At 44.2% G+C, this 237,320-nt stretch overlaps 2 protein-coding genes across 4 annotated transcripts; one reads left to right on the forward strand and one right to left on the reverse strand.

Annotated features, from left to right (window-relative positions):
* The first annotated feature begins 16,116 nt into the window (after nucleotides 1–16,116).
* Nucleotides 16,117–222,830, forward strand: TANC2 (tetratricopeptide repeat, ankyrin repeat and coiled-coil containing 2). Of its 3 annotated transcripts, XM_068418571.1 has the most exons (28): nucleotides 16,117–16,196; nucleotides 68,141–68,212; nucleotides 71,832–71,834; nucleotides 73,629–73,808; nucleotides 100,553–100,663; nucleotides 117,425–117,573; nucleotides 125,099–125,285; nucleotides 138,440–138,703; nucleotides 150,686–150,811; nucleotides 158,389–158,670; nucleotides 161,349–161,482; nucleotides 172,575–172,806; nucleotides 176,292–176,458; nucleotides 178,522–179,129; nucleotides 194,612–194,720; nucleotides 199,017–199,139; nucleotides 199,783–200,019; nucleotides 202,744–202,929; nucleotides 203,478–203,571; nucleotides 207,152–207,285; nucleotides 207,731–207,854; nucleotides 211,947–212,122; nucleotides 213,112–213,244; nucleotides 213,807–213,836; nucleotides 214,764–214,855; nucleotides 216,399–216,545; nucleotides 218,481–218,581; nucleotides 220,286–222,830. In XM_068418571.1, the coding sequence occupies exons 1-28, from the start codon at nucleotides 16,130–16,132 to the stop codon at nucleotides 222,234–222,236; spliced, it is 6,219 nt and encodes a 2,072-aa protein (XP_068274672.1). In that variant the 5' UTR covers nucleotides 16,117–16,129; the 3' UTR covers nucleotides 222,237–222,830. The 3 variants fall into 3 exon arrangements, with proteins under 3 accessions (XP_068274672.1, XP_068274674.1, XP_068274673.1); XM_068418573.1 differs by lacking the exon at nucleotides 100,553–100,663 and having other exon boundaries at nucleotides 73,629–73,697; XM_068418572.1 differs by lacking the exons at nucleotides 100,553–100,663; nucleotides 213,807–213,836 and having other exon boundaries at nucleotides 73,629–73,697.
* A 6,544-nt stretch (nucleotides 222,831–229,374) lies between these two features.
* On the reverse strand, nucleotides 229,375–231,107 carry CYB561 (cytochrome b561). Its single transcript, XM_068418878.1, has 5 exons — nucleotides 230,906–231,107; nucleotides 230,595–230,693; nucleotides 230,417–230,520; nucleotides 230,176–230,333; nucleotides 229,375–229,573 (listed from the first exon to the last, which is right to left on the reverse strand). Exons 1-5 carry the CDS (start codon nucleotides 231,105–231,107, stop codon nucleotides 229,375–229,377), a joined length of 762 nt encoding a protein of 253 aa, XP_068274979.1.
* Between the last annotated feature and the right edge of the window lie 6,213 nt (nucleotides 231,108–237,320).

Below are 237,320 nucleotides of genomic sequence, written 5' to 3' on the forward strand. Positions count from 1 at the left end.
AGTATGTTTTGAGTAATTGACTTTTTATAGGGACACATACTTTTCACTGAGAAAGCTGTCAGTAGGATGTTACTTTTGGTCCATTCAACTGTAGATAATTCTGTCCTCTGGCAATATAAACCCAAATGAATTCAAATGAAATGTTCAAGCTACTTACTTGTAATACTCTTGTTAAAAAAACAAGACCCAAAATGCCGCATTCGATGTTTTTATTGGTCTGATTCCCACCCCCAATTATCTGTGTTTTCTGGCTGTCATGTTTCATGTCACTTACAGCACGTGAGGTTACAGACATGTTGTTAGTGCAGTCCTGTACGTGCATTATGGTGAAAGCATCGTCATGTTCTTCTCTCAGTAGCTTTCTGTACTGAATTACAGAGCTCTAACGAGGTCAGCCAGTGCCGGTACCAACCGAGTGTGCGAGGTGTGATGCAGAAGTAGGTCTTAGTGTCGCATGAGGTCACTGGCACGTGCAAACGCACATTTGTGTAGTGACTTCCCTTTTATTTCTTGCAAGTTTGTTCCTAGATTCTCTTTCCAGAAACTTTTTTTAGTTGTCATTACTTGTATTTTTTGTCTTCTATCCTTCATTTTCACATTTACCACTTAACCTGTTTTTTTTTCAGTATTTCTTATATTCTGTGACACTTTTACCCTGTCTCTCTTTAGAAATTCTGTTCCCCTCCCCATTTCATTTTTCCAGTTTCTTCCCCCATCTGCAGTGCACTTGCTTCTCTTTCCTTCTTATAACTGTTTTCATCTTGACATTTTTTCACACCATTTCCACATGGCTGTATTTACAAAAGGGGAAACAGGCTGGGAAGAAGAGTTGTATGTTTCTGAGTACTTGAGTTCTGGTTGCGTGCTCCTGAAAGAGCAGAGAAAAGGTTTTGACTGACTTTCTTTGAAATTTGTTTGTTCTGTAAGAGCTGCTTAAGGAAGTTTGGAGTGGTTATTTTATACCCTCGATGTCCGTGAGTCTTCTGAGATAAAGCAGCACAGTAGCAGCTATTTAAGTGCCCTCTTAGGTTAGGAGCAACGGAAGAAGTTCCCCTGCTAGAGGAGGTCCTGGGCCAGTGTCCTTTTCACACTGCAGAGAAAAGTCAAACAAGACAAACTTGTGAAAATTGAGCACGATTCTACCAGGAATTAATAAACCAAAAGAGAGCAAGGGGAGGGGGGAATCTTTAGAAGTCCATTCTGGCAGCCATCTCCAAAGGCACTGCCTGATCCATGCCACTCCTCTTCCCAAGAGTGTCTCAAGCAGCATTAGCAATGATGGTGGTGTGTGGACGCAGGGATGTGAATGTGATCCTTGGGCTAAAGCTAAGCTCTAAATAACACTCTTGGCATTTTAGTCATTTGATCCTTGAATTTGTTAGGTTGCATACGTTTAAGCAGTGTTGTCAGAATCTTTGGTTTGGTTCTTACTGAAATCCTTGGCAAAACTTTGGTCAGCATTGGAAAGATTGGCATAGGCTTGGGGTGTTCAAAGTGACTGCTGTTAGATGTCTTTTCAGTGTCATGATAGCTGTGGGCCGTTAAGTTTCCTCTTCTAGTTGTTTGTAGACCATCTATTAAAACGTCAGATAATTACAATAAGTCTCCTAACCTTGAATTACTCTGGAAGGAAAATATTTTTCTTGGTGCATACTTAATATAACCCATCATTTTATGGTCACGTTGGCATGCATGTTACGAGTGCAGTACCCAAAACAGCTAGTTAATCAATAATGACCAATCTGTAGATAGAGCAGAGAGGGTGAACAAACAGGTTGTATTTAATGTTATTAAACATGTTATGGTAATTAGTGTCTGAAGGCATTAGAAAGGTGAGGCCTTTGTAACTCTGGACACTGTAACAACAAAACAATGACAGCTCCTGCCCTCAAAATCACTGTGCTAGTAGATAAGTTTGTAAATTTTGATAAACATTATTAAGATGCTGAAAAATGGGATACTCCATTAATAGCTTGGAACTATTTGCTTGTTAAGCAGGAAATAAAATGGAAGCTCGTTATAATTTTCATATAAAACCAGGAGTCTGAGTTGTTAAGATAGCAGAATGTAAATGTCATCTGTATTTAACACACAGAGTGGGGTGTTTGGTTTTTGGTTTTTGTTTGTTTGTTTTTAAGGCACATGGGGTGAGCAGAAAAATCTTAATTTAAAGCATGGACAATTTTAAAATTTTTTTTTTAATAATTCCATTGATGTCTGGATGCTTTCCCATAGTTATTTAGAGTGATGATCATGAAGAAACTGTTGCCAACTTAGAATATGTTGAAGTGGATGCTTGCTTAATACTGTTGAAAATCAGCCAAGATGTATCTAATTATGGACTGAAGTGTTATGTTGTATGGTTTTATTTGTGGAATTCTTGATTTATCAATGGTATACATTCCTGTGTAATGAACTCTGTAAGTACAGTAATTATGTAGGATAACATATGATTCAAATCTTATTTTTAATTAGAGAATAAGAAGTTGAGAAGACAAACTCTCTATCAAGATGGAAACATGAGACTTGTTTTCCAGATTAGTCCCTAATAAAGTTAGTTCAGCCTTATTCACATTACTGTAATTTAAAGAATATTGCCATTTTCCTGATCTTTGATTTGTTAGTTGACAGCCATCACTAAAACACACATTTTGCTTAAAAATAAATTTATGTGAGTTAGAACTGGAGTTGAGACTATTTTTTTGTCAGTATGTATTTTGTTTCCAACATGTATGTATGTGCAAAGAACTTAAACTGTGATTTTATTGGATTTTAGAATACCATCCAAGCTTACTGAGTTTATCAGATGAATACCAGCTGGTGCAACTGACAGCCAAAACTAGAAAAATAACCTCATTTAAAGATGGAAATCCCTATTCATGAGACCATTTCAGAGATTTTTCTTTCCAGCAGGACTGGTTGAGCAACATGTTCTGATCATTGGTGTAGTGTATGGTTTTCAAAGACAGATGGTCATTGTGTTTAATGTCTACGTATTAATGTTCTGTTGATAAAAGTATGAGTAAGTTGTTAATTTCTCTGGGAAAATATAATTAAACTGTTGAGATCAGGGTACATGTGGCCTATACCACGTTTGGTTTAGAGGCTTCAAATTCAATTAGCTTTGCAAAGTCGCTGTGAATTTTTACCTGCTCAAATGCAACGTCTGCGTGCTTAGACTATGGGGAAAAAAGATTATTTTGTTTGCTTGAGGATGAGTAGAAAACAAGTCTTGTATTTCATCCTGTTAATTAGAAGCTTGCTCAATACTGATGTTAAGTATTTTCAAATACAGAATGGGTGGTGTTCATCTCGAGATATCTCAGCAGACTTCTGAAACTTGTTCCTGTGAAATCAAACATCTCTAGTGTCATTTCATACTGTGCCTCTTTACAGCTGTAGGCATGTGGCTATGGAAGGCAGGCTTTCTGTTTGATTTCTTAAATCTTAAAGCTTTAAATCTGCTTTCTGTCATGGATTTTAGCTTGACAGGAAGATATTGTGGCTGGAATGTGTGTTGCTGTACCTGAAAGTTTTCGTTCCTTTTGTGGGTACTTGTCTTCTGGGTTAGAACAACAGGAGGGTGCTTGATTCTGTCACCTAAAAGTGTTGACAATATTGTGATTTTTTTCATAAACTCTTCTTCTTTCCTGTTTCAATAATTCCTACATTAACTGGGAGACCTTCTTTAGGGTAGTCAATTTAGCTGGCTTTTATTTTGTGCCTCTTTTTTTGGTGCTCTCATGCACTAGGGTGTATATCTTTAGAAACAGAGTTTAACTCGTGACTATATACTTATGTGTTTAACAGAAGATAAGAAAAGCTCTTTTTAAGAAGTCACTTGAAGCTAGATGTGAAGGATGTTAGACATATGGTGAATGTGCATCTTTTGCTGTTTCACACTTTGGTTGTTTTTTAAGGTGTTCTTCTGCAGAACTCAGTACAGTTACCACTTACGCAGGTATAACCAAGAAATTATTTGGGACTGCAGGTCTGCAGATTGACTGCTTTGTGTCTGAATAACTTAACTACCTCATCTACTGAGCGTGTTAAACCTTAATTCTTGTATTTCTTAACTTTCTGTTTACTTGGCTTTGTGTCATTATTACTAAGTTGTACCTTTTAATAGCATGCCTTTGTTGTCTTATGTTGGAAATTACATAACGTCCTTTCATTCACTGCTGTTGGAGCAGCTTTGTCAACGCTGTGTTCATTCAGAAATTCTCTGAATCAGTGAAAAGGTCCCAAATGCAGAGACTTCTCAACAGCTATTTAAAGGGGACTATTTCTGTTATACTGGGTGAAGTTGAATGAAGTGATGGATATACTGGAACAGTAAACATAGTATAGGAAATGTAGAGTTGAACTGATACTACTCTGAGCAAGAAGTCAACAGTTGGATGCAATGTCAGCAAGTGCAACTGGTGGGTGAAGTGTTTTTTCATGCTGCTTTGTATCACAGAACAGCCTTGTGAGATTCTCCGTGTTTCTTGGTTGTGTTGTTCCTGACATAAATTACCTAATTCTGTTGACAAAAAGCATGCCTTAGAATTTTTTTTTTTTTTTTTGGCATTGTGGAACTTAGGAATATTCCTATTCCTAGGTCATTCTTTAAATTTGCAAACTTGGATGGCAGTTGGAAGTCGTTAGCTGGCTATTCCTGGTTGGCTTTTGTGAGCAAAAATCCCACTTGACAGTAATTGGCTTCTTCATCAATGGCCAAAGGCAGAATGAGTACGAAGGCTGAACTGCTCTTTGCAGTTTGTAGGACAGAGCTGGACAGTTGTTCTATGACTGTTTGTGCCCATTTTACAGATACCTTGTGCTTGTGGGGAGCAAACAAATAGAGCAACCAATAGTCAAGTCTTTGTATTGGTTTTGGAGATGAATAAGAATTAAGAAGTAGGACTGTTACCTTCTCTCTGCCAAGTCCAGGAGAACTGACTTGGAAAAACTATACTGATATAATTTTTAAAAAAAAAATTATGACTTGCAGCCATACCACAGGACAGAGGTTTTAAAACCCCAAACTCTTAGAATATCTGGAGAAATCCTGACCAGATGTGGCTTCTGATTGAAACACACCATGGCTGTGATTTATGTGTTTCATCAAGAGGGAATAATTGTAAAATTGATTCGCCTCCCCCCTCAAACTGATTGTATGTTAGTCTCTAAATATATTTGTTATGATACAACATGTCAGAATTTATAACTTTCATACAGTTAAATAGCAGAATTTACAAATATAATTAGAGGGTTAAAGGCATTTAAAGAATAAAAGCACTTTAATGACATTCAGTTTTTATTGACAACCCACTAATATCTGCTGCATTCATATAAAGATTTCTGATGTAATAATACGAGCAGATGAAAGCTCTGCTGTATAAAAGCTCGGTGCAGAGCATATTCATCAACTATGCTCTCTGAATACAGATGGAAAGTTATTGAGCAAATTATGGGTAGTCAGCACTCATCTACAGCTCACACCGCGTAAGCCATATTCGACTCTTTGTTTTGGAGGGTATATCATATTAAGAGAGATATATTAGGGAGGTAAATGGCAGCAAACTGAAACATTTATAAGGAGTTATATTTAGTTATTCCAAAACTCCATGCATGTTTTCAGTTTTCCAAAAATTGTAGCATTGCTGCTTTTGAATGAAAAAAAAAATTCTCTTTACTTAGTCACCTACTGGTGGCATTTGCAAGTACCTAGTTTTTAACCAGTTAAAAGAATTGTGGAGAATGCCAAATAAATGTTTTAAGATCCTTTTTTCTTCTGTTTCTTTACAATCTAAGGAATATAGGGTTGTTTTTTTTTTTGTGAAAACCTCATAAAAATCTTCCTTGATCTGAACGTGTTTGGGTTTGGCCCCCATACGGACTCAGTTGAAAGAAGTTCTGTAACTGTGGTCTTTTATTATGTGTGGTGGGACACTCAGAAACTTTTAGCTGTGTCTTTCTAACAATCCAGTTTCTACGAAAGCGCAAATGCTCAGGCAGTTTGGGGGTTTAGAGGGCAAGCAGAAGTCTGCAGAACCCAGCAAGGGAGTTTGAAGAAGGGATGTCATCTTGCAGTGTGGTGTGAGGCAGCGCGTGGTGCAGGGTCCGAGTGAGGCGGCAGGGAGACATGGACTCAGCAGACCCTTCCTCCTTGCTATATCAAGAATCCCTTTTAGTGCTGTGGGATTAGAGCTGTATTTGCATGTTTTCCTTGCTTGACTGATGGGAACAGCCACAGTCCTGGTGAGTGTCGTATGCTGGTTGCTAGCTTTTGAGTTATTTTTTCACAGAAGTGAAAAATTGAAAGCAGGGAGGTAATTGGCAACCCTGAGAAATAAGATAGGATTGCTTCATGAATTTATGGAATGTCGTGCAGTTTTATATCCAAAATTATTCATATAAGACGATCTGAGAAGTTTCTGTTAAGGTTCTGGAGAGCAGTGTGAATTACAAGTTAAGCTGTCAAATACTTTTCAGTATCCTCTTGCTGTAGATTAAAAAAAACCCACTGAAGTGGTTGAATATTATTCTGCTTCGCTTTAAACTTGCAAATTTGAGGTGGTCTCAGTTTACTTTGATTTTTTTTGTTTGTTTGTTTGATGGCAAATGAGATGTGTCTGTATTTCCTTCTACTTGCTGTTTCTCAAATGAGATTTATAAAAGAACAGATTGGTAAAGCCTGTAACACAATATCGTCAGCACGAATAAACCCACGGTGGTACTAAAATAGGTGCTCTGGTCTTTTTCAATAAGTAGCAAGATATATTTCTTGGGGCTCTTTGTTGATGAACTTATTATAAGTACGTGATGACAGAGCAGAGGGCCAAGTACTGAACTCTTGATTTAGCGTTGAATCCCTTCATGGGAGTTGTATTTATGTAAGGATTGAGTTTAAAAAAAAAAACAGTAAGGGGAGGCTGCAGGATTTTAGCAAAGAGCTTGCTAGGTTGAAGGAGAATATTTGGGAGTAGCGTACTACTTTTTAAATAGTGTACTATATGGTGTGTATCAAAGGAAAGTGTTATCTGCTTTTCTTCTTCTCCCATTTGAAAAGTGGTGAGAGGGAAGAGTCAAGTGGCCAAAATTAGTATTGATTAACAGAGATTTAAAAGCATGAGTGTTAACTTTTTAATTGTGATGATAAAGAGGGGGGGCTGTCTCATAGCTTATCCAGTAATACTCCGGAGAAGTTGTGGGTTTGTTCCTGGGATGAGATTATTACAGTTCTGTGCACGCAGCTAGATAACATGGGGCACAGGAGTGTGTTGAGAAGATGCTACTAAAATCTGTTCGTTTCTTTTTTTATCTTTTTCAGGACTTTCAGTGAATGGAAGAAGACACTTTTTACTAGAGATTTACCTTGTCTAAAGATATCAAGGTAGGAGATTTTTTTTTTTCCATAGTCCCACATTTTCATTGCAGTAGTTATTTGTTTAAATAGAATTGAAGTTGTCCTCTGTTGTTTCTTTGTTAATCTGTGGTCACCTAGAATTGGAACACGGAGCATGAGCACTGTCTTTCTATATCAGTTTTACCAATTTTGAACCCGATTGTTTCCTGTATTTAGAGAAAAAGGTGTAATAGTTTTCACATATTAGTGTTGGATCATTCCCTGTCTTTTCCTACTGGAGGTGATCAACAGGAAAACTGGTGTAATAAAAATATTTCTTTATGTAGGGTTCTATGTTATTTATTGAGTTCGTTCTAACTCCTAATTAAAATATTTCTACTTTTTTTTAAACAAAATGTATAATAGGGACACAGCATTCTATATAAATATACTTTGGTGTTTTAATTTTTCAAGTTGTTTTTTGTAAAATCCAAAATCTTCTGTGTTCTGAGAAAATCTCTAGTGTTTGCCAATGGATTGAACTTCAGTTCTATATTGAAAGTTCTTGAGACTTGAGCAGGTTTGCAGAACAGGCTTGCAGCAGCTCCTTAATTAGGTCTGTATTTTAATATGTGTTTTTCGTCATTTAAAAATTAAGAAAATAATTCAAGTTTTCTTTAATCTCTCAAAATAGTCAAGTGCTGTAACACTTTTTCCTGCCACTTTGTACATTGCCTAGTTTTTTTGTTTTCATTTTCTGTCATACCACTGTATCTTCAAAATTAACTTGATTGATAGGAGCCTCAAATAGAACATGCAGTATGTAGCTGGTGTTTTTTTGAGTGATTGATTTTTGTCTGTTCCACGTCACAGCTTAGAGTTAAAATGCAAGGAGTTCCTGATGGAGAAACTTGCTGCGCTTCAATCTTCTGGTGGTTTGGGGCAGAATCAGGATTGTTGGTCCTGGCAGAATAAGGCTTTTTCATTCCAGCTGTAGAAAGTGCCCTAAAATTTCTTTCAAGGCAGACAGTTTAACTAGGCTCAACTTCTACAGTACGGTGCCACGTTTTATTTCAAGGTTAAATACATAGTTCAAATGGTTGTTGATGAAGGCAGCTACTAATAATATTTGCAACCAAAGCAGTAATTTTAGCTGTTATGGGCAACACAGAAGACACTTAAAAACACTGAAGGTGAGTTGATGAAAGTGAGGTGATCATATTCCAAACTTTTCCTCAGTTACAGTTTTTCTCAGAGGCAGTATAACTGACATTGTGTATGGAGAACGTAGGTGTCCCTTATGAATTCAGTCTGTATCATTAATCTAGAATTAGAAACCAGGTTATGCAAAATTATAAAGCCCTGTTCAAAATTAAATTTCCTTAATTTGAAGGTCACTACATTTTCATGTTCAAGAGGGAACTGGTTCTGACTTTAGACTTTCTTCTAGTCAGATTGCATTCTTTCAGTAGTGTTTCTGATCTTATTCTAAATAGGTATTTAGTTTTTCTGGTGTTAAATCCCAACACTTGAGTATTGTTGGAGAAATTTTTTTCCCAGAACAACAAAGTCAAACCTTGACTGGCGAGTTAAATTTGCAGAGTGCATTAGTTACTATTCTGTGATCAGCAAGCTTATCTTACCAGAATAATTGTTGTTTGAGATTGGTAAGGTTATCTAGATTGAGTCAATCATAAGCTGTCTATCAGTGGCATCTCTCTCTTGTATCAGTCATGCTTTAATATTCTTCATTCTTCTTACTAGAAGTATGGCTATGTTCTAGACAAAATGAAAAACAGATGTCTCCTGTTAAGGGAGGAGAGGGAACTCAAGCCTTCACAGAGTCCATCTGTGCTGAATGATGGAGAATTGCACCTTTCTGGTGGTGTCCTCCTGCTCCTGCCTTGCAGCTCCAGAAGCAAATAGCTGCTTCAGTCTGGCCCTGTTGCCAAGCTCATCAGCCCTCTGGAAGTGCTGTTTTCCAAGCACAGTACCAAAATGAACTGTTCCTCAGAGTAAGTTACACGGATTTTCATAATAATACAGTACTTGTCTTGTTCCTCTCAGGCTCTAACTGTATAAAAGTTACCTCTGAACATAAACACCACAGACTCATCAAGAAATATGTTTGGCCACATTCACCTTAGGGCTGTTGTTGGGAACTCCATGTACATGGAATGTTACTGTGTTATGTTCTCAGAATTACTTTTCAACTGTAGCATTAAAGGCTACTTTATTTGTGCTAAAATAAAAGCAGAGATTGAAGCTGACTTCCTGCTTCCTTGTGAAACATTGTCACGCTGACCTGCTGCACGCCTGTCCAGTGTGAATGCTGTTAGTTGTTTCTATGTATTTTTATGTATTTATTTTGATGTATCTCCTTTGAGGATAGCTGGAGAAGCACAAGACAGTAGGGGCATGTCTATCACGTCACAGGAGAAAAGGAGAGAGAACAAATTCAGGGGCTCTTGAGTTGTGGCAGTTGGTAGCAGGATCTGTAGGAAAGGTAGTCAAGAGATCTGCAAGGATTTTGAGGAGGAGGGGCCAGAGGGGATGGACAGGTAGACCTTCATGTCAGGCCCCTCTATCATAATGATTAGTGTTCAGGCTTTCATGAGGGAACATAAGACGATTAATTTTTGTTCATATTCAGTTGTTCTAAAGCCTACTATTTTAGAAAACTTTGTCTAATAAACTCTTAATTGCTTAAAAACCTGTAATTAGTAGGGTTTAGTCCTTTTAATTCCTTTTTTGTTTTCCTTTTTCCAAATAATCCTAGAAGCTTTTGGCATTTTTGCTACATTACAACAATGCTTTTTTTGTTCTTGAAGTTCCTGGAAATATTTAATCTCTAAATTCTGCTCCTGTGTTTTTACATGTGCCTGGGCCAAGATTATAAATATATGTTTCCTTTGACTTGAGTTATTATCATCAGTTATTCACACTCCTGTTGTATGTCAGAGCTGTTATGTGAGGCAGAGAGTTTAATGTATTTGATTGTTGGGAACTTTGTGGAGCTTCTGACACACACTGAAGCTCAGTTACAGCGTGTGGCAGTCTCGGCTTCTGTGAACGTCAGAGCGCTGCTTAAACAGGCTCTTCTGGGCTACTAGTCCTCGTCATCGGTTGTCTCTCAAAACATCCTCTTGAATTTCAGGGCAATTTAAACTAAGAGTGTAGGTTAGACTTTGAATAATTTATTTGAGGAGCATGGGAAGTTTCAGTCTAGCAGCTGTTACGAATGAATGTGGAACAGATTTCTGTGTACAATACACGTTATCCATGGAGTAAATGCTCGAAAGCCTGACTCGGTTTGTGTTGTGTTTCTTCCTTTCATTTTTCAATTTCTTTCATCTTATGATAATTAGCTTCAGAAATCTGTCACTTGTTTTAAAAAAGTCCTGGTTACCTGTTTCTTTCTTAAGTTTGAATGCTCTTTGAAAACAGTTCACTAATTTGTGAAGGTTAGATTTTTTTTGTTCACAAAATGTTAATTTCATCTTTACATGTTAAATCCTGAAAACTAATATTCAGAAAGGTACCTTTGTTTGGTGTCTTAATATACACTTGTTATTATACACACCTCTTAATTTCTAATGCAGTGAGTTCAGCTTCCCTCATGAAAAGAGATAATCTGGTGCTACCAGGAACTTCTAAAATAGAATATTATATAAGTAACAAGCTTTTCAGTTACTTTGCATAACTGAGCATATATTTGCTGTCAGAGGACTTCTTTTTCAGAAAAACACACAAGGAATTACCTTTTTAAAAACATCTTTCCGTCATTCCTATTGGGAATTAAGGGAAGATGTAGTAAAGAAATGTGATGCCTCAGGATCCTCTCTGAGATACAGAAGCAGATGAATAAAGGAGTAAGCAGCAAGATCTGGACTAACCATTTTCTTGCTTGTCAAGACAATGTTGTTATGGTATTTGTCAGCAGTAAAAGTACAGGAATTAAGGCTTATCTAATGAGTTTGTTTTTAAAACTTTATTTGTCGTGATCTTCTGTGTATCTTCCATTGACTTGGTGCTGCCGAGTCCTGATTCCAATTTACAAAGCTTTGTTTCATCTTTAATGGTGAACTCTGATAGAAATGAAGTAGGAATGCCTGCCTGCCCTCTGCACTGCACGAGCAGAAGGGGTTTGTCGCAGAGGACCTTCAACGTTCACATTTGGGTGGGACTCTACTGCTAAGCAATATTGTAATGCTCCTGTCTACGGCTTGGCAAAGCCTGGCGTGGGGGTAGGATGCCGTAAGGTTTGCGCTTTTTATGCTCTTCTGAATTTTGGACCAATTGACACTGATACATGTAGTGATTTCTCATTGAAAAATGTGTTTTGATAGAAGTTTGTAAATACTTCTTATTTATATCTATCTATAGATACAATGTTTTGAGAATTTTTGATTAGATAGTGTTTATAAACTTCTGCTCAATATTATGAAGGTTCTAGGAATAAATTCTGTCTTAATTTACTACAGTAGGAGCTGCTATCTGAACCGGACAACGAGCTAATGGGATCTCGTGGTCTGGCACAGAGGTGTTCTTGTTTACAGCCTTTTACTTCACTTACTTTTCAACCACAAATTAATATATGAAGAGGCAGCTGACAGAATTGTTGAACCACCTCCAATTTGGGCAAATTTTTTTCCCCCAAGTTGCCCTTTTCACACATTTGGTTAAAGCTCTGTAGCGGCTGTGTGCTGATTGTACTCTGAAATCTGTGAACATCACCGTAATGCACAGGCAGCCTAATTGGGCCTTCTCCTAACTGAGATTTCAAGGAGGAAAATTGTGAGCACCTATAAAGAAATCTGTTTCTTTTAAAATGTTTGGAAGACAAAAATGTTTACAGTTATTTTACTTTCTAGAACCAACTTTTGAAATGCTTGTCCTTTTGTGTAGGTATTTTCACTGTGGAGGCAAGGAAGGAACTGAGAACTTAAGGGGGAAATAAAATTCTTAAGAAATGTGCATTGCACATATGACTTGGATTACATTCCCTTAATACTTTTGTAGTTAGAAACTTTTCATTATTGGAAAAAACAGAGAGTTCTACTCTGAAAAGTATATATTTAATAACTTGTATTGCTGACTTGCACAAAACTTGACAGCAGTGGCCAAGCAATGTTTGTACGTCTCATTGGACATCAAACACTTTTTTTGAAAAAGAGCTTAGCTTAACTAATCAGCTTTATATAAAAAATAATTTTATTTTTAGTGAGGTGATTGTAGAAGAGGAAAATACTGGGATCTAGCTGTCTTAGTGGTGGTATATGGGGCAAAAATAATTTGCTTTGATTTTGAGATTCTGTGTCGACAGACAATATCTTTCCCTAGGAAATCTCTAAAAAGAAGAAAAAATGACTTCTGTGGAAGTGTAGCCACCCAAAACATGAAGTAGTTTTCGTAGCCTGTCTACAAACTCTGTCTTAAAATTAAGAAAACAAAGAAAGAGGCCTTAGTCATGCAGGAGGATTTAATGAGATATTGCAGACTTGTTCAAGCTTAGCATTTGGGGTAAAGTTGCAGCTTGCAGCGTTCAGTCTGTCTCTACTCCCTTGCCTTTGTGTTTTTTTTTTTTTTCCCCTCATTGTATTTGTACTACTGCTTTCTCATGCTCCAGAAACTGTTTTTGTTTGTGTATTTCATCGAAATCTAGCTTTGTTAGAAGATAAAACAACATGTGGCAGAGTCTGTACATAAAACAGAAGATAATAATAAAACAGAAGATTCATGAGCTGTTTTTAAAAACGGCTTTTTTTGTGAAGTGCCGTTGATGCTATAAAACAGAGTTCATAGAGACAGTACCTTTTTATTTACCTGCTGATACTGTTTGGAGACTTCTGCTCGCATAATATCTTCATTAGATTTGATAAAGTTACAAATGACAAGCTAAACGACAAAGTGTAGTAGCTCTTGGAAGTATCCCATGGCAGTGGGATCCCCATCAGCACACTGCGTCTGTAGCTGCTGCTGACACAGCTGCTTGCGAGCCTGGAGAAGAGAATTAACCTGGACTGTAAGATTCTTGAGGAGTTCGTTGGGGTATGAAAAAATGTCTGATCCAGCTCCTCCTAATACTGTAATACCATTTGCTATTTAATCCTGCTAATTCCATGAACTAATGTGACCAACAGAATTTTTTATTTCGAGTGCTTATTCTTATTTCTAGCTTAGTATTAGCTAAACAGAGGAAGAGCTGTAACCACGTTTGCTCAAAGCCACAAAATAACGTGGTTATGCATGCAAAAGGCAAACAGCAGTTGGTTTTGGTGTCCTGCTGATTCTGCTACTCTATATTGTGAAAACCCTAACTAATCAGGATTGTAAATTTAGTGAGTACTTACACTTAGAGTACTCCAGCATTGTAAGACACAGTGAGAAACCACATCATGAGCTGATGCTCAGCTAGGTCTGTTACTACAAGGCCTTTCTTTCCAGCTCCCACCTGCGCAGGTCACTAAAGGTCTGGCAGTGCTCTGAGGCTTCTGGGTGAGCTCTGAGAATATGGAATCAGTTCTGGAGACATCCCATGGCTGGTAACTCAGGGTCTTAATGCAAGACATCAATTCTTTCTCTACTCCATGGTTTGTTTTTTTTTGAGCAGATTCATGGAGCCCCCATATATGCCCTATACAGAGACTTAATTCAGTCCCAGTCGCAGCACAGCAGTTTCTGGCACAGTTTGCCACGTGAAGGCTAGAGGTAAACATGATTAGCAAAGTGCCGTCCTCACCTTTGGCACTGTTCAGGCTCAGTCCAGTTGGCTCCTTCAGCACAGTTAGGTTTAATCAGGTTATAGCTCCGCTCAGTTCTCTTCTCAGTGCAAGCTGACGTGGGGATAGTCCCTAAACCTCCTCCTTAATTTGTAGGAACTTTGAACTTTTGGGCTGTCCACTGCTACCGTGAGAGTTTGATTCTGAGGAGAATGCTGTTGTAAAGATTGATTGTCCTTCCAGACTTAGACGGGACTCAAAACCAATACCTGGAGGGCTGCTTTTTAAAAACAAACAAATAAACAAGAAAAGAAAAAGAAAATACCCTAGACTTTTCTTTAGTGGGATTTTAGCAGGATCTTTCTCCTCTCCCCTAATCTCACCAAATGCTGTAAGATTGTTGTTTATTTACTCTCTTTTTACCTTCATTTCAGTTGCCTCCTCTTTACATTTAATGTCTAGTTCATATTTTTTCCTTCTGATGTTGCGAAGGGTGTTGTATATGAAAGAGTTTATTAATAACACATTGTAAGAGAGGAAGGATATGTAAACCCAGAAGTTTTCTTTCTGTGAGCTGGAACATAACAACCATCTAAAGAAACTAAATAAACAGAAGTAAAATTTAAGACAATTGTGTCCGTGCCCAGATGGAAGTTTTTTTTTTGTGGTCATATAGCAGTAGGATGCTTCGAAGAGGGGCCTAAGCTTTGTTTAGGAGCCCTGGGAATGAGCCTAAATACTGGCTCGTTGTGCTTTGATGTCATTATGCCAGGCCTCAGAAAGATGCCAGATGATACTCAAGCGATTCATAGATGCAAAGGAAATACCGGTACTGTATTTTCTGTTTAATATTCATGCGTGCACACAAACCTACCCCAAAATCGGTCTGTGGAATCTCATAAGTGAATGGAATCTCCTGAAAGTCAGGAAAGGCTGAAGTTAAGTCATCCGTGCACGCTTGCTGGTGTTTGTAACGTGTGTGCTCGAAGTTGCTGCCTTGGAATGTAAAGATCTCTCAGTAAGTGAGTAAGCCGTATTAAAAGGACTTTCAGTGGCTTTAAATATACATATAAAACTCTTTGAACTGGATATTGTTGTATTAATATACTTGAAAACACTAGATAAAAGTGAAGAAGCTCAAGATCGCATTTATTGAGCATCCTCCAAGAAGAACCTAATATTGTTGCAGGAAAAAATTTCATTACGTATTTCTGTAAGATGAATGTGTTACCTTGTAACTCTGGAATAGTATGTGTACAATAGAAGGAAGGTTGTGGTTTATTATATGTCCTGATCAAAGACTCTTTACTGTTCTTTTGGTCTAGTTAGGAGCTGCTTTTGTTGTTGCTGTTTTGGTGGTTTACCCACTTTAATAAGAGGATGTTCCACCAGAACGAGCTGTCAGTGTGTCTGGTGAACCCAGAAGCTCATTCTTTTATCTTCAACAGCACAGAGACAACTTTTTTTTTTCCCTGAGACACGTAGAGCAAGGAAAATACATGGATAATGTTTCTGTTTGATTTTTTGCATCAGTTAACTTTGGGTTTGAGTGGCTTTCCTCCTCATGACAATTTATTCAACTCACAGAAGAATTTGACAGCCAACTAGCCCAGGAGCTAAAGACAACAACTTTTGTAGTCTGTGGGTTGTTGTCAGCAAGACTGACTTTTTCTGAGCAACATGAGGGATAGGAACTCCTGATAGATGTGGCTCTAATGGTAATGGGAAGTGGAGGCAGAGTTTGCTGTGTCTTTCCCAGTTCAGTGTAAAAATGATTTGGTCAAATCAAAATAGGTAGGTCAGGCCAGCAGTGCTGACGTTGTGGTAATAACTTGGATGAAGGAAAGCAAACAGAATGGTAGGCTTTGTATGGGCGTTGATTTCTATTGGTAGGAAGTGTATGGGCAAAATAGTTTTTCATCATTCTAAGTTTTTTATCTTGTTTTTAGCACTTTTGTACCACTTCTCTGTAATGTTTTCCTGTTGACCAAATCGGAGTGTTGATTTTTTTTTACAGCTGTTGTTCTTTTCCTTCTCACAGTTTTTGGGATACAGAAAGAGGAACAGGATCGCCATGTTTCGAAACAGTCTCAAGATGCTTCTTACAGGAGGGAAGGCAAACCGCAAAAACAGGTCCAGTGGTAAGTCAATGTCAGCTCCTCATGCATGTGCTTTATTTACAGTTTTTGAAAGTATTCCTTTTATGTGTGTTTTGGTCTTACTGGCTCTGTCTTCTTTTTAATGAATAGATGTACTCAGTTGATGATCTTGTAGACTCAAAACATCATCATAGGTCATTTTAATATTGTGCTGTGCTTTAATATTTAAAAATATATGTATATTTATTTAAAAATGCATGTAAACCATAACCTGTTTTTATTGGGGAGATAAGATGCAGGGAAAAACAAATAATAATTATACATAGTCCTGTAGTAAACTAACATCAAGGTTCATGTTTCAGTTATGGAAATGAAGAAGATAAGGGTTTTTTTTTTCCTCGAAAATGACTGTGATAACTTGTGGTAGTGAAATCTTCTTTGTTACAGACAACACTTGTGATAGCAGTAGCAATTTTATTTATTTATTTATCTATCTCTCTATTTATTTATTTATAAACAGGAGGGAGAGAGAGGAATGGGAAGAGATGGAATTAAGGAGAAATTGCCCAAATTTAGTCACATTTCTGTTAGTCTCCTTTTTCCACCAGGCCAGGAAAGGAGCTTATAGTTACAGATGGCTTGGCCTGTTTGATCCATGAGGGAGGTTAGGAAAGATTGTACTTGTGAAGCAAAACATTACAAAAATATTGATATACTTTAAAAACATTTTTATTTAACTTTCATATTTATTTCCAAAAATGGAGTGCTGGCAGTGTAAAAGCTTTTAATTAGATCTTTCATTTTTCTTTTTAAAGCCATCTGGCAGCACATTTTGAATATTTTGGGGCACAGTGTTTGTTTGTGCTTGTGCATCTGTGTAAATAGTGCGTATGTATATTCCTTGGGAAACCACAAGTGAAGATGCAGAGATACAAGGGTGATAAATGCAATGGAGAAAATAGGCTGTTTTCCCTTGGTTGAAACAAGTTAATGGGTATTTCTCACAGCTCCAGAATTTACACCACCCCCTTTAATATCTTACTACCCCAAGTTTTATTTGGGGAAGGGGAGTTGTGTTTGTCAGCAGTACGGCTTTGCTGTGTCCTGACGTTGCCTGGTAGCAGAGCTGACTTCGTTCTGATGCTGAGACGTCAGTAATCTGTTCGAGTCTGGGTTCTGGTGAGAGCCCCAGTTTGTGTTGGTTGATCCTGAAAATATTTGTCATGAAAAGTTTAAGCATCATGGTGTTGACTTCCTCGCACTGATTATTGTAATTAGTGCCTATCTCATATAGTGGGAAAAATGTCTGTTTTGCAAAGATGCCCTTAGTAATTCCAGCCTGAGGTCGTGGTTGTCATTCCCTGCTTCTGCGAAGGAGATTTTCTTTCCTTACGAACTCCTTAGTCTTTTGTTGCAGGAGTGGTTAATCTGAGGGAGGTACCTGCATAAAAAGACACGTAGGTTTTGGGAAGACACACGAGCAGATGGCTCTGTCCTCTTGTGATTTTATATCTCCGTGAAGTATCACATTTACAATTTAAAGCCCAGGAAAGTACAAGTCCTCTGATGGTACTTACAACCTCTGGAAAACTCTACACAGACAAATAATCTTAAATTGTGGTTCCTTTACGCGGCCATATCTTTGCCAGATGTTCTGTTACCGGTCCCTAATATTCCTTTTGGCTTATCTCCCAAAGCAATATTAAGGATCTTGTATATGCAGAGCTTTGCAAATGTGTGTTTCTTATTTTGTGAATGAAAAATGTCTCTTTGGAAATAACAGGATTTGTTATGGCTGTACTTCTGTCTTTGAGCAGAACAGAGAGAGAGGTGGGTCTTCTTGAAAAACAGTATGACAGTGTTCAATAGATGAGGTTTTCTCTAATGCCTAACGACTATATGTTTAATATAATTTATTGCAATTCTGCCTTTGAAATAAGTTGCTCTATTGAGAAGTTCTGTTTGGCACGCTTCAGGGAATAAAAAGAGGAGATGATAAGGTTTGTTACATTAACAGTGTCTAAATGGAAAACATCCCTCCACTGTAAAAGAATTTTTCAGATAAGTGTTAGTCTATCAAACTACAACATGACATTAGATGAATTCATTGCTGCCTAGATTTTTTTAATAAATATATTTAATTGTGTATTTCTTTGCAACACAGGAAAAAAAAAATCAATAAATCTTCCATGTACATTTCTGTGTGGCATGTAGTATTACAAGCCTGAAATTTGCTTTATTTACTTGCTTTGCACTTCTAGTGAAGTACAAATTTGATGCTTTAAAAATTGCTAAAAAAGGAGAGTACTTATGTAATAATATAGAAAAGGAATTTGTCACCCTGTCACTGGCAGGGATAGAGCAGTCCTTCTGCACTGGTCTGAACAACCTGACTTGATACTCACCATCTTACTCGTTTGCTTTGCTTACCCTAAACCTCCATGCTCCATTTCTCTCCATCCTCCCTTCCTTCCTAGTCTCTCAGTATGCGAAAGGAAGGATCTTGAGGAATCCTCCTACCCCCTTGAATAAATCTACCTGTATAACAACTAGGTCCAAGAGTTCATTCTCGAACGTTTTCTCATGGCGAGTGCATGCCTTCAAGTCACCTACATCACTGTTACAGAATCACAGAATCAACCAGGTTGGAAGAGCCCTCTGGGATCATCAAGTCCAACCATTGCCCTGACACCACCCTGTCAACTAGACCAGGGCACTAAGTGCCATGTCCAGTCTTTTCTTAAACCCCTCCAGAGATGGTGACTCCACCACCTCCCTGGGCAGCCCCTTCCAATGTCTGTTGCCCTCACCGTTAGGGTTTTGCACGGCCTGTTTTGGTGCAGCCATAGGTGGGACACTGGGGGGGTTCTGGATTTATTTTTTTCTTTTAGCTGAGTGCTTAAAAAAAGTTTAGGTATTTAATTTTTTAAATTGTATTTGTCATTAACATGATTATTTAAATTGTGAAAAAGGTGTTGGACATGAAGCTCCCCTGATGTTTTTGCTGCTCTGATTTGCCTCGTGGCCTCAGAAGCTGCATCGTCACGAGGCAGTGGGTTCTGGAGGGCAGAGCCAGGGGGAGGGAGCGTGAGCTGCCCTGACAGCAGAGGCAGATGTGTCCGGAACAACCTGTTTTCACAAGGAAACTCTTTCACACAGAGCTACACCCATCTCTGGGAATTGGGAACAAACTCAAAATCATAAGTTTTATGTTTTGAAAGGAATCTATTAGAGGCTTCAAGTCTGCTGTTGATTCACCTTCCAGGTAATGATTTTAAATGACGTAGGTAGGTGACAGCCCGCTCGGGGGTCTCTGGTGCTGTGGGTTTGGGTGAAATTGCACTGTGTGTATCTTAATTTCCTACCCTCCACTCATTTTGCATTCCAGTGCGGGAGTAAACCTTTGAAGCAGGGTTAAAGGTATTGTGGGTTTTTTTTCTTGGGGAATCTGAGTGAGCACACTGGCCTTTGAAATTACTGTTCTTTGCAGTTTCTTTCATTCACAGTAACATCGTTAGCAAACGGGGTCAGTGAAGTCAAGCTAACAATCTCTAGATGTTGTGATGTGGTTTCGATAATTCTTCATGATTAAAAGAACACTGGTAGTGGTAACAGTAAAATGCTTTCTTATTCCTCCTTCAGAAAGTGCTGAGCAACTTCTCTGAAGAACTGTGGTTAACATTTGTTTTGACTCAGCTGGGATGGTTTTTTTTCCTTTGGTACTTTTTATGGTGTTGTGGTTCAGGAACACACAAAATATTTATAAAAGAAGAATACCAATTACGTGCGTATGAATGTACAGTTACATGCAGTAATGCCAATTAAAATAAATGAATTTCTACTGCAGCATCAGGTTGTGTAATCTCCTGTGGTTAGTGTTGTGTGTGTGTACTTTCAAAGCCCTGCTGATAGGATTTCATAGCAGCATACTGTATGCAGCACAACTCTGTGCATGTGTATTTGTGCACATATTTAATCTCTTAACAAAAATTCTCTTGTGACTCAAGGGCACTCAAGATATTTTACAGTAATGCCTTGAGGACACATTACAACTGCAATAGTATTTTGATTAGGCTGTGTTTTCCTCCGTCATAAATGGATATTTCACAAAGCTGCCAGACAACAGTGTCTTTAAAGCTGAAATGTGATCTGAGTATAGTTAAATATTACCTTTATTTTTCTATTCTAAATTAATTTACAGAAGTATGCAGACACGTGAGTTTTCTGACTCATAAGTTTGTATCCAGGGCTAAATTTACCAAGAATATGTTTGTTTTAAAGCGTAAAAGAACTGTACATTGCTCCATCCTTTTAATCCTTCTGGCTGAAGATCCAGCATGGTGACAGTGGCCAGAAGCCCTGTGGCTAGGGCAAGCGGTTGCATTGAAAGCTGCAGGTCAGCACTCCTGTCTGCTGCTGCTTGTCAGAAATTTTTTTGAGGCGTTTTTCCCCCTATTCAGCCCTTCCAGGGCAATTCTGTCCTGTTCTCTGAATCCAGAGACTATAAGGTACTGTGTTGTTCTTACCTGTTTTATCAAGGACCTGTCTCCTATTTATCTGAAGTTTGCTTGCTCATACTAACCGTTGATCTTGTTATATACTTAATTAGTTTACATCAGATCAATCTGCTAATATATTCATTCCAATATTGTGTTAGTGAAATAAGCCCATGTAATGGATCCAATCTTTGTACCTGTTATAATTATCCATGTTTCTTTTCCAAGCAGGTGCACTATTTCCTTCTTACATTATCACATTAGTACTACTGTAGGAATTCAGATTCCCTTTGGAACCTAGTAAAATTCAGCTGCAAAACTGCACATTTTATTTGGTTTTATATTTCTCTTCACTTTGTGAGGTGTAAGTCCAGGAATTTGTCCCTTTTATTTCTGGCAGAGGCTGAGGTAGATTCTTAAAGTACTCGTCTTTTTTTTTGCATGTTAAATTTATCTGAAGCATGTAATCCTTTAAAAACTAGCCCAAAGGGTCTGCTTTTTTCTTCTGAATTAGTCAGGAATTGTATCTTACTTGGTCTTCACTTATATAATGCACACAATATTTGTCTTGAGCTTCCCAGCTAGGAGCCTGCCTGTCATTCATAATATTTTTGGTGTAGGGCTTTTAAAACCTGTTCTACTTTCCTAGTTCATGGGAGAGCCAATTACTTCTAACTTCCAATGTATTTATAGGGCCTTTTGGAACCTGCCACTTTATACCTTAATTCCCAGCCTAAAAGAGCCCCTGTCAAATGCTCCTCTCTTTTGATTCTTCCCTTTCTGACATGAAAGGCATTTCTGTGAAGGTCTCATCACTGCTTTGCCAGAGCTCCATGCAGTTTCTTATCTGTCTGATCTCTTTTGGAAGTCTAAGTCTAATTTTTATCCCAAAAGAGTTTTAGAGGGTCACAAGTGCTTTTGGGATTTCATGTCTGAAAGAAGTTGCTGAGTGATCAGACCCACCTGGTGGGTCCTGTAGGTGTTGGGATAACTTAATTTAAGAAGGTGTTAGAAGTGAGCTATTAAAAGACCTATCAGACTTACCGAATGTCTTGTGGTACTGAACACCGAATGTATCCACATGTTCAACGTATTCCATCCAAATAAGAATTCAGGCCATTTTCTTCCCAAAAGTTTGCTAGTTTTTCATAAATCCATTTTTAAACAAGTCTTTAGGATGTTGACAAATCCATAGCCCCTCTGCCCACAGTGAAGTCTTGTTCTTGAGTTTATTAAGAATGAAGAGACCCTTCCTGAATGTTTGATTTTCATGTATGTAATTTAATGTATTTCTTCTTAGGAAGGAAATATATTGGAAGATACGTATGTGTACATGCACACAATTTTCTTCTTAGTCAGACATATTTATTTGGTCAGAATATGTCTTGTTCATATACCAAGCTCTCTTCCCAGACAAATAAAAGATGTTTGGACAATAAACTTTCTGCTCCTCTCCTGTGCAGCTATCCTAGAGGGAATTTTAACAGCTAGTGGCCATATTATTCTGACATGTATTTCTTCACTTCTGATCCACAAATACCTTCTTTTTTTTTTTTTTTTAAACACCTCAGATGTGAACCTAACTTGCTTTATAGCTCAGAAATAATTCTTCTTTGACAGGTCTGTTCAGTCCTTTACTGTGTTTATTTTTTTTTTTATTAACTGACTCAACCATTCCACTGGAGTTTATCAACATGTATTGTTTTATGCTTCTGTGTGTGAGCGTGTGGGGGGAGCGAGGGGTAATCCAGCTCTGTCAGCCTAAGCCTTGCCAATATTTTCCCAAGTTTGAACATCACCAGCTGTAACAACAAGTGTGCTGACTGGGGCTGCCTCCGTCCTGCTCTGAGTAACAAGCAGTGCATGTCCTCACCCCACCTCTTGTGTTTCCAGAGCCCTAAAAGTGATTTTATTATCTGAAGCACCATTCAGTGAATTTTGTTTCCCCCTTCTACTTGTAGCTTTTTCCACGCTCTTGAGATTTAATTTATTGTTTTATTATTTATCTTTTTTTTTGCTTTCATCAAATACAGACATATGCTAATCTTTTTCTGGAGAGGAATTTTTAGTCCTTTCTCAGTGTTTGCTGGTTGTCATCTCGTGGTGCTATATGGCATTCTTAAATGATTTGCATATGCAAAGTTTTTCAGAGCCATATTTTAAGCCTTCCTCCTTGCCTCAACCCTCCCCTTCTAACTTCCCATATTGTGGTACACTTATAAAACTCATTTCTTCTTTGCCTCCGTTTTCAGACCTTACAAGATGCCTTTCCTCCATTTTTCTCAACATTTCAGGCTACCACATTACTGTATTTTACTGCATTAGTTCTGGGGTCTGGAATGGTTCAAAGTCTTACGCTTTGTTTGAGATAAATCTTCTTGAATAGTCATAATCTTGTAGTCCTCCTCACTACTAGCAATTTTTTTGCTTTATTTTTTTTTTTAGTGGGGGAATTGGAAGAATGTGGTGTTTCTTAATGTCTGATTTTTACGATAGAGCAGCATCTCCCTGTCTTTGAAATGCTGTATTTTGGGCTTTTTACTACGAGGCTTAAATTTTGGGGACTTATAAATCCCTTTTCCCCCTTACATTGTACTGTTTTCCTCAATATGTAGCGTTGTTTGAAAGGCAGGCCCTGTGTATCAGGTATATTTACTATTTGATACAGGTGCACTTTTTATTTAGTTCCTTTTCATTAAAGTAGCCTGTATCAGAGCTTGAAACCTTCTTTTTTTTCTCCTCCAAAACAAAATGAAGGCAGGAATCCTCAAACTCTGTCCCATTTGTTCAAAAAGGTTAAATTGTAAAATCAGGTACATGGGTTTGGGGAGGTGAGAGAAAAAGGCTTGATGTATTTGTTGTATGCTGATTGCTGTATTTCTTTCAAATAGCTAAAAAAGAGAGGAAGGCGTGCCCTGAGTATTTGACAGGGTTGTCTCCTTTCCAGCTGCTGGGAGCGAGTTCTTTTTCTTTTGCTGTTTCCCCATTTTTTATTTCTGTCAGTGCATCTACAAGCACTCCTTTTTCCTCAGCCATCCACATTCTGTTTTTCAGACTTATTCCTACTTGCTGGTTTTTATCCAAGATTTATCTCTAGGTCAGTGAGCCCATTCTCAAGTTCTATATCAGCTGTAATCCTTCTCAAACCTTTCCTGTCATTAGCGATTCCACAGATCTGATCGCTGAGATTAATTCACCGAAGTCCCTTCTAGTAGCGGGGGCTGATTTGTCTTTCTGCTCCGCTCTGAATGCCGCTTCCATTACGGCAGCCATCTCCCCTTCTGCTGTCCTCATGTGTTGTTCTGAGCTCTTTAACCTCCAGAGAGTTTCTTCTAGGGAAAAGAAAAAAAGCTTTTTAAACCGGTCCTTTATGTGGGCATCCATTCTGCAAACAAGGGAATCGATTTTTGAAATTAAAGGGGTCAGGAGCGGTGATGTTTGCAGGTTGTGGTGCTTCCCCTTCAGCACTCTGCCCTGAGGTGGTGGTCGGCTCCGCTGACTCTGCGCCATCGACCACCTCCAAACTTCTCTGGAAGCCTTCACTGTGCACACTTGGTTTGGAGCTGTCAGAAGTGACGGTAACAGTGATTTGCCTTTGTGGATTATATGTAATACTTTCCTTTGAGTGTTGTACTGGCGGAAAACAGTATTTGACTAGAGCTCATGGACTTCACTGGTCTGTATAAGCTTTGGTTTCATGCAGGAAGGAGCAAGGTGAGAAGGCAAGGGGTGCTGGTGGCGGCTGTCTGGGGCTGTGAGTGTAGCTGTGGAAGCTGCTCTGGTTTCTTAGTGGAGAAGGAAGGTAGGAGGCTTGGAAGAAAAGAGAGAAACATGTTGGGAGTATCTTCCTTCCTCATATTACGTGGTGTTTGGTTCTACTGCATTTACCAACAGTTTTAATGGACCTGCGTAGTGAATGTGTTGCTCAGTTGTGCAACCTAGCTGCTTTAGTCCCTGTTGGCTAACTGCTGAATGCTGCATAAAGAACACAACTGGCTTTTTACGGGACTGATAACTGCTAATAAACCTTTAAAGAGCTTTGAACAGCCTCGTCACGCAAAGAATATCAGTGTAGATAGCATAGTATGAAAGCTGGAATAAGGTTGTTATGAATTGGAGCTCCCCAGTCATTCTCCAGATGCTTTCCACCAGAGCTCGCTTCTGGCATCTCCGTATCTTCACAGGAGAATGTAAGAAGCTGGAAGGTACGTGCCAAGAAGCATGTGGAGGTCCCTGGGGACTGGGAAAAGGCAAGCGTTATACCCATCTAAGGGAAGTGAGGAGGTCTGGGGAAACACAGGCTTGACAGCCTCAGCTCAGTCACAGGAAAAATTATGAAGACTTCTTCAAAGCCATTTCCAGGCATGAAAGAGAAGGAGCTCGTTTGGAAAATCCAGCACAGATTTATCAAATACAAACTGTGCTTGAGCAGCCTGATTGCCTTCAGCGATGAAGCGACTGGCTCTGCAGATGGGGCTGGAGCGGTGCACGTAGCTGACCTTACCTTGAGCAAGGCTTTCAACACAGTGTAAGACCTTTATAGCCAACTGGAGGGGATGTGGGCTCGATGGGTGGACTGCAGCCTGAAAGGAAAACTGGCTGAACTTGTCAGGCTCAAAGGAGACTGATCAAAAGTTCAAAGGTGTTAACTGGTGGCCAGTTATGAGGAGCGTTCCTCAGGTGCTGGTACTGCTGTCAGCAGTATGTAGCATCTTTAACAACATCCTGGACAAGGGATGGAGAGCATCCTCGCCAAGTCTGTGCGTGACAGTGGTGTGGAGGCAGCAGCTGATGCGTTGGAGGGCAGGGACTGCCAGTCTGAAGGACCTCGGTGAGCTGGAGGAACCTTGTGGAGTTCAACAAGGACTAATGCGAGTTCATGCTCGTGGGACAGACCAACCCTGTGCGCAGGGGGTGGATAATGGATAGTGCCATGCTGTTTTGGCTGGGTGCTCACAGAGAAGTGTGGTATCAGGGTTCTGGTCCTTTTCTTGACAGGGATTCACTTGTTACCTGCACAGAAGTAGGAGCATATTGATGGGAGAGGACTGAAAGAAAGGAATCGCTGAATGTGCGAAGGAGCAAAGAATGGTCAGTGCTCCCAGATCCTGCCTTTATCATGACTGAAGTTGAGTGCCAGAAACTGGTAGAAACACTGTGTGGTCTGTGCGCCTTAGACTTATATTTGTGAGGTGGGGATAATACCTCATCCCTCACCCGTACGGATGAGCAGTCCATTTTTGTAAAACACTTGAATATTTTGATGACGAATACTGAAGATCCCACAGCAGTTTCTGATTCCATCAAAATCATCTCGCTGCGTACTGCATGAGTCCACACGTTGAGCTTTAAAATGCAACACTGCGTAGGTGCTAAGCAGATCAGAAGCATCAACTCTGTTATTAAATCTAGATTTTTTTTTTGGCTAAGGAGGGAAATATATCAGTATAGTGTTACAGTCAGATTGTAGCAACACAGGTGTGTAAGTGGGACAGGATAAAATATGTATATGCTAGTAATTTTGGATACATCTGGGATTTTGTGGTGTTATTCACGTGCACTGGTGGGTATGTAGTAGCCACCTATAGCTGCCTTACTCTTGCTGACCCAGTAGAGGGAGTAGAAGTTTTCTGACAAATCATATATCAAAAGCTGGGCTGAAATGCACCGTGCTGATATGCAGGGGAGACAGTGCTACGTTTTTCCAGGTCAAATGACCTTGTTTTCTCTTCTTCCTCAAAAAAAAGTATTCTCATACACAATTAAAAAAGAATATGTGCACTTGCCTCAAAAGAAAACATCATAATCAATTTTGGGCATTTGTTACACCGAACTGTAGGGAAAGTGGAATGTCTTTTCCAGGATGTGCGAGGAAATTGTACTAATTACTATATCTACACTAGTTTTAAAAATACAAACAAGTCAATTAAGAACAAAGGTTTAGATCTGTGAATTCAACTATTTCATCTGTAAAATCAGTAATGTCTAATGACTGATCTTTGGCTTTCTGTACTGGAACAAGCCTAGCCCTAGTTCTTAAGTAAGCAACAAACTTGGATTCCTTCACTGAAAGCACAGTTTAAATAAAATGAATAATCTAATCTGTAACAATGGATTTCTGTTTTTTATACAAGCAAACTAAAAGTAATGTTATTCACAATTCTGGAAGCTTAAGTATCGAATGTTTCTAAAGAAAAAATTGTTTTAGAAATACTCAACACTTACATGATGATTTTCGTCATTTTACCTTAGTGTGTTGAATATATAATGTCTGTTTTCTTGTAATTAGAACTGGATGTGGCACAAAAATAAGCAAATATCTTCATGTGCAGGAAAAATAATTAAAATGGAGAAAAGTTCAAGCTAAATATCAGGCTTTGTATTTTTGTTCTTTTTGAATGTTGAAACTGTAATTTGTTTGCAGTGAAATTCTGCCTGCAAGGATTTCAGATTAATCTATGTCAATCATGGAAAGCTGCAGGTAATTTCCTTTACTAATTATCTTGTGAATTTTGACATCACGTGGGTTGGCACAATTTCAGTAAGATTTTCCAAGCCATAGATAACACTGATTGATGAACTGGGCAGATCTCTGTCATCGTGTCACGTGCTGGTGTGCAGTACCACAGCAGGAGCCAGCGCTCTCGGGGCAGGTGGGTTGAATTCATCTCTGAGGAGTGAATTCAGCTCTTTCGAAAACGTTCTTTCAAGGTGGCTTTTCACAACTTCTAGTACTAAATTTAACTTTTTTGGAGTCTACGTTATCAGGAGATTTATGAAAGGCTTATACTTCAGTGTCTTTTCTCTGATTAACTTATGGAATAGGTTCAATGAGACCACAAGAGAATAATCTTTTAGCAACAATGTATAATTTTTAATGCAGTATAGGTAATACAAAGGATATAAAGTAGAAGCTTTGAGTGGCAGAGCATGTGGCACAGCTGCTACAATGCAAAAGTCGTGCTTTTTATATTTGGGGGGAGGGAAGGAAGGTTCTTCTCGGTATCCTTTGAATATTATAAAATAGTGCAGAGGAAGCAATATTAATTGCTTTGTGGGATAGAGGGAGTCTGTATTCCCAGTTCAGTTGTAAAATCTCAGAATGCAAAATAAACCTCTCGTCTCATAATTCCATTTTGTGTTTAAGCTTCTAAATGTGATCATAAAAGTCAAGATGAGACTGTAACTGGATGGCAGAAGGTATTATTAGGTTGTTACTTTATTAAATTTCGTTTTCAATATGTTTGATTTTTCAACTATCCATTTATAAAGTAAGCAGCAAAGAGTACAGCAGAAGATGGATGGCGTGTGATGACAGTCAGGAGAGTTGTAGCTGGTGCTCTGAAAGAAGCATGAGAGTTCCTCGGTATGTCAGAGCCAGCTTTGAGCAGAGAGATTAACGTGCTCTTTGGCTATAAGGCAAGCTGGAGTTGTGTCCCACGGTGGTTCTAGCTCGTAGGATCTGAAATGTTAACCTTGAAGAGCTGTTCACAGAATCACAGAATCAGCCAGGCTGGAAGAGCCCTCTGGGATCATAGAGTCCAACCGTTGCCCTGACACCACCCTGTCAACTAGACCATGGCACTAAGTGCCATGTCCAGTCTTTTCTTAAACCCCTCCAGAGATGGTGACTCCACCACCTCCCTGGGCAGCCCCTTCCAATGTCTAATGACCCTTGCTGAGAAGAAATGCTTCCTAATGTCCAACCTGAACCTCCCCTGGCCAAGCTTGAGGCCGTGTCCTCTTGTCCTATTGCTGGTTGCCTGAGAGAAGAGGCCGACTCCCACTTCACTACACCCTCCCTGCAGGTAGTTGTAGACTGCACTAAGGTCACCTCTGAGCCTCCTCTTCTCCAGGCTAAACACCCCCAGCTCCCTCAGCCGTTCCTCGTAGGACAGACCCTCCAGACCCTTCACCAGCTTGGTCGCCCTCCTCTGCACTCGCTCCAACACCTCAACATCTTTCTTGAAGTGCGGGGCCCAGAACTGGACACAGTTCTGTTGTTGCACCAGGAGTTGAAGCAGCTTTAGCAAAGGTGGAGCAGATGATCATGAGGAAGTTTCTAGGATTTCACAATACTGCTGTTTTTTTTAAATACACCTTTGGTATTTAATCACAGTTAAGAAACAATCTGCAGTTTCTTAACCTTTCACAAGAAGGAAGGAATCCCATGAAACACAATCAGAGACTGCACACCGATTCTGTGCTCCACCTGGAGAACATTTTTTTGGATATCAAACACTTCTGTACCGGCTGAAGTGTGCTTACGGCGTGGGAGGAGCATTCCCGAACAAAATGAAACAGTGCCTACTTCGTGAATTATTTTGTATTGCTTTGATAAATGACAGGTCATGTTGCTAGATGCCTTTGGTAAAATTTCCACCAAAGATGTGGGAATTTTCCATATCACGATATTTTCAGTGCCTAAAGATAAATATTATTTATATTCAGTGTGACTTATCCATGGGAAGTGTTGATACAGATTCTTGCATTTGTTTATTACATTGACAGATATTGAAACCATATCGCTCCATCCTGGAATTACATTCCAGGTATGATTCATATTTCTGTTTTTGAGGGATTTTTGTGCACTAAGTATTGGCCATCTTATATAAAACCTACTGATCTATACTGAATCATTCTGATATGTGATGTGGACAAATAGGATCAGACACAAATCACCTCCCTTCTCCTGCGTCTGCTTCCCAACCTCCAGTGTTTTTCGATGGCTTTGCAAGGGTGGCTTTTTTGATGTGGCTTTTGCAGCTCCCAGTTCAGCACTATGTATGTAAAATTCCTGGTTTTACGAAGACATATGTGCAGCTTCATTCATACAAGCATCTCTTTGATGCATGAAGTACCTGTACTAAGTGTTGACAAATCCATGTCTGTGATACCACGATTGCATTGTCTTTATTGGAGTTGCACTTGCTCTTCCTTTTTCCTTTTTTCCTTAAGGAAGAGTAAATGTCTGGTACTTACTAGTATTTTTAATGGAAAAAATATCTTTTCTTTATAAGAGAATTGATTTTTAAGCTGTGATCTCTTCCAGAGTTTCTCCTCTTCAGACTTTCTGTTTCATGCACCGAAACTTTTACTCTCAACATACATACGAGGACCTTTTTTTTTTAATATCGGATATATTTTTAGGTAACTCATGGATATTTTTGGCTAAAGCTTCCATTTTTAAATGACCTGTTTGAGGGAATTGTGGAAATTTTTGCTGCAAGACCTTTCTGAAATGGAAGTATTTATTTTTCCTTTTATATCATCGTTTTCTTTCTGAGGATGTGATTGGTATAGAAACCGCCCCATACCCTCTTTGCGTACAACCCCCCCAAAATCTAAGCAAGTTAGGGACAGGATTTTACAAGAAGCTTTGACAAGGTGTCTAGATCTGATGAACTGCACCTTTGGTCCACTCTCAGAGTAAGAAATTAAGATCACAGATTATCTCATGATTCCAATGTGCTGATTTAAAGAGAGGCATTTAATTTATATTTGAATTTGCTTTTGTTACAGTTTCAAGTGAAGTATTAATACATTAGTTTATTTTTATACTGAATACAAATTAGTCTGCTTTTAACTTAAGTTTAAATGCTTTCTTTCACTGATACCACAAGAATAGTGCATTTAAATGATTTATTCATCACGTTCTTGTCTGATTTAAATGACTGAGTCATCCCCTTACACTTTTTTTTTTAAAGTATTCCTTGAAGTTGTTCACAGTGAAGTCTCTCATTCTGATCACTGGGTTGCAACACTGTTTTATTAAAGGGAATAAAAAGCTGTGGAAAGCATTCTTGGTGGTGCTTCTGCGTTTTTTTTTTGTTTAGAAATTCAAGTTCAAAAATGCTGTATTTTTAATTAGTATGTTACTTGATCAAAACTTGTTTGAAAATTTACAACAATGCTGTGTTATTAAATACAGGCATCTAGAAAGACTTCAGTAGGTGAAAGTTCTAAAATATAAGAAAAAGAGGAATTTTAGGTATTTAAACATTACAGCTGCCTTTTAGTGCTGGCTGCTGATCCGAGTGGCTGATAAATGATCCTTAGCTGGGAAATGTGGCCCTGAAAGCTGACCTGCGAGATAAAGGCTCACTAACAGTTCAGAAGCTGAAGATCCAACTATTCTTTATCTTCTCTTTATTGACAATTAAACAAAGCAAGAACTTTTTGCTCACTGCATATGCCTGAGACCCATCCTTGCCGTTAAACGGAGACGTTTGTCTCTGCTGGTTGTTCTTTGTGTGACCGACAAAGCTTACCTCTTCTCTTGACACACGCCAGAGAGAAGATCATCACTTCAAAATAGATGTGAAGTCGTGAAAATGAAATTGCTCTGTTTATTTTCTGAAGCAGCTCAGAAGGGAGTGGATGGTTTGTTCTACCCCTTCGGCATCACGCTTGGGGAAGGCTGGGACAGGGTGACTGCAGGAGCCGCACCTGAAAGCACTGCCATAAAATTAGGGCACAGTGAGACAAAACCCACATGAAACAGAGGCAACTTTGTAAGTACATAATGAGAGTGAAGCAGGCCTCATCGTAACAATTTGCTCATTAATTCAAGTCAGTTTTCTTAATTTTCTTCCTGTTTTGCTAAGAGAAGCGTTTCCCACACTGCATGTCGTGGCACTTCTAGTGTTAGAGGTGTGGAGAAGCATCGTGTACTGACTTTGAGCTTTTTGATTCTATATTTTATAAACCCGTATTTAACAAAAAATGGGATGGCTGTTTTAGTCAATGTGACAAACTTAAACTGAAAGAGTAATTTTCATTTTACTTAACAAATTGATTCAGTTTTTAATTGGGATAAATAAATTCTTTGAACTTGGACCATTTAAAAAAAAAAGTATAACTTTTGTCAGATTTTCTAGGAGTTCTTAAATATCGAACGAGGAGGAGTAAGTAGGCTTCTTGGGCACTTCTGAAAACCCTGTGTGTGACTACCTGCATTTTTAAGTGACTGGATTAGATTAATTTGAAATCTGGTCTTCTACCTGGTTCCTTTTAAATTCAATAGGATAACAAAAATGAAAAGTGTATTCTGGAAAATGAAAGAAACATCTGTTTTTCTGATTTATGCAAATTTAATACATCTGTGTTGCAATACTTGTTATATGGTTGTTTCTTGGTTGTTTTGCCAGGGAGTGTTTTGCATACAGGTTCTCAGGTGTCGCGGTGCACAAGAGGTTAATGTCAACTTTGGGTTTTTTCTTTCTCTTCAAGACAGAAAGCCTGTTAGTATTTGTAACTGTACTTGGCGCCAGAAATGATTTATCACAGGGTGCTTTTCCCAAATGCGTCTCTTTAGGACACTGTGCATGAAAGCAAGCCAGGCGGCTGGCCTTCCTCCAGCTTCTCCAGCCGAGAGGGTGAATAACGGAGCAGCTCAGGGCCAGGGAGCTCCATTAATCTCCTGTGGAGGGAAGAGATCTTTCAGGCTTCGGAGGGGAGAAGCCAGGGAGAAAGGAGACTGGTCGAGTCGCCTTGGCTATGTGCAGGGTATCTGCCTGGCTTGTGCTGCTGCTGGCACCGGTGCCTTTGCCATGTGCTGTGGGTAAAACAGTGCTGACAGCGGAGAGGATGGCTTGGCCGTTAGTCTTGGGCAGGAGAGCAAGAAGAGAACATTGTGAAAGAGCTCCTGCCTTTTGCTTCCTTGATTGTAAAAGCCCCTTTCAGTGAGTATGGATGAGCTTCCTTGAGTAAATACTGAGAACTGTCAAAGACGTCCACAGATCTTGGCTGCGGATTTGATCAAGGATTAAAGAACTTCTTCACTGAGCACGGTTTCTTTGTGCTGATGCTTTACTTCCCCCGTATTTGGAGGTAAGTTGGGGAGTATCTTCTGAAGTCTGTTGGCTGAATCCTAGGGATGAGTGTCTTTATAGGAGGAGAGTGGCTCCCTCTTATTTCTGAACTGGAGGTATCTGAAGAAATTTGAATTTTTAACTTTACAGGCAGCTGCTTTGCCAGCAGTTCTGTAAGAATTGTAATTAAGATGACTGTAGACCTACATTAACTTGTTCTTCTATTGATGTGCACATGAATTTCTTGTTCTGTATGAACAAAAAAGTTCATAATTATCAAGCAACCAGGTATATCCTTGACATAAAAGTTCCTTTTTACCTTGCTGCCTTCTTTTCTTCTCCTTATGATCTAAGTAGTGTAGGATTCCTTGTTCATATAGTATTTAGCATATTTGTGAAGTTACAACCAACTTATAGTATTGCAGAGTTCTCCAAAGTCGTAACATTTTTAATGAATTTTAATGATTTATCAGTAGTCTTGAGTTGAAGTTAAAACTAATTTTAAATTTCCAATGCATTTTCCAGCATTAGAAGTCAGTAATATTTCTTTATGTTACACATTTGTTTGTGCTCATCATGTGTTCTGTTTGTAGTATAAATGCTCAGTCACGTGAGCAGTTTTCGGGCTGGAAGTGTTTTTCTAATCAGTGAGTGCTTTGTGCTGTGGTACTTGGCTTTGGTTGGGCACTGATGTAAAATAAGGGCAACAAAGAGGTAAACCCATAGAAACGATCCATTTTCATGCCACAGATGATATCAGTTCACCAAACATCCTCTCTGAAAATAAATTCAAAACCCCATCTCCTAATTTAACTTGTATATTCCAGAAAACGTTGTGATTTTTGGATACTGATGTGTGCTGTAAGACAGGAGTGAAGCCAAGAAACCTTTGCCAAGAGTGGTTTGATGCCAGCTTGGTCGTGCTCAGAGACCCCTTTTATTTCATGTCATGTAATACTGATATTAAAATTGCAGCAGTTGCTTATGTGCATCGGTGATACAGGGAATGTTCATGAAATGTGGAAGGTGACTTTTACAGTAATTTAATGGCGCATAACTAAAGTGCAGCCTAAGGTGACACTGCTGCTTTCTTCATACCTTATCCCAGACCTCTGCAACCACTGGGCAAATCTATAGCCTGTAGTCTGGGGAGTTCTGCTCAGCAGAACTGCTGGAAAGAGAAGGTAGATAACTACCATAAAAGTGAGATTTGAAAAAGTTCCTGAGCTGAAGTGCTTAGTGATTAAGTATCTGAGGAGCCAGACCACTGTGATTATTTTATAGGAGTAATTAAATCTGTGTAAATCTGCCTTACGTGTAAAAATCCTAACTCAGTTATCTAATTTCTTGTTTAATTTTGAAAATAAATGTTTCAAGTTAAAAAATTACTTATATTACAAACTTTTAAAGGGGAGGTTAATGTTAAGCTTGCTTTCTGGGTTGGATGTGTAGGCTTGAGCGATAGGCGTGGGTTTACGTGCTGCTGTGGTGGCAGTGCTGGCGTTTGCTGAGGTGGTCACCAAGAAGTCCCCGAGTGTCCTCCTAGCACAGCAAGCAGCGATCCGCAGCAGTCTTGCAGATGGGAGGAGGGGGAAAGGGCCTTTAAAACGTGCATTGAACTGGGTTTATAGGTGTGAAGTGGACGCACGAGAGGCCTGATGCTGTTTTAAATGCTGTATTGTCACCTTTCTGTTGTTTACAGTAAGCTGTAAAAGGGAAAAACGTGGATAATAAAAAGGTACTTGAGATTAGCCACTAAGAATTTGTTTAAAATGTTTTTCTGTGTAGAGAAACGTGCTCAGAAACTTTCAGTATTGTTGTTCTAGGCTTGGGGCAGTTTCAAACAGCAGTTACAGTGAAACCTGGTCATAAAATTTGTAGTATTGAGTGCTGGATGAGGTGTGTTGTGGGACAGCATAGTGAATAACCCACAAAGGAGATAATCAGGTTGAGTGATGATCAAAACTTAATTGTGTATTACTAAATTTCAGTATAATACCTAGATACAACTTGTTTTAAATGGGGGTAATTGCAATCAATAGGAAGGCTGATACCCACTTCAGTAAACAGCTCTGTAACAGCTTGGTGATAACTCGCTGGCAGTGTCTGCCCTCTTGTTAGCTCTTCCCTTGGACTAATTATTACATTGAATTGGTACAAAAGGTAACAGAACTCCACAAAGTATTTTTCCATCTGAAAAAGGTCAGCATAACTTTGTGTTTCATTCTCTTCAGTGCTATCTAGGACTTGCTTTTAGCTTGAAACCAAAGGGGTGACACATAATGAATGCAGAGCTAAAAGGAAATCAGAGCTTCAAAAAAGAAAGATCCTCTGTTGGGTGGTAATAAACGACTGGTGATAACCTGAGTGATGGCAGAGGAGACATCTAAGCCGACAAGGCAGTGTTGCTCTGAAGGAAGAAGAAAATCACTTTAATCTTTCATATGGAGACTCGTATGTAGTAGTGGACAAAGGATTTTACCAAATAGTGTTTGTATGAAGAACGTAGGTCAAGTACATGTTGATATAAGTGACTGTGCTTCTAATGAGCAAGAGCTGATTAGCAGATGGGCATCAAATGAATGCCCTGCACCATCTCACGCTCCCGTGGCAGGTCCATCAGTCATTGACTTCAACAGGAGGGCAGCTCCTAAATTCCAGCATCAGGTGATCGCTGGCTGATGTCCAAGCTGGCAGCTGTTGCCCAGGACCCTGCCCCTGAAAGCCTGGCGAGCTGGGGGCGAGGAGAGGCGAGAAGGCTCCGAGCACCGCAAGGGTCGCTTATGGCTGATGGAAACATCGCTTTGTGTTTCAGAAGCGTGGAGGCCAGAGATTTTTGTAACTTGGAAACATTTTTAGTAGGAAATTAGTACTGAAGGCTAAACTGTGCATTGTGTGTTAGGAATTCCTCAGCTGAGCAGAGCCGACAGATGTGCCCAGTGTGTAGCTTGGAGAGGATCTCTGAGCTGGAAGCACCCAGCGATGACGCTGGTGTCCCTGTCTGCAGAAACCTGTGAGCTTCTTGGTGGTGCTTATTTCTCCCTCATGCAACACGGGAAGCTCCTGTGTGCCTCAGTTTCTGCGTCCAGCTATATAATCGCTATCTATATTTTAACTACATAGGTACGTTGTTTTTAAAATTCATGAATAAAATATGCAGTATAATTTCCAAATATTATTAGCAACACAGTTTTTTACTCCAGGTATTCATCTTGTCGTGCAGTCATCTTCCCACGTTAAAAAAAAAAAAAGCAAAGGGTATAGTTTCTGATTAACATACACTTTACGCAGTAGATGTGTCTCTAGACAAAGTGATTTGTTATCAATAGAGAGAAATAAGGGTGCCACTTTTTCCACTTGAAATACAGGAGATGAATTGTATCCCAGATTAAATGTACCTGTTTCTTTCCAGTGACAATAAAAGGGTTGAGATGATGAAGGTACAAATCTGTGTCACTGATGCCTAAACTTATTTAGGATCCATTCTGCTCCAAAATAACCCAAATGTTGCTCTATGTGATTTCTTAAGAAATGTGCGTACCTGTACATGACAGGAAAAAAAAAAACACTTCTTGTGTCTAAAATTCATGGGAAGTAATGCTGACAGTGTATCTTGTAGGACTTAAGCTCATAAATTTTATTTTTCTTACTGTGTTTTTGTACAAGCTGCCAACACAGTAGGACCCTCATTTCAATTCAGCCTTCCAAGCACTGCAGTAATAAAAATAAACACAAACATACTTGCACAGAAATAAAAAGTTCTCTTTTAATTCTGCAGTTGCTCTATCATACACCCTTCCAGCAAGTGTTGGTTCTGTGGCCTTAAAGAGATGGAGTTATTGCTGTAAAAATGTAGCAGGAGGAGGAAAAAAAAAAACTAAAAAAAAGCCAACTTTGGGAATTTTAGCAGCGCAGGCGCTTGCTGGGTGATGCTTCGCTGGGTCCGTGTTGCAGCTCCCTCAATAAACAAAACAAATCCATAATTCATACTCTGCTCAAATGACCTTCCCTGATGAGAGAGAAACTTGTGTGATAAATGGATGGACTTTAGTATGTTTATGAATTGCCAAAGCCTCTTAAGCCAAATTGCTATTTTTACTTCATTAATTAGAATGTCTCCATATTGCAAACAGTGATGGTTTTACCCCAAAACAGATGGCTTGCTCCCTAGGAAATCTAACAACGGGAAAATACCAAATGCGCTATTCGCTGATTAAAGTTTTACTTACGTTTTTATATTGAATGAGTTTGCATCTTTTTCCCCATCATAAAATATGAAGAGTTACAGCTTACATTTTCAATAATTTAACGGCTAAGGCAAAGCACGGAAAGTGAAATATGTCATAATCTGCCTGAGAGGATTTTGTATGGCAAGGGTTAGTACTTTTAGTTTCAAAAAAACCCACAAAACCAAAGAAAAGTCATTTTCAGTGTTGTTAATTTAAGAAATTACAAGTTGCTGAGGAGGCAGGGATAGGAAAGTGGCACGTACAGCTTGGGCGAGCAGCTGCCTTGTGTTAGTGATGTGTTACGGGAGAGTGCGAGCAGCGCCCGGAGCGGGACCAGGAGGGAGCAGGAGGGAGCAGGTCCTGCCTGCGGCTGCAGGGCTGGCAGCACCCCCCGGGGCTGGCTGTGCTCGAGCTGCACCGGCATCTCCTGCTCTGCTGCCTGGGAAACCAGCGATAAATGATACAGGAGCTCTGGAGTTCAGAGAGGAATAACCTTCAGCGTAATTCAGAGGTGGGTTTGCAGCACTGAGGGAGGGAGGAAAGGGTGAGGAAAGCTGAAGAGGTTAAAATGGCTTTGGGGATCTTTTGTTTCTCTGTTTGCTTCAGGATGCGGGTATAGGTGTTAGAACACTGATGTTTAAAATGTTTTAAAAGCTGTGTGGCCTTTATCTGAGCTTAAAAGTGTATGAAAATGTGTGTGCGTCTTGTGTGTAATTGTTTACAAAATGTCCTGTGGAAATGTTGATTTGCATGTAGAAAAGAGTTCTCTTAAATTCTTAGTTATGGCAATTAAATATAAGATTTTTTTTTTTTCCTTTTTAAAATGGAACACGCCCTGTGTGCCTCTTCATCCTTTCTTCCTCCTCCTCTTCTCCACCTTTTTTGTTTGTTAATTTGTTTTTTTTTGTGTATAATAATGCCAGAGAGTATTAACAGGGGAGTCTCAGCTGAGTGTGGAAAATCATAGGAATGAACATTTCATATTTTATTGATAAGCATAATACACTGTTTAGTTTGCATTGTGAATAACAAGGCTTTAAATGATTACTGGCTTTCTTTTTCACATAAAATACTTAGAAAAACACGTCATTGTGCACTGAGGGAGGAAGTAGGGATTGGGATGGGGTCATGAGGATCCCAAGGACACAGAGATGTGAAGGCTGAGGTGAAGCTGACTTTTTACATTATGGTGTTCTTATGTACGTGTGTTATTTTTAACTTTGTATTATTTAGATCGTTAAGCAGTGGTAGTAATAATGCTGCTGTGAAACTTATTAACAACAAGTAAAAGTATAATTCTCTTTTACAGCCTGGGTAGGTCCGTTCTTGTATCATTACTAGTGAGAGCTGTTTATTCTATGAAGACAGATTTCAAAGAGGATTTGGTACGTGGGGTGCTTGGACTGATATAACGCTGATTCACAGGCTGCGGTCGTGGGGTGCCCTGAGCTGAGGGGGTGCGGAGAAGGCGCTGAATCCCCCAGTACAGCTGGGATTTCCTTCGCTGGCTGAAACGTGGCTCATGCAGTCAGAGCCTGCGTAGCTGTCGCTTTAACCTCTAGTGCACTGTCACTGGGGGAGAGAAGTTGTTGGGTTTGACTTGTAAACTTTTAGGTTTCTGATAAGATGTTTTATCTTAAAACGTATGGAAATGCAATATCCACATAGCCAAAGTGTAGGAGGAAATATGTGTTTATTGTGAAGGGGCTCTTCCATGTCGGGTGTTAAACCTTGACTCTGGAGAGGGAGGGGAAAGAGGGCTGAGGGATTAATGTCGTGAGGGTTTGTGTGTGTTCATGACCTTGAATAAATAAAATGGGGTTTTGTGATGAAAATAGTGACTTTTTAAGTCTGGCTAATACTTGGCCAGACAGTTTTAATATTATATTTCATAGACTCACAGAAAGGTTTGGGTTGGGAGGGGCCTTAAAGCCCATCTAGCTCCAACCCCCCTGCCCCGGGCAGGGACACCTTCCACCAGACCAGGTTGCTCCAAGCCCCATCCAGCCTGGCCTTGAACACTGCCAGGGAGGAAGGAGGAATTTAAGGAGTTTGTTTTAGTTATAAATGATGCTTACGTGTTTTAATATTTTTACTTGCATTATTGAAGTATAATAATCTATTTATTCATTTGATTTTGTTCTGTGTGGTTCATTTATTATGCATACCTCTTCCCCACCCCTTCTTTATTACGGTGCAAACTATAGTTCAATGAAGAAAGCCCCTTTCTGAATTTAATAATTCTCTGTAGTGCATATTTCTTGGTTCAATTAAATATTCTGAATAAAAAGGAAAACATCCCTGCTTCCTCTCTATGCCTAAATCATCATAGTTTTTCAGATGCCACTTACTAGTAACTGGCAGAAAATTACAATGATGCATCAGATCTATAGGTGCTAAAAATAGTTTACAGTAGCAGCAAGAGTACATCTGAAGGTATATGTACCTATTGTTAGAAATCTGCTTTCCCTTATTTTTAGCCATTTCATGTCTCTTGGTTGTTACACAACTGAGATTTGCAGGTGAAACAAAAGAAGGTGAATTATCCCCATTACAAAGTACAGCGGTAACGAGTTTATCTGTGTTCTTTCGCAGCACTGTGAAGGAATGGTAACAGCAAGGCTATGAACTGACTGGTTTTGTTTTATTTAAAAACCAAAATAAAGCTTATTAGTAATAATGGCTTCAGTTAGACATCTCCTTCAGACTGTGACACCTCCCAGTTTCTTCTTGTCTGAAAATATCCTGAAAATGTTCATCTTAGTCCCTAATGGTATCACTGCACAACCCAGCGTGCTCTGCGTGACCAGATTATCCCAGACATATTCTCTGGGTTTTATGGGCAAAGCAAAAATAAATGCCTTGAAATCTTCCAGAAAAAAAAAAAAAGAAGAAAGTTTCAAGTTAGTCTATTAAGTGTGAAACGATCACAACTCCTTGAGATTTTTTAAGTGTGGGCTGATGAAAAGCCTTGCAGCAAAGACAGAGGCTTCTGAAAACAGTTTTCACCATTAGTCTCAAAGTATTTACATTTGGCTTTAGAAATTTGTCATTTTGGACTCTGGTGCCACCTCCCACGAGAACCTTTGGTAATTGACATTCGGGCAGCAGGACGTCGCAGTGCAAACAGGTGAGGAATTGTTCTCTGTCTGCTCCCCGATGTGGACACCCTCGGAAAGGGGAGCCCAGCGCCCGTTAGCCTTTACATCTTTATTATTCGTGGTTAGATGGTCTGGAGAAATACAGCTGTGATGACCTGATCAAATGAGTGCTCTCTTCCCCTTAACTGAAAATAGAAAAAATGCAACGCAACTGCTTTATTCTGTTTGAAATCACAATATTTTAGCCCTCTTTTTAACAGTTAACTACTCAGGAAGCGTGAAAATAGCATAGGTACGTTGGTGATGGTAATAACAAAAGAGAAATCATCTTACTGAATCAAAGCCAGCAATAGAGATTCAGAAAAATCAGGTAACAGTCCTATCTGTGCAAGAGTATTTCCCATTATAAAAACCAGCCGTTACTGCTAAGTTCTGCTTCTGAGCTGATTTTTTTTTTTTAAATTATCTGATATGCTAATAGAGAAGTAGGCTGGAGACAGCTGTTTCTTGGTCTCCCATGCTGAAAACAAAATGGCTGGTGTATATTAGTGCTGCAGAATTGCAGATGAAGAGCTAGCTGCAATTAAGTTATTTCTATTGAATCGAAATTAAGCAAAATACAATGATTTTTGGTTGTTGGGCAGCTGTTATTGGGATGGAAGAAAAGGAGACAGACTTAAATTAAGTAAATTTGCAAACAAGTCTGAAGTTACTACTGAAAAATAAAAGTTTTTCTATTCAGAAGAAGATCCTGGTTGTGTTCTCAGCTATGCAATTATGGGATGTTAATTGTGTTCTTAAACTCATGTTGATGGAGGCTCAGAGCTGGGTGCTCTTGCAAAAAAGACGGTGAATACAGCAGGTATAAGAAATGCTTCAGTGTTTTTTTTTAAATGAATGCTCCTTCCACAATGCTTGTCTGCCCTTTTGAGAAGCCTCCACCTGGAGATTTACGTGGCTGCCTTCTGATTTTTCATCCATTGAAACAGATCATCATCACTGAGCTGCAATAGTGAGAGTTGGATGATTTGGGATTAATAACTTCACAGTACCTTTTATTTTAGGTTCTGGTCTGGGTCCATCTCAAGTGAGTTTGATTTAAAATAAGATAAAAAAATACCCTGTTTGCTAGCCATATACAGTCTACAACTACCTGAAGGGAGGTTGTAGTGAAGTGGGAGTCGGCCTCTTCTCCCAGCCAGCTAGCGATAGGACAAGAGGACACAACCTCAAGCTTTGCCAGGGGAGGGTCAGGTTGGACATTAGGAAGAATTTCTTTTCAGAAAGGGTTATTAGACATTGGAATGGGCTGCCCAGGGAGGTGGTGGAGTCACCATCTCTGGAGGGGTTTAAGAAAAGACTGGACATGGCACTTAGTGCCATGGTCTAGTTGCCATGGTGGTGTCAGGGCAATGGTTGGACTCGATGATTCCAGAGGGCTCTTCCAACCTGATTGATTCTGTGATTCTGTGATACTGAGTGCTGCAGCTGAAGTGGTCTTTTTTTGCAAATACTACATTTGTTGAGTATATAAATGCTTCGGTACTCGCATATACTTTTATCCACAACCTGGTGAACAATGTCTTTTCATCCTGGTCTAACAAAACATTTAGTTTCCTAGAGGAGAAATAGAAAAAGGTGAGAGAATCACAGGTATCGCCACTGTGAAGTACTGACAGGTGGATGCTGTAGCTTTAAGGCTGAAGTGTTTCAAAGTTTAAGTGTTTCAGAACAAATTGTGGTAAAATATTTTTCTTTTAAGTTTGTTTTGTTTAAAACTATGGGCAGAAAATTTATGGGACTGTGAAGTCAACAAGACTGATGGAGACTTTTGTAATAACATTTCCTATGATGGGCCCCGTAGTGTAAACTGTGGAGTTTCTCACGGTGCCCTTGATATTTATCCCTTTTGATCTAAAAAGTACAGGCTATATAAAGATTTTAAATTTTAAGTGGTTTAATATGGTATGTTCATGATAATGTAAGCTTTAATTTATTTCAAAATACTCTTGAGGGCTGTGCACTTTTACAGGAGAAGCAGAGCCTGTTAGTAATAGGGTGTGCTGTTATTTTAGGTGAAATGATTTCTTAGGTGTGATTCTCATTGAATTGTGAGAATTATGTGATATTTAGGGAAGTGAGGTACAGTTCCTACTACTTATCATGAAATATTTCTATACAGACTGTCAGAACAGGGATTATGTCTTTACCATCACTCTGAGGAGTTGATTTGCTGCTTTCTGCTGGTCCAATAATCACGTTTTATATGGGCAGTATTTTTTAATTGTAAGTAATAAAATAAAAACTAGAGATTTTTGAAGGACTTGTAACATGCAGTAAAAAATTCCAACAGCTAGACTGCTCAGGAGAACGTTGATACTTAATTTAAAAACACAATCTGTGTATGTATTGGTGTAATGCTAGGTAAATATCAAGATGTTAAATAATTTTTAAGGTCTAGTAATAAAAGCCATTATATAGGATTATTTTCTCTGGGAGATGCTGATTTAGTGGGATGTAAGACAAGAAACTCAACTTTTATGTTGTAATAGTGGCATTGTAAGGATAAATCAAGCATACGTCATTGAAAAATAGTTGCTGGATATACCCCAGTAAACATATTGTAAATATCAAGACACTGATGTTAGGTATTAGATGTTTTTCTTAAGTTAGATTCTGTCAGAATAATGTAGTATAGAGTCATTTAAAAAATTACTGTTTTCGAGGCTTTGGATTTACTTGAGAGAGAAAATTGTACATCTGCTTTCTCAGAAGTGCAAAGACTTTCATAGTGGAAAAACTTAAAAAAAAGTTCCGATATCTTGTCTGGAAGTTCTTTAACAGCTCTCCGGTCAGCAGTTTCTCTAATATTTATTATTTGATGTAAAATTGGCAACATGTGGAATTAGTCTCTGAAATGAAAAATGCAGCGCATAATGTCGCTGTAACCTGCCCAAATGTCACCCGGTAGCACACGTTCTGTGGGAGCAAGGCTTCAACAGCTTTTAAGTGCACAAGTTATGGATTAACCTTTAGATAATTATTTCTTCATAATGCACCCTTAGTACTTACAATGACCTCAGCTATTTCTCCTGTTTGGAGAAATTTCTCCATGTCTTGGCGGTGCCCACATAGCCCTGACCTTTGGTGTCTTCACCATGTGCTTCAGCTTCTGCTACGAGAATACTTGCTGCAAGGACAGCTCGCCCCACTGCTGCAGTGCAGATAGACAAGGGAGGAGCTGGACTGATCATGGAAATTTTCATTATTTTGAGTTTTTGTGATTATTATTAGTGAAACACTGCAACAGGTTGCCCAGAGAAGCTGTGGCTGCCCCCTCCCTGGCAGTGTTCAAGGCCAGGCTGGATGGGGCTTGGAGGAACCTGGTCTGGTGGAAGGTGTCCCTGCCCGTGGCAGGGGGGTTGGAACTGGATGGGCTTTAAAGGTCCCTTCCAACCCAAACCAGTCTGATATTCTGTGATTATGACTTTATGTAAATAGCATCTGTGTTCGTTAGGCTGGATGCTTCTTTCTTAGCAATTGAAATGTGTTTTTAAAAAAGCTGCTTTTGCACCCTTCCATTGTCTGCGTAACAATGTTGCGTGGAGAGTTTTGTGGAAGGCCAATATAACACGCTGGGGTGGGAGGTGAGGATGTTTTGATAAAAATAAAACTTAATTTGCCCAGTAGCTAGTGAAGGATCATAATTGGAATCATCTGGGATTAATCTCCTGCCAGCTAACTCAGCAGGAGATTAAACCTACTCATCTGCCCTGAGATGTGGTGAGAGGGGCTGTGGGTAGAGACCGTGGTGGTACGGTCAGGGAAACCCAAGAGGAGATCGCCTTGGAAATCTTTTGCAGGAGCCGCCCTGATTCGGTTTGGATCATCCAACACCGGTCAGTGAGACAGCAATCCAAAGCCTTTCTTACGAGGGCTCTCGAGGGACAAAGTATTACCACTGATCAAAGTGGGATCAGTGGATGTTTGTGAGCATTACTGGAGAAGTGTATTTTCTATTTCTTGTTTCCTGATCATGAATTAACCACCCAGATGAGAATCAAAGCTTTACCATGGCACTGTAGCGTTGTAACCGTTCTCCCTTTCGTCATTTACAGAGCTGTGTCTCCACTTTAGGCCACAAACAGCTCCACATTTTAGTTTGGATCCACAAAAGTGTCCTTCAGATCATCTGCCTGATCAACTGGCGGCCGGTCACTAGCGGTGTTCCCCAGGGCTCAGTTCTGGGGCCGGTGCTGTTCAATATCTTTATAGATGATCTAGACGTAGGGATCGAGTGCACCCTCAGCAAATTTGCAGATGACACCAAGCTGGGTGGGAGTGTCGATCTGCTGGAGGGTAGGAAGGCCCTACAGAGGGATTTGGACAGGTTGGATAGATGGGCCGAGACCAACGACATGAGGTTCAACAAGAACAAGTGCCGGGTCTTACACTTCGGCCACAATAACCCCATGCAGCGCTACAGGCTGGGGGAAGAGTGGTTAGAAAGCAGCCCGGTGGAAAGAGACCTGGGGGTGCTGATCGACAGCCGGCTAAACATGAGCCAGCAGTGTGCCCAGGTGGCCAAGAAGGCCAATGGCATCCTGGCCTCTATTAGGAATAGTGTAGCCAGCCGGTCTGGGGAAGTGATCGTCCCTCTCTACTCGGCACTGGTGAGGCCCCATCATGAATCCTGTGTCCAGTTCTGGGCCCCGCACTTCAAGAAAGATGTTGAGGTGTTGGAGCGAGTGCAGAGGAGGGCGACCAAGCTGGTGAAGGGTCTGGAGGGTCTGACCTGCGAGGAACGGCTGAGGGAGCTGGGGTGTTTAGCCTGGAGAAGAGGAGGCTCAGAGGTGACCTTAGTGCAGTCTACAACTACCTGAAGGGAGGTTGTAGTGAAGTGGGAGTTGGCCTCTTCTCCCAGGCAACCAGTGATAGGAGAAGAGGACACAGCCTCAAGCTTGGCCAGGGGAGGGTCAGGTTGGACATTAGGAAGAATTTCTTTACAGAAAGGGTTATTAGCCATTGGAAGGGGCTGCCCAGGGAGGTGGTGGAGTCACCATCTCTGGAGGAGTTTATGAAAAGACTGGACATGGCACTTAGTGCCCTGGTCTAGTTGCCATGGTGGTGTCAGGGCAACGGTTGGACTCGATGATCCCTGAGGTCTCTTCCAACCTGGTTGATTCTGTGATTCTGTGAGTGACGGGCGCTGTTGTGTCAGGTTTTGCCTATTATTATCTTCTGTTGAAAAGTTGTTTTTTTTTGATTGTGCAGTAAAAACTAATGGGGGCCCAAGGAACGGCTTTACTGGTGTGCCCGAGAGCTCATCATCTTACTCACAGGTTCCCCTTTGGACAGCAGGTCCACAAGCATGAGTGTGCAGCCTTTATTTTTAATATTAGAAGATGGGGGGGGAAAAAGAGGTGATTAGAAACACTTATGCTTTAGGTGGGCGTATGGAACAGCAAGGCAGCAGGGCTAAAGTCTGTGGATGGAGGAGAATGTGATGTGGTGGTTTGGAGAAGCAGTGCTTCCTTCAGCAGGGATGTGAGAGAATATGGGCACAGTATGGGCAGTTCTGCTGGGGCCAGAAGAGCAGTTTATTTTGCAAAGAAACAGACCAAACAAAATGCAGTGAGGTGATAGTGACAAAAAAATAAAAATCAATGAACTCAGCAAAACTTGTACGTATTTTATCTGCCCTCCAGCATAAAACTTATTGTGTCAGTTGAAATTTTTTTTTCCCAATAGCTTCAAGTCTTGCAACCATCTCTTTTCCCTTCTGAATAGCAGCGATCCTAAATAATAAAAATCATAAAAAGAAGCAAACTCCTGATCTGCACCATGGCATTATAATACTTAAGTTCTTAAAATTCACGTACATACAACAGCGGGCAAGTCTGGGTCTTTGTGCTGCGGAGCATTTCTCGCAGCATGGGTATCTGTGCATACTATAGTTATGATATAGGATGGTCAGTTATTCTTCTTTAAAAGAAATTCTCTGAAAGTAATTTATTTCAGAAAAGCTGTCTGAGCACATAGTTTTGCTGCTCTTTACGTAGATCCTCTTGCATGTACTGTGGATGGTATAAATGGCATTTTTCTGGGGTGGCTGGGAGCGGGTGTGTGCAGAGGCACAGCCGCTGAAAAGCACTCAGTGGAAGTTTTGCTGTGTGGCCTCTCTGCTTTTTCATATGTTCATAATTCTCACCTTCTCGAGAGGGATCAACTTTAAAAATCCTTTTTTGGGGGTGGGGGGAACCCCTTCTCTGTTGTGAACAGTACTTGACTAAATGCCATGAGGTAATTAAAGTAATAAAACGTATCGCTGGTTTCACTAGAACATTGTACATTTGCATGGTGCTATATAAACACAAATGTCATTAATATACAAACCAGTTTTGGAGGAAGCCAACTTAACTTTTATATAGAAGTTACAGCACATGTATTCAGCGTACACAATCCTTCGTGGATAGCATCGAGTTAGTGAACATGTATTTCAAATAAACCCCAATATGTGCCACATTAAAAATGAGTAGCTAATTTGAATATAGGCATTAGAAAAAATTAATTGTAATTAGGCTGTTTTATTGACAGTGGTTTACTCTAGTTGCCTACCTAACCTGGACAAGGTTGAGGGACTCAGCCTTGACAGCCCCGGTCACTGAGGAGGGATCGCTGCAACGCCTTGTAGTGTCACCTGCTGCACAGAGGGGTGGCTACAGCAGGTTCTTCTGGCTCAGAAAGCTGCTTAAGAAATGTTTAAAATGAACCAAAAAGGACTAGTTAGGCATCTCCTTACTAAACATGCTTTATTATGTTTTGTTCAGAATATTATATACATTAAGAAACCAGTTTAAAGATGTTTCTCTGCTGATGAGGCCTTTAAAGTTTTGAAAAGATTTTTTGCCTTTTCAAAAGGTAATCAAAATGTAGCTTAAGCTTTGAAACGTGTTTAAAGCAAAGCTCGTTCTGTCTTTTTTTTTTACAGGTGTGCCATGTGTTGGAGTGGGGTTGACACCTAGATTATCCCTACTGACAGCTTGAAAAGTGTATTATCACCCTTTAAACTTGGGGCCGGCTATTGATGTGTGCTCCGTGTACAATTAACGAGTATTCTTGTCTGTGTTCCTGGTATTAGTCATTACGGGTGACACGTAGTGACATCTGGGAACCAAAACATTTCCTTTGAAATAAGAAGTTTTCTTGGAATAGAGATGAGTCCTTTTTGGTGGAAAGCAGCTCGGTTGCCTGGGGCTGATGCACTCGGTAACTCGGGCACACTGCAGCCCGTTTTCTTGCCGTTGCTTTGATGCATTTGTGAAAGCCTTTATGTTTTTTTTCCTACTGTATAGATTTACCCTTGGTACGTGTTTCCTGATAGATTTGATCCATAAAAAGATGAGGGGGAATGGCAGGTGCCTGAGGAACTCCGTGGCTCTGTCTGCTTTCCTCTTAAATTCATTTTGTTGTGGCTTCAGACGTAGTTTGAAGCTTTCCTTTCAGCTTGAGGTGGAAAGGAAGAAGGTGAGTCACGCAGGTGACTGTGCTGCTCTGCGCAGTTTCTCATGAGTGTGTTACAGAAGGATCAAAATTACGAAGAGCGAAGCCCTGAGTGACCTGATCTAAATTGGGGTTGCGTCGCGTAGGAGGGGTCGGAGCTGCTGATCACCAGAGGTCCCGGCGTAGGTTGCTCTGGGAGCCGCAGTTTCTGAGGTCGAGGACTCACAGTCCCAAAGTACTTTAATTAAAAGACAAACAATAAACTTTTAGGTGAAAAAAATAATAACAACATGCATTTCTGAATTCTCCTGTGTGTGACTCAAGGGAGGGTAAATGGAGATCTGTACAAATGAAACTTTATTTTCCTCCCTGAGTGGTTTTTTGCTGTTTAAAAACTTAAATGGAGCTTTAGAAAAACAATTCAGTGATTGATTTGTTCTTGTACTACCAGGAGTAATAAGGAATTTGTAGACTGAGCTATGTAGCCAGTCAGTATCCCTCTGTCCTTTAATGGAGATGAATAAATATAATTACTGGCCTGGTAATGCCTGATGTCAGATAAGAAGAAAGGATTGAGTTTGGTTGTGTAGTGTATTTGACTGTTCTACCTAACCTAAATAGAAGATGTAGCTATTGGAAAGACTTATTTTTCATTAATTGCTCAAGCAGGTGTGTGACTTAACAAATGCAAGAAGAGTTGGGTATAAAGATGATGCTATTTTATGTAAAACCAGATGATACTGAAACTGAATATGCACAAATTATTATTTTTCCTTGTTATCTCCTCCCCTCCAGCCCCGCAAGGAACTGAACACAGGGTAGATTATATTGCGTGTAGAATTTAGGAAGAGGATGGATCTTCTTAAATCACAGGGAAGGGATTCTTTTGTCCTTAGAAAACAAAATAAGTATATTTTGAAGTGCGCTTTTACCTGGATAGCGTGATTTGCATATAGCTTAGATTGCTAGAAATGTTCAGTTCCTGTTGGAACTGTGAATCAGGGATGTAGGATGGACGTTTCTGGAGCCCTTTGGGTGGAAGTCCAGCAAAGTCCACTGCAAGAACAGACTTTTATACCTCAGTGAGTATTTACAGACACTGACTGCAGCCTCTGAGAGTCAGAGTGTGTTGGAAGAGAAGCAGTTGCCTGAATGCTGAGTCCAGCGTGGTGCTACAGAGAGCAGATATGGATGCAACCGGTAGTGGTGATCTTTTAGTCCACTGCCTTTAAACTTGAACCACGTGCGTTGACAGGATCTTAACCCATGTACCGGCACTTCAGAAGACTGCCCAAACCGCTTCGATTCTTTTCTCATAGCTAGCTTTAAAAGTAGTAGGTAATTTGCTTTAAAAGGCTGTGGCTAATCCTGTGTGTAACGTGTTTCCCGCGTAGCAAGTGGTGATGCCGAGGAGGCAGGTATGTGTTCCGTGAAGGGCATGAGGTAATGGGCGTTATGCAAATAGCTCCACTTGACAAACAACCCAGGGCTGCTGTTTTGTCCATAAATGTCGATGTAGGGCTTCAGTGTGGGAGGTCTTATCTCTACAGGATTGAATTCTCCCAGGCAAGCAGTTGGACCGTATCAGTACAGTGGTGCAGTGGGATTACAGGGTATGTTTACTGTAGAAGCAGTTTAGCTCCATTAAAAGGATTGGGTTTTTTTCTGTTCATCCTGGGAGAGCAGCAACTTTATCGTGATTTGGGGTTATATGATTTACTTGAGGTTTTGCCCAGCCCTTTGTCCACAAAGATCATGAAGTGGGTAAGTTTGTGTTTTAAGGGGCAAAAGTGGCAGCGTGCTCATGTATTATATTATGAACTACTTCAGTTTTGATTCTTCAGTGCTATTTAAATTGAGAAACACCATGAAATGACTGGGTAAAAAGAAGGGTTTTATTTGTCAGCATCTGTGTTTAAAGCCTGTGTAAACAGATTAAAGAAATGTATACTCTAACAGAATAAGACAGCACAGAGATGGATAGATCGCTCTCTCTCCCCTCACCTCACACAGCTAATTGCTGCTAGTTGGGCGCTCACAAGCTTTTACCAACTCTCCTCCGTTTATTTTTCTTAACTACAGTTTCCCATTCAGCCTGCGTCCTGATTAAATATATGCAAAGCAGCATGCGTGATGAGGGAAATGGGGGATGAAGCCATGCCTGCCTGCTCTTATTCCTGTATACAATTGTGATTCTGTGGTGGTTATAGTGTCATTCAAAGGATCAACGTAGTGCGAGTTGTTAACAGTTTACACCTAAATTCTTTCGCTTTCCTCCACTTTTAACTTTTGCCCATTCCTGTAAGTGCCAGACTCTGTCCTGGACGTGCTGCGATGTGGGGTGCTGGGAGCTGTAGGAAGAGTCAGGTCAGTGGTGGCTCCTGCCAGTTGTGTAAAGCACCTGGATGTAAAATGCCTCTGAAAGCAAATGGGTTTGTGGTTCTCTGCAAATGCATGGGCTGTGGGATTGCTGGTGGTGGAGGAGTTTGGGGCTTTAAGTTTTATTTAAAAAGATATTTCAAATGGTCTTATATGCAGTGTGAATTTAACCAAATCTCTGGAAGTCCGAATTAACGCAGAGCCTGGCTGATGGTCACCTGGAGTGTTTTTGGGGTTGTGTATGGATTTGATTTTGATAAAATTCAGAGTTTTCACAGACTCGGAGTGCTGAGTGCAAGGCAAGTTAGGCAGAGGGGGGTGCAAACTGTTTGATCATCCTATCAGTGGGATAATTAACACTAGCTAATCAGATTTGAGGTCATTTACACAGGCATGCATACATATACTTGCAAATGAGAAAATAATGTCTTGGACAACAGTGATGGTGAAAAGGTTGCATTTCCAGTTAGATGCTGTGGCAGAAAGGGCTAATGAAGTACGTGAGCACGCGTGCAAGACGTTCGTAAGCAGGATGAGCGAGAGGGTGGGTTTTTTTGGGAGACATGGGTGAGGTCAGTAGTGCTGTGCTGCAGTCAGTGCTGATGTCGGCACTACAGAAAAGGGGTTGCAAAATTAGGGAGACTCTGGAAAGCCACGACAGGCTGCAGGGTGTAGGGATTGAAAGGTCACAGCCTGGAAGAGCAGGAGTGCTGGGTGTGCAGGTTATCAGAAAGCAGGGAGCTGACTTAACCGTCTTGTACAACACTGATGAAAATACGGGTACCATAAGGCCACTCGGTGTAATACAGGGATATATAACGTGAAGCATATAACACAAACTGAAATGAGAAGTGGAAATGATTAAGAAGGGCGCAGTGCTTTAACAGGATGAATAATTGTTGAAGCTAACTGAATGGAAGTGACTTTTTTGGCAGCAGAGGAGCAGACAGCTTCAGTCAAACGTAAATGAATGGAGATACGTGGCTTCTGCGCTGCAGGAAGTCAGACTGGGCCAGCGAATGGGCCTGCCTGGATTTTAACTTCAGTCTTATTTTAAAAGATAAATAATTCTCAAATAGAAAACCAGCAATATGTGTCTATGTATTTACAGATGTGTGTATATACATAGAGTATATGCAAGAGGAGAAGAGAAGGCTTCGGGGAGACCTTCTAGCACCTTCCAGTGCCTGAAGGGGCTACAGGAAAGCGGGAGAGGGACTTTTGACAAGGGCATGGAGTGACAGGACGAGGGGGAACGGTTTTAAACTGAAAGAGGGGAGATTTAGATGAGATATGAGGAAGCAATTCTTTGCTGTGAGGGTGGTGAGACCCTGGCCCAGGTTGCCCAGAGAAGCTGTGGCTGCCCCTCCCTGGCAGTGTTCAAGGCCAGGTTGGATGGGGCTTGGAGCAACCTGGTCTGGTGGAAGGCGTCCCTGCCTGTGGCAGGGGGTTGGCACTAGATGATCTTTAAGGTCCCTTCCAACCCAAACCACTCTGTGATTCTATATAGACAGGTATATAAAATCATCACTCAGTTGTCTACAAGGGAGAACTCTTGCGCAGAATACCTTGCCTGATGTTAACATGCCAGTTGCATGGACTGCTGCTTGCTGAAGACTGCTGTGCCCTCTGTTTCCAAGGGGCTTGGAAATTGCTTCTCAGAAAACAAATGTCTGTTTGCATTAGCTTTGCAGTCCTCTGTAGATCTGGGAAAATAAGGTACAGTGTTTCCTGATGTTTCTATTACAGCACGCAAAGCACTTGAGTTATTATCTGTCCTTTCTTCTAAAGAAGCTGCATCTATGAAAGCCAGAAAATTAGATAATCAGATGCATTTGTACCTGCCCATATAACTGAAATACTTTGACATACGATTGGGTCGTTCTGTATTCAGGTTAAGTTTCCCTCCTTTTGACTTCTGCTCCATCTTTGCTGGAAACCTTTCAAGTTTATTACTGCTGTATCAAATCTTGTTTCACCTTTATGACTAAGCTAAGCTTAAATGTGCCTCAGCCTACCTTGAGGCATTTACATTTTTTGCTCTTGACCTTACAGCGTTGGCTGACGGCTTACAGCTCTCTCTGCTAATGGGTAATAATGCCCACAGCCCAGGGAGAGGCTGCTGCTGCCCTCCTGCCTTCAACACTGCTGCCAAGCATGGAGCTTTTTTTGGAGCATGAGAAATAAATTGGGACAGTTAGGGGTTTTTTTTCCCTTTTTTTTCTTTTTCTTCTCCACTTGTGACCTACTGCGAATTTGGAAATGGGGTCCAAAGCTGAAAAACTAGCTCTCCTTTCATTTCACCAAGGACAGTTTTTTGTGCATTCCTAATTTGCTTGCTCATTTAAATTTTCTGAGAAGTCAAACCAAAATATCATTCAATATTCTCTTACCTGAAATCTGTAGGTTACTTTAAGACAGGTCATAGTGTTAGGAATTCTTCAGAATTTTTTGTCTGCATCTCCAAACAAACAGTTATATTTTATTTTAAAGTCTGAAAGCCACTTAAAGTAATGGATGGTTTGAATTCTGCTTATAATTTCATGTGTTTGTGTAATATACCATGCATCCTTCTTCTTTTTGTGAGTTTTATACACTTAGTCTAGCTTTTCAATAGCTGCCTGCTCGAGGAAGCTAACACAAAAACTTAGTCATAATTTATTTAATCAGCAGAACAGCTGTTTCACTGCAAACTTTCATAAACTTCAAAGTTTGTCTACATAAATAGAATAATTTTAGCACTAACAGGTTTCTCCATAATCTTCTGTACGGCAGTAATTTTAAAAGTGTAATTATTTTACAGAATGTAATGCTATGCAAAACTTGCCTCATTACATTAAATGCTCAACAGTCTGTTTTAAATTGCTAAGCAAAACAAAGGTAAGTATAAACAACTTTTTCAGCAGATAATTTGCACCTCATCCAGGTAGAGGGGAACATAACAGCTAATTAAGGAGTGATAGCAAAGGCAGATGAGCTGAATGCAGAGTCACTGCTGAGCCTGGTCACAGGCAAAATTACAAACAGTTTTAACAATATCAATCAACACACAAGTGAAATATATCTGTGCATGTGGTCTTGATTGAGTTGAAATCCTACCCTATTGATTTGGGTTACGTCGATACATTTTCAGGTGCAAATAGCTTGGGTTCACAGCGGTCGATGGAGCGGTGCTGGCAAGCGTATCTTCAGGAGGTGATCAGCAAAATTATTCTGGTCAAAAACTACACCATGAAACTGATAGAATCATGCTGAAAAAGCTGGCTAGGCCTAGGATAAAGAAGCAAAAAATAGAAATATAGCCAAAGATGGGGTTAAATGGTCCATGTGTAGCACAGCAAGGTGAGAGGGGGCTGCAGAGGGACCACGGTCCCGTGGGTTTCCACTCCGAGATTTAATCTCACTTTTAGCGTTGAACATGGGTGTCCTTGGCCAGGCTCAGTCCTAATTTGAAGGTGGTCTTGTGGCTTCACAACACACCGTGCCCGAGACGTGCCTGGTTCGATGGTGGGTGTGTTGGGGCTGTGCTGGGTCCTCAGTGCTCCCGGAGGAGTCTCTGCTCCGCTTGCGGGCTGCGAGGGTTTTCCTCCGAGTCCCTCTGCGCGTGTAAATGCATGGAGGTCACTTGCAGGAGAAAATGGAAACGACTTAGCCTAACAAAGTTCTCCCAAATGAAATCCTCAGATTATAACACTCCTTCCCTTGCCAAGTCTTGCCTGTAACTGTGAACCCATGTGTGAAGGAGCAGGAGGAGGTTCTGCAACAGCCCCTGAGACACCCCGGGCTGTTCTACCCACAGAAATGCATCTCCAGTTATAGGTTGTGATCTTCTGTTATTAACGGCAATGTGACATCCCAGCTAATTAACTTGTGAAAGCAACAGTGTTATGAGGCTTGAGGCCCGTGGAGGAAAATCTGCGCGTTGCTGAAATGCTGCTGAATGAGCCTCAGAGGACCCACCAGTCCTTGGGTGTTCAGGCCTTGGTTGGTAGATCTTAATTTCACCTAAAAGACTCCTGCATGTCTGCCAGTCTTCTCTGTAGAACCGTAGTGCTGTTCTCCAGGGTTTTCCGTATCCAGGAGTGTGACAAGTGACTTTTCTCCAGGGAGGGAGGAGGATATTTGCGTGCAAAAGAAGCAAATGCAGCAAAAAGCCCCATGGCTGGTGGTTCTGGGTTGTCCTGTGCCGCCTCTTTGACTCTTGTTTCTCACGTGAAAGATAACACCGTGTTTTGGAAATCTGATGGTTCTTTGCCATGTTGCACATATTCTGGTTAAGTTACTTTTCCTCATAAGCTTTCCACAGAAGCAGCTTGCTCCTGGTTCCCTGTCCCTGTTGCCTGCTGGAGTGTCACCCCAGCCATGTGATTTCTTGCTTCTCCTGCCTTTTCCTTGCACAGTTTCCTGACGTTGTAAGGTTTTAGCTGACCTCTGACACGGATTCTGGGTTTGAATTTTGTACCATCTGCTGTCGTCAGATGCTTGCTTCCATGGTGGTAAGATACAGGCAGAGCATGTGAAAACAAAGCATCAGACTGCTTTTACCAATTTTTTAATGATTTTTTTTTTTCAAGAAAAATGGCAGGGTTTTTGCCATAAGACAATTATTTTTTGCTTTCAATAATTGTAAACCAACTTGCATTTAGGCTATTGATTATTAACCATCTAACTCACTTCTTAATTGTTTCAGATTACATTTTCTATCTCTATAAGAATCTTTTATTTGTAGTTTTTCATCTTCTCTCTAATTGCAAAGGGATTTTTTTGTTGCTGTACACATTGATAGCATTAGATCTCAGGGTGAACCTCTGTATCCTTTAGATGCCGGGTTGGTTATTGATCTGTGCTCTATGACTTGCAGTTCTTTGAGGAGTGGGTTTCTTCACAAAATGCTCTGTCAAATATGTAGCTTAAGTAGGAGAATTTGCTGGAATATTGATGCAGGAGAAGTTCTTTGTTTCTGAAGTTGTTTTCTTTAGGAGCTTTTTGTCCTTGTCTGTGAATATTTAATTCTCCTTTAAAAATGATGGAGGAGAAGGGAATGTATTCTTACCTTCTCGGATGTGAGTAATCCACAGCATCGTTCTAATTGGCAAAAAATGTTTATAAGCCATCATGGGTAATGTGCTAGTGCTAGATTGATCGTGCCTTCTGGTTGATAAATCAAAAAAAATTACTATAAAGAGCTTCTGTAATTGTATTAATTAGAGAGATTTATGTCTGGTCTCTGCAAAGCAGTTTATGATGCTGCGTACAACCCAACAGCAGCTTGCTTAGGCTGGTGCTGCAGTGACAGACGGACGTGGCATCCCTTGGCATGGGCAAACTCGGTCCTGGACAACCAGAGGTGATGTACTAATGCTTTGCTGTTCCTCCATCTCCTTTTTCAGACCCTTTTGTATCGTTCCCGACTAAATTCAGCCTTGTGCAGTGCTTGCGACGAGCTTTTCGCAGTGGTGCAGGGATTGCTGTGGAACTGTAGACTGTGCGGTGTTGTGAAGTGGCACCTAAAATTAATGTAGGCTTATCCAGAAATAGTTCAATGGGTGGGAAATCTGGTACTGGTACAAAATGATACTACGTACCTGTATATTGCTTTTCCTTTTGCATTTTATCTTTCAGGCAGAATTTCTTGAACACTTAATAGTTTCTTTAAAGCCCTGTCTGTCTTTATTTTTAAGTGTGTGTGTGTATATTACTACTACAGCTTGAGTAGTATCTGGAAAATTATTTTTAGAAATAATTACTCATTATTCCAACTAAATAGAACTGCTAACCTCTTTTTATATTTTACTGTATAATTGCCTTAAGTAGGAGAGTGAGTGGTATTTATGATCAAAGGCCATAAATTGTGACTGCATACCTCTGTGAAGTTTTTTCTGTTGCAGTATAGAGCCACAGGAGCTGTAAGAAAAATGATTCCTGAGGATGTTTGGATTGCATTATTACTACTTCAGTGTTTAAACATAAGTTTTAAAATTTAGTTATTTGGATTCCAGGAGGTAACAGACTGGAAGAAGGATTTTGGTTGCATTTGGTGGAAATATCGTTGATTAAAAGTTGTAATGTGTTTCTAAAAACATTGGTAGTGCATTCACTGGAAATGGAATGGAAGAATTAATTCAGCTGCAGTATGAGAGTGCAGAATGCAACAAGAGCTGATGATGGAAAATAATAGTCAGTGTTACATCTGCTTGAGAAAACAATGAAATGCTAAGAAATACAGGGTTTTCAGATGGGATTTTTTGTTTTGTTTTCCCTTTTGCTTTTCCTTGCTAGCGCATTCAGGGTCAGTAGTTAAATGACTTTCTTCAGTACTAAAAGCCACATCATTATTTGGAGAGCGATAACAGTTTTCATACCAGCCTGCCCAGGTATGTTTAATTGTGACAATGCTACGGTGATCCTCACATGCACACATAAAGCTGGAAGACCTCTGTTTCAAACTGCATGTTAATTGTGACAAATCCTAATACAGAAGTGCTGGTATGCTCTGCCAAAACTCAATTTCCTCTAGTAAGTCATAGATTAATCAATATGTTGACCAAGGTAATTGAATCAAGTACATCTGGGTAGGCAAAGCGTTGCAGTCTGCAGGTGAAAGCGGGGACTCGCAGTCTGAACAGCACTGCTGACTGTCATTGATTTACTCTGTGATCTGGGGAAAATCCCTTAGAGGATCGTTAGCAACAGTGCCTCCTCATGCTTGGGTGGGAAAATTAACAATTTGGTAGCTATGCAGCTAATTAAAGGTGTTCTCTGAATAAGGAAGCCACATTGGCCATAGCAGTTCCATCTGTAAAATATGGTGTATTAGATGGTAGAAGAAAAAACATTTTGAGTTCTAAAACAAGGTTAACTTAAACCTTTGCCAAGTACGTGAAATATTTTGCTTGGGGTTTTGGTAGGCTGTCCTTGTGCTTTCCCAGGGAGGTCGGACAGCCATGGGGCAGAGCATCTCGGAGGCAGCAGCAGGAGCCAGCTCTTTCACGCCTGTGCCCGGGTTTCCTTTCCCCAGGCCGTCTGTCTCCAGGTGCTGTACAACAGCGTCACCGGGTCTGAGTGGGTACCGTGCTCTGGTTCATTCCCAGGGAAAGAGCTTCGACGGCATTTGGATTCCCATGGGTTCAGCCAAGGCCAAAATGGTATTTTCAACGTGTCGGTTATGGGTTTGGGGGATTTCGGAACCTTTTTCCTATGCATTAGTGCTTTGAATCCCTAATAAACCCCTTTCCCTGGACTCTTTCCCTGTCGTCGTGCAGGGATTGCTGAGTGCTGGCAGCAGACTGCCTGTCATCAGAATAACCTATTTTGAGCTTCAGTCACTTGTACCAATCTCTCAACTAATTTCAGGACAGATGACCACTAAGCCATTCTAAAAATGCTGTTTGAACTTTTAATTAGAGCAACAAGCACAAATGCAAAGACAAAATTTGCCCTACGAAAATAGGTAACTCTTGTAGCTGTTAAGAAAAGCATATGTTGTGTATAGCGTTAATTGCTTTTAGTTAATTACATTTTAACATATTCAGTCAATTGGAATAATTAGTATATCTGTCATGCTTTTGATTTGAGGCTGAAAATGCTTGTGGTTGCTAAAGGTCCCAGACAGCCTTATTAGAGTATACAAGTATTTTATAATTTGCAGATGGAGAGAAAGAGCATGTTGAGACAGTGATGACAGGGAGGGGATTTGGAAGTCAGTCACCGCTGATCCTCCTTCGCTCTCGTCCCCACCAGACACCACAAGCTCTCACGTACAGAACAAAGGGTTTTCCCACCTTGTAACGAGTTTTAAAAGATGAACGACTGTACTGTCTGTAGAGTCGTTCTTTGATTGCCTTTTGAAATATTTCATTTATTTTTACATTTTCCTGCCTCTTTTTCCCCCCAGTTACACATTTAGGTATTACATCTGTTCAAATTGGAATTCATAACTTGTTCTGCTTGTGTGTGCTAACACCAGATTCAATTCTGTGCTAATTCAGTTTGAAAGTAAGACCTCTTTATCCCAAAATATAGGAGACCACATCTTTCAGATGGCCAGAAGATTTTGTTCCGCTGCAAGAAAGGAAACAATTTGTGCTTTAATGTAAATGAAAACATGTTTGTTTTCATAGTTTTCTGTTTAGCTTTTAGCTCTAGATTATGCCTCATAGGAGCTGCTGGGATACTGAATAAGGGTAATTGAAGCTGTTTCCCCGCCGTGGAAGCTCCTCTGGGCATTGTGTCTGAGGCACATTTATGATGAGTTGGAGAAAGCCTGAGGCACGTTTGGGCAGAGTGGGAGAGAGTCCGCGTGCGTGTCGGAGCAGCTGGGGAGGTCCATGGGAGGTGGTGAGGCTTGGGGAGAAACAGTGCTGCTGGGAGGGGGAGAGCAGGGTGCCTGGGAGGGGTGTGCTTTCTGCTCCTCCAAGCAGTTATGAAGATGGGTTTCCATTTCACCATGGTTGAAATAACGTAGGGATAGTCACAGCAGTAAGTGAGAAGCTGTACTTTGGAGAGGAGGAAGGGTGAAGGGATGGTCCCATCTCTCTTCTCTCTGCGCTTGAGTAGGGTTGATGCAGTGTCTGGCTGTTTCCTACTTCAGAGCGACTTCACCACCTAGGTGGTACTTCCCAAATACCTAATTATGGGCATCTTTAGCAAAGTTGCTTGTAAGATAACACTTGGTCACTCCAAGCTACAAATTCTAATATGTTAGATCAAAAATACCCTGCTATGGATCAGACTGCCTACTCCGTCAGTAGCAGCAGCAGCAAGGAACCAGGCACGAGTGCTGACATCTCGGTTGAAACGGTTTCTTTCCATGCCAGTGTCCCAGATTGAGTTGTCTGCGCTGCACGTGTTGGAAGTTTGGATTCCAAGGTGTGTTCCTCAGGTCAGAGTTACATTTTTGTTGTATGATATAAGGCTGATTTGCTACTGAAGAGCCTGTCATTTGTGAAAGAGAAATGCTTGGGGAAGACCCTTGGGCTTGGAGAAATTGCCCGGGCAGTTTGCTCTTAAAAAATTAAAATTCGGGGGAAAGAAGGTCCAGGTTAACAGTCTGTGGAGGCAACATACCTCACTTGCATGTTAAGCTCATTTATCTTCTGGTTTGTTAACAAAAGGTCTTCATCTGCTTGTCAGAACAAAAGTAAAAGTTAGAATTAAAATGCAAAATGATGCAGTAATAAAACTTAGCTGGATGGTGCTCTGAGTGAGTTACCAGGCCCTCTGATTGTGATAGCGAATAAGATATTTTATCTGAAATACATGTCTTGTCTTTGTGTTTTCCACCTCATGTGTATAAGGATAAATTTTAAATTTCTTCCAAAACAATTAATAAAATGCTATTTTAGGTATTTACTCACAAATTCTGAGAAAAACATATTTTCTGTCATCAAGTCAATATGACATCCAATTATTCAATCTATTTATTGTCTTGTCTTCTAAAATAGATAGTGCTTACATTTAATCCCACGTCAGTGAAGTTATTTCTGGCTCTGGTGGTTTGACCAGCTTTCTCCAAGCCATCCGTCGCGGTTCCTCAGCCTTTATTGAGTGGGTGGATAAAATTCCATCTCTTCTATCCGCGTTCGTGTTTCCTTACAATGACTTTTAAAGACGCGAGTGCTTCTTATTTTTCTCCTCTCTGAAAGTTGTAACCGTGGCCCTTTTATGTGCTCATCCTTGGTGATTCTTTATTGCCCCCATAGGAGCTTGAAACATAATTTCAGAAAAATAATTATAAGTTGATGCACATAGATTGCTGCAAATTAGTACCTTTCTGATTCAGTGACAGTAAACATTCCATTCAGCTGATGACTTCCTACACTGCCCCATTAGCTTTTATGGAGTTTCCAACAAGACCAGCTTTACGTTTATTTAAATGATTAAAATAGTGAACAAGTGAGGCGGCTTCTACCCCTTTTAGTAACTAGATTGAAAGATTGTTCATCAAAGCAGTTTTAGGGACAAGTACTGAAAATTTGAACAGTAAATCTGAACAAAATTACTCAGCTAAGATGCAGTGGACTTAGATGGCTTATTTGGTGGAATATTTAGAAGCACTGATGTGATTTAACCCAAATTTCACTGGCGGTGAATGGAACACAGGGAGTCTGAACCAGTTCATTTGAAAATTAACTTTGCTAATCCAATTTTATATTGAGTTTGCATCGTGTCCTTTTTTCTTGGTCCTGTTTGTAAACAAATATACTGCTTTAAAGGAGAATTACTACAGTGTATATTTGGTCCTTTTAGGGATGTCTATATGAGAGAAACTAAGAGTTAGGGTGAATTTTAAGTTTTATTCTATCTAAAGGATCATGGATGTTTCAGACTTTTTATTAAAAAAAGGTTATGGATAAAAATAAATTTTATCCATATTTATAAATGGATTTGGATTTATATATGGAAATCTTTGACGTGAAAATATGTGCTTGATATATGTTCTTGTACAACCAATCTTGGGATTAGGAGTTGAATAGGGGTAGATTGACTTCTGGGTGATTTTTGGTGTTCACCTGGGCTGTTCAGAGTCCCCCTACATCTGCTTTTGCCCTTCCTCAGAGCCATTTGCACAAATTAAGGAGCGATGTTTTCACCACAGATTGCTTTTGGCTCTTGAGATTATTCTGTAATGAGTTCGAGTACAATGCAGGTATTAAGGGTAGCAGGCCTTTGTTTATAAATTTAGATAATGTACTTATTAATGCCATTTTAAAATGCACCAAGTATGAAGTGCACTCATTTTTATAGTTACGGATAAAACCTGTAATGTAATTTCATAAGCTTTAATGGAATAACCAAGCCAGCAAGTGTACTCGTGTTCTGGTCTTTAGGTGTATTAACGAAGTGACAATAAAACTGGGCTCCTGCACTCCATCATGGCCTGTTACGGCCGTGACTCAGGAAAGAATTTGTTCATCATGTTGAACATTTTCTGATATTCAAGGTTATTTTCAAACCCTGGACTCAACTGGAGTCAGTGCAGACCTTGTGTCAGTACTGACTCCTCTTTGCTTACTGCTTCTGTGTTCAGTGGGACTATATTTATCATATAATGAGGTAAATCCCCTTATCTTTATTAAATGTATATTAATTTTCCACTTTAGCTGAAATATTTCAAAACACAGCCTGGCATTTCCATTTTCTTAAATACTAACGTTTTATTTGCAAAAAAGGAAGAAAGTTGTGATGGCCCATGGATTAACAGTTGCCAAATGCAATGTTATATTTATGAAAACATTTCTGTGACTTCCATCTCCCGTTGCTTTGCATAATAAACTGTACACAGCTGAGAAGCTTGTATTGTTTTGCTGGGTGTGTTGTCTTTTTTTGTGCTGTAATCGAGGTGGGCTTTTTCCTTTTTGACATTTTGAAATTGCACTGCCCGGTTTACCTCTGAAAAATACCTGCTTTTGGTGCGTGCTCTCGGCTGCTGAATGAAGATCTCTTCATCTGGTGTGTGTGAAAGTCTCGGAATTAGAATTAGTTTAATTTACATTGTCTTTAATTGCAGAAAAATAATTCTACACAGCAACATTACGCCTTGTATGTATTTTATGATTTGTGTGAATTATCAGAGCTGTTCATAAGGGATTCAACATGTTGGAAAGTGGTTGGGGAGCTCTTCTGTAATGATATGACCTTTAATAACCCAGGTCTGTCCTATAGTTCCATCAGGAAAAATCTTCCACCCTTGATGCCCACATCCACACCCCCCACACACCCCAGCAGCCCCCTTGGGGAATTGTTTTGGTGGGGGTAGATGCTTTATTATGTTAGTAAATTAATGCAGTTCTTAATAATTTATATCGTAATAATTTTAATAATACCAATTTTAGCGCAATAATAATTTCTGTTTGCTGAAGCAGAAGACCTCCTCACAAACTAATAACCAGGAAGAATTTTTGATTAAAATGACTTTTTTTAGGTCCCAGACTCCATCCCCTCTCCCCTCTGGCTCCGTTCGGGGCCGTTTCGCCTCTCCCCAGGCACGCTCACGGCTGGGAGGGCGGCAGGCGGTGGCGTGGGGCACATGTCATCGCTCAGCCTGGCTGGATCCGGGGGATCGCTGCGAGCAGCATCTGCAGCCAGCTCTGCCGCGCCGCTGCGGCTCCGGGGACGGGACCCTGCGCTCCTCCGGCACCGGCCATGCCCTGACCTCCTGGGACCCGTCCGGCACCGGCACCGCACACTTGGATCCAGCGTGTTTCCCCCTGGGACAGTTTGATATTTTTTTAAAATTTTTTTTAATTTTTTTTGCCTGTGTCTGTGTTTTGGGAGCCACATCGCCTTACGCTACGCCGTGCTCAAGGCAGACCCTTCCTTCCGCAGGGATGCCGGGCTGGGCTGGAATCACATCAATTTCTAACTGCTGGACTGGCTTTGTGTGAGTCTTCTGTGTTTTCCACATGCAATTTTGATGCGCTGAAGGTTTAAAGTATTGATTTATAAGCTGTTTTAGTGGAGCGCGCTCCGTCGGTTGCCGTTAGAGCAGCGGCACATCCAATGCAGTCAGTTGTTGCAGCAGATTTCCCAGCATGCGTGAAGCAGCCTGACCCACCCTTTTATTTTTCTGCGTTAAAAATCGCTTTGTCAGATAAAGAACCGGGAAGACGTTTAGTCACGTCGTGTGTTTCAGACGCTGTTTTAATTAAACAGGGGAACAGGAATATCAGGCTGCTGGCGCTTTATTTTATTTAAAACTTGTTGTCTTTGCTTTTAGCGTGAGCACCTGGAGCGAGGTGATGCTGAAGGTGCCGTGTTCTTTGCTGACATCAGACCGTGGTGTTGCAGATGCATCTTTGCTCCTATTTGCAGACGGGTCCTACTAATTGCAGCGCAGTGCTTTGTGCAGGGGATTTATTTGGTAGGATTGCTGAAAGCTTTAGGGGTTTCTTTCCCCTTCGGGAGCGGTGCGTTCAAAGATTACAGTTGTTCTGTGTTTTGGAGAGGATTTGTTGTGTCATTGGTTTTAAATGGAGAACTGGTAAAATAGAGGGTGGGGAGAGAAGCAGGCGAGGAAGAAGGGGAACAGGCGTTTCTCAGACCCATTTATAGTAGGGGAGGCTGCTTTTCTGCAGCTGCTACTAAACGTGATTGTGTTGAGATTACTTAATCCCTTTGTAATTGAGAGAAAGAATTAATAGCTGTTCCGATTTGCTGTGTGCTTGCCACAACAGCAGCCACTTGGACAACCCTCTGTGCATTTCTGACCCCAGTTTCTGTCCAACGTCCCAGCTGGAGGGATGTTAGGTGCTGATGAGACAGCATCTTTCCGAAATTAATGTGTAAATCTTAATGGACTTCCTTAACACTGAGATATTTAAAAATAAAAAAAAAAAAAAAATCACAAAAGCTTTCCTCCCTCTCATTGCTAGATACAAGAGAATACGGATTCCTGAGCCAATATTTTACTGTGTCATTCACTTCCCTTGTGGCATTTGCAAAAAATAACTATTTTCTGTTTCTCACGGCAACTTCTGTAGAAGCTCCTTAACCACGTTTATCTCGGTCGGTTCTGATCTTTATTTTAAATTAACACAGATGTCTGTGTTTTCTAGCAATGATTTCACAACTGATTTACTTTTGATGACCTCTTTTGGATGTTGCATCTGAGGCTTTGTCAATAACTGTGGTGCTTCACCATGTTGATAATCGTTACAGCGACTGAATTGATTGCACTTCCATGAGTGATACTGTCTGGAAACTGTTGGCCAAATAGTAGGTCATGGCTATAAAAAAATAGATATTGCTAAAGCAAATAGTAACAACTAACTAAAATCAGGCATAAATAAAATAACTAACAGTATTGTTGGAACGGCAGAGTCCTGACGTGCACACAGAGGTGAACACTACCAAGACCGTAAACTTGAGCACTTGGAAGTTCAAAAATGTGAGAATTAATGTTCCTTTAGCAACAGTAATTTACCCCTTTTTTTTTTGCATGTATTAAGGTAACTCTTTAATTAATGTATGGTATTGTTCCCTAGTAACCTTGCTCCTCCACTGTGGGGAATGGAGTGTGCTCAAAATGTTGATTTGTACCAAAGAGAGGGAAAAATTAAATAGTTCAATCGTTCAGCTCCTAACTGTGGGCTGTTCCTTATCTTCCTGCAGGCCGCTGCCTTTTCACCGTGCGTCTTAAATTCTGCAGGTACCAGCCTTCCACACTACCTGGCGTTGATTTGTTTGGATTTTTTAATATTTTTATTGCAAGTATTCATCATTTCACAACTCCTGAGAAGGTACCCACTCTGCCCCGGAGAGTCTGTCCTGCCTGGCTCTGCCTGTGGCAGGCTCCGTGTGTTCTGCTGCTTTTACGTGAATATACAGGGCACGGCAGAGGGGAAGGGTCGGTGGTCCAGAGGGTAGAGGGTCAAAAGCTTCCCAAAACAGCCCCTCGTTTGTCTGACTGCCTCTGCGAGTAAAATGGGGTTAAACCTCTGGTTTTATTTATGCACCTCAGGTGGGCACGGGCACGAACTTCTGTAGGTTTGTGGGAGGGACAGCTTTACACCGGCCGTGCTTGTTCTCAGAACACTCCTCGTTAAAAGCCACTGACTGGTTTTGAGGACGCCCGCTGGATTACGCTGCGTTTCACCCGAGCTCCAGCCTTTGCTGCAACTGCATCACATGCAGCAGCACCGGTGAGCGCAGTTGCGTGCCGACTAAAGACGTAACATATGCTGCGTCATCAGATTTATTTCTTCCTTTCCCACCCTCCTAAATTGACTTGGGAAGTTAATTTACTGTGGTCTTTCTCTCCACCTTACTATATCGTGTAACTTGCAAATGGCCTGAGAAATCTGTACCAGACTCTGAATCCCGTACAGAGGTTCCTCTTCACCAACCTGATGGCTTTGGCAGCGAGTTGTCACAATTTGCATCCTACTCTTGAGTGTTGGAGAGCGTTAGGGAGCGGGACCACGGGGTCTGTCCACTATCAGCTCTGCTGCCGTGGTTAGTGCTCATTCACAAAGCACAAGTACTGGGTTTGTTACGTCCAAGTGACTGTACGGGAGAGATCCTGTCCTTCCAAGTGATCCTAAATAGATTAATTCCTACTTAGGCGTGAAGTATTCCAACACTACTGCTGCTGGCGGGTTGGTATTGGATGTCTTTAAGCTCCCATCATGTATTTTGTAAATTTACTGCACTTATAAAATATCTGCTTCACTTCAGTAGGGAAGCTGACTTCCGAGAGACCCAAACCTGCTCCTTTTGGGCTGAAAGCTGACAGAATGTTCTTTCAAAATAACGTGCTTGTCTGTTAGATTTATTCCATTGCAGAAAATGCAAGTAGGGTTTAGATTCCCGGTAAAGCTATTGGATAAAAGCCTTCTGTCTTCCAAACAGCAGCTTGTGTTTCTTCCCTACCAGAAATGGTGTCAAGGAACAACTTTGTTGCTCCTGCAAATTGGGAGAACCAAGTTTTGGAGCTGCAAACCAGCTGTGGTAAAATGCAGGTTGATGCTTTGGTACTGTGGTTTCCCTCTTGCGCCTCGTGTCATAAAATCAAGAGACACTTGGCTGTTCTCACAGTCTCCAGTCCGACACCAGGTGATGGTGGCTGAGAGTACTTACGGGTCCCCAGTGAATGATGTTGTATTTTCCACTCATTTTCTGAATGCAGGGGGTAGGGGAATGGTGCTGGATCAAGTTGGTCTGAAACAAGCAGATGGGAACATAAACTCGGCTGCATGAGCAGGGAGGACCTTCGGAGATCTGCAGGAGTGGGAATGGGGCTGAACTAAAGCAAAACTATGCTGAGGACATGAGGGCAACGTGTGTTTTTAAAAGAGCCCAGTTATATGGAAAAAAAAATTGGAGTGAGCACGGTTCATACTTGGTCTGTTCCTTCACCTTCAGAATTCATCCCATCCAGCAACGGGTAGGGGTCAGGCATCCCTTACTATGCTATAAGTCCAATTTAGTCCTTAAAATCTTTTATTAATTTTTTTTCCCCTAACTTTCAAAGCTCTTCCATCTCTGTCAGGCATATATTAGAGTTTTTGGGGTATTATGTAGCTCTTTGAGATGAATTAGAATAAGGGCATTTTAAAGTTTAATTCGAACATCTGTTTATGAAAGTGGAACTGTATTATTAACATAATGAAATATTGGCTGCATTTGGTGTTCCAAAGTATTTAACTGAAATGAGAGTTAAGCTGTTGTCTAAATCTTACTGCAAAGCACTATGGAAAAAGTTACTCTACGAATTCAAGAAAAACTTACAAACCAGTTTCATGTCATCAGACATTCCTTCGTTTTACCATAGTTTTAAGAACAAAAATTGCATTAGAATTTGAAGTCTTATTTCAGAGGGTTTTTTAAATGTAATTTAACCCAACTGTGTTGTATCCTCCTGTCCATGGGGACCTCCTGGGTTATCCTCATGGCAGGACGGGGCTGTTGGTCCATCTCTGCCACATAACCAGACCTTTGCCTGCGTGATCTCCTGGGAGGTCACGTCCTGCAGCTTCTCCTCCATCAAAACCAGTCCAGCCTCTTGCCAGCCCCATACCAGGGGGGAAAGGTTTGCCAGGACCCGCCTGGGGATTACCTGGACCATCCTGGCAAGGTGCTCATTTAGCATCACTCACTATAACGATGTGGAAAAAAAAGTATTGAGTTTGTCTTTTGAGGATGATTATGTGGCTTTTGATAAATGCAGGGTTTTGCTCCTGATTTTAATACCATGACTTTGTAACCCTCGTCTTTTTAAACTTTGAATCCTTATAATTATCTTGCGTTGTGTATTTATGGTTGGAACTCAAAGGTTTTTTGTTTGCTTCAGAACTTAGAGGTTGTCCATGTGGGCTCATAGCTGGGAGACCTTTAGCGATGATGATTATATCTGTGTGCAAAGCAGTGTTCAAAACCAACATTGTGGGTTACAAGGAAAAATACAGAGATAGTGATCTATTAATTCTCCACTAGATTAATACTCCTTTATGCCAGCCGGACTGTAGGAAGACTCGAGGTAACTAACCCCAAGAGGGTATCTCCAGGCTGATAAAGGCTCCCTGAAGAAGTCACCATTGCAGTCATGTTTGCAATGTCCCATCCTTCTTGCAACCAGAATAGAAAAGCGAGCAGGGAAGATGTCGTGGTCAGTGCCCTCCTTGCCACCTGGCAGCTGTGATGGCTTATCGGGGAGTGTTGAAATAAAACAAAGGATTTTGAGGTTGCTTTAGCTGGCTTTGGGTGCTGACCTTTACGTGCGGCTGTTGTATGAGCAGGGAGAAATGCAAAGGTGACAGAAAATGGCATTGCTGGTGCCCATTCGAGGTGCCTGAAAGTTGCTTCAGGGGAACGCAGGGCTGGAAGTGTTTTGCCAAGGGAAGAGGAAACGAAAAACCCCTCCCTGGCCTGGGCTGTGGTCCTGCTTTTTGGGGGCTGGGAGTAGACTTAAATTTTTCGGTCACCTTATCAGTTCTGCTGTTGTGCTCCGGGACACAACTTACCTTTCAAGCCAGACTAACAGATGTAACTCACGTGTAATATGAGTTGATAAGGTTGAATATTTTATGGCATAACAGGCCTGCCCAACAAATAACTTTGGGGATATATAAATAGATAGATCAGAGTGCAGCTGCTTTTAGTAGAATCAAAAAGTATAAATGCTAAAATCACTCATTGAGTTTTTAAACAGCTATTTAAGAATTCAGTTATTTCAAAACTATTTTTAAAGACTCTGAAAGCTCCCTTTTCCCCTGCCATAAGGTGTAATAACCTCTGAAATACGTCCTGCGTTTTAAATGCCTGGTTTTGCTTTTTCACAATCTGCATAGCCAGACAACTTTTTGCTTTCAGCTTGCATAAACTCTCTGTACTCAAGCATCTATATTGACGTGCGTATCTATTGTTTCTAATCTGGTCAGTTGATCAATGAAGACCAGCATGTAATTAATTGTATAATATTGTACACAATGTCCCACTCTACATTTGTCCACATGGATTTGTTAACTGTAGCTGCTTTCCTAAACGGTTTTAAGAGGATACAATGAGAGTGGTTTTGTTCTTCCCAGCCTTCTCATTTTTTTAGCTGACAAATAATTTTTAAAGGGAAACAATTTCAAAGAATATTATTCTTTTTTTTTAACCTGGATGTCTTTCATCATATGCTTAATATTTTTTATATTTTGATATAACAGTCCAAAGTGAAGGAACTAATTGAAGATGCACAATTTGGTTACTACTTCATTCAAATATCTATGGGGTCAGTAGGAGAAATTAAAAGCCTGCTTATACCCTGAGGACCTCACAGATTTCATTTGCAGTGAGCTGGGGAGAAACTGGAAGGGACAGCAAAGGAGTCAGTCAGCAGTTTGCCCCAGTTTCAGTCTGCAGGAGGGACCTTTTGTTCTGCTGGTCCTGCGAGATGGGTGATGGTGCTCGAGGAAAAGTTGCATCTGCCTGACCTGTCCACTATGATGTTCTACTTCTGCTGTTTTGGTTCTCATGCAGATGGAGGGAACGAGGAGCCACCAGACCGAAGACAGGCAAGTGTAGACTCCCGTCAGAGCCGATCTGGGCAAGGTAAACCTTAGTGTTGTTCTGCCTCAGTGACTCGTTTCTCGTTTGTTCATCTTTTATATAAAAATTTTGTGTTTTTCATAAGACTGTGTAATCTTACAAAGTTTTGTAACAATCATTATTATCCACATAGCTACAAAACTACTAATATTCAGGAAACAGACGGTCTTTGTATAGTTTGAAGGAGTTTAGACCAATTCATGGCGCAGCACAGGCATACTTGTAGAGTACATGGCAACTCCATTTGCAGACGGAGGGACGGAGCTTTACACAGGGGCAGTTGAAGTCTTCAGCACATGCCAGCACGAGTCAACAGGCCACTCAGTGACCACTTGCCTTCCCCCCAGTTGCCAAGGGGAGAACCCAGCAGGTTCTTGATAACCAGGTTATCCTTCCCCGCAGGGATAGAGACGGGACCTGTGCGTTCCTGCCTGGGGGCTGAACAGCCACTTGTCATGGCTTTTGCTTTGTTTTGTTTCATCCTACAGGAGCAAGGCAAAAGGTCCTAGGGAGAAAGTGTAGCAAAAATAGTTTTTGTATTACTTAAATAATGATTCTACCAACCCTTCTGTTGAGTATCCATCATTCACAATAGGCTTGGTGGCTAAAACCACCGCGAGAGCCGTGTAACGGGGATTTCTGTCCCTGACAGCAGCAGCTCTTAGATCTGCCGTGACTTACGTGTCCTTTGAAGTAGCTTACTCAAAGTTTTAAGCATTTGCTCATTTGTGAGGGATGTGAAAATCCTGGTATTTTCACACAGCTCTTGAGATTAAGAAGCATTTTTTGGAAGCATGGCTCTAGTAGGTGCTATGTGCATTAGACTTATTTTCTCTTTCAGATCGCAGCAATAATTTTCCTTTCATTTAGGTTCAAGTCTGTTGTCATGGTGTCCTAATGACTTATTATGGGGACATTTTCTCCAGAGCATTGTTCCTTTTTGGCAGTATTCCAGTGTTGCCCAGGCAAAATTACTGCAAGTGATTGAAGCCTGTGATTGGAATTAGGGGGATCGGAATTTAGAGTTACAACCCTGAAGCCCTGTGAAACATCAACGGCTGAAACTGCTCTGTTAACATAGGATCTTTTTATTGCTATTTTAAAATTTATTACTTGATGTTTTCTTTTAAAATAGAAGAGTTAAATAAAATGAGGGAGGAACAAGGGAATTTGTAACTGCACATACCCCATGATAGCTTCATACAAGTAGCGCTGGATTTCTGTGCTTTGAGAGTACAGAATGAATGGTCGCTCTTCTCCAGACTCTGTTAGCTCAGATAAAGTTGCTGTTGTGTTACTTCTGCGGGCTGAGCCTTGCCCGCTTCCTCTGCCGTTAGTCCCTGTGACGTCCTGTCGTTTGTCTGGGTTTTCTCCCTTGGTTTGTTGTTACAAGATACAGCAGCTCAGATGCAGCTGCTGCTGGGAGCTGCCTCCTGCCTTTCCCTACACTCCTTTCAGACACTCTGTTCTCTTGGGTTCTCTCTATTCAGCATCTCGACTGCTGTGGAAAAGTACCAGTTTGGGGCTTTTTTTGCAAATACGTGCCAAAGAATGACCAGCTTATCTCTGTTTGCCTCAATGGGTATGACTGTAGGAACTGCAGTAGCTAGCAAGAAGTTTCAGCATGAGAGGGAAACAGGTAAAAAATACTTCCAGCTTCTTGGGAGAGAGAAGCTTCTGCGCTAAATATTTCCATTTGGATCAATGGATGTGACTGGAGACACAGGCTTTCTACAGTGTAGACGTCGTCTCTTTGCTCCATAGAAGTATCATCTTTAACTTTGCCCTGTTCTGTGTCCGTAAGTCGCTATCTGTCTGCACGTTAACACGTGTGTTTCATAACGATGGGTTAAGGGTTTTCATTATGCTTAGATAAACCAGCCAACTGAAATGAGGTGGGCGTCTTACGTGTGTTTAAACTTCCATGTTGCTGTGTATGTGATGCCCAAGTATTACAGCTGTTTATGAAGCTTTTTATCTTGGAATACTTAAAGAAATAGTTTATTAGTTCAAATACACTCTGCAGTAACATTTTATTTAAATATATTTTATAGACAAACTGTCAAAGTTCCAGTTTGAGGGTTTGATAAACCCAATATTCTTTCTGTCTGAAACAAATTTAGGACTATTTCAGTTGCCTTGTTTGCGTGTTTGTTTACTCTGGCAAGGACGAGAGAGAAATTTTGACTTCTGTGGAATGAAAATAGTACACGGGGCATTTTGTGAGTTTCCTGGCTTTGTTGTAAAGCATTTGAATTTTAAGAGGGAGACTTTGCAAAGATATTATTACTTTTATTTCTGTATAAGATACTGCCCTCAGTTGCCCTCGGTTTTAGGCAAAGATCGATCAAAGATCCTATGAACTTACACCATAATAACCAGTGAAATGCACACAGACTTTTAGGTCTTTCCCAGACCTTAAGCTGCAGAACATGCTTAGTGTTTATAGTTCCCTCAAACCCCAAAAATCCAGCCTGAGGAAATCTGAACTTTGTTTTTCAGGATCAAAATCAATGATGACAAATGTTTTTTTGTGTCTGGCGCCAAATGTATTTTGAAAAAACATCATAGCTTGTTTCCGTCGATGCCAATGCCGATTTTGGTACTGATGCCAGTTTGCCTTTCCTGGCTCTCGCAGGTGATTATGAATAGGCTTGCAGAGTCAGCAGAGGTGTTCAGCTGGCAATAACCCTGGAAAAAGCAAGATCCTCCATCAGCTCATGTCAAGTAAGCTCACTACAGAGCCAGTAATTACAGTTGGCAACGCACAACTGGAAGAAGTCAATTTTTTTTCCTATATTGGCAGCATGGTATCGTATTATGCCCTCCTGGAAAAATTACGCCCAACTGCACTAATAGAGCCACTGCATCTTTTGGATGATTAGCAGGAAAAACTTAGAAACAAGATCATCAAACTTGAGATGTCGAGTTCTGCTGAGCAGTAGCACTGTCCCGTGTGTTGCGTGTGTGCAAGATCTGGGCTTGCTCTTGAGAGCACGTGCGTCTCTCCAACATACCTCATTTGTCCTGTCTGTACAATGTGCTGCATAACATCCGATGGAAGGAGATCTGAGAAGTGGCAGTGTTTCCACCTCTGAAGCTGTGGTCGTTGTGTATAGCTCAGATGTGTGTCAAATGGGAGACCCCTGGGTGGTGCTCAGCTGGCTGAACATGGGTGGGTGCAGTGGAGCTGCCCGTAGCCCTCAACTCCCGTTGTAGTCCATGGAGAGGTCATGGATGGGGAGTCAGTGGAGTGTCTGGGCTGAGATTCTTCTCTTTCTGAAGCAGAACCCTAAAACGTGTCATTAGATGAATCTTCTCCTAAGCTCCCTGCCTTCTAGAAGCGCTTCTAGGCAGCTTGCTTGGATGTGGACACCACAGTTATGTGAGAGGAATGCAGTTTCAGCACACCAAAGCACTGCCGGTGTGTGTGCCTGAAGAGCACTGATGAAATGCTTTGGAGATGGCCGTAAGCACAGACTCAATGTCTGTAACGAAGCAGTGCTGATGGGATGGTAGGTGGGTCACGGTGGCACACGGCCACCTCGCTTGGACGGTCTCAGGTTGAGAAGCAAGGCTGAGCTGTTGCTCACATACAAGTGGTAGTAACTGCAGAGGAAAGGTGGTAAGGCAGTAATTCTAGTTTTCTCTGACTATAGCCAAATATTTTATTTATATATATATATATATATTTGGCTATACATGTGAAAGGCATGATATTGTCAGCAACAGCATCCTTTAACACACAGAAGAAAGAATAACAATGATCTGTTCCCCCTTAAAGGGATGTACTCTCTTAGAGCATTCGTGTGCACACTTAATTAAAGCAGCATGAAATGAACAGAAAAACATCAGTGTCTGGCTCCTAGTTTGTGGCAATAATGACAGTCTCTGATGAATAAAACATATCGAACTGTAGCGTACTTACTAGAGCATACGGAAGTTAAAGAAAATCACCTCTGTAAGGATTAGACTTTGAATATATGTTCAGTAAACTATTATGGATGTGGCGAGAGTGCAGTAAGCAAGAGAGTAAAGGTAATATTTTGAACTGTCAAAAATAGTGTATGTGTAAAATGCGTTAGTGTTTGGTTTGGTTTCCTGTAGAGAATGATACAAAAATGCTGAGATGTTCTCGAAAGTTGACATCGGTAATGGATGGATGTCAGCCACAAATGATGCTACCTCTTAGTACACTTCAGGAGCCTGTCCAAGATTTTTGGCACTTATTTCAATATGACTTTTTCTTCTGATCATAAATAATACGTTGGGTTGTTCACTTTGTCCCTTGGCTGTCTGGAATAGAGTTAGTCCATCGTCTCCTCCGGCGTACCAGGTATTTGAGGCATTTACCCTGGTGTTTTCTCCCTGCTTTTGTCTGTCTACCTTTCCGTCCAGGAGTTACATTTTCTCTTTTTAAACATTCAGAACCACGCAGCTTTCCAATGGAAATCAAATAATAAATGTCTTTATGGAAGGAAAACACGAGCAGGCACTAAAAACTAAAATCCATCTCTTAAAGCTGTGGCACGTGTGTAATCTTCTCACGTTATCTGTAATAAAATATTAATGTTAACTGTTTTAAGTTGGTTTTGCAGATGAATTATTAGTTGTCTGTTAGGTTGTTAATCTTACTGACTAGCGGTGGAGAACCAAGTGTTCTTGACCAGAGGTTCCCATATTCTGCAGCTAACAGGAGGAGCCTTACAGCTCCCAACTCTTGCTGATCTGGAGCATCTGCCCTTCATTTGTCATTAATATTTATTGCAACAATTAGCAATACGTGCCTTTATTGTTCTATCTCCACTTGTTGTTGTGTTATTTGGTGTCTTCCATGTGGATCTGTAGTGATGCATCTCCCATACAGGCTTTGTGCGGCTCTGGGCGCTTCTGTGCATTCGTTAGGGGAGAGTTGGGGGTGGTGGCTGCTTTCGGAGGCTTTTGTTCTTCTATTTTGGGTTGGTTTTGTTTTTTTGTTTTTTTGGGGTTTTTTTTAGGCTAAAGGTCCTCATGTTGAAATTTAATTCAGCTGGAAGTTTTTTTAGAAATACGGTCTAAACGCACAGAAAATTTATCAGTGAAAGGATTATTGCTTTGTCTGAATTATATTTAAAACTGATGGCTCTAGGATTCTGAAAGACAAATTTAAAAAAATCTCAATAAATTCTTCATGGTTATGCTGTTCATAATCTAAAGTCTGCTGGGATGTTGTTCCAGAAATACCATTTCTTCAAGGGAAGTGTCAAGACCGTGCAAGATGAACACGAGCGAGCAGCTGTCCCTGCTCCCCGTGGGACTGAGCACACCAGCCCTGTGGCTAGGCTCACCCGAGCCACACACTCCTCTGTCTAGGGATGAGAAAAGCAGGAGACTCCCTTGTATTCTGACCGGTTCCTTCTTATTTTTATATTCCCCCCAGGCACCTCCACAGAGAACGACTGTGCTTTTGAACCAGACTACGCTATTCCGCCACTCCCAGTGACCGAAGGTATGCAGCACATTCGGATTATGGAGGGCATGTCCCGCTCCCTTCCATCCTCCCCCTTACTCACACATCAGTCTATCAGTGTTCGGCTCCAACCTGTGAAGAAGTTAACTGGTAAGGACTTTAAATAAAGTTCAGTGGGGCTTTTAAGGTCCATTGGTGCAAAAAATCTGTAAGAAAACGCTTTGACCGAGGTTCTGTATACAAGTCATCGTTTGTTTATTATAGCAGCTGCCCAGGGATGGATTGGATATCACGCTGACGGAGAAATCTTTCTATTCTGAAAATGATCTCTGTTTTACAAATATTCCCTAGTTTCCTGAGAAATTTCTAGCAGAGTGTGTTTCACTTCCACTTTGTATTGTGGTTTATGCACAGTGGAAGTGTTACAGTAATTTTAAAGAAGTTTATGCTAAAATTCTGAATGCTGAGAGAATATGTCAGAAAAAGATAAACTATTCAGCAAAGTGATTTTTTTCATAGTTCATGCATATTTTTAAACCGTTTTTTTATCTAATCTGCTGGGATTGTGGTTTGAACACGTAGAGATTTTCAAGTAGTTGGATTTGCAAAAGCACTTGGAGTCTAAAATCCATTTAAAAGCCTGACATCGTGGTTCAACTGGAAACAGTTTTGAGAAACTTGCTTCTTGCCTAAAATCTGACGTCCTGCCGTGTCCATCTTGAAAACAATGAGCCAGTGTACTGTGTGTGTACTGAGAGAAACCTCCAAAAAGAGTTTTTACCCGATATAATCTGATCTGTGCTTGCAAAAGGGAGCTCTGACACCCTTTTTACAGTTGTTTTCCCTGCCCTCTGGTGAAAGGAGAAGTTGAAAAGGACGGGAGGAAGAGATTCCTGAATGGTGACTGAGTCACTTTGCAGGATCTCGTGGTGGTCTGAGCCCGTTTGCTAGCTGTGGAGCTCAAGAGGTGCAAGAGAATCAGGCAGAAGGAGATATAAAAGGACGTGAAAGTAGTTTGAAAGAAACGTTTCAGTGCCTTACTCAGCTGTCTTCAACAGGAGTTTCCCATCTCTAAGAACTTCTGAAGCGTGGCTGAAGTTCTGCTTAAACTGTGAAGGCCTAAACTGTGAAGGCCTAAACCAACGTTTCAGCAGAACTGAGAACAGCTATGTAGTTCAGAGGCTGGTTCTTCAGAAGGGCTGACAATGTGACACTGGGAGGAATTTGTGGGGTTTTGCGGATTTTGGGTTTGTTTTTTTTGTTTTTGAAACGCTTTCTTTCTAAGGGTATGCTTGAGTTTGCAGTCCTGAGTCAGGGCTGTGCAGCTGAGTGCTCAGACCTTCTGTCTGGCTGTCGGCATTTCCTTCTCTTTTACGGAACAGCCAAGAACACAACGTGTTGGACTTCACCAGAGCAGATGCTAAAACAAGCTTGACTTTTAAAAGTTTGTGGTTTACTTTTAGAATCATGAAATTCAGTACCGGATTGCAAAAGCAGTTCCAAAATGCGACCCATTTGAGCTTAGTGTCTCTAAAACCCTGTTAGTTTTTACTCTAGTTATCTGTACTTTCCTCTGGTATGAACACGCTGCTTGCAGCGCTTCGCAGGGTGGGAATTTCTGCATGTGCTTGCGATGAGCTCTTATTTTTCCTTTCCCTGTCACATCATAATGGGTAGGTGTGGAATCCACAACCTTCTTGCCACGAAAAGCATAGGTTGTGAAAAATGGCAAAAATACATGAAGGCTATTTTTTCTTCTCACAATGTCTGTGCTTGTCTAATTTATTGATAATACATAGCTAGTTTGTTCCTGCTTTTTCTGAGTTTTCTCCCATCATCCTCACATTTATCCAGTTTCTTCTTCCTTATACTTTCTGAGTTACTTGCAGGGATTTTCTTCTTTGTTTTGTGTGGCTTCATTAGTAGGGGCAGGTAATATTAGCCAGTTCCATAGACCTTTTTTTCCGGTTAGGAAAGGATAACAAGCATTGTATTTTAGAAATAGTTTAGGCCTTTGTAGTGTCTTTATCTCATTCATTATCCTCCTGTCCCCTTCTTTTGACTATAATCCTTTGTATTTATATGCTCTCCTTTTGTACTTCTGAGTCACATTATATTCATGTATCTACTTGAACAGTCCTTACTCTTCTCTGAAATACTTCCAGAGGGTTTGAGCTGTAAGCCATGGAAAGAGCAATATTTCTTACACCACTGCAGCTCCATTTCTCTAACAACTTCCAGCCTGCTCAGCAAGCTGCCTTGGTGTAGGTCTGCTGGACCTTTGGCTTGTCAACAGATGTTAGCCTCCTCCCACTTCTCAAAATCACAACAATTCAGCCTAGCAGATGAAGCTCCATGTATTCATAATTATCTTTTTCCAGGTGGAAACAGATCAGACTCCGTTTAGCTCCAGACTCAGCTTTTGTTGGATTTGGCAGGACAGCTGTTTGAAGTGTCCCACTAGTTCCTCAAAAGAGCAGATACGGGAATTCCAGCAGTGGCTTTTGCAGGTAGTAATTCTCAAAGAAAGGGATGGGGATTCATACAGACTTCAGGGGTTTGGGCAGCTCGCTGAAACGTGTGCTCCAGCATCAGCAAGGTGGTCTTGTAGAGCCATGTCGTAGATGTTCAGCTGGTGAAATTGCGTACTCCTCTGTCAGTCTGGTTTGGAAACGGTATGCGATGAAATATAGACTTGAACAAGATGTGTCAAAACAGGGGTGACGTCAATAAAATGCTGATAACTGTTTTTACACAAAAGCAAGAGAGGAAAAGTGTAGGCTCCTGGGTTTGTTCGGAGGTCCGTTTTGGGGGCCACACACAAGAATCTTGAAGTTGATTGGGAAGATGGCTACGTCCGTCTTCCACTTGCATACTTTTCCTTTTCCATCTGTTTTAAATATCTTGTTCTGGCTAGACCCAACCCAGTATAGCGTGAAAACACACTCTTGTGTTGTGCACAAACATGTCTTGATGACTCCAGTGGAGCTCCTGATATACTTAGAATTCAAAGTGTGTTTCAGTGCGTTGGTGGATGAGCATGATTTTTTTTAAATTATTAGTTTAATTTACTGTTGATATTGTAAAAGGAAGGTGTTTATTTTACATGCTCATGCAGTCATTATAGGAATTTGTTTGCTTTCATTAAGATAGAGGAACTGGGAAAGTTAATGCTTTCTGCTCTTTGTTGCTCATAACGTTTACCACCTTTCTTCAACTATTCCTTATCCGCTGTGTCTCTCATTTACTACTAATCTGAGAGATTTAAAAAGCAAAAAAATCCCTCCGCAGCAGGAGGAGATGGCTGTTGAATGCCTGGCCATTTACTATATCAGCAAATAAAAAGGGTTTTGTTTTTTTGCTGGGGAGCATCGACTGGCAGTTTGTAAAGACCCTCCTCGTTTTTATTCATTAGCAAAACAGCATCATCTGTAAAATAAAGAAAAATTGGAGTTAATATTAGATTTGTGAAGACAAGTTGGCAGCCTTGCACTGTTTTTTGATGTGTTTCTTTCTAGTTTCATCCAATACCCCTCTCTGATTTTACAGAAGTCTTCTAAGTGCCATCGTAGCATACTCAAAATCTGGTAGGATTGATAAGCAGCTTGGTTCAAAAGGCTTCGTGTGACTGTGGGAGCTTTCAGATAAAAATAAGCAGCCAGCAGTTTGACAGCGAATGCATGGAGACGTTTCACAAAGTCTTGCTGGCTGTGATGGTTTCCTCTTCTGCTTTGTCTCCTTGTGCTGTCCAGTTGTTAATCCTACACAATAACAGCAGTGATTCCTTTTGGAAAAGGGATGAGGGTGATTCTGGGAAACTGAAGTATTACAAAGAGAGGCTTTTGTCCGTCTGACAGTTGCCACATGGATTTTTCAAAGCGACCTTCAGAGCATAGAAAATTGTTTAGAAATTATCCAATTGTAGGGGCTTTTTCATGCTGTTCTCTTCTTACATACGTTTGTGTGTGACTAACCCATTCATGTCATAATTTCCATATCTGTGGAGTGGTTGGGTAGCAGAATGGTACTATTGGTTACATAAAACACTTTGTTGTCTTATATTTGGTTGTTTTTTTTTTTCAACTAAAGATTTAATTCCCAAGACCATTTGCAACAAAACGTGACTGTACCAACTTGTGCATTTATGCTTTCTGGAACTCTTCAGAGATTAAAATTTACATATAAAACACGTTTCAGGCTCTTCACAAGATAATTTGTTCACGTTCGAGGGCTAAAATATCTTGGGTCATTCTGGATCTGTGTGTGTCCGTTCCAGTGTAGTAGAGTAGGAAGGGGAAAGCAGCTACTACGATGGCCCCTTCTCATGGGCATCAGAGAGTGGCGTATTAATTTGGGTTTAACTTAGCCCTTAAAAAAGGAAAAGAATCCTGTATGGTGCAGAGAAACTTGTCCCGTAGAAGCCGTGATGCTATCTATCTTATTTATTTATTCATGTATTTATAATATAATCTTTTAAAGGTCTTAACCTGGCTGATTTGTAAACAAGTCAGCTTTGCATCCACAGAAAAGTTAAAATAGGCACTTTTGGTAAAAAGCAATAGGAACACGTTACACAGTGCGTTCAGTTTCTTTCCAGAGGAACTGAGGTCACTTGCTGACATGTTGATATCTGGGTTTTCTGTGTATGGAGGCTTGGCTGGATTCAGAGGCTGATAAATATTCAGTAAGGTTGGAGTTTTCATGCTGCTGAATAGTCTGGTGATTAGGAAAAACTAAGGTCATTGTGGCTCTACAGGGTGAAGTAATAGTAAGTGTTAAGTAATCAGCTCTCCTTCTCCTGCCTGTATTACCTATTGTTTCGCAGTGGCTAAGAACATATTTTGATTAGCGTGTTCAACCTCAGTTTATGCTGTTTAAGAAATTTTTTTATAACAACAGTGGCTTTATTAGCACGTGTAATGTGAAAAATATAGAATAAAAAGAAAAAAAGGAAAACAACCCCTACCAGCCCAGGCTAAGTATGTAGGAGACACTGTTTTAATTTGTCTGGGATAAAATTAGCAGTTAAAAGTTACCATGCTTACTGCACAAAGAGAGCAACCGTTTTCAAAAGCAGTGGGTTAAATGTTCTACTCTACATCCAAAGTGTATCACTGATGACTCAAAGCCATGGCTGCGATGGCAATAATGCGATTGCGTTGTATACCTGCGATGAGGAAAGCGTCGCTTTCCAGGAGGGTGCTTATGGAGATAAATGTATCTAAGTGCTTTCCTGAATCCATGCCAAAAATAGTAACCCAGCGTTGTATTGGGTTAAAAGATGAGATATTGGGCTGAAAGACTCAGCTACTGATGCTTTATTCTATTACTGTGGAACCCACCACGTGCGAAGGGTTTGCACAAAGCCCAGTGCTGCACTTAACTCCTCCTCAGGAAAGATTTTTAATTTACATGCTGTAAATTTATATGCGCAGGGATAATTTTATTCATCGCTGTACTTGGCTATTTCTATTTTTTTCTATTGAATGACAGATTGCAAGCTTTAGGATTCTTTTAGAAAGAGCGTGTGTGTGAGTGCCCGTACACAGAGGGAAGAGGGGAGGATATTGTCAAGAAATTTAGGAAATACATCATGTTTTTAGGAAATACGTCATCTAAAAGTGGCCTAGGTGTTTAGGTTCGGATTCTCAAAGGCCTCGTTCCTCTTTTATCCAAGTGAATTAGATGCTTCGAAGTCTTTGAAGACATGGACCTGAGGAATTGGTTTCCTTGCAGATCTCCTGCTTTGAGAACGTTCCTCCCTTGCGCTTTGGGAATGTAGGAGCTTTCCCTAAGAATAAACTTCATAGAAATGAGTAGGAATGTTCCTAGGTGTGTTCAGGCAATTAACAGCATCCTCTTTCCTAAATAAAACCTGCGCTCTTTAACTAGACCCTTCAGAGATGGCAAGAGCAGAGCTAAGCAGGCTGGGGACTCGCTCTTCCCTGTGACACCAGTGAGGACCCACCATTGTGGTTCTCAACACCCTCCAGATCCAGCCAGGCTGGGGACACCCACGGGCAATGTCCCCTGTGCCACCATCACCCACGTCATTTGTAGTGCTGGGAAATGGGAGTTCGTGGGTCTTATCACCCAGTCCCTCTTCATCCTCCTTTTGTATCTCTTGGGAATACTCACAAGAATCGTTATTTCTTCCTTCTCTGTATCTTTAGGAAATAGTTAAATATTCTTGGTGCTAATTGTAATTGTGGGACTAAGCAAGCAGAGATCTCTCTACTTGAAAACTCTAGTTGTTTCTTGTTTAATGGTGACAGAACGAGATTAATAATTGCAGCCCCCCAGGACTACTTACCCTCTCAAAACTAATGCACTAACTCAGCTGGGTGTGAACGTGAGAGATGATGAGGCGGCTGCTTTAGGGGGGTGAGTGTTGGGGAGAAGCTGGCTGTGCTGGTACATGTTTGCTCAGATAAAGTAGGTTAATAAATGGAAAGGGCTTCTGAAAGTTTAAATTTCGATGGCTGAGCAGAGGCTTCAGAACTACAGTGTTGTGTGGCTTTTGGTGAAATAGTTGCAGTTCTCTTGATCACGGTGTATTGTCTGAGCATGTGCTTTAAGTGAAAAGCATCTGACAGTGATTGTGTAAAATAATGTGTTTTGTTCCCTTCTGTGTTAACATCGAATATAAACCTTGGTCTTGTTTATAGCTTGCTATGGCAACTGTATGTATGAGTTGGCTTTCTCTGGAGATGCTTTAGGGGCACTGCCAGCCTTCGTTGCACAGCAGCGCCTGGTTTACAGGTTAATTTGGGGATATCTCCCTGTCTCTGGGAGGAGCGGCTGGGTCTCTGGTCGGTGGCACTGCCGCTCAGGCAGTCAGCCACCTGATGGTGCTGCAGTTTGGTTCATCTCAGGCTTGCTCCCAGAGAGCCAGAGCTTACCTGCACGCAGCTGCGGGATATCTGCGGGTCTCACGGGTACCCTTGTTTTCCACAGATGTTAGTTTGGGTCATTGTTAGCATCCTGCCATTTTCCTTACTTAATAATTTCAATTATTTCCATTTCACTTATTGGAAAACGCTGCGAAATCGTGTTGTTTCGTGGTGTTTTGGTACAGCGCTCCCCATGCAAACGTGTCTTGGATTGATGTGATTGTGCGTGCGGTGATTTGTGCCGACTGCTTCAGCCTGAACAATGAAACCTGTATCCCACGGAGGAGAAGGGGATGCTGCAGCTTTAAAGCATCCAAGGGCTTACAGCCTTTTAGTATAAATTGTTCCCAGAATCCATGTCACAGCTCCTTATATGGTGCTGCTTTTTTTCCCTCTTGAGTTGCCATGACAACAGCAGCACTGCACCATTCATCAGCTCTGGTCCTGGGCTGCATCGCCAGCCCTTCGGCTTACTCCGAAATGTTCGGGAGAGCATCAGTGAATCATTCACGCCGGTACGCTGCGCCATTATTTACCTATTCTTTCGGCAGTTTGCTCTAACTAAAGAGCAAATTAAACTGCGCCATAGAAAGAAACTATAAAAATACTTCATTTTTCCCCCAAGGGAGGCGTACAGTCTACATTTGCTGCAGCGTTCTGGAAGGAAAGGCTCTAATGCCGAGAGGCTTTAACGAAGAGAGAAACCTCTGTGTCCGTAAGCTTTTCTGAAGCCATCTCCGAGCCTCCTCCTTGGGGACAGAGAAGATGCAGAAGTGATGCTTGTTAGGGGCAGCGGGCACCGCAGGGGGACGGTGGTTGTGCTTTGGGGACCAAGCTTGACATCAGCAGCGGGAGGTGTCACCTGTAACATCATCCTGACGTCGTGAGCAGCAATATGGAGCCAACGGTAGGGAGAGGTGGGGACCAGAGGAGGATCCTCACTGGAGTGCTGCTCTCCAGGCATCGGTACCCATGAATTCACGGGCTCGCTGACCTCCTGCTGCAGGATCGCACGCTCTCAGGTGATGGGGAGAGAAAACTAAAGCCCTGTGAGTATTTGGACAATTTATCTTGCATGGACTTTGATTTAAATTGTGTTCGGCGTCCCTCGGCCTCCTTCAACTCTGCAGAGAATCAGTGTAGAATAAGGAATTCTGGTGCTCCGAGTTTACAAGGAAGCCATTAGAAGGTTTTTAGTGTCGGGAAGGGTTTTGCTGCTCGGGTTATTTTTCTTTTAGTAGGTGTTGCAATACTTTTACATAATCTGAGTTTGTCTCCTGCTTGCTAGGGTCTGCAGGATTTCACATACAAAATGTGAAATGAATGTGCAATGAAAAAATGCCACTTTTCAGCATTGCTGAAATAGAACTGCTGAGGAGTTGAAAAATACTGCAGATATCAAGAGTGTTTTGTTTTTAAAATATTAGAACAATGAGATTGAGCTAAGGTTTTTCCTTTTGTATGGCAAAATGACCACAAATTAGATTTGAGTGGATCATAAAACCCCTGTGTGCTGGGGGAGAGATTTTTGCTTCTCACTGTAAGAGTGAGATTTTTAATTCAATGCTACTAGGAAAAATACAAATATAGAACCGAGCACTTCCAAGGTATAGTATGAGGAAGAGCTATTCAAGTACCTAGTGCTCATGTTGTACCTAATTTTTGAGGGGTGTTGTGCTTAAAATTGTTGATGTCAGGACAGACTTTCCTCCTTTTTAGTTTTTTTTTATATCATACTGTTTGCAGTATGCTTCCATTTCTTTTTTATTGCTTTCTTTAGCTGTCATACTGTCAGCATGACATTGATCTGAAATTCATGTTTTTCATGTAGGAGTGGAGGCTGCGTTGGAGGCCCACTCAGGCATTTCTGAACTGCACAGTAATGCCAAGGACTGAGTTATCTGTAAAGTGCCGTTAGATTCAGGGGGTTTTCAAGATGCATAATGTATTTTTTCTGGGCATAATTACTTTTCCATTTAATTTTCCTTAATGCATTGCAATCTGTGACTGGCCAGAGGTTTAACAAGTAGAAAACTTGTGTTTTCTCAGAATTATTGAATCATCCCTTTTTAAAAAATGCCGTAAAACACACACAAAAGCAACATTTTGTTGTGGTTTTGGCACCTGTGTTTTTAGTCCTGTCTTATACTCTAGTGTGGCAAACCCTCATGTCACCAGCAATGAAACCTGCTGGAGAAGGAGGATTCTCTTCCATTTACAAAGATGTATGCTGAATATTTTTTTCCTGTGGTGTCAGTTCTTACTGTTCATTTTTGGGATGCTTCATCCATTATTTTTGGACTTGTGATTTGTTTTGACAGGCGTATGCTTAAATGGAAACCAACTGGGCTCGCAGAAATAAAACAGGTGGATGAATGTGTGTCTGTGTGTACCCACATATGTACATTTATCTTTATTAAGCAAACATAATTCTTGGTGTCAAATTGGTAAATTTCCCACTTCATTTTTTGTGGGCTCCAAAACTGTTCCTGAAATTTATACAGGTAAATAGTATGTCCATTTGTAACTTTCTGAATTAAACCAAATCTTATGTTGAGGGCTTTTGTTGGAGACCTGTCAAACTCGTGACATTTCTGCATTCATTTCAGCATAATTTTGATTTTCTTTTTAAATGGAGGGAAGGAAAAAACTGGCATATCTCATTTATTGGCTTTTGAAAGCCCCTGACCAGTTTTAGCATGGATTTTCCCAAATGCTGCTTATCAGACCAACCCTATTCTGTCGTGTTTTGACACACACCTGCCTCCCATATTGACAGAACAGAAATCTTAATAGAGATGTGCAGGAAATCCCACACGCTTTCCCTTGATGTTTGCTGGGTGAGATTGCCTCTCTGCCTGCAGAACCTTTACAATTTGTTCTTCCCCAGGATTTTTCTTTTTTGCATTCAGGCTGTTTAACTGCTCAGACCTGCAGAGGATGGGATAAACACATCATGGCACTGTAGCTGGGAAAAGGTGACAATAGCTTTTCATTTCAGATATTTGTGTGTATGTTTGAACAAAGGGAGAACCCCAAAGGTTTATGTTTAGTGCAGATAACATTAAAAAGACAAACAAAATAGGTCTGAACCTCCCTGGCTTTTCAGAAGCTCAGAGCTAGAAGTCTGTCCTTATTTCACACTGGTGCTGCACAAAATGGAGCATCTGTCACGGTTACACTTCTGGTGTGTGAGAATTTTAATTTTTAGACATAGCTAAGAGGTTTCTATAGCAAGAGAAGGTGGTGTAGGAAGCCTCCTGTGGAGTTAAATCAGGCCATCGCTCATCCCTCTGCTATGTCTTCCCTCCTCCTGCTCCTAGAGCATGCCCTCAGAGATGTTCTGTGCACTTGACTGGGCCGCTCCTTGTGAGCAGAGGGGCCTTCACCCCACACTCTCTTTTGGAGTAGGCCCATATCTCCAACGGGGCTGCTTGTTTTCTAATCCTTTCATACTTCTCTAACAACGAGACAACCTGTTTTGGAAACTCTTCTTCCTGTGTCCTGCGTGATCACACTGGGTTATTGGGTTGGATCCAACAACTGACCGTTACTTTTGCAAAAGTTAATTTCTGATGCAATCTGTGCCCGGTTGCTTCGAATCGTGTGAGAAGCTTTGGTCAGGCTCACCGAGACCACGGTATTATCGCCAAGTTTGGAGTGATGCCACATATCAAAATTCCCACAGCATGTGTATAGCATTATGATGGGGTCACATACTGCAGAGCTCCATGCTGGATTTTCATCACAGATCCCTGACCAATGCCCAAAACAAACAGAAAGTTGAGAACTGAGATTGATCCATGGCTCTGGACCATTGCTTTGGCACTTGCTGTCTCTTTCCTTGCTCTGTGGTGACTTCCTTGAGTAGCTGTTGGTGCTGTGTCATTCCATTCCTGGATATATTGCTGATGTAACCACATGCATATGAGCTGGAGTTGTGTCAGAGATGTCTTTGGCCCAACATTCAATCTGTATTCCTGTATACCTGCATGCTTTCTGTAGACAGAAACCTTTACCAGTAGTTCTTGCACCTCAAATTATGCAATAGTATAATCCATCTCTCTTCTGTGCACTCTGTTAAGAAATAACACAGTTTGTTACCAAGATGATGGTGTTCTTGATGATTTCTTTTTTCCAAGTAGATAATGTGTGTATGCATTTCTAAATGAGCTGCTTTCTTATTCCAGCATCAGCTTTTTTACCAATTTAAACAATAGCCCTCTGAGTACCCAGTTAGTTGAAGTACAGGCCTGAGATTTTTATACTGCCTGTGGAGATGGGCATTTTTTTTTCACTCAGCAAAGAAGAAACATCCTACAACTAAATAAAATGAGAAAACAAATTAACCCAAACTGGTTTGAAATGGTACTTTGACCGAAGAGGCGGGGGAAGAAAAACAAGTCTTTGTTTCCACTGTTTATTTGGTTGAGTACCTTTGTATTTATTAAACCAGGTATTTAGTGTCCTCACGTGTGCCATGTTGTAACTGAAGGCCATGCAGCCTGGAAGCATTAATCTTGGAGAGTTCCTTCATCATGTCTCATGGGACCCACAGGTCTGGTTCGTGTCTGTCACGGTCTGAACTTGGTTGGGGCCTGTGGTGGCTGCCCAAGTGCCTCTTCCCTTGGGACTTTGTCCCATGCGAACACTGAGATGTCTGATGAGTTGGCGGGTACCAGCTTGGCTGAGGATTGCAAAATAAAGGCCTGATGTCACCAAGTGGTTTGGAAACGGTTCCTGTTGGCTTGTTCGAAGGAGCTCTGTGTCTGACAGCAATGGCGGACTGCATTGAGCCTCATGCCTCACCAGGTGCTGCTTCAGGTTTCAACAGTCAATTGCTCTTCAGGATTTTTTAAACACAGAATTATCATTTCATTATCCTCTCCTTCTCTCCCTCCTCCTTACCCCCAGTTACAAAAGGTACTTTTGGGATCGTGTTCCTAAATCAGCCTGTCTATACAGGCAAGAGTCACGGAAACGAGAAATGAAAATTTTCTGAAATATTAGAACATTTCTAAAAGCTCTTCTGTTTTCTTGTGTTTTGCATGAGAGAAAGGAGCAGTGAGGATCCGTACCTGTTGCTGGTTCTGCTCTGGAAAACAGACAGATTCTTGCTGCCCACTTAATCCGAGGGCAGGTTGCATAAGGGGATGAGAATGAATAACTCCACATTGTCTTCTGGTAAAGGACTCACTGCTCCAGAACATATGGGCTTAGTTTTGTCGTGTACCATATTTGTTAGAAGTTTATATTTGGGCAGAAGGCATTTATGCGTGTATAAATACATTGTTGTGCTGAAATGTTCTTTCTGATTGCCAAATACCCAGCACTGCAATGAAATAACTGTCTAAACATTACACATTTTATTTGTTTATACACACAAGATTAAATTTCTGCTTTCATGTTTGCATCAAAATAGTACTTAGTACGTAGTGTTGTGTTATAGTTTGATTTCAGAAATAAGTGGTTTTGCGCTATAAATATTTCATGGCATGATAATCATGCAGTTGTAACTTAGCTTCATGTCAAGTTTGTTCTAAAGCTGTAGTGCCCTTTGTTTTACAGAGTCAGATACCATAAAATTTAAGCAGAGGAAATGTGTTGGTCAGCTTTTGTAAACCTGGATTGGCAGATGCTCATTTAAACCTCACATTGTTCTCTCCCAGTGTTTTAAAATTTCACCTCTTAAGAAAACAAAGACTTGTTTCTGTACCTTTGTTTTCACCAGGATATGTTTGAGTATCACATTAGTTCATGCAGAGGTGAAAGATCTGGACTGCTGCTTGCTCTCTCCGTTCTTCTCATTTTGCCTGGTTTATTTTTTCACAGTGTTTCTGTGATTTTTCTCCATAAATGTAACATAGATGAAGTTTTTTTATGTACAGATTCCTGTCTACTGTATTTCTTTAGGAAGCAAGCCTTTCTCTTTTCTTTCTGTTCAGATCAAGATCTATTTAGACAAGTTGGTGGTTTAAGTTCTTTGTGGTTTTTTTTTTTCCTGATTAGAATGTCCAGTTCTCTATTTAATGAGTATATGACTACAGAGAACAATTGCTGAGTGGATTTAAAGAGCCCCTTAAACTTCAGCATTTATCAAAGGTTTGCATCTTCATTTCATTTCATGGAAAAAAAAAGAAGACTAAGCACTTTGCTTTCTGCACTTCTTCCTAGGACATGCTTTGAGATTTCTAGAAAGTTTGAACAGGTGAATAAGCTTGTCCAGTGCTTAATTCATATTACTGTTGCTCTTACAAACAATGTGAATCTTTCTAAAGGAGATGTACCAAAAATCCAGCCTCTTGCCAAGCTGAGCTTCTGCTATAACCACGTATTTATGACCAAACCAGTTACTTTTTAAAAAGAATTAAATCCAAAGAAAAATTAGCTTCAACAAAACCAATCAGCTGTCCCACTCCAAAAAATCCCCAAGCCTGCCTTTAAATAAATTAACGATGAGCACTTTAACTCTGTATGTTCTAACTGATAAATCATTATTATTGGCGATGCTGTTACTGCTGATGGAGATAATGGACAGCTGGGGAAGCTTTCACACTGTAATACCTAATTTGAAGATTTTTCCAGCAATGAATACAAAACCCAGTGGGGAATTGCTGCAGATGTGCACCAGGACATTGCACCAGCTAACAGTGAGGTAGCACAGATTGGTACTGCGAGAGGGAAGGGCCAAGGCAGTGAGCTGTTGGACTTGGTGGGACTTTTCCTGTTGTCTCAGCAGCATTTTTGGAGCTTTTGTATTGAATTTCTGTCTCTCTGCATCTTTTCTGTTACTGCAAAGTATCAAATGTGTTTAGAGGGTGGGAAAGAGGGCTGGAAATGCAGCTTGTGTAGCTCGCTTCTCCTGATCTGCCTTGGAGTGCTCAAAATGGGCAACAGGAGAGGAGCAGATGAGGAGTGATGGTGCGGTCGGGGCTGGTTGGAAGATCATAGAATCATTTTGGATGGAAAGGACCTTTAAGGTCAAAGATGAAGGTGTCAGCGTTGTGAGGAGGTGGCACAGCTATCAGATACCGTGAAAGCTGGATAGGGCAAAAGCGGAGATGTTAAAAATGAAGCTTCAATTCAGAACGCTCAGTTTGACAAAGGATAAAGGTAAAGCGAAAAGGGGAAGATACGGGCGCTGAAGATGCGGAGAGGAACCAAGGCAGGTGCGAGCTGGGGTAAGGCAGCACTTCTGAGGCAGGTTCCGACACAAGTTGTTCTGGGAGTTGCCTTTGTGGAAAGTAGCATGCTCAGGAGCTCACAGAGGAGCAAGGATATCTTTGATCCTTTCGTTGTAATGCCCTACTTTAAGATTTCTGTGATGGGCAGGAAAATCACTCAGCAGAAGAAGGAGGAGCAGCAGCCGTGCCTGGTGTCGCCAGCAGTTCTTCAGCTGTCAGAGCTGGACCAAGCATCACTCTTGCATTACCGACTGATTTTTAAAATACATTTATATTTTTTTTTTTCCCTGCTTTAAAAATCTTTTTGGCCCTAATGGAGCTTGATTCTTCTCTCAGGCACACGAATGGCCCCTCTGGCTGTATTTTGTAAAGCCAGCCAGCCACCACGCGTGTTGAGACCCAGGGATGGATGGTGTGTCGCAGATGGAGTTGTGGTCCTGTGTGTGTGTGATGAAGAGTGCAGCTCCTTGGGTTGGTACCGTTTGCAGGTTGTGGAGAGTTGAAACTTGGAATTTCTGCAAGGTTTTTCTCTGCAAAGATGAAGCAAGGCTTAAGAGGACACAGTTTTTTTCCTCTGTTATACTTCTCTCTTTACCTTCTCAGTCACAGAGGTGAATAGGTGTGAGAAAATGTTTTTTGAAGGAAAGTCACCAGATTGGTGTGTTTCAATAAATGGTCCCTGGCCTTGTTGTGTGTCGTGACTGCTGCTTCTTCGGCTTAGAAACGGGCCCTGAGAGCGCTGCCTTCCCACCAAAGTTAACGTTATTTTCACTTGAAGGGCTAGGCAGGACCTGGTCCTTCGTGGGACATCTCGCTGCTGTCACAGGATGCTTGTGCCACCGAAGCCTCGTAGAGGTTGTTGGGTCTTAAATCCCATCACACTGGGAAGCGTTGCTCTCCTGTGTCTGCCTGTGTCTCTGGCAGAGGTGGGTCCAGTTGGTCGGCTTTAACCGTCTGTGTTCGCACAAATAATGGCACGTTCATTAGATATTTTAATTTAATCATTTAGGCATACCATATTTCCTTGTCCCTGTTCCTCTGTAGGAGGAAAGGCTGATGCACAGTCATCACTTCTCAAAACAGAAAGTTCTACCAGCTCATGTGCTTCTACAAGTAAACGAAGAATTTTAAAAGCAAAGAATAAATTACTGAAAACTAAAGGTGGTTGAATAGTAGCAATTTCCTTAGATAAAAAACCACCTTGTAAACACAACGTAATACAGTTTTTCAAGTGTTAACAAACAAGTTCAGTTAATTCAGGCTTGTGTCTTGCCAGATAAGCAGCTTCATTTTAAGAATATAATATTCTGTGAAGCTCCTACCAGCAAAGAAGTATGGATCCTAAATCCAGTTTCATGTCAGTTGAACAATTATGCCTACGTGTCAGTGTAATTATAGGTCTGCCTTTAACAGCTAAACCAACTAAATTAGTTTTAGCATAGCAAAACTGGAATGACTGACACATAAATAAAATCACCTTACTCTATTCCCATCTTTTGCCTTCAATTTAAATGCTGTTGTCAAGTAAGGAATTTCTATTAGCTTGTGTGCGATATAGTCCTGGTCATAAACAATGGTGTTGTGTAGTGAACAGCATCTAGTCTCATATGTGCTTTACCATGGGATTACTTGGGCGTTGAATGGCAGGGTGTTTTACGATTTAGCCTTCTCTCGTATCGTGGTTACAATATCTTGCTATGATCTTAAGGATATAGAGGGAGAATGAATTAGATTTTGTTTATGTGCAACTTAGGCTGACTCCTGGCCTTGGCCCCTGTCACTTCTGTTCTGATTCTTTCTTTTAATTTGGTTATATAATTTGATGCCTACCTTTGATCAGTCTTGGCTGCTTGTAAAATACTTAAACAGCTTTCTTGCAGCAATGTCTAGAGTGAATAATCCCTTTTTGTTGTTCCTTTTCAGATCCCTTGCAAGCCTAGTGCAGTTTTTAATTTTTTACTGCTATAATAACAGAGGAGCTCTAGAATACAGAACAGCCCAACCTCACATGCAGCCTTAGGAGAGGCAGCGGGTACCGACCTCGTCGGTGCAGCCGCTGTGATGAAAGAATGACAGAGAGGTGGGTCTGTCTCGGATGGCAGCAGTGGTAGAGCAGGTCATAAAAACAAACTGTGACAAAGCACAAGGACCAGGAGGCGTTCAAGGATGCTGAATTAGTGTCTCTGCTGGGTAACCTCTCCTTTGTAACTTCCTTAACACCAGGCGACTGAAAGGTGGTTATTGTGGTATCAAGTATGAAAAGGGCTCTGAGGGAGCTCTGGGAAACTACAGACCCCTTCGCCTGATGTCTGTGTGGAGCAAGTTAATAGGAAGTTGCAGACAACACCGAGATGGGCGGGAGTGTTGATCTGCTGGAGGGTGGGAAGGCTCTTCAGAGGGATGTGGACAGGCTGTATCCATGGGCTGAGGCCACTGTGTGAGGTTCAACAAGGCCAAGTGCCGGGTCCTGCACTTGGGGGACAACAACCCCACACACCGCTACAGGCTGGGGGAAGAGTGGCTGGAAAGTGCCTGGTGGAAAAGGACCTGGGGGGGGGTTGGTCGATGGCCGGCTGGATATGAGCCAGCAGTGTGCTCAGGTGGCCAAGAATGCCACCAGCATCCTGGCTTGTATCAGCACTAGTGTGGCCAGCAGGACCAGGGCAGGGATCATCCCCCTGGACTCGGCACTGGTGAGGCCACACCTCGAATCCTGGGTGCAGTTTTGGGCCCCTCACGACAAGAAAGACCTTGAGGTGCTGGAGCGAGTGCAGAGAAGGGCAACGAAGGTGGTGAAGGGTCTGGAGCACAAGTGTGATGAGGAGCGGCTGAGGGACCTGGGGGTGTTTAGCCTGGAGAAAAGGAGGCTGAGGGGAGACCTTCTCGCTCTCTACAACTGCCTAGCGAGGCGGGGGGTCAGTCTCTTCTCCCAAGGAACAAGAGATAGGAAACAGCCTCAGGTTATGCCAGGGGAGGTTTAAATTGGAGATCAGGGACAATGTCTTCCTCAAAAGGGTTGTCAGGCACTGGCACAGGCTACCCAGGGCAGTGGTGGAGTCCCCATCCCTGGAGGGATTTAAAAGCCGTGTAGATGTGGTGGTGAGGGCCATGGGTTAGTGGTGGGCTTGGCAGTGCTGGGTTAACGGTTGGACTCGATCATCTTAAAGGTCCTTTCCAACCCAAACGATTCCATGATTCTGTATGAAGTGGTCTGAAGGGCAGAGTTAATGCTCGTCTGGATAAACAGAGTATCTTAGGAAAAAGTTAACGTGAGTATTGCCAAGTGGCGTTAGGCTCCACCAGCCTGTCGGGATGGCTTTGGAAGAGTCATTGCCCATGTGGAGGAGAATCCAAGTTGATGGTTTCCCTGAGTTTTCAGAAATGAGGTCGGCAGTGCAAAACCAGGAGGCAGTTTTTCAAACTGGGTAGTTAATTTGGATGAAGCTGTGCTGCGAGGTGTTGGGAGCTGAAAATCTCCCACTTATCTCCAAAAGTGACTGATTATTTTAACGGAGGGTGAATTTTTTGTGGGATTCGCGGGATGACACCTCTGGCTCCAAGTCCCTGCATCGCATTGTGTGAGAGACACTTCTCCAAGATCTGTCTTATGATCAGCTTTATACAGAAAAGAGGAAAATGTGTTTAATGAGTTTCTGATTTCTTTCATGAAAGTTTATCTTGAAATCTGAGCATTGTGTTCTGATGAGTCAGGCTTTATACTTAGAAAATGGTGAAACGGTTTCTTTCTAAACAGGGAATTAATGGGGTTGCTTATAATTTGATTAAAGTGACCAAGCTCTTTGCTGCTTTCTTTAGAATTATTAACCTTTACGGTATATCCAGGTCTTTTTTTGACAGTTTTTCTTATTTTTGCTGCCAGTGCAGTATCTGAGTCACTGAATTGCTAAAAGAACTCCAGGACAGTAGGAGTTTGAATGGGAATAACGCAATTCAGCACTCGTTTTCTTGTTGCATTCTCCTCTCATCTGTTTTAAATTTAACATTTAATGAAATAAAACTGTTGGGAAAAAGGGCTGTGAGGGGGGTGAGGAACGCTTTCCCCTCCAGCTCTGCCCTGTCCCGTTTCTGCCATTTGGGAGGATTCTTTGGGTTATTTAAGCAGAACTTACGTAGGCTTAAAATTCTGATGACATGAATTCATCCTGTAGTCCCTGGTCTTCATTCACTCTGTTTTTTTTTTTTAGTATAACCAAAGTCTGAAACTTGAAAAGGAGAACTGACTGCAACAGAAATTTATGAAAAATGTCAGGGGGGGAATTGCTTATTTTCATAACAAGATGACTTAGAGAGCTGGAGCAAGTGATGCTGACTGCCTTTCTCTTCTTCCATCCTCCTCCTCTTACACACGAGTTTCTACCTTGAGTCACACATGAGGAATTGCTACTAGAAGAGGCAATTTTTAAAAAACTTCAGAAGTTGCTGAAAAGAAGAATCTTTAGATGGGGAAATGACATGGAGGAGTTTACTACTGTGACACAGCTCCAAGGAGTCAAAAACAATTTGACAAGTTGGAATGGAAGGATGAAAGTACCGTATCCTCCTCCTGCCATGTCTCAATGTTAATTAAATAACTTGCTTCTCCTCAAAGCTGTCTCCCCTATGGGGATAAAGACTTTTTGGCAGCCCACGTTGGAAATAAACTTATCTACAGGGAATGAGAGAGGGTTTTTTTTCTTCCTGGGATCATTAATAGGAGCGACTTTCTTCCTAAAGGCTTGCCAGAGTGTTCTAGGCAACAGCTGCTCAACAGATTCATGCTGGGCTACTCTGACTGGTCTAACCTAAAAGTAAAACATTTCAGCTGACCCAGGAGAGGGGCTGCTTTGCCGGCTGTTGTCTCCAGCAGTGATAAGTTTGATAACAAATTGCTATTTCATTTGCTCTATGTGACAGAAAATAGTTGCATAATAATAAGCAAAATGGAAATTGAGCTAAAATTCTTTCTGGGAGGGCAGACTGAATACAGGTTAGTGGTTTAGGTGAAATTATTTTCTTTTTGAATACACAAATTTATTGCAAATATTGTACTAGCCATTACTGAACACTTCACGTAGAAATCTGCATTATTTTATTCTGTATGTATTGAAAATACATATAAGCCTTTCAAAACCAAGTTACTTTCTCCCTTGAAAATTAATTAGGAGTGCCTGTTCATACAGGAGGTGATTTTGATCAGTTATTTGTCTTTATTTAGGAGAGGCTGTAATAATTTAAGTAAGATGAGTTTGATTTGATAATTTGATTTGATTAAAATACTTCTCTAGCAGACTCATTCCTTTCTGATGTCATTGAACATCTTTTTTATAACGTTCCTGCTATGGCTTGGTAGTATTTTCTGTGCCTCCTGCAGAACTGTTAACCTGGAGAGAGGCAGAGAGGGTGAAATAATTTTGCAGTAGGTCTCTGTGGTCCCACAGGATCGTATAATCCACTCCTCCAGAGAAGGTTATTCCTTGTTTTTACAAAAAACATTTCCAGAAGCAGTAATAGGCAAACCCATCATGTTACAGACTTCTTACAGTGTAAAGAAGAATTTTTAAATTAAGACAGTTTTTGATAGTTGTTTATTTTAACTCCCCTTTTCCCTTCCTGTTCTTCCATTACCAACTCGCCGGACTCTCTTCCTGCCTTTTTTGCTCGGTTCCTCTTTCCACCTTCATTTCCTTCAATTTTCTTGTTTCAGGACCTTATCTCCTAAACTAAACATGTTTTCTGAAAGTTTTGGAACAAGTATGATGTTTCTAGACACCACATTGTTCTCACTACTTGTATGTTCTGCCCTGCCCTTGATGCTGCGATAACCAGGTGATGAAAGGAGAGAGGCTTTAAAATGAAACTTTAAAAGCATTTATACTCTCAAATAACAGAAGGGAAAAAACTGTTACTGTTACACCAGGGTTTCTGTAAAATAATGCTGGATTATCTAAAGAAGGATGTTAACCTGTAATTTTGCTATTTTAATTTTAATGATTTTTTTTTTAATTTATAGGTAAAAATCCTAATTACACATAGCTGGTATATTAGTGCCACAGCAAAAATAATCACATGCTCTGTAATTTTCTCTTTTTATGGCTCTTACCTCAGCAAAATAGTCATTTGGGATCAGAGGCAGCACTGAAAGCTGCATCTCTCATGTTTTGGGTGTAGTCCAGCTGTGTTGAATCTGACAGTTATTTGTTCCAGGAGCTCCGTGGATCAATAGTACTGCAGCACTTAAAACATTTTAGTACGAGGGAGACTTCAATAAAATCTACTCTCCGCAGCATTACGTAGCCGTTGGGCAGCTTCCAGCACGTGAATCAGCCTCTGGCACAGCAGCCGTCGTTATTAACTAAAGATGGGGAAGGGGTGATGCGCAGGGCGCCCACTGTTACTCTCTTTAAATACGAATTTTCTGAAGTTTGCTCTTCAAACCGCTGCTCTGGCTCTTCCCATCACAGCTGAACTTGGGCAGCATTTTGTAAAAGCTTGTGCATTTGGGGGGATGCTTTCTCTCTATACAGAATTTATATGATAATCCTGTCCTTAGAAACTTTCCAAATACAATGTTTAAGTGCAAAATCCAGCTCCTGTTCAGCTGAACCAGTTCGCAAGAGATGAGCTGAGGTTGTTTAGCCTGGAGGAGAGGAGGCTCAGAGGTGACCTTAGTGCAGTCTACAACTACCTGAAGGGAGGTTGTAGTGAAGTGGGAGTTGGCCTCTTCTCCCAGGCAACCAGCGATAGGACAAGAGGACACAGCCTCAAGCTTTGCCAGGGGAGGTTCAGGTTGGACATTAGGAAGCATTTCTTCTCAGCAAGGGTCATTAGCCATTGGAAGGGGCTGCCCAGGGAGGTGGTGGAGTCACCATCTCTGGAGGTGTTTAAGAAAAGACTGGACATGGCACTTAGTGCCCTGGTCTGGTTGCCATGGTGGTGTCAGGGCAATGGTTGGACTTGATGATCTCAGAGGGCTCTTCCAACCTGATTGATTCTGTGATTCTGTAAACACAGAGCGGTTCACGCGTTTTCATCATTCGTGGCACCCTTTCACCTCTTTAGCCTGCGATAAAACCAGTATTTTTACGCAAAGATAGCAAATGTCACTAGTTCATCCCCTTCTGGCAGAGGAAGGCTCAAAGCATGGTTGAAATTCAGCTGTACCTGTGTAGGGGAGAGGACGAAACTGGGCAGAAAAGCTGATTTTGAGCCGAGCTCCTTGGCTGGACTCTGCCCAGGACCTGCCCCGTAGGAGCGAGTCGAGAATTGAGGCGTGTGGCCACGCTGTGTTTGTATTTATAATAACAAAGCGTGTAACAGAAAGCTGTAGTGGTTTGCATTAATACAGTTCAGGGCACCATAACGTGCATTTCTCTAACACTTGTAAGGAGCCGATAGAAGGAGAGGCTCCCAGGTCCCCCGGGATGGTCCATCCATCGTTCATGCTACGGAAAAAAGTCGCTGTTTCCTCCAGCATCTCCCGTGTCCGTAGACGGATTGGTTTGTTGTGTATCTTCGTGGGTGTATGCACACACACAGATGTGTAGGTGTGTATATATTGTAGTCAAACCATGGAATGAGTTCAGATCTGCTGAAATTACTGCCTGGAACAACACTTTGTTGATCAGGTCATTAGATGTTAATAACCCTTTTTTGGTGAGACATTCCGTTCAGAGCTGAAACTGAGTTTAGTAGATGAAGCGTTTTGCTAATCCATTATAATTTTCTTTTATCAATGCCTTTTAATCTAAAGAAAACCTTTTTTTAATTAAAATACTGACTCATCTGTAAATTATGTGACAATGAAATGGAAACGTAGAAAATGCAATAGAATTAGGGAGCTCAATAGGCTGAACTAGAGCACGATGCTAATGGCTGTAAAGTGATTACTCTGAAAGAATAAACACACCCTGGGTTTTCATAGGATCACAGACTGGTTTGGGTTGGGAGGGACCTTAAAGCTCATCTAGTTCCAACCCCCTGCCATGGGCAGGGACACCTTCCTCTAGACCAGGTTGCTCCAAGCCCCATCCAACCTGGCCTTTCTTTGGTTTATTTTTATTTGGTGGTATATTAGATGCTTGATCACAAACAGCACCAGAACTGATCCCAGTGCTCTGTGCTGATGTACAAAAGGATAAACCATGGGCAGCTCCTGAGATGTGAAGTGTTTTCTGTGTTGGTGGGCCCACGCAGCTCTCCCGTACTGCCCCTTCCAGCCTCTGTAATGACAACTTCAGGAATAACTAGTATGGACATACAAGTTTGAGGAATATTATGAATTGACCTATTGGTTTCTGTTCCTCAGGTGGGCATACTCTGAATATCTGTTTTTAAAAAGACTCTTAAAAAGTCAGTCTGCAGATGGCTTGACATTGCCGCTTCTAATCAAATGTTCTCCCTAGTGTTCATTTAACGGGGCTTTATTGCAGTCCTGTGCATCCGTTCTAAATACACGTTTGCTTACGTATGCTTTTTAAGTCGCACCTAGCTGTAGTGTTAGGTGACAAGGTTATTTCTCTTCTGTCATCTGAGGAAAGAAAACAGAGCGTCTCCCACCTCCGCTGATGAAGCAGCGTTATTGGGGCTTAGCAAGTCTTTGGATTTTATCGACTGTATCTTCCCTTGTATGGCTCTTCTAGAGTAAGAAGCCGCCTACGGGTTAATAATCAGGCAATCCTGAAACCCACAGAACTGAATTATTCCTTTTTAGAAGGGCAGTTTCTCTCAAATATATACTTTTCCAAAAAGTACATTATATACAGGTTTTAAACTGTTTTATGTTCCTGTTTGTTTTGAAGCCTTCAACCCTTGGTGACGGTATAGCACTTACAGTGTCCGTGTGGATATTAAGAATTAGCATGAAAACCAAGAAAGAAATAATTGATATCTTTGTCTCTACTGGAAGATAGACCACGTGCTGCGGAAAGTGGCATAAATGAGCCATCTAATTAAACTTCCTGAATGCTTGCCCTGGTAATTGTTTTGCATTACGTGGTTAATTCCTACCCTGGAATTAGCATCGCTTTCCTTGCGCAGGAAAAGTTGCTGTCAAAGTCGAATGAGAATTTCATTTGTGCTGAAGGAAGGGTTTTCGGTTTTGCTCTCCTGGCTTCGATACCGATGGGGATTAATCTCGCTGGGAACTGCAGGAACTAGCCCCAAAAATGTGCGGTATTTGTTTTAAATAACTTCTCTAGCTCTTTAAATTTAAGTTCCTACATTAGCAGTAGCGAGTCAGTTCATGTATGACTCCAATATTATGTTTGCCATCGAGCCCTTGGGAGCAGGGCTGGCCCGTGAGCGTTCATACCACGCGGGCTACTGCCACCAGCTCCTTGGCCATTGACAATGAACCCAAGTGACGGGGTTGGGAGTTGAGGCTACTTGTAACCAGTATGTTTTTCTGCATTAAATGCGCATTTTGCGGTTCTAGAAAGACAGCGTCGCTAACTACTGACCTCTTCACTTAATTACTAATATTTTTATAAGTGCAAATATAATTTTTTCCATTTTTTTTGGAAGAAAAACTGCTCAAAAAATTGCAGTTGTGTAACAAGAAAGGCTGTTTCGATGTTTAGGGCCTAGAGTTGGTCTGTTTCGTACAGAACATCTTATAGAAATAAGAGGCCTAAGGGACTAAGGCAGGTATAGAATACTTCAAATAATTTTTTCATGCTTTTGTTAGTTTTTATAGTGTGTGCCAAATGCTCATCCCATGACTCTGATCATAAGATTTGCCTGTGCTCACGGGAGGATGTTCAGGCAAACTGTTGGGCGTGAGAAGTCACTTTTTATAAAAAGGTCAATGTTCCTCTTGAATATTTGGCTAAAAAATGGCAAAAGAGATTTCTGAATTTATGACATTTCCATTTGTTATTTATTCCAGTGGAAAACTAATGCCCAAATGTGAATCTGTCAGGATAATCTTTGTTTGGACAGGAGTGAGGAGTGCTTAATTCTTTTACGTGAAAATCCTCCCTTCGTGTAATCGGGTTACATAGGAGTTAGGAGGGCTTTTTGTCTTTTTCAGGTTAAGAAAATCTGAAATAAAAGAAACTCTCGCTCTGTGGCTTTCTCCCAGTGTGCAGTTACACTGAGAAGATTGTATTGACTTGAGCTTTTTAAAGTAAACTGTTGTCTTTAAGTCATGCTGACATAGCGTTTCTTCTCTGGTGGTAACATGCATTTTTAAGACTTAAGTCATGGTTTTTAGGGAACGAAAACATAAATACTGTACAATGATGTGTATGACTAAACTTGCAGTATGTTGAGAGTTCACCACATTGTTAATATGAAGCTCGTCGTTGCCCTTGAAAGAAAAATGGGTGGATTGGCTTGGTGACTCCCCGAGCTGATCCCTCGGTGGTAGGTCAGTCGTTTGCAGAAGCCAGGAATTAACGGGGCGAATGTCAGCAGACGGGGTCAGCTCCTCAGTGAGGAGCAAAGACGATCCAGAAGAGATGCAGCAATCAAACCCACGCTGAAATGGGAGATGGCTGGATCTGTTCTTTATCGGTGGGAGCTGACCCGTTAGGTGCTGATCTATGGAAACGGGCGGGTTCTGCATCTTCTGCAGACTTCTGTGTCCTCCCAGAGAGCGGCGTAGTCGGTATCATCAGCTCGCTCTCTGTTAAATTTCTCCTTCCTCTTTGGGTTAGTAACTCAAATAATCTTCAGTGCAAAACCTTCTGCTGACAATCCCATCGCAGTCATTGACGTCTCTTGAACTATGAAAACCACGTTTGTTCTGTATTTCGGAACAAAATGAGCATTGCCAAGTGTCACATCGGATGATTTATTGTTCTAGTGTTAGCCAGAAATGATAAAGAAAGAAAAGATGAGCTATTTCTAATATATATTATAAAAATGACTGTTACTGAGGCCATGGTAAAACATTTGAAATAAACGTATTTGTTAAATCTGCAGTTACAAATGAAATATTAGTAGGTTGGCCTGTTCAGAATTATTATTCTAAACAATTTTCATGCCATAGTAATAATCTTCTCAATATTTACGTGTTTTCATTACATCAGTATCTGGCACAAGGTCATTACTGTGAATAATTTCGTCAGTGGTGTTGGCCAGTTTGCAAGCTGACGGGGTGCGCGTGAGTGCATCGGGGGGGGGTTATACAGTTGACTCCTGGCTTGTGGCATTTAGCAGCACGTCGTGATGGGCTGCACATCCATGAGCTTCATGTGGGACGGTGGCAGGTCTGGGGGGAGAAGGGGGCTTCGAGCCGCCCTTATCACCCGTCGGTCCCTCTCGCATTCCTCCTGCCTGGTGTGGCTCACGTTAGCCCGGCCCCCGTAGCCTCCACGGGGGAACGGGCTGTAAATAGAGCTAATATTCACCCAGGGTTTTCTCGCGCAAAGTGGTAGTGTGGTACATTTTTTTCCCCTCCTCAGATCAGGTCTCCTGGGATGCATCATTAGGGGAACGAGAGTCAGGAGGGTTTTTAGCACCTAGTTTGGTACAGAGAGGGGAGTGATTCCTTGCCTATATTGAGCCTCACAGGGACTTTCTATTGAAAAAACATACCCAAACCTTTATCTCTTTTTTTCCCCACACCCTTTTTTAAAAAATCCTCTGATCATTTCTACACCAGCGAGGATCAGCCGGCTGCGTGAGCCTTTCTGGGCCGCCCATGTCGGCTGCGCGCAGGCTCCTTAAAAGCGAGCGATTTATTGCTGCCTCCGAGGTCATCATCTGCCCTGTTGAGCTTTTATTGCAGGAGATGCATGAGAACAAGCATCCCCCCCTCCATCTTTACTTTCAGACCCCAAATTTAATTTGCAGGACAGAGAACTATAAATATAAATTATGTAAATCGAGGCTATTATGCTGAGAATCAGAGGCACGAAGCGTGCTGACCCACGGTACCGGCCGTAGAGTGGCTTTTCAAATTAGCCTTTCACTTGAATGGGCATGTGAGTTTAACTTTGAAATGTAATGTAATAATCTCTGCATATAACTTATTCACGAGCTCTATTTCTCTGGTCTGGCAGGAATATCTGTTTAAAAACTTATTAATAAAAATTTTTTAGTAATTATTTTATTATATATTATTTATATAATATTATATATATAAATTATATATATTACTTATATTGTAAACAAATGTTGCACAGAACTTTGTGTCTTTTAGAATTGAGACTTAAAACATGCAGAAAAACCCCCTTTCTCTAGCACTAGTGGTCCATACTGCTTTATTACAGAGAGTTTTACCTTTTCCCTGTTCTTTCTTTAAGTCCTTGAATCTTTTCTGGATTTACAAGGATAAAAGTGGAGCGCTTGTTTTTTTTGTCTTGGACAGCATAGCTTTACTCTGATCTTTTGCGTTGAACACCAAATGTTTGGTCAGACATTCAGGATGTTTTGAAATTGAAATGTTATGTTCAGAGGAAACAATTACTGAACACAGAATTTTTGTATTCATTTGAGATATTTATAGTTAAATATGTTAAACCCTGATGGGCTCTGTGTACCTCTCTATGATCTCAGCTTTTCTATGGTTGCTGAATCCAGGCCCATTTGCTTCCTATAAAAAAAATTTAATGAAGTAGGAAAAAAGGAAGTGTTTAAGAGTATCAAGAACGTGCCTTGGTGCTTGCACGCTTTAAAGTAAGTTTGAAAGTTTTAACAAGAGCCATCTCCTTTGTGAAGAATGCAGATTTTTTTTTTCCTGGCAAAAAAAAAAAAAAAGGGGTAACCTGATATGAGTCTGACAGTGTCGTTTAGTTAAGTGCTTCCATCTGTTGCTTGCTATTTCCCTTACTCATGACCTCTCTTTCTCTCTCCCCCTCCTTCTCCTTAGCCCCTCTGAGGAAAGCAAAGTTTGTTGAGAGCCCTCGAATCCCCGAGTCTGAGCTTGGCTCACCAACGCTTTCTTCAGCCCAGAAACTGGACGTTGATGCGTACTGCCCTGGTAAGCTGCATGCAAAGGCTCTGCCCTAAAAAACTGCCGATTCCAGCCCAGAAATTATTTTTAAATGTACTACGGCTCCTTTTTCTAGGTGGTTGATTGGACCTTCCCCAGCCAAGTTTCATTGACTTGGAAACATGAATAAGTATTAGTTTAATTGATACCCATTTACGTTTGTTACTTGGAGTTTTGCGTGTGGCTGCTCTCCCCTCAGAATAATTTAGAAGATCTAGAGAGTTGCTTTTGAGAAGATAAAAATGATCCAATAAACATATTACTTTAAATTTAATTTTTAATGCTGGTCTTCAGAGAGGCTGGAGTGAAACCACGTTTCAGAATATCATTAAATCAACTACTGCAAAACTATGGGCTCTTGTTTACCTGAATCCAGGAATATTGCTTTTTTGATTTATTTTTTTTTTAAGAAATATCTTCTAATTTATGTATCCTGTAGTAATTGCTCTTAAAAGTATACATCTTGCTGGAGGCCTCTGGTTGAAACATAAATAGAAGTGGGTCGTGTCCCTCCCTGGCTTAACCCCGTGTGCGTCTGACGGTTCGGGCAGGCACTTGCACAAATCCCCGGAGCGCAGACAGCCCTCGGGCAGATGTGTGAGCGCCGTTAGATCTTTATAGAGCTGCGTCTCGCCGCCAACTCGCTATTATTTCCCAGATTCTTCCGAACTTGGAAGGGGCGACGTGGGGAGGGCTGGAGGCAGTGGAGGTGCTGCCCTCAGAGGAGGCTGGGACCGGCGCTGTCTCAAAGCAGCAGCAAGTGTTTCGGTGGATTTTTTTCTGAATTCTGCAGTTTCCTCCCCTGGTTTCTCTAGTTTATAAACCAAGGGGACCCGTATTCAACATAGTCCTAGGATGGGATAAAAGGATGTTGCGTATTTTGGTGTGTAAATATGTGACATCTCCCTCTTAAATCTGTATCTGTGGTAGAAAAGGTCATATTAATAAATGATTCTCTGAAATCAGGGTATCATTTATTTCGGTGGATGGTGAGCTTATAGAGTATTCACAATTGGAGGAATTAATTGAATGTTGTCCAGATTTTGAATGTGGGCTTTCTTTAATGTATTGTGTTTGAAAGAGAAGTTGTCTTATTAAAAAAAAAAAAAGACAGTCCCTGTGCTTGGCAGTGCCTCCTTTGAGGCCGTATCGCTGTGAAAAGTGCTCCTTCTTTTTCAGTCATCAGGAATTACAATTAGAATTTTGCTGTTGCAGCTCTTTCTTCTTCTAACTAAATAGCTTCTACTGTCATGTTTATAATTGTTAATAATTACAAACTTATTATGATTGCATCCACAGAGAATTATAATTGAATTGTAAATTTGGCTTAAAAAGCATAAATTCCACATTCCCCTGTCTTGCATTAGCACGTGTGTCTCTCCCCCCTGCCCCAGCTTTGCTTGCCAGGGTGTTTTGAAGGGCAGGACTCGTGCCAAGCCCAGGAGCGGGCTCTGACAATGGGATCTGCGATTTTTTTTCTTTTTTCTTTTTTCTTTTTTTTTTTTGGCCTTTTCATGTCCTTCTCTTGCTGGTAGTGTAGTGATCTGAAAGAAGTGGAGTTTCCTACTGCCTTGAAGTACCACTGAAGAAACACGAAGCATCATTAAGGAAGGAAAAAAAAGTGAGAGCAAGGAAGAGAGTTGTCATAGTACGTGCGGGTGAACAGCACTAACTTGGAGTAAAGGTAGAAACTTCAACTGAGGGGGTTCAGATTGCTCAAATGCGTGTGCCAAGGGAGCTGCTGGGAGCCCCTCTTGTGTCCATGCATGCTTGGCACCCAGGAGCTCGTCCAGCTGGGAAGCCTGTGTTTGCCCAGGTCCAGGGACTGCAGCTTCTGAAGACCCAGCTGGGTTTATGACAGCTGCAAGGAGCGTGAGACAGGCAGGTGGAGAGGGAACGGAGGGGCCCCTTGGGGAAGGGTTTCCGAAGCTGTTCATAGAAGGAAGTTTGTGGCATGCACAGTTGTCCTCTTGCAACGCTGCAGTTCCTCCCTTCTTCCCCCTACTCAGAGCTGCAGCGAGGTGCTGGCAGTGGTCACCCCATGGATGTTTGCTCATCTTCTGGATGGATTATGATTTACCTGCTTGGATTTATGGTCCCTGCTGCGAAAATAGTGGTGACACAAGGGCTGGAGGTATTGCTGGGAGGAGGAGCTCAGGAGATGAGACCTTGGAAAAAAGTAGGTGGCTGGGGAAGGGTCCTTGTGTAAAGGAGAAAAGAAAGAGCAAAGATCTGGACAACTCATAAGGACCAAAGGACTTTGACTCTGGCCATGGCATCCAGCTCCAGATGGGAAGGTGGAGGAAGAGGGGCCGAGTCCTACTCCGGACTGCAGCAAAGCCTCCAGGCACTGGCTGTCTTCAGCTTTCTAAGGAAATACAGCTCCTTTCTTCAGTGTTAGGCTTATTTTAACCCTCTTGTAAAATGTGAAGGATGTTAGCACACAGTGTTAAATCCCAAGTGTCTCCAAGAATGATAATAGGAGTTGAAAGAAGAAAAAAAAAAAAAAATAAGGCTGAAGATATGCTGGAGCCTAGCAGTGGAGTGGAGGTGGAGTGGTTTGTAAAGTGATCCCTGACAAGAAATGTAATTAATTATACACTTAAAGGCAGTTTAAAACACTAAAGAGCAATGAGGAGAGAACATTCTCTACTCTGCGTATAGAAATGATTATTTCAGTTTGAGATGCCTAGAGATGAAATTTTGCTCGATGCTTAAATGTTTCTTTCAAGGCTTCAGGCAAATTTCAGCACGTTCCAGGGAGGTGGTTTCCTGAGCAACCACCGTGCCACCGCTCGGCCTCTCATCCTGCCAGGGGACTTACTGGTTTGACGTCGTGCGGTGTGAATCAGTGTACGAGGTGATGTGCTCTATACGTGTTAATTTTGAGGAAGGAAAAGGAAGAATCAGGTGGCTAGTGTCTTTTGAGGGAAGTTCTAATGGGAACACAGTAAAGCTTTAAGCTTGGTATAAAATTTTTTTTGGAACTAAAATCTTCGTTTTGCCAAAGAACGCCATTAAATTCTGGAAGATGAGTGTAATCTATTTAAGTGAAAGCAGAAATTGGCCCATGTTTTATAGTTGTTGCATTTAAGATGGTGACCAAAACCAGCTGTTTTCATGGCTTTGAGAAACCCATTTCTATCAGGAGTATATTTCTGTCAGAGTTTCTGTGATTGCAGTGGCCATTTAGAGTTCAATCAAGGCGTTTTTGACTTGGAGTGTCTGTGGTGGAGGAGTTGTTCCTTATTTCTTGACTTAGTGGTGACTTTATAAGAAGGCTCTGGAAGGAGTCTGATCTATCCTCCCTCTGTGTCTCTGCTCTGATCCTGCAGATGCTGTTTGGCAGAGACGTTTGCATGTTCCTTCTTGTCAGGTTTTCTAAGACATTGGGACAGCTCAGGGATGACGCCCTCACAGCCACCATCGCTCTTCAGGGGGGTAACATGGAAGAGCAGGAGTTGACCTTCAAACCTCTGTTGTTAAACCTTTTCTGTAATGGTTTCATGATTCACAATTCAATGTGTAATACTTTTTTTTCTCCGAATTTATCACACCTCACTCCTGCCTCGTGGCAGTGCTTGTGTAGTGACTGGTCCTGGCTTCTTGGTTCTGCTTAGTTGTGTATCATGAGGGCATCTCTCTTTGAACTGCTGTTTGTTTTCAGCATAGTAGCTAAAACATATTTTGACTTATTAAGTGCTCAGGAAACCTATTAGAAAGAGTCTGAGATGGATGGTGCTTTCAGGTAATTGCCTTTTGTCTTAGAGCAATGGTTGCAGTTGCATTTTGCGTGATTTATTACGTTGCATTATGTTTCAAAGGCTAAGTGTGTTATGACATTATCTTTTAATTTGATTAAATTCCTCTTCAGAAATCTTGGGACACAGAAATCTTAAAAGTCTGGTCAGGGGATGTTTGCTTGTTCCACATTAGGCTGGCAGGCGGCTGTTTCCATCCCTAACTGAGTTAGGTACCACAGCGGTGCCGCTGCCACAGACGGCAAAGGGTGATTTACCGTCACAGTGTCGTTTATGTTCATCTCATTGCTCCTTTTTCTCTTTCTTTGGTTAAAGAATTGTTGAGGTTGATACCTGCTTGCTGCTGCTGCTTCTTTTCATCATATAAAATGTGTATTTTTCATTTAACATTTTACACTTCTCTTAAAAATATTTCTCGGGTGTTAGAAAAAGCCCTTTAACAGGGAAGGCATGAAACAGCGATGTACTCTGATTTTTCGTGGTGGAAATACAGGCAATGAGCCAAAAACCCCCACGAAACCCCAAACAAAATCCACCACCAGGATCCTTGTCCAACCTCTGTCATATTGGACAGTGATGAATTGGGAGGAAGGCAAGGGAATAATCAAACCATCCATGGCCTGACGAATGGTTTTACTGTTGAATCTTGTGGTTGTCCCAGCATTATCAAGCCCAGTGACCTGAAGGGAATGCGAAATCATTATGATCAGCTCTAATTGCAGAAGAGAATTGTGGCAATTCGGTACGTTGGTTGCTATGGAAGCGATTGACTTTTCTCCTGCTTCTCTTGGGAGGTCAATGCTGGTTCCTTCTGCCGTATGGGAGATGGAAACAGCTTCAGAATAAATTCCTGCGTTAACCACACAAAACGTAACCCCCCCAAATAAAGCAGAACAAAACAAACCAATGCCCACCCTGGTCTGAAATTCTGCTTCCGAGAGAGGCATAATAAAGGTGAGTTTAGACTTTCAGATGTGTGTCTCTGGGATTAGCCACAGACCACTTGCTGGTAGGTATAGTTGGGTTTGCTGCAAACTGGAAGTTAGAGCTTGGAGAATAGTGGCTGGGTTTACAATTGAGGGTTTATTGAACCTTCTTGTCAAAGGGGAGAGATGCTTAAGAGAAAAACCGAAAAGAAATGAATTCCATATACTATTGCCATATGTTCTAGCTGTTAAATAATTCCAGATAACGTGGTATTCTTGATGCTTCCTGATGTGCTCGACTAACAATCAGCTTCCCTTTACAACCTCGGTTTTGGTTTCATCTATCTGGGGGAAAAATAAAAAGGGGGAAAAGGCTTTAAGTGATCCAAATTCTGTTTATGCGAAGAAGTATCCAACTTTAAATGTTGTGGCTACTGCCAAAACACATCACCTGGATGGCCCCTGAAGTGTGTTTCACATCAGATACTTCAGCAGCAGAATTTCCTGCAGCTTAGCACCTTTGGCTGCCCGTCTGGATGGATCCCAGGGACTCTAATGAGTTGTTTTGCTTCATCAAACAGGACTGCTTGCTTTCAGGTGGCCTGTTGGGAAACAGTAACTTTTTATGTGCTAATACTTTGGCTTATTGAATATTTATAGCTTTCTGTCTTGCCAGTAAGTAAATACGTACACAAGCAAACCAGCTCTGTTGATTTTGAAACTGTTGGTGATGGGCCTACAAGGGTCAGTGTAAAGCCTTCTTTTCTGCCACATCAGAGCAGATGTGACTAGGTGCTTGATATGAGACTTTCTTATATGGATGGAGCATCGGAGACCTTCCCCGTAGTGTGTACTTATCCTTTCATTGCTGATGGACAGTGTCAGACAAGGTCAGACATCCCCTTGAATGAGTGACTCCTGGCAGAGGAGTTTCCTCTTCCAGTATATTATTTTTTAGAACAAGGGCAGCCTGCCGCTGATGCTCCCAAATATTGCAGCTTGGGCAGCATGGCTGCAAAAGCGTGATGGTCTTTGAAGCAAGGTGCTCGGAGTGATGTGGATTAGTCAGGAAACAGTTGCATGGGGAAGATGATGTGTAGGGTTTGTCTTCAGTACTGGCGTGGGTCACTGTTTTGCTCTGGGATTGCATTCTGATGACCATCCATGCCGCTTAGCTGTCTTTGGGTGTAGAACATCATCCTTTGGTTGGAAGCAAAACTGAGGGTTAGGTAAGTTCAGGGACTGTTCCAGTAAGCCATGTCTGTGGAACGAGTGCAGGTCTTGGACCCTCAGCTCAACACAGACCTCCAGCACTGTCCTGATAGTCCTTGTGTGCTCAAATGCCCTCTTATCACCTTTTCTGCAAATGGCTCCATCTTCAACTCCTTGGTTGGCCTAACATATCCACCTGTAAACAAAAGTACCTGTTAGGGATGGGACAAAGACATGGCTACTCATGAAACATAAGTCGCCGTATCTTTCACCAGAGTCACTGGACCTTCCAATGGCAGATAACTTACCTCAAATTTCAGTCTGAAGCAACTTCAGTTCTGGCTTAGATAACAGGACATTGATTTATCTCTAACCTAACAAATTTTGCGAAGACACGAAGTATCCTGTCTCAGACCAAGAAATCATTCCTATTGAAAAGTTGGAATGGAATTTTTTTGTGCCCTGTAGCTATCAGGTAACAAATCTGTCTCCGTTCTTACCTTCGGTTTCATTTCTTTTGGACTATTTATTATGTGTGGTCATCAAAGGCTGCCAGGATCATCCTACTGAAATGTTCAGCCATTTCTCCAGCTTTAGGATCTCAATTCATTGCTGACAGAATGGGTAAAATGTGCCTTTTGAACTCCCAGCAGTGCTGCTTGCTTGTTGCTAAGGTCACTGGTGTTTCTCTATGTCTTCATGAAGTGTCACAGGAGCACTGCTCTGCACTTGCATTTTATAATTATAAATTCTAGACAAAACTAAATCATTGCCCCCAGATTTTCCTTTCTTCGACCCTTCAATACTTCCAATCTGGGCAAGATACTACCTGTCAAATTAGATTTGGGAAATCATTTCAACTCTTGTTCATCTCGCGGTAACTCTGTTTCCACTCAGCATCTGTCAGGCTGAATTAGCTGAGCGTCGGCACGTGTTCGGGGTGAGCTGCAGGGACAGCGTGTGGGGGTCCCAGGGCGATTGCAGCCCTGACCTGTCTGTGACAGTGCTGTCCCAGCTGGCTTTGGGCTCCTGCTTGCAAGGCTGTTGATGTCTTCACACAAACTTAATCTTCCATCTTAGCTCCTGGAGCTATTGGTTTCTTTAGGAGCTCTTTAGGCTGCGTTTAAGTTGAAGTCAGCCTTCGCCTTGTATTTATGCCTGTCGTAAGTGGAAATACTGGGATGCTAAGTGAGGTAAAAAGGAGGAAAATAATGGTCACTGGAGTTCTTCATCATGGTTGTGCTGACTAGCCTTCCCTTTTCCCTTCTGGCTCAGATATTTATTTCCAGATGCTTTACAGTCTAGAGGAAGTGGTCAATGATTCAGCCTTTTTTTTTCTCTGCAATGTTTTGAGATACTATTCTTTTGTTTCAGCTCTTTATGGAGGCAAAAACCTCAATATTCATTTTACCAGCTCTAACAATAGAAGGAGGGGAGGTTGCGTTTGTAGAAAACTGCTCAATTCTTTTATAAGCTTGATTCCCATGTCTTAATGTGTGCATGAGGCCAATGAATGTTTTGTTTTTTTTTTTGTCCTACGCAAAAAAGTACTTGAACTTCAGTGATGCTATGGAGAGCTGCTCATAAGTGAAAATATGCAGTGCTCTGAAAGCCACCCCATAACTTCTGCTCTCTTACCAGTTGCCTTGACTTCCTAACCCTCCTCAGGACTGCAGAACAAGGACTTCCTTATTCTTATCCAGCGAGAATATTGTTCCCCTCGCTGTAATTTGTTTTGATCATCGTGTTCCCCCCATCCTGTCTGTCCCTCTCTCTGGGGCAGCACAGCTGCACTTGTGCACTGACAAAAGGAGATGAATCTGCTCATAACCTCCTGCACCACGGTAGATTGTCTACTTTGTTAAGCAGAATTTTTGACATTTTATGTCGCTGATTATTTGACTCCTAATTGCTTGAAAAATAATTACTTTGAACCAAAACCTGAAAATTTTGGCCAGCTGCCAGTTTGAAAGTACAGCCTTGCTGGGAAGCGTTGGCTATACCACCGTATCTTCAAATCCTTCCAGTGGTCTGTAAGTTATTGCAGCATCCAAACTTGTTGTATTTGATCTGAGCCTGTAGCAGCCTTCCTCGCAGACTCCTCTACTCGCTGTCTTCAGTTTTCTCTGAGTCAAGTCCCTGCTGGCTCTTCTGTAGGTTCCTGTGGGGGGTCCCTGTCCCTCCGGGGAAGCGTTGTCCCACCGTGCGTGTTGGCATCTGGGGCAGGTCTCTGGTGCTGCTTGTCGCTCCTGGCTGCCAGCAGAGGCAGCCTGGAGAGGTGTGCTGGGCACTGTGGTGTTCCTGGGCTCCCGGCTCTATTCCCGTCTCTTCTCAGCATCTATTTTCCTTGCCCGGCAAGAGGAGATGTGGTGATGTGTGCGATTACCTGCATGGCTCTCGCCTGTGCCTTCCCCCTTTGGTATCTTCAGTCTTGTATCTCCACCCAGATTACATGGGTGAAATTGCAGATCGAACACTGTGAGGATAGTGTGGTTGATTTTATTTTTGAGTGGTGTAAGATTTTCATTAATATGTTTAACGCTTTAGAGAAACTACAAGTTTTAAATGGATCTCATCCAAATGGTCGATAGGGTTTTCTCCCTCTAACCATTGAAGGATGCTACAACAGCCCTAGGCGTTGGCTCTGCTTGAAAATAGTACCAAAAAGCATGGAAAAGACTCTGTTACATTTATGGTTGCTACTAGAATCGCCTGTAACAGTTTTTCAGAAGTCCGTGTGAGTGCTGGAAGTGATGGAGGTACGGAGCTCAACCCACTGCTGGGTTACCCAAGGATATTTGCACCACATTGAAACCATGCCCAGTCCTTCCACTGCTGCTGGTGTGAACATACCATGTCTCAGCTTTGTGGGATTTTTTTTTTTATATTTGAATTAATTTATGACATAGAAAGTAAGAGTCATCCAATAATGTTTTTATGTTTGATATTCTAATGAGCGGTCACAGTAGATTATTACATCTATGTAAGAGTTTTTATATCCAAACAGTACTTTTGAAATCTCACTCAGGTGTATAATGGCAATAGGTTTCGGAGATCGTTGTCAGCGTTGTAAATGCGAAGATCATAATTTAGTCTGATTGCTTTTAATAAAATTTATTCTGGGGATGGGCTAATATATCAAATATAGTAAAGACAAGGCCTTTATACTGTCGTTGTGTTTTCTTGCTCCGTTATAACCACACGACCTCCCACGTAACAGTGGCTAAAGGCTACAGTGAAGTTTTATCATTTGCCTTCCTAAAGTTTTGTCTCCTTACTCCCTAACTGCGCTTTAACCTGGCAAAACCAGCTTGGGTAAAGAAAAGGTACTTGTAAAAATCCTCTTCTGCATATGTTTTTTCTTCTTAGAGGAAATGTCTGTGGAACTCGTGCAAGAGACTGACTTAATGGAATTAATGATGGGACTTGCGGCAGTTTCTTATAGAAATTATTGGCTAGAGCAGCAACAGCCCCACAGAAAGCAGAGGTGGAGCAGTGCAGAGGCACAGGTTGGGTCCGAGCCGCAGTTTGAACCCTGTCACAGTTCAGTGTTAGGCTTTTGGGTAGCTAAAGGGCTTTGGTATCAATATACAGGGAGAATATATTTACTTTGCGGCTTGTCTGTGGTGTGATTTAACGTTGGTGGGACCGTTTTCCACTGCTCTCACAGAGCTACTAATTGTCTGAAGAGCAGCAGTACAAACCAGACACATAAAGCACTGTGTGTGTAGCCTTTGTCCTTTATTGGTTAAATTTTTAAAAATCTCTTTGTGATATAAACAAGACTGATGAAAAAAACCCTTCCATTAATTCTGAGATGAGGGGGATATGCAGAAATGGTCAAGGGCATTTTCCAAATATAGCTCAAGTGTATCCAGAATAATTTAAAGCAGATGTACGTGCTAACGGGACAGATTCAGGTCACATGGACAGAGGGAAGGCGTTAGATAAACCTCTACGGTTACGTAATTGAAGATGAAAATCATAAATGGTGTCATTTATTTCTGGCCTTCCATAGGTGCTCACTCTTTGCATATAACTATTTCTATTTTTTTCTTTGCTAATTTAAGAATTTTTTATTTTTAAGATAAATCAGTTTCCTATTCAGGCAGATTCTGTGATGGGTGCCACTAAGTGAACTGTTACCCAGTTCTTCTTGTTAGACACTCGCTGAAATAGATTTCAGATGTAATTTAAACTGTATTCGGCGTCTGGTTTTGGAACTAAGAGTATAACCATTAAACCAAAAATATTCTCTGGAGTAAAGACGCATTGTTAGTGTCTCGCAGGGGTGCTACCCTACATCATTTATCTGAAGGATTAGACGACGGTAACTATCGAAACAAGTCACAGAATTACAAAATAAATCATAAAGAAATTTCATTTGCTTGTAAGCAGTTGCAGCTGAGATGTGTGGCAGATTTCATTATAGGAATTGAAAGGATGGAGCAAAGACAGTGGTTTTAAATGATAATGTTCAAAAACATTGTACGTTTCGAATGCTTGCTTGAAAAGAGCAAACCTGATAACTGTGCTTACAAAATGATACATTTGATTTTCAAGGAAATGCTGTGAACATTTATGAGCACTTAGGAACTCCCTCGTACTGCAGATGATGTTAACAGAGGTGTTGAGAGTTGACCCCTTCATAAATACTAAGGGTATATGTAGGTAAGAGATCTGAGAGAGCTGCCAGGATCCATAAAATTGCTCCTAAAGGGCCTAAATCAGGTAAATTCCAGGGTGAATTGTAGAGGTCTTGTGAAGTATTTAAAGTGGGTTGAATTTTTTGAAGGGAGGAAGGATTAGAGGTATTAAATTGCTTGACAAGCTCAGGTTATAATGTTTTTAATTTGCATTTTTGCAGTTCAGTAAAAAAGAAGAATTGTTATTAACTTAAAAGGGTGGCAAAAGTACCTGGAAAGCGTGGAGGTGTGCGCAGCGCTGCGGGGGTCTGGTGGCTCTGGCAGCTGTATTATTTTTTTAAAAAAAATGGATGTGTGCGCCTTTAGCTATGTACGCTGGCTCTGAAGGTTCTAAATCATTGAGCATTGGGTTTAATTATTTGTTATGACTAATTACTTAGGTGTAATATTTGAAAATTGTTCTTCTGCTGTCGAATGGGTGAAGAACTCTTCGGTGGGTTTGTGGCAGAGAGATGCTCTGTCTTCTCCTGCATCCCCCCCGCTCCTCTCCCCTTCACCCCCACGGAGCCCCGGTGACCTCACTGCCCAGCTGCTGATCCGTCCCTGCTCCCCACCCCTCCTCCCGATCGATCAATCGATCTCCTAACCCAGCACTTCAGTCCCTGCCTCAACAGGCTTTTCGATCCCACAGCCCACTCTGCCTTTGGCAACACAAGCTCTCCGTAGCGAAATGACCTCCCAGCTTTCCAGACCCCTCATCTAATTAACCTTCTGCTTGTCTATCCAATCCTCTTGTGGCATCTATTCTGTTATAATTCAATCCAGAAGCAAAATAAATAAGTAAATAAAAAATCATAGTACGCTCCTCAAGGGCTAGAGATGGAGAAATCACATATTCTCCTTTTCTTGTTTCTTTTACTTTGTCTTCTGGTTTCATAGACTCACAAACTGGTTTGGGTTGGAAGGGGCCTTAAAGCCCATCTAGTTCCAACCCCCTGCCATGGGCAGGGACACCTTTCACCAGACCAGGTTGCTCCAAGCCCCATCCAACCTGGCCTTGAACACTGCCAGGGAGGGGGCAGCCACAGCTTCTCTGGGCAACCTGGGCCAGGGTCTCATCACCCTCACAGCAAAGAATTTCTTCCTCATATCTCATCTCAATCTCCCCTCTTTCAGTTTAAAACCATTCTCCCTCGTCCTGTCACTCCATGCCCTTGTCAAAAGTCCCTCTCCAGCTTTTCTGTAGCCCCTTCAGGTACTGGAAGGTGCTAGAAGGTCTCCCCAGAGCCTTCTCTTTTCCAGGCTGAACAGCCCCAACTCTCTCAGCCTGTCTCCAGAGCAGAGGGGCTCCAGCCCTCTGAGCATCTTCGTGGCCTCCTCTGGACTCGCTCCAACAGCTCCGTGTCCTTCTTGTGTTGGGGGCCCCAGAGCTGGACGCAGCACTGCAAGGGGGGTCTCACGAGAGCGGAGCAGAGGGGCAGAATCCCCTCCCTCGCCCTGCTGGCCACGCTGCTGGGGATGCAGCCCAGGGTACAGTTGGCTTTCTGGGTACATGCCAGCTTGTGGTGAGCTCTTCTCATCACCCATCACCCCCAAGTCCTTCTCCTCAGGCCTGCTCTCAATCCATTCTCCGCCCAGCCTGTATTTGTGCTTGAGATTGCCCCGACCCACATGCAGAGTAATTAAGTCACATTTGTATTGGATTTTCAATTTTTTTTCCATGATCTGAGCTTCTCACAATGGAGCACTGGGTACAGGCACAGAAGTCTGAGTGGCTGGTGCTGGTTTGGGGTTCCCGTTCTCAAGAGCAATGGGAAGCTCTTGCCCTGCTGATTTGTTCCACTCCCGGATCGCTCTATGCACCAGTAGGGCTCCGGGCTCTCATTTACTGGTTCCAGCATTCTTCTGCTCTGATAGATAAAAACACCAGATAGCCTAAACACGTGTAGTATTTTAATCTAAAAGGACGACCTGTTTCAGATCTCTGTAGGAGCTTTTATTTATTTCTGTCGTATAATGCTGCAGTTACCTGTCTCTTCTGAAGATCAAGGATTAAAAGAAAGAAGTGTGCTTTAGTATAGCTTTTGAGTGACTCTACCTCAAATTCGATGGCATATTTCATGTAGTCTTTTGAATATTATTCTTTTTCCTTCACTTTTTAGAAGATACCTTTAATTTACGTATAGCTCACTACAAAAGAATCTGAATGTCTTTATTTTCAAGTTCAGTGCAAAGTAAGGCTGGTTACTTACATTTTTCTTATTAAAAAAAAAATCCCTGTACTGCTTGGACAAATTACCTCTCCTTCCAACCAGGCTACAACTTTTGAGACTAATCTATCTTGGAGCTGTTCATGGATTTTTATTTATGTTATTAGAAATAAGCAATTCACTGTGATGTGTTTGTACTCTGCAGGCTATATCTGTGATGAAAGTCCTTGGACTAGTGGCAAACATGTAGTAAATCTCTTTTGGTTTTGACTCTGACTTCAGTACCTGAAATGCTGACTCCAGGTTTGCAGCACTTGCCTTGAAATTTAAACACAACAAAGTCCAAGTGGGGAAAAGTTTCTCTACTAAATTCCTTGCTGCAAAGGGAAATAATTTGTAGTAAGATTCAGAAGAGGTGTTTATCGTGTGGGGATCAGAAAATGCTACGGTGTGTGCAAAGACGAGGTAATCAGAAGTAAGTTAATCTCTGGCTAAAGCTGAACGTAGGTGAGATGAGGCTGTGGTAGGGAGTCCCATCAGTGCCAGGCAGGCCACTGGCAGGTGCCAGCCGTGCTGGGTCACACTGGGATGGCTCTGGTGTTCCTTCCATGGCTTTTTCACTGCAGTGGGGCTTATCGTTAAAAACTTCTCACTTAGAATCATGGAATCGTTTGGTTGGGAAGGACCTTTAAGATCATCGAGTCCAACCGTTAACCCAGCACTGCCAAGCCCACCACTAACCCATGGCCCTCAGCACCACATCTCCACGGCTTTTAAATCCCTCCAGGGATGGGGACTCCACCACCGCCCTGGGCAGCCTGTTCCAGTGCTTGACAACCCTTTCGGGGAAGACATTTCCCTGATCTCCAATCTAAACCTCCCCTGGCACAACTTGAGGCCATTTCCTCTCATCCCATCACTTGTTCCCTGGGAGAAGAGACCGACCCCCCCCTCGCTACACCCTCCTTTCAGGCAGTTGTAGAGAGCGAGAAGGTCTCCCCTCAGCCTCCTTTTCTCCAGGCTAAACACCCCCAGGTTCCTCAGCCGCTCCTCATCACACTTGTGCTCCAGACCCTTCACCAGCTTCGTTGCCCTTCTCTGCACTCGCTCCAGCACTTCAAGGTCTTTTGCTTAAAACCAAACAAGACATAAACGATTGCACAAGCCAACTGAAGATGTCAGCTGGCATGAGAGCAGAAGCTCCGTGGTCTGATGGCTGCTGGGGAAGCCAACAGGAACCTGGCTGGGGGGTAGGTAGGTATGGTTTACCTGCCCAGCCCAGCAGCACGCCAGCTCACAAGAATGCTTTCCCTCCTGTTGTTCTGTGTGTGTATATATAAAAATACATAAAGGGACATGACATTACACCGTCTCTAGAACTCCTTGAAATACTCATGCACGTGCAATGAGCGTGTGTAAAATTTGGGTGTAGTCTCAACTGGACAGCACACATAGTGAGGGAGAAAAAAAGACGTTATGCCCTTACTTTGAACTTAGAAAGAGAGTATTAGGTCTTACTGTCAACCTTGAAAGGCAAGTTACAGCTTCTTTCCATAATACCCATTCACAGGCGTCTCAGAGCTGTTATATCTCTTCTTTGACACTCAGTTAAATGACTGCACTTATTTTTAAAGACCTAAAACCAAAAGAGGGAATAATCCAGTACAACAGTGCTTTGCTTAAGTTCAAAGTTATCTGTCCTTTGAAAGCCACGTTATAATAAAATAATCGATAGTTCTACACTAAATGTGATGCTCTCGGAGCTCAGCGGCTCCAGTCGCAGCAGTTGATACCTTGTGCCGTGAGCAACGTCTCGCAGGTGAATGAGGGCTGTTATCGAAGCAGACAGTTATTATCCTCTATATTCAGTTTTTATCTTCTATATTCTTACACATTGACCTGGGATAAGCTCATAATTTTCTTTATTTTACAGGTGAAAGACAGCTTTGTGCCCCTTGGAGGTGTTTTAGGGGTAGTATAAAAGAGAGGGGGTTTAAGGGCAGGGTTAAGCCCAGCCTCTAAAGAGCAAGTTGTTCGGTTTGGTTTGGGAGTGGTTCCTAACCCTGAGCCGAAGGAAACCTGCGGTGCCCAGCGCCCTGCAGCCTGCCCCAGCGTGGGCTGGGTGTTCTCCCTAAATCCCCCCCTGGGTGGGCAATGCAGAGAGATCCCGCTTTGCCTTTCTGCGGTGATGTGTAAGTCAGCACGGTTTGAGTATTACTAATATCATGTGTTCTGAAGCCAGAATGGGGAATGCATAATAAACTTCTAATAATTATGAATGGAGCCATATCCTAGGTATGGATACCTAGGATAAATTCTAAAAGTCTGCTTTTTTAAAGAAAAAAAATAACCTTGGAAATAAAAGTCTCTATAATAATTTTGCTTAAGTGTATCTGTTCTGGATTTGACTCCCAGAGCCAGTAAATGCCCAGAGATGGAGTGTGGGTGGTCAGCAGTTCAGAAAATTGGGCCATCCATCTAAATGAGTCTCTACCTTAAATCTATCCTATTCACATCACCGTTGTATAAAGCAGTACAATAGGGATTCGATAACTTAGAAGACAGCTTCTATTGTCGTACTATATAATCCATTTTCATAACAGTGAAGTCACCACATAAGGACGGCTCCAGATGCTCATCTCCCAGAGCTGATGGTGCTTATGAAGCAGACACGGTTGTGTGTGAGATGCTCCAGGTTTCTAATTTACAGTAGCGCAGGTGAGATACCAAAACATTTCTCTAAGCTTCCGTGAGATGAACATTGTGAGTCTAAATGGGAATTTCTGGAAGCAGCTGGCTTAAATTTTCTGAGGTCTCATCCATATCCCAGAGTCTCTGATTTGTGGTTTGCAGTTACAGTTACCAAAAAGCAATATTTAAAGTAACATCTTTTTGCTGTAGCTTCAGGCTGAGTGCTGGAGCACCCCCGAGCCAGGATGGAGCTGGGAAATGGAGATCGGCTCTTCTCCAGATTGTACATTATCAGATGAATAATTAACTGTAGACTGATTGCAAATCCTAATTAGTCTCCTACAACTGCACTAAACACTATTGCTTCAGTGTAAAGTGGAAAGAACTTGACCTTCAGGCTTTAATACTGCTGGTGGTGTGAGCAGGGAAGAACTTGACTTTCAGAACCCAACTTGCCTTTGTGATACTACGGGTCAAAAACCTCCACAAATTTTTGTTATAAAATTAAAAAGATGTGGAAATGCCAATATACATGCCTGGCTTTTTTGCAGGTGTGCGTTGCTAGCTGGGAGCTCGTCTGTGCTGCTGTTCCTAGAGGTGGCGGAAAAAAAAATCAGCAAAAATAAACTTATTTTGGTTTTGATCTGTTTTATAGACTTGCTGGGGAATTGGCAGGTGGACTTTGTATCATGGCCCATCCTGTGTCTGCACCAGGAGGTTTGGGGTCTGGAGAGCAGTGCTTTCCATGTAATCGTGAGCGTGTCAGAAGCAGTAGGTGATGGTGGAAGATGCACACGGGTTTTCTGTCCTATTCTTTGCCGTTAACCACTTGGTAGCGCAGGTTGGCTGCTCTGCGTCTTGTGGAGTGCTTTCAAAATGGCACGTGTAGCCTTGGTTCCTCTGCGAGTAACTTGGAGGTAGTTTCTACGTGAGAGAAGAGAGGGAAGGATCTCCCTTCTCCATCAATGATCCAGGAAGTCTCGTTCCCCGGGTGGGTTTGGTACTTCTGGTACGGGGAAAGCAAGATGGCTGTGTGTGCTTCCATGGGAGGTGCTGAGAATATAACGCACAATGAGAGGAGAAATAACAGCTAATGTTAGAAGAAACGTGTGTTGACAGCTGGAGCAATGCATAACCTAAAGTTAATGACCGGCGTATAGTGTTAAAACAGACTTGAATAACATGAATAACCTGAAACCCTGACGATGCAGCGTGAAAAGTTAGCGGTGATTTGTCGGTAAAACCACTGAGCAGTAGCCAAGGTAAACAGCTCCTGTCTGAATCTGGTTTTCTTCCTGTTTAGGTGATACAGAGCAGGAGCTGGGACCCCCTCCATCCGTCGATGAGGCAGCAAATACACTCATGACTCGCCTGGGCTTCCTCCTCGGAGAGAAAGTCACGGAGGTACAGCCAGGGCCCCAGTACGGCATGGAGGTGCAGGACGAGAACCAGGTACGACCCCCAGGAACTGCACGGGTTATGATCCAAATGCAGCATGTGAGAGAATGGTTATTTTCTAATTATATGGCAGCTGAGTGTCTCATAATGGTGAAATAATCGTTATGAGGTAAAAGGCTGTATCTCCTCGTTAAACAGTGAATCATTGTTACGTGTTTCGGGGATCAGCTGCTGCCATGTGAAACAGCTTCTGTTGTTTTTCTGTTGCTGCAAATGTAGGAGTGGGCAGCATTTCTAACCAGGTTATAGTGACCAAAATAATCTGTACTTCCATGGCATCTTATATGCAATATTTGTAGCAGTGTTGCATAAAGGCTCACGGTTTCTCCAGGGAGGAGAGGTAAGTAGTAATAGGCTGATTTTACAGATAGTCGCAGTTTTTGCTCATGTTTGCCGAACAAGATTATTTCGTGCTTGAGAACAGCTAGAGAAAGCAAATCATAAAATCTTTATTGTGATGGAGTTTGTTACATCCCCTCTGGCTGGCTGAAAAGCAAAATAGCAAAAAGCTCAAGGCTGCAATGTAGATTTTGGAGAAACTACACGAGTTTCTCCCTCCTTCTCCTCAAGCCTGAACAATATACCCACCCCCAGCAGTGTTGGTGAGATGAGAGTGAAGCTATAGGAGACAGGTTTTTTTTCCTTTTATTTTTGATTGACAGATGGATAGTCCAGTATGTAGCAGAAGAGCTTGAAACTGAGAAGCCCAGTTCTAATTCTCTCTTCTTTTAACAGAGTCATGGCATGACTCTGCACTCGGATATTTAACAGGCACAATTCAGAAGACCTGATTTAAGGTCCTGAATTACCTAAAAAAGGGTCTTGTGAGAAGTGTCAGCCAAAAAGATGTTTCTGTGCATTCACGCCTACTGCCCGTCGTGGCCCTGGTGACACATCTGAAGCTCTCTCCCAACCTGTGCCACTTGGAAGGAAACGTGGAGACAAATTGCTCCACCGAGCCCAGGACTATTCCCAGCACAAAGCCTGGAGAGCGGGGGGGAGGGCAGCATCCTGGCTCTGTCGGTCCCACGCTGGAGTCTTGAACCAAAAGGTTTTTGATCTTCTACACGGGCTAAAGTATGCTTGAGAGCCAAGAAACGTGTTTTTGAGAAGTTTTTGCCTTTAACACATTCATTAAGCTTTTAACGCTTTCCTTCAATTTTTTTATGCAATTTGTGGTGGATTTAAAATGTACTTTACTATACATTATGCCAGAAAATGTACGTTTAACAGGCATCTATTTGAACTGAGTACTTCAAAGCCAAGCAGAGCTTTCTGCTATAAATGGTTCCTTTTGTTGTTGCCTTTTGACAAAAATTAAAATCCCATCTTTTCTCTAAAGCCAAAGATGTCTTTGGAGAATAAATAAAAGAAAAATCTAAAGAGAAACAGCAGAGAGTTGTCCTCTAAAATAGATTGATATCTTGGGCCGTGTGCTAATTTTTGCATTAAAAAGTTTTACAGGGTCTTTGAATGCTGTTCAAGTGCTGGTGAAGATAAAGAGAGGCCGGTTCCTCAATTACCAAGTTAATTTGTTGTTTTCTTTGCGAGCGTCTCCCGCTGTCAGCGCTCGCCTAGAATCGCAGAACACTCGAGGTTGGGAATGACCTCTGGAGCCATCTCATCCAGCCGCCTGCTGAAAGCAGGGCTAGCTTCAGAGTTGGACCATGTTGCTCAGGGCTTGTCCAGGCGAGTTTTGAAGACCTCCATGGATGGAGAATCAACAGGCTCTCTGGGCAGACTGTGCCAGGGCTTGATGACTCCAATTGTGAGGGACTTTCTTCTTCTACCTAATGGAAAATGTCTTTGCTACAGCCTGTGACTATAGTGTCTTCTCCTTTCCCTTTGCCCTTCTGAGAAGAGCATGGCTGCGTCTCTCTACAGTCCTCTGCAGATAGTGGAAGGCTGCAACTATCCCTAGATGCAGTTTAGCCATCTCTTCTCCAGGCTGAACGAACCCTTTCCATCAGCCTCTCCTCCTCCATCATAAGCCCCAGCCATCTAAAAGTCTTGATGGCCCTCTTCTGACTTTTGCCATCTACCACTTGCTGTCTCAGGACAGCAGCCGTACACAAATCCTGTCCAAGCTAAATTTTGCAGCAAATCTTCTCCAAACCTCTCCAACTCTCCTTCCCAAATTGAATTTCTTCAGCTACCCTACTTAAAGTAGTGTTGAAAATCATGCGGTAAGACATTTATGGGATTTGCAAAGATGAATTCTTCCATTAATCATTGATTAATTAAAATCTGATTGAGACTTCGATCACTAGTTTGCAGTTGAATTTAAAAATGAGAACAATTTTCAAGGTTTTAGTGCATTAATTCGCATGGCTTGGGCAAAGAAAATGTTCTTTGTATCAAAAGCTGGGACTCGGCTACTGCTTGTTATTCTAACCATGCTTTGCCTTCTCAAGCAAGAAGATAATTATTTGCAGGCTCACCAATGCTTGAGCTGAAGTGAAGATAAGGAATAGAGGTGTTTGCACTAGAACTGCCTCAATCTGTGAATTGGCACGTTGCATTTTCATTCAGTTGCCTTGTTTTGAATATGTCAAAGGAGATATTCTCTAACGCAGATTGCTCTGAAATTGCGTGTTTTATGTGCTGTCTCTTTCTTAATCATCCTTTCCTTAATGAGAGATCACAAATGCTGAAGAATAAATCCTTTTTTCTCCTATTTTTTGGGAAACTCTTTTTTTTAAACTGCACTGGCTGCCAGAGAAGCACAAAGGACAATGACAGAACAGTTAAATTTTTCAAAGCTTAGTGAAAATGTGACAGATGAAACAGCAGCAATAATAATACAGAACGTTCTGTCAATGGAAATCTATATTTAAAACTTGCACAGAGGAACGTTTTTCTGTATCAATACAAAAATAAAACATATCAATCAATGCCAAGTGATATACCGTGTTATTTAGTAATTTCCAGTTCCAAGTGGCTTGTTCTTAAGGAGCTGCCTTGAAAACACTACAAATAAAAGAACTTATAAGAATATCACTATTGGCATTTCATGAAACAATGGTGTTATCAGCTGAAGATGAGTGTACCATTCTTACACTGACTTTTAATTTGCTTTAAAGTGTTATTTTTCTGTGTTTTAAGGTTAGCGGATGTTATTTTGATAGTACTGAGATAAGTTTCAGCAGGGATTTGTTTAAAATAACAGTTGAAACAAGAACATAGCAAAACCTCGCCATAAAGAATTCATAATAGTCATAATGCTTCACATGCTGAAAGATCCCAAATGTGAGCTGTTTAAATTTGTAGTTACTGTAGTACGAGACTGGAAGGCACCTCTGGAGATTGTCCAGGCCAACCGGCCTGCCTGAAGCAGGGTCAGCTCAGAGCAGGTTGCTCAGGACCGGTCCTGTTCAACATCTTTGTTGGTGTCATGGGCAGTGGGATTGGGTGCGCCCTCAGCGAGTTTGCCAACGACACCGAGCTGTGCGGTGCAGTTGCCACGCTGGAGGGAAGGGATGGCATCCAGAGGGACCTGGGCAGGCTGGAGAGCTGGGCCTGTGCAAACAGCTTGAAGTTCAACAAGGCCAAGTGCAAGGTCCTGCACGTGGGTTGGGGCAATCTCAAGCACAAATACAGACTGGGTGGAGAATGGATTGAGAGCAGCCCTGAGGAGAAGGTCTTGGGGGTGATGGGTGACGAGAAGCTTCTTCCCTGTGAGGGTGGTGAGACCCTGGCCCAGGTTGCCCAGAGAAGCTGTGGCTGCCCCCTCCCTGGCAGTGTTCAAGGCCAGGTTGGATGGAGCTTGGAGCAATCTGGTCTAGTGGAAGGTGTCCCTGCCCGTGGCAGGGGGGTTGGAACTAGATGGTCTTTAAGGTCCCTTCCAACCCAAACCGTTCTATGATATGATTCTATGATCTCCAGTTGGGTTTTGAATAGCTCCATATCTCCTATGTCAGATGCTCCAGCCCTTCAGTCATCTTTCTCATCCTTTGCTGGACTCACTCCAGTATCCCCACCTGCCCCTTGTACTGGGGAACCCAGCCCTGGGTGCAGCCCTCCAGGTGTGGTCCCAGCAGAGCTGAGCAGGGGAGAGGCATCACCTCCTTTCACCCGCTGGCATCACTCTTCCTAACGCAGCCCAGGGTGCTGTTGGCTGCCTTCGCCTGAACCTCAGAAATAATATTACCTTAAACTTTATGCAGTTCATTGTACTGTCAGTGAGTTAAAGAAAATGAATATTGGAGAAAGCTAATTTAATAGCTTAGGTGTACCGATGGAGTGTGATCAGGTGTGATAAATCAGAAGAGACAGTCCCACTGCAGTGGGTAGCTCAGTGAAAACATCTGCTTGATCCATAGCAGCAATGCAAAAAGAGCCCCGTGTTAGGTTATGTTAAGAAAACTGTAAACCCCAGTAATTTTAAGGGGGAAAAAATGGAATATTTTCACTGAATGCTGACAGAAAAGTAGTTTTTAATTTGGCCATTAGAATTAACGAGTTAGAAAGAATTTTGCAAAATTAAAAACAGATTTACAAAAATCAGTGTGGTATTTAGACATCTGAAAAGGCTGCAGTATGAGAAGATGAAAAAGGTTCGTTGAGAGAGAAGGCACGTGGCAGGTGATGTAACAAGTGTGTGACACCAGAATATCCAGGGAGCCAGAATTTCCAGAGCAGTCAGCTTGCCTGCGGTTCCTAGAAGGCTACTGGGGAAAAAAAAGAGATGTATTTGTAAGTACCTGGAACATAAAAGGATGGAAAATAACAATAATCGTGATCCACCAGTGACACCACAAATTGAGTGGGGAGAGGAAAGCGTTGGTTTACTTCTCCTGTGTGCTTCAAAAGCCGACGTGGTGGCAGCTGTTGGGATATTTTATATCGATACCGGAGGGAGATTATAAATTATCATGGAAATACTCACACGGTTCATTCTCTACGGTGTTGCAGTCTCTCTGTTTAATACAAAACCCATGCCCGTGGAGCTGTCGCGTTAGCACTTCGTCCCTGCTTTGGTGATGTGCTAATCCACGGTCAGGGTGTGCCGTAATTAAGTTCAGATCGATGCAGTCACGCTGGCGTGAAGGCAGAGGCGTGGGGTGGTGGAGGGGGATGCTGCTTCCATGCTGCCCCGTCCCACCGGGGATGCTCCGTTTCGCCTCCGACGCCGGGGCGGTTACGCTCTGAGAAAGGAGGTTTTTACAAGCCCCACTGGGATACCTTGGACAAATGAGATCACTTCCCAGTAGCTACACGTGGGATCTGCCTTCTAATTTGAAAACCAGTAAATCTTTCACGTTCTACTTACAAAAGTCCATCCCAGGCATTTTTTCATCTGCAAGTATGAAATAGTGAGGAAGAAAAAAAAATGAGATGTCAAACCTGTTCTGCAGTTTGCAAGCGTGATGCTCTCTGTGGTCACCTTGGGTTCAAATGGCGTGGAAGAGGGACACAAATCTATGCAGTTATGAGGGAAGTATTCACACAGAATAAAAGAAATCTCATTTAAGGAATTCCAAATGGGGAATTAACCTCTGCTGTTCCTTCCTTGGGACTAGTATCATTTTACACCAAGGACAAAAATCCTCTCCGCAGAGCCTAGCTACAGACAACAGCAGCAGGGCAAGAGAGAGGTGATGGTGTTCCTCAGCATCCCCTGAGCGAGGGGGAGATGGGGCGACCTCCTGGTTCCAGGGGCTGAGAGATACGTTTAAGGGAGGATCACATGCTCAAAAGCCCTGTTTTTTTTTTATGCTTGCCTTGTGCATCCTCATCTACTCAAGGGGGGATGGACCGCTGGCCTGACCCACCACGGAGGTGCCTGCCCCTCTGACACCCATACTGTGAAACAGATGTGTGGTCTGGGGCACGGGGGTTAGTTTCGTGGAGGGGAAGTATTGAAGTTGCCCATTTTAAAGTTATTTTGGGACGATTGCTCTGAAGCACAGTGTAAGGGTGATGCAGTTGCTACATTGGGTCAATAAGAGCATCTCCCCAGCGTTGTGGTCGGTCGGCCACCTCCTGCACTTGCCATCCTCAGGTGACTGCGCAGCGGTTCTAGTTGCCTGCAGATGCTCTAGGACGTATCTCCGGAGAGGAGGACGTTTTGCCAGGGAAGCTGGTGTATCCTGAGCTTAAAACAAAGGATCTGTCGTGGGAGAAGGAAGGGGGTAGGAGGTGTGGCATGGCGAGAAGTTGGGGCTTGGCTGAGGTGTCTCCTGAGCTATGGGCTGGGAAGGGATCTCCCTGGACTTGTATTGCTGCTTGTCTCAAATTGAATTCAAGAATGATTTTGTCTTCTTAATAAACACAATATCTTACAGAGTCTTTCCAAAATAACTTTTAAAACACCATCTTTTCTGCGCTGCTGCAGTTTTTTGCTTTCTTCTGCCTTTGGAGAACAACTTTTTCCCTGTTATGTTTTTACTTTTTTAAACCTTATCTGGTGGGGAAAGCGTGTCTGGGTGGGGAAGGGCTGTCTCGTGTCTAGATAAGGGGTTTTGAGCTTCCTCTTTGCAAGGGTGTGAAACCACGGTTGTTTTTCTTGAACGGAGGAAACATTTACAGGGCAAAATAAAACTTGCAGCCCCACGGAGGTTTCTGAGTAGACGGAAATGGCCCCGAGGTCTCTGTAGGATTTCCTGTATACGATGTTTCTTGCTGTAAGAAAAAGTGAGATCATGCCGTATACTTACCACCCTGGAGATCTCCACTTAAACAGGCACAGGATTTACCTCACTGTATCACAATTTTTGCATATTTGTGCTTTTTTTTTTACTTTCAGTTCAAATATTAACAAAATTATCAAAATTCCTAATAAAGTATGGAATCAAGCTTTTGGTCAATACCACTTATTTATGTTTTCTGTGTTTCCTATTGAACGGGGAAGCTGGAATCTGTTCTTTTTAAAGGATGAAGTAGCAAATAGACCCAGTGTCTCTGCATCTTCCATAGATGTGGGGTGGCACAGTGGCTGTTTTCACTACAAGAAGGACATTGAGCTGCTGGAGCGTGTCCAGAGAAAGGCAACAAAGCTGGTGAAGGGTCTGGAACACAAGTCTTACGAAGAGCGGCTGAGGGACCTGGGGGTGTTTAGCCTGGAGAAAAGGAGGCTGAGGGGAGACCTTCTCGCTCTCTACAACTGCCTGAAAGGAGGGTGTGGTGAGGTGGGGGTCGGCCTCTTCTCCCGGGTAACCAGCGATAGGGCGAGAGGAAACGGCCTCAAGTTGTGCCAGGGGAGGTTCAGGCTGGATCTTAGGAAGAATTTCTTCACTGAAAGAGTCACTAGGCATTGGAACAGGCTGCCCAGGGAGGTGGTGGAGTCACCATCCCTGGAGGTGTTCAAAAAACATCTAGATGTGGTGCTTCATGACATGGTTTAGTGGGTGTGGTGGCACTGGGCCGACAGTTGGACTTGGTGATCTTTTAGGTCTTTTCCAGCCTTAACATTTCTATGATTCTATGATTTTGAACAGTAAAAAGCTTCTTTAACTTCACTATACAAAGCCAAATCCTCAAGCGTGACCTACAGAAAAGCCTTTTTCCCGTTTTGCAGAGCTCGGCCGTGCCGCAGCGCATCAGCCCCTGCTCCACGCTGACCAGCAGCACGGCCTCGCCGCCCGCCAGCAGCCCCTGCTCCACCCTCCCGCCCGTCAGCACCAGCGTCACCGCCAAGGACTGCACCTACGGCGCCGTCACCAGCCCCACCTCCACGCTGGAGAGCAGAGACAGCGGGATCATAGGTGAGTGCTGGCATCCTCCTCCTCCTCCTCGCTCTCCTGCGACGCCAGGTACTCATCGACTGTGGATAATTGCGATGTGTTTGCTAATTAGTGGGATGGTTTTGCATTATTCAGGTTGATACTGCAGTGACCAAGGTGAATTATACTCCTCCATCTTCCATTCATCGTAGGTGAAACTACATAGAGTTGGTGGAAATTGGGATGGATGAGGCTGATAAGTAAATTATTTGATGCAAAGTTTTGAAACGTTGAAATAAGGAAAGAGGAAGAGTTTTATCTTTTCTTCTGTTTTTGCATCCCATTTTCACCTTTTTGCTTCTTGCAATCTTTCTTCCAGGACATTTTTTCCTCCTTTAATTGTAGTGAGGTTGTTGGGGTTTTTTCTACCACGTTTTTCTAGTGTTCTATATCCTTTCCTTCCGCTGCTGTCCATGCCCATTGATGAATGCAGAGATGCTAATTTAGAGAGACACAAGCTTTTTGGTCCAGTAAGAAGATGGGTTGGTCTCAGTGCCAGGCCGTGGCTCTTACTGGGGCTGCCATCCCCTCCTACTACCCCAAGTAATTTGAGAGGCATCTGGTTTTTCAGCATTTTCCTTCCCTTAATGCCGTGTAGTCCACAGCTGCTGTTCTTTGATGTCAGAGGAAAGAGAATGGATGATGGCATCATGGATTATATTATCATAAATATAAAAGGCTGATTGCCTTCTGTGCCCCATGACTGTCACTGCCACCTTACCGGTGACTCTGAACCTCAAAAATGACTCTTTCTGTTAAGCTCAGTCTTGCGCAGGAGCAGGATTAAATTAACACAAATTTCAGTGAATTTCTGTAGCTGCCGTAGCAGGTTTTTCATTCGAGTGATCTGTGGGTTGCGAGTGTAAAGCATCTTGAGAAAATAACATAGATGGTTTAATTTCTGTGCAATAACTGTAAAGGCACAATGAGAGAAAAGTAATGTCCATGTAAGGCAGGATGGTCCTCGCTTGGTTGTCCTTGCCACGTGGTTTAGGTTGAGTATTTCTCCAGCTAAGAAGGTTTTACTTTGCCAACAGTTTATGTAGTGCTTAAAAAAAAAAAAATAGGAAGGAAGGTTGATAATTTAGGGAGGTTGGTTGTACTAGTGATTAATATTTTGCTTGGCTGATCAGGAAATCTGGGCTTAGTTCAGCTCCTGTGTGCCACAGCAACCTTTGTAGCACTTCTGCCTTAAAATGCAAATACGTAAGCTATTCTGAGCTGCATAGCGAAGTAGGTTAATGAATACTGGGAAAAGTCGTTGCAGTATCACACACCCTTCGTTCTCTGCTCACAATGTCCCACAATCAGGGCTTCACCCTGTCCAACAGCAGCCCCTCGAAGCCTGGTTGGGCTGGAGGATGATGGTGAGTAAAAGTGGATGCTTGATTCCAGCTGTGTCTTACCTCTGGCAGAGCTGTGAATTGGGTCTAAGACGTAAACGGAACCTGAAGTGGAGCAGCAGAATTGGCAAAAATGTGCGTGCTTTGCTTTTACGAGCTGCTCTTACTAAGGAGATCTCGGTGCATGCTGTGCTATCGTGTTGGGCTCGTCTGGCCCTCGTGCTTGGTTGGCAGGTGTCAGCCTGAAGGCGATGAAATCATTGGTTGCTGCAGTTCAGTGTCATCTGGAGTTTCTTGTCCACGTGAGGCCGCACCTCCAATACTGGGTGTAGTTTTGGGCCCCTTACTACAGGAAAGACCTTGAGGTGCTGGAGCGAGTCCAGAGAAGGGCAACGGAGCTGCTGAAGGGTCTGTAGCACAAGTGTGATGAGGAGCGGCTGAGGGACCTGGGGGGGTTTAGTCTGGAGAAAAGGAGGCTGAGGGTTGTCAAGCACTGGAACAGGCTGCCCAGGGCAGTGGTGGAGTCACCATCCCTGGAGGGATTTAAAAGCCGTGGAGATGTGGTGCTGAGGGATATTGTTTAGTGGTTGACTTGGTAGTGTTGGGTTGATGGTTAGACTTGATGATCTTGAAGGTCCTTTCCGACCAAAACTGTTCTGTGATTCCAGTAGAGCCAGAGGAGGTCCGGGTGGCCTTTGCGGCACACCTGTGTGTCAGAGAAGCATCAGCATGATCCTGATTCCTGATGTGATAAGGTGTTGAATCTTTTTGCTCAGACTTTCTACCCTGTCCTTTTTTCAGTAGGTCTATAGTAACTGATTTTTGACTGAAACTTTTTTTTTTTTTGCTTCTTACAAGGAAGATTCTTTCTTAGAGGTTCTGCAGGAACTTAGATTTTCCCAACAAAACTTTGGAAAATAAAGGAAGGTGGCTTATCCCAAGGCTATGTTAATGTATCCCAGATGGAAAAGTCATGCAAAAATATGTTCGTGTGGAGTAGGGAAAGCACTTTTCAAGGCTTTCAAAAAGCAAGGCTTTGCTGGTGTTTGCACTCAAAGGAAAACAAGAGCCTCTTTCTCCCCTTTTTTTTTCCCTCCCTTTATTTTGACAATAACATTTTCAACACTGCCTTATTCTGGCATTTGATAGAAGCTGGATAGCTGTAACAAATTGTGGGGAAAACAGTCTTCTCCAGTCATATTTTCCAGCAGAAAAAAAAAAAAAAAGGGAAGTTTTCCACTAAGTCTTATTTTTTCTGTACCTCCGCTGTCTTCTGCAAGCGTACGGTCAGTTCGAGCAAGGGGAGGCTGTTTCCCCGCGGAGAAGGATGCACAGTTTGGTCATTAATATCCTGTTGGGATGGGAATTGGGTGTGCAACAGTTTTGAAAGGTGCTCTCCACATGACAGCAAGTCCCTAGAATTAAGGGTCTGGAGGGTCTGACCTATGAGGTACGGCTGAGGGAGCTGGGGTTGTTTAGCCTGGAGAAGAGGAGGCTCAGAGGTGACCTTAGTGCAGTCTACAACTACCTGAAGGGAGGTTGTAGTGAAGTGGGAGTTGGCCTCTTCTCCCAGGCAACTAGCGCTATGACAAGAGGACACAGCCTCAAGCTTTGCCAGGGGAGGTTCAGGTTGGACATTAGGAAGCATTTCTTCTCAGCAAGGGTCATTAGACATTGGAAGGGGCTGCCCAGGGAGGTGGTGGAGTCACCATCTCTGGAGGTGTTTAAGAAAAGACTGGACATGGCACTTAGTGCCATGGTCTAGTTGCCATGGTGGTGTCAGGGCAATGGTTGGACTCGATGATCCCAGAGGGCTCTTCCAACCTGATTGATTCTGTGATTCTGTGATTTTCACTACAGAACAGAGCAGACAAATTGTCCACGTGTAGGAAGCAAAGCCCAGCTCGCGCTTTGCTCTCCCCTTTAGGAACACGTCAGCCCCTTCGTTTCTGGAGGGTCGGGGCCAGGTTTCCCCTTTGGTTGCATTCCTCGTTTATTGGATACGGATCTTCTTGTGTGCGTTTCCTTTGCTCGTGTTTGTTCCCTGCAAGGATGGCTGTGGTGACATGGCTTTTGCTCTGGCCAGCTTCACGTGGTACCTCAAAAGTGTAAATCTGTCGGAGATTTCCTTGTCAAAACTAATGTTTTTGTGCTGTTTTTACATGTAGAAAGAGTAAACATTTCCGTGGGTATTTTATGTTTCCTGAGTCATGGTCCCTCCTGCTCCTCCCAAATAAGCAATTTAAACTATCTGTTCATTAGCTCCAAGAAGGTGTATTTTCATGAGAGGCAGCTCCAATAAATTTCTTATTCATCTTGATAAAAGTTGTGGTTTTGGGAAGATCTCTTCATCTTTGCCTCCTATCAGTCCTGAGCTACAACGAGCATCACCTCCACATCTCCCAATCACGAATCGCCACCAAATTTCTTATTTTAAAACCACAGAGGCTTTAATTTGTGTCCCAAAAGGTTAACATGCTATTTGTAAAATATTTGAGAATTAATGAAGGACAGAAAACAGTTCATCAAGGTGGGAAGTCGATCCTTACACCGTTATGCATAATCGCATCTCTCCATGTGATTTTGCTTGGCGTAAAATGTTTTTATACGTGTTAAGCTCATTTTACATATCTATATTGCCAGAGACAGCATTAATTTGTCAAAGCTAAATCAGAATGTGGCTCTTTAGACTCCGAATTAACTGCATTAGGAGCCAAACTATCCCCTAAGGTGTAGAGAGCGGGCGTTGTGGTGTTCTAATCTGTATGTAAAGACCAAATTTTAACCAGTCAGGTTTTCTCTGATGACTTGTCCTCTTGGAGTTATTTTTGTCTATTTGTATGTCACCTCTTATATAATTTCAATTATTAGGGAACAAGCGTGTCATATCTCCAATCTGCAGAGCACAGGGACCATTTCATGCTTACTGATCACTTTAATAAATGCATCACTTGGCTTAGAGCAGACCTATTTTGAAATTTTAGATCCTTTACAGTAAAGGGAAGTTCAGTCTATGTATGTTGAAAGGATAACAAAACTGTTACAAGGTCCAGATCTACAAATTCATACACTCGTATTTGTCAAAGAAAATAAATGGGGAAGGGGAGAGGAGGAGAGAGAAGGTGAGCCAAGAGGAGAGAGAGCAGCAACTCAGCCCTTTCTCTTGGAAGCCACTAAATCCTCTTCGTGTAAAACAGAACGGCTGGTGAAAATGCTGACCTGACTTCAACCCCTGAAGAGCTTCCAGGATTTTTTGGCTCTCGCTATGTAAAAGCAGCCAACTGTTAATGTTCAAAATCTGCTACTGAAAAGAAAACTGGTCGAAGAATCACGTGCTGCTACGGGCGAACTTTGCACTTCACCTCCCCGCAGAAGTGGACTGTGAAGTTTTGCTGCTTGAATGCAGCGGAATATAAGAAAATCTCCAGCAACCTTATGCAATTCTGTAAAATAAAACAAAAAGCATTGCTTGCCAGAATGTAGAGCTTACCCAATGCTTGTGGTGTTAGAGCAGCACTTTAGCAGCAATCTCCCAAGGGTATTAAAAGAACGGCTGGTTTCCATGTGGGATCTTCCTGTAGAAGTGCTGTAATTCACTCCGGTATGACATGGGGCTGTGCTGCTTCTTCATGTGAAGTGCTGTGATGATCTACACCGTGTTCCCCTCTTCATTGTGAGGGGGATCATCTTGAGCCGGGAAATAGGTATGATGTTAAAGCAGCTTAAAGGGAAGCCAGTGAGCTGCGTAAATCCACTTGCACCACTGCTGCAGTGATGGAGGCTGGTCTGATGCCGTGCGGACCGGTTACCTTCACTTAAATGTTGTGGATTTTTACGATGAAGAATGACATGTAAGGGACCCTTGTCCCCTCCTGGAGGTTCCTGGCATGCAGCTTTTTTCGTGTTCTTTTTTTTTTTGCTGTTTTTTACTCTGACTTTGGAGCTTTTATCGAGTTGCTGCTTTCTACAGATTTATGTGTTCGTGGGTTAAAGATAGGTTTGTTAATGAATTCGTCTGGAGTGTGTGCTAAAGCAGAATAGATGCTGCTGACAAGAAAACAAGATAGGTTTGTTTGCAAGTTTAACTGCTTTGAGAAGGGAACAAAGAGCAGCTGGAAAGGCACATCAAGATAAATTTAACTCAGGTTAAATATTTTTGTGATCTTACAGCTGAAGCATTTGAATTCTGACATTCTCATCAGTATTATGAAATGCTCTGTTAATAATGAATAAGATTGCCAAGAATTACAGATCTCTCTTTAAATCGAGCCAGCTTCAATTTGGGCTCATTCCCCAAAGGAGGAGCTCCCTGAAAAATGTCTAATGTTGATGAATAACGAGCTTTTGTTCACTAATGCATCTGCATATTGCAGGTGATGGGGCTGACAGTTCAGGAGGTGAAGAGGGGAGGATATTTATCAGCTCTTGAGCAAAAGCAGTGGGATCACAGAATCCCAACCACGTGAAGTCCAGAAGGACAGTATCTCTGGATCCCAATTCAATTCTTTTTCCATTTCATTAAAAGGACAAATTAAGCAGAAAGCAAACACATGCATGCACGTGTGGCATGATTCGTGGTCCATGTCAGCGGTGAGAAACCATGAAATCATGATACAACAGTTCTGCCTTCCCCCAGTTAAGCCACTGAGGCATCAAGGGTTGGATTCGATGCCAAAATCTGGCCTTTAAATACTGGATAGATAATGGGTCAGCTACAGGTTTGTGTGATGTTACTGGGAAAAAAAGGAGAAAGAAGAGTGTTTAAATCTGAAGGAGGTGGCATGGAACAGATGTTACAGTCGAACTGTGAAATTTGCTTTGGTTTATGGTCCAGCCCAGTAGATGGAAAAAAAAAAAAGAATGAAAAATTGAAAGAAAGAATAAACTGAGAAGACCGATCAGAAGGACAGCTGGAGGAAAATTCAGTGTTGTCAACTCCCATGGTGTTATTTTGGATACTGGGATAAGTGACTTCTCTTTAAAGTTTTAGCTGTTGATCGCTTGAGCTTAGAGGAGGCTCTCAGCTTTTGTTTTAAGAGCAGCAAGATTTTAACTTCCATGGTTATGAAAAGCTTCCCGATGATCCAAGCTTGCCCAAAAAGTTAATGCCGCGTATACAAATAACTTCCCTCCCCTTGTGCACACACCTTCACACATGCCTCCTTTCTGCTTAAATCTTGTAATTTTAAAACCAGTTTCAAGACTGTGGTGGACTTAAAAAAAGAAAAAGAAGAAAAATTGTCCTTGCTGATGCAAAAGAAGGAAAAAAAGAGTGAACTGATGTTGATGAGACAGGCAGAAAGAAGGCCCAAAATGGGAAAAGGTGGATGATGCCATCAAGATTTCTACCTCTGTATTAGATTTGAAACCTTTTTAACAAATTTATTTAATGTTTACAATAGTGGACTGTGCTTCAAAACGTTCATTCCCGTGTTTCTGCACGTGATAAACTGCAGTTTAAAAACTAAAGCTTTGCTGATCTGTTCTGTCTCACAAGCCACGGTATTTGCAGAGTTGTGCTCTGATGGGGGAGTGTCTTGCTCTGTTAAATGCTCTTTTACCCAGGCCTTACATTTCTAGTCTGAGGAGCACGCAGGTACGAGCGCTTCGAGGCATTTGTACCATTCCTCATCCCGCCTGTCAGCCGGGGCAGCGGGGAATTCAGATTTAGAGCAGGATGAATGCGGGGTCAGCGTGATGCTACTGTCAAGGTATTTTTCATTATGTTTCAAGACCTTTGTGAGCTTTCCGTGATTTATAATACCTCGAGGCTTGAAACAGAAATGGGTTTACCTGTTTAATCTCTGTCTTTTTACAGGATAGTTTATATGAGTTAAGCCAGTGATGTTTTTCCCCCCCTATTTGAGACCAGTGTTGTAAGAGAAGTTAAACAGACGAAGAGCGGTGTGGATTTTCACCTCAAGCCTTGAGCAGGGCAGACTTAAGGGTTGGGTGGGGTTTTTTTTGTATGGAGAAGCCTTAAACTCACTGGCTGAGGGTGTCCAGCAGAGAATAACGTTCTTCTAAAAGCACTGAGTGCTCCGGGGGCCGTTGGGGCATGGGTTGCACGTGACTGCCCGAGGCTGCCGCCCGCCCTTGGGAAAGGTTTGGGCTTATGCTTTCTGCCTGCCAAATTTTTCTGCTTGGCAGCCGAGCTCCCTGGAGCACTGGGGCGACACAGCTAGATCTAGGTGTATCCTTCTGTGGCTGAGTTTATGAAGGCTTATGGAGATTAGGGTAAAAAAATGTATTTTGGTCCTTGCCAACTCATCCATGTCAGGTAGGACATCTCTAACGCGATAAGGCGAGTCGTGTTCTGGTGTGTTACTGGAGATGAGTGAAATGAGGTTAACTTGCAGAGTTTGCCTGGCTGGTTTTAAGTACCTAATGTCAGTGCAACGTATGAAGCTCACTACTTTGCTGAGGTGATTTCTTTAAACTAACAAAATCCCTATTTCCTACTTGAGATATTATAAATCTTTATGTAATTAATGTTACAGCTGTTGGCCATCATCAAATGATAACTATAGAAAACTGCTTTCTCCTGCAGTTCCATCTGAAAGGTGAACATCCAGGTTGACGTTTTCCAGACATGATCTCTGCCTCAAGGAGAATTAGATGGGATGGTAAAAATCCCCTCGCGTGTTTAACTCAAGTACGTTGAAAGTCTCCTGCTCCAGGGCATAGGCCAGCTTGCAACTAAATGAGAGATAATATTTGCTATCCTGTAAATACATGAAACTCTCTGAGCAGCGTAGTCGTGGCTGCAGTGACATCTACGGTGCTGTCTTGGATGAACTGTTGCTTTGATACAGTTCTGGGTTTTTTTTCCCAAAGAAATAAAAATATTTTAAACCATGTTATTTGCAAAAAGCTCTAATCAAAGTGTTTCACCAAGGGAAACAAGCTAAGTTTGAAAATTAAAGCTTGATGTAGGCAAATCCTCTGCCAAGGAAAATGCAGGAGTGAATCTTGAGTACTAAAAGCAAGGTAGGATTGTAAAATGACTCCAGCAACTCTGGAGTGTGTCCCCTTCTGGCATCAAAGTCCTCGTGTCTTCAAAGGCGCCCAGGCTGTGCTGCTTGAAGCTGATGCAGGTGGTGCTGTTCCAGAGGGTGGTGGTGGAATCTTGTGGAAAAAGTTACAACAAATCCTTGGAGAAAGCCAGGGAGGGGATTGCAAAGGGGCGCCGCACCACCTGCGTCCTCTCATTCAAGGGTCTGTCTTAGTGTTCATGAATGTGTTTTTACAGCGCTCAGATGTTTTAGATGCCTCAAATTCTGTCTGTGTTCGTATTAAGTATAGTGTGAGACTGCGTGGCAGCTGAGGCTGGAGATACATATCCTTCTAGCACCTTCCAGTACCTGAAGGGGCTACAGGAAAGCTGGAGAGGGGCTTTTTATAAGGGCATAGAATGACAGGACAAGGAGGAACGGATTTAAACTGAAAGAGGGGAGATTTAGGTATTAGGAAGAAATTCTTTGCTGTGAGGGTGGTGAGACCCTGGCCCAGGTTGCCCAGAGAAGCTGTGGGTGCCCCCTCCCTGGCAGTGTTCAAGGGCAGGTTGGATGGGGCTTGGAGCAACCTGGTCTGGTGAAAGGCACACGCCGTGGTCTGTGTGATCACAGCCCACCAGCTCTGGTGGAGCAGGGCCCAGGCACTGCAATGTTCTGCTTTTTTTCACCAGGGTTGTTCTTTCTGGCTGGATCCAGCAATGAAAAGAGTCTCATGAAAATGCATGTTCTCTCACAGCATCTCTGCAGCCCTTCTCGCATCCCGGTGTGCTCCTGTCGTGGCACCCCCAGCTTAACGTGTCCCATCACGTAACCTGGCCCGCTGGGTATCCTCTGTTAGAGACTCGGGGTTGAAAGATCAGCCTCTCAGCAGACGGCTTAAGGCAAAAATTCCTGCTCTTTGATGGATTTGAGGTCATCAGTTTATCTTTCCCAAATTTAGAGCACGCTGTCTGTTAAGAGGTTGCATTTTTTTGAGCTTTTGATTGATTAGATGTCCTTGGGTTTAAAAATCATAGAATTAAAGAGTGGTTTGGGTTGGAAGGGACCTTTAAAGATCATCTAGTTCCAACCCCCCTGCCATGGACAGGGACATCTTTTACTAGATGAAGTTGCCCAAAGCCCCATCCAACCTTGAACACTTCCAATGATGGGGCATCCACAACAGCTCTGGGCAACCTGTGTCTCACCACCCTCATTGTAAAAAAAAAAAAAACCAAAGTAGTAATATCAGAAGAAATCTTGAGAGTCCATTTGTAGTATATTTTGATGCTCTCCTGTATTCGATGGGTACAAAAAACTGCTTGACAATAGAAGTCTGGACAGCGATCTCATGTTAGTTTGTAGCTGTGGTTGCCCCTTTCAATCGGCTTCTCCGCATCTGGATTAAGTCCCAGCATATTTTTAACATGTAGATGCCATTATTAATGATGCAACAGGAATCCTGTTGTGACTGTGAGCAGGATTCATCTCCAGGGTGGGTTCTTCATTCCCCATGCAACCCTCTAAAGAGATTATTGCTGTAAAGCACAGTTAATCCCCCACAGGGGCCAAGGCAGGAGATGATGGGGACGTGTACTCACGCACCCGAACCGTATGAGCACAGACCCTGTCCTAAAATGCCCTCTGCAGCTCTGGAAAGTTGAGGGTATGAGTAGGGCAAACTTGCAGAAATAATGTTATTTTGCAGATTTCCTTCTGGTTGCAGGTATTTATGGGCTTGATCCTATCGGGGGCTGAGATGAAGTTCTTTCTGCCCAAGAAATAGAATAAAATGGAACTTTTTCAGTTGGAAGGGACCTACAACCATCATCTAGTCCAACCCTCGACCACTTCAGGGCTGACCAAATCTTTGCACTTTGTATACAAGCATTACCAAATTTTTAGCCCTGAGTATCACACCTCATCACCCTTAGTTGGTGCAGATAATGTGGGTTTTCTGAAATTGGACGTTTCCTTCTCAAATTTTGACTGTGAAGTTGTAGTTTCTGAGCAGCTCTCTGGGTCATACCGTCGGTAAGCTTTAGTGTCCCCCGGAGCTGGGCTCTGCATGTCAGTTCATGTTGCTGGCTCGTAGGTAGCCTTGTGCTTTTGCCTTTTAAATAAAGTCAAAATTGATTTGGTTTAAAATAGCTCATAGAAGAGATTAAGTCCATAGAGCAATCACTTCCAGCCTGTGGAGCAGTACTTATATCAGCCAGGGCTGTTCAGAAGGTAAATTAATCCACAGGGAACAATCCTAAATACCTGATTCAATGAAGAGTTTGCACATAAAATAGCTTTAGTGTAAAACAGTGAAAATTATGTTTAAAATGAACACAAATTGACGATTAGAAAAGGGGCCAGCAGGATTTATTAGCTCTTTTTTCTTTTTTTTTGTTGCTTCATTTAGAGAAAACTTATTTTGACACATAGTTGTTTTGTTTTTCCTGTTTGATGTGTTGGAAGATGGCTGATTTCAACTGCTGATGTGTTTCTACGGAGATTAATTAGACATATACTGAGATGGGTTTTTAAAATTAATGGATTTTAATGGATCAGTGGATTTTTTTTTTTCTGTAAATAGACAATGCCTAGCACTGCAGACTCAGACTTTGAAACAGATTTTCTAGAAAACCATTTCAAACATATTTCTCAATCTTAAACAATTTGAGGAAGCAAGAGAAATCCATGAACATCTGTTTCTTGTTTTTATCCTCTTTTCCTGTGCTGACGTGTAAATGTGTTTACCTGACAGCAAACCTATGTTTAAATGCCAACAAGCAAATACCGGTTCTTAGCAGTTCCACGTGTTGGTTTTACATTTCAAAATATGTTACAAACAACTAAATTTTGGAGCACTGGGTGAGATATGGAGATATTGATCCCACTGCATAGACAAGAAACCTAATACTGAGAAATAAACCGATAGAAATAGAGGTCAAAGCTCCATGGAACTTGTTGGGATGGATAAAGAACAGGCACAGTAAGAATTACAGGTCTTGACTTTTTTAATTATGATGTTATGACTTTAGATGTAAGCAGTTAATTCTGGTTCCTATTATAAAGTCGTTTAACATGTATAATTAAGCCAGATTAGTCCCTGGACATTGAAGGTCATGGTTTTGCATCAGGGATAGAGTCCAGCAGTCTGTGTGGCACTTCGGTGAGGAGAAGCTGTCCAGAGCCCCGGCTTTAAGTGTCATCACTTTGGTATTTTGTCAGGTCTATGTAGGTATTTCTGAGAATTTAAATTGAATGCCTAATGCTAGGCAGTGAAATTATTCCTGCACTCAACATGTAAACAACTGGCTAAAATATGTAGTTCTCTGCTTCTGGATGTGTTTAGAAAAACAACCAAAATAACCCTTTACCCATCTGCAATTAAACTGCATCCTCCTTTAGGTGCTCTGTGGCTGGAACTTCTTTTCTAGGCTGCTTCTTAAAACTTGGCATAGAAAAAACTTGGGCCTAAAAGCACGTGCCTAAAAGCACTCCAAAAGTATTTGGAGTAATCTACTGTTTGCGTTTGTCACTACAAAAATTGATGTTGTGCTCTTTGTTAATGAGGCAGCATCTCCCTTGGTTCAGGAGTGGGCTTTTGTGAAGGGGAGGAAGGCCTTAGGGTGTGATTTGTGCTGCGAACTAGTGGTAGTAGATCCACGCTGTTGTGTCCAGGGACGGACGGCACAGAAATTAGCAGAGAATTTGGACTGGGAAGGGTATTGACCATGGTTAAGGGAAAATGATGGATTTCAGTGGGTTTAGCAATTAGATCTACAAGCACAGGGCACGTCCAGGGCTTCAGAATATTCAGAGTTTAGTTGAATTTCAGGGTTTTGAATAGCAGTGGAAATGTGTGTGGTTGGGGCGATGAGAGGATAGTGAGCTTGGGTTTGTGATCTCTTTATTTTTTTTTTTCTGCTTCTTTCTTCTTTTTTTCCCCCCTAAGTTAGGGAGCAGGCAGGTTTGACACCCTCGGATAAGCTGGTGTGGGCGTTGGGACCTTCTCTCAATACCTAAGAGGTCTGATTATGACCTTGAAGGAATATGTGGGAGACTAAAGATGAAAGGAAAGCCTGAAGGGAATTACGGCCAGGGAATAACTGCGTCAGGATCTAGTCGAGAAAACATCAACAGGGAGAAGCTGTTAGTGGGGTGGATCAGTGTAGTGTTGGCACCTCCCAATGTGAAAATCAATATAGCAACAATCCTGATCTGTAAAATGAAATAATATAAGGGAAAATGTGTGGATTACAGTTAAAGCTTCATAAAAACCTGCTGTCAATCAGATGAGATATTGGGTTCAGTTTCTGAACCAAACTAATCCCTGAGAGCTGGTTGTTGATGCAAGTCAGGTGGGAGCTTTCTGTGCCTGTGGCTTTTCAGCGTCAGACATTGCCAGGTTATAAACCTGTGCAAACATTCCCGAAAAGGCCGTAACTACGATACAAACTACAAGATACGCAGAGCGCTGATAGTGTTTTTTCCTTAATAATTTCTTCTCTTTCTGGAATTGTGTATTCAAATACAACACTGCACATAATTTTTAATACTCTTTGTAATGACAAATGTCTTTTAACAGTGTGAGCCAAGACATTACAGTGTAAACGTTCTTTCAGAAGTAGTAAGGAGAAACAGTATCATGAAACTAAATTCCGTAATCTCTGATTTATGTGAATGTGGAAAATATGATGAACGTCATTTTTGGCTCTTGCCTTGCCCAAGTCAGTGTGGAGCCGCTTGTGTGCAAGCCATTCTTTTGTCATTACTCATTATGTTTATAATTTCTTCCTTCAAGCTACTTTGACAAGCTACTCGGAAAATGTGGAGCGCACTAAATATGGAGGGGAAAGCAGTAAAGAACTTGGATCTGGAGCAAACCTGAAACCTTGGCAGTCCCAGAAATCCAGCATGGACTCCTGCTTGTACCGCGTGGATGAGAACATGACGGCTTCCACCTACAGCCTCAACAAAATCCCAGAGAGGAACCTGGAGACCGTCCTGTCCCAGTCGGTGCAGTCGATTCCTCTTTACCTTATGCCACGGCCAAATTCAGTAGCAGGTAAGAAATGAACATATTTTTAGCTTTAAGTCAGAGCAAGACACAGTACGTTCATGTCACGGCCTTTTTCATGTTCTCATTATCCAAAGAGAAATCTCCTTTCTGTAGTCATCATCATTAACCGTGACAAAAATTGTCTTTCCATTTGACTTATTGCTTCTAAGTGGAAAATTCCTGTGGGGAAAACTGCTTCTGATGGTGTTTTATGGTTATTTCAGCAGTCTGTGGTACCTTCTTTGCAAAATTATACAACTCTAAGATTATTGGAGAATATATTTCTAAAAAAAGATTCTTTGCTATCATAACAATGCAAATAATCTTGGCTTTGAGGTACCCCATAATTCCCAGACATCGTAGCCATTTCTGCTGTTTCAAAGGATTCATTGCAAGTAAAATCAAGTGTCTGATCATCTCTGAAGATCTTAAAAACTTTGGAGTTAAGAGAATTATGATACTTTCAGTCTACAGAAAAGTTGCTATGGATCCCATCTCTCTTGGTGGACTTTGCCCTGAACGTCTTAGCACGCCTGTGTGCGCACCCTGGTTTGGCTTTTGCAGCATCTGGGATTTGCTAATGATTGAAAATTTTTTTCTTTTGGTGTAACATCAATGTTTTCTTCATTTTATTTCATGTCTGCTGTTTGAAAGATTCCTAAATGATGCTGTGACATATCTTATTGATGTCTTTTCACAGTCTGCTAAGTTCCCTCCCCCTGAAGTTGGTAACAGCAGGACAGAAACAAGAGATAGGATTAAAAATATTAAAGCTTTACTGAAAAGCTGCTTGCCAGGAATTATTCTCCTTTGCTTTGCCGCCCTGTATTTTTTTCTTGCTGGGTAACTTTTCTGGGGTTAAACATTCTGTTGAGGTGGTCTGTCTGTCTGTGTAGACACATGGAGAAATAGGCTTTATCTTTTTGTAGAGTCCCTTCAGGACTCTCCTGCTGGCCGGCAGCACAAATCGTGCTCCAGAAAATCTGGACTGCCCAGAGCTGGGATGTTGTCTGCTCAAACAGCATCCCTCGGCAAGCCAGGCTGCATTGCATAACTAGATTAAGTTTCCTTTTTAATCCCACTTTGGACAGTCACAGGCCTAAAAGCGATGTAGAAATGAGGTTTTATAGATGCTGGAATACGGGCGCCCTAATTAGGGAGGTACAACACCACGTGCTGGTTGTGTCTGAACAAGTGAAATCCTGGGATTTCAGAAAGGAAAGAAGGGATAGGAAAAAAGTGGGAAGCTCTGCTTGCGTAGCCTCGTTACTTTAGGTTCGTTTCTTATAAATGACACTGTGTAAACACCTTCAAAAGAAAATAGGGCAGGGCAGGCCCCACCAATTTTAATACACGTGTCTATTGGTTTAATTGACTTTGGGAGTCGTTGGTTTGCTTGATGCATTTAGAGGCAAATACTGTTCCAAGAGAAAATTATCTAACGAGGTTCGGGAACACCTTTTCCTTCTGGCTGGTTTTGTTTTGTGGGGCTTTTGCTGCTTTTAGGTAGTATGTGAGCTAACAGAGTTCATATCCCAGGGTAAATCGTTGTGGTAGTAACTATGGACAAGAATACAAGATTTGGCTTAACCTTTTATCATCAAAAGATCCCATGTGATCTCCTGTAAGTTTTATGGCACCAGAAAATTATGTTTTCTAGGTAATAATTTGTATGAGTTTTTTCCCCAGCCCAGTTAACCTCATTATCTGTGGGCTTGAATGATGGGAGAGGGAAACCAGATGGAGTTTAGTGGTTGACTTAAGCCTATCTGCAAAGTGTGCCATTGCCCAAATTGTTAATTGTGCTGTCTGCCAGCTCCACGTCCTTGCACCAGTGCTACACGTTGTGTAGCCATTTGATAAACCAGATTAATAGACTAATCCCACTGAAAATTAACCCTCTAGAAAATAAGTATATTAATTTTGAGCCACAAGTTCATCAGTGTGGAGGGAAAGAGTGGCTGGGAGCAGGGCAGAAAGCTGCCTTTCTTCTAGTGGTATCCCACATTTTACGGTAATCATGAAACCACGGCTTTGCTAAAACAGACTGTTCTTGTCTTTCTTTTTTTTTTCAAATGCAGTTGAATTTATATACAAACAGTCTATTCTTGGGGACCAAAGCAGGGCAGCATTTGAACCTCATGGCTTTTTTCTTTTTTTCTTCATTTTTTTTTAAAGGTTCTCCCTGTGCATCTTCCAAAAGGGCCCAAAAATGTTCTTTTTTACAGCAGGCTTACAAACAGCAATCACTGCCGTGTAATGATCCCTTCACTCACCCCACGGCTTACAACTGGAAGCACTTCTCCCAACATGTATTAATCTCATCTTGCACTTCATTGCATAATATTTCTTCAGAAACAGTTAAAAGCACTTTTTTTGGTAAATATGTCTCTTAAAAAAAAAAAAAAAAAACAAAAAACAAACCACTAGAGACTCTTGTGTACTTTAAAATGCCAAAGTGGGATGTTAGATTTGGTAGAGCAGTTCTGGGTCTTGGTAATCACTGAGGTTCATGGGTTACCATGTATGTGACAGGAGATTTTTAAAAGCCTGGTTGTGGGAGCAGTGTGAGCACATCTTTCACATCGGCTCTGTGGGAGCACGTACGGTAAGCAATACTGAATGAGTTACTGCGCGGAGTAGAGAAGTTGTTAGGCAATTTTATGGTATTAAGGCAGAAGCAGCTGTGAAGGGCACTGCTGTTTGCTCGGGCAGCGAGCGTTGCAAAACAGCCTTGGAAGAGAAAGGAGAACTGTGCTGCCAAAGGGTCGGAGCAAATTATCCCTCTTGCAGTAGCAGAACTTAAAGGTCTCCGGGTCACACGTAACTTATGGACAACAAATTGCTCACGGCTTGGCTACGAGGTAAAGTACTGCTCATAAATTAGAAAAAAATTAAGCGAAATGTGAGCGTATTATGCACTAATACCATGTTTGAGAGGGGGAAAAAAATGAAGGAAATTCAGGGACCAGAGCTGCTCATTCTTTTCTCCTGATATTCCACATTAACTGCTCTCAGGTACATACAAATCAGTGCCACCACACTTCAGAGCAAGCCCCCCTTTAAAGTCAGCGGGGGCAGCTCAGGCACTGAGTCCATTCCACCTTCAAATTTCATCAAGTCTTTTCCAAGCTCAAAATGCAATTCAGCTCCTGAAATTGGTTTCATGCCCCATTCGCGGTGTCTTTATCAGTGCAGAGAGGAGCCCAGCCTGGCTCTGTATATTGTCTTTTTTGTCTTTTGATATAGAAAAGGTATTTTTGATCTCCACAGGGAATCTTTTAAAGATCTTCTTATTGAGTTAGCATTTCTCTTGCACTTTTTTTCTCGCAGGCTGGTGGAGCTAAATATTCTTTCAGCATATTTTAGGTATGTCTCTCTGGAATTCCAAGGGGTTTTTTACAGTCTCAAGATTTTTTGATATTTTCTAGATTATACTATTTCTGCCATTTTACTCATAAAGTCCCTATCAATTCAAAAAGAGAAGCGACTCCCTCGATGTATTCCTCTTATCTCTGGAGAGGACTCTTGTTGCCACAGCGCAGCCTGAGAAATTTAGATTTTCATCAGCTAAATTGCATAAAATCGGCTGGAATGAAACAGTTGTATAGCTTTCATCTTGGAAACTGAAACATAGCCCACTCCAGGTAGAGGCAAGGAACAGTGGCCCTTCAGGGTTATTGGCCTTGGTTTCTCGTCATCTCTTGGACTTGGAGAAGATTTACCTGGATTTACCGAAGATTTTTTCATGTCAGGCATTTAGTAGCGTATAATTTTAGCAAAGTGACACTCCTTGAATTCAGAGTTTTAAGGTCAGGTGGCTGAATTTTCTGAAAAGCTTTAGCATAACTGGTTAGCCACGTTGGATGTGAAAATAAGGGGAAAACACAATGGTTTGCTGGAGGTAAATTCCGGTACTCGCTGAGTTTGAGAGGTCCCAGCACCTCCAGCTTCGCCACTTGGGCACAGCCGGATTTCCTTGGCGTAAAACCCCTCTTGAGGCTCTAAACTGGAGTAACTGCTCGTAATCTTACTGACTTGATGGCAATGGCAAAGGGTACAAAGCTGATCGGGAAATCCTCCATGGTTATAGCACTGATAGCAACAGAAAATCACCAAAAAAGTGATTAAAATTTGCTTTTTTTTTTTTTGCATTTATCTGTTCTCCAGTGATTTGGATGACAGTTTCAGGAAGACAGTCAGGAGCTGGTAGCAAACTTCTTTTCAAAAACACACAAAAGTTTTTTAAAAAAAAAAAGTGGTCTTTACTTCTGCATAGTGCAGAACTTTTTAGCTGTTGGGAAAGATGGTGTGTGCTCCAAAATGAGAGAGGGCTGCAAATATGGAAAGGTTATGATCCAAGAAAAAAACCCTATAAAAATAATCCAGGGTCTTCCAATAATTCTTTAAAACTCACTTTTACAGTTCAGCCCCGTATGAATCCATTTGCTTTGCTGTTTTATTGTTCCCAGAAACTGAAAGCTTCGACCACATTTTCGTCCTATCCCATCCCAGGCAAATACGCACAATAATTCATTTTATATCCTTCAACATTTTTTATACTAATCATCAGAAGACACTTGGCATCGGAGTTGGGCATTCAGATTTTTGAATGAACACAGATTTCTTAGGAAAGTTTGCATTTCGTGTACACAATGAACATCTCGTTCTATTTCCGTTACCCATGAAATGAAACATGAAATCTTGTGTTATTTAGCCCACATGCATAGTTTATAAGGTCTCTTTAAATGTTAATAGAGAATTAAAATGCCCTTAGATAATACCAGCTCCTCTCTTTTTCCATTTGGAGAATATAAAATAGCAGCAAATATATTATTAGTTATTAACTTTGAATTCTTTACCCATTAGAAAAGGATATATCTGAAGGTGAGGGCAGGGTTTGCATAAATGCCTTGAAATTAAGTCTTTTTGAGCACACGGTGAGCAGCGGTTATCTCGGGGAGCATCCTGTATCCCGGGGTCTGGCAGCTGGTCCTCTAAGGGTATTTCTGGCAGAGATCTGAGTGTCTGGCAGATCTGCCTCTGCCTGCACCGCCCAAGGCAAAAGCACAACTAATAGTAGAAGAAAGATTGTAAAATGTGACTTGAAAAGTGTGACTTTCAGAAAAGCAAATACCTCTCTGTCTTAAGGTCAGGAAAATACGAGGTAGAGCAGCGGTATTTGAGCAGACGATGGAAGTGATTGTAAGAAACCGGTCATAAAAATGGGTTTCTTGCTGTTGAAATATATTCCTGTTTTCCTCTGTCCCATGGTTTCTGTGGAGGGGTCCGGGAAAGGACACGTAAACCAGGTGAGAGCAGTGAGCTGGTCTGGAGCGACCAACCTGTGAGATGTGAAACCGCAGTAAGACCCATTGAAGACCCCACGGGAGAAAGCCGAGCCAGAAGCTTTTTAAGAATACCTTTAACTCTGCCCGAGGGAAAGAGGATTGGTACAAAAATAGCACAGAAAGAGATGTGATGTTAAATGAAACGCACTGCAACAAGGGGAGAAGAAGCTCTAACGAGATGTGCCGTTGAGCGCGTGCTTTTCCGCTGCGTTGCAGTGTAACTAAAATTTGCACCTTTCTTCTTTTTTTATTTTCATTACGGGGAACAGTTAAACTCTGAATTAGATGCAGCTCTTCATATGAATTATTCCAAGGAGAGAGAGGAAATGAAGATGCTTCGGATAAACCTCCAAACTTAGTATTGTCCCATTTGTGTTTGACCATTTCTTGATAACTTAGACGAGGCATCCAGCCAAAAATTATGTCATTAAATCTGAAGCATGTTTATTAATACAGCTGTAAGGAAGCTGAATTTGGGGTACACAGAGAGTATCTTACCTCAAATAACACAGTCTGATCCGTGCATCAGTCACGACAAGCTGAATCCATTGACTCAGACGAGAGCATCTCTCCCAGAAGACCTGATCTGCAAAGTCCACCCCCTCCCTGAGCTGCCAAATACCAATTTCAAGTCAGGTTGTTTTGTGTTTATCGTTCAAATATTATATTGAAACTGAATTATCTTCCACTATTTGTTTACCATTTCCTTGGGAGATTTGCGTCTGCGGTATGCAAATATTACTTTTGAGGAGGTACTTTTTTTCCTCCCCTGTATTATATTGGCAATCACTGTTTCTTATTACAGAGGATAAGGTTCAGAATTGAGGGGAAGCTTTCAACAGTTTAATATTATATTTTCTAAGAGAAATTGATCTTGCATAATTTTTGAAGTACTGAAGCATATTCCCAGGAAAAATTGCTTCTATTTCGTCTGGCCTTAGATCTCTTTAATTGTTCTGCAGTTCTGAATCAGGAAGATAAATCTCAGTTAATCAGCCTGAGAAATGGCAGGAGAGTTGTACTGACAATTGCAAAAATAACCCGTGGCAAAAAGTGAAATGGATCTGGCAGGTCACGCTGACTGCGGTTCATCGTGTACGAGTCTCCTTGGCTGCAGCTGTAGAAGATGATGATGATGAAGGTGGGAAGAGAGCCTGGCATTGGGCTGCTGAGCAATAGCTCCTCACTTCTTGTGGGACCAGCAATGAATCAGGCCACTGGCCATCGTCATGCTCTTCTCCGGCAGCGCACAAAGTCCACCCCTGCAAAACATCTGGGATTGCTGCTGGCTTCTTGTTTCACAGACAGGACAGAGGTTGAAATGCAAACTCTTTAAATAAATAAAATAAAAATCAACTCTTTAAATAAATAAAAGAAAAATAAAAAGTACTGGCAGGATTGCAGTTGTCCCCAGGAAAGGAAACAATTCTTCTTCCAGGAGGCTGCACACATATTGTAGGGACTCACAAAATATTCAGTTGTTGTTTGCTTCAGGAACTCCTTTCTGCCTGTTGTGCAGTAATTAGTGCCATCGAGCAGCCGTCGGAACAGCGGGATCGCCGTGTCTTTGCCGTGTGCTGTTTTGGAGCAAGCAGAGTTGATGATCTCTTCATGATTTGCAATAAAAGACTGACTGCTGTCTTTCTGTAGACCTCAGTTACTGGGGGAGCATGAAGAACAGCTCTCAGGCTTCATTCCTGTCTTCTCACCAAATTCCACATCCTAGAAGAGTAATTTTGAAAGGTTGTTCAGCCCCATTAGAAAAGCTTTTTAATTACGCAGCTCAACAAATGCTGGCAAAATTATGTTCCTCAGAAATCACGTAAGTCCCAACATTGCTGACCCTCCTTTTAGCTACTGGCTGGGGTGGATGCAGCCTAGAAACCACTTTCTGAGGATGTCTCCGAAGTCTGGCTCTGCACTAACAGCTGTGGCGACCAGCTGTCCATCATTGAGGCTCCAGAAATCTTGGCTTCGTGTTGAAAACCTTTCCCTGCATCGTAAGGGGGAAAATCCCGCAGCCCATAAGTAGGCGACGAGGAGAAGATAGGACTGATGTGCATGAGGCACTCAGCTCTTTATCTGTTAACTGTGGCTGTTATGGAAGAGATGAAATATCACAGGATTCCGTTCATCTGAAGCTATTTTAAAAACTGGTTTTGAGGACTTAAAAAGGAAAAAAAAGAAAAGACCACCACCAAAAGCCCCTGAAAAGCACCCTTCTCGGAAGGAAAAAATAAACTGCCAATATTGCGAAGTAAAGAATTCTCCCATGCTGGTTTTTAGCCTCTATTTTAAAGAAAGTGACGTGTCGAGCAGGAGATGCCATGCTTGATCAGACCAGCGGATAGAGTTTGAAAAACTGGGCTTCAAAACCTGGGCAGACCCTCCCAGCGAGTCTCTTAATCAAGTTTTTTCCCCACAAAATTTTAAAGGAGCGTGATCAGTCCTGATTTAAGAAAACTCCACACTAGCTGTGGAGTTGCCACTAGTTGATGCTTCTGAAACAACCAACTAAAACAAGTCACATAATGTTCTGAGAGTCAGACATGGTTTGGGCAGTACAGGTTATGTGGGATATATGGTCTGTGCCTCTTAAGAACAACCATTTGGCATTTGAAATCCTGATTAATTAACTGATTCTTCATTCAAGGACTAATGTAAATTTTCAAAAGTTATTTTAGTTTTTTTGTTGATGAGTAATTAGGGAGGAAATAATTTTTGGTTTTATATGTTGTTACATAAATTGGAAAAACGAGCTTTTATCAGCTTGTGGCTACATTGAATGGGCATGTATTAAAGAAATGAAATTATGAGCAAGATTAATGTTTCTGGTCATCTTTGATGGCTCTGTATGTGCTTGATAGAATTAAAATGGGCCTGGAGCAGAACTGAATATGGAATTTAGAGGAAACATTGTCCTTCAGCAGCTGATAGATATATATAGAGAGAGAGACACACACGTGCTCTCATATACATATATATGTATTTTTTTAGCAACAAGTCCAATATGAGTTTTGGTTTTGTTCCTTTTTTTTTCAGAGAAGCAGGAGCAGCTTCAACAGTTTAACTTGAGCTGAAGTCATGAGGATATTTAACAGAAGTCATTAACGAAAAAAAGTGGGGTCTTCACAACGAAACAGTAGTTCTTTCAGCCAGCAAGTTTGTTTATTGTATGCGACAAAGCCTTGACGTGGCAAAACTGCCGAGCTCTGTGTGTAACGCGTTAATAACTCGCATTCAAGGGTAGAAGATGTGTCTGGAAAGGATGATAATCCTTATCCTAATTTAATTGTCTGCATAAGCTTACTGCAGTGCCATTTACAAGTATAAAAGAAAAGCATTCAGACTTTGATTTTTTTTTTTAAATTATTTTTTTTTTAAAGGGATCTCTTTTGCCTGAATATTCCCTTTCTAAATTCTCCCAGGATCAATTAGGGCTGTTTCTGGGGTAGATTTTCAGCACATCCCAAATGCACTAACCAGTGCTAGGCGATCCTGGCTGGCTGCTTTTTAACTTGTTGCCTGCCAATCAACTGAAGTGAAAAGGGATTTTTATTTGACAAGAAGGTATCAATAAGGTCCTACTTTTCATGAGAAAGTCGGTAGCCACGTGTGTGACTGCATCCGGTGTCTAGGTATACTCCAGCTGACGTGGCCGTTGTGGATGGTGGGATGAGGTGGGAAGGACTGACGTGCCTGACGTGGTACCAGGCTCCTGGGCAAAGGCTGCCTGCGGTTTGTGTGTCCCTGGACTAGATACCCCGGCTGGATATGAGCCAGCAGTGTGCCCAGGTGGCCAAGAAGGCCACCAGCATCCTGGCTTGTATCAGCACTAGTGTGGCCAGCAGGACTAGGGCAGGGATCATCCCTCTGTACTCGGCACTGGTGAGGCCGCACCTCCAATACTGGGTGCAGTTTTGGGCCCCTCATGACAACAAAGACCTTGAGGTGCTGGAGCGAGTGCAGAGAAGGGCAACGGAGCTGGTGAAGGGTCTGGAGCACAAGAGTGATGAGGAGCGGCTGAGGGACCTGGGGGTGTTTAGCCTGGAGAAAAGGAGGCTGAGGGGAGACCTTCTCGCTCTCTACAACTGCCTGAAAGGAGGGTGTAGCGAGGAGGGGGTCGGTCTCCCAAGGAACAAGTGAAGGGACAAGAGGAAACGGCCTCAAGTTGTGCCAGGGGAGGTTTAGATTGGAGATCAGGGGAAATGACTTCCCCGAAAGGGTTGTCAAGCACTGGCACAGGCTGCCCAGGGCAGTGGTGGAGTCCCCATCCCTGGAGGGATTTAAAAGCCGTGTAGATGTGGTGCTGAGGGCCATGGGTTAGTGGTGGGCTTGGCAGTGCTGGGTCAACGGTTGGACTCCCTGAGCTTAAAGGTCCTTTCCAACCAAAACGATTCTGTGATTCCAGGATACTTTGGGTCTGCCTGTGATTGCTGCAGTAACATCTACCCTTCCACTGCAGATCCTCTGGCTCAGCTACACTACAAAAAGTGGCCATAAATTGCACAGGTTTTTATGCAAAAGGCACATTTCATTGCCCTGTGCCACCGTAAGTGAAACGTGGAGCTGAATGCTGGAGATGCTGTGAGCAAGCTGCTGGCGTTTAGTGCTTACAGAAAATAACTTGCATCCACGCTAAAGCCACAGCTCTTTAATTGCAGCATTTCAGCTCTAATCTGCTCCTTCACAGTGAACATCTAATCAACTTTACAGGAGTAGAAGAGCATGAAGGACTTCTAAAAACAGACTGTGATAGTTTTATATCCTCTTTTTTTCCTCACTCCTGTTGTTTATCTTTTGTCCTCTCTCTGTCTCTTATTCTTTTTCTTAAAACTTACATACAGATTCCAGGCAATTTGCAGAACAACAGTAAAAATTGCTGCCAAATTTAAGCCCCTTCTCCCCACCCCTTGGTACAGTCTCAGAGTCTTGCTTAGTTTTCGACTGCAACAAGATCTTGTAAAGGTTTTTACATGGTCATTAGGTGCTGTATGAAAAAAAATGTTTCTTTTAGTTTTAAATTTTCTGCCTTTCAGTTCTGTTGAATTGTTACATTTTGTGTTGGGTGGCAGGGAGGAAAGATGCAAAGTCCAGCGCCGTGAGCTACTCCAGAGAGCTGTATCAAAATATTTACCCATTTCACAGCGAAGAATTAACGTCAGCCTCACAGGCAGTCTTTGAAGAAGTCATTTAATTAATTAGTTCAATTTAAAATAATAATCTTGTTATGGTAATTGACCAAAAACTAAAGGGAAGAAAAGCAATATCGGATACAAAGTACTGAGCAGCCGAATATTGAGCAGCGGGATTTCCATCAGTAAATGTTTAATGTGAATTTTGGAAACGGTTATCAGAACGAGAACAGAGCTGGTGATCCGCAGAGACTTTTAAGTTTTCTGTTTAGAATTGGGAAGATTATTTCATGCAGTGGAGTTTTCATTCCTTCATTTTATAGTATTCTGTAAATTACTTGTCTGAAAAGCGTTCTGACATGGCAGAATAGTGGGTGAATTCAGATGCAAGTGATCTGAATTTGTTTAAACCACATTTTCTCCTATCTTCCAATCATCACCAATAAAAAAAAACCTTATTGATGCAGCTTTGTGACCAGTGTTAACTCTCGTCATTCCCCTCTGACACGGTCTAGAGGCATTTCCCACCAAACTGCAGCACCCATCATGAAATTGGATTTTAAAAATATTTGTAATCATCGGGCAGCTGTGGAAAAAGCATTACTTAAAAACTGATCACTGAAATAATGACTCTTAAGTGTCACATCTTGGTAGGAAGTGCCACATGTGAGGTGATGCTTGAGGCCGTGACGTTTGGAGAGGAACACCTTCAAAATCAGGCTGGTTGGTGGGACCATCCATGTGCTTCAGTTGAAAAATGGAATAAAAAATAACTTGCACTGTATTATCAGCCAGTTTCCGAGAGGGAGGGAAGGTTTTTAGCTGCAGTTTCTGTTCCAACCACACTTACTCATGTAATGCTGGCACCTTCACCAGAGACCAATAAATTATTCCTATTTAATCTAGCATTGTAAAGAAAACTAAATTCTCCCATGTGCAAGTTACACTGGAAGAGTAAAGTTGTCTTCTTTAGCGCAGATAACATTTTTCTCATTTATTCATGTATTTTTACTGGTCTGTTAAAAGTTTTAATTTTTCTGCCACTGCTTCTGGCTTTATGAACAGATAAATGTTAATATCTAAACTAAATAGCTCCAAAATAATTGAGGGGGAGGTTGTGGGTTTCAGCATAAAATGCACTATTGAGTTGTCTTTTCTGTAGTAGGAAATGCCGCCTGCCTCCTGTCAAGCTTTGCACACACGCGATTGAGTTTGGTCATTGGGAGAACTTAGATGAGATATAAGAGACTCCATGTCTTCATTTTCCATGTGTCTTTTTTATTTGTGAACATCGAGAGGAGACCAAACTGGAGCAAATAGTGATGGGATGTGAGAAAAAGTTCCCAAAGCACTTCCTTACTCCTTGCGAGGGGAAATTAGATTTGGTTCATCTTAGCTGTGTTGACTCAGTGTAGTTACAACTCCGTGTATTTTGCTTAAAAAAGGGAAGAACTCAGATCTGAAGGCTGGGTGTGATGTAGTCATTTGCTTTCTCACGGCAGCCACCAGCTCAGCGCACTTAGAAGACCTCGCTTACCTGGACGAGCAGAGGCACACTCCCCTGCGGACGTCCCTCCGAATGCCGCGGCAGAGCGTGGCCGGCGCCCGCACGCAGCAGGACCTGCGAGGTAGGAGCGCGCTGGAGGCTCGGGGGGCTCGTCTGTCACAGGGGTCTCTGGGCTGGGAGCTTCTACTGCAGCCACTTCATCCACGTCCTCGTGAAAACGCTGGAGCAGGAACGTTTTACGTACAGGTATTAAGCGCTGCCTCTCCATGAGAATGTGAACAAGTTTATTTCCAGTGTCCTTGGTGTCGTGGCCAAACTGAAGGGGAAAGAAAATAAATATACTAAGTACATGAATAAATGAACTAAGTACTTCTGGCTGGTTGGCCAGACGCTGCCCCGCTGCTCCGTGGTCAGTGAAGTGCCGTCAGCGTAACATTTTGGGGTTCCTTTTCAGGGCTGACTTAGACGTCTGGTTTGCCAGGTGGACGGTGTGTGTAGCCGTGGTGTAAAGGTGGATCACAGAGGATTCATGTTGCCGACTTGGCCCAAAGTCGGAGCACCCTCGCTTCTCAGGAACACAACTACAAATCGGGAAATAGTACATTAAAACCCGGGTGCGGTGTTGCAGCCTCCGCACCGCCTTCCAGAGCTGCTTCATGCCCCGAGGCGGGGTGATGGCCATCTCTTCCATGTTCACATTGCCGAGGGCGCTGACCCTCCTCAGCCCACCGGCCACGGCCGGGTGATGGGCTGGGCTGTGTGTGCCCATGGACAGGCTGGGACTGGACCTACACATCCACCCCTGTATCACATAAGGATATTCCTGCACAAGATCCCCAAATTCCTCTCCCCGATCGCTCCCCCACCAGCCCGCTGTCAGTCTCTGAGTGCTGCAGGGCAAATACTTTGATAGTTTCTAAAAAATGAGAAATTTTGATGGTCTGCTGATTTTTTCTTCTGTTTTCTGAACAAAAAGCGAAGGATGACAGCCCCCACTTCGCAGCGTGCCAGCAGGGAAGGAGCCAGGCGCAGTGTACGGGGCCACCGTCCCGACGCGTCCCTCTTACGGCCGCTCACAATGCCGCTATTCAGGCAGCCCTTTGACTTCTGAAAGGCCTTTTGAGCGGGGAAATTTTTGTGGTTCTTCCTGGCAAATTCCACAAAAGAGACGTTCGCAATGAGAAGAGGAGCCAGGGCTGACATTTTAGTATTTGGTTTATTTCCAGGCAGCTCCAGCTAGATTCACCCCACGTCCTTGGGGTTTCAGCCCACCCTACAACTTCCATCCCCCTTTTAATGTAAGCGCGGTCTTTGGCTGCATCCTCGAGCGATCGCCGTGACAGCCCTGCATCTGCACCAGATCACCAGGGTAATGCTTCATCCCCATCATTTGTCACTGTGCAGATGAGTAAATGGCCGAGAAGGCTAGTTTGGGATTTTTTCTGCCATTGCTGTGCCATTAGACTGGTTTGTTCTCCCCTGTATGTAGAGAGAGGGGTTTCTGTTGGTGGTACGTTAAACTTTCCTTTTCTTCAGAATTTTTTTGAGCTCACCATCCTCAGGTAAGGAAATCAGGAGCTGGAGGGTGGCAGGTTGGATTTTCCCTCAGGACAGCAAGCACGTCCAGCCTGGTTGGGATTTCTACCAAAGACATGAGCCCCCAACTGGAAGAAAAAAAGTGGATTTGTGTTGCTTTGGATCCAGTCTGTAATGAAATCATATTGGCTGGTGAGGCAGTTATAAAAATGTATTAGCAGGCAGTGAGTGAAGAAAGCAAAGTTTGACAGACAAAATTTCCATATGTTCAAAGGGAGCAGCTTGCCAAGGCTTCGTAATTTGCGGTGATTGCATCCAAAACATTAAACTTTATTGTAGGAACAGAATCAAATTGTTTTCCAGACACACTTTTAAAACTCATGTAGCACTACATATTTTTTTTCTTATTTCTGTTCCTTTTTTTTTTCCCCCTTTTCTATGAAGGTTGCATGAGAAGAGCAGTGTTTCAGTTTTTTGGAGTTTGCTTCTGATCCTAGTTGAGGTGCCAGGCTATTTTCAAAAAGAGAGGGAGAAGAAGAGGATGTGAATAAAACAAACCACCACTATTTGGAAATATTTTCATTGAATTTTTGAGGGGGTTTATTTCCCAAAAAATACTACATGTTCCAGGTATTACTGTGAATTGCATCAAATCTGGGCTGTTATAATCACCAGCTCTTTGTTCCAACTGGAAATCCTAAACTTGGGTTTAACTTTAATATCTCTAGTCTTGGCATTGGGCTAAAATAGCGAAGCAATTCCTGGCCCTGTATTGGGGGAACACGTTACAGCCCACTGATTTGTTCCCAGTGTAAGAATCCCAGTGCAGAGAAACTAAATGGGAGATTATCCCTGCTATTTTTTGTTAAATTGATTATTTTAGGGAATAATTTAGCAATCCCAATGACTAAGAGCATGACAAGTATTTGTACCAGCGGCAGGTTTGCAATAGGATGGCGAATTTTTGCTTTTACTATTTTCAGCCAGTGGGATTTGATGCTCTTCAGGGTTGATGTAACCCAAAGTACAAGATCATAGACGTGATGTACCTTGGAGCAGAAGCCAGATGGCAACTGAATTAGAGGGTATTAGAACATCCCGACTGTTGCTATCGTGATTTTTTTTTTCCCCTCTAACAAGTAAATGTCAGCGCTGATACAGGGTGTGAAGAACCACGGTGTTCAGGTGAGGTTGGGAGGACAGGAGAGGAGAGGATGGCTCAGGCTGCACCAACATATTCTTCACCAGTATAAGCTATGTGGCAGTACCGTATTTTTCTTAAACTGTCTTTTATAATTTTCTGGGTTTTTAGCTCATGGTGTATATTTCATGCTTTTGGGTAAGTGTCACACACTTCTTAAAAATGCTAAAAAATAGTTTAGCCTTTTCAGGCAGGCAGCCCATGACAAATAGGTGCTGTTTTTATCCCGATGGATGTCTGCGTTTCAGATAGTTGCAGTCTAAAGCGACTAAAAGGAATAACGCTTTGCTAATTTATTTAACGAAGGACACAGATGCTGATGCTTTGGACAGCAAGATGTATCTTCCACTGGGGGAGACTAAAACGGCGACAAAACGCATCTAGAATAAAATGCAAAACAACTAATGAGCTGTGGATGGTGATTGCTGATGTAGCTGAGAAAAAATGCCTGTTTGCAGAGAGAGGAGCCTGTAAAACAAATGATTTCTGAACTGGCGTTTTAGAGTCTTTCAACAAACTAAAATAACTAAAAATGCACTTTGTGTAGCAGAGGACGGGCTACGTGGTGAAGCAGGATGGGCCTTTCTCTGACTTTGCTCCTGCTCGTTTTCAGCCCAATGGCTTTTTTTCAGTCGTGCACAGAATACAACCAGCTTTGGTTTGATTTCATTGAAATTTTCAGCCACAAAAAAGAGGCAGGATGGGTATCATAGACAGTGTTTCAGCTTGGGATTTGAAGTTATTGCTTAGGCTTTACAGAAGTTTGCACAGTATTTCGTCAACCCTCATGGAAATTTTTTTACCAGACCTTGTACTGTCCCACTCCACACACTAATTTCCGGGAAAATACGGGTTTAATTTATGTTAAGATGTTATCAGAAGTTCTGGGTATTTCTGGGGTACTCTGGCTTCTTAAGTTCTATAAAATGCTTCATGAAAAAGGAATATAAAACCCAGCAAGTGTTTGACAAATTTTCAAGGATGGGAAGGCAATTTATTCACATACTTTGATTTTCATGAGAGCTAAAGTCAAGTGGCTAATAGGGTTCATCCAAACTGTGTGCGCACATCCTCGCCCAATACTTCTGAACCTTCTTATCCTCTCTTTCAGAGCCTTTTCCATTAGCTTATCCTTTAATTAATTTCTGCCTCAAATGTTGAAGCTCCGGTGCAGCCTTCCTTCTCTCCGATTCTTTCCCTTGTGATGTGGGGTATTTTTTCAGCTCTTTCAAAGGAGTTGAGAATTCCCCAGGGGCTCCAGGGTCTTACCCCAGGTTTGTGCCTTGCCTCCCTGTGCCTGGGGACCTCTGGCTGCGAGGGGTTGTAAAATAAATAGTAATGGGCGGATTTTGGCATGGTTCTGCAGGCAGCGTCGGGAATTAATGAGGATCTGGCACATGGCTTGCAATTAGTCAGTGGCAGTCTTAAATTATTCATAAACGTTTTCGACAGTCCAGCTAGGAAAACGCTGATGCTGCGTTTGTCATCCAAAGACGATGTGATGAAGTAAAATGTCTTCTGCTGGCGTGTGGAGGTGACTTTGGTGGCACAAAACCATGTTCTCAGCTCTCGTGTCCAAACCAACGTGGCACTGAGTGTTTGCTGAATGGCCAGACGCTTACCAGCATTTCCTGCCCTCGGGGAGCCCGGAGGATATGAAGCCTGAAGTCGTGAGATGTCCCAGCAGGTTGGCAGGAGAAGAGGTTTGCTGTGCTGTGGTCAGCGACTGGTGGCATTGGAAGGTCTGGAGGGGCAGGAAGGTTGGATATAGGTAGAGGAGTGGGTGTGTTGCTTCTCAGGGTTTTGTTAAGGTTTTTTTAGGACAAGATATGCTATTCCCCGGTGACAGGCACAATGTGTATATTCACGCCCGTTCCGATAAAGGCCAATCTTTAGGGTGTCCTTTGCCTGCTTGGGGTGTTGTGGTCCAAGGTGTAGGCGTCACGCAGCCTTGAAGCCATCTGCACCTCTGAAAAGAAACCAAGATTTGAGTCCATGTAAAGCTGGAGCTTGCTGGATCCCATAGCTTTTACGTTTAGTCAGGTTTGTCTCTGCATTAGCCCCCGAGACCATTTGGTACCTGTTACACTCCTGGCTCTCAGAAGAGCCCTGTTGTACATTTTTACTCACTGATGTGACACATCCATGTATATACACGCACGCACAAGTAAAGTAAAGCTGTAGTTTATCAAGCACAAATCTTAGCTTGATGTTTTCCAAATGGAGTCTTTGGGGTTTTTTGTCATTTTTAAAAATTTTTGTATATATATATAATTTATATATTTTTTTCTATATATATTATTGGTGACATAATGCAAACAAAAATTTCCATCATCAAATGCAGTGTTGGAACACTTGGTTTGCATCAGTCAGACCACTACGGCTGCTTCTCTCGGCCACATCCACTGTCTATTGCTTGTGCAACGTGCCATCCTCCGGTGGGGAGCCCATCAGTCCTGACGCCGAGAGCCAGGCGGGAGCTGTGATGGGGACCTGGGGACACGCGGCCCCGGGGCTGCCTCGTCCCCTCCCACCGCCAGCGATTTTGCTTCTCCGGCGCCTGGCCGTGCCAGCACATCCCGCTGCGCTCGCGTGACAGACCCCAGCGAGGGGAATCAAACGAGCTGCCTGTGAGCTCATGCAATTCCAAAGTCATCTCCACCCTAGGATAAATTTAAAGCATATTCATCATTTTCAAGTGGGAATAAAAGTACAGCTCCTGTCTGCAGCATTTTCTGTATGGGTTAAAAAAAAAAAGAGGAGATTAAAAATACCTAACGTTTTTAAATACAAGCTGTTTTCCTTAGGCATCTCTGATGTAACATTAAATCCCAGCCCCTTTATTAGCTCTGGTTTAATGGATCAGCTCCAGTGAAGGATCAGTGAAGGATTTCAAGGTGATTTGAGCCGTGGGCATCAGTTCAGCAGTTCCCTGAGGAAGGTCCCAGGGCACGGGGACAGGGCAATGCTGGGGCAGATGCGGCAGAGCCTCAGGGTCAGGGGAGCAGCTCTTCTGCTGCTGGACTGGTTTGGAGGGAGGCTGGGGGGACTGGGAGGTTTGGAGCTTCCAGAGGAATTCATTGCACAGCTCATCCCAAAGCGCAGAGCTGGACACAGCACCATGTTCCAAACCCATGCGTTTATATTTACAGTAAGATCTTTGGGGTGGGAGCACAGCTATAACCTCTTCCCATGTAGATAAAACATCCCACTGTGGTAATTTGATAAACTAGTTTCAACAAGTTCAGCCCAAAGTCTGACGCAGTGGTGTTATCTGTGCCCCCGAGGACCTTCGGGCTGGACCAGGAGGGCTTCAGGGGATTAAACCACCACACGCACGTCCGCAGCGGAGGGTGAGTGGGTGAAGGAATGACAGACAGGCTGCTGAATGATGGTTGTGCTTTTTAAGTGTCTGAGGGCTTTTAAAACTTCAAAGAAACCAAATGATCTCCCCTGGAAGGAGCTGATGTAAATGCTGGGAGTGTGATCGTGCCGAGAGATAACACTGAGAAACCGATAGTTTTCCTACTTAAATCCTTTCTTACTCCTCCTCTGTGGTTTCACGGGATTTCTTTTAAAATGTTATGAAGACGTCTAGATTTTGTATGGTTGTTTGCGTTTGCATTGTGCCATACGATCTCAAAACAAATTGAAATCAGCTTCTGTGATCCACAACTCAAGCTTTCCACGGCTTAACCGCATAATCTTAAATAAATGCGTTGAATGTCAAGTGCAATACGTGTGTTGCAGATGGAAGGTGTGTTCAGAGCTGCCATTCCAGGTCTGAAATCACGTCGCACGGATGTAGCTCCATCCATGTCACTTAGCCCTGACGTGAAGGAATTGTGTTGTAAAATTCAAAGTTTGCAGCTGAAACGCGCAGTGTGACTGACCTCCCGGGTGGGAATCACCTGCTGGCGTTCTGGCCGCCTTCGGAAAGTTTTTAATTAAGAAACAATATCGGTGGTAAAGTGGGAAGATCCAGCAACTGTCTGTGCCGGCACAAAGTCCTTCCATCACTTTTTAAGGTTTTTTTTCATAGATTTATGTGTATCATCTCCCAATTACAGATCTCATAGGCAGAAGGCACCATATGAGCTGATCTTTCTAACAGCATCTTTGCACCAGATCTGTGCATAGTCGTTACTCTTCTTAGGTGTGTGTTCCCTAGATGGCTCTTGCCAACAGCAAATACCTTCTCCCTCCGCCCTCAAATGACCCTGAAGAAGCTTCGAGGCTGGTTTGGGTTTAGTTGTATGTTTTATTATAATCTAATCTAATGCATACAAAAATGGGAAAAGTAACACGACCGATATCCATGTTTTTAGGGGTTAGCGTTGCCCAGGCTTACGTGATCTGTTGGGGAGGTATTTCTTGCACTCCTTGTTAACTTCACGTTGCTTGCAACACTGCTTTTCCATGTGAAAAGAGAAAATGTTTTAATTGCTGTACAGGAAAACCCTATCAGCCATCTGGTTTCATTTATATACTTTAGAAGAGTTGAAATAACTTCGCTGAGATTGATTTAATGCTTCTAAGTGCTAAGGGTTTTTTTTGTGCTGATTGTATTGACCAGGTGAACAGACATATTATGTGTCTCTATATTGAACACACATACAGTGCTGTGTCACAGGGGTAGCTGTCTTGCAAAGCGTACTGTCCTGCCTGTGGCAAGGCCTTTAATGATGGTGACGTTAAGCAAGAAATTTCATTTCTTCAGCTACACTTTCCCCTGCTGTAAACTACTTCTTCCTGTAAAATTCCCTGAACTCCTTTGGTGAAAAATGCTATGAATGAGCCAGATGCTTTTAACAACAAACCTGTGGGTAATTAACGAGCTTGTATTTTTTTCACCTTTTGCAATGAAAAGATTTCTAAAGGAGATTAAACAGCAATTTCCAACTATAGTTTTACTGTTAGCTTTGATGTTTAAGTTCCTTCCCTGTGTTTCTCCTTTACAGTACGCTTCGCACCTTATAGACCTCCCGACATCTCTCTGAAGCCGCTGCTCTTCGAGGTGCCCAGCATCACCACCGAGTCCGTCTTCGTTGGCCGGGACTGGGTGTTCCACGAGATAGACGCGCAGCTGCAGAGTTCGAACGCCAGCGTGAACCGAGGTGTCGTGATCGTTGGGAACATCGGCTTCGGGAAAACCGCCATCATCTCCAGGCTGGTTGCGCTCAGCTGCCACGGCACGCGTATGAGACAGATTGCTTCTGATAGCCCACACGCCTCTCCGAAACGTAAGTACGGCAGTACACAGATCTTCAAAAATCAGAGGCCTTTTCCATCAGCTTTTATAATGGTTTTGGCTGAGAAAATCCCATTCCTCTTCAGGCCCAAGAAATCAGCTTAGTTTTTGTGCAAAGGAAGCACCTGTCAGCAGCATTTATACTGCTCCTGTTCCAAATCTACTTTTTGAAGAGTCAATCAATCAATCAGGTTGGAAGAGCCCTCTGGGATCATCGAGTCCAACCATGGCCCTGACACCACCATGTCAACTAGACCAGGGCACTGAGTGCCATGTCCAGTCTTTTCTTAAACACCTCCAGAGATGGTGACTCCACCACCTCCCTGGGCAGCCCCTTCCAATGTCTAATGACCCCTTCTGAGAAGAAATTCTTCCTAATGTCCAACCTGACCCTCCCCTGGCCAAGCTTGAGGCTTGTCCTCTTGTCCTATCGCTGGTTGCCTGGGAGCAGAGGCCGACTCCCACTGCGCTACAGCCTCCCTTCAGGTAGTTGTAGACTGCACTAAGGTCACCTCTGAGCCTCCTCTTCTCCAAATAGTCAGAATAGTCTGTCTCTTATTTCCCTGACTTAGAAGCATCACGGATTTTCTCTGATTGGGAACACTCCAATTTTAATTGCCAATATTCCATTATGACAAATCCACACCAGTGCATTCTCCTTCCCATATGGTTTGTTTTTCTCAGTTTATCATGGTATAGATGTTTACGGTGGGTCGCCAGCCTGGGCAGGCCCAGCACCCAGCATTGCTCTGCCTCTTGTGGTCCCATCCAATTCACATCACTCTGTGCTGACATGTTTGCAGGTGGGGATGACACCATTTCAAAATCACTCAGCTCTCAGTAAGTGAGTAAGACAGGACTAAAAATACTGGGTTAGGTACCTAAAGGTGTCTTTAAGGATCTAGGTCACTGTATCTCAGTGAAAGTGTAGTTAAATGTATTTACTGGAACGCAGTACCCTGAGCCATGTCAAAATATCTGAAATGTCACCGAATGCTGGCGTGGTGGATAGTGTCACTTGTCAGAGCAAAATGAACAATGCGTAGTGAAAGGCAGGGCTTGTTTCTATATTTTCACTGCAGCTCTGCAGTGCACCAACGGTATGTCTCCCCAGTCTGCTTAGAGGGATTGTGGAGATTAAAGAGGCTACTGTACTTAACTGTTTCTGGACTAAAAGCTTGGATATTTCCAATGGGAAGGTCCCTGCATCTTTCATGCACAAAGGAGGAAGATTCTTGGTCACACCCAACATGCTGTGATTTAGTTTGCACTCTTGTTTGTCCATGAAGTTGAAAGCTGAGTGATTCCTCAGTGTTAGTTGTTGGGATGGAGAACTGCAGAATCAATCAACTATTTCCTGAAGAGACCTTCTATAGTCTAGCTATAGAAGATGATAATTATTCTGCAAGTTTCTTTGATTTTTTTTTTCCACATGCTAGGAAAAAAAAAATCCGTTATGCTTAGTAAAATCCATGTTTAATAACAAATGCTAATCAGGTGACCTGACTATACTACAGCAGTTGTGCTATCAGCATTAGTAAACTGGCATAAACACAGCCTCATACTCTTAATTCCTGTCTCTGATAATTAATACAGGTGAAGGTGGTGTTGCATGCCCAAAATCAAGAATGTGCATCATTGTTAATAGATTCAGGGTTTAATTACGTAGGCAGTAGTCATCCTCCTTTGTTGTTTGCCATTAAATGGGTCATTGTTTGCGTTATGATTTCAAGTCAAGCTCAAGGATGCATTGCAGCAATCCATTCAGGAAAACGCTCTGCTAGGACAGACTGTGCTTAAGAGGACTGTTACTTTTAAAACCTTCCTAAAATAAAGAAATCAGTAATTAGACTTCATCAAGTCCTGCATGTCTTAGTGTCATTCAGAAATACTCATATGAGTGAAGATAAGAGTGGTTTGAAAATGTTATCCACAAAGGCCAGGTGAACAGACTGTTGTAGCAATCTACTGGTAAAGGCAATTTCTGCTTTGCCAGGCAAAAGAAACAGCTAAAACACAATAGAAAGGAGTTGAACTGGACAGAGGTGGTTCCAGTATAATTCATTATTTGCTTGCAAGCCTTTTCCAGATCCTCGTGCTACTCCTGCTTCGCTCCCTCTGATTACATTAATGGGCTTCAGATGGATATGTTAGCTGTGGCTCTCCCATTTATTTATATTATAAAGTAGGCACATAATTCAGAAAAATTGGCTGTCTCCACTGAAGAAGGACTTGGAACCAAATTAGTCAGCGATTGTTCATAATGAAGGAAGATCTATTGGCAGAACTGCAGAGCAGGAGAGCGCTGCACTAAAACGTACCAGACTTGAAGACAGAGCGTACCTTCGAGAGTGCACAATTCACTCAGTTATTGTGATTAATTTGAAGTCAGTGAAATTAAAGTGGAGAAGATGAATAAGACAAGCTCAGGGCTTTGTCTTAGCGGTCCTTCCCGAAAGTGCTGCTTCCAAAAGAAGTTTCTTGGGGAGCCTCTGGCCTGGCTGGACGGTGTGACAGTCTCTTGCTGCCTGAAATCCCAAGCAGAGTATTTGTGGAAAGTATTTTAACTGCCACGCACGACCTGCTAGAAAACAGCAGCTTCCTAGTCTGTAATAACAGTGTCGGTCGTGCTTGTCCTGTAGCAATTCATAACCTCTTTCCTTGGGACAGATGTGGATGCAAACCGAGAGCTGCCCTTAACCCAGCCGCCTTCTGCTCACTCGTCCATCACCAGCGGGAGCTGCCCGGGGACTCCCGAGATGCGCCGGCGCCAGGAGGAGGCCATGCGGAGACTCGCTTCCCAGGTACGAAACACACGGCTCGGGATTTTTGTTGGTCCTTGGGAAAATGTCAGTTTTAATGGAACCTCTTGGAAGGTCTCCTGCTTTACATGACTTGGTGCGCTGGAAAACGTTCAAGTGCTTACTGGGAGAGTCTAGAGAAAAACTTCTGCGACAAGTTTTATTACCCAGGAAAGTTATTTCTGTAAAATGAAATTCCCATTACATCAGATACACTCCCCTTCTGCTCCGAGAGTTTGTCTTTCCCAGCCATCGTACTTTATCCTCACTAATGTTATGCTATGACATAGTTATCAGAATAATTGTAATTTTTCTTCAGCAGTGAAAATAAAATTGCCACGTGTTTGAGCGGTGTTTCATTTTGCAGCGTTGCTGCTGTGTGCACTTAGGCATTGGGTGGAAAAGTCTCCAGAACAGATCGTAGCCTTGTTGAGTGATACACAAATCATTTGCTGTTATGCCAAGGGTGGATTGTATATGTCACTGTAGGTGAGATTTACAGCTTGAATTTGTTTGTTTTACTGAATTTAGCCCTACTTTTGTGGTGCCATTATATTGCTTTGAAATGCGAGGAGCTTGCTCCTCCTGCACCTTTTGGGAGGGTGTGAGCAGTTAGTGCTTGCCTGTTGCCAGCTCCCACTTTGGAGAGGAAAAAGTCAACAAAGTCTTTGTTCTAAATTATTGCCGGGATGTGTTTTGCTTGGCTTTTTGTGCCAGATACTGTCTTGTCCTGCCTGCTTTTCTGCTGCACCCAGATGGCAAGGCAGAGAGAGTGTGTGATAGCTGCGTAAATAAATATTAAGACTTGATATTCTCCTCTTCCACGTGGAGCTCTTGAAAGGAATGCAACGGCCTGGTCTGGTTTTGTTCAGGACGCATTAGTCATCGTTTTCCTTGCAAATCTTAAACATTACAGACTAGCAGAAAGGCCAGTAAAGTGTGCTGTCTCTGCTTAAAATACCTCATCCATCTCGACTTTCTTCCCCTGGGTGCTTAAGTAATCCTGCTGGATACGTACCTGATAAATGGATAGAGTTTTAGCTTCAGTTTCCTCCTGAAAAAGGTGAGGGGTAGGACTCTTCCAAACAGTGTGTCACATCCACTGCATAGATCATGCACTGAAGCTTTTTCGCATCTCTAATCACTGGAGAAAAGAGCAAGGAACAATGTCTATAGCCAAAAATAGAGTAAAAATAGGTTGTTATACCTTGGCTGCAGACTTCTTAGGAAAGGGTTTTAAAGCCCTGCTCATCCCCTAGCCAAAATTTTTTTTTTTGCAAAACAAATCCTGTGTTTTGCTGTCAGAATATAACAAATGAGTTAGGAAGATGTGCTGCCTCTTGTGCCAGCAGCAGGATTACAGACTTTTGAGTATGATTGTTAATCTCCCAGTAAATCTTGACTACTGTAAATGGAGGCAGATTCCAGAAATAACTGTCACCAGCTTCCAAACGTTAGGCCAGCATGAAAAAATCAATGCCAAGGCTGATGAGTTGACCTTAGAGCACTTGGAATCGCTTCTTCTACCCGAAGAGCTGACACAGCATGTGAAACTTCTGCAAAGCTCCGGAGTGTTCAGCAAAGCGTTGCTGGGATGAGTCAGAGCAGCAGCAGCACGGCTTGATTCAGCATTCGGAGACCTTGGGTCTATTCCCAGTTTTGCTGTTAGCCTTGTTGGGATCCTTGGAGACCAGCATCTCATCTGCCTGCCTCTGTTTCCCTGCCTATTAAAAGAAAAGTGAGCCAGGTAATGGTCCTTTGATATCTGATGCTGGAAGGAATATGTAAGTAGGTGTTAATTTGGTTTCTTCTCTTCGGAGGAGCAGTTGTCTTCCAGGTGGTGCTGCAGCGCGTGCCTGGATGAAGCCATACGTTGAAATAAAGCCCATGCTTACGTCCTGATTCAGAGCTTCATTTCCTACCACAAAGGGAAATTTTTCTGAAAGTACAGGAGGTTTTTTTTTTGGTTTGTTTGATATTTTTTTTTTTTTTGAGCTCTGTGTTCCTGCTGATGATTCTTTATAATAAACAACAATTCTGTGTTTTATTGCATCAGAGCCTTTTCAAGCACTGCTGTGCAGCACGCTACAAACAGCAAGTTTGATGGATTGTCAAGCCTCAGGAAGGGAAATGAAGGCAAATAAAATGGTTTAGAATGTTTGTCAAATTGATAGCTGGAAGTCGTGTGCCTAGTGCACTCTTAGTAACCTCCTGAGTAGTACAACTCAGCATCACCGCTGATGAATACTTGCTGTCAACAGCAGCTAAATTGATTTGCTTAGAAAGAGCCATGCCGTATGATGTCCTCCTAGATAAAACAAACACTGACTCTTCCACCCCAGCTGTGGTTTTTGAAGTCTCCGAGTGACACTGGGAGAAAAAGGATTACTGACCTGGCAACAGAATTGAAAATCCATTAAAATAACAGTGTTGAGCTCTTTGTTCTGTGGGCGATCGTGTCATTCAGAAACTCGATCACACGCATCTAACTTGCCTTTGAAAGATGATGAGAATTTGTTGCTCATAAGAGGCTTTGAAGATACTGAACTCTTAAACAGAGCAAATACACTGAATGTCTTGGTAGACAGTAGTAAAAATAGTAGGTTAAAATAATTTCGCTGCCTCATCTGAATGTCTGATGCCACATTCTCCAACGGACATTCTTGGGGACAGTGTAGGAAACGCCTTCACAGACATAAACTAAAGGGTCTCCAAGAGTCTAATCTGAAAAAGAAAAGAAGGAAAAAAAAAAGTTGAATGTCCTTTTGTGCAGGAGGAAGGGAGAGAAGAGCAGCAGAGCAGCGTATTGCTGTATCGGTAGCTGTGGAATAAAAAAAGAATTGCTGGTGGCCTACTTAAAACAGGTTTTGTTCAACTGGCTGAAGAAAAAAGAGCCCAAGGAGGTGAAGGAAAGACTGACCCGTAGGTTAGTCTGGTTGGAAAAGTATTTTTTGGATATGTGTGTTTTATAGTTGCATTAAGACTAGAGTCAGGATTGAAGTAGGGAAGAAAGTGTTGACAGCCATTGACAACCACAATTGTCAGGGCTATTTTAGGAGATATATGAAACATATGTGAGGAGGTTGCTAAAGCTGGGTGCAGATGTTCCACCTCTGCTTGCACCCAGCAGAGCAGGATGTTCTCAGGTTGTGCTGTGGTCCTTGTGCTAGAGAAATGCAGATCGTTACGAAAGCAGATTAATAATATACTAACAGGCTTAAGATTAATAATATACAGGGTTAAGTGATGGTTGGCGCAGGGTCCAGAATGCTGGTGGGAAGCACGCCGTCCCTCTCACCCACTCCGTTCCTTCTGAAAATGTCACTTATCCCAAAACTCCGAAGTTGTGTGTTTGTGATGACAGAAATGAAAGGTGAACAGTTGCTTTTCCTCCTCTGGATTATTCAGGGTTGTGCTTTTCTGCCTGTTTTTCATGCAGTAAGTTCTTGGGGGCAAGGGTTGCTTTTAGCTCTCGTTGTCAGAGATGAACAAATCATTAATTATAGAAAGAAGTAACCGACGACTGCCTAGGAGGAGCTCCACTCGTGTCGCTCCAGCTTCCTTGCCATGCTGGAAAAGAGCATTTTTGCATTGTATTCTTAGGGAGCAGTTTGAAGTCATCCATGATTTCTAGTTCAGTGTTCATCATCAAACTAACAGAGAAGAAAAATGCTTAGAAATGAGGCCATTCAGAAAACCAGTATCAGGGGTGATTTTTGTCCTGCAAAAACTGTGCCAGGAAACAAGCTGTGTCCAACTGGTTTAGGAGTTACCTGAGTTTATACTCATGAGTGGGTCCTAGGAGGAGAAAACCATTAAAACCAGGGCAAAATTCCCTGCCTCCCAGACCCTGGTGAGCAGCTGTTGAGGTTTCTCATGTCTCGGTCCCTCTCTTTGGTCAGAAATGGAGAAAATAGTGGAAGTACAATAATGCCTTTATATAACTTACCTGGAGCGTCTGCTCTGACTGTCCTGTTCCAGGTTGTAGTGATCATTTTGGATGTGTCGAGGGAGAATTATTTTTTTTAAAGGGAAAGATCAAAGTCTTGCTGTTACACCAGGGTCACGTTCAAGGTTGTGATTGGCATTGTGTTGGGGGCTGTTACTTAGGGAAAGAAGCCTGCCATGAAACTTGAGGTATCATTTTACCTTTCATTTCCTTGCAAGGAAAATATTAAGTATATGGGAACGTTAATAGCTGCTTAGCAGAGATTTCAGTGAATCAATTTCCTAATTTTAAAAATAACATTAATCCTGTTGATGGGAGGTGAGCTGGCACAATCCCCCTTTTTCCCATTCACTCACTGTCTTCTCCTGCCTCTGAGGAGGAGCTGAGGCGGTGGCTGCTGATGGACTTCCCATGGGTCGTGGTGAGGAGTGTGGGGACGTGTCTCAGACCCCAGCTCTCAGCAGTGGGCTTCAGAGCGGTCCTCGCTGGGGAGGTTTCTCTGCAGCTTTTCCTCCCTCCCCTGCCTTGGTAGGGCTTTGTACCGTACATGGGGTAGAGAGACTTGCAGGGAAGGAGGACAAGAGCGATTGTCTTGCCAGATTTGGCAAACTCTTAAAAGTAGGAATAAAACTACTCGCATTGCAACACCCATCTTGACACTTGCAAATAAAACATAAGCATTTCTGGCAAACCTGCTCGGTTAGTCTTTCGTTTTAATATATATGCATTTATTATGGAAATAAGTTTGCAGGATTCCTGGATTTATTTCGAGTCTGCCCTCCGACAGCGAGCAGGCTGCCAGTTTTTCTGCAGTGCCAACGAGTCGAGCTAGACTTGGCTCCTTGGCTGCGATAGCTGCGGACCAGCCTTCCTGGGGAGCTAGGCATGTAGAGCTGAACACGGAGCTTCGTGTCACTGTAAACCCATCTGCTGCTGGTTAGTGCTTGTAAACACACTGCCTGATACCACGGAGTGACTGTGAGGTGAAACTGGGAAAAAAAAAGTTGTGAATATGGGCAGTAAGGTGTTTGAACCTAAGATCCCATAAAAAGGCAGCACTCCACACCTCTCCCATGTTACGCCTTGCTTTTTCTGCCTTTTTACTGTTTAATCTTTTATCCGTTAAAATAATACTCAATTTTACTTCCTCTGGCCAGGGGAGGTGAATGACCATCACTAAGTCACCCCAGTGCCGCCTTTCTGTCTCCAAATGATGCTGGGCAATGTCTAACTTGGGCTGATGCATCTCAGCCGGAGCATGACCTTAGAATCACAGAATCCTTTAGGTTGGAAAAGACCCTTAAGATCACCGAGTCCAGCCCTAAACCTGACACTGCCAGGTCCATGACTAACCTTGTCCCTAAGCGCCACGTCTACAGGTCTTTTAAATACCTCCAGGGATGGTGACTCAACCGTGCTTGTCCAGAGCTGGTCCTTCACCTCAGAGAAATGAAACGAGAGGCTTTCCCACCAGCCCTAGCCTGTGTTGAAAAATACTGACCCATAAATACGTATCCTAGCTAACCTTTGCCTTTCAGCAAGGGGCACCAGCACCATTCAGAGGTATGATAGCCCCAGGTGACATTGGTTCACCTCAAAGGAAGAATCCTGAACTGTGTCCCCTCTGGTTAGGGTCACCTTCCCCATTTTCCCTGAAGGTTTTCTCCTTTACTCGCAGAGGATTTTTAATGGATTGGCTACACAATTCTAAATAACCCATTGAACAGCTGTATTCTGTGGGTTTCTGCATGCTGCGTGGTTGCTTGTGGTAGCAGCACTTAAACAAATGGACCTGAAAGCCAGCTCTGCTGCGCTAATGGGTTGTACCCTACGTCGAGCAGCTGGTGGAGGAGCCGTACGTCCACTGCATTAGCGCACTCAGCTGATGCTGAGCACGGCTGGTGGCTTCAGAGCCTCCTCTTTCCCCATCCTCCGAGCCATAACCCAGAGTGTCATTATTGTTGCTGCAGGCATATAGAAAGAAAGGGAGTTACTCCTACCTTATGCAGAGGTGGAGGGATTAGTTACTTCTGAGCCTTGATGCCCTGCGACACTAATGAGTTTCAGAGGGCATTTACTGGCGTACTCAGCTGTGTAAAAGTAAGGAATGTTCCCACTAAACTGGGTCACCACATACACGCACAGTCACGTGCAATGGATAAATACAGCAGTGCTGAGTTCCACATCCATTATCACAACCAACCTTGTGCCTGGCAAATGGCGTTTTGGCAGGTAAAAGCATGACACTGAACTTTATTTGAAGCTACTTTGGATGGGTCAAAAAAAGATAAATCTTATTAGGTGCAGAAACAGGGTTAAAATACAACATCGAAGCTCTTTAAGAGCACTGGAGGAACTGGGGTGTTGCTGTGAGCTCGGGGGTCTGTGAGGTTGGCCCTTTTAGGGGTGTTGGCAGAATGGCCTCTTCGCACGACATGCTTACAGAAGGAAGCCGAGACACGTCACACCAGAGGCGTGATGCCAAAGGAATGCTTCTTAAATGGAGGATGTTCTTTTTCACAAAGAGTGCCAGAGAACTGCTTAAAATTGGCCTGTCCTATTAAGTAAAAATAACTTACGTCCCTTGGGGTATCTTCAGCCCCTCTTTCTCCTTTGATGTTCACACTGTCCTTCAACCTTTCTCATATTGCTGTTCTCTCCTGCCTCTCCTGACATGTCATCTTCTCCCTCTTCTCTCTCTTTTCTTTCCCCCCCTTCACAGTTCAGTCTTTTCTCTCCCTCTGTACTTCATAGGTGATACACAGTCTCTTTTGTGCCTCATTTTTTTTCCGCTCTCTGTGCCCTCTCTAGCCTCTTCCTCCTCCTGTGTTCATGCAGCTCTTCCCCTCCTCTTCCACTGACGTTTTCCATTATCTTCAGAATAGCTGTTTTGCTTTTAATGCACACGTCTTCGTTTTTTTCCCAGCAGCTGTTTTCCTAGGTCCTGATCTCTGTGCGGAAATCCCACTTTTTTTTTTCTGATTTCATGGAATTCTTCCGTATCTGCTCAGCTGAGCCCAAGCCAGGTGAAATCAGTAGCTTGGCTTTGGAGATCTGGAGCACAGTTTGCATGGCCACAATTTAGAAAAGCATTTTGGTTTGGGGAGGAGAATTGCAGGAAAGATGTATGGTGTCTGCGTGTCAGGATGGGACACTGTTGCCAAGTCCTGCATCCAAGAAAGGGGCGGGTAAAGGAGTGACCCCAGGTGGAAGGACAGCAGGAAGGGTGGCAGGAAGGTGAAGGTGAGCCTGGATGAAGGGAGAAATGGGAAGTGGTTGTGGCAGAAAGGAGAGAGTAGGATGGCTGGTGTTGGAAGGGTTGGGAGAAGAGACTCCTGAAGACCTACTGGATTTGACACCTGAAGAGAATACGAATAATATCTTTCATAATTCTGCTCTAGCAGTTAAGAAGACGAAGGTTGTGTCATTTCTGAGTAAGTGAGAGTTTTGGTGCTCCTTGACCCCACTTGAGGAGAGAATGGGGCCGTGTTGAACGTTGGCCATGGTCTGTCAGAGGCAGTGCTCTGCCTTTGCCGTGTCTGGTGTTTCTCAAGCCTTATAACACATAATTAATGTTTAAAAAAATTGGCTACCAAAAAGCTAACGATGAGTGTACTACTTTGATGTGTAGCCAGCTAGACTTTCCAAATCATTTTAGGAGAGGAGGTAATCATTGGAAGTAAAATATGTACCATGCAAGTGTGAATTGTTTTGAAGCTCCCTTTCAAGCAAAAAAGGAAATTACACAAGTTTGTAACTTTTGGCATTTGATATTTAGTGTAAACAACATAATGCCTTGGTTTCTCAGCCCGGAGTCACTCGACTTGTCGAAACTGCGTTCTCAGCCCTTACAAAAATGGCATAAACAGGTATTTTGAACAGTTCTCTTGATCTAGGTGTTACTTTTCCCATCCTTCGTTGTAATCCACTTGCGCTAGGGTAGCTTATAGGCGTTGTATACTTAATGTTTGCAATCCAGTGATTTAAATTTAATCAAACCTTAGAGCAAGGAATTTTTCAGCTCCCAACTTTGTAAACGTCATTTACATAGCTGGTATAAAGGTTTAAAAGTTTTGGAAGTCCAATTTAGTGTTTAATAGTGTTTTGTGCTATGTGATGACAAAGTTCAAATTGAAAATATGATCAGAAAATTTATGTCTTAAATTGTATCAGACAAAAGTAAATGTTTACTGGGGACAACATCCAGGCGTGCCCACACCTTTGGAAGAGCGTGCTGTTCCCTGCTGATTTCATTTATCGTAACACAGTTTCTAGATAAAATTAAATGTTTAATTGAAGGATTTTGTTTATGATGAGAGATGGTTGGAACTTTTTCAAGCAGTTTTTTAAAGCAAAGTAGTTTGATATATGGAAAATGAAGCTTTTATTGAGAGCACACCTTTTTAAATGAAAAATTTCATTCCAGGCTATACAAGTTCTTATTTTTTTTTCTTGGATGTACTTGGCTTGTCCAGCCAAGCAAAAAGAGGAGAAGCCAATAACACCCCAGAGTTACAAGCTAGCATTACAGAGTGGTCATTTCAGATGCAGAGCAAGGACTGGACATGGTCTCCTATATCTTAGAAGGGAATCCTAAGCAGTGAAGGTGGTAATCCATCCCTTGCTGGATCCTTGAGCAATTAATAAAATATATGAAGTGAAACAATTGGAAAGAGACCTTCCCCAGAGCACTAGTGGCCAGGTATTAAAGGCCTAATATGGGGGAGAAGGAACAGGGTTTGAATCCATTGGAGATGAGCCCTGTCCACACCAGCCCATTGTTGTCCTGAAGTCTCTTTCGTTCACTTTTCACGGTAACTTTGGTCTCATTCCCAAGGGTGGAACAGGGAAATGCTTCGAAACCTTGAAAAGTTTTACAGGATGAGAAAACTGTTTCCCACCCAACTCTGATTGTGTAAGTGAGGAGCATGATTTCTAGCACCAGGCTCAGCTTGCAGCTCTGGCTTTTGGCAGGCTCGCTTTGATTTGAAGATAGAGAAAATGTCACGGAGAATAAATAACATCAAGATGAAATTTTGGCTCAGTTGCATTTCTGAGGACATCGCGATGCCTTTCCTTTGGTTGCCTTTCCAAAATCTTCATTGCTTACTGGTTTAGCTTCAAATCCATCTATTAAGCATTGCATTTATCCTCCTGTTTAAGGCTTAGTCAATATACCAGTAAATCCAGCATAAGGATCAAGAATCTACGTGAAGGAGCTTAAATTAATTGACTTGTATCTGTATGTATGTCCCACTATCTAGCAGTGACCATCCCCTTCGTGGGTACTAGGAATGTCCCCTTCTCCGTGACATGGCTCTTCAGATTCCTGGCAGAAGTTAATTGTCCTCTCGTAAAACGGAGACTTTATTTTTGTGTCTACACACCTATTGTGTAGGAAATAAGAGCTCTGCGTGCAGTGATTTGGTTTCTGTTCCTGGGAACCTGATATCAAGGGATGGCCGCTTAAGAACTTTGTACTGTGGAATCCACAAGTTATAATCTCCAAATAAATAGGATTGTTGAAAAGAAATCACTACCTTTATTATTACTTTACCCAGTGCTGTCCTCTAAGGGAATACATTATATTTTAACTGTCTGGTAGGAATAATTCTGTTAGGAATTTAGAGGTACCCATTAAGCTTAAGCGCATGTGTTAGGCTTGATGCTGAGAATGACAGCCTGGCTTTATCATCACTGTATGCATCACACCTCATTTTGACTGTGAAAGGAAATTATTGCATTATAACCCATTGGTAATTTCATATATTCCTATTTAAAATGAAAAGCCAGCAATGTGCGAGGACCCCCCAGCCTGATGTTTTCATTTCTTGGTGCCATCCTTCGCAGCGGCAGAGCTCAGAGGCTGGGTGCATCCCCCCGTCCGCCTTGCAGCCCGCTGCGAACCGAGGGCTGGTTATGGCAGGTGGGAAGCCAGAAAGCCTTAATGACGGCCAACAGCCGCGAGCCACGTTTCATCCGAGCTCACATGGCCTCCAGAGAGGACACAGCAATCTCGTGTGCGCAGTGTCCTCAGTTATATTGTCCTTCCCAAGTGTAGAAATGTGGTTTATTTCGCAATATTCATATGCTGTGCTACAATGCTCCAGGGCAATGATGGTTTCGGTCCAAAACTGATCCCACCTGCCTTGCCAGGATATTTTTGGATCCTGTCGGTGACATTGGAAAAGAAAACCCAGTGTGTGGGAGCTGGAAAAGAAAACCCAGTGTGTGGGAGCTGGAGAAAAGCTTTCTGACCTGGCAGAGGCTCTCACCGATGGCCGGGCGGTGCCACGAGGAGGCTGGTGCCAGGAAGGGAGCAGGAGGAGCTGACGGATGGAGCAGGACCAGAGCAGCCTGCCCAGTGCTTTACAACCAGGGAGAGATTTTTGTGGACCTTTTTTTTTTAATATTGCCAAAGAAAAGAGGAAAGTTGGCAGATTGGACTGAGAAGGTATCCCTGGTTTTCTGCTTATTTTAATAAGCAGGCAGAATTTAGTGGGTTCTAGCAGAGTTTGAGGAGCTGGGGAAATCAGGTGACCTGGGGAAAGAGGGAAGTTTCTTTTTTCTTTCTCTTTTTTTTAATTGAATTGATATTCTGAATGAAGAGAGGGATCACGGTGGGTAAGTAATATATAGCGAGCCTGACATCCCCCCACCCCGTTCACAGGAATCTGTTGTTTGCGGGTGTTACTTTGCTGTAAGGTGCTCAGCTAGTGCTCTCTGCCTGCCTCTGCAGGGCTTGGCATTTGAAAACAGCAAATAAAAAATAAGTTCAAGAAAACAATCACAAGTTATTACTGACGGCAAGTCCTTAAACAGAGCTCGGAGCACAATCCTACCGCTCCCTGCTCAGCGTTGTGCTTCAGACGTGTCAGTTGCTGTCGCTGTCCGTCCCCGTGAGCAGCTACAGCTTCATTTCATTTATTCCTCAAGTGGCAGGTCCAGTCATTTTTCAGGATCAGCGCCTGTTTTTACCGACTGATTCGTCTGGATTCTTGTCACGGGTGGTTAACACTTGGTGCTCTTAAAGACTTCGCCTGCCGGAATACATCAAACTCACCAAACAAAACCCGCTGCTTTTAACGACTTGCTTGACTCGTGTCTGATGAAGATGCATTTTTTTGTTCTTTTTCTCTTCCCTAGGTTGTCGCTTATCACTACTGCCAGGCTGATAATGCCTACACCTGCCTGGTGCCGGAGTTTGTGCACAACGTGGCCGCGCTGCTCTGCCGCTCGCCGCAGTTCGTCGCCTACCGGGAGCAGCTCCTGCGGGAGCCCCACCTGCAGAGCATGCTCAGCCTGAGGTCCTGTGTGCAGGACCCCATGGCCTCCTTCCGCAGGGGAGTCCTCGAGCCCTTGGAAAACCTGCACAAAGGTATTGTAATGACGCTCCCTACGCTTTCCCTGAGCTCCCGCCCACTTTTTTTTGTTATTATTTTTATGATGCTGCTTAGTTGCATCTGAGCTTTTAAACAAAGCCATAGATGAATCCTTCTGCGTCGCATCTCGAGCTGCAGGGAAGAGGTGAGATCTGGAGAAGCTGAGAATACGCTATCGTGCTTGTTTGGAAGTGAGGGGTTAACCACCCCTCTCCTCCTGGTCACAGAATCACAGAATCAATCAGGTTGGCAGAGCCCTCTGGGATCATCGAGTCCAACCATTGCCCTGACACCACCATGTCAACTAGACCAGGGCACTAAGTGCCATGTCCGGTCTTTTCTTCAACACCTCCAGAGATGGTGACTCCACCACCTCCCTGGGCAGCCCCTTCCAATGTCTAATAACCCTTTCTGAGAAGAAATGCTTCCTAATGTCTATCTTGAACCTCCCCTGGCAAAGCTTGAGGCTGTGTCCTCTTGTCCTATCGCTAGTTGCCTGGGAGAAGAGGCCAACTCCCACTTCACTACACCCTCCCTTCAGGTCGTTGTAGACTGCACTAAGGTCACCTCTGAGCCTCCTCTTCTCCAGGCTAAACAACCCCAGCTCCCTCAGCCGTTCCTCGTAGGTCAGACCCTCCAGACCCTTCACCATGATGTGTGTTTCAGGGCCGTAGATGAAACACTCATGGCAGCGTGAGTTTGCCTTTCTCTTCTCTTGCTCCCTTCCACATCCCAAACGTGGCCTGGCAGTTCTGAAGGTGAAAACAAGCAACAATTTCCACGCCCAGCTCTGCTTATGGCAGTGTGTTCTGATTTATTTGTTTAGAGGCTGGACATTTTTCCCTTTCACTGCCATTATGTAGTGGGCTTTTGAGAATTTGATGCTTTAACCAAAGGAGCTGATGATACCATAAAAGTCTGTGTGTAAAGCTTCTAGGGCAGTTGGTAACAAGCCTTATCCTGACTATGGATTTCAGAGCTTTTTCTAATGCAGCATTGTTTTTGTCTGCTTTTCTTTCCTTCCTCTGCAAGATATAACTAATTCGTTGTGACAGTCGCTAAATTTAAGATCTTTGCTTGTTGCCATGAAAACTGTCAGAGCGTTACAGAGTTCAGGGCTCTTGTCCTGCAAAACGGTGTCTATTAAAATAGTGTGCTGCAAGTTGGCTGCAAAAATAGTTCAGGTAATTTTCTTTTACCACTCTACAGATCACAGTGTAGGAGCCAACGTGAAATAGATGCAGCTTCCACCAAATTCAAAGCCCTGTTGATCAAATCAGTTCAAAACACAGCGTCCAAACTCTGAGCAGCAGCATCTGGGTCCCACACGCGTGGTTCCACCAGGCACAGAGCACACGTAGAGCCAGCACAGCTCAGCAGCAGTTGGTTTTCCTGGCACGGAGAAATGTCACCGTAGGAGTAGTGTGGCTACTCTTTCCTACCAATGCTCTTGGCAAAAAAAAAAAAAATAAAAGATACATTTAGGAACCGCTGCTCTAAAGGAAAATAATTCATGGTAACTCCTTGGGAGGTATTTCACCGGTTGAGTTCAGAGCATTTCAGAGGATGCTTATTTTTCTTGCCAAGCAGATTGACCCCCATCTTGTCCTAAGTTCTGAGGGGTGGAAAAATTTTATATAAAAGCTGCTTTTTATTCCCCTCTTGGGCTGTGCACTCAACGCAGCTCGAGTGGAGGCAATGATCAGGACTCCCATCTTTCAACCTTGCCGATGGAGAGTGCTGGCAAGCTGATTTGCACCGAGTGTTTTGTAACAAAAGGAACAGCGTCTGGAAATTGGTTTTAAAATATATAACGTTTAAGACTCTGTAAATATATCAGCAGGTCTTTTACAAGGTGCTGTTGAAGCTTTAATGCTACTGGGACAAAATTATTGCGCAGCCGTTAATGGTGAATGTCACTGAGAAAGTTAGATTCACGTTTCGCAAATGTGTTTTTTTTAATCTCAAGGAATCTAAATAATATATAGGAGAACAAAGTTCTGATTCTTCCCCTACTCTCTGCTTTCTCCTCTCTCCCTCAGGCTTTATGAGAAACATGAGATGTGAGTATAAAACTCAGGCACTATATTCACTCCAAGATTTTGGAGTCATAAAGTGTATTTTCTAGTGTACCCAATAACCTTACTGGGAAGTTTACTGAAAAAAGGATCTCTGGTAGCTTTTGTGCAAAATATGTGTCTTTCATGTGGATATTAACAGTATGTTAGGAAATAAATGCAACTTGGTAACATAAGGCAAGGACAAGATGGGATTTTGATGCTCAGCAGTACTGAACGCGAGGTGTTCACGCGTTTCTGTTCCCCCTGGAGCACCACAGAGACAGCTCGTGTCGTCGGTGAATGTTTTGTGCTGGGTTTTATAGAAAATTTCCTGATGCAGTTTAAATTCCAAGGGAAAAGCTAGCCTGCTGTTGGGAATAGTGAGCTTATGGCCAGCAGGATTTATCTGTAGTACTTTACAAAGGAGAGCAAACTTTACGCAGATCAGAATCTGTGGTACATATGCCAACAAGAGACTTCTGTTTCCCACTTGAGTTTGTTAGGCAAGATTACCTTTGAGAAGGTACCACTTGAGCTTAAGATGCAAGCCCAAAAGAATCTGTATCATTAGTAACAAAGCTGTACTCAGCTCTCAGTGTCTGACGTAGAAACAATGACTTCATTGTCTGCATTACTTTGGTTACTGTATTCACCAGCAGCAAAAAAAATCAGTTTAAAAAGTCTGTGATTTGCTTTTTGTAGGATCTTTTATTCTCCCTGACTCATTTATAAAAGAGATTTGACTACAGACTTCTGGTCAAACTCCTTTACAATACTGGAAGTTCAGAGGCATTTTGAACAGTCTCTGTTGAACAGGGGATGTAGCCTCCAAAATGCTGAATGACCGCGTGTACGCTGATGGTTCACCCTCCTCAGATACTTGTTTGGCCTGTGAATCGGGTTTGCTTTTGTTTCAAACACTTGTCCAGACCTCGGCTGATCAAGAAGCCAGTGCCCAAAGTGCAGATGCCAAAATTGGAAGAATCTAGAGGTGTGGGGAGGTGGATTTCTTGGCGAACCTTCATTTAGCAGTTGAAAAAAATCAGGCAGGCTGACATCAGGGCGAGACAGGCTAATAATGTGTTTATTAAAACTTATCAGGAAGATACTGATTCACATCAAATAACATCGGACTTTGTGGAAGAGGTAGTTTATAAAAAGAGGACTAGCTATTTTATCTGTGGGATATCACAGTTGTATGTGTTGTAACTAAAATACCTATTTTATAAGAATTTAAATTGCTTATGTCTGGGACTACCTAATATGCAATTAATGCATCATAAGAAAGGTGCTGCTAATCTGTCTTTTTTATTCTTTAGCAATATCTGATGATGTTTTAAAACTGTAGTGACTTTGCACTACATTGTAGTTGCAGGTCTAGCCTTTCAAATAAATGCTTTTACTTTCTCTCCTTCTCTCAGAGAGGAAGATCCCCGATGAAGATTTCATCATATTAATTGATGGTTTAAATGAGGCTGAATTTCACAAGCCAGATTATGGAGACACCATAGTATCATTCCTGAGTAAAATGATTGGAAAATTCCCTTCCTGGCTGAAGCTGGTGGTGACAGTCAGGACAAGCCTACAGGTATGCTGAGACCAAGAACTGTGATAAACTCTGTCGTCGTCATGATGGGCTTTGATAAAGAAGGTCTTAGTGGATATCTGGATTTGCTTAAGACCCTTTATTTCAGGTTATCCTTGTGGCTTTTTTATACTTGGATTTACATTCATGTCCCCAAACTCACTCTCTGCTGTTGAAAGGATCTAATCCAGCATCGCTTATTCACGTCAATAAATGTTCATCAGCAAATACTTCAGTTCCTCTTGGTGAGCCAGCTCACATGCCAACGGGCTACTTACTCGCCGAGCGTATTAGGAGGGTAGGGCCTGATGTGTGTCAGCCTGTGCTGCTCGAGAACATCCTCTCCTCCATGTGGAAGGGCGAAGGAGTGCGTATCTTCATACCCCTTCTGCGTGACCCAGAGCGTGAGAGTGGGATTGTTTCAGCCTGGAGTGGTCAGTGTCGGGCCAAGATATTCTTCAGCTCAGTGAAGAATACTATGAGCAGGTGCTGAAGCTCTAAGCTGAATGTTGTTTGGGTTATTCTTAAGTATATTTATTGTAGTTTGCAGCTGGGCAGGATTTTACCTTCAGCCTGTCCTTAGCTACTCCTCACCACTCTTGGCATAAGGATTAAGCTGACGTTCGTTTGTTGGCTCAACTGCTCGTCTGAATGGAGCAAGCTGGAAGCAAACACAAGGGCCCAGTTAGGGCAGCTCTGCTCTTTCAACTGTTTCGCAGTAGAGCTGGTTGATTTGCAGCATCGCTTGTGGGAACATTCATGCAGAGCATCAGAGAGAGGAGCCCAGAGGAGACAGACGTCAGAGGGACCAGATGCGTTTGGGAGCCAGCTCAGAGCTGCTCTTCAGCTGGACCAGCTGCTGCGGGCAGAAAGACGCGTCTGCAGCTCTGCAGTTCTCATTTGTTCATTATTAGCCATTTTTTCATTAGCACAGGGCTGCGCAGTTCATTTTTACCGAGCTCCATTAAACCAGTTTTATTGAGATTTGCTAATATTTACTGAGATCCACAGGTTGATTTACTGTGGTCCTCCTGGCAGGGAGCTGAGTGCTGCTTCCAGCTCCATCAAGGCAGGCAGCTGCTGCACGCTGCCTTTGTAGCTGGGAACAGCAGCTGCTCCCCCAGACACCGAGAGAGCACAGGCTTATCTGCTGGGTTGTGCTGCAGTTCTTTTTTTTTTTTGCTCCATAATGGAGTAGGTTAAACATCAGTTGGAAGAAATATTTTTGTAATTGTAGGTAAATTGCATCCCTATGACCTCACTTCCTCGTTTAATTAGGGCTTTTGTTGCCCTGCGGTCTTCACTGCAAGCTTTAGTTTTGCGCTGTGCTCCCCCTCTTTATTTTATTGGAGAGTTGATGGCTTCTCCTGCAACTGCCTTCTCCAGCTCCGCTGTGTCATTTCTCCCCACTTCACAGTGGCTGAGAGCCCATGGTGCAAGAATTCCTTTGGAAAGGCCTTTGACGATCTTTGGTTTATGGTGCATAAGCATCATCAGTGAGCTCAGCAGACGATGAAATCCCTGGCCACACTGTCCTGCAGCAGACACACGTATTTATTTTGCACTGGAAGATATTTGCCGTTATCTGTCCTGATGTTTCCATGCATTTCCCTGTTAATGGCAGCTCTGTGACACAGGAGCACGCTCCTGGGGAGGTGCTTAGCTCGGCTTCAGCAAAACTTCTGGTGTCAAATCCGTCATCTGGTTGTCCACAACTTGTTCCCTCTAACATGACAGCAGGAGGGATGGCATGTCGATACGGGGTTGGGATGGGGTAGGAATAACAAGGGCACTGCTCTGTGTGAATTTTCCAGCCCTTTCCATGGATGCGGTATTAGGAACTGTGTCCTTCATTTTTATTTCAGTCATGTTTCACACGCAATCTACTTGATTATAGATGAGATCGTGAGGTCCTGAGGGCACAAACTGCCCTCTTGTGTGCTTGCTCTGATGGAAGAGGTCTTAAAGGAGTCTCAAAGGTGCTATTGTAATATGAATTAAGTTTACTTAATGAATAATAAACACTGCCAGCATGAGTTATCTTTTTTTTTTTCTTTTCTTTGTAGGAAATAATTAAGCTGTTGCCCTTCCACAGAATATTTTTGGATAGACTGGAAGAGAATGAAGCCATAGACCAGGACCTGCAGGCGTATATCCTTCATCGGATACACAGCAGTTCGGAGATCCAGAACAACATCTCGCTTAACGGCAAAATGGACAACACTACGTTTGGCAAACTCAGTTCTCACCTCAAGACCTTGAGCCAAGGGTCCTATCTGTACCTAAAACTCACTTTTGATCTCATAGAGAAAGGATACCTAGTACTAAAAAGCTCCAGCTACAAAGTAGTCCCAGTGTCTCTGTCAGAAGTTTACCTGTTGCAGTGCAATATGAAGTTCCCAACGCAGTCTTCCTTTGATCGGGTTATGCCTCTCTTGAATGTGGCAGTGGCATCTCTGCATCCTTTAACAGATGAACATATTTTTCAGGCCATTAATGCAGGTAACATTGAGGGCACTTTGGAGTGGGATGACTTTCAGCAGAGGATGGAGAACCTTTCTATGTTTCTTATCAAACGTAGAGATATGACGCGAATGTTTGTTCATCCCTCTTTCCGAGAATGGCTTATTTGGAGAGAAGAAGGTGAAAAGACCAAGTTTCTTTGTGATCCTAGGTAAGCAAATGCTCTGAGAAATCAAGAGTTTACAAATGTGTTCTTCTCATACTGTTATCTGAATCAATTCATTTTACAAGGTTGTACATGGATGCGTCTCACCTGACTTTGGTCTATCTACACTGTAGAGCTCTACATCTGTACTAGTCACCGTAGATCTTTATGTTGTTCATGAAAAGAAATAAGCACCCTCTGGGCACACAACTGACCCGGCAAACCTAATAGGCATCTTCAGAATGCAATCAGCTGTTCCTCAGAAGTCGACTAGCTCCCATACAGGCGTCACCAGGGGTGTGTGCATTTCGGCAGATTACTCGTGCCAGCTCAGTCTGGAGAAGGGGAATCATCCTCCCTTTCTCCAAAGGTACCGAAACTACGTGGAGTAGAGATGAAGGATGAACAGTGTGGATACATCTTCTGCAGTTGGCTTCTTTTTGAAGTTGTGTTGCTTGTAGTCCTGCTAAATGTCTTTCTGAAAACAACATAAGGGACAGTATCAGGCTGTAGCAATTTTGGACTGTAAATGTATCCATAATCTCTGTCCTGATAGCAGCTGAGTTCCTGGCTTAGCTCACCAGGAACAGAATTTAATCATGGTTAGATTTATATTCTCTAAACCCAGTGATCACTATTAACGTTATCTTTGTTTCTACTGAAGAGGGGAAACAGACACTCTTGACTGTAATTCTAGTAGTTTATCCCTATAAGCTTTGCTCCATTTGGCCTGCCTATTTCTTAAAATATGATTATAAAAAACAGGGAAACGCTTGGATTCAAGGCCGTGTCAGTGCGTCTCCCAGATCCCGTGGTCGGTCTGAAGAAAATATGATGGTATCTGCTGGAACCGAGTAGCCACCTGGCTGATGAAAGCAGCTGTAGCTGTTAGCGGTGTCAGAGTAATTTACCACTTCGAATTTTGTGGTAAACAGGCTGCAGTAGAAAAATACTATATAGCTCCTCCCAATGGGCATCTTCTGTGTTTTAGTAGGTTCTGCACAATAGTCCTGTTGAGTGAACCCTTTGTAAAGCGTCTCACAGCAGCGGGTGTCTTTATATCAATCAACGTTAGTTATTTAATATCCTTCCTCAGAGTCATTAAGTGCTTGTCACCGCGTAATGCTCTTCCACCCTGTTTGCAATGCCTGTGCGGCGCTTACGCCTCTGGAGCTGAGAGCTTTCTCCCTCCCAGTCGCTCCCACCCGGTGCTACTGGTTTTATCTGGCTCCTATGGTTTTGGCTGCCCTGGCTGTAAGAGTGCTTGTTGTCAGGCGGGCAAGGGGATGGCATACCATGCCTGGTAATTATCACTAATCACACAGCACTTGTCATAACGAACCATAGCGAGAGCAACTTGGAAAAAAAAATCACTACTTTCCTTCATTACCACAAAATTAAAATCAAGGTGCAGGGTGCTGACCTGGGGTAAGGCACCCCGCGTATGTTGGGTGCTGTGTGCGGTAGCAATGCCTACGGCAGGGTAACGGCGGGGGTTTTGGTCCCCTGGGTCCAGAAATGCTCATTCTCACAGCACAGGGTGAGGGCATTCGTAGAATACCAAATTCAGAATGAAACTCAAACGAGCTGCATTTCAGGTGGTTTTGCACTGAAACCAGGCATGCAACCATGTGTGATTTTAGCACAAGGGCACAAATCGGCGCGTGTTTGCTCGACGCGTCACCAGCGACGTGGTAGGTCTCTGCTCAGGGTTCGGGTTCGGGACTGCCTTTCAGGGGGAGCCCTTTCAGGGCTGGAGCCCCTCTGCTATGGGGACAGGCTAAGAGAGCTGGGGCTGTTCAGTCTGGAGAAGAGAAAGCTCCGGGGAGACCTTCTAGCACCTTCCAGTACCTGAAGGGGCTACAGGAAAGCAGGAGAGGGACTTTTGACAAGGGCATGGAGTGATGGGACGAGGGGGAATGGTTTTAAACTGAAAGAGGGGAGATTTAGGTATTAGGAAGAAATTCTTTGCTGTGAGGGTGATGAGACCCTGGGCCAGGCTGCCCAGAGAAGCTGTGGCTGCCCCCTCCTTGGCAGTGTTCAAGGCCAGGTTGGATGGGGCGTGGAGCAACCTGGTCTGGTGGAAGGTGTCCCTGCTCGTGGCAGGGGGGTTGGAACTAGATGGTGTTTAAGGTCCCTCCCAACCCAAACCATTCTATGAACATCACAAACACATCGCGCTGCCCTCCAGACCGTTAAGGAGACTTCAGGCATCGCTTTTCATCCCATATGTGCCATTTCACATGATTAATTAATGGTGACTTTAAAGCATACGGGGAATACTTGTGCTCTTTGCAAGCAGGGAGTCCCTGCAGAGCTAACCCGGTTTAGCTCCTTGCCGCTGGCAAAAAAAGAAGTTACAATGCATGTAACAGGCTCCCACTGCCTTGAGCGTGAGTCCATACGTACTGGCAGACTAATAAATATCTCTAATGTATAATGTGCACTAATTGCATTATACTCTGATGGTAGATAATGAAACAGGATACATTTCAGTGATTAATAGACTGGACCCCCTGAGATTCGACTGTTGCGCTCCTCAAAATCCTCCTGTCCAGCTCTCGGGGAAGAGCTAATATTGAGATGTTGAGCTCAGAGCATGGTAAACCCTTAGCGACGATTAAGATAAGTAATGATTTTTCATTTTATTTCTTGTAAAAGAAGCACAGCTTGCCACTGACGGAGCTCAGAGGAGTAGCCTATGAAAATTTGCCTGCGTCTGGGTTGTTCACAGCCAGTTTGATTTCTTTCTGCTCGCTCGGGAATTGAGAGGACGTGGCAACTGTACGGACCACTCCTGAAGTTCATCTTCCGATGTTGCAGAATTAATGTGAAGCTTGTTGACCTTGCCATGTCGACACGTAGAGTCAGGTTGCTGAAGCTGATTTTTTTTCCCCAGGAGAAGAGCTTTGAAGTGAAATGTGGTTTTGTGAAGCTGCTTTTAATTGACTTACCCTGACAGAGTGTCCAGGTGTTGAGGACGTTACGAAGGAAATTGGGATAATGGGCTTCGTGTCCGCGGCACTGCAGCTGGGGTAATCTTCCTCGTTTCATTAATGAGAGAGTCCCCATGTTCTCAGAAGGGGAGAGGAAGAACACGATGTGCAGAAATGATCACATTTTTCTACGTTTTTAAGATAAACAGCAGATTTATCCTCTGGATTTTTGTGTTAGCCTGTTGAGATGCTCACTCTCTCCTTTGGACACTCACCGTGCGTTTGCTGCCCAAGCCAAAGGCTAATCGGCAGCCAAGGAGAACGCCATCGCCACAGGCTCTCCCGCGGGGGACCCCCCCAGCATCCGCCGTTGTTTAATAACAGGGCACCAAAAAAAGCGTTTGTCAGAGCGTTTAAGCAGCATTGCAGTAATGGCTTCCCCAGCCTGTCAGTGCAGCACTATTACCCAAGCGTCTTAGTTGACAAATAACATAAAACGTTTTAAGGAAAGACCCAATCCTTTGTGACGGGTGCACGGAGAAAGTGGTTATTGTTATACATTCACTCTTACACTTGTGTTTCTTAACCTAAATTCTGCTATAATGCTGTGCTGTTTTATGCCTAGACTTAATCAGAAACTTCCATGCAATTATTTTCCATGCTTTTACAACGCTAATAAAATGTTTTATCCCTGTGCTGCTGTTGAAGGGACTGTGAGAGAGGCAGAAGTGAAGTGATTTGCCCTGGCAAGGCAGTAAAAGAGCTGTAGGCAGATATGGACCCCAGAAGTGAAATTACTCTATCCAGATTTAAGTATCAACATCTGAGTTACTTGTCTAGACTTGCTTTGTAGTCAGAGGAGACAAATAAGAATGATTCACTTCATCATGAGCTAAAAGGCTAAAACAGGTCAGATGAAGAGTGCCTGGGAAGCGTCTGCTCCTGTTGATTTACGCAGGGAGCTCGGGGTGACGGGCTCACCAGGACATGTCTCCAGTATTGACAAATAAAACTGGATGAGATGAATCTGTCCAGGCTGCTCTTCTAACCAATACCCAGGGTTTTGAGGCAGATTCACAGATTTTCTTTTCTTGTACAGGAAAACTAAGGAAGGAAAAAGATACTCTCTATGCTGTTGCACTCATATGACTGTCTTAATTCGGGCTTTTGCTTCTCCCTGGGCCACCCAGCGTTGTGCGTGCTGGTGGTGTGTCCCCTGTCATCACCGCTCAGGAGCAGGGTAGGAACAGGCCTTTTGTCTGCACAGCTCAGGGAACTTCCCAGCATCTGTGGGATCTTAGCAAAACGAAGCATTTAGATCTTCACCTCGAGTGCTTCAGCTCTGGCTTGGATTCACCTCACCTAAATTTAAATGCTTGCATCCACGCATCTGTTCCTCAGGGAACTGCTCTGACCTCCTTTAATACTTGAAGCAATTTGTTCGGCCTGTTTTAACTGCTGACTTGGATGAGCTGAATGCCGTACCCGATCCCCTCCGCTGCCTGGAGGGCAGCCCAGGGTGGAGTCACCATCTCTGGAGGGGTTTAAGAAAAGACTGGACATGGCACTTAGTGCCATGGTCTAGTTGACATGGTGGTGTCAGGGCAATGGTTGGACTTGATGATCCCAGAGGTCTCTTCCAACCTGATTGATTCTGTGACTCGCCCGGCCGTGGACATGCTGCTTCTGGGGGGGTGACCTGCGCCGGGCTGGAACTCAGAGAAGATGGCAATCTGCAGAGGTCGTACCTTTGACGTACGCTTGCTCCTGTTTGCTGAACTCTGGAAGTGCAGTCCAAGGTGTTTCTCCCACCCGGAGATGCGGTGTTGGATAGGGAGAGCAGAGACTCTGCTGAGCTGGGCTTTGTTAAGGCCAGTCTGCAAGCAACATAATGAACAGTGCTTTTCATCTGCAGAAATTAAACTGTTCCTTAACACGGTGAAGGCTCTGTTCTGCTTCTGGCTCCTTGCTGTTGCACAGATGTTTGGTTAACTACACTTACTCTGTGCTTTACCATATAATGGGGACAGAAGCTTTTTTCCTTCCATAAGAAGAGTGAGAGCGGTGAGGACAGCAGTCGTGGGCATGGCGATGAACGAGTCTCCTGGTAGAGAACTTTGGAGGAGTAACCTGTTGCACACAGGACGTTTTCACTGCACGGACATGCAGAGCTGTTCTCGTGGATACTACAGATGCGGTGTTAGTCCGAAATCCCGGACATCTGTGGCTGAGTTTCCAGAAAAGCTGAATGCTCAGGTATGGAGAGAGACCCGGCAGGCGTTCAGCATCTCTCGAAGTCAGGGTGTTGGTGCCTCGTTCAGCGATGGCACCGCTGGGCTGATCTGGCTCTGAAACCCAAGCTTGGAAATACCACATGAGGAATCTGTTCTCTGCAATAGATGTTCTCTTCGGTGCACCAAGACTTCATCAGGCAGCTCCTGCTCGATGGCTTTATTAGAAGATATCTAATAACCTGGGATATCACAAAGAAAAATAATCAGGGAGAAGTACTGGTGGCTCCACCATTGAGGTTGAGGGCATCTCCTCATCTCCTCCCTCCTCTTCTACATCCACAAACCAAATCTGTCCCTGAAACCCCAGACAAAGGCACCCTGCGTGGATCAGCGTGCAGCAGCGATCCGAACAGAAGGATTCATCTCCAGTCCAAGGCGCTGAGTTGCCATGGTTTCTAGCAGAGCTGTCTTTTAATACAATGCAGTGTAGGTATTTTGCATTTCCCTTTTTCCCTCAAGAGGCATGCTGCAAGTGGAGACTTTTCCTACACAAAATTAATGTTTTTATATATTACCCAGCAAAATGGTAGAGTGTATACATTAGAAAAAAAAAAAAGTGTTTTTTTTCATTTTGATGGAATGCTTGAGCTGATTGACAAGTAACAATCCCCAGTCAAAAGATAATTAATTTAGAAAGTTCGGAGGAAAAGAAGTCAGTGAAAATGATATTTATAAAAATTCAGGGATACAACAAACAGCTTTAAATGGGGGGTGGGTCCTTACCTTGCGCATCAGCTTCTTAAAAATGATCCACAGTTCGCTCCTCCATACATCACTCACTTTGTCATTACAGTGCATGGATCAGTTGACTTTCTTCCTCTTCTATAATATTCTGAAACTTTTTATTATTATATTTGTTATATTATTTTATAATATTCTTAAAACACACTGCTTTGTCATTAGCTGAAATGATCAGGTGTTCACCAAAACTCAGGCTATGTCTTAAGTGTTTTCTCTGCATTCGTGTGGAATGGATTTTACTCAGTGAAGCAAAGGTGCTGTTTGAATTCGGGGTGAGGCAAAGTAACAGCTTTAGGATTTGTTTGAATCCCTTATATACTTACACAGAAAATTAAAAATAATGCGATGTGTGCGTTATTGTGAGGCTGGGGATGAAATAATCAGATTTTCCTGAGCGGTCGGCAGTCAGTGGCAACCCCAGCTCTCGAGGTGTGGCGGGGAGATGAGCGTTGCTGCTTCCTTTATTATTTAGCGTTGCTTTACCGTTGGATTTACCTCTCTCGATCTGTTTTTCGTGGCTCCAGAGCGCCAGTCTTTTTGCTCTGTGAGTGTTGTAGCTTTTCTGAGTCCCCCCAGGTGCAGGTATGCGCCAGCACTTGGTGCATCAGCAGAACCAGGAGGGATGTGTCGTAATTTGTTGTTTTGCCGTCTCCAGCTGTGGGCTGGATGCCACATGTCACCAAAATACATGAGGTCAGGTTTTTTCCTTGCCCAGTGTGCTGATTGTCTGCACTTGTGCAAGACCTGTGCTCAGTTAGTATAATTAATTACCAAATCACCATGGGATATCTGGTGTTTTAAGATCATTTCCACAGCTCTAATTTTGGCAGAAGCGTGGAGTGTGGTAGAACCTGTGATTTGGGGCAGAGCTTCGGCTATACCCGTAGCATAAGAACAACAGTACAATGTTTCTTGCTCTTTTAATTTACTCCTCAAGCGGACTGCAGGGAGTGCCATATTTTTGAATCAGAAAGCTGAATCCATCATAATATCCTCCAGTTAATTGGAGGGACAAACACAATCTGTTCACCAAGCGGTACAGACCTGATGGAGTGCTGACTCTGAGAATACAACTTCTAGGCTTCCCATATGAATTCCAGAATAGATTTTTCTGATTCCATGACTTGTAACTTAGTACATTGTGAAAATGTACTTTTGGGAAAAAGGGAAATGTAAATTGGGAAAAAAGAATGAGCAATAGCTCAACAAAATGAATGGAGGAAACTCATTTTATGCAAGTATCCACATCACCAGTATCTCTAGATGTTAACTCTAATCTCATGCAGAAATAGAAAGCTAAAAAATAAATTATTAAAGCCATCAGGAGCCAGCTGGGCAGCTGTAACAGGGACTTCTCTGAGGATCAGAAGCCAATGGTTGTGTAATCCAAGGTTCAGGACAAGGTGCACGCAGAAGAGAAGGACACTGGAACTCCTTCAAGCGGTGGCTCTGTGTCCAGCGAAGCAGTGAAGTGGCCGAGCTGCAGGTTTTTCCTCTGAAGTTTGGGCAGGGCTGAAGCTGCAGCGTCAGTTGGAAGAGAAGAGGAGAAATGGGAGACAGATGATAAATCACAACAGATGAGATGGAGAGCAGATGTGATCGCCGCCACCATAAAGGACAGCAGCAGAGCAGCTTGTTTTAACTGGCTCATTAAACATGCAGCCTAAGCGTTCGGATGCAGAGGGGGTTTTGAATATATTTAGTGTCTTGAGTTACTGTCCTCATAAAATCTTTTTCTTTTCTTCTGGACTGTAAACTTCTCTATGCTGTACCGTTTTCATATGTAAATGGAAGAAAATATTCAGGGAATAATTCATTCTGTGGCACTGAGCCACCAAGAAGAGAGAAGTGGAGTTAATTGCTGACCGAAGAAAGAAATGTTGCTTAATTTCCTCCTGTTATTTCATTCCTCTAATCTTAAGACCCACTTACGGAGCAAAGCCATCTTCCAACAGTCCAGGAGCAAGTAGCCCTGACTTTGTTCTGTCTTGCTTCTTACATGGTCATTTATTTTGGTCAAAGCAGCAGTAAAGCCCTTCCAAATCATGTTCCCCGTTCCTCTGTAACCCCATATATTTTAAATTACGTCAGGTTGAATGAGAACAGAAAGCGTATCACCGTTGGTCTTTTGAGATCTTCTCTGTATGTTAACTGCGTAGTCACTGGAGAGCTTACTGAGAGATGTTGTTACTCATTTTCCCCATCCAACATATTTATTAAATATGCCAGCAGTCTTTTTCACACTGCTCTTGGACAGCGCTTCTTTTCTCTGAATATAAAGTAATCTGTTCCTGGCAACCAGCAGATTTTCTGAAAAGCCTTGCGAGCTGAACGGAGACAAGGGAATTGCATCTTTATTCTCTGAATCTGGTTTTTAAAATCTCATTAAGTCAAGGCCTGTAAGCATTTGGAAATGCTTTTTTTTCTCCTTTATCCTTCCTTTTTTTTCTGTATTTTTAAATCATTGTAAGTATCTTTAGTTACCTTAAATCTGAAGGTGCCATCAGAGTTGTCTGGTTTTCCTCTTTGCTGCTTCTCTTGGCAGTTCCCGGCACCCAACTGCTGTTGTTTAATGTAGAGTAGAGGTTCCCCGGGATAAGCTCATGACACGGACGCAGCTCCGTTATCCCGGGTAAACTACAGACTTTCTCTGTGATAGCCAAGTATGTAACAATGTGAGGCGTACACTCCCCATCCGTGATAAAATATGGGTGCAACACAGTACCTATGGAACCTATGGAATACCTAAGGACATGGAGCTGTTGGAGTGAGTCCAGAGGAGGCCACGAAGATGCTCAGAGGGCTGGAGCCCCTCTGCTCTGGAGACAGGCTGAGAGAGCTGGGGCTGTTCAGCCTGGAGAAGAGAAGGCTCCGGGGAGACCTTCTAGCACCTTCCAGTACCTGAAGGGGCTACAGGAAAGCAGGAGAGGGGCTTTTGACAAGGGCATGGAGTGACAGGATGAGGGGAAACGATTTATAACTGAAAGAGGGGAGATGTAGATGAGATCTTAGGAAGAAATTCTTTGCTGTGAAGGTGGCGAGACACTGGACCAAGTTTCCCAGAGAAGCTGTGGCTGCCCCCTCCCTGGCAGTGTTGAAGGCCAGGTTGGATGGGGCTTGGAGCAACCTGGTCTGGTGGAAAGTGTCCCTGCCCATGGCAGGGGGGTTGGAACTGGATGGTCTTTAAGTCCCTTCCAACCCAAACCAGTCTGTGATTCTATTCTATAAATTTTTAATAGACAGCCTTGAGAAATAAAAATGAGACCAGGATTCCGAGCAGGTCTGCATCATGGTCTGAGTTTCAGCTGAGCGGCATCAGTGAGGTCATCGCTACTACATCTCTGAAAGTCACTTGAATAAACTTTCTACCTGAACGATACGGCTGTGGATGCTGTTAATACCACATCAGAGGGATAAGGAGCTTTCCAGCTCATTCAAAATTAGGAGTCATTAAGCACAAATGCTCTAAAGCATCTCTGAATGCTGCAGATCTTGTTAACTACTGTTTGTTCCTCTCCTGGCTGCGTCTCACGCACGCCCAAGCAGCCTCACCGGCCTGCCTCAGGCCGAGGACGTGGGGCGCGGCACCGCTGGCTGCATTTGGAGCTTGTGTTTCTTGAGCACGTCCCTCTAGATGCAAAGAGGATTGTAGCTGTGCAGATGGTATTGGTTTTACTGGTGTTCAGTCACACCCTGGCAATGAAGAACCATCCAGTGAGCCTATTGATTTTATGAGATGTCAGGATCTTTCAAGTCCTCCGTCGCCAAGATGCTGTTACTTAAATTAAAATTGCTCTTAAGGATAGGCTGGATGCCATTAAGTGATTCCATTTCTGCTTTTCAAAGGCTCACAGAGTGGTTCATGCAATTCTTTAGCTCTCCTTTACACAAATCAGTTCTGCTGCTTTTGCTGCTTAGACTATACGAGGCCATGGGGAACGGTAACAAAGCACTAAGAGTTAGGATGATGACTGGATATGGATTTTTTTTGTGCAGTGCTTTGTCTCCTGTAAACCAGAAATAGTCAGTGTAGCACTCCTGCTCGGCGGCAATAACATCGTGGTTGAAATAGTAAGTTACGGTAGGATGTGTTTCTGAGAGACCTGCTTCAGTGAAAGCAGGGTGCTGGCCTTGGTATCATAGAATCACAGACTGGTTTGGGTTGGAAGGGACCTTAAAGACCATCTCGTTCCAACCCCCCTGCCATGGGCAGGGACACCTTCCACCAGACCAGGTTGCTCCAAGCCCCATCCAACCTGGCCTTGAACACTGCCACGGAGGGGGCAGCCACAGCTTCTCTGGGCAACCTGGACCAGTGTCTCACCACCCTCACAGCAAAGAATTTCTTCCTCAGATCTCATCTCAATCTCCCCTCTTTCAGTTTAAAACCGTTCCCCCTTGTCCTGTCACTCCACGCTCTTGTAAAAAGTCCCTCTTCTGCTTCCCTGTAGCCCCTTCAGGTACTGGAAGGTGCTAGAAGGCCTCCCCAGAGCCTTCTCTTCTCCAGGCTGAACAGCCCCAACTCTCTCAGCCTGCCTCCATAGCAGAGGTGCTCCAGCCCTCTGGTCATCTTTGTGGTATGCAAGTCTATGGCTCATGCATCTATTGACGCACGAGTTGAGCCTTATCTGGCGTGGACTTGGTGTGCAAGTCTGACCCCTGCATCTATGGATGTATGGATTGAGCCTTATTATCTCTACTATAAAAAAGTAAGCTTAGATAATCATGTATAGCCCCTTTTATCTTGGAAATCTCACGTTTAATACCCAGAATGATGGATTTCTAGTTTACGGTTGAGGCCATTAGCTGTTCCTCTGTGTAACGAACAGTCACAATTACTCTATGAGTGGGTCAGTGTGAATAAGACAACCATTGGGTGAAGAAAGGAAGCAGCAACCATGCTGGCATAGGTTTCTGGTCCTGCTCATCGGGAAGTACGTCTGCAGTTTCCTAAAGCAGCTAGAACTGGTAGCACACCCCTGCTGTGTCCTTGATTACTGCTAGGCAGGGTGATGGGTTTTGATCAGATACTCCATAGCTCATCTCGCTGCAATGAGATCTGACCCAAGGGATGGAAAGATTTTTCTTGGCTTTGAACTTGGCTGTCCCAGTTAGATCAGCAAACTAAACCAGTGTTTAATTCTGTAGGAAAGAATATCACTTAAGATGTGTTAAGTGCTTAAGAGCATTCCCTGTTTTGTTTGAATTTTCTTGTATAACGTTAATTCCTTCCAAGTTAATTCACAATTATAACATCAGAGGGAATCTATGTTACAAAAATCAATACATCAGTTTTGGTGATTAAATGATCCTTCAAGAGGAGCTCACTGAGCTGAGCCTGGCCTTTCTGCAGTCTGGACAGACATCCCTCTGAAGGCAAAGGAGGCTCCGGGCTTTGTCAGACCAGACGTTATTCTCTGTCCGAAGTTATAAAATTGCTCTCTGCAGAGCTGAATAAAATATGAATACACGTCTGTTGGAAGAGCAGATTTGCTGGGTGCAGTGCCAAATCTCTGGATTTTGGAATGGTTTCATGGGATTAGCTGGAAGAAGGGAGATGTGGGTGTAAATCAGGGAATTTGGACTTTGGTAGGTTCAGGAGTAAACGGGGCTGATTCTCACTTATTTTTTTGCCCGTCTTTTACTCCGGTAGTGCAATGCCTTAACACTAGAGTAATTTTTACACCCTTTTAAATCTCTTTTACTTTGCCTGAGGGATAGAAGAGTATAGATGAAGCACATATCTGGGAGCTGGCGCTATTTTCTTTTGTGTTTCCCCCTGCTCCGTCGCAGGTATTTTATTAGTGACACCTTGTCCCCTTCCATCTGTGGCACGAGGGACGGGGACACGCTGAGGGATGTGCAAGAGTGGACAAAGGCTGCCGGAATTGAGCTGGCAGCACTATTAATTTTTCACAAAAAGAAATCTTACATTAAAAATAGAAAAGAATCCCTGATTATAAACTCTGCAGTGGTGAAATTCAAAGCAAATCATTTCGCTTGAGCGCCTTGATGTAGAAATCATTACTGCCATCCTGTGCTGTATTAAGAAAAAAGAAAAAAGGAGCAAAAAAGCCTGCGCTGTTGGAGTCTGGTTTAGCATGCAGTTAACGTTGACAGAACAAGTGACTGCAAGTATTTATCAACAAGCCCAAAGCCAAGGTCTGGGAAACATTGCAGAGGTAATGTATTACTCATGAATACTGTACTTTATTCTGGAATAGTTCGTACATGCCTTATTCATACCAGCCAAAGTCATGCGTGTAATTAAATTTAGGTAAATACTCTGCCAGCTGCAGCGGAAAAGCCATTTAGGAGCTAAGTGTGGAACTTGGGCTTGTGTGTCAGACCGGAGCTGCGCTTCATCTCTTGCTGCAAAGAAAAGGCACGTTAGAAGTTTCTGGATCTTCAGTTCATGCTTAGGATTGATATAGTTACAGCTCCATTCAGAGCCTTCCAAGACGCATCTGAAGAGTTTTCCCTCAACAAGCAATGAGAGTTTTCCCTCAGCGAGTCCAGAGGAGGCCATGAAGATGCTCAGAGGGCTGGAGTACCTTTGCTCTGGAGACAGGCTGAGAGAGCTGGGGCTGTTCAGCCTGGAGAAGAGAAGGCTCTGGGGAGACCTTCTAGCACCTTCCAGTACGTGAAGGGGCTACAGGAAAGCTGGAGAGGGGCTTTTTACAAGGTCAAGTAGTGATAGGATGAGGGGTGACGGTTTTAAACTGAAAGAGGGGAGATTGAGATGAGATATGAGGAAGAAATTCTTTGCTGTGAGGGTGGTGAGACCCTGGCCCAGGTTGCCCAGAGAAGCTGTGGCTGCCCCCTCCCTGGCAGTGTTCAAGGCCAGGTTGGATGGGGCTTGGAGCAACCTGGTCTAGAGGAAGGTGTCCCTGCCCATGGCAGGGGGGTTGGAACGAGATGGTCTTTAAGGTCCCTTCCAACCCAAACCAGTCTGTGATTCTATGATAAGCAAACAAATGGCATTATTTCCTCTTCTGTGATGTGAAAAACAGAGGTAGAGAGGGGTGGCTACGGGGTCCCTTTGTGCAGCTGATCATGGATCTAGAGCAGAAAGTCGTGGTTCATCATCACCAGCCCGCTGTCTCTCCCCAGAAGCGAAACGAGCTGATGGCTCTGAATGAACTTGCACCACCAGCCTTTTAGCAGGGGTAAATGCGTTGGCTCTGCTCCAAACCGTACACGCGGCATTGTGAACGTGATGAGCTATCAAGATGCATTGAGTGTATTAGGGTGATGATGGGCTTTCATAATCTGGCTGAACGGGGATGGATGAAGTCTGGCAATTTGCGCTCTCCTTGACTTGCAGCTGTATCTAGCAACGCTCAGGCTGTGTTTCATAGTCACTTGTTTCCTTCTGATCTGTTAATCGGCGTAATGAGCAAACGCATTGGGGTGTCTCCTTTAAAAGGATGTGACCTGATGTTCTCCTCCCACTCCAAGGATGGGGAACAAAGAGAGGAAGGGCAAAAGGAAGGAAAGGCAACAAGCTGTAGGTAACTCAAGGTGCTACGACCACTTCCAAGACCCTTCTGTTTTCCCAGCTTTTTACATCTTGTCCCTTCTGTCGGTGCTATATGGAGAATTCTCACGGCACGGACGCGTGGAAGTCGGTGGCACTGCCCTGTGCACAAGGCATCCTGCCTAATTTTAAGCACTCAGCTGAGGGATCTAAGCCTCATCTTGATGAGCTGGGCACCATCTGGAAGAGCTTCTGCTTCCCCAGTGATGGGGAGTGTGGACCCACGGGATCCTGATGTGGGCATCTCACCATGTGCCAGGCCAACACGCAAAAAAAAAAGAGGGTTTTTTCAGGTTCTTTTTTTCAGCTCAAGTCACCCTAAGTGTGAAGGGTACCAGCATCAATAAAAACAGTTCAGACAACAGTTCATTATTTGAGTTGATGGTGCCCCTATAAATTTAAATGCATTTTGCAGAGAGGCGTGATAGAATTACCAGTGAAAGAGTTTATTTTATTACATGTAAATGAGATGCGCTGCTCTTTCACCTGTCAAGACCTGGGGATCACATCCTGCCTTGTAAGAAGAAGGTGTTTTGTTTTCCATCCCGCTCCTCCCGCAGGCACGTGTCCACGTCCTGCCAGTACCACGAGCTCTGGCGGAGCATCGTCGGGCTCCGCTAACATGAACCCGTGTATTGTCGGCCTAAAAGGAGGTTCCTTGGCAGAGCTTGGGGCGGCTGTGCCAAACACCTGTCCGTGGCATTACAGGTCTTTCACTTTTATTCTGAGTTTCTTTTGAGACAGGGTAATCGTTCTCCCTGGATGGAGACGGGCTGGTAAATCCCCAACGTTGTGAAAACTTCTGTAATATTTACTTGCTGTTTGGCCATGCAAAGCACGTTTCTGCTTCACCAGATAGTGATGAGTTAATAATGTTCCCTGTCCTTAAAAGCCCTTTTAAAGCCACAGTTGATATCATATTTTATTTTCTTTGGCTAGAAGGGGTTTGATTGCTTTTATGTGTAGTCACGTTTTGATTTAGTTCCAGAAATAAAGTGGGTTAAAAAGGATACCCTGGGGAGTACGGAGGGTCTTAAAGAAGAATACAAATTTGTTGGCAAACCCAAGAAAACTGCAAGTCCCCAGACCACTGAGGTCCAAGCGTGGAGCCTCGGTGGCCTCCTGCCCTGCTTGCTGGGTCTCCTGCTGCATCCCACATGCCCGCAGGGGCAGATATTTGCCCATCTCATCCAAAACCAGTTTGCAATACTTCACATTTTTGTACCACGTGTGTTTTGCGCATGTACGGAGAATCAGCTTCTCGCGTCTTTGAGAAGACCCAGCCACACTGAACTTTCAGTGTTATAAGCTCTAAGTTTGTGTGTTTAAAAATATCGGTAAAATCACCATTAGAGAAGGAAGTTAATTGTCTCTTTTATTATGTTTTGCCTTGAACAGGGCTCTGCGTGTCGCTCGGTTAATTTGCTTTGGTTGTCAACCCGATAGGTCATTCACCAGAAGCATCTTTGTTACTGGAAAAGCTGGAGAATGTGTTTAGAAGGAGTTTTACAGAGAAATATAATTGCTTCACTCTGCAGGACATGTCACAGGGTGGAGAATGTAGTTGTCATTTCAAGGACTTTTTTCAAAGTGTGAATATTAAATTTTCTCCTGACTTCGGGATTGGTGACGTGCTTTCAAAGTACGGTTCTCTGCAAAATGACTATAAAAGTAGCACTTTGGCTTTCTTGCAGTTGTACCTCTGGTGTTTCCAAATTTACGTCTGCTCATAGAAAATACAGTGTTTGATTTTTGCTGTCCTCCAGTGTTGGGGTTTTTTGAGCTCTCAAAAAACCAATTGGTCACCACCAATAATAGAGGATGCAATTAGTTGGTGGTTTGCAAGTGAGAATTAGTCCAGCTCTGTTTCCTAAAGCTGGCTGAGGTTGAAGGCTTAGCAGGAGCAAAAAGTGGTGTTAAATATTCTTTTGTCGGTGTAACGAGCAAATACTAACGTACTCTTTCTTCTGATTTTAGGAGTGGCCACACATTACTTGCCTTCTGGTTTTCCCGTCAAGAAGGAAAACTAAATCGACAGCAAACTATTGAACTGGGACATCACATTCTCAAAGCACATATTTTTAAGGTAACAAAAAAGAAAATGAAGACTTAACACCAACCTCATCCCCGTTGCGTGTAATCTGCCAGCGCTGGCAGCGTTCAGCCTCTTCTTGTTTTAGCGTTGCTGTAAGAAGTGTGATAGCTTCAGGCTGCTGAAACGTGTAGAAGGGAGCTTTAGAAAATTGGCAGTGGTGTATAAGAAATCCTTGAAATTAAACCGTCCTTCAGACTGTAAATTCAGCAGATAGCCTCCTTACCTAAAATTACTTTTCTACCCTAAGAGGTTTCTTCCCATGTAAGATAAGTTCCTGTAACAACATGTAGGAAAAATAAGTCATTTAAAAGGAGAGGTTTTGAAGAATCCAACTGACAATTTAGGTTGTAAAGGGAAAATTTTATGGCTGTTAAAATCTGATGGCGGGTCCATTTTACTCTTCGCACACACATTTAAGACCTGGATAATTGAAAGGCAGGCTTGGATGTGAGCGTCAATATGACCCATAAACTAAGTATCATTCTTGTGCCTGTTGGCCCAGATACCAGGAGATGGAAATGAGGGGATGGATTTGTAAGGTCATGGGAAATACAGAATTTCTTACAACCGTGAAGTTCTGTGAGTGCTTAACACTGGCAAAAATGAGGCAGTATTTTTATCTGGGCTACATATGATCTTACAGACTTAAGATCTATAGCACTCCTGTTAGTATTCCTGGAGCAAAGAGAGAGTTTCTGCCTTGTGTCAGTCCTGTTGGATTTATTTATTGAGTTCCTTGTGCCAAATTCACCATCAGGTGTAATACCAAAGTCTCCTTGTTTGGGAAGGCGATGGCTGGAGCCGGAGGGAAGAGCCCCAGAGGGGCGCGTTGCCCGAGCAGTGTATGATTTTCAATTTTTGAGTTACATTCCCAAGGCCAAATTCAGCAGCGAGTTTACTATTCAGCTGCCATTTACATCTAAATCTGGTTCCAAATCTTCGTTTCACACTTCCACGGTAGAAACAAATAACAGGGTTTCAGGCTCTGAACAAATGACAGTTTTCATTAAGTGGACGAGTTGCCTGTAGATTCCAGATTTAATTGAGCAATATTTACAATAGTAGAAAATGCCAATTAGCATATGACAAATGTCAGTACAGCCTTCTGTTTCTAATCACTCGGCAAAATCCTTGGGTTCACAGCACTGCAGTAAGAATAGTATGTCTTGGTGACAGATAAGCGTACCAGTATGTTATTTAGAAGTACTATAAAGTTTTTAAAGGGTTTGGATTAGCTGGATTAAAAACACTTTAAAACTTAGTCTCTTGCTATTCCTTGAATAGGTTTATTTTTATTCCTTTTTTTAACAAGTGCTTACTGAGGATTTGTGAGTGTTTGCTGAGCGAAACAATAGCTGCATTAGTTTTTGAAGGAGACGCTGAGCTGGAATATTGCAAACCATGTTAAAGACCCTTGAGCATTCTTTTAAGAAAATGTTTCCGAGAGTACGTACGCAGACTCCTTTCCCAGTTGTTACTGACACTATTTATTTCTAAACAAGCATTTTTTTTCCATTCAAGCTTTTCTGAAGCCATTACCAGTATGGCCTGGGTTTTCTGCCAAGCAGGGAGTGTGTCAGGTCATCAATTCAGTGTGGTTTTCTGAAGTATCATGTTATAGCAGCAGCTTTCCATAGACAGATCCTAATTTTGAAGGTGTTTGTGGAGGCCTGATGCCATTGTAATTCCATTTTATTTACCCATCATGAAGCCAGGAGAGGGTTAGGACAGGGATAAAGCTTTTTGTCCAGCCAGGGAGTACTGAGAGCGAGGTACAGAGACAAACTTTGATTAAACAGTGCAGAAAACTTATTTATCCTTCCCCAATCCCTGTTGGTTCCAGTCCACTGGTACCTTGGGACACTTGGGATTTCCAGGTGTAAAAAAACCGTGACGCACAGTCACAAGGTGATGACCTGATACACAGGTGGTAAAGCAGCTTTCACAGTCCCCTCTTCACTTGATGGCTGAGATCTGCTGGTTTTCTTTTTTAAACACAAACAGTTTTGGGGGGGGGGGGGTGGGGGGGTGGAAAGTACAAATATTTTAGTCTTTTAAAGCAATTACCAGTCTTACCAGGAGCATATGGAAACCCAGCTTGGAAAGCCTGGCATGGGATGAAAGGGCAAGAAGAGAAATGTGCAGTAATGATACAAGAAGACCCAAATTTCAGGCTGACATATGTTTTGCAAACCAACCGAAGAGAAGTCTTTAATTTCATCTTAAATTAGTTAGCTAAAATGTCGGTAATCCGGAAATGGATGTCCCTCGTCCCCAGATTGAGAATGGAATGACAGTTACAGGCAGAAACACTCACCTTGACAGCTACAGGTGTGAAAAGGTGTCTGATATCCCTTGGAAAACAGCCTTATAAAGATCTTGTGTTGAAGGTCCAATGGCCAAATAGCAGAGGAAGCGGTAAGGTAGAAATTAAGGATGCTGACAGCTGCATGCAAGAGTGCGGGACAAAAAAAAATCAAGTCTGTTTGAAAACTAGGGTTGTATGGGGTTGGCAAAGGTATTCAAATGAAGCGTGAAAGGTCAGGCCACGGTCCTGTGTCGGACGGTCCCAGTGAAGTGGAAACCACCGATAGTCTTTGGGTTTGATGTTGTGTCAAGTTGGGATTTGCTTTTGCTGAAGGATTCAACCTGCTTTACAGTTCTGGGCAGAAAAGGGAAACAGAAAAGGAAGATAGGATCTGTAAAATGAGAAATAGGGCAGTTTTGTTTCAGCAATGGAATGATAATGGTGTTGAATGTATTTATTCTTTAAAGGATAAATGTCATCTTTTATGTCTTGCGCTAATATCTAAGTATATATGTTCTAATACAGCGGTTAAGATTTTTATAGCATATGTGATTATCTTCAGATGGCTATTCTGAAAATACATACTCTTTCCCTTGGCCCTGATGGTGACTCAAACAGCTCATTTCTGGGTTTGATAGTATTATAACTATTTTTAAATTATTTTAACCGTTTATTATAAAATCGTTTTCCATTTGTCCAATTATACTGTACTGAGTTCGCTGAAATTTAATATTGACCTCTCATGTCCTGGATTGTGTTATTTCAAAAGCAGCGTTTAATGGTGGCTAAAATTCCTGAGCTCTTTTTCTGCCTCTTACCACCAGCAGATATTTTAGCTCCCTGAATTTGGAAGGAAACAAGCGCATGGAGTTGTTATTTATAAGAGCTTGTCTAATCTGTTGCTTCTTTTTATGGTAAAACCGTTTCAAGTGACAAATCTGTTGATGGCTGCTGCGACGCTTCAGAATATCTTTCACACGTAGGTATTAGAGGTCTAAAACTGAGTTCAGGAGCAGGCTCAGATGATTCCTGCACATCTTCCTTTAGGGGAAATAAAGCCCAGCTTTTGCTGAGGGTTTTCTTCCCATCGCTTTACACTGTCTGAAAGACTTACAAACCGAACCGTGATCCTGCTGCTTTGCGCAGAGAGACATGACCACACGGCGTGCGAGGAAGGAGAAATCAGGGTTTGCATATCAAACCAGAATTAAAGATGTCTGTACGGTTTCCATGGAAACCAGCAGGCTTTAATGGTAAATCGATAGCAGAACAGCAACGTGTAGGGCGTACCCGCATCGCACAACGGAGCACAGCACAAACCCCTCCTCTCACCGTCCATCAAGGCGTTTGCTCCCATCTGTTGGCTCCAGAGCAATTATTGCTCCTTCGATAGGAGGGGGAGAAACTTCCTGAACAGTTCTGTGCTCTGCCAGTTAGTGTTGCTGGGAAAAGATGTCAGACCTTGTATATATTACGTATAGCCTGATCACAGACCCTAGCCAGAAGGGATGGAAACAGTCTGGTATGAGATATGGGAATGCTGTTCTAGGCTGTGGCTGAGACTTCCTTAATTTATCTTACTGTGAGCAGATATTGTCATCTAGTTGAACTGTGTGAATAATAAGGAAACTTTGTGAATCGGTTCTGCCAAAATAATGTGTAATTTATTAAAAAAGAAAAAAAAAACGCACACTCTGCTCCTTAGCGTGATGTTTCCTGAGGGTGTTCAATGGATTCAGGTTGCTCACAGTTTAATCCCGCCTTTCCTAGACCTTGGAGATGGCTACAGCACCTTTGCGAGTTATCTCCTACAAGCTTATTAATTCACTGCAAACGTCAGGTGTGACAGATTGCCACGTTATTTTGTGTATAGCTGTTAGTGTCGTGAAACTCTTTGAAGTCCAAAGACTCAGGAGGATCTGCCCGGTGTAATTGATTATATTTGTAAAGTTGCATCTAAGTCATCTTTTCTTTTTCAGGGGCTGAGTAAAAAAGTTGGGGTATCTTCCTCCATCCTGCAAGGGCTTTGGATCTCCTACAGCACCGAGGGTCTTTCGATGGCTTTGGCATCTCTGAGGAATCTCTACACTCCGAACATAAAGGTACTGGAGGAGGAGGAGAGTTGGAGTTGGAGCTCACATTGGAGCTCACGTGAGAAGCTCCCAGCAGTGCACAGTAACTGTGCGTAGGGTGCTGGGATGATCCCTCAACTCTTCGTCTTTGACCAGGGATCTCCTTTTAGTTGCAGCGAGTGAATAGTGAATTTGCACCTGTGCAAAACAGTTCACTTGCATTTGTCCTCCCCGGAGATGTGGGATGCAACAAGTGATGTTGAAATCTGACAGCCCCGTAAAGGGCTCGGGCTTAGACAGGCACCGCCTCGGAGGTAACGCCAAACTCAACGGCACGTGCTAGTGCGGGCGCTCCGTGACCGTTCGCGTTGGGAAGGGCGAAGGTGTTCACTTGAGTGACTTCATCTCTACAGCAAAAAGGATTTCAGACAGTGATACCGATTTCAAATTGTCCTTCAGCTGAAAGGATGTTTGTCCCAGCTCCTTCTCATACAGGCAAAAATGCCTAAAATGGGACCATATATTTGGCAAGTGTTTTTACGAGGCATTTTATGTCCTTCGCTTGTTGATTGGAGGCATGCAGTGGGCCCTGCTTTAGATTCTTTTGTTGCCCTGAAAAATAAATGTCTCTCCATAAGACTCAGCTAACAGGAGCTCTTCTTTCCCCGTGCAGGTCAGCCGGTTGCTGATTTTAGGAGGCGCAAACGTGAATTATCGGACTGAAGTTCTGAACAATGCCCCCATTTTGTGTGTCCAGTCTCACCTGGGTTACACGGAGATGGTGGCTTTGCTCTTGGAGTTTGGGGCCAATGTAGATGCCGCTTCGGAAAGTGGCCTGACCCCCCTTGGCTACGCGGCTGCTGCTGGATTTCTAAGTATCGTTGTGCTGCTGTGCAAGAAACGGGCCAAGGTAAAGTGACCACGTTCCTCTAAAAGCTGATTTAAACTATTCTGTGTTTATGGAAGGTAGGGCACAAGCTGCAGGCAGGGTACGTGGAGCTTGCTAAAGGATATCCTCCAGCAGATGAAGGCAGGATGCTGCTGCGGGGGGTTGGCTGTTCTGCTAAAATGCAGTGGCTTTGCAAATCTCGACACCAAAGCTCAGTAAGTCCTGAGAGTCTGGGTCCAGTCCTGATTAACTTACTCATCAATGATCTGGACAAAGGAACTGAGTGTACCCTCAGCAAGTTTGCTGATGACGCCAAACTGGGAGGAGTGGCCGATACCCCAGCAGGCTGTGCTGCCATTCAGCAAAACCTGACAGGCTGGAGAGTTGAGTGGAGAGGAACCTCATGAAGTTCAGCAAAGGCAAGTGTAGGGTCCTGCACCTCAGGAGGAATAACCCCACGCACCAGTACAGGCTGGGGGTTGACCTGCTGGAAAGCAGCTCTGTGGGGAAGGACCTGGGAATCCTGGTGGACACCAAGTTCCCCATGAGCCAACAATGTACCCTTGGGGCCAGGAAGGCCAGTGGTGTCCTGGGGTGCATGAGGAAGAGTGTGGCCAGCAGGTCAAGGGAGGTTCTCCTCCCCCTCTACACTGCCCTGGTGGGGCCACACCTGGAGTAACTGTGTGCAGTTCTGGGTCCCCCAGAACTTGTCAAGAAAGACAAGGCATTACTGGAGAGAGTCCCGCGGAGGGGTGTGGAGATGGTCAGAGGGCTGGAGCATCTCTCTTAGGAGGAGAGGCTGAGGGAGCTGGGGCTGTTCAGCTGGAGAAGAGCAGACTGAGGGGGGATCTTATCAATGCTTACAGATACCTTAGGGGCGGGTGTCAAGGGGATGGGGCCAGACCCTTCTCAGTGGTGCCCAGCGACAGGACAAGGGGCAGCAGGCACAAACTGAAACACGGGAAGTTCCATCTGAAAGTGAGGAAAAACTTCTTTGCTGTGAGGGTGCCAGAGCCCTGGCACAGGCTGCCCAGGGAGGGTGGGGAGTCTCCTTCTCTGGAGATATTCAAACCTGCCTGGACACAACCCTGTGCAACGTGCTGTGGGTGACCCTGCTTTGGCAGGGGTTGGGGTGGATGATCTCCAGAGGTCCCTTCCAACCCCAGCCAGGCTGGGTTCTGGGATTCTGGAATTCGTATTCTGGAATTCAGGTCTGAGATAGGAAGTGTCTCACAACGCTGCACTGCTGAAGGATGTTCTGGAGAAGTCCTTGAACCTCGCGAGGTTAAAATGGCAACGTCGCTTTTGCAGCACGGAGCGTTCTTTAAATATCTCCCTGAGACGCATTTTCCAAAAACTTCTAGTGGAGTTGTCCTAGAAAAATACCCTTTGTTTAGCTTTGTGGTGAGTGTTTGGAGTTTTAATTGTATACGAGGAGTCAAGTTTAAATATTTGGTTGAAGAAAATTGTGCTGATTTTTGAAGTGGAGCCTCCTGGAAACAATTTGTGGCTTCGCTGTATGTTTAGCTTCGGTTCAAGAACTAAAATACGGGTTTGTATAGTTCTGGTATGAAAGTCAGGATGACTGAGGGATGACCCGCTTAGATCTTGCTATGTTGTCTATAATAATGCGAGGACAGTACGAAGGAAAAAAAGAATTCAGCTTTTGTTGGGGTATTTTGAGAGAGTTGGGTGATTCCTCAACACTTGTCGGTAAGAGACAGCATCTCATCTCCAAGAACAGGAATATTTGGGCTACACAATGCAAACGTTCTGCCGCTCATTGCTTGCCTTGAGCAGCCCTAACTGTGTTGAGGAAATACCCCGAAACCAGCTGGGTTTAGTTTGAAGGCTGAGATGTTTGATTCTGGCATAGAAAACTGCAACACTGATTGCTGTGTAAGTCGATAAATGAGAAATATTAAGGTATTATTAATATTAAGGTATTATCAATATTAATGTATTATAAGAAATATTTCACATATGTATTATATAACTATAATATTAGTAGAATATATTAATATAATATTTTTTCTCATATTTATAATAGAAGAAATGAGAAATAATACGTTGCAGGGCACTGAAGGGGTTAACCAGCAGGACAGTAGCTGATCTGTCTGTCCTGTTTTCTCCAAGTTACTGGTGTTGGAATAGGACCTAGAAATCCCAGCTGATGTATTCAGGCATCAAGTAAAAACCATGCCCTGTCCTGAAAAGCCGACCAAATAAGTTCCTACAGGGCTGCCAAGCACGATCTCTGTTTCCTATTGACTTCTGCCTGCGTTGGGTTCGCATTGGTGCGTTCAACTGCAGGCTGAGGCACTTCTGTGTCTCGCAAAAGAAATGGTGTCTGGAAAACAAGCTGGTTTTCCTTTTGTAGGTTTGGGTAAAGGAGATGATATCATTATGTATGATTTTGATACGCAAGAAAACACGGTCGCTGGACGTTGGGACACAAAGGGAAAAATGCTTTTGCGGCCTTTGAGTCTGAAGAATACTGAAAAAAGCTAAAAAAATAATGGTAACTTGCCCAAAGCAAACCCTTGTGGCCAAGAGGATGACGAAGCCTGGGGCAGAGTTGTTTTGGGAATGGTTGTTTTCTGGTCATGGAAGGGATGGTTTACCAGAAAAAGGCACATATTGCACATGTGGCGTTATTTTGAAACCAGAGCTGGAATCTCTGAAGAAACGAAGACATTTTTGCCTGTGATTTGGCTTAACTGTATTCTGTCATCTCTTTCCAAGGTGGATCATTTGGACAAAAACGGTCAGTGCGCTCTGGTTCACGCCGCTCTCAGAGGACACTTGGAGGTGGTGAAGTTCTTGATCCAATGCGACTGGACCATGGCTGGGCAGCAGCAGGGAGTGTTTAAGAAGAGCCACGCCATCCAGCAGGCCCTCATCGCTGCGGCCAGCATGGGTTACACCGAGGTGAGACCTCCCAGCACATCACTGCCTCTGCAGTTTGCTAGAAAGGAGCTAATAATTTCTGGAAGTAACTTCATCTTGGCTGGAGCTTAAACTAATGAAGCGGCTAACGATTATAACTGCACCATTACATCACTTATCCGTGACTCAGTTTCCCCAGCAGTAAAAGGGGGTGATCATACTCACTGTCCATCACGATACAGATCACACACCAGTGTTTCCTCACTGGTTACGGCAGCTGTAGCTGCAGACAAAGGTGCATCCACTGCACACGCTGGGTCATCTGTAGCAGGACAGACACAGGTATAAGGAACTGGTGCTACAAAGGCTCATCGCGTGTGGTCATATCAAGACACGTGGGGTTGGTTTTTTTGCTTGCACAGGGCAGCAGGTTCAGTGATTGATCTGTGGAAGAATATTTCCTTGAGCTCAGGGTGCCAGGCAGAGAGCATTCCTCTTCCTCTGTGCATTCAGAGCAGCTCGTGTTAAGGTGTCAGCAGTTTATATATAACACATCCAAGCTCGTGAGCTGACATGTCATTTTGTTTTAGATTGTCTCCTACCTGCTCGATCTTCCAGAAAAAGACGAAGAGGAGGTGGAGCGAGCCCAAATCAACAGCTTTGACAGCCTTTGGGGAGAGACAGGTGATTTCTGTAGATGCTGTAGCTGCTTCTTGCATGTTTGTGTTTGTATTTATGGGTTCTCTTTCACCTGATGCATCGCTGGTCCCTGGCGTTGTTCTGATGAAGGGAGAAGGATCAGATCCTCTGATTTGATTTCAGGTGCCAGGAGAGAAGTTCAGCTTTTGAAAATCCTGAGCTTCTGCAGCTCCTGGCGCTTTTCAGGAGTGCGCAGGCATGCAGCATCTGACAACCAGGCCACTAATTTCTCTGAGACATCTCACATTAAGTGAGATGGACACAAAATTCTGCTCTTTCTCTCTTGATATTGGGCATATTTATCCAAAGCATCTCCCTGTTTCTCTCTCCCCTTTCCTGTTACGTGCAGCACCGTGACTGTTAAATTATCCATTGATTTTCTGAAAACTTGTTGCTCGTGTGTCTAATCTTCTGCAGAGCAGAGCTGACTGCCTGGCTTAGTGATATCAGCCTGATATCATCCAAATGGCAGTGCCAAGTGACATCATAAGTTTAGGAATTGCTGACAGCACACTATAGCCAACTCCAGATGGAATATTTCCCCCAAAACCCAACACAAAAGTATCTTGAGTCACTTGTAATAACTCCATCAGAGTCGGAGGTGCAAAGAACGACTCCATCAAACTGCATTTGTCTTGCTGCCAGGCTGGGCAACAGATACACGTGCTGTATAGGAGCAATTTAATGATTCCTTTTCCAGATAAAGTTGTTTTTTCTCTGAGAAAATAGACATGCTCTGCACAACAGCAGAGGCAGAATGTGCTGGTGCAGATCCTTGGTGTTGGAGACTGGGGCTTGTCTGATGTTGCTCGCTGATGGAGTGGGGCATGTCCACACCTGAAACTTGTCTCAGGTTTTGTTTGAGCCATGATTTTTGAGAAATGCAGCGGCTGTTTTATGGCATTTATGCCAAGACTTCGTTATTGCACGATGAGTCCTTCTCCTGGCGCTACACCCTCATGGAGAAGCTGCAAAATGAACATTCCTGTTTTCCAGCCCAGGATCCTGGTTGCTGCTCCTTGGCTGGGCTTGGTGGACTCACCTTGTTCATGCTGGGCCACAGGAGCTCTCTGACAGACAGTAAAACTTCAAACAAACCCATTTCCATTTCTCTCATTTCCTCTCATCTCCTTTAAACACACACGGCACAGCCTTACCTCGTGTTGTGGGTTTTTTGGAGACTGATGGCTGTTGTAAGGCACATTGGTGAGGTCAGAAACAGGTCAAGTCCATCTAAGGAGTGCTAAAAGGTTTAAATAAGTAGGTACTTCCAGAATTTTTCCTGAAGGAGTTCAGTTGAGCTTTTGGACTTGGACAGTTGGACACCAGCCACAGGATAATGCTCTGGGCTTGAGGTGACCAGCTGTGGGGCTGGAGCTTGGGGATGTCGAAAGCCGCTTTGGTTAGAAGGCTGGAGGTACAGGGGTGGGTGCCTGTATCCAGAGCAGCAGCAGACTGTCCAGCTCTTTGCAGCTGGAGGGACCACAGGGGCTTATCTAGTCCAACCTTCTGTTCAAAGCACCGGCACTGGTGAAGTCTGGGTCTACCTTAGTGAGTTGGGCTCCTAGGGTCCAGCTGGACTGAGCTCCTTTCGCCCCTCAGAGAGTTTCTCCATTTCTAAGGATAGATGCTTAGATAGCTGTGCCTTATACAAGACGAGCTTGGATAGGTTTCTCTCAGCAGCAGGCAGCAAATCCAGATCATCAGTGAGGAACCTTCCTGAAGGTCTGACTGCTCAGTTGCACAGAAGCTTTTGAGCTTCCCTTGACTTGGAGCTGGAAAGGACGGGCTGGACCTACATATCTGCACCAGTTGCTTTGACCCTGAGGAACAGAGTAGCAAAAACACATGTCAGTCCAGGTAGAGTGGATCGCAAGGCAGAGTGGAGAAGGGTATGGCCATGGATCAAATCATCCTGTTCCAGTAAAGTCTATTCTGTAAAGAGCATTTTGTGCTGAACACCAAACAAGTGATTTACAGTATTTTCATTGTTGCAAACATAAGTCATTTAGACATGAAATACCTCAAATTAACCTGCAACGTTTCAAGTGCAGGCAGGTTTAGAAATAGAACCCCAAAGCCCTGCATACCGTTCCCTCTGCCGTGCACATTACACACAGTCCTCCTTCTATATTTGTAGCTTACGTTTAAAACCCACATGGATCTGATTATAGATTTTGCAGTATGTTCTGCTTGTGGCAGCGAGATGATTTTTCTTTTTAACTCTTGGTGTCTCTCGACCCCAAGAGAAGAAAACTCCACCATAATGTGGAACAGAATAGAGAATTAATTAAATCCCCCAACATTAACAGTGTTGCAGTTGGAAACCCATCAACACCTCGTAATCAGCCATCCCACAGAAATGTACTTCAAAGGAAAAACAAGCTACGTGAGTTCGAAATAGACTCCCACCTTCTGCTCCAACTCCTACCAGAAACAGCAGAGCATCGAGCCGGAGGAGCTGTGCTGAAGTGCGCAGAAAGTTCGGGAGAGGAGGGAGGAACCTAAAAGTCTAAAATTAATCCCAAAGACGAGTCAAAGGCAGGTCCTGCCCTTGGAACTATTTTCAGATTGGATGTGTCTTTTCTAACCCAACCATACTTTCTGAGTTAACAGAGCACATTTTGTCAGGGAAAGAGCTGTCAGGTGTTAACTTCTACCAACCTGTAATATTGAGAGCATCTATAATACTGGAAATGAGGGATAATATTGGTTTTGTACAGAGACCCTTGCTGGTAGGATCAGTCCCAGCCAGGAACAAAGCCCAGAATTAGCATTTTTCTTGGAGAACAGGTGAACATATTCATACCATTTTTGCTTTCCAATTGTTGCCCTGGTTTCAAAGATCTACAGCCTGAAGTGGGGTATTAAAAGTAAAAGCCCTCCGTCTGAATTATGCTGCTCTGTGCTTGTTTGGACAGAAAAGCTACAAATCTGACTGACATGCAGGGGCTGGCAGTGATCTGTCAGTGCCTCCAGCTTGATCCCTCACTTGCTCTCATGTAGTCATGGTGGAAAGAGTCAAGGACAGGTCGCAGAAGGTCTTGTCGAGACAGCACGTACCTGAAGACCTGTGTTTTCTCTGGACACGGTGCCCTTACTAAGACACAGTCTTGCAGCCTGTGGCTTTTGCAGTAGGGGAACATGCAGGAGGCACAGGGTGAAACGGTGAAGGTTTCATGTGACAAGATTCTACGTTTCTTTGCAGCAACACCTTGAACCTCAGTCACACGAGCTTGTAGATCATTTTACGCTTATTGTGGTTCTCAGCCGGTTTCACAGCAACTTGTGGAAAATAATAAAAGCTGATTGTCCCAATCAGCCTCTTTCCATAACATTACGGGATCTCTTCATGGAAGAGTTGACCTTTGAAGTGAACTAAAATGACAAGTAAGAGCTAGAACTCTACTGATCCAACTCATTTTCTTTGTTCATTTTGCTTGTCGTGAGATATATTTCAGGCACCATCGTTTTGGTATCCGTCAGAAAGACCTATCTCCAGACAGGAAAAAAGCTGTGCAGAGAGTGTGGCTCCTTCCCTTCACTGCTTTTCTCTCTCCTCCAGCTCTGACGGCAGCGGCCGGGCGCGGGAAGCTGGAGGTGTGCCGGCTCCTCCTGGAGCAGGGTGCCGCGGTGGCACAGCCCAACCGCCGTGGGGTCGTTCCGCTCTTCAGCGCCGTGAGACAGGGCCACTGGCAGGTGAGCGGGTTCCTCACGTCAGGCCATCCCTTCCATCTTGCTGAAATAGGGGTGGAGAAGACAAACCCCAAGTCTTTTGGGGAGTGATTGGAGTGAGAAGAGGTGATACTGATGCTTCAAACAGCCTGAGCTCTTGCTGGCTACAGACAGCTTTTGCTTAAGTACTGTGTTATCTCACCATTTGGGAAGCAAATGGGATGCTCTTGTGTTAAAAGGTCATTTCTCCTGTCCTTACATCTCCACTTACCTCCATATTGCTTCTCCTATGCCCTAATCTTGCAGCTGTAATCCCAGAGGTCACCATGCCTTGGGGGTGAGGTTTCAAGACATGGGGACCACTCTGCTCTTCCTTGGCTCTGGTTTCTTCCCAGCTGGGTCTCTACATACGACGTGTTCCCAGCTGGGTCTCTATGTACGACGTGTGTTCTCGCTTTGTGTGTTGCAGATTGTAGATCTCCTACTCACACACGGTGCTGATGTGAACATGGCAGACAAGCAGGGGCGGACGCCGCTGATGATGGCCGCATCTGAGGGACATCTGGGCACAGTGGAGTTTCTTCTTGCACAAGGTTAGAGCATGTGCTTGGAAGTGTGTTGGAGACCAGCCACAGCAACTCCCACCGCGCTGTCTCCTGCGCAGCTGGAGTTTGTAATGTCGGGGTGGGGATTGTAATCCCGCCGCTGGATCGAGCGGTGGGAGAGGTTCTCAGCACTGTATCCAGCTTGTTGGAGAGCAAGACTAGAATAGTCCTAGCGTTAACCTTGGCTGTCCGTTTTGTTGTCTGTGTTTGGTGCTCACAGCCTCAAAACCACGCATTTGAGTGAGAAAATAACACATCACAAGTGCTTTGAGCATTGAGTTAAGAATATGCCCTTGAACTGTGCTTGGGGCTTTCCCCTTAGACAAAAAAATCAACAAGAGATGTGATTGAACCATCAGCATCACCATGGAAGAGACAGGCAAGACTCAACCACAGAGTTTGGGACACGTTTTAACACTTCCATTTTTAGTGCTAGTCTTGTTGCCTACATTTTTGACACTGGCATCAGCAGGAGGATAAGGCCCTGCCACAGGCAAGGATTTGGTGTATTTGTTAAAAACAAACCAGAATTGTTTTGAAGACAGCCTGCTCTTCAGCTTGGCACTCACAGATTCGCTTTGCTCAGTACCTTCAGTGTCTAATAACTCTCCTTCATCAGGAGTTACTCAGTCAACAGGAGCACGTTTCGGTTTTACTCATTTCTGCCGTATGTGTTTGAGGTGAGTCAGAACAACACGCTGCCTGCAACCCGTGTGAGCACGATTATGTCTTATTTCTGTAGCTCCTTAGATACTTGGGGGGTTTTTTTGACAAATAGCCAATGTTTGTTTGGTTTGTTTGGATAATTTTCTGTTCTTTTTTGGCTAGAAACAGCATTTAATTCTTGTACTGTTATTTGATATTTTTATTTCAGGTTTGGGAAGGGATATTTTCTTCGTGTCGTAAGTGACTGTGTCTGACCTCTTAGCCAAAATGTGAAACACTTGAATATTTTACATAGTAGTTGTAAGAACACTTTTTTTTCACTGTAAAATTGCCAGGCTTCCCAGAACAAATTTCTCATTGCCTGTCTGTCTGTCTTGAGCCACCGGCCAGTGGGATCCTTGCTGTTCAGTGCTGTAATCTGTGCAGGGATGTGACAAAGATCAGTTTGAGCCATAAGTTTCTTATTAATTGATTCAATTAATTCTTTTCTGATTTTTTAAAAGTTTCAAACGAACACTCTCCATATGTAAGTTGTAATGTGGCCCCTTTTGCAGCTTGACTGAATCTGTGTAAAAGGCTTTAAATAAGTGATTTCTTTTTTTTGCCAGACTTGAGAACTGTGCATTAATTGTTCTTAGCTGTTTCTTAAGACTGACTGGTTCAGTGGAGGATGAAAATACCAGATAATCTGATCTTGGCTATGGGATCACCAGCAAATGCACATAATGTTTCCCTGGCTCTTTGGACACTGAGAGCCCAAGAAGTCAAAAATTTGAAAATCTTTTTTACTTTATTAAGCTATTTACAAGAATGGACCTTTTAAACTCCACTAAATATGCTGTAACACATGGTCCTGAGAAGTTAGCTCAAGCCTGGGCAGAGTACAGTGATATATGGTGTATTTTAATTAAAATGGCTTTGACAATCCTGTTCAATGTTTCATTAAAATCAAAGTGTGTGAATCATAAGCCATAAGCATTAATTAGTGCGTTGCAAAGCAAATCTCATTTGGCTGTACTTGATTAACACAGTCAGCGTTTGTAAACACTTTTTATTAACCGAGTTGCAGTCATCAATCAATTTTAAATCCAAGTTTTTAGAGTTACCTACTGCTCTCGCTTAACACCCAGACGTAATGGAGGTGTGAACGGTGAATTAAACTTCCCTGGTAGCAGCTCTGCTAAAGCTGGTATTTACACAGATCTGTGTTACACAAAGCAAAATAATCCTTGATGCTCCCTCCGTTGGGAGAGAGCTTGATTCTGAATCTCGTTTTCCTGCAAAAATTGATCCCTCCATGGTTTTGCTACCTCGGGGTACGTGGTACGTGTGGATGCTGCTCCTCACTGTCTGTCCTGTGCCTCTGGCACACGGCGCTGAGCCCCGTCCCCGCAGGGTGACCCTGCCTGGGCACGGCAGCTTTGGCTGCATCCTCCGGACAGAAAGGATCGTCGGATCCCTTCCCTCCTGCTTTTTGATGCTCCAAGTGTCAGTGGTTTCTTTTTTTCTCTAGCTGGCTCATTGTTGCCTGCCTGCTGGGTAACATGAAATCATCAGCTCTTGCATTTAGCCAGTTAATTTTTTTAGGGAAGGAGCAGCCCAGCCCTTCTCAGAAGCAAGCTGGGTTTACCCAGACAAAAATCTTTCCCACTGCAGCAAGGATTGGTCCCATGAGGTCACCTTAAGCCCTTGAAACCATCAGTTTGTTTCATGTCTCACTGCCTTAATGCAAAATAGGTCAGAGCTCCCTGAAGGAGTGGGAGATGCCTTCAGAGTCAAGCAGAGGTTCATCAGAGCGCATTGTCCGCTCACTTGGACCTTCAGCTTGTGTTGCTGCAGTGATACCCTGAAGTCTGGGCATGTCACTATGTGGGTACAGTGAGTCTCTGCCACTGGGCTGGGGAAGGAGTGGGAAGGCTGAGTGAGGATGCAGCTTTCCAGCCTTCCCTCTTACTGCAGGAGCTTTCTCACCTGTTCCAGAAGAGTCAGAGGGAAAACACAAGAGAAGACTTTGACGGTTTGATTGCAAGAAAGTCCCTGGTAGAAATAAGAAGGAATTAAATGACGCTTTATCCTGCTTTGCTGAGCAGAAGTTGGCCTTGGGTCAGCTGAGGATCATCTGGAGGGCTTTTGGAGAGCTTCAGAAGGGTTCCTGGGTGCCGTGTGGGCAACACGAGAGAAGGCTGGCAAGATGGTGTGAGTTTATGTTGTCATGCCTTAGTTTGTACATGTCAGCTGCCTTGCAGGTCGGAGGCACGCAGCGAGCAGGATGCTGCGGCTCTGCTGAGAGCTCGGGGTGGAGGTTTCTGAACGTAGCCCAGGCAAAAGCTCCTGTGTTGTGCTCCTCCGCAAACAAATGTGCGAGCTGGAAGCCCTCTCAGTTTGCTATCATCTGGGCAACGTGTGCTAACCGGGGGATACGTCAGCTGGGATGAAGGGGAAGGTTGAGGAAATTCACATTACTCCCCCACCTGCGGAGCTTTCTGGAGCCAGGGAAGATCTCACGCTGGGCAGTTTAGGCTTTACCTAAAGGAGAAGAATACTGCAGCAGCAATTCATGGCACCGTGCTGGCAGGAGCATCCCGCAGGGAGCCGTAATTCCTCGGAGGAGCAGAGCTGATACGGATCTCTTCTGCATGCTCAAGAGCCGGAGCCCTGCCTGTGCCATGGCAACAGGAGTTGTGTTCGTGCCATGAAGAGGAGCGTTCACTTCATGCTGCTGTTCAGATCTCGTTTGCATATCCATATGCCGTGTGAAGCAATGCTGACCCGTTGGTATGGCAGCACCATTCCTTCATCCAAGAAAACGTCAAGTCCCTCTCTCCTTGGCTTGCAGTTGGCAGTAGTTTATCCCACAACGTTGTATTTATGTTGGGTAAAGTTCAGGGAGAAACACTGCTGGAAGCTGTGTCGGTTTGGGTAAAGGGGAGGGGAGTGAAGAGGGGAAAATATGTGCTTTTTTAGAAGAACTGAGCTGAATTGACTTAGTTCCCCTTGGTACGCCGTGACCTGCTGAAACAGCGAAATGGTCTTCATCTCTGACTCACGCAGGCTGGAATGGGATTTGATTAAAAACAAAAAAAAAACACAGTTAAAAAGAAAGATTGATGTCTCAGATGAGGGATGTCAAATCCACCCTGCTGCTCGGAAGGTGTTTGCCAGAAAAGCCTACGGAGCGAGGTGCGAAAAAGTTTGCAGCTCGGTGTGAATAAACTCATTTGCCACAGTTCCCGTCGGTACGTTTGAAGTTGCTGTGGAGGATGGGCTCCGCGGTGGGAGAAATGTTAATGAAGTAATTAATAATTACATACATAGCTCTCTAAAAATAAGCTGTCATAACTAAGGGGGTGGTTTGTTGTATCATGGTGGTCAACAACAGAGAGCTTTTAAGTGAACTGGTGCTTGTTCTTTCAGGTGCCTCCATTTCCCTAATGGACAAGGAGGGCTTGACAGCCCTCAGCTGGGCTTGTCTGAAGGGACATCTCTCTGTGGTGCGTTCCCTCGTGGAGAATGGGGCTGCCACCGACCACGCCGATAAAAATGGACGCACTCCGCTGGACCTGGCAGCTTTTTACGGCGATGCGGAAGTGGTGAGTGGCTAGTAATAGGTGCAGAACAAAAAGGACAGCGTAAAACCCTCAAAATAGTATAGCTCAGCTTGACGTAGCGATAAGCATATAGTGTCCTCACCCTCCATACATGCAGGTGCTTCCATAGAGGACAACACATGAGACTGATGGACCCTCAGGCCTTATAGGCTGGGGGTTGACCTGCTGCAAAGCAGCTCTGCGGGGAAGGACGTGGGAGTTCTGGTGGACAGCAAGGTCACCATGAGCCAACAATGTGCCCTTGGGGCCAGGAAGGCCAATGGTGTCCTGGGGTGCATGAGGAAGAGTGTGGCCAGCAGGTCAAGGGAGGTTCTCCTCCCCCTCTACACTGCCCTGGTGAGGCCACACCTGGAATAACTGTGTGCAGTTCTGGGCCCCCCAGTTCAAGAAAGACAAGGAACTACTGGAGAGAGTCCACTGGAGGGGTATGGAGATGGTCAGAGGGCTGGAGCATCTCTCTTAGGAGGAGAGGCTGAGGGAGCTGGGGCTGTTCAGCCTGGAGAAGAGCAGACTGAGGGGGGATCTTATCAATGCTCACAAATACCTTAGGGACGGGTGTCAAGGGGATGGGGCCAGACTCTTCTCAGTGGTGCCCAGCGACAGGACAAGGGGCAACGGGCACAAACTGAAACATGGGAAGTTCCATCTGAATATGAGGAAAAGCTTCTTTACTGTGAGGGTGCCAGAGCCCTGGCACAGGCTGCCCAGGGAGGGGGGGAGTCTCCTTCTCTGGAGATATTCAAACCCACCTGGACGCGACCCTGTGCAACGTGCTGTGGGTGACCCTGCTTTGGCAGGGGTTGGGGTGGATGATCTCCAGAGGTCCCTTCCAACTCCAACCAGGCTGTGAGTCTGTGATTCTAGAGAGGTGGTTTTACTCCAAGCAATGGGCTTCTGCTGGTTCTACATCCCCAGCAGCAGGCAAAGGTCTCGCCCAGGAGCAGAACTGACTGTTGGGCTTCTCGTTGCAGGTTCAGTTTCTGGTAGACCATGGGGCCATGATCGAGCACGTCGACTACAGCGGGATGCGCCCCCTCGACAGGGCAGTGGGGTGCCGCAACACCTCGGTCGTCGTCACTCTCCTGAAGAAAGGAGCAAAGATAGGTAGGGACAAGGGGACAATGGTCCGTCGGCTCTGTGCTCAGGCAGGGCCCCGAGCAGCGGGGCTGGCTTCCTAGAACATGCAACCATACCACAGGGGTGGCCTCAGCCCCAGCTGCTGCTCTGTGCTCCCAAAGCAGCCGGCGAGCCATCACTGCCTTGTTCTCTTTATTAAAACGGGGAATATATATATTTTTTTTTTGCTGTCGTATTACTTAGCAAAGTTAATCAATAAACAACTGTTTCTTTGGCAAGGTCTTTCCTCTGGTAATGCTTTTTCTATCTTTACTAGTCTTGAGTCGACAAACGTACTATGTCCATGCATTGCTGTGAGCTGCTGCGTTCACTCGCTCTGTGTATGCTTCCAGACCTCAGTGGTACCCGCACTGCGCCGCACAGCCGCTCACGTTACGTTTTCCTGTGAAAAGGGATTTTGCTGGTGCATTGGCTTCTTTGCTGCCTGCCTCTCACAGCTGCTTTTTTCCTTTCTTTTTTTTTTTTTCACCTTCATCCATTTTTTTTCCCCCTCTCTCCTACAACTTTTTGTTTTCTCCTTTCTTTGAAGGTTGTCAGACGTTACCGAGTCGCCCACGAGGTATATCTCATTGCTGTCAGCATCAGCTTCGATCTGATAGCTTTGTCAGCCTTGCTTTCTCCTGTTTGATTTAGCCTGCATGCGTCCCCAACACCTCTAATCTTTTAATTTACCTCACCTTCAAATAATTTTTTTAATGACTGTTGCAGAGAATAACTTGAACTCAAAAACTAACCTCCTTCCCCCACAAAAACTGTACTGAATCTACTTATAGAATATTGTTGACTTATTCTTCACCCACACTAATGAGTTGTCCCCAAATTTTTGCCACCCCTTCCCTCCCCGTCTTAGACCTTGAGATACCGACTGGCTCTGCCCGGGCGGTCCCCTGCGCAGAGCCAGCGTGTCCCCAGCACGGGTGGCTTTGGCACCAGCAGCACTTAGACACGACCTTTCCTTTGTCGTATTTCCCACCTTAATGGCTTTGCTGCTCTAGCACTTCACATCTTGTGAAGGTGGAAATCACAATCCCCTTAAACGCAGAACGCCTATCGACAGTCGAACTGCACATTTCCTAGTACCCTTCCAGAGATTTTAATCTAGAAATGCGTTTATGTAACCACTCTGATTTTTTTCCTTTTAAACACGTTTTATTTCCCAACCACGCTGTTTCCCCCACCCCAGCTGGTTCCACAATCAGCACTGCCCTCTCCTGGAAATGGCTCCCGTCATTTCCCAGACCATCGTGGTGCTGGTGATTAGCGTTAGCCTTAATGACTGCAAAGGAAAACCATTGCAATGTGGATGACGTTAATTTAAGCGCGAGAGGAATTGTCAGCTCAGTCATTTGGAGCTCTCTGCCCTGTGACCATGCCAAGTTGTTCTCTCCAGCAGAAATTCCCACCCCAGGATATTTTTTCCACCCAGCTTCCTACCACCCTTGCATTGTATGAGTTTTTTACCCATCATGCATCCTGTACACTACAGGTCCAGCAACGTGGGCGATGGCAACCTCCAAACCAGACATCATGATCATCCTGTTGAGCAAGCTGATGGAGGAGGGAGACATGTTTTACAAGGTGAGAAGAGTGTTTTTTGGAAAAGTTGAACAGCTGGTGGTGGAAACCCCTTGCAACCTTGGGGGTTGGACTAGATGATCTTTAAAGGTCCCTTCCAATCCAAACCATCCTGTGATTCCTGTGATTCTGTGGGTTTTGACTGAGCAATGCTGCTGCCTTAATCCATGGCAAGTAAAAGCTACTGCTCGCAGCATTCCTGGTGTTGCAAACTGTTTGGTTTTGGTTAGTGGGGTTGGGGACAGGGGATTGATTGCCCAAATCTGTAACAAAGCTGAAGCAAAGCCAAGTCTCTCTGCATTCTGGGTTTGAGCCAGCACTTCATTGCCTCTTTGAAAACAGCAGAACCCAAGTGTTTTAGAGAGATTTGGAGTGCTGATGTCATCCCATCAGATCTGGCAACGTTGTCATTACCTCGCAGGCTCACTGCTGTATAACAAGGCAACAAGATAGTATATCCCAGAACAACTCCTGGAAGAAACTTTTTGCAATGCAAACAGATTGTCAGGACACAGATGGCTCTGTCGTGTCCTTTAGCCCGTGGGAGACGTTCCACTGGTAGAGTCAGAGAGTCTTTTTTGCTCTGTGTTTATTTTAAGCCAATCTTTAAAACCTGGAGATCTGCACACACACAAAATGTGCAAGTACAACAATGATTCACTGTTAGGCTCTAGGGGTGAAACAGAAAATATGCAAAGCTGGCATTGTAACTGGAATTATCTGCGAGAGATACATGATACAGCTGAGAAACCTGAGTCTACAAGGTTTTAAAGCTGACTGTTCATAGCTGCAAAATTTATGTCGGGGTCATCGTGGAATTGCATGCGTCCTAGATCCCATTTTGCCCTCTTTCTTTCACCCCAGCTGCCGTGGCTGCCCCCCCTCCAGGGCGCAGATCATCCCAGCCCAAAAATAGGTGCCCACATTAGCAAAGCTGAGTCACCCTTTGAAGGTGACTGTTACGTCCCAATAACTATAAAAGGAACCCAGTTGACAGGTTTAGATGTAGACACCTAATTTTTAGACATTGAAAGTCCAGGGAGATTAATCCCAATCTGTTTGTCCAACTTAAGAGCCGCATCAGTGCCATAACGTTTATTTATCTTTGCTATTGCAGAGGCTGCTCTGAGCCCTGGGAACTCCACCTGAAGTCCCACGCTTTGTATTCTTTACCCTCCCTGGTGCTTATTAGGCTTTGAGTAGAGGGTGTTCTCCAAGAAGGGGTTACTGATCACCCAGCTGAAAAGACCATCCATCCCAAAACCAGATGGAGTTGTATCGACTTCACACGATCTGTGCTGTGTTTCCCACTGTAGCGTGACAGCTCTGTACCAAGGGGGAGAACTCAACTTGCACAACGCATTTGCTTTTCCAGATTAAATGTTCCCTTGATCAAATGTTCTGGCTTTCCTTTCTCCAAAAGAGCTAAATAGTGAAGTCGTGTCACCTTCATCACCCCAAACGTTCCTGGGGCTGGTGAGTGAGTTCTCTGCAATGAAGTATATTCAACCCAAGGATGTGTTCTGACATGTTCTCCTTCTATTAGAAAGGTAAAGTGAAAGAGGCTGCCCAGCGCTACCAGTATGCTCTGAAAAAATTCCCCAGGGAAGGGTTTGGAGAAGACCTGAAAACCTTCCGGGAGCTGAAGGTGTCGCTTCTTCTCAACCTCTCCCGATGTCGAAGGAAAATGAATGTAAGTCTCCCCACTCTTCATGGCCTTAAGTGCAAGCTGCCGGCTTTCTGCCTGTTCAAAGACGTGTCCATCCTGTAATGGTGCTTTGACCTCTGAGATCTGTCCTCTCTGTAACCTGGTTTGTCCTTCACAGAGCACTGACATTTTATAATGCAAAAGAAGTAATGATTTAATATGCGTTTCTGATGATTAAAAATTCATTGCTATGTTTATAGCTTTTTGAATTTTTTATTATTCCCTTTTGATGATGCTGTGAGTTGGGGGTGGAGGCATTCTCCACATTTCTAGGGCAGCAGTGAGGGAGGAGCTAGGAGGTGTGCTCCTTGGAATACTAATTAATTTAAAATGAAGGAGCATACGCTTAGGGGGCCAGCACTTCCCCAGGGCAGTGACTCATCCAGAAACACCCCCACATCCTCCCTCTCCTCCCAGAACCCGGATCACTGTCACTCTCCCTGCTCCAATCTAGCAGCACCTAGCGACCAGCTCCTGCGGCACGGCTGTTCTTCCAGCAAAGTGCCACCTTCCCCTTGCTCTGTGTTCAGGGACTTTCGCCTCGACAACTTAAAGCCTCCATAGACTCAAAAAGTAAAATCTCCACCGAGGCCATGAGTCAGTGAAGATTCTACCAGAGGGGAAGGGGTTTTTGTGACACCTTCATTTCTTTGAGCTGTGAGGGAGACAGATGAAAAGCAATGGAAGTACAATCTTAATGCTGGGGAACAAACGACACAGTTCGTGAACCTTCTCTTTAAACAAGGCAACTCGCAGCTAAGTCTGCACTGTAAGGACAGGATTTTTGGTTTATTGTTAGCTGGGGAATCCCAGGTTTTGTGATGGAAAATTACAGAGGGTTGTAATTGCTCCTGCAGTTTTTGCACCTATAGATGAGACCATAAAGGTGCTTACCTCTTGACTACATCCCCAGTGTAGTCTGTTAGGCAATATCTCTGCTACTGAAGGTTCAAACAAACGTATGAGCTTCCCCAGGCAGGGTGTCCAGATAGCAAGAGTTTGCTTAGGGAGTTTTTGAACAAATCAGGAGTACTCTGCGGTCCGTGCTCCCAGAACTGCTCAGGGTGAGAGCCCAAGGCAGCGATCCAAAGCAATGTTTGGTTGTGAAATGAAAGCCCCTCCCCTGGGAAGGTCTGCGTGAGTGCTGAGCTTCAGCTGAGCTCAGCGGTACGTGAAGCATTCAGGAGAAGGCAAGGGAGGACAGGCGGCAGGGTTTGAACCACAGCAGATAGCCTGAGCTCGTGGCACTGCCCCTCGAAAGCCCCAGAGCAGTCTCCATCCCGTGCTGTCACCCTCTCCCTCCCCACTCCCAAATCGGTCTCCCAGGTGAGGTGTAGGGGAGAGGCAAGGAGCGGTGGAATGGGTGGCAGTGGTAGGAGACCTTTGCCAGGCAAGTCCTGTTTGTAGCTACCGAGGTACCGTAGTCCCTTCCTTTGTGTGCAGTTTTATTCAGCCCCTTCGCAGTGTGTCAGCGTGTTGCAGAGTGGGAAGCAGAGGGCATGGGAAAAGTTTCCTCTTGCTTTCAACTGTGGAAAAAAAATCCTTCGTGAGATTACATTGAGATTACATTCCAGCCTCTGCGACACCAGATGTTTCCTCAAGACTGTGGGTCGTTGGAGAGGGATTGCATGCGCTTGTTGGGGACGCAGTCAGTGAGAACAGAGCCAGTGGCACGGTGGCCTCTCTGGGTGCCGACAGCATCCGGCGTCACGAGAGGGCTTGGAGCCTTTGGACGTGCCATCGTAGTTCTCTGGCTGTAAATGATGTCGAACCCATGTGAAACATTCCGGTACCATCAAGTTTTGAGTTTACATGCAACAAAAAAATGTCCATATTAAGTTTGTTTTGTTCCCAAACTGTATATATTTTTTATTTCTATATCTATTCAATTACTTATCTGCGCACCTATTGTAATGACAGGATTTTGGAATGGCGGAGGAATTTGCTACTAAAGCACTGGAGCTGAAACCGAAATCTTATGAAGCTTACTATGCAAGAGCAAGGGCCAAACGCAGCAGCAGGTGAGGAGAGAGAGAGAGAAAAGGGCGAGGGGCTGGTCTCTTCAAGCCTGGCCACACCGATGTAGGCGTTCACTGTGCAAAACCAGTGTCCCCATGGGAAGAAAAGGCAAAGGAACATTCGTTAGTGAGATCACAAACCTCCCAAACTCCAAAGTAACACCCTCCCTCATTTGGTAATTTCTGGAGAAAGCTGAAGGCAAATGTCTTGAGAGGTTCATCTTAGTTGAACTTTGAACATCTTAACTACACCAAGATTGGGTGTTCTTTTTAAAAATACACTTCAGTTCAACCACAGCTGGGACTTGGAGCAAAATATGACTCCTGGAAGCCCTGTGTTATGCGAGAGGGCAAACTCCTTCATCACAGTGATCTCTTCTGGCCTTAAAACATGTGAATCTCTCTGTCCTACAGCACTTGTTGCAGGGCAGAAGCTGCTACCTTGCTGTGTGACCGTGCAGGCAGGGGCCAGCCGGGAGCTCCCAGCCATGCTCAGAGCACTGCAGCCAGCTTCTAGAGAGCTGCAGCACTGGGAGCTCTCTGCAGCTCAGAGGGAACCCGGAAGATTCCCTTGGTAACCTCCCTGAAGGCTAAAAGATATGAGATTAAATTCATTTCAAAACCGAGCCCCGCTGACCTAATGCCTTTCCTCTAATGGTTTTCCTCTCCATTGTTTCCAAAATACTTGTAAGGAAGCATAAGACCAGGTTCCCTTCCAGATGATATCAGCCTCCCCACATACAACCATCCTTTTCTCCCCAGGTCTCTCCAGCAGAAACCATCAACGCTTTGGCTTTTCCTCTCTATTTCCCAGTTTGTGCCCAGCAGCACCCCTGAGGTCAGGGCACAGTCCAGGGAACAGGAGGCTTTTCCTTCCTCCACCTGATTTTCAATGGCTTGTGCAAAAGCTTAGGCTGGTGCTGGGAGGTGCTGGGGAGTTTTTCTCTCTGATCATCCCCGCAGATGATGATCATGTCCAAACAGGTGGTTTTGCTCAAAAGCAAACAGTGTCCCTGTCAATGACAAGCCCCTTCCCCAAACCCCACCTCCCTTTTACTCCTCCCAGGCTGGCCTTCCCCTCACAAAGGCTTCCCCGGGGGCCCGCAGGCTCCCTGACATTGCTCCATTCCTTCCTTTCTGAAGAAGTGAGCCAAATCCATTGCAAAACCGGAGAGACAAGCCTTGCCGCAGGCGCTGACCCGTGGGAGCCCCCGTGCTCTGGAGCCAGCCCTCGCGCTGGGTGGCCTTGGCATCAGGCAGAAGTTAAGTTTTCACTAGCGTGAGTGGTTGCAACTCCGTCAAAGCCGCGCTTGTTTACAGCAGCATTGAGCTTGGCTCGTGGTTATCGATGGTTTGGGTTCCCCTTTGCTAACGCAGGGATAGCTCAGGGTGGTGCCGTGAGGAGTAATTAATTAGCCTGGAATGCGCACTGCAGAGGACAGACATCTCTGCTAGTCTGGGTTGTGCCATCTCAGGGCTGTGTTCCCCTCTTCCCCTGAATGGCTGGCAGTGGTTTCCTTCAGTTTAGATAAAATAAATTCGAGAGAGTCACATAAGAGAGGGTTTGAGAGACGCAGCCAGCGGTAGCAATCACAGACCTCTCCCTCAGTAACACGGACAAACCACTTACCCCCAGGAGCCTCCGAGAACGGCTCCGTTCAAATCCAGAGTAATTTCAGTTCTCATTTCTGTCCCTTTGTCAAGCAGGCAGTTTTCAGCAGCCCTGGAGGACCTGAACGAGGCCATCAAGCTGTGTCCCAACAACCGGGAGATTCAGCGCCTGCTGCTGCGGGTGGAGGAGGAGTGCAGGCAGGTGCAGCAGCAGCAGCAGCAGCCGCCGCCGCTCCCGGTGGAGCCGGAACCTGAAGCCCAGCATGAAGAGCTGTATTCTGTGCAAGATATCTTTGAGGAGGAATACCTTGAGCAGGATGTAGAAAATGTTTCCATTGGCTTGCAGACAGAGGCCAGGCCAAACCAAGGGCTGCCCATCATCCAGAGCCCACCCCCGTCCCCTGCTCACAGGGACTCAGCCTATATTTCTGGCTCACCTCTTGGCTCTCATCAGGTCTTTGATTTCAGGTCCAATAGCTCCGTGGGTTCACCAACCAGGCAAGGGTACCAGTCCACGTCTCCTGCTCTGTCTCCGACGCACCAAAACTCGCATTATAGACCCAGTCCTCCGCACACGTCCCCTGCTCACCAGGGCTCCTCTTACCGCTTCAGCCCACCTCCTGTCGGAAGCCAAGGGAAGGAGTATCAAAGCCCACCACCTTCTCCTCTTCGTAGAGGTCCTCAGTATCGCGCCAGTCCCCCAGCAGAAAGCATGAGCGTTTATAGGTCACAGTCCGGTTCCCCGGTCCGTTATCAGCAAGAACCTACCGGAGTCAGCCAGCTCCCCGGTAGACCAAAGTCTCCGTTGTCCAAGATGACGCAGAGGTCTTTCCAGATGCCCCAGCTCCCCGTGGCCGTGCCGCAGCAGGGGCTGAGGCTGCAGCCAGCCAAGGCGCAGATCGTGAGGAGCAACCAGCCCAGCTCCGCCGTCCACTCGAGCACTGTGATCCCAACCGGTGCTTACAGCCAGGTTGCCCACTCGATGGCCAGCAAGTACCAGGCGGCGTCAGGGGAAATGGGGGTTAGCCAGAGCAGGTTGGTCTACCAGGGCTCCATCGGGGGCATCGTCGGGGACAGCAGACCGGTGCAGCACGTTCAGGCGAGCCTCAGCGCGGGAGCGATCTGTCAGCATGGAGGACTGGCTAAAGAAGACCTTCCGCAGAGACCCTCCTCGGCGTATAGGGGAGGGATGAGATACAGCCAGACACCTCAGATCGGACGAAGCCAGTCCGCTTCTTACTACCCAGTGTGCCACTCGAAGCTCGACCTGGAGCGTTCTTCCCTCCCTGCCAGCCAGCTGGGCTCTCCAGATGTGTCTCATCTCATAAGGCGGCCCATCACGGTTAATCCCAGCGAAATAAAGCCTCACCCACCGACTCCAAGGCCCCTGCTCCACTCTCAGAGCGTCGGCCTCCGCTTCTCTCCCTCCAGCAATAGCATCTCCTCCACCTCCAACCTGACTCCCAACTTCCGCCCTTCTGCTTCGATTCAGCAAATGGAGATTCCTCTCAAGCCAGCTTACGACAGAGCATGTGATGAACTTTCTCCGGTCTCTCCCACGCAGGGCGGTTACCCCAGCGAGCCAGCCCGTTCCCGGACCACACCGTTCATGGGAATCATAGATAAAACGGCTCGGACTCAGCAGTACCCCCACCTCCATCAGCAGAACCGGACCTGGGCTGTGTCGTCAGTGGACACTGTCATTAGTCCTACGTCTCCTGGCAATCTCCCCCAGCCGGAATCGTTCAGCCCGCCTTCTTCAATCAGCAACATTGCCTTTTATAACAAAACCAACAATGCACAGAATGGCCATTTGCTAGAGGAAGACTATTACAGCCCCCATGGGATGCTGGCCAATGGGTCCCGGGGAGATCTCCTGGAGAGAGTCACCCAAGCCTCCTCGTATCCCGACGTCAAGGTGGCGAGGACACTGCCTGTGGCGCAGGCCTACCAGGACAACCTGTACAGGCAGCTCTCCAGGGACTCCAGGCAAGGGCAGACATCCCCAATCAAACCAAAGAGACCATTTGTGGAGTCTAATGTGTAAAAGTTGGAGTAAGACCCTCATGTTTTCAGCACACACTTCCAAGCTTGATTTCCATGCATATTATTATTTTTATTTCTCTTTGGTAGCTACATGACCAAGTTTCTCTGGTACTTTCGTGTGGTGGTCAGCCAGCCATGCACGTGCTCCAGCCCTTTCGTTCCCCAGCTGACTGTGAAGCCAACATCAGCCGAGCTGGTATCGTTCGCCCAGTTCCAGCCAAGTTCCCAACCAAGGATATCTTAGTACACGGTGCAGGGTGGTCCAGAAATAGCCCCTACGCAGCGGGAGGTAACCAGCTCTTTTTTCAAGAGACAATCCCGTTCGGTTTAAATGGGTTTCTTTTGTCTCGATGAGCTCTTCCTCAGTCCTGGTGGGAATTCCTAGTGGGAGCAGAGCAGGGATCGCAGGAGCCTTTCCCCAGGCTGCAGGGCCCCGTGCCAGCCGGGTCGTTCGGTTCTTTACCCCAAGGAGCAAATAACCTGCAGCGAGCGAGGGCACGATGTGTTTTAATACCAAGTAGCTATGCACAACCACCATCCTGCTCCATCTGGTTTGTAGCCATTTAATCCGAATTGGATTCCTTCATTATTTAATCGCGTCATCAGCCAGAAGGGGTGGGGGGGGTCACACGATGCTTTGCTACTTTGCAAACTACCTACCGGGTGCTCCGACGCGGATTTGCTCTGGGGGCATTTTACAAGCGTTGAGAGATGAAAGTTGGCCCCTTCGTATAGTAAAACCAGCCGAGGGGATTGGCCAGAAACCTCTCACGCGTGGACTGGGATTGCAACAACTTCTTCACGCCGTTAGCAGGTGCCTGCACCTCACACACAACACCGCGTTGTCACCGGGGCGGGTTCATGTTGGCCATTTCATTTGGTGGGTTTTTTTTTTACTTGCAAGGCCAAACAAAAATCTGACTTAGAAAATTGTATTCAAGGAGGAAAATGGCAATTTAAAATTTTTTTTTCTATTTTTTTTTTTTATGGCGAGGCTGCATAACGTGGCACAATAGTTCCCAAGACAGGAGGGGTCCTTCTGCAGAGCCAGGCTGGCAGCATCCCCTCCCTTCGGCTTTTTCCCGATGGTGCCGGAGCGAGGGCTGCACTCCTCTAAGATCCATTCCCAAAACCTTGGAAATCTCTACCTGTTAATGGTAGAGACCATGTTTTACTTTTTAAGGACCTGTAGTTAAAAGAGAAATATTTATAATTTATTTATGCAATCTATTTCAGGCCATTTTTTAGTTTGGGTTGTTTTTTTTCTATTTCTTTTTTTTAAATCAAATGCAAATCACATCAAGCCAGTGTGAAAAGCAGGGGCCGCTTCCAAAATCCTTTTTAAAGGATTGTCAGTACTTTTTTTTCATTATTCTTTCAAATTTTTGGGGGGGGTGGAGGGACTTTCTTTACAGATTCATTAATTACCGGTGGGTTTGTAATCTGCCTTTTCAGTTAACCGAGGGCGAAGGGTGGGATGAACCAGGGGAGAGCGATAACCCTGTAGCTTGTTTTAAAGCAAATTAGTGCCTGTTGCCCGATGCCAAACCTCACTCATATCAACTCTTCAGAGCTATTTCGGCGCTGAGCAGGAGGAGCGATACCTGGCAGTGTTTCCAAAGGGCTACGCGACTAGATTGCGAGACTTCTTAAACCAAATTGTGGGCTCCAGCCTCCGCTGGTGTAAACGAGCATATCCCCAGCGCCACATCGGCACGGCTGCATCCCTTTACACCAGGGAAGGACTTGGCCCGAAACTCTTTAGCAAACCCTGGCTTTGGTGGGGCTTTTTTTTTCTTTACCTGTGTGTGGAGCAGCACGTCTTGTTGCTATTTGTCCTGACTCAGAGCGAACCGGGCCATGCGCCTCGGGACGATGGAGGCTTGTGTCTCATAGACACGTTGAGAGCGTTCGGGTTGGGGTTCCTCCGTGGGGTTTGGAGATTTTTCTGCTCTTTTGGGGCTATTTGGTCTTTGTCCAAGCCAGTATTTGGATTGAGGTTGGCGTTTGCTTTCTTGAGCCATAACCCAGTGCTGACTTTGGGCTTTATTGCAGGGCTCTGTAACGCGGGGGGTGCACTGGGAGACCCCTGGGCAGGACGCTCAGTTCCGTGCGCTGTTTCTCTCCTTGCAGAGGGGGGGTGATGTTTATTTTTTTTAATTCCTCTCCTTTTTGAAGCAGCATGTTCTGCTCTGTAAGGAATAACCTATTTCTCCTCCTCCACATACAGCGCACCCAGAGCTAGGACACGTGTACCCACGGGTCCGGAGTAGCACCGGTCACTTTGCTCAATGCCTCCCATCCTCCAGCTTTCCTGAATGAGTGAGTGGCTTCCTACCTTTAGTTGCCTCTTTGAAAGGAAAAAGTAACCAAATTCAGCCCCGTCCCTAGTTTACACGGGTGAGCGCAAGCCAGTTCTCTCTGCCAAGACGCAAACGGGACAGTCCGAGGGCAGCGACGCAAGAGCTGCCCATGCTTTGCTTTCACTACTCCCTGCCACGTGCTCCCAGTTCAAAACGTCCCCCCCTCACAGCGCTTCTGTGTGTGTGGCTTCTGGGTTTATGAAGATGTTTTAAGGGAAAAAAAGAAAACAGTTCACACTTTTAACACAAGCACCAAGCTGAAGGAAGGCTGAAACACTGCAGCGTGCAGGTTTTTTTCACGATACCACGTGTTACATTTCTCACAGGATTCTTGCACTAAGGTTTTCCATCCATTCTCTCTGTAAATGGGTGCACTTTACTGTTTGAATTTGTTACTAAGATAAATACTGGATATTTAAGCGTGAGTAGTGTCTTCATTAGAAAACAGCTCTTGTCTATTAGTGTATTTTTCAAAAAAAAAAGGAAAAAGAGAAAAGAAACTAAGCAATGAAGCAACATTTATAGCACAAGAACTGACTCTTGTATATAAGCATCAACAGATTAATTTTTAAATACAAAATTATTTGCAGTGGTTTTAAAGCGCTTCCCCAGCAATTCTCCGAGGGGCAGTTGAGGCAGGGTGGCTGCTGTAGTCCCCGCGCGGGTAAGGAGCACACCTCTCCCTGGCAAAGCCGTTCTTTGCGCAGTCCCTTGTGTCCTCAAAGTCACGGTTCGGATTTGGCGTGGACGAAAAGCAGAGGCTGTTGCGTGTCGTGCGTGGTCCTGCGGGGAGGCGCGTTGCTGTGCGCGAGGCTCGGATCGCACCCGACGTCCCTTCCCCCTGTCATCTGCTCCATCTGACGAGCCCAGGTGCGTTGCGGGAGCGTGCACGGAGTTTCAGACACGGTGACGTGTTGTCCATCTGTGCTGCGTGTTTAATTACTCCTTGAGTAGTTAAGATGTAGGACGGTGCTGCCTCCGTCCCCTCCCCGGCTGCAGTGGCACCGCTGGCGAGCCCCCGTCTTGCGAACGAGTAGGATTCTTTGGTGCACTGAGTAAACCAGGTTCTTGATGACATTGATACCTCCAGGTTTGGTTCTTGGGGCGCGTTGGGTAGGTGATGCTGAAGCCGACGCCTGTATTTAGCCGCCCTTCCCACCAGGTGCCTCTCATCCTCCGCCCGCAGCCGCTCCGAGAGCCGGCTGTGCCGCCACCACGCTGAAATTTTCTCTCCCAGCTTCGGGTGTGCGTGTCTGCCCCGTCCCTCGGGGAGGATTCACTGGCTCTTGCTTTGTCTCCCAGGCTGGGAGGATGCTCTGGTCCCCGGGGAGGGGACACGCACCTGGTGGGGGGGCTCGGGGGGGGATGGCATTGGAGGGCTTTGACAGTAGCCTTTAGTGGGCACCTGAAGGGCTTGGGGAAGAGAAGGGTTTGCAAAGAGACCCCGTAGGATCCATCTCCGCACAGCCTGAGCCACCTTCTCTGTGTCGCTGTGTGGGGGACAAACCGAGGCGTGCTTCTGTCCGTCTGTCCGCCTGTCTGCCGGCCGGCGCCAGTGCCCGCAGCGGGCTCCGTCCGAGCACTGAACTTTTTGGTTTTTTTTTCTTTAACCTGGCTGTAAAGAAAATCACTTGGCGAGTGTGAATATTTATGTGTGCGTATGAGAAATACCTGAGCCATACTTGGATTAGGTCCGGAACCAGGGTGGCTACTAAATCGGGAGCGGTTCAGTCCCCTCGTACAAAGGTTGCTGTATATTCAGGGTTACCCAGAAGAAGTCTAGCTAAAACCGAAGTGCCAGCTCCGCCTTACCTAGAGAAAAGCAAGCCGGCGTGCCTGCTCGTCCTCCGCCTTCCTTGCAAAGAGGGTCCCGTGATGGGCTGTCGCGAGCTCTGTGGTGGTTGTACTTTGCTTTAGTCTTGGGAATTCAAGATAACTCTTCTACCGGGATTAACGGTGTTTAACCAAGGGCTTAGGGGAAGAGCTGTTGTACCCGCTGGGACCTCTGCGGATAAATGCCTTCACCCCGTGCTGGCTGCTCTACACGAAGTCTGGTGGGGTGCGTGTTGGACACAAAGCACAATGGTTGAAAGTTAATCTGCGTTTTTTTTCAGATTTGTGTGAATAATTGCTGGATTTTCATTCAATCAAACTCTTTTTTCTAATATAAACCACTAAGGGCTCAATTCTTTAGCAAGATGCGTTCATGTCCAACTCCTGACTATACAGCTGGATCTCACCACCACTGACCTACGCGAGAGAAAACACGGCCAGCGCGACCGTCACCGGGAAAGCCAACGGACACCAAGCCCATCCGCCGTATCCTTTCCTCCTGCTCATTTTCTGGCTGTCACGGTACTGGGGAGTCAGCAGCCGGGTCCCGTCCGATGGGATCGCATCCTATAGTCGCTGAAACAGAGGGCTGCTTTGCCAAAAGACTTTGTCCCTTCTGGGTGACACTGCGCGGGGACGGCGGTGGGGCTGCGGGTCGGGGTTGTGCTGGGTGGGTGGGAAAGTTTCAGGCCCAGGGAACTGGGTCGCTTCACCGTGGGGCTGCCTCGCTGTGCACTGATAAGCCAGACCCCGAGAGCAGCACCGTGTGCTCCGTAAAGTCCGTTTTGTTGCTACACCGATACCCCAGAGACTCGCGTGGACTCTGCCAGTGCTGCCGGTGTCATCCCTGTCCAGCCTTTTCTTTCCCATAGCGTTGCATTCAGTGTTCTGTCTCCCTTCTGTCTTCACATCCGAGAGGATCTGAGTTGGGTACAAACACGTACACCCACCTCGTGCTTTGTACAGTTCCCTGGTTGCCATCCTCCGAGACACTTGCTGGGAAGATCTTTAAGACACTTAAATTTTCCTTTAGCTTTTCTATAACTCTGATGTAAAGGACTTTCTCTGTACAGTATATTATTCAATGCATGTTCTGTTCTCTCTACCGATATATTGAACACCACACAGTTGTGATATTGTGCAGTGGGAAGAGCAGCCCCTGCCGACAGCGGAGGCCTTCGCCTCTCGTGTATAAGGAAAGAAGAAAACATATTTTTTCCTTTGCTGTATTTGCTTGAGCAGAGTTTTCTTGTCTGTACATGTGAGCTGTGAGATAGATGTGAAAAGTTCAAAAGAATGCATTTCCCCCCACCCCCAAATGTATACAGATTGTAATCTGTACAATGAAAACTGTATGTATGAAAAAATGTACTTATTTATAAATGGTTAACACTTGGAAACGGCGTCTGGCCTGGGGTCTTTCCCACGCCACGGTGAGCGAAGGAGCGCGCCGTGGCTTCTTGGGGTGGAAATAACCTGGGGGTGGCAGGATGGTGGGAGGGTTGGGTCTGGCTGTCGCTGCCTGGGGATGGGAATGGGGACATGGCACCAGGGGGAGCAGGAGAGGACAGAGGCAGCGCTGCTGCTGTCATTTGCAACAGGACGTTAATGAAATAGGGGAGGGAACTGCATCATGGTGTTTTCTGGGTTAAATTGTGCAAAGCACAGCTCAGCGCTGGGGGCACAGCCAGCCCCACAGCTCCTGAGAACCAGCGTGTCTGCTCGCTTCGTCCCTGCCCGACCCCGGGGCTCGGCTGCGCAGCTGAACACCCCTCGCAGCTACAAGCATCTCTGCATCCAGCTGCCGGACCAGGCTGGATGCGCTGCACTGGGAGGACGTGGCACATCGGGGTCTGTGGTGAGCACAAACCCGGGCTGGGCTGGCACCTTTTCTGGGGCTGGGATCGGGACCTTCGGGCTTCCAGCAGCTTCACCCGTGCGGCTCCCTGGGCCGTCACCCTAGACGAGAGGATGCTTTCAGCAGAGGAGATGAGCCCACGTCTCAGGGATGCACCTCCTCATGGCAGTGGGTCTCCCCCACTTCCATGGGCACATCCAGTGCATGGCCAGACCCTGGAGATGTCCCCGTGGGGTCCCTCACACAGCAACCACTGAGCTCTGCAGCACCCAGTGCACAGCGCAAGGCCCAGAGGAGACAATCCCATCCCAAATACCCACCCTGTCCTCGCCAGCCCCTCGGCCAGCTCCTCTCCTGGCCACCCATCGTGCGTGGGAGCTCGGGGTACCCCAAAACGATGAGCTGGGAGAGCAGAGACAGGAGGAGGACAGGGTGAGCTGCAAACATTTATTAGGTCGGGAGCATCCACTGAGCAGACGACACATCGCACGAGAGGGGAAAACACTTCGGACACAAAGACACGGAACCTGCACAGACACCAGGTCGCCCCGAGCCCCCGGGGAGCCCTTTGGGGGGAGCAGCCCCCACGTGCAGCCGCGCTGGAGGGCAACGGGCTGCGAGCGAGTGGGAAACCTCAGTGATGGGAAATGTCCCCGAAACATCGGTGATGGCAAATGTCCCCTCTGCCCATGGGCACTGAGAACGGGCTTTAGGCTTCAGCTGCTCATGGGAGAAACCTGGGCTCCCACCCCCAGGTGCCCAGAGCAGGGCAGAGCCCCGAGACCCCCCGTCCTTCATGCCCCAGCACCGCCACCAGCCCTGCCCCTGCCTGTGGCACCGCCATCCCTGCGGGGCTGGGGCAGGCTCGGGGGGTCACCGGGGGCTGCACGGGGCAGAGCTGAGGAGGAGTAAGGCCAAGCGAGGCTGAACCCAACAGGCAGCTATACACCGACAAGCGTGTCCTTCCCCAGCTGTCCTCGTCACCCTGAACTGGGCAGAGCCCCAAGACACCGGGGACGGGGTACACAGAAACGTCCCACAGACACCACGAGGAGCCCGTGCCAGGGACCGGGGAGCTAGGGATGTCACTGGCTGCCACCGCCGGGGCTCTCGCCCTCCGTCAGGGTCTTGAAGTCCATGGAGAGGGCCAGCTCCTCGGCCAGCGGCGGGCGCTTCCAGTCGTCCCGCGTCAGCACGTAGCCCACCACCAGCCCGAAGGCCACCAGCAGCACCCCCAGGGTGTTGGCCAGGACGCCCTCGGGCACAAAGTGGCTGTAGGTGTCCCTGTGGGGACAGAGGGGGACACTCAAGCCTCGGGGTGTGAGTGGCCTGTCCCTACCCTGGCTGGGACCCCCCTCCTCATCCCCATCGTCCAGGCACACACCCTGGAAAGGTCCCTTTCCCCCAAATCAGAGCAAGAGGGGTGCATTCGCTTTGGGGAGGGACACTCTTGGTGACAGCAGAGAAAACTGGGGGCACAGTCCTATAGCAGGGCTAGAGGCAGCCCAGCACCTCCCCAGCCAGATGTGCTCCCCCAAGAAGAGGGAGGTGGCTCCTGGGGTGCCCCATCGCCGTGTCCTCCAGCTGCTGGGGCCTTGGGGACATGAGTGTCCCAGGGGGTTCTGAAAACGCCTGGCTGCAGAGAGGCAGCGGTGGGGTGTTGTTATTCCCCATCCCCAAAGCAAGCTGTCACAGGATTCAGCCCTTGTTAAACATCATCTGGGAGGTGACTCAGCAGCAGCAGCAGCAGAACTAAAGGCCTTGGGGGGGTGGAATTTAATGGCCACAGAGCCACAGCCTGAGCAAGGGCTGAACTCTGGAGCAGCCCTTTGCTGGGGGCCAGGGGGGGATCTGAGGGGCTAAATCCCCCCAGCTCAGTCACCCACCTGATGTTGAAGAGGAGCATCTCAGTGATGCCCAGCAAGCAGGCGGCGATGGAGAGGGCGAAGAGGGCGATGCCGAAGAAGACATGCTGGGGTTTGTACCGGCCACGCAGCGAGAAGGAGGCGCCGGGGAACAAGAAGAAACCGCAGCCCAGGAGCCACTGCGGGGAGTGCGGGGATGTCACAGGGCACTGCGGGGTCCCTTCCCCTCCCCGGGGCGGCCCAGGGGCTCCCCAGCCCTCACCTGCAGGAGGTAGAGCACGAAGGCGGCCATCCCGCACCAGCTGTGCAGGCTGTACATGTCGGGGATGCCCTTGGTGCGGTGGGACTCGAAGACGGCGACGATGCCTGCGGAGAGGAGCCTGTTACCCCCCCCGAGGCCCCATCCGGCCCCATCCGCCCGCCCCAGCCCCGGCGCTCACCGATGAGGGCGATGAGCAGGGCCAGGCCATGGAGCAGCGCATGCAGAGCCTTGGTGGAGCGCTTGGCTTCATGCCTGAAGACCCGGTAGACCAGGAGAGCTGCCGGAGAGAGGGCAGGTGAGCATCCGTGGGGGTCCCCCACCTCCCCGACACCCTGCATCTCCCAAGGGTGCTGCACGTGGGGTGGGGGGGTTCCTGGAGCATCTTCCCCATCTCATTTGTCACCATTTTTGTCCCCTTCACTCCCTGCCCGGCTGCAGCTCCGGGGGGTTTGGAGGCTGCAGGCGGGACAGGGCGCTTGTCCTGCTCACCGTCACCTTGGAGGAAAACCATGCCCAGCACCATGCAGAGCGGGTGGACGTTGAACTGGAGGGGGCTGTGCCAGGCCACGCCACCCCGGTAGCGGCCCAGCCACGCGCCCATGGTGGCCAGCAGCGTCAGGCCCAGCAGCTGCGACACGGCCACGTACGCCGAGAGCCCCGCGGGGCTGGCGGGCGGCGGAGCCCCGTCCATGCCGGCCTGCGGGGACAGAGAGGAGGGGGCAGCGAAGCCACAGGTGGCCCCGCGTGGCAGCGGGGGTCCCGGCCGGCCCCGGTGTGGGGGTCCCACTGTGGGGTCCCACTGCGGGCAGCTTCCGGCGCTGCCGCTCCGCCCTCACCTGCCACGGAGCCGGACGCTTCCTGGTGCCGCGGGGACGGCTGCGTCACCCATGCTTGGAGGTGGCTCCCGGCCACCACGGCACACCCAGCCCTGCGCCTCTGTCCCTACTGTCCTGCCCCAGCCCTCCTGTCCCTCCTGTCCTGCTCCTGCCCACAACCTACCTGCCCCATTCCTCCTGCCCCAGCCCTCCAGCCACACCACCCCTCCATCCCCATCCCTCCATCCCTGTCCCTCCATTCTCGTCCCTCCATCCCCATCCCTCCATCCTCACCCCTCCATCCCTGTCCCTCCATCCCCATCCCTCCCACTCCATCCCCACCCCATGTCCCACCCTCACTCCCTCCCCAGCTCACCCACCCCCAGAGCCCCACAACAACACCCCCCCCCCTCCAAACCCTGTTAGAGTAAGGCAGCACAGGGATGAGTGAGGCTGCTCGGGACCCCCCCCCCCCAATGACAAAAGCGATGGCCCTTGGGGCCATGGGGCTGAGCAAACCCCCCGAACAGACCCACGGTGTTACCCAGCTGCGCTGCAGCCACCCCACAGACCTGTCCCATGGCCCCCATGACCCACCTGCACCAGTGTTGCGCTTTGTGCTGGGTTGTCCCCCAATGCTCCCCGCTGGCCCAGGGATCAGAAGAGCCTCCACCGCCGCCACCAGCACAGCCACCTCTCCTGCTTCCCAGCAAGTCCCAGCCCCAGGGGACAATGTCCCACCTCTGCCCCTGCCCCACTGCAGCTGCCTCTGGGGAGGAGCACCCGGCTGGATGCAGCAGACAGACCCACAGTGCTGGGGGGGTCTGGAGAGGGCCGGGGGGGGATGCATTAAGACCACGCACACACTTTATTCCCAGCCACCTTTATTGGATCAGCCGGATAAGTGGGTTAAGGGAATTGGTTTATCCCATTAGGTTGCACTGCAAAGGCCGCCTGCCCGCGCCCAGCCTCACCGCCCGGGGCCATGGGGTGCTGTGTGGGGATGGGCACAGGGACCAGGCCAGGGTGGGGGCAGCAAGAGGCACCGGCTGCTTGTTGCACCCCAACAGCCTCCCCCAAACCCTCACCTTTACCACGGAGCTGCTGGCACCCATGGGGGTCCCAAACGGGTGCCCATGGGGCCCCATCCTGCCCTGCGCATCCTCCTGGCTGGCACTCGCACAGGGGGACTAACCCGGTCCCCAGCCACGCTGGGGATGGAGGGACAGGGAACAACCCCCCCGACCATGGGAACTGGCAGCGGGACACAGGGAGGTGCCTGCTGGAAAGGGGCTCTGTGAGTTGCCTGTCACCCTAAAACAGTCCCATTATCCTAAAACTGTCCCGTCCCTTGCTTCCAGCCACCCCGGAGCGCTGGGAAGTGTCTGGGCCCCTTCGCAAAGCCATCCCGTGGTGGGGACCTGCCTGTCTCCCCCCTGCCCCAACCACATCTCTGCCCCCCCCCAGCAGCCCCCAAATGCAGCCCATTCCCCCCCCCCAGGGCAAAGCCAGTGCTCCCCGCTTCGGGGGGGGATGGTTCTCCAGTTAAACCCTCCCCACATGGCCTGGGGAGCAGGGAGGGGTGGTGTGTGCACACTGCATACCCTGGCAGCCCCTCACCATGGTATCTGGCCGGGATCCCCACAAAATCCCGGGGGGGGGGGGGGGGTGGTGTCTCAGAGAGCTGTCTCTGCTCTCCCTGGGGACTATAGGCTCATGCAGGGGAGGGGGCTCACCGCAGCTCAGAGCTGGGGGGGCCTGAGTGATGTATTGGGGGAGGGGAGTGGGGGGTTGGAGGCAGACACCCACACAGCCCCCCCCGTGCCCCCCAACCCTACCTGTGGGTGCCGGCTGGTGCCGTCTGCGCCAGGCCCAGCAGTGACAGAGCTAGCGAGGGATAGGGCCACCGCGTTGGCACGGCAACAGAGCGATGGCAAAGCGAGGCGGGGGCTGCACCCCCCCAGCATCGCTGCAGAGGGATGGGAGGTTGCCATTGCAGGCTGGGGAGGGGGAAAGGGGGCTGCAAAACTCGGAGTGGGGGGGTCACCATGAATGAGGGGGGGTTTGTGTATGCTGGGGACAGTCCCCAAGGGGGTCAGTCACTGGCAGCGTGTGTCACTCACACACACACGCACATACACACACACCCCACCCCTGACCTGTGCCAGGCCCTGCCAGCACCCTGGGACACCCCAGCCCCAAACCAGGCCAGGACCCACCCCCAGCCTCACCAGATCAGCCCCGGGGGCCCTGTCCCATCTACAGGGGACAGCGGCTTTGTCACCGGTTCGTTTGTATCTGGGCAGCACTAATGAGACCCTTGCGTGGATCTGGTTTAATCGGGTCCCACTGACCCCCTGCACCCCATCAGCTGAGTCTGGGTGACGTGCTGGGAGCCAGCACCCCTGCAGGGCCCTTGGTGGGCTTGTGGGTCAGGGATGGCAGCGGGGGTGACATGTCCCCAAGGGCTCCCCCACCTCCGTCTGCTCCACCCTGGGAGCCCCTCCAGCACCGCCGGCCGCATCCTGCACTCCCCCATGGGATGGCCTGAGTGAGAAGAGCCCAGAGGGGGGGAGATGGGGTGAGATGAGGGAAGATGGGGGGGGAGATGAGGAGAGGTGGGAGGAGATGGGGGGGAGATGAGGGGACATGGGGGGACATGGGGGGGGGTCCCCCCGTCCCAGCACCTCCTGGCCCGGCTGCGGGCAGGGTCCCCCGGGGAATGCAGCGCTGCGCACCGGGGCGAGCAGCACCCCCGGACCTCCCCCCCCGCCGTGTCTCTGTGTGTGTCCGTGTGTCTGTCCGTGTCACACGGCGCCACTAGGTGTCACCAGGAGCCCGCGCTGCGCAAAGCCCCGGGGCGAGACCGACCGAGCGGGCGGTGGGACCTGGAGCATCCCCGGCCCTGGAGCACCCTCGGCCCTGGAGCGGCTGGTGGGCTCTGGTGCTCCCCGGGTGCAGATCAGGTGTAACCGCCTCTGCCTGGGCACAGGGTTGTCCCCCTCCAACCCTTCACTGTGGGGACACGGGGCTGCTCTCGCCTGCTCAGCCCCTCCTGAGCAGAGGGTCCCCACAGACCCCGCTGAGGGTCCCCCAACATCCCCATCACCTTCTCACCCCACGCTGGGGACTCTGTGGGACACAAACCCCAGGAGCTGGACAACCCCCACTGCCACCACGGCGTGATTCAGCAGAGCTGAAATCCCGGTGCAGCCCTGGAGCCTCATGGAGACCAGTCACACCAAGAGCAAAGTCTGGACCCCGCTGCAGCCCAGGGCAGAGTCCCAAGGCCACTACCCCGAGCCTTGGCCACAGGGAACAACCCCGCTGAGGTGAGAGGTGGTGTACGGCTCTGCCAAAGGAGCCGCTGCCGCCTGCCAGCCTGCGGTCGGGCTTTATCGCTGCGGCGCTTGTTGGGAAATGGTTTACCAGAGTTAATCAGCTAAGCCATAAAAGCCACCATAAACTGCAAACCTTGAGCTGTTGGGCTGTGCCCTGGCTGAGCAGAGCAGAGGGAGGATTTCCCCTACATGGTCAGGCTGAGACCCTTGGAAAAGCCTCAAAGGGGATGAAATTTGGGGGTTCAACCTTGGCAAGACAAAAAAGCTTCACCCTCTGCTGATGTATTACCCTCACTGGTGTAATACAACACGGAACAGCTTTATAAATGTTTATAACCGCACCCAGCCAAACTATCTTGACTTTCAGCAGCCAAAAAGACCCAGCAGCCCTTCACCCTACATGATGAAATGGACACGGTCTCTTGTCCCATCCACACAGCAGGGACAAACCCAAGGGGGGCACATAGCAGCATTTGCCCAGGGGTCCCTGCGCCCGCTGCCACGTGCAAGGGGACTCGGTGACAGCTGATCCAGGGACAAACGAGCCCCTTCAATCCTGACCAGCACCCTCCTCTTACCGGGGAACAGCGAGCCATTTGTAACCAGCTCTTTAATTAAAGACATTGCCAGGGGCATAATGGCTTTATTAAATCGGCCCGAGCTTTCCCTGAGCTGGCAATAATGAAATCCTCCCCGCACTGCCAGGACGGTGACGTGCTGGTCGGGTAGCAGAGCCAGTGCTGGCTGTCCCAGCATGGACCCGTGGGGCTCGGGGATGCTCAGGACTGCTCGGGGATGCTTGGGGCTGCTCAGAGCTGCTACAGCTTCCTGCAGACCAGGGAGTGGAAGCAGCTCAGCGGGTGCTGCTCCAGCTCCCCGGTTATCAGCCAAGCCTGACACCCGCTCCGGGTTTGCCCTGGCTGCCAAGCACCCGTGGATTGATAGGAGCATTATCAACTGATAAGTCATGGTAAAACCAGAAGTTCCTGCCCCACCCTGGTACAGGCACCTTCCCCTCCCTCTGCCAGAGATTATCAAATTACCGTTTTGCTGATCTAACCTCTTTTGGTTTGGTTGGTTTTTTTTTCTTTCCTTCCTAACTCAAGTTTTTATCGCTAAGAAATGCTAATTTGCAAGATGTGATTCAAAAGCCCAGCTGCCTCAGAGGAGCCGAGCTGCCGCCCGAAACAACCCCAGCCTCTGCGGTTCCCACCAAAACCCCAAACCTGGGGCAAAATTAACAGTTTTTCACTAAATAGAAGAGAAAAAAAAAAATAATAAAAGCTGTGTTGGAAGGCTCTGTGGCTGCCAAGGGAGCGGCTGTGGGGTAGTTTGGGATTAAGCACAAATTGTCCTGCTGGGTCATGTCGGGGGGGTTGGTCCCCAATGCTCTGGGGTCCTGTGAAGGCTGAAAAATGGGTGATTCCCAGCTGGGACGAAGCTCCCTGAGAACCTGGCTCCTTCCTGGGCTGGGAATCGGAGCAGCCCAGCTGGAAAAGACCCTGGTTCTCCTCCTGGCAGCAGTTAAGCCACCCTGTCCTCCTCCTCGCCAGGAACACAGCTTTGCTGAGCCGGGCAGGCGATACGATCAGCGCAGCCAGCGCAAACACTTAATCTCTTTCAGAAAAGGCTGAAGGCGCGTTTATGGCAATTTTTTTAATAGCAGCTTGGATAAACAGCCGTGATAACCCACACCGGGCTCGCAGCGGGTGATTAATGCTCCCGGAGCAGTCACGCTCGCTCGCCTCGGGGCTGGGATTGTTTTCAGTTATTAAAGAAGGGGAAAAAAAGGGAAATAATGGACTTTGCCACATTTTATTGGGCTGATGGGTACGGAGGGAACACGTCGGCCTCTTCGCTCACCCTGTATCGGTGCCCAGCACTGGCCGGCTGATGAGGAAGGGGGGGGTGGAGGGATGAAGGATTAGGAAAGAAGGGTGAAGGATGAGAGATGAAGGAGGAGGGATGAGGGATGAAGGAGGAGGGATGAGGGATAAAGGAGGAAGGATGAAGGATGAAGAAGGAAGGATGAGGGATGAAGGAGGAGGGATGAGGGATGAAGGAGGAGGGATGAGGGATAAAGGAGGAAGGATGAAGGACAAAAGATGAGGGATGGAGGAGGGATGATTTCTGGCTAGGCTTTTACTTCTTGTCCCGTGATGCTCCCAGCCACACGCCTGGCACTGGGCACATCTCCCGCGCTGTGGCCAGGGGCTCCCCAGGGGCTATCAGGGTCTTGCATTTATTTACGACCCTCCCAAGACATGGGTATCATTTAGGGGTCCTGAGCCAATGGCTGCCCTCAGCACGCAGCATTTTCAGGGCTTTGCAATGCCATAGCTCATCCTCGGGCTGTTGACGCTGGTCTCAGCCCCAGGGATGGAGATGTAGGAGATCCTGCAGTGGAAACCACATCTCCATCCCCTTCTTCCCCACCTCCAGCCCTGCTGAGCCACCCAGCGCTGAAGCTGGGGGAAGCACATGGTCCCGCTCGGGCTGCCCCGTGCAGCCAGCCCAGATCACATGTGTCCCCCATGCCCGCACCAGGACCAGCCTCCCCAGGGCCATAAACCCTTGTCCTAGGGCAGGCACGTGCTGGAAGTGTTTTTACAGGGCGATAAGGAGCATTTCTGCTGCGTTCAGCCTCCGGCAAGAGCTGAGTGTGCACTTCTGGCGATAAAGCAGCAATCGCTGCTCTGGGACTGGGGGTGAGCTCCCTGCAGCCCATTGCACCCCGTCCCCATGCAG

Source organism: Nyctibius grandis, chromosome 26, assembly GCF_013368605.1.
Source record: "Nyctibius grandis isolate bNycGra1 chromosome 26, bNycGra1.pri, whole genome shotgun sequence".
Lineage (NCBI taxonomy): Eukaryota > Metazoa > Chordata > Aves > Nyctibiiformes > Nyctibiidae > Nyctibius > Nyctibius grandis.

What these genes read in the sequence shown, in the direction of transcription:
- TANC2 (XM_068418571.1), top strand. Translation starts at nt 16,130, where the DNA reads ATGTTTCGAAACAGTCTCAAGATGCTTCTTACAGGAGGGAAGGCAAAC. An exon ending in CCAGCATGGGTTACACCGAG is followed by an intron (nt 202,930 to 203,477) that starts GTGAGACCTCCC and finishes ATTTTGTTTTAG; the next exon opens with ATTGTCTCCTACCTGCTCGA. An exon ending in CAGCCTTTGGGGAGAGACAG is followed by an intron (nt 203,572 to 207,151) that starts GTGATTTCTGTA and finishes TCTCTCCTCCAG; the next exon opens with CTCTGACGGCAGCGGCCGGG.
- CYB561 (XM_068418878.1), bottom strand. Translation starts at nt 231,107, where the DNA reads ATGGACGGGGCTCCGCCGCCCGCCAGCCCCGCGGGGCTCTCGGCGTAC. An exon ending in GGTTTTCCTCCAAGGTGACG is followed by an intron (nt 230,694 to 230,905) that starts GTGAGCAGGACA and finishes TCTCTCCGGCAG; the next exon opens with CTCTCCTGGTCTACCGGGTC. An exon ending in CCTGCTCATCGCCCTCATCG is followed by an intron (nt 230,521 to 230,594) that starts GTGAGCGCCGGG and finishes TCCTCTCCGCAG; the next exon opens with GCATCGTCGCCGTCTTCGAG.